The 271,183-nt window shown below is 41.8% G+C and overlaps 1 protein-coding gene and 1 long non-coding RNA gene across 3 annotated transcripts; one reads left to right on the top strand and one right to left on the bottom strand.

Annotated features, from left to right (window-relative positions):
* Positions 1-29,739: 29,739 nt before the first annotated feature.
* Positions 29,740-265,577, bottom strand: MYO10 (myosin X). Of its 2 annotated transcripts, XM_067569804.1 has the most exons (41): positions 265,137-265,577; positions 215,277-215,375; positions 160,569-160,727; positions 134,635-134,822; positions 121,277-121,411; positions 119,395-119,519; positions 118,271-118,284; positions 118,062-118,146; positions 117,284-117,387; positions 113,095-113,224; positions 111,224-111,342; positions 109,546-109,692; positions 109,286-109,386; positions 108,992-109,058; positions 107,271-107,363; positions 106,251-106,319; positions 106,016-106,098; positions 104,594-104,702; positions 98,733-98,813; positions 73,255-73,379; positions 72,977-73,091; positions 68,365-68,471; positions 67,149-67,361; positions 66,813-66,852; positions 65,530-66,432; positions 63,105-63,228; positions 60,979-61,222; positions 58,281-58,376; positions 53,792-53,885; positions 52,835-52,890; positions 48,308-48,450; positions 47,579-47,773; positions 45,483-45,640; positions 44,030-44,153; positions 41,820-42,117; positions 38,967-39,174; positions 38,135-38,271; positions 36,035-36,155; positions 32,177-32,629; positions 31,560-31,751; positions 29,740-31,154 (listed from the first exon to the last, which is right to left on the bottom strand). In XM_067569804.1, the coding sequence occupies exons 1-41, from the start codon at positions 265,155-265,157 to the stop codon at positions 31,059-31,061; spliced, it is 6,171 nt and encodes a 2,056-aa protein (XP_067425905.1). In that variant the 5' UTR covers positions 265,158-265,577; the 3' UTR covers positions 29,740-31,058. The 2 variants fall into 2 exon arrangements, with proteins under 2 accessions (XP_067425905.1, XP_067425901.1); XM_067569800.1 differs by lacking the exons at positions 118,271-118,284; positions 119,395-119,519; positions 121,277-121,411; ... (2 more) ...; positions 215,277-215,375; positions 265,137-265,577 and having other exon boundaries at positions 44,030-44,150; positions 118,062-118,196.
* On the top strand, positions 265,186-266,478 carry LOC137167605 (uncharacterized). The gene is made up of 2 exons (XR_010924140.1): positions 265,186-265,257; positions 265,396-266,478. It is a non-coding gene; the product is annotated as an uncharacterized lncRNA (long non-coding RNA).
* The last annotated feature ends 4,705 nt before the right edge of the window (positions 266,479-271,183 follow it).

Raw genomic sequence — 271,183 nt, 5'->3', positions numbered from 1 at the left:
GCTAGCTTCTTGGTAGAGCAAGAGTGCCTCACAGAGCTGGCTTGTTACCATGGCAAATGACCACACCCCTTCCCTCAACCAAGTTGTAAGGGCCTTGGCTGCTAACCATTGTTTGGTGAGGTCAGGGGAGGGTTGCAGCAGTTAAATTCAGACTGCAGAGGATGGGACAGGCCTTGTGCCTTCCTTGACCCTCCTCCATAGGGCAGGCCCTGTGCAACTGCAGGAGGAGCCAACAGTGATGGCACCTGCGTTCATCTAATGCTTCACTATAAAAAAGGTAAGCTTGTAATAGCTATTAAATGATACATTTGGCAGGAGTAGAAATAATTAGTTTGTGATCTGTGCCTCACCTACCAGCAGTGGCTGGGTTCATTCACACCCCTTCCAAGCTGCCTAGGCAGCGCCTGGGTCTCGGCGTTAGGTGAAAAAACAGTATTGGGTATCAGCCTATCCTATGGCTGCAGGCAGAGCAACATCTGAATGGGACAGAGGCCTTTTCTGCTTGGGTTCAGCCTGTGTTGTTTTTGGTGGGGGAGGTATTAGGAGATCTTGGGCCTACAGACTGTGCAATGCATCATCTCTTGACTGGCTGGTGAAGGCATGTGGAGAAGTGCAGGGTACAGAATTGGTGAGGGTTTGTTAGACCCTCCATTCCGGAGAGCAGGATGCAATCCTCTCTGAAGGAGGTTTGCATGTGCAGCAGAGGTGAACGGGCCCACCCTGCTCCTCTGAATGCAACCCCTAAAGCGAAGACGCCAGGCCCCATTTGATGGGTATGAGAAACCTAAAACCGTGGGTATCCGTAAGGCTGTAGGGACCAACCTCGAGCCTCTGCCGAAAGATATGAGGGGGACCCACCTGGGGTTCTGATTGGTGCAGACCTGTGGGCAGAGGTGGAGCTATGGGGGTGCCTGCCCCGCACACAGTGTAGTTTGTATGGCTGGGGGATGACTGAACCCCATTAGGAGGAGCGCGAGGGTCACCCAAAGGAAGGAGAACTCCCCCGTAGGGACCCCTCCGGTAGAGGGAGGCGGGGATGAGCAAGGAAGAATCTGGCAGTTCAGAAAGTGGGGGAGATGTGTCACAGTGCTGGGCAGCAGCCTCTTAGCCAGTCCTTTGTCACGCCAGCCCCAGTTGAGAGGTAAATTGGATCTGGCTAGGGGCACCTGATTGGGGCAAAGGAACAGCTGTCCGCCTAATTAACTGGGGCTATAAACAGGCCCAGGTGAAGGAAGTAGGGGGAAAGGGAGAAGAGGCTCTATCTGCCTGGCTGCAGAAGCACCTGAAACAGCTATCCAAGCTGTATGCGATAAGAAGGTGATGGGACTGCACACTGTAAATAAACTGCACTGGATTGCTAAACAAGAGGGTCTTGGAATCATTTGTGACAAAGAGGGTGACCAAAGCAGAGGGGTGGCGGCGGCGGCAAAGAACCCTTACAAAGACAAAGAAAATCTCAATAAACAGAGGGGAGAGAAGGAACAGCATGATACCTCTTCCCCACCAGTTTCCTTACTCTTGGCAGAAAGAACTTTATCTAGGAGTCAGTCTCAGGAAAGTGTATTTCAAAGGGACACTGAACTATAAAAGTGAAAGGCAAAAACACCCCATCTCTCTTTTCACCTAAGAAGACAAAAGAAACAGCTGTTGGATCTTGGGAGCAGATCCTGACCCAAAACTTGGTTAGCAATACTACTGATACCCTGTGGTAAGAATTTTGCTTTGAACCAAGTCTAGTTTGTTAAAATGCTTTCTAGTACTAAACTTATCTGTATTATTCTTGTTAGAATTTCTGACTTTACTGCCTTAATACTGGTATTCATTAGAACCCTTCTCTTTGTAGTTAAATAAGATTGTTTTATTCTTTCCTCAAAACTAATCCAGTATTGTGAACTATGCGGGTAACTCCATTTGAGGTGGCAAGTTGTTGTATCTTGATCCCCTTAGAGAGGCAGCGATTCTAAGATATCTGGACTGTCCAGGAGAGGGCTGGACAGTGCTAAACACGAACACACGAAAGTCCAGTACTGGGAGTGTGTTGGGGTCACCCTGAATATGGTAACGAAGGCTGGTGGAAGCTAGAGTGTGACTGGAGTGTGCTGGAAGGCTGCAGCTAGACACAGACTCTCAGGGTGCTACCTGCATATTGGCACATTGTGAGCAGCCCAGGTGAGAGCTACAGTAGCAAAGCATCATGCAGCACTTAAGATTGCAGGGCAGGGGAGACAGCCCCTCACTGATCTGGATTGCACCCTGGAAAGTAATATGCAGACGTAGTACAACATGCAAGGCTGCACCTCAGACTCCTGTAGACATGGCTGGCCTCAGTTTACTCTCCAAGCTGCCATCATCCGGACACAGTGCTTATAGTAGCTTTTATGGGTTCTGATTTTGCTGAATTGGTGGTTGAACCCTCTCAATGTTTGTGCAAGTGTTCCCTTCCTCCACCCTCAACCTTTGATGACTGGTCTCAGAGGCATTGGCTCTAGGTTGGGGAACTCACCGGGAACCCTTCCAATCTCAGGATCTATGGTCCTTGAGGGATCTCACTTTTCATATCAATGTCAGAGAGCTCAGGGTGGTTTATCTTGCCTGTTAGGCCTTCCTACCTCATATCTGGGATGAATGAGGGAAACCTGTTCTCACAGACAACCCCACAGCGATATTTTATCTCAGCGAAGAGCTCTTTCATCCCTCCCTTGTCAGAAAGTAGTTCATCTGTGGGAATTTTGCATAGCCAATTCAATCAACCTTGAGACCTCTTACCTGCCAAGGGTGTATGTAGGAAGGTGCAGTGGCCTTCCTCCGAGCCGGGGCCTGAAGAAGGGCCACAACTATGGGGTCGGACAGAAAAAGGGCTGGCCACCCAGTCTGCCCGGCAACCAGGAGGCCGGCTAGGGATAGGTCCTGCCGACTGACCAATCCAGCATCAGAGGGGCAGAGCCTCAGCCAAGGCTGAGACCATAGGAAGCAGGCCGCACAGATCGGAGAGGAGGGAGCTGCCGCCAGAGGCAGATGTGCGGCCCCACCGGCTACAGCCACGGCCTGAACTGGGCCGGGCCGCTGACACAAGCGAGCGCCTCCTGGGGCGAAGGCCCCAGGAGCGACCTGAGCGACCAACCGCTAAGGGTTGGATAGGGCCCCCGGACCCTCTAGACTAGCCCAGGCCTACAGGCACACAGGATTGGCCCAGTCCATTAAGCCTTAGTGACTGGATCGAGCCCCCTGAGCCGGAGGGCTGGGAGATTCCCAAACCCCAGGCTGGACCTAACCTAGAGGAGCTGCCTGAGGCCGAGCCATCCCCCGAGACTGGACAGGAGCTAGTGGAGCTGCCTAAGGCCGAGCCATCCCCCGAGCCCTGGGACCTGGAGGAGCTGCCCCTCGCAGAGGAGCTTCCCGCCTTGCCGCCTGTGGATGCCGAGGGACTGGCAAGCCTGCTGCAGGCAGTCTACCCCAGTGACACCGAGGAACCCACAGATGCAGGTACCTGGGGATACGAGGAGGAAGTAGCCCGGGGGCAGCCATAACCGTGGCTGAGACAGGGGCAAGCCCCGTCGGCGTGTTGCAGCAGGAGCCCCGTCGACTTAGTGGCCCTGGGCTGGGACACAGTGGACTTGGGTGGGCCTGCGTCCCCCTCCCATCCCCCTTATCCTTGCCACCCCGAGAGTAAATACCGTCCCCGGCACTCCTGACTCAAGGACGTAGCTTGCTCGCCCGCCCTGCCTGAGGGCCCGGGGCGACAGACTCATAGCCAGAGCTAACATTCACCTTGTAGGAAGGTGCAGTGGCCTTCCTCTGAGCCAGGGCCCAAAGAAGGGCCACAGCCGCGGGGTCGGAATGGACCCCGTGCTACAGTGTAGAATAAACTAGCAGACTGCCTGGGCAGCTTATTTTTGAGTCACCATGAAGTGGTCTCTTTGCCCAGATGCATTTTCCAGCAGTGAGGGACTCCTCAGGTAGATTTATTTGCAAACGTGCAACAGAAATGTCATCAGTTCTGCTGCCTGAAAGGCCACAGTCCAGGCTTCATCACAGATGCCTTCCTACTACCATTTGTACAGAAAAGCTTTACTGTGGTTTTTCCCCCAATCCCACTCCTACACAGAGTGCTACTGAAGATCAAGTGGGATCATGCCCAGGTTATATTAATATATTAATAGCCCCAGTGGACCTCCAATCTCGCTCCCATTGCACCCACTTTTGATCTCCCAAGACCAAAGTTGGCTGCTTCATCTGAACCTGCAGACTCTTCATTCAACAACCTGGAAGCTCCATGGCTAAAACCCAGGGAGCAGACTTCTCAGAGCAAGTTCTCTATGTTCTATCAAGCCTTCAACTGGATTGCTTGCCTGTGAAAAGGGAGGTGGTTCTTTACCTCAAACTTGAATCTCACCAATGCAGACCTCAGTCTAGTGCATGTTGAATTATCTGTTGCACCTGAAGCAACAAGACTTAGCAATTACCTGTATCAAGGTTCACCTGGCAGCCATATCGGCTTTCCATCTTCATGTGGATAACTTCTATATTTTCTAATGAAATGACAATCGGATTCCTTAAGGGCCTGGAGAAGTTGTACTCGCAAATAAGGGAACCTGTTCCCCTTGAACTTGGTCTTGAGAAAACTTATGGGTCTGCCATTTGAGCATTTAGCACTATGCTTTTTACTACACTTTTTGTGAAAGATGGTTTTCCTAATAGCTATCACTTCTGCCAGAAAGGTCACTGAACTGCATGCTCTAACATCCAAACTGCCATATACAGTCCTTTTTAAAGGTACCCTCATTTGAGTTCTCTTTAAAGTAATATCAGATTTTCACATCAACCAATCAACTCTCTTATCTATATTTTACTCAAAATTGCATGCAAATAGGGATGAGCAACTGCTACGCATGTTAGACATTAGAAGAGCACTGGTATTCTACAGAGACAGACAGGATAAACCATTTCAGCAGTCCCCCCCAGTCATTCATGGCTGTTGTGGATAGAATGAAAGCTCTTCCAGGCTCTTCTAAAAGAATTTCAGCTTGGATAATTTCTTGTATCCATGTTTGTTATGATCTTGCAGGCATTTCTCCACCGGACCAACTGACTGCTCATTGAATAAGATTGCAAGCAATCTCAATGGCATCCTCATACAGGTGCCTATCCAGGACATTTGTAAAGCAGCAACCTGGTCGTCTGTTCACACTTTGGCCTCCCATTATGCCATCACCCAGTACTCTAGAGATGAAGCCGAGTTTGGTTGAACTGTAATACAGTCTGTGTGTACATGAATTCTGATTCCTCTGCCTGTATTACTGCTTGCGAGTCACCAAGGGTGGAATGCATACATGCAATCAGGCAAAGAAGAAAAAAATGGTTACTAACCTTTCATAGCTGATGTTCTTCGAGATGTGTTGCATGTGTCCATTCCACAATCCACCCTCCTACAGCTCTACAATGGAGTTATCCAGAAAGCAGGAACTGAGCAGGCTCGTGGTCAGCTGGGCCTTTGTATTAGAGAGACAAGTTGGGTGATATCTTTTATTGGACCAATTTTTGTTGGTGAGAGAGACATGCTTTCAAGCCTGACAGTTATTTTCTTCAGGTATGGGAAGGATGGGTACTCTCCAATGTCACAGCAAAATGCAGGGTAGAACCGATTGTTTAGCATAAGTAGTTAGTGCATGTTATAAGGGACTGTTCAAGGTAGGGTGGCCAGTTAACTGCAGAGATGTTAAGGGGCCACTCTTGAATGGTCCCTTAGCACATATTGTAACTACTTTCGCTAAACAATCTGTTGCACATTGCATTTGCTGTGATGCTAAGAATACGCTTCCTGGACCTGAAGAAGAGCTCTCTGGGCATGTCTACACAGAAATGTAAGCCTGGGCTTGAGCCTAGGCTCAACCCTAACCCCCTTGCGTCCCTACACCAATTGTGTTTCTTTAGGGCTTGAACCTAGGATGCCAGGACCTTGCACAGCTAGAGCCCGAGTTAAGCTGGGACCCAGGGTTTGAGCCTTATTGCTTTCCTGCATACACTTGACCCCAAGCTTGTCTGAGATCCTTGGGGTAACTTCCTTAGGTCTCTCTATCCCATAGATTGTTGGCATCCAGTGGACTTCCAGTCTCTTGCACTCTTTTGCAGACAGAAGCAGCTCAGATCAACATTATCCCGCTGTCTGCTGAAGAGGGGTCTGCAAGCACACTATTCAAGAGTCTGCAGGATTTTCAATGGAGATCAATCAGCAGAAGCTTTTTGCAGAGCTGCTTCCTGGTCACAAGAGCACAGCTAGGTTTTAGTGCACACTGCCTAGGCGCCCCTGCACATGAAGCCCCAGGGATGAGAGGGGGCCAGAGAGCAGAGCGGTCACCAAGTGGCTACCATACAGGGAGAGGGAGCAAAAGAGTTCCTGGTTCAGCACAGCCTGGGAAAGGGATGACCCCCAACACCCCAGCCACTTCCCCTTTCTGCAGGGCAGCTGCTTGTTTCTTGCTCCAGTCTGTGGACTCTTCTGCCCTTGCTGGCGCTGCATGAGAGCAGCAAGTAGGAGCCAGCCCCAAAATGTTCCCACAGCAGTGGCTCCAGCTCCTTTTTGCTGAAGCATCGAGCGTGCCCAGATCAGAGAGCAGAGCTGACAGGCGTGAGGCAGTTGCTAGGATCGAAGATATGTACTGCGGTCAGTACATCCTAGCCACTATGGATGTAGAAGCTCTCTGCACCAACATTCAACATCAAGATGGACTACAAGCCATCAGGAACATTTTCCCTGATGATGATATGTCACACCGGGTAGCTGAACTTTGTGATTTTGTCCTGACCCATAACTATTTCAGATCTATACATTCAAGTCAAATGCACAGCTATGGGCACCTGCATGGCCCCACAGTATGCCAACATTTTTATGACTGACCTAGAACACTTCCTCAAAACTCGTCCCCAAGCACCTCTCCTTTACCTACGCTACAGTGATGACATTTTCATCATCTGGACCCATGGGAAAGAGTCCCTAGAAGAATTCTACCGGGATTTCAATAATTTCCACCCCACCATCAACCTCAGCATGGACCAGTCCATACAAGAAATCCACTTCCTGGACACTACAATACAAATAAAGGATGGTCACATTAATACCACCCTATATCAAAAACCAACTGACCGTAATACATATCTTCATGCCTCCAGCTTCCACCCTGGACACATCACACGATCCATTGTCTACAGCCAAGCCCTAAGATACAACCGGATTTGCTCAGATCCCTCAGACAGAGACAAACGCCTACAGGATCTCCCTAAAACATTTTTAAAACTACAATACCCACCTGGAGAGGTGAAGAAACAAATTGACAGAGCCAGACGGGTATCCAGAAGTCACCTACTACAGGACAGACCCAACAAAGAAAACAACAGAACACCACTGGCCATCACCTACAGCCCCCAGCTAAAATCTCTCCAATACATCATTACGGATCTACAACCTATCCTAGCAGATGATTCCTCACTCGCTCAAGCCGTGGGAGGCAGACCTCTCCTTGCTTACAGACATCCCTCCAACCTGAAGCAAATACTCACCAGCAACCATACACCATACAATCCAAGACAAGGAATGGAAAAGAATGAACTTATTTGGTTGCAAAGTATAGTCATTGGCCATGCTGCAGCTACATGTAACCAGTTACGCCACTTTATCAAATTACAACCATACCAACTATGCAAGAATAATGGATTTTATTGATACAATCCCGGAAGAAAGGCGAAAGCAATTCAGGTCGCTTGTTAATGAAGGTCAGCTCATTGCTAGGACTGCCTTATGGGCTTCCCTCAATGTCACTGACACAGCAGCAAGAACGATGGCTACAGCAGTCGTAATGCGCAGAGTTTCGTGGCTCCATTCAGCAGCCTTACTGAAGGATTTGCAGTCCATGATAGAAGACCTTCCCTTCGATAAGACCGAGTTATTCACTGCAAAGACCGATGAGGTTCTCCACACCATGAAATACTCACAGGCCACATTGCGCAAACTTGACATAGACACTCTTGCAATAAGAAGACAATTTAGATATCAGCCATATCAATGCAGATACTCTCAATACATTCATTATCAAAGACTACAACACACAATGTAACAGACAGAGACCACAAAGGAGGCAATAAGATCAACAACCATCAACATCAGAACTGTGGTCTTCCAAGCAACAATTTTGAAAGTTGAGGCAAGGGTCTGAATGACCTCCCTCACCACCCCGTGCTAACATCTGTTATCCAATTCGGTCATAATCTACACCCTTTCTAGCACATCTGATGTCCATTATCTCAGACAAATGGGTCTTGGCGATAATACGATCAGGATACTCCATCCCTTTTACTCCAATCCCTACTACTCAAACCCCTTCCCTGTCCCTGTTCAGGGACCCATCTCACAAGCATCTGTTACAATAAGAAGTAGGTCGTCTCTTACTTCTAGGCGCCATAGAACATGTGCCACACCAACACAGAGGGAAGGGTTTCTATTCCCAATACGCTCTAACCGAAAAGAAAAATGGAGGATGGAGACCCGTTTTGGATCTTAGAAGACTGAACGAGTTTGTAAAAGTACAGAGATTCAGTATGGTCACATTATCCATGATAATACCAGCACTGGAATGGTGGGGACCAAGTTTCAGCCCTTGAATTGCAAGATGCCTATTTTCATGTCATTATACACCCAGCACACAGACATTTTCTCAGATTTGTGCTGGGAGACCATCACTACTAGTACAAAGTACTTCCCTTCAGCCTTTCTCCTGCAACAAGGGTCTTTTCAAAGATGCTTGCTGTGGTGGCAGCATACCTATGCAGGCAGGCAATTATAATATTCTCGTACTTAGACGACTGCCTGATAAAAGCACACCAGTCAAATACAAGCCACCCAACAAACAAGATCACTGGTTCAGGAACTAGGACTCATGATAAACAACCAAAAGTCCACTTTGAATCCAGTGCAACTGGGACTTATAGGAGCACACTGAACTCACTATCAGCCAGGGCATTGCAACCAAAAAACAGGTGCTTCACCATAATAAACTTAATATCACTAATAAGAAACAGTCCGCCCTTAACTGCCCACACGTCACCAGCTATTAGGACATGGCGGCCACTACTTTCATAGTACAACGTGCGCTTACACATACGCCGCCTACAGGTGTGGCTGACAACCATCTACAAGCCACACAAGCACGGACTAAACAAGACACTTGCGATGCCCAACAAAGTCAAAACCTCCCCACTATGGTGGACACAACCCACCAACATGATAACAGAGATCCTGTTTTCACAGGAACCATCCTCGGTTATGATCACTAGAGACGCATCCCTAATAGGATGGGGAGCATATCTACTGACCATCTGTCCTGTATGGTATGGTTCAACAACCAAAACATGCCTACATATAAACTTGTTAGAGCTCCATGGGGTATGCAACACATACTCCCACTTCCTTCCATTTATAAAGAACAAAATGATAAAAATCATGACAGACATCACATGCATGTTCTACATAAACTTACCGGGAGGAGCACGATCCCACTCCCTGTGCACCGAGGCAACAAGACTATGAAACTAGTGCATTCATCACAACATCAATATATCAGCCGCATACTGACTGGGATGTCAGAACACAACTGCAGATACTCTCAGCAGACAATTTGGACAAAAGCACATCTGGGAATTGAAAGAAACAATTCTGGAAAACATTTTTTGACAATGGGATCACCCAACCATCAACCTCTTTGCGACACCACAGAATCGCAAATGTCCCCTCTTCTGCTCAAGAGCAGGTCTGGGGTGCATTCTTCAACTTGAACATAGACCTCCTTTATGCATTCTCACCCATTTTAATGATTCTATGATTCAATGACTCTAATGATTTTTAGAGTCAAGATATGCACCAAGAGGGCAAGAGTAATGATAGCGCCCACATGTCCAAGACAAGTTTGGTACTCTTACCTACTTCAGATGTCGGTATGTGCACTGATCAGTCTCCCCCTGCACAAAGATCTGCTATACCAGGACAATGGGCGGATTCTCTATCCACATCTAGAAAAGCTTCACCTGACAGCGTAGCTCCTACATGGTTTCAACAAGAAGAACTAGACTGCTCTGAACAAGTCAAACACATATTACTGCGTAGCAGAAAACCAACAGCTCGAAAGACTTACCTTCAGAAATGGGGTAGATTCACTGTATGGTGCAAGGCCAAACACATATTTGCCACATCCGCACTGATCCCAACTGTCCTGGGCTATATCCTAGAACTAAAGAAGTCTGGCCTATCACAAAGCTCCATCAAGGTCCACCTGGTGGCAATCACCATTTCCCATGAAAAAAAATCAATGACACTACAGTGTTTGTACACCCAACAGTTAAATGTTTCAGCAGCAGTGTCCAAAATGTATATCCAGACGGGTGTCCCCACGATACCATGGGATCTAAACCTAATCTTGCACACTATCACCAAGTCTCCATTTGAGCTCTTAGCAATGTGCTCACTTATGCACATGTCCATGAAGGTGTCATTATTAGTGGTTGTTGATTCTGGACACTTTGTGATCAGTGTGGATACCAGTGATACATGGTATGCCCAATTTGCATATCAATACAGTTTAATGTGCAAGGTTTTCTATAAATATACTAGTTAGATACAAAGCCTAACATTAACTACAATATATCATACTCACTAAGCCTGGAGAACTAAGCAGTTACTCAGAAAACTGTATACAGGAATGGTTTTCTTCAGGGGCCCCGCCAGGGAGTCAATGGATCCTTTGGTCCAACTGGCAGCACCTCACGTGGAGTCAGGTGTTGATGGATCACCCCCCTTTGTTTAAGTGGTGACTACTTATACCCTTCCATAAACAACCTTCACCTAATTCGCTCTCTCTCATTATCATATATGCTAATTACCTACGTTGGGTTTCCACCCTTGACTACATTCCATTCTCACCATAATTGGGGTCGTCAAAACAACATCTGATGATAGGAGGGGTGGAGTAAAAGTATGCTCTTTGGCAATAAAACAGTGTACCCCTAGACGTTCAAGGATAACTTGTTGTTCCCATTACCATTATGTGTGTGAAGCTGCAAGCATATAGTATCTGTATTTTGTCTTATTATGTGCTGTGGTGTGCCGAAATTGAGACATCTATAAGGTTATTCAGTCTCTGCCAACTGGAAGATGTCATGCTACAGGAGTCAGATTAGCCAAGCAAGCAATTGAAGCTATGCTAGGCCTGTAGGACAGTGGTCAAGCAACTCAAATTGTACTGGGCCTCCAACAGTGGTCATTACATGGGCCTGACGTGTGAGTGAAATTGGCGCACTCATGGCCTACCCACCCTATACAGTTTTCCACAAGGACAAAGTCACCCTCAGATCCCATCTAAAATTTCTACCAAAATTTAATTTGGCCTTTCACATAAATCAACTAATTCACTTACCCATGTTCTGCCCCAAACGTGCATAAAATGCAATATTGTACACATTGGATATCAGATGTGCAATAGCCTTTTATCTAGACAGGACAAAACCTTTCAGAAAGACCTCAAAACTCTTCATGTCCATAGCAGAATGATGAAAAGGGGCAGTGATTTCTACTCAGATTGTCAAAGCGGATATTAAGTTGCATTCATTCATGCTACAATTTAAAAAAAAACATGCAGACCCCTCAAGGGATCAAAACATATTTAATCAGAGCAATGTTCACAACTACGGCATTCTTCAATAATGTTCTCAGACTAGATACATGTAGAGCAGCTACCTTGCTATGTGCTGCCTTGGCACATACTTTCATGAAACATTTTGCTGTTCATCAGGCATCCAGAAGTGATGCTTCGATAGGTTTGACTGTACTGTGATCTATTAATCTTAGCAACTCTGAAGTCCCTTCCATCCAGGGAGGGGCATTGCTGTAGAGTCACCTAGACTGGAGCACCCACAGGGACACCACTCGAAGAAGAGAAGGTTACTCACCTTGTGCAGTAACTGAGGTTCTTTGAGATGTGTCCCCCTGTGGGTGCTCCACTACCCACCCATTCCTCCTCTACTTCAGAGTATAAAGATACAACTGTATGGTAGAAAAGGAACAAAAGTGGTTGGATCGCGCATGCACGCAGTATGAGGCACCAATGGTGCCGCAGGACTGGGGGCTGTGCATATGCAACCCAGATGGGCACTGCTAACAGAAATCTCCGATCCAGGATGCAAAGTCGCACTGAACACCGACAGTGGAGTACCCACAGGAACACACATATTGAAGAACCTCAGTTACTGCACAAGTTGAGTAACCTTCTCTTGCAAGTGGAGTTTTCAAAGAGGAGAGCTGATTCTCTGCAGCCCAGATATAAAATCTCTTCCACTTAGCAACATAGGTGAGCCTAGTGGAGTCCATCCTGCTGCAAGCTTGAATGTCTTCAGAACAAGGAGCAGAATCTATAAGTAATCATCACTTAGTCAACACTCAAGTGGTGAGGTGAAAAAGAAACAGGCCTGACTGCATGGCTTGTTTCTCCCATTGAGACAACATCCAGGCATCATGGTTATCATGAGATAACATCAGGAATGTGATCGGGGACCAGATGTGTTAACCCTTTAACAGTTAATCTAGGGTGAGGGATCTTTGTTCTGGACGCATCTATTGTTACCAGTGTAACAAGGGAAGTGACTTAGCAACCTAAATCACTTTCGAGGGTTCCTCCACACCATCAATCGGTGGCTCAAGGCGATCGGATAAAACACTCTATCAAGTTCTTTTCCAAAACAAATGTAATTTATTTGGGAATAAACAGGATCAGAACAATCCCAAACTACCCACGGGGCTCCCAATGTCTCTGGTGTTAACAGTTCCTCACAGTTGTTCCTCTCCTTCCTGGTATTGTCCTTTCGATCTGGTCCTTCTGCTTCTCGTCCTTGATGTTCACCGTCTGCTTTGGCTCCAGGTCCTGATGACTCCTACCCACACTACAACCAATACTACCTCCCTCCATACACGTACACTGTTCTTCACACGATCATACCCCAGAGTAACAGCGACCAACTGTTGTGGGTTCAAACCTTATATAACTTCTAGAAGATTTCCCCGAGCCAATCACAGAGCTGGGAGTTTCCCACTCTTGGCCAGGGTGTGCACATGACACCAGTATTGCACACGGCACTATCGATGTGTGCACACGACACCCTAGGTCTTGTTGGATGCCCTGATTTGTCCCTTGGTGTCTTTTATTTAAATCCCTTCCGGGTATGGCAGTTGGGCTGCCCTGAACTTTTGACCTCTGCCTCGGTGATTGGCAGGTCTATAGCCAGAGTCCGTGGACTCTCTGACGGCTATACTTGTATGAGGTTACCTTAACTATATACAAGGTTTATTTACAAGAAGGGAGGGGGAGATACAGGAGGCCAGAGCCACACCCTACACTATCAACGGCATACGTATAAACGACAGACGCAGATAGTCCTTCCAAAACAGAATGGGGTAATTTATTGGATGACAAATTAACAAAAGCACGAGGGTCTATACAAAGGGGTTGAACCCCGGACCCAAGTACCCTAAACACAACCCAAAGGCAATTTAACCCCGCCCCAAGAGTCTCTTATGGCTTGATGTTATACGCTCACGGTATCTCTTCGCCCCTCCTGGCGTTGATGATACGATCTGATGTCGTCTGCTTCAGTCCCAGGTCCGAAGAGGCCTACCCACAACAACCACAACGAGTAACCCCACACACTGACACTAGAATGGACAGCACTGGCTGCTTGGTGCCATGATCTTATATAGGTTCAGATTAATGTCAGGGATCCAATCCCATGGCTGGGATTTTCCTGCCCTGAGAGGGTGTGCACACGGCACCATCCTCTGCACTCGGCACTATAGGCTTGTGCACACGGCACTTCATAGCCAACCTTGGTCTCCAATTGGTTAGATAGGTGTTACTGGGCAGACTAGACCAACTGTCTAGGCTGACCTTTTGACCTAGGTCCCCTTGATGGACAGGGACCTACTAAAGAAAGGGGTTTCCCGCTCTTTTCTAGCTGTCACTAGGCAGAATAGGAGCCTTGGCTTTGTGCCAAGTGGCTGCTGCTGACAGTGGCCACTGCAGGGGACAGAGATCTTACTGAGACTCCATCTTGTTAATGGATCTCTATTAACTATACCTAACTATATACATAACTATACATGTGCCTGGGGTGGTTATAGGCCTACAGATGGACAGATTCATGGGATCCAAATATCAGAACTGTCTGACCATGCTGGGACTATCAAAATCATGTTTGCCTCCTGTCTGATCTTCTTGAAGACTCTTGGTATCAAGGGAATAGAAGGGTTGGAATACATGAGCCCTTATGACCATGGAATGAAAAAAGCATTTGACAAAGAGCCAGGAGTGAGTCCCTTTTTGGAGCAGAATGTGTGAAGTTCCTTGTTCAGGTGGGATGTGAATAAGCCTATGGTTTAGTTCCACCATCTATGGAAGATGTTCTGAAGGATGGAGTCCTTGAGCATAGTTGGCATATTGCAGACTGATCTGGTCCACTAGTGTAGTCTAGGGAGGTGACGGACTACAGGTATGACCTTGTGATCAATGCATCAATCTCAACGGTGAATTGCTTTCTGACAGTGGCGAAGATGAGCCCCTCCCTACTTGAAACAATACATCATTGTGGTGCTGAGTACTTGTACTGTGGTACTTTGAAATACCGGCAGAAAAGCCATGCATACTAGTTGAATGGCTTTCAGTTCTAGAACATGTGGATATTGAGCCATCTTCAGACTCAAGGCCTCTGGTTCTCCCCAGAAGGCCAGATGGGCTCTCCATCCTATTATAGATGCATCTGTCACCAATAATATGCTGGGGAGAGATGAGAAAGGCAGTCTAGCAAACTGTGTCACATAGATGCCGGAAGCCATGTGACTCACAAGTTTTAGATAGGTTTTCACTGATATCATCAAGTAACACTGAAAATGCCCTACAAGGGCTCGGATAATTTGAAATCTGTCCTGTTGTAGGTAGGCCTTCACCTGAGAGACCAATGCTGCCCCTATGAATTCTGTTTTGAGTAGAAGTGAGTAGACTTCGACCTGTTGACTCTGAGGCCCAAAAGAGGTTCAAACAAAAGAAAGTACTTATTCACACAATGCAGTCAACCTGCATTAATGATGAACCTGTTAAGCTCCTGAAGATCTTGGATAGGGAACCATCCCCCATATTTATTTGGAAGCAGGAAATTGTGAGAGTAGAACCCCTGGCCCTGGAATTCTTTGGATACTTCTTCCACTGCTCCAATTTGCAGAAGAAAGTCCATTTCCTTCCTGAGCAATAACTCATGAGAGGGGTTCGCCAAGGGGTATTGGGAGAAGGGATACGAAGAGTTTGGAAATGGATAGACAAGGGGTACTCTATCATCTCCGGGACTCACTGGTCTGAGGTCATATGCATCCATCCCTAAAGAAAAGTAAATGGTTTCCAAAGGGGGAGTGGGAATGGATCCTGACCATGTAAGGATGTGGCTCTGTGCCCCTTATTTGTTCTCCCCTCCATGTATAATATAGTTATAGAGATCCTTAAGTGAGTGGATTCTCTATTGTTTGTTATGTAAAAAAGAGTCCTGCCAATCAAGAACTATAAATTCAAAAGGTCAGATCAGTCCAACTGCCTGACCAAGGTTAATCTGCCTGGCAACCGCTAGCCAGCTTATCAGAGGGTACATTCGTCTCTGTAGGGCCGTGTGCATAACTGTTAGAGTGCCGTGTGCACATGAGAGTGTCGGGTGCAAAACCCAGCAAGGCGGGAAATCCTGAATCTGTGATTGGCTCCTGGAGGCCCATGCGAAGCTATATAAGGCTGAGTCAACTGACAGTTGGTGCTGCTCCTGTTTGCTGCTGTTGTTCCTGCTGGACCAGTGGAGGGAGGAGAGCACTGACGGTGGTTGTTAGTATTGGGGTAAGACACAACGGACTAGGAAGAGAAGTAGAGGGAACCAGCAAGGACGAGAAGCAGACAAAAGACCAGATTGGTACCATCAGCGCCAGGAGGCGAAGAAACAAACGTGAGCCTGAAAGAGAGACTTTGGGATTCCCACGGGTTGCTTTATTAAGGTTTGGGTCCTGGGGTATAGCCCCACATCGTTCTGAACCCTGTGTGTTTGTTATATTTTGCCACTTTAATAAATTGACACCCTTTGTTTTCGAAGAAGGAACCCTGAGTGAGCATTTGCCCTTCGCCTGAGCACGCCGTTAAATAGGGAAAAGACCCCTCACTCTGGCTTCGGGAAGTGGGAAATATTAGGATGCGGGCCCTTTTAGATCCCCTAAGTCCGGAACAGATTTGGCGACCACGAAGGGACCCTGGTTGGACTTTGGTTGCCAGCCAGTGGTTCCTTCTTTGGGGAAGTTTGTTGTTCTGCACAGGAAAGGTCAGAAGCAGCCACTGCTCCGCGGGAGGGTCCCAGTAATCCAAAGGGCTTGATCACCCCATTGGGAAACTGCCCCGCCCTGCGGAAACATCTATAACTGCTTTGATAGCCTGGTCATACCTACTTACTTGCAACCCACCTCCTAGGGTATTGGGTTTGGGGACGCCTAAATCCAGTACACAATCCACACGGTACCAACTCACGGTCTAGAGGGGACTCTAGCTGTAAGGAAACAGCCCGCTCTCAGGAGAGCGTGACTCTGATAAAAGGACAGGAGTGGTGATGGATTTTACCCCGAGTCCAAGGGAAGGCATTGCGCCTTTGACCTGTCGGGCATTTGGGCACTGACAGTGTCGTTGGTAGGTTGGTAAAGAGTCCAACTGAAAGTGTACATAAGTCCGGGACAGGGATCGGAGGAATAGCCTTGACCCTGGGTGTAGCCGGCATTGTGTTCAGTGTCAGCCGAGCTGGGAAGGGAAACCCACCGGTTGAGGGCAGTGGCCAAGGGGCTAAACGGTCAGTGGACCGCATTGTGTCAGGCGTAGCCAAGGGGCCGCCGCCATTTTGACTGCTGCAGATCGCTGCAGGCAGAATTTGGGAGCAGACATTGGTCTGTGGTATTGGGAGCAGATGTTGGTCTGTGGCATTGATATCGGACATTGGTCCGTGGTGTAGGATTCCCTTTGAATCCATTGAAAAGTCGCAGAGACTTGGAAGTGCCTTGTAGAGAGACGCGAAGCAGGGATTGAGATCCCATTGAGACCCATTGGTCTACTTGAACCTTCTTGGTATTGGTATTGGATGTGTGGGAGACGCACTTACCTGCACGAAATGGCTGAACAAAGCCAAATGGAGACATCCAAGAGACAGAGCAGGAGGAAGCAGTTGAATAAAATGCAGTTTGAAAATGATTTTATTGAGTATGCAAACATCATTAATGTATGGGAAAATGTTAAATTTGGGGAAATTGAGCCTATGAAAATGTTTATTAAGCAATGGGAAATGTATGTAAATGAGAAACCTAAACCAGCAAAAAAGGTAAAGAAAAGATCAATGTTATATGGGTTGCTTGAGGTGGTAAAGGTGTTAGAAACTGTCAACGCAGGCTTAAATTCAAAAATAAGTGTGGGAGCCACAGCCCTGTCGTCATGTGAGACCCGAGTGCGGGAGTTAGAGAAAGTAATGGATTACGGTAATGTCGAACGCCGTAAGAATGAGGAATGCGCTGCTGTCAGAGAGCTGACACAGCTCAAACATATTGAGAGATTGGAAGCAAAGGATGCTTTGATAAGTAAAGAATTAAAAGAAAAAGAAAAAAATTATTAAAGGTAGCTGAGGAGTTAAAAGACTCAAAACCAGCAGTTAAAAGGTTGGTATTAGAACTTAAAGATGGATCTGCCTCTGAGGATAAGGTAAATCACACTCACTGCCAAAAGCAGCTTGAGAAATTACAAGGTGAATTACGGGAAGCACGGGGGCTTCTCCATAGCAAACAAAGAGTTCGCCCAATACGGAGAGTCTCGTTTAAGGATCAGAGAGCTAGCTCTGAGGAGTCAAGCATGCTATCTGATTCTGAAAATGATATACCTGATTTTTGGGATGAAACACAACCAACTGCCCCATTAGAACCACTCGATAATGTAAATAATGTATTAGTAGGACATGATGTGTTACCTATCAATCCTGTCACAACTACTGTGGTAAGACGTCCTGGTAGGGAGGACATAACTAGACAAGAAATAAAGAGCTACTCACTAGAGCAAGCTAGAGCCATGGGTAAGACATTAGGCCCATTGAGCCGGGGTACAGTCGTTAATTGGTTATCAAGGGTTGGTGAAATGCTGTATCTCCAGGTGGATGTTGTGGTGGCCTTGATCCGGGAATGCATGCCTCCTGAGGATTTTGCCAGTTTGCCAAGCGACCTACAGTTGGGCTCGGTTAGAGAAATGGATGAATTTTTAAAACTGTTGCTTCAATTCTTTAAGCCTGGGCAAAGCGTAATTGGATTGTATTATAATGAAAAACAAAGTAATAATGAGCGACCGGAGCAGTATATGCTCAGGAAGAAAACATTGTACAAATTATCTGGGGCTAATATAGTGGACACCCCAGGATTTAGGGAAGAACTGGTCAGGGGTTTGGCTCCTGCAATGAAATTGGCTTTAAGTGCAGTGGATCCAACTGACTTTACTTTGACAGAGATAGAGGAAAAGGTTCGGAGTGCGCACAAACTCCATAGTGAAGCTTACGGTAAACAAGCAACTAGTAACCGTAATCACTCTAATGAAAGGTATACAGAAAAACCTAGAGGGACATTCAACGTCTGGGTGCCCGCAATGACAGAAATTACGACGGGGTCGCCAAAGTTCTTACGACACCTATCGCAGCTGCGGTAACATTCGAACGGCACCAATCAACACTGGACCTGGAAACCAGCAAGCATACAGCAGCAACAGAGAAACATCTGATGATAGACGGAAGAATTGGAATCCAAATGATCAGCAACGAAGTTTATCCTGGGACCGAAAGCAACCAAATAGATCCAATGCTAATGTGCCTCCAAAGCAAAACAGCAATCAAGATTGGGAAGAAAAAGCAAGCTTAAGAAGAGCAATTTTCCAAAGGTTACTCAAATATGAAAAACGTGCAGACATCGATGGACTACCATTAAAGGAATTGATTCATCTGTTAAATAAACATGAGAAAGAGGATGCACCATGATTCACACCTAGCAATTCAAGCAATCTTGGCCAGCGACCCAATTTGCAATGATGGGGCCGAGTCCCCTTGGCGCCCATAAAGGAAGTTTCGGAATTAGAAGAGGACCAGTGGGGGCGTCCAACAGTGACAACTATCATAGAAGGGGATTTCGGTTCATACAAATGCAGAATGCTGGTCGACACGGGGGCAGCCGCCTCAATCATAGCAGACAATAATAAGGAAAAGCAAGAGAAATGGCCAATCAAAACATGGAAGAAATTAGAAGGATTCAACGGAAAAACATCACTAGTGCCATTTACATCCAATTTAAGATGTATAGTTGGCAATATGCAGTGTTATGGTTCATTCGGACTACAAATACTTGATGCTATGGGAATTTTAGGAAGTGATATTTTAACTAAATTAGGAACCGTCATTGATTTACCAAACAAGTGTTTATGGAGTCGTGGAGGAGAGATGGTACCATTTGTGGTGTCCTCATGATGTAGAGTCGCATCTATCAAACATCCTGATGAAATCGTAATGCCAACATGGGAAAAAGATGTCAATGAAGTGATCCAAAAATACTTAAGGGTATTTTCTAAACACAAACTCCAGTGTGGGAAGATTAATAAAGAAATAGAAATTGTGGGCCCTGACCCTAAACCACAAAGACAGTATCAGTACCCACTACAAGCTCAACGTAGTTTGCATCAAACAATTGAAGCACTTAAAGAACAAAATGTGGTAGTACCTATGAACAGCACGTGCAATGCCCCTTTGTGGCCTGTTAAAAAGGCAGATGGATCAAGTTGGCGTATGACTATAGACTATCGTGCCTTAAATAAAATTACGCCCAAAATGGCCTCAGTGGTAGCCAAATATCCAAAAGTGATGGCTAAGATAGCCAAAGGAGCAAAATGGTTTTCAGTCCACGACCTGGGAAATGCGTTTTTCAGCATCCTGCTAAAACAGGAATGCTGGTACAAATTCGCATTCACCTTCGGAGAAGAACAGTACACATTCACACGATTACCTCAAGGATTCCATAACAGTCCCACGATTTGTCACCAAAACGTTGCGGCCATGTGGAAAGAATTTAAGGACAAGAATCATGTGGTTTCCTATGTAGACGATATATTGATTACGACCAAAACAAGAGAAGAAAACTTGCGGATATTAGATTCAGTTTTAAGGGTGATACAAGATACAGGGTTTATTGTTAATCCTGCGAAAGCTCAACTTTGCTCCCAAAGAGTGACGTATCTAGGGGTCACCCTAGGCACTGAGGGACGGAGCCCAGATCATCAAAGAATAGAAGTAATTAGCAAATTACCTGTGCCAACTGATTTAAATGGACTCATGTCATTTTTAGGCCTCACGGGTTTTTCTCGAGAGTTTATTCACCACTATGCTGCTACAGCTAAACCTTTGTATAAACTGCTACGGAAAAATGAAGAATGGATATGGAGTATTGAACAGCAGCAAGCTTTCGAGCACCTTAAGAAAGCACTAATGCAAGCACCAGCTTTAACTTACCCAGACCCCGAAAAACCATTCAATTTGCAGCTAGGAGCAACTGAAACAGAAGTAAGTGCCATATTGTCACAGGAACAAAATGGAACAGACAAGGTGGTGGCATATGCCTCAAGAAATTTAAATACAGTGGAAGAACAATATTCCTCATGTGAGAAAGAAGTTCTTGCCCTTGTTTGGGCTTTGGCACATTGGGAATACTTGATCGGGTTATCCCCCATAGTGCTAAAAACAAAGCACACTCCTACCAAATATGTGCTGAGCGGTAAAATAAATCAAGGCCGAGTGAGTAGTCCATGCTTAGCTGGTTGGACATTATCCCTCGTAAACCGAGAAATTACCACAGATGAACCTTCACAAAATGGACTTGCACCATATGCCCTAATTCTGCAGGGGATAGATCATCAATGCCCCATACCGCAGGAAATAACCTCAAAGTTAATTTCACCTTTCGAGTTCATCAAGGAGAAGGAGGTGAATATAGAACATATGGAAGTGTGGGCCATGGACGGCAGCAGCTTCTATGTAGACGGAACACCATTAGTAGGGTATGCAGCCATAAAGATGAAGCCGCAAAAGGTAATACTAGGTTCAGTTAAACCACCCTCCGCTCAATTGGCTGAACTAATTGCAGTTGCAGCTGTAATGGAGCATCTGAGTAAAGATAAAATCACTGTCATAATCATGGATTTCGAATGGGTGCTGCGCGTCTTATTGGATTGGATGCCAGTTTGGATGCATAATAAGATGAAAACGGGACAACAAACCTGTTATCCATGCACCGCATTTACAATACATATGGAATCTAGCTGAAAAATCAACGAAAAAGGTAAAATTGTGCAAAATCAAGGCACATTGCAAGCGTAAATCATTGCTGCAAGAATTAAACAAAAAGGTGGACTTACTGGCCAAAGAAGCTGTCACAATGGGCGATAATCATCTTTGGTTTCGATCATACATGGAAAAAGTTCCTGTAAAACTCGTCCAAACAAGAAGCAGAGCTAAGCAGGCTGAAAATGAACCGTACTTACCAGATGTAGAAACTTTACAACGACAAGATGAGGAAATCCAGCAGTTACTGCACAAGGGGAAGTATAAAGAATGGAAAATTTACCAAAATCACAATAACATAATCATGACTCATAATGAGGAACATGACATCCCGGTCATCGTAATGCCTACATGTCTGCGACAAGAACTCATAACTTTGGCACATCATCAAGGACACTTTGGACCCAGTAAAGTGCTAAGCAGAATCCTGGAGGTCGCATGGTGGCCTAATATGCTGGAAGATATAAAAGGTGTAGTGTATAATTGTCTACAGTGTGCAGTAAATAACCCTGATGCTCGAATTGTAAAGGGTCCCTTCAAGCATCAAAAAATAGTGGGACCATGGCAAAGAATCCAGGTTGATTACATCGGCCCATTACCAACCACAGGAAGAGGATTCAAGTATGTGCTGGTCATTGTCGACAGCTTCACCAAATGGATTGAGGCGTATCCAACATGCAATAATACATCCCTCACACCAGCGAAGAAGTTACTAAATGAAGCAATCGCCCGCTTCGGCATTTCCGAATGCATAGATTCTGATCAAGGTCCCCATTTCATCGGCGAGACCATAAAGCATCTGAGTGCAGCATTGGGAATAGATTGGAAACTGCACATTGCAGGCCACCCACAATCATCGGGGTTGGTAGAATGATCTAACCGAACTCTAAAAGCAGCGATGAGAAAATTGGTTAGTAGCTCGGGTAAGAATTGGGACGTTCACTTACCATTAATTTTAATGTCAATTAGAAGCATAGTAGGCGCTCATGGTTTCACACCTCATGAGGTGATGACAGGTCGCAAGATGCGTACACCAGAGCATTGGTGGATTGAAGGAGGGGTGCCTCCTGATGAGTTTCAGCACAATATTAAGATAACTCAATGGGTTCAGCAAATTTTAGATTATATCACTGAAATTCAGTATCGAGTGGCACACCAACTTGGCACGAATGTTAGTAACATGAATAAAAGATTAGATGGCAAATTTAAATGCACTGAATGGGATGTGGGTACCAAGGTACTGTATAAATGGTTCTCAGACACGGGACATGTTCTAAGTCCGAGATGGGTAGGCCCCTACCCTATTGTAAACAAGGCCAGTCCCACGGTCTACCAAGTGGCCATTAAGGACCATAAGGGAGGCACCTGGCTGAAATGGTTCCATTCGTCACAACTGAAACAATGGAACGGTGATGTACATGTTCAACCAAACTCCTAAAACCATAACAAGAAACAATGAAAATATACTTACCTTATTAATGTTTTCTTTTATTTATTTTCATTGTTTCTAGGAGGGGAATATATGTATACCCCCAACGCCTCTATAAGTGAACCATCCATCAACGAGTGGGTTGAGTTAAACAATTATTACAACTTTGATACGGCACCAGGGCAATTATTGTTTGCCGTGGCAGTATGTCTGATCTTAATACTGGTAATAATATGCAAACCAAGAATGTAATGATGTTGATGATACCAATAATGATGATATATGTAAATAGTGTTATGGGAATCACCATAGGCCCCAATCAGGTCTATAGGTGTACGAACAAAAATCCATCAATATGAGAAAAAAAATCTTGCTGTAAGGGGAGAACGGCCATTGCCATCGGTGGAACGAATAGTGGAAATTTTTACCCATACGGATGAAGCAGGGTGTAAAATTTATTGGAACCAGGTAACGAGTAAAGAGCCCAGTGTAAATATAACCAATTCCACTATACATGGAAAAGGCACAAAGAGGGCAATTATAATGGGGCAACTTTTTGTTGACAAAGCAGAAGAAAAATGCACATGGTACACTCCCTCAGAATATATTTTTAATCGGTCTGTACAATGCCAATCTGTAAATATGGACAGGAACAAGTGTGCAGAGATAAGGTGGTACACGCCTAAATTGTTAATGGCAGGAACACACTCTTTTCCGCTTGACATATACATGATCAGTGCTAATGGGTCTATTTACGCCATTGTAACTATGGGAACACAAGTCATCAATATAACAGTGAAATGTAGAAGCGTCATAAGAAAACATGCGGGATTTGGAAGGCAAAGCCCATATTGTAAAGGAGTAGAGGAAGATTATACATGGGCATGCCTAGCCAATATGACTATTAAGGTCACACCTCTAGACACAGGTGAATGGGCGGTGTATGGCCCACACGAGACCTGGTGGTACCAACAAAACACCGTGGTGGGAGCACCAAAGATCCATAAAGGAGGACCTGTAGTTGTGGGACGACAATTACGGCGTAAACTGCTAATTAACCCACAGTATGCTCTAACCCACTTGTTAATTGACTTAGACATAAGAATAGACACAGTTATGCCCATATGTAACCGGTACACTTCCACCTTAAGGAAAGGATGGGAGGAATGGATTAAAAGTATAGATGGTTCATTAAGAAGGAGAAAGAGAGATCTTACGGGAACAATACTTGGAGGAGTAGGAGCAGGGCTTGGCACGATTAACACCATCGATGTTGAGATCCTAGCCTCCAAACGAGGAAGAGTAGGAACTGAACTGAATACATTAAAACACCCGTTAGGAACATCGTTAAACGAATGATCAACTATACAGCACAGAGTTACAGATCTGTTGCCGCAATGGTTTAACACCAGGCAAAAAGACGTTGACGCATTGATTAAGGCTATAGGTACAGTGGAAGGAAATCTATCACTTGCAATTGCGTGCTCTCAAGCGCAAACATGGGCACAATCTGTGGCACAAGATATAATAAGAGATGGTCTTGAGGGAATTATTGCGCCCGAATTAAGAAAAATCATGAATCAGTATGGAATGGGGGATTTTGAGGAATCACATCCAGAATGGTGGAAATTAGTGCATTTTACCTTTACTAAAGAGCAAGTTGAGGCTCACGTTTTAACAATCAAAAGTGCACACGAATCATGGATATACCCTGTAATACCCATGGGTATCCTGATAAATAATTCATTGTTATGGCCAGAAGATCTGCCTAGATGAGTGGTCCACCATCAGGGAATGTGGCAAGCCACAAATTTACAAGCTTGTACGGGAGAAAAGGGGCTAGGCTACACATGTGAGCAAGAGTATCTAGACCCAAATGCATTATGCTTTCAAGGCAGAGGCAAATGTCATTATAAAATTGTAAAACCCCCCTGAAAAATCAATGATTGTTTCGATTAATGTATCTTGTGTATGTGTTAGAACTCTGTGTAAAGTGCTACTTGTAAATCTAAAATACAACATATCTGTACCAGAAAATGAGAATATTTGTATCTGTAATGTTTAATAGCGTGAAGGGCTGCGATTTAAATTTTGTTCAGAAACAATTATCAATTGTAAATATTTATGCACATTATAGTTTGTATCAGCACATCGAACCAGTGCTGGTGGGGACTAACATCACCCCATTGAAGCAACTGCTAACACACCCTGCGTTAAAAGATCAATTGGGAAAGCTAAAGGCAAAAGGCAGGGAGGTGGATATTGCTGTTCACCACGCCACTTCCCAAATTGAGAATGTTTTAGATCGTGTCAAAACCTCTAGCACAAGCAGTTGGTGGGCTAAATTCTTGGCTCAAGAGCAATCTCAGTTGTCAACTTGGAAAATAATATTCACTCCAGTAGTTCTGTTATGTATTGTACAGGTAATTGTGTTCGGTTTAATGTTCAACCTGTACATAAGCATAAGAAAACTAAGAGGCTTAATGTGGTCCAGAGCCACACAAGTTGTATATAAAAATGATGGGAGTCCTTCTCTCTGGCTCGAAAGACCCCCATCAAGGAGGGGAACTGTAAGGGTGTGGCTCTATGCCCCCTATTTGTTCTCCCCTCCATGTGTATAGTTATAGAGATCCTTAAGTGAGTAGATTCTCTATTGTTTGTTATGTAAAAAAGAGTCCTGCCAATCAAGAACTATAAGTTCAAAAGGTCAGATCAGTCCAACTACCTGACCAAGGTTAATCTGCCTGGCAACCGCTAGCCAGCTTATCAGAGGGTACATTCATCTCTGTAGGGCCATGTGCATAACTGTTAGAGGGCCGTGTGCACATGAGTGTCGGGTGCAAAACCCAGCAAGGCGGGAAATCCTGAATCTGTGATTGGCTCCTGGAGGCCCATGCGAAGCTATATAAGGCTGAGTCAACTGACAGTTGGTGCTGCTCCTGTTTGCTGCTGTTGTTCCTGCTGGACCAGTGGAGGGAGGAGAGCACTGATGGTGGTTGTTAGTATTGGGGTAAGACACAACGGACTAGGAAGAGAAGTAGAGGGACCCAACGAGGACGAGAAGCAGACGAAAGACCAGATTGGTACCATCAGCGCCAGGAGGCGAAGAAACAAACGTTAGCCTGAAAGAGAGACTTTGGGATTCCCACGGGTTGCTTTATTAAGGTTTGGGTCCTGGGGTATAGCCCCACATCGTTCTGAACCCTGTGTGTTTGTTATATTTTGCCACTTTAATAAATTGACACCCTTTGTTTTCGAAGAAGGAACCCTGAGTGAGCATTTGTCCTTCGCCTGAGCACGCCGTTAAATAGCATTGGGAAAAGACCCCTCACTCTGGCTTCGGGAAGTGGGAAATATTAGGATGTGGGCCCTTTTAGATCCCCTAAGTCCGGAACAACCACACCATCAAACTTTGCAGGGCCCCCTGTGGCATGGAGCCCCAGGCAGTTGTTTTGTTTGCCACCCCCTAACGCTGTCCCTACACTTGTGATCCTTCCTCCTCCTCCTCTCCCCCAAAAAACCCATAACGCAACCCTGGGTTTAAAAACACAGATCTAGGTGAGTTGACATCTGTACGGGAAAAACTCTGTACCCCCAGGGGTACATGTACCCCTGGTTGAGAGCCACTGAGCTAGTCTGTGTGTTGAGGCAGGACCCAGTATACCTGGACCATCCTGTTAGGTGGACTTGTCCAACCTTTTCACTGATGATGGGGGTTCCCCAACCTCCCTTGGAAACCTATTCCAGTGCTTAACTATAGTTAGGAAGCTTTTCCTAAAATTTAAACTAAATCTCCCTTGCTGCACATTAAGATCATTATTTCTTGTCCTACCTTCAGTGGTCATAGAGAAAAATTGATCACTGTCCTATCTATAACAACTTATTTGATGACTGTTAAAAACTATCAGGTCTTCCTTCAGTCTTTTTTCTCAAGCCTAAACATGCTTAGTTTTTTTTTGTTTTTTGTTTTTTTAAACCTTTCCTCCGAGATGAGGTTTTCTAAACTTCTTTCATTTTTGTTGTTCTCCTCTGGGCACTCTCCAGTTTGTCCACATTTCTCCAAAAGTGTGGTACCCAGAATTGGACACACTACTCAGGCAGAGGCCTCACTACTGCTGAGCAAATCAAGACCGTTACATCCCGTGTCTTAAAAAGACTAATGGGGTGTATTAGCAAAAAGTCTTGTTTGTGACAACTGCTTCACATATTGTTGTCTTATATTCAATTTGTGATCAACTATAACTCCCAGAGACTTTTCAGCAATTTTACTGTCTATCCAGTTACGCCCCATTTTGTAATTGTGCATTTAGTTTTTCTTTTTTAAATGTAGAACTTTGCACTTATCTTTACTGAATTTCATCTTGTTGATTTCAAAATTTATCAAGGTAATTTTCAATTCTAATCCTGTTCTCCAAGGTGCTTGCAACCCCTCCCAGCCTGGTGTCATCCACATATTTTATAAATGTGCTCCCCATTCTGTTAACTAAGTCATTAATAAAAACAAATAATAAAAATAAAGTACTGGATCAAGGACAGACCCCTGCAAGACCCCACTAAATTTGTTTTCCCAGTTTGACAGTGAACCATTAATAACTATTCTGAGTATGATTTTTAACATGTTGTGTACCTTTCTTATAGAAATTTAATCCAGGTCACAGTTCTCTAGTCTGGTTATGAGAGAGTCAGTCTGCAGCTGCTGGTAGCAGATTTATTAAGGGCATCCAGCTGTTATGCAAAGGTCTTATGGTGATTGCTCAGTGCCGATGTATCAGCAAGCCTTGGTGTTGGCCTTAGTATGCCTCCTGTGCTGGACCTGCTTGGTAAGGTAAGAGTTGAGTCTCTTGTCATCCGGGGATCAATATTTCTTGCAGTCTCTTGTCTTCCGAGGACTGAACTGAAGACACTGGGAAGACTCTGGCCAGTTCTGAGCCTCAGGACAGAGACTTCAATGCTGGATGAGCTCTGGAGCCGAGGCTGGACCATTGACTTACCTAGTGCTTTGAAAGGTAGGTAGCCTGGTCCAATGGTGCAGGTTTCTCTGTCTCCAGTACTGACAAAACTCTTGTGGAGCTCTCAAAGAGGAAGAGTTTCAAAAGAGACTTCCTCTTTCTGGATTGGTGCAGCATGTGGGATACTTGTGTGGCATATGCACTTACCCCAAACAGAGAAGGCACTTTGTGTGTCCATCATTGATAGGAATGGCTTCCTCACAAGAAGGGCAGATCATGAATTCTTGGGGACTTGGACTGCCATGTGCAAAAAGATCCAGTGCAGGGAGGCAGCAGGTGGATTTGAAGACCTCCGCTATCAATCTAAGATTTATTGCCAATGGGCTGAAAACAACAACTTAGAACTAACTGTAAGAATAAAGTCTCACAGTATGCAGAAATGCAGATACTGCTGGTGTTCCATCTTGCAGCCATGAGCAGTAAGAAGGAACAAAAGAGCAGTTGAGGCTGCCCTACCCTTTTTTCTCTCTGCTACAGAGGGCACAAGCGTGGCCAAACTGACACTGCTGTTCAGAATGATTCCAGTCTCGCAGGTGTGGAGCATACACGCACCAGAAGTGGAAAACATATGGACAATCACTTGAAGAACCATAGTTCTGATTTTTGTCTCATACCTTACAATGGACCCAAGGTATATGTGTATTGTAATATAATGTACTCCTTGCCCTGTATTGTTTGTCTTGCCCCTTTCTCATGTTGTTACAACACCACAACCAGTAACTGTTGTTCTTCGAGATGTGTTGCTTATGTCCATTCCAATATAGGTGAGCGCACGCCACCATGCACGGGTTCCCAGAACTTTTTCCTCTTAGCAGACCCCGTAGGGTTGGCTCTGGTGCCCCCTGGAGTGCCGTGCACATGCCGTGGTATATGAGGCACTGCCGACCCTACGGCCCCTCAGTTCCTTCTTTCCGCTTCTGACAGTTGCCCTTGTAGAACTTTGTTGTGCATAGTTAGTTAAGTGTTCGTTAAGTGTTAAGTAGTTAAGTAGAGTAGTTTAGAATTCAGTAGAAGCCCTCAGGGGCTTAGGGTGACCTTTAGGATATGTTCCTCTTTTGCTCAGGAGGGAAAAGGAATGAAATGATGAGAAATGTGTGAAGAGATCAGGAACACATAAGCACAGTAAGTTTGCTCCATGCTATACTGTGGATTCTCTGAGAAAATGATGTTGTAATAAATCTCAGGGAGTGAGGGTATCACCCCTGGCAAGTAGGTACGTGTGTCTGCCACAGTGAAAGAAGGCCACTGTTTGTAGCAAACTTTTTTAAGCCCCTTACAACTTGTGACAAAGACCTCTTGGCCACACATTTGTCGGGCCTGTGTATGCTCAGAAAGCTGCTGTAATGTATGTTGTGTGCCCCTAAGATGTGTCTAGTTGCTGATCAAGTTATTGATTCCGAGGGCAGTACAAATGAAAGCTCTGGTGTTTAATTGCATTTCGTTTCTAGAGAGATTTTTACATTGTACAAGAATACTCAACAATTCTCATTTTTAATTTCCTTGATTCCTCCCACATTTCCTTAGGCTGCACCCCTATCTTTTGCTATTTGTGGATTTTGTGTAATACCAATTTATTGTAATTCATAAAGCTCCTTACCAAGCAGGTGGTTTTAGCTTACACTTGGGCTTTTGGAAGATGGAAATGGAGTATATTGTTATGCTTTTCTTTACTCAATATTAAACACACCTACCATCACACATGTAAAAGCAACTTCAGTTTGCAGTGTATTCATATCCTTGCCCCAAAAAGGTTGGAAGACAATTAGAGTTTTTTGAGAAACCAGATTCAATATAAATGGGAAACAGGCATGTTAACTAAGATCTTTTATTGCTGGTCTTTCTTTGAGCAAATAAGCAATATTTTTTAAAGGCTGAGGTTGTCAAAAAGGGCTAGTACAATTGTGTTTTATTTGTTATGGACAAAAGACATTATCGATCCAAGTTTTGCCTTATATTACAACTTTTGCATACAAAAATAAAAGTCCCAAACCAGCTTTAAGTACTACTGGCTGATAGCACTGACTTATTTACAGGTGCTTTGTCAAGAACCATCATTAGGCAGCAGGGTAAAATATTGAGGCATTTATAACAATAGTTTCAGTATATATAATTTTTCTCCTGTTTAATTTCTACTTTGACCTTTTTGATTGGGGTTTATTTTGGAGCATCCAATCAGAGTTTAAGAATAGTGTTTTTAAAAGAAATATTTAATATTTAAAATTTTAAGTTGAAACAAGTTAAAGAATATTGTATGAATAACTGCATTTCCATATTAGAGCAGTTTATAAATAGTTTCTCAGCTACCTATCTATTTATAATACAGAACGTACAGAATGCAGACTTGCTACATATGTGGTAATATGCATTTGTAATAGTAAATCAAAAAGGTAAGAAAATCCCAGATTTTGATTTGTTAATAAAACTGGCTTATAAAAGTAATTGTAAAATTGAAACAACTCTAACTCTCTGGACTATTAAAATGTACAGAAAGACTGTTTACACCATTGCACATCATTATTCCCTTTGCTTTAAATGCTTGTGAAATATGAAATAAAATTAGAATCTACATAATTCATATGCATTTACACACAAGCATACATCCATGAAAGCAAGGGGAAACAAAACACACTGTTAACTAAGTCCATAAGAAGGCTGCCAGCAGCATTCTGACAAAAATACTTTCTCCCCCACACATAGATCAGGCCAGTAGGTTAGTGCATTATGGATGAATTAACTCCTCCTCTTCCATGTTTTCTTAGTATTCTGAATAGGAAAATAAAGCACATCCCCTCAACAACATAATTCATGTAAATGGAAGTTGGTTTTAATGTCTTAAGGCACTTCTTACTGCTTGAATGGCAGTGTATTAAGTTTTAAGGCATACAGTATGTCAACTAAAGGTAATAAAGCTTGGAAAGTTTTGAAGAATGTTAGCCAACAGTTTTTAGTATGTGACTATTCAAGTTGATGTTTTATGGAGGCTTCCTGAAAAAGCTTTGATTGAAGATGCCCCAAAAATTCTGTTTCTTGGGTAGCTTGTTGACCAATTGGATCAGTATTTTCAGGCCCCATGTAGGCCAGCAGTGATATGTTCTAATAGTAATTGCACTGTGAGACTGGTTCTGTTTTCATCTGGAGCTGCTACTCACTGATCGAGAGGTGCTGTAACGTTTTTTCACAATCATACTGATATAAGCTTTCATCAGTTTTGCGATGTCAACCACCTGCCAAGAGAGTAAAAATAACCCAAATCTTTTAGTGTCATATAAAAATGCATGTATACATTCCTCTGGGCACATAAAATAGCAGTGTGACTTCTATTATCTAACCCCTTACAAAAAAACCCTTATTGTTAGTAAACACAAATACTTAGAAACTTAATGGCTTCTACCCTATTCCCTGTTTTCTCTTTGCCTCTCCTCTCTGCCTCTGCTACAGAACATGACAGAATGACTGACTATTAATCGGCTTTGTTACTAAAAATCAGTATGTTCTAGATGAAGAAAAACCTATGAAATTGTGTTTAAACCTTCAAACACTGACAGATAAAAGTATTACCTGGAAAAAAAATGCTAGTTAATAAGAGATGAAATTAACAAAAAGAGCATTTTAAAGTGCTCTTTACTTACCTCACTGGTCTCAAAAAGCAGTTCTCTCTCATCCACCACAATCTTGTAGGTGTTGGCAAGTGGTGCTCCAAAGGACAAGATATGTTCATATTGGAACACTTCTAAAGGTCTACCTTCCCCACGCTTGTAAACAGAAACTGCATCGACACTGACTCCCAACCAGAGTTCTTGGGGGAAGCCCCCTTCTTTACACTAGTGAAGAAAAGAGTATAAATTAACATTCAAGGAAACTTGGAAAAAAATCACTTAATGCTGAGGCAATCTTCTGTGCACCCAAAATCACAGTTCAAGTAAAGGCAATATAGCATTCTGTACAATGTTTTCTACTCTCCATCTAGCCAATTTTTTTATGGGAGTCAATTATTTGATCTTGTAGAAAAATATTATTGTTCATTAATAGACACATATAAATGTCTACATTGGGCATTATACCATAACTAGAGTCTAATTAAATATTCCATATTATGTCAGCCTTCTCTCCTCCAAGAAAGAGATAGTCATACTAATTTAAATAATATATTGTTATATATATTAACAAGCTCATTGTCAAGCTCATTGTCCAGAATAGTAGCAACTCTCCAATAGGTCACTGACAATGTTTAGTGTGTCTTACTCACCTCCACATCAAAAAGTGTTGACCCATAGCCAGGCCACTCCTTAATCAAATACATGTATTTGGCCATAGCCTGTTCCTGATTCATTCCCTGCAGTTTTTTCCACTTGTTGATAACACTAGTCCTGGCAGCTGAGACTTCCTCTTTGATCCACATATCCAACATCAGCTCCTCCTCCATCTTCTGTTTGCTGATGGAGCCATTGCGGAAACTCCTCCTTAGCGTTCCTTCAAGAAAGCTGGCTCGCTTCCTCTCAATCCTCTCTGCTGGGGTAAACGTTTTAGTAGACTGTGTAATACGGGACTTCAGCTTTTGTAAGGGATAGACTTCTTCTATTTCTGGTATGGTGGTATGCAGACTGTAGTCTCCTTGTAGATACTGTAGTCGCAAAGCAGCAAGCACCTGGAGTGTTTCTTCAGGAGCAGGGTAGTGTCCTCTAATCACTGCTTCGTGAGCCTAATGGAAAGGAAGAAGAGAGCAGAAGAGTACTAGCTTTACACACAGGTATAAGCAGGACTCTTAATTCTTTGGAAATTAGATAATACCTGCAAACTGGCTTTTTCCTAGGAGCTGGTATAGAGAGTCAATATGGGGGTTTGAGAGACTGGCTCTAGCAGACTAGAGAGGCAGGTGACTTGTGTCCTGATTCTCCTCTGTGTCAGGCTCCCTCCCTGGCTGGACTACATCTTCCATGATTCACTCTGCTAACTCCTCAAGAAGAGAGATCATGGTGCATGTGGGAGATTTAGTCTAGCCAGAAAGCCCAGCCCATGAAGGAGAATGGGGGTAAGAGAAATCCAAACTATTGTACAACTCATGCCACTATGAAGGCATTTCTGAGTTGAAATTTTCAACCAAAGGTTTTCAGGGTCTTTTGTGGAAAAATTTTGATGAGAATGAATTTGGTTTTGGGTCAAAATTTTCCATGGAAGGGGACGTCCCAGCCGGGACTATCTTAAAATGACTGACTACACTATTAAGAACACTTAAAGCCTAATGTACCTAACTAAGTTAAACAAAAGGGAATGAGCATTTGCAATGTAAGCACAGGCAGTTCCAGCAACTGTCACAAGCGGAAAGAAGGAACTGAGGGGGCGTAGGGCTGGCAGCGCCTCATAAACCGCAGCATGTGCGTGGGGCTCCAGGGGGCGCCAGAGTTGACCCTACAGATTCTACTAAAGGGAAAAAGGTTTTGGTAACCGTGCACAAGGGCGTGCACACACCTAAATTGGAATGGACATGAGCAAATACTCGAAGAAGAAAAACGATTTTTAACCTGGTATATTGGGGGAAAAGAGGGGAGGGAAAGAGATACTTGGATTAAAGCTGTGTGTTTGTGTGTGTGTGTGTGTGTGCGCGCGCATGGGCAGCAGGGGGAAGGAGCATCTAAGTGTCAAAGAAGTGTCTTCAGTTTAAGGGTTAAAGCCTTTAGATGTTAAAACAGTTCAGAGGTTTAGAGACACAAAAATTCAAAACTGGAGCCACTTTGATTTTTTTAACTCATAAAATGATACCAATTACTTGGCAGCGAACCCATGCAGCATATGAAAAAGGGAGCAGCATGGTTGGTACCAGAGCACAATTAATCGCATGCTTACGATCTATGCATGAAATTCATCTTAGTGATTGAATACTCTCCAAGGGTGGCCAAACTGTGGCTTGTGAGCTGCATGCGGCTCTTTTACAATTAAAGTGCAGCTCATGGAGCCCCCTATGCCCTGCTCCCCATTCTCCGCCTACCAGACTGGGGTGGGGAGCTTGGAGCTTCTGCCTTCATATAATTGCACTCATTTGAATTGCAAACTCTGCAGGCACCTGTCTGCAGTTAAGATCAATACCACAATATGATGTTTCAGAAGACAGCACTTCAGTGCTCCACCACTCTTCTAGGTTATATTATCTAAAGGGTTTTCTTAATGATTGTTTGTTTCACATAAAAAAAAACCTGCTTGGCTGTTCCATGCCTCATAACATCTCTCTAGATTTGCAAGGGCTTGGATTGCTGCAGTGGCAGCCTGTTCAGCCTCTGAGATCTGTGCGGACTAGTAAACAAGGACTAGTAATTAAAGAGTGAGTTAATGAGCTCTGAAGGAACCCCCCTAGGTAGACCAGAAGGACTGTGTCTAACGTGTAGACTTAAGCCAAGTCTTAACTAAAAAGTTAAGTTGACCCAGCTACATCGCTCAGGGTAGTGTAGTTAAGCCAACATAACCCGGTAGACCATACTAGGTCCACAGAAGAATTCTTCTATTGACCTAGCTACCACCCTTTGGAGAGATGGATTAACTACAGGGATGGGAGAACCTCTCCTGTTGCAGTAGTGAATGTCTACATTTAAACCACTACAGTGGAAGCGCTGCAGCTGTGCTGCTGCAGGGAGTTAAGTGTGGACCTAGCATTAGGGGGATAAATCTAAACTAAGGGTAGGGGAAAAAACACTCGGGGCTTCAAAATGATACAACTGACTCAAAGGGATAACACAAAGTAGTTGGCTACTTCCACTTGGAAAACTGCAGATTTGTACCACCCTAAAAGAAATCAGGCTTAAGTAACTGCCAAATATCAGTTTGCTGGCATAGATCCTTTTTAACAAAAGGTTAAACAGACTTATACAGGAAGCCTTGGGGATCCTTTAAAGTGGTCACTAGACAGAGAAGATGACAGCCTATTGGAGGCTTTCCTTAGTCCTTCACGGTGTGGCACAAAATGAAACAGCAGCTAAAACATTCTACAATAATAAATACCAACAGTGAGAATCTTTGCTGGCAGCATAAAGGGCTTGTTAAGCAAGCAAAACTAAAACGGTTTCCTATCAATATTTTAAGATTTATTTACACCCACAAATCCATTTAGCTTACTACCAGTTCTGTCCTTTTGCAATAATAAACCCCATTCTAGAGTGAAGAGAGCATATTCATTACTTATCACAGTGTTTTGATGGGTATGGGGGAGCCAGCCTGACTGTCTATTACCAAGCTTATTAAATGCTAATCTACTGCTGAAAATCACAAGTTAATTAGCTGCCAGTATAAGTCTTGATGATAAAAAACCCAAAACCCAACCCTTACATATTTCTGTGGGGAACTCATTGTTTCCTTTTCTTTTTAACTTTTACGTTTCTTGTGCCTTCTTAGTAAGAGCATATTCAGTTTAATGTGGATGCACATCCAGGTTCCCATCCCAGGGGGATTATGATTTTGAAAATCAGAGGTGAAGTGTAAGGAGTTGTAAGTGATCCTGCAGACCAGGTGGTCCTCAGCTGGTGTAAACTGGTGTAGCTCCATTATTAATGGAGCTAGCAGGTTTAAGAATCCAGCTGAGGTCTTGTTTCCAAAATATTAATAATTTCTTCAGATTAAATGTATAAAATAAGTGTAGACTAAGGGAACTCAAAGGTCTCTAAACTAGAATGACTTGCATAATGAGCAACTGGAAAACTTTTAAAGCAAGGACAAGGAGATTATTTTAACAAATATATTTATAACTCCTGCTAACTGCTTTTCCTGTTATATCCTTGTCTTTTGGCCTCTAGATGTATAAATTATTCTGGTTTAGATGCAGTGAGCCAAATTCAGATGTAATGTGTAAGGGCGGGGTAGCTAACATAATAGTAACAGAGACAGGAGTGGGCAAAGTAGTCTAAACTGCTGCAATGTACAAGCAAAGGAGGGCAAAACAATGTGTAAACTGCATCATCTTAGACTCCTTTCTGAATTTAGCCCTAAAACTTAACCTGGGAAGCCGCCTATCCTGAGCAGTCTTCTCTGGGAATGGACAGGTTAATCATTTGTTTCTGTTGCCTTGATCTCCCGTCCCCCTCCTCTTCCCACAAGAAAATAAATCCCATTTCTCATTCTTTACCTGCTCAAACATAAATGCAAATTCCACACTGTCTTTTGGCACATTTTCTGTGTCCAGGAAGCAGTAAAGCTTGAAGTAGAACTTCCATGGCATGTCCCCTGCTTCTGAAGTGGCAGCAAGCCTAGAAACAAAAGTTTGGAGCAGACATAACAACAGGAAAATGGCCATACTGAGTCAGACCAATGGTCCATCTAGCCCAGTATCCTGTCTTCCTACAGTGGCCACTGCCAGGTGCTTCAGAGTAAATGAACAGAACAGATAATCATCAGGTGATCTATCTCTTGCTCATTCCCAGTTTCTGGCAAACAGAGGTTAAGGACACTCAGCATGGCTTTGCATCCCTGCCCATCCTGGTTAATAGCCATTGATGGACCTATTCTCCATTAACTTATCTAATTCTTTTTTGAACCCTGTTATAGTCTTGTCCTTCACAATATCCTCTGGCAAAGAGTTCCACAGGTTGACTCTGCATTGTGTGAAGAAATACTTCCTTTTGTTCATGTTAAGCTGCTGCCTATTAATTTCATTTAGTTACCCTAATTCTTGTGTTACGAGAAGGAGTAAATAACACTTCCTTATTTACTTTCTCCACTCCAGTCATGTTTTTATGGACCTCTATCATATCCTCCCTTAATCATCTCTTTTCCAAGATGAAAATTTCTCATATGAAAGCGGTTTCATACCCCTAGTCATTTTTGTTGCCCTTTTCTGTACCTTTTCCAATTTCAATATATATCATTTTTGAGATGTGGGCGTACCATGGATTTATAAAGAGGCAATATATTTTATGTCTTATTATCTATCCCTTTCCTAAAGATCCTCAACAGTCTGTTAGCTTTTTTTGACTGCCGCTATACATTGAGTGGATGTTTTCAGTGAACTATCCACAATAACTCCACTTTCTTAAGTGGTAACAACTAATTTAGACCTCATCATTTTACATATATAGTTGTGATTGTTTTCCATTACTTTGCATTTATGGACATTGAATTTCATTTGCCATTTTGTTGCCCAGTTACCCAGTTTTGTGAAGTCCCTTTGTAACTCTGTGCAGTCTGCTTTGGACTTAACTGTCTTGAGTAGTTTTGACCAGAACTATTTTCTAAATTGACAAGACGCTGAGGATCCCACACAAGGCAGCAAGCAAATTCTGCTGTGTGTTATACACAGTGCAAATTGAGTAATTCTAGAGTTACACCAGAGTAACAGATCAAGAGCTTGGCCCAGCATTTTGCATTTGCTTTAAAAGGACGACTCTGCTCAGGGTTCTAGCTCAGTCGGCCTAAAAAAGACTAAAGTATTACAAACAGTTCAGATTTGAGGCAACTGTTTCCACTACAACCTATCAACAATCCAGTGAACAAAATTTTTAACCATGCGTAATGAGACAAAAAGCACCAATGAAATCAGAAAGTCTGATTGGTTAACAACAGCTTAAAGGTAGGGAATATCTGTGGGAGACATGGAGAAGGTGCTGCAAATATTTTTATTATAATTGAGTTTAAAAGTAGCTGAACACCAAGCACAGTCACCTTAGATGAGAGAAATATGGATTTAAGTTTTGAGTTACACTAGGGAACTTTTTCTAAAATCTCCTACCATTGCTACCATTGGTAGTAGCAATAGTTGGAAGTATTAGACTATCTTATGTAGATCTGCTCTAAGCAAGGTTAAATAACAGTGACTGCCTGCCTGTTTATATTATTATCCCTGGCACTGCTCTCACCCATGGAACTGCACCAGTACTAGTAATGGTGGGAAATTTTAGAGAAGAAAAGGCTAGTGGAGACATAACCGGGGGTGAGCATGGGAGGAGAATTGGAGGTGGGGGAGACAGAAAAAGACAGAATGCAGAAACCACCATAATGAAAAATATGTATTTCATTGGCATGAGATTGAGGAAATCAAGCTCAAGTTTACAAGCACTTCATTAATCATTCTAAAAAAGAGGCTATTTCAGAAAAAGCAGTATGTGGAATGCAGTTGCATATGCTGCCTCACCACAAACGAGTCCTAAAAAATGGGGGAATTCAGCATATTGCTGATGTTAGGACATTTCTTTCTTTTTCTGTGCTAATAAGCAGCAATTAAAAGACTCACTTTTCAAACTTTGCCAAGATATCAGCAACAATGGTCCTGCTTTCAATTGCTTTATCAGTAGTTCCATTGTATTCAAACAAGGCAAACATGTTTCTGCTATCCTCCATGGCCAAGCCTCGAATTAACTTTTCAACAACCTAATGAAAAAAGCACACCAACAAAACCATCACAAAAAAGTTAGTACCTTAGAGGATAATTAAGTCAAAGGAAAATTAAGACAAGGTAGGAGTCACATTAGGGTAAAAAAGTGGCCAACCTACTGTCTAGAAAGATTTAACAATTGTTTTCTCCAAATACTTATTCTCCTTTTGCACAAGGCATTATTGAGTTGTAGCAGGTACATGGCAGAACACACCAACTAATGATGCAAAATAGCATGTTTTAACTCCCTAATTTCCCAAACTCAAATTTCTGAAGTATCACAATTTGGGCTCAAGTTTTCCAAGCATGGGGACAAACGCACCCTCATCTACACCTGGGTATAGTGGAGTAACTCCTATGAAGTCTGGATAGTACCAGGGTTGCTTTGCCACAATTTTCCTAGGTATCTTTTCCAAAACCAGATTTGATGCAGATCATTGATCAGCAAGACTCTCCAGTGAAAAGGTGTCCTGAGCAGAGATCGCATGAGTGTCTCTTTGAACAAACCTAGAAATTTCACCTCCACTAAAAGGATACAGTGATAATCTCCATCAACTGGGCACAATCTATAGTCTAAAACTCCTCAGCACCACCAGAGTTTCAGTGAGAATTAATGGCTAAAATTAGTGTCCACAAGAAGATTTAACACATATCCCTATGAGACCCTCTGTCACTACCTCTCTCTTCTCACCTCTCCAGCTGTGGTATGGGAGTTGATTGTGATTTTACAGGAGCCACCACCATGACAATAAACTGTAGATGTCATTTCCTGTCTTCTGATCAGGGCTTCTATTTCATCCCGCGACGGCACAAACTCTCTGCATTTGGTTTTTTTGAGAGATTCACAAATGAAGAGGGCATACTTTTCCATTTCAGATCCTGGAAACTGGTCACGTACCCTGTGTGACAAACACTGAACTTAAATCACCTGCTGACAAAATGGAAGATCTGGGGGGAGCCCCACGGACTCCTTGATCAAATGACACTTAGGGTGACACACAAAGTGCTCCAGTGGTTAGCACAAGTCAGCACTGTTGTGTACTCACACTGAGACTTGTCTTCACTGCCAAAAAAAAACCGCAGGACAACTAATGCATGTTAGCTATCCTGCTATAAAATCATAATGAAGACCAGACACTGTAGTTTACTTTATGAGGAAAGCTAGGTGGGATCAACCATTAGAGCAGTGGAGGTTAAGGAAGGGCATTAGTGATGATCTTGGCCAGCTATCTCATGGTAAAAGCTACAGGTATCTTGTTTCCACTAGGATTTTACAGCAAGATAACGATCACGTTAGTTATCTCACTGTAAAACTGAATCTTAGAACATATTAAGGCTCTGTCTTCACTGCCAGTTTTGTTCAGAATTTTTTTCCCTAAAAAAGAACACAAAGCAAGAAAAGCCCAACAAAATGTGTCCTGACTATTCAATGTTGCAATAATGGCACAAAGGAGGGAGTATAGAGCGGTGGGGGTCAAGACTCCTGGTTTCTCCTCCTGGCTGGGTTATCTTGTGTAACGTTACTTATGTGGGTGAGTATTTACTCGCACAAGTAAATCAATAGACCTGAATGGGACAATTTGGGTTAGTGCTCAACAATTGTAACCACTGCACAGTCGGACCCTTTATAACTTAAAGCAACTTGCAGCACAGAGAGATTCTGTGCTCTGCCCATCTGTAAAACAGATCTAATACCACCTTCCTCACAGAGTTATTGTGAGGCTTAATTCATTGATGTATGAAGAGGGCTACGAGATCCCTGAATCAGAGGATACGTCTACACTGGAGGTGTAATTTCCACCTTGGGCAGACGTATTTTTGCTAGATTTGATTGAATTACTGTACTATATAAATAGCAGAGAAGCAGGGAGGGTGGTGGCACAGGATAGCCGCCCAAGTACAAGAATCCCTTCTGAGACTCTAGGTACCTGTTCAGGGCAGCTAGTCCCTCCCATGGCTACTCTGCTATTTTTAGCATGCTAGCTTGATCAAAGCTAATATGTGTAAATCTACTTGAGCTGGAAGTTACATCTACAGTATAGACATACACATATGCACTATGGAGTACTGTTTATAGGATTACAACTATACTATGGTATACTTATGCACCTGTATCTTACAACTGACCTACACAAGAAAAACTTAATTATAAACACAAATTCAGATTATTGTTTTAAGAAAACTGGAGGATTTATTATATAAAATAGCTTGGATTGAGGAAGTAATCTGATTTCCTTTAAATGTGCAGCAATTGAGCACAAAACATGGCAATACCTGTGGTTGTTCAATTCTACCTCAAACAGGTTTTAAACATTTGTTCTTGATTTATAAAGAAGTCTGTATATAATATATATGTAGGCTTAGAAGGATTAGACTGTTAGCAGTACAAGTCAGTTTCACCATAGTTGTTTACAGTGTTGTATCAGCATATTAGAGAAACCACATGAGGTAATAACTTTTATTTAACCATCTTCTGTTGGTGAAAGAGACAAGCTTTTGATTTACACAGAGTGCTTCTTCAGGTCTGGGAAAAGGAGCTTATATTCATAATTTTGCTAGACTCTAAAAATAATGGATTTAATAAAGATTCTGGATTTATGGCTTATTACAACAACCTGAAAACCGCTCCCACCCCGCAGTCCCTTCCCCTCTTTTTGTCCTATCACGGAAGAGGTGTTAACTGGCCACTTCACCCTGAATGGTGTTTTACAACATGTGTTAACTCCTTGCGCTAAACAATCTGTTCCACCTTGTACTTAGCTCTGACAAACATCAACAGAAATGTTGACTTAAATTCCAATAGAAACTTTATTTTTAAAAGCATAACTTTTAAGCATAAAGGTGATAATTGTGGGGGGGAATACATTTTAAAAACGGTTTCCTTTTTAAATAATAATGTAAATCAGTAACACTTTAAATGGAGGAAAAGAAATATTTTAAAAATATTTATTTTAACATATCTCATGAAGCATCATAACAGTCTATTAGCTTATCTCACTGAACTCTGGCATAAATAGGTGAAGTGACTTGTGCAAGTTGATGGGAGAGCCAGGAGTAGGACCCAGGAGTCCTAGCTCTAACCATTAAGACCACTTTTGTACGTAAGGTCAGAGTTTTAATAGTAAATACAAAATTGTGCACATTTACAAAAGAAAGCCCTGATCCTGCAAAGACTTGTGCATATGCTTTATTTTAGGTGCTGTCATTACTGTAATTCACTTAAAAAGAACTATTCACAGTGCATATAAAGCAAAGTGCCTCAGTAAGATTTTGCAGAACGGGACCCTAACTGATTCTTCAAAGATAACATTGAAATCCATTAAAATTATTCCATGTAAACTTCATGATTACTTTTCCACTAAATTTTAAATTCAGCAGTTGAAATATTGGTACACTTCAGTGGATTCCCCACCTTTTCCCCCAAGATGCCTATTTTTTGGAAACTCCAATTTTTTGGAATGAAAAATTACAAGGAGGGAGAGACAAGGTGAAGAAAAAGAGCTGAGACAGTATTTTTATATCCCAAGTATTTGTAGCCTCTTACCTTTTGAGATGGAATTTCAGGTACTTGAGGATGCCACGGCTGGGTAGGAATGTGCAACTCATGCAGGTGAGTATCTGCCAGTTATACAGATTACCCACACTCCCTGGATTAGGCACTTTGTTAGTCTGTTTGATGAGCTGACAGTAGAGCTCATCTCGAAGGGGTTTTAAATCATGCCCTGTCTGAAGGATACCTTGGATTATAGGTATGGGATCAGACAGAGACTCTAGCTGCTGCAGAGAATTAAATATCTTGATGGCTTCATCCTGAAGAGTTGTGTAGCCTTTGTCTTTCAGTACTACAAGAAGAGAATAAGATATAGAAAGGTCTTATAAAAGAGATGCCCCAGCTCAACCAAAAATTATGGGTTTGAAGCAGGAATTACTGGGTAAAATTGCCTGGCCTATGTTGTCAGGGGGTAAGACTAGATGATCATAGTGGTCCCTTCTCACTTTAAAGTCTATGAATCCATTAGAAATGTGTGGAAACTGGAATTTCCATTTTGTGAGAAATTCTGCCATTTTGAAGTTGTTTTTATTCTGAATCAGAACACAAAACAAATTTCAGACTTTCCCATGATAGGAAATTTTCAAAAAAAAATTGTTTCAGGTCAATTAAAGCATTTGTACTGATTTTGACTTGGCATTTTATGTTATAATTTATAAAATTTTGAAATAAAAAATATTGAATTTATCAAAATTCTGTTCTTTTCCTGCCCCCAGTGAATCATCATTTGCCAACAGAAAAACATTTTGTCAGAAAATTTTGACCAGCTTTAGAATCTGTACTGCTGAAATGTCTATTGCTCTTTCAACAGCACAAGGAAAACTAAGTGGAGATCACAAGTTAGTTAAGGAATTCTTGCAATTTGCTCATTTTCTTTATACGTGGAATTGCTTTTTCTATAGCATTAGCATATTGACTAAACTCTGTCAAACTAGTTTATTGCTTTGATTGCTGAAACTTGCTTTTTAATGCAAGAAAATTAATTAATCACTCTTTGTATTACCTAATGTTGGCTAGTGCTTTGCTCAGTATAACTAAAAGTGCTGTATACAATTTGGGTCCAAGGAATGGAAGGGACAATAACACGGCATTGATGAATAATTCTTATGTTTGATTCACAGTTAGGCTTAATCTCTCTAGCAAGATAAATCCATTTGATGAGTGGTGAAAGACTGATTTTTTTTTACTGTGTTGTCAAAGAAAATAACTTGGAGCGAAAATGCAACCTTAAAGCACAGCCCAACATTAGGAGCTACGTCAAGCTGCATCTTCTTAGGGAGAACTCTGGGAGGAATCTTACCTCAGGAGGCAGAGGTCCTGCAGAGAAAGCATGCCCACTGTTACACCCTTCAAGAGTTGTAGCTTAGTCTGCCTGCATGGATGGCCAGCCTAAAAGAGTGAAGGGACTGCAATTCCAGTGCCTTGCTGCTGCACAAGACTCAATGGGGGGCTCCTTGCAGGTACCCTTCCCCCTCACAGCATATCCATGGAGCAGAAGTATATAACTTGCGTCTTAGAGAAGATGAGGAAAATCTAAGATGAATACCCTTGATATCCTGAGGTATTCATGATTGCCACCTGCCCTTTTCTTCAGAGAACAGTCCTGATTTTTGTCTTGGATTTTTGTCAATGGAAATTTTGTCTTGTTTGACAGGCCATGAGAGTTTCAAAATACTTTAAGTTTATCTTTTTAAGGAAACCAAATTCACAACCATCATGCAATTACTCTGTCCCAATGTTCTAAATCTATGAGGTGCTAACATGCAAGTAAAGTATTACTTGGCTGGAGTGGTTATTACATCCGTTTTTTGGAAATCCAAATTTGCGGTATCTATATATGTCAACTGACTTTGCAAATTAAATATCCTTAAAAGTAATATATCATATGTACATTGGAGTCCATGTTTTCCCCCACACAAATGAGGAAATATGCAACAGTTTTAAATTGGAGGTTGTAATGGCTTAAGGCAACTGAAGCTCCCCATCCACTCAGGAAGACGGGGGCTTCTGAATGCTGCCAATAAAGTGTGTAGTGAAGATCAGGGAAGATGTGTCCAGGGTGGCTGATGGGATTATATGGTTCAACTAATCCCTGCTGCACCATTCACAAAGCAGCCCCTGATGGGAACTAAAGCTGTGGTCCCTAAGGTATAGTAGGTAACCTGGGGGGAAAGATAGTGAATTTACATGTTTGAAAAACTTACGGTTTAGATTGATGTCCCCATATGGCAATGGCAGTAATGGGGAGTGCAGTGGATGATGCGTGTAACGGAGAATAGGATTTCTTTTATAAATCTGTTCAACAACATCGGAGTTCAGGCAGTTCTGCTAGGTTAAAAAACAAAAACCACATAATTCCTAGTTCAATGTGAAAGATAATCCAGAAATAGATGCCTGTGACAGACTGGTCAAAAAAAATTATTCAACTGCAATACCAATGGGAAAAGTCTGTTAGTAAAACTACTTGTTAACATTGAGTTAACATAGATATTGTGTATTCATTGTATATTGAATATACAGCAATAAAAAGTGACCTGCAGAATTATTTCTTCAGGGAGTCGGTCATCATTTCAGAAGGATATATGAGAAGTACCAACCATTCTTCTCCACGTTGAAGATGTACAAAGTGTATCATGGCAAAGTGGCATTCTCATCTTGTTTTGATTGCCAAAAAAGCATGTGCTGTATGTGACTCTCCTAAATCCTGGAGGTAATTATTTGTACTCTTCATAGACTTGCCAGTTTCCCTACTTAAAAGAATGTTTGGCTAGGTGTTGTCAGTGTTTGACAGTCAAGATCAAGCAGTTATTCTCTAAAGCACACGAATATAAGTAATGATCATGAGAAGTGCTGGGTATTCCCAATTCTGATTGACCTCAAAGGGAGTTATAGGTGTTCAGCAGCTTCCAAGATCAGGCCCAGAATGAGCCACACTTTAAAGCTTGTCTAATCACAAGAGCTGTGCAGAGGAAGGATTTTGAGGTTTCAGAATTTATTTTTACTTTACATTGGTATGGAAACAAAATGTTTTCTTTCTACAGAAATGTTTTCTGTTGAATGGAATTGTGTCAAAACATGTATTTTCCAATCGAAAAGATCAGGTTTTCAATTAATCTCTCTCTGGTCAGAAGTGGTCAGACAGTCCTGGACCTGAGAAACTTCTGCAGAATCTTGCAGTTTTTATCTTTTCTGAAGATCCACCACTTCATCCTCTGAAGAGAGACCAACAGAGATCCACAGGGAGAGATGGTGAGAGCCCATAAGTGTAACCCCTCCAATGGGATCACAAAGTGCATTAGTTAATTCTGTTCAAAGCAAACATTAAGTTACACAAATTAACAGGGCAAAAGTTACTCTAGTTTCCAAGGGAAATAAACATACAGGGTAGCTTTTCCCCAGCTCTTTCCCCTCCACAGGCTATACCCCATGTTTTTTGTTTTGGTTTTTGGTTTGTTTTTTTTTTTTGCTCTTGTAACAGTCATAGGAGAGATTCCTCTGGTAGCTGGATTGTGTGTGTACGTGTACGTACGTACCAGGCATCTAATTGTTTAGAAATTGGCCCACTGTGCCCCTTCATACCACATGACAGAGGGAGCATAAGGAGCTCAGGTTACAAATGTGTAAATATAGTCACCCCCTTCAGAGGCTTAATTGTACCTTAATATCTTGAATAAGCTGCTGGGTTGGTGTATCGATCGGTGCTTTTGTGTCAGTCACATTCTGGATGGCACTTGACCAGCGGGTGGCCTCATTGAGCAGTTTTGTATAGAGACGGTAGCAGTGCTTGCGTCCATACACAGTTACATTCCAGTAGCCTTTGACAATAGTAAAAAATAGTTATCACACAACTTTTGTGGCTACACTAATTCTCATGTAAGAACAGCCATCAATGTTTTACTAACTGCTTTACAGTTTTACACAAACTGCTTGTCGGGCACAGCTGAAATATGCTCTACTGGAGTCTCAATGGCAACTTGTCAGGAAGCCAAAGTCTGCAACTAAGTAGCCTAAATGGAACAAGCTGCAGTCACCCCCATTTCTGTGAGGGAGGTCCAGCCTCAGACTACAAGTGCCAGCATGCAGCACCCCATCCCAATCCATATATGTGCATTCTCAACAGGCCTTATCATCTAGGTAAGTCTGAAGTTGACCAAAAAGGTAAAGACACATTTGTCTCACCTTGGCTGTCCAAGAGGAAACTGGGACAACATTGTCTTACAGAAGAAATCCTTTAATAACTGTTATGTATGTAAACATAGATCATTAACACACAGACTACTCATTCTGTAAAACCAAAACGTGTTCTCATCTGTGCAGCTTTCTTGCACCATAAAAATACACTGCTGATGGTCAATGACAAAATGTTGAAAATTTTCAGTCCCAGTGAGAAGCAGCATATATTCAAACTTTAATATTCCTTACATCCCAGCATGAGATGAGACAGGAAGGTCTAAAGAAAGCTTATTTACTCTTGAGTGGCAAAAATCACTTTGTAGGGTTAAAGGCACACAGCAGCAATGTACCCTGGGTCTTCAATGCCCATAGGCCAATACATGTATTTGTGCCCCCCCAGCAGCAGGTCTGCAGGCCACTTGCCTGCTCTCCCCACAACCCCCAGCAGTGGGAGCGGTGGGTGCAGTGGCGTACTGAGGCGGCCAGGCACCCAGGCGCTGGCCTGGGTGGGGCCACTGGCCATGCCCTCCTTGGAGGAGCTGCCCCCTGTTGACATCCCCGGTGGCTGCACCAACTCAGCCCACAGCTCCCTCATTACACACAGTGCAGGGGCAGAGAGGATAGGAGGCGGAGGGGCAGGTCACAAACTCTGCCGTCAAGAGTCTTTGGCACTACACTTGGTCAGCGCAGCTGCCGGGGATGTGAGTGGGGAGGAGGAGAGGAGATTCCTCCGAGCAGGCAGCTGATGTCCCATCCTGTCCCCTCCCTGGGGCATGGCCCCCTCCTACCCCTCCCCTCAGTACGCCACTGGAACACAGTAAAGATTGCACTGGACAGTTCAAATATGAAAAAAGGAGCCTCTTGTTTTTTCGCCTTCCTCTGCAATGTGGGGCACAAGGTCACTTGCTCCTGGATTCTCTGTACACTGAAGTCTTTAAATCATGATTTGAGGACTTTAGTAACTCAGTCATAGTTTAGGGGTCTATTACAGGAGTGGGTGAGATTCTGTGGCCTGCGTTGTGCAGGAGGTCAGACTAGGTGATCAAAATGATCCCTTCTGACCTTAATCTCTGAGTGTAAAGTGACTGAATCTGAATTGAAAACCTGTTTAGAAAATGCTCTTGAACAAATTCAGAGGTGATGTGGAAGATGGTGTAAATTTGACTCTGTTACTGTAGATCTACTTCCATGCAAACACTGGGAGAATCTAAGTTGCTCTAACTTACATGCTGAGAAGCTAGAAAGAGGCTAGAAAGTAGGGTGAAGACTGTCTTAATTTATACCTTCTTCCACATCCTTAATGTATAAACTAGCATACATTAATTTAGCAGTGTTAGGAAGAATGAATTATACCACTTTACATAACACCTCTACAGCTTGGCCCAATGAGTTCAGATGTCTCTACTGGCAAAATATTTTGAGCAATGGCCTTCTGTTTACCATAAGCCCATTTACCCATAAGCATTCCTGTAATCCAAATAGCGGATGTAAAATACTTTCCTATAATGCTTGTTGCATTTCCAGGTAGGCTGAAGTGCAACTCAATACACACACAAACCTAATGCTCATGAACAAATTACCTGTCTCTTTGAAGATTTTTTCATCAGGTGGTACCACAGAACAGAGGCTATTCAGGACTAGGGTACCCAATTTCAGGGCATTCTTCTCTGAGTTCTTGTAGTAGTCCAAAGAATTGTGCGTTAAGACAAACCAGCGCTTCTTTAGCTTTAGTGAAGAAATTTTGGGGCTGTTTTTTACTTCCTTGTGTAACCATCCTGTTAAATAGACACCCCTTGAATTAAAGATTTTCATGGAATTAGGCAAAGCTGTGATTTAATTTTGGCAGCTTGGACTTTTAAAAAAAATGATTAATACGATTTATAAAAATATCATTAAGTATTGATTGCCCAGTCTTCTTTTTAAATAACTTTTGTTTAAGTTAACAGTATCAAATTAACTCCCAAGCAAAGGTGAAATTGTAATACTACATATTATCTATTCTAGGGCTTCTCAAAGTTTAACGGCACGGACCACATTTTTACTAGAAAGACTGACTTATGGACACCCTCCCCGTCTATTCAAAATCACAAAACATCCTTGTGGAAGCTACAGCAACTGTTTACTTGGAAGAGCGATAAGTCTGAATGTGTTCTTAGTAGTATCCCTTGAGTTAGTAGCAGGAAATAAAGCCAGCAGCATATGACTAGCCAGATCTCTGGAAACCACCAGCAAGTGTTCCACAGTCCAGTTTGGGAACCACTTATCTATACAGTTCAACTCCTCTAGTGTACTTTCCCATTAATTCTTACCTCTCACTATGAATTCTTGCCCCTCCACTCTGGTATCTCCCTTTGATCTTTGCAGCAGTGTTATCCAGTGGTGCATCTCCTCAGGAGTGTCAGCATTACAGTGGAGAACACGATTAGCAGTGATGATCACAAATGAATTGGGTCTATGGAAAAAAAAATGAACGTGGAAAAACCCATATAGTAAATATAACTACTGTTTGCACCACAACTAAATGACTGACTTTATCTCACTTGCCATAAGCATAAACACTTCCCTTTAGTTTGTATTTTATATTCAGGCAAATGTTCCTCACTTCTGCACCATTTATTTTAAGAACTCTAGTCCTATAAAATGTTAAGCTTTTAAAAGACTGTTTACAATGCGAAATGGGTTTGTACCAAATACTGGGTCCATGCAACCCTGAACTTTGGGAAAACCTACAATTCAGGCCCCATCTTTATATCAGACCAACATAAATGCCCCATCCTCATTCCCCCTCATCCCTGCACAAAAATGAAAGAAAGAAAGAAAGAAAGAAAGAAAGAAACAAAAAATGCTTGAGGAAGTTTGGCTCCGGATCCAAACTTTGTAGTTCATGATCATCTCCATTTAAAGTGTTTGCTTCAGTAGCTACATTAGGCTAAAACCAACTATAATTTACAAAGATTTATAATGAAGAAGCAAAAGCGGCATGTGAACACAGATCCCATTATTTTTACAACAGTGCAACTGAGGCAGCAGAATCTGTTTTTAATGGGATTCTGGCTTTCATCCAATCCTACCCCAAGGTTCACCGAAGCACCAGCAAATTGTCCTGCTTGCCTCAGATCACATGAGTGGACTGTCTTGGTGGCTCTATATGGATTTGAGTCTACTATTGCAGACTTCTGTCTGCACAAGCCATGTGCTTTGAACTCTTCAGACCTTTTCCTCCCCACAATACCAGCTTTCAAGATTTACATCAGAAAACCTTTATCACATGTAGGAAACAGGGCTTATGCCATTTTGGGATGCATAAGCAGATCATCAGCATCAAAAAGGAAGGAGATGATAGACCTTCACTTCACAGTTCTAGTGAGAAAACATTAGGAATGTTGCACTTAGTTCTGGGCATTTTAATAGCAAAATGATTTGGAGACAATTCAGAAAAGAGCAGCAAAACGTAGTTACTGGGTCTCACCCTAATGTGATGGGCACTTTCCAACCACAAAAGGAAGATAATCCCTGCAACAAACTGTACAATCCCAAAGACAGATGAAGGGCAAGGAAAAGAGAGAGAACCTACACAGTGATCAGGGTGACCGCAGGAAGCTGTTTTGCATTGACTGGAGGTGGGATAATGTGGATATCAGGAAGGCCAGTGAGAAGGAGATTGCAGTAGCCCAGATGGGAAAGAATGAGGGGCCTAGACTAATTTTAGCTTTGTGCAGATGGAAATATTATGTAGATAGAAGTGAAAAGATTTGGATACTGTCTGAGTGTGCTGAAAGGGGAGGCACTGTGTCAGAATTGGTCCCTAGGTAATAAACTCAACAGCAACAAAATGGGAGTAGATAGAGTTCAGAAGGAATGAGCAGCAGTTCAAAGTTTTGGCTGTGTTAAATTTAACTTGATGGTGAAAAATCATCAGAGACATACAGGAGACAGGTGGAGATGTGGAATTTGGATGGAGGGAGATGGAATTTGAAACCATGTGAGTAGAGGAGGGTGGAGAATATGAAGAAAAGAGGGCCTAGAATAGAGCCCTGTGAAACACCCTCCTGGAAACCTGGAGAGGACAGACATCCAAAAGAGTGGCTGAAGATAAAGTCAAAGAGGTGGGAGGAGAACCAACTGCAAGGGAGGACACAACTGCAAAAGTCAAGGCAGCACAAACTATCAGGCAGGAGACTGTGATCAATAACATCAAAAGATCCACTTAGGAAAGTGGTGGAAGCCTATTCCTAGAATACTTATGAGTAAATGTTCAACAGGATCTCAACTCAGCCTCTTATTTTTGAACCTGCAATTATGGGTGCAGTCATCAGGTATGTAATTGGAGGATGCAAGTGTCCTATCTCCCACATCAGCCAGATGTATATATTCTGTGTCTTGCACCTGCTAAACTGAAGATGTTTTTTTAAAAACCTGGCCCTTAACACTGAATTAGATAAAGCACTAGACACTATATTGAAAGAAATGATCTGTATGGGCACGGGACTATATAACCTAATATTTCTTTTCCTTTTCTGATCATTGATTTCTATGGGATATAAAAATTGTATTTCTATGGGATTCTTAACACAGCAAGTGAGAGGATGCCAGGATGAGTTTTTTCTTTTTAAGATAGGTCCCACAGGGATGCTGAGCGTCAGATAATTCCTTAGCAACACTTTCTTAACCTAACTACCATCACGTTTGCAGGTTTTGGCTTTCTTGTATTGCCTTGTTTATAAAGCTTCAAATCACAACTAAAATAATTGGGAATGTCCAGATCTTGGTAGGTTGTGGTGGGGTTAATATAACTTCAGAACAGCTGCTTCATTCATATTTGTAAACGAGGGGATAGAAAGGAACTGTACCATTTGCATTTTTTACCTGATAACACCGCAGAGTTGTTAAGGCCCAAACTAGTATAGGCTAGATTCACAAAAGGACTTAGGCACATAACTGCCACTTTAAATGCCTAAATCGCAGAATCAGGCCTCACTGGACTATACAAAGCCCCTGCTCAGCTGCCTCCCAAACCTTGTACCTAAGTTCACTCTGTGCCTACATTTTTGCACTTAAAGGTCCCTAGGCTCTTACGTTGCTGCCTCTGAGTATGCACACTGCAAGTCCCTTGCCAGACGTCTGGACACCTAAGCCCCAAAGCAATACACAAATTTAGGGAAGACAGGTTTTCTTCTGTATAACTTGCCTGTAGGGCCTGATCCAATAAGTATGTCAGAGCTAGCCTACCAGAGTGGGCCCCTATAGAGAAGCATACACAAAACACTGGGGGACAGTAGGAAGGATGACCTTCATAACTTTCAGCCAAATGTTTAGGATAATTTAAAACATCATTGGAGCAGCGAGATTCCAATTACTAGCTACAGAGTCACTCTTATATTTGATCTCTCTCCTGTCCAATGATTCATTATTTGGCCACAATGCAACAACTTCAATAAGAGAGACTAAGGGAGCCTCAGATCAGAATATCCCATAGTCCAATGGTTAAAGCACTCAGCTGAGGTGTAGCAGATTCTTGGTCAAATCCCTTCTCTCACTCAGGCAGATGAGGGACTTGAACTAGGGGTCTCCTACGTCCGAGATGAGTAAGTAACCTAACCATTGGGCTCAAAGTTCTGAGGGAGCTGCTTGTCCTCCTGCTGTTGCTCTTCCCCTCCTCTTCCCCCCCACTCCTTGCTTAAACACCTAACCCCAAGAGAGGGTTTGCAGATGAGAATCCCAAGTGGAGGGAAGTGCCTCCATACAGCTTAGACTTAGGGTATGTCTATACTGATGGCAGCAAAGTTGCCACCATCATATCGATCTTTCTGAATTGATTGAGGAGTCGGTGTATATCCACTCAATTGATCAGGAAGTCGACGCTGGTAAACCATCCCTCAAGTGGCGCAGTGCAGTGAAAACGGTGTGCAGAAGGGAAGCACATCAGTCGACGGGAGTTACGCAAGCTACTCTGTGTAGCTTGAGTAACTCCCGTCGACTACTGCCGAATCTCCAGGTAAGTGTAGACCAGGGCTGAGACACCTATCTCCAGGAGAGGGAAGGGGCTTAGTGCACATTCCATAGGTTGGAATCTCCCAGTGGCTAGTTTTGGTGAGGAACCTCCTACCATGCTGGCTTTTGTGAAGCCTATTCTTAGGCAACTATTCCTCCCTATTCATTATATAGGGAGCTTTGGCACTGAACTCTGGCTTTGTGAATCCCAGTGATTTTCTAGGTGACAAAGTTAGGCACGCTAACATTTCTTTGTGAATCTAGCCCCATGTTCCAAAATAAGTGAAGTACCAGAGTTTTGGGTTTGCGATACATCATTTCTAGTGAGGAGGGTTTTTTTTCCCAAAAAGCATTCTGCTCTAACTGAACGTGTTATCTAACTATATTTTCTTAATAGAACATAACCTCCAAGGAAAAGAAAAAGCAAGAGACACAACAAAATACAAAGACATTTTCTTAGTAAGGGTAGATAAAAATCCTACTTTTACAGTACATGAAAACAAGGAGCCTTGTCCTTTAAAAGTAATTTACACAAATACATTCATTATTGTTCCTCTCCTACTTTCAGGCCTCTTGAGAAACAAGACTGCTGATTGATGCACATGCTGCCACAAACAAGAGCGACATTTGATCTCTTTGTGCCAGTCAGGTCAGCTGAACCCACACTAGACTGAATGCAGTTTCCTCTGTACCCACTTTGTACATTATGTTGGAAAATCTCAATTTTTGGCACTATCAAAAAGGACAGGCAGTGAAACAGTTTCGTGTGCAAAATATGGAGATCAAAGTAAAACTGTCCAGTTTTGAAATAGGAAACATCCACCACAACCAAAAATGGAACTTACCTATTTGGGTTGTCAGAAGCACACACAGAATCAATCAGTCCAACATCTAGTGTACCCTGTGCAACAAACACCCAACCAAAAAGAGGCAGACATTTTAATATCACCAGAGTACATTATTCAGTATATCACTTTTAGGTATAAGCAAAACTGGGCGTTAGCTTTGGTTATGCAAAACTACATGGATCTAGGTCCCAATTTCTTCTAACCACTAATATTTAGGGAAAAGGGAACAAGGGGTTCAGATAAATAAATCTAGTAACAGATCAGCTCTAGTTACATTCACTGCACAGCAAGTTCAAAAACTTTTTCTATTTTTCTGAGTTTCAGAACGCAGTTGCAATTTTGACCTAATTTAAATACCCTCTAGTGAACCTACCACCACACAGAAATCTAGATTTTTATTTTCCTTTGTTTCCTTGTTAGCACTCTCTCAACTGAGTAGGTCAAATATGCCAATTATATGTACTGTAAAAATAACCATAGGAAACGTTCCAGTATTTTTTAAAAATTGACAGTTGTGTTTTTTAATTTAATCAAATAAGCATGCCTTCGCAGTACATGAAACTCATTTACTGCACTACTGTGGTGGAGCATGGGGAAACTGACTAGAAAAAAGTAGAACCAATTAATATATTTTCTTTGCTCAAGGTCAGTGAAATGCAAAAAAATCAAGAGATTATAAATAGTGAAAAGGAAATTTACATTAATAAAACAAATATAAAACTAGATATTGGCTGTAACTCCAGGGGGTAGATCCATCTTCTTGTTATGTGTGTGCGCGCACAAGTGCCTAGCACAATGGGGCCCTGACCCCTAACTTGGGCCCTCTAGCCACTGTCACAAATATTTGTAACAAATTTGTTTCTGATTGTCACAGGTGCTCAGCCCCTGTCACAATCAGGCCTTTTATTTTCTAAAAATATATGCTTCTTCACCAGCCTTTACATTTTGACTTACCACGGCATTCTGTGGGTTTGCCTGCTCATCATGCATCTCCTGGATCTCCTGATCTGTGGAAGCATTGACCTGACTGAGCACACTGAACCACTGGCTGTAAGAGAGAAAGGCAAACACCAGCATGACAAAAGGCTCACACCCAAGAAATCTCACCTTTGTGGTCTGTAGAAAAAGCAACAGGTTCTACAGGTTTCCTGAACTGCCTCAAAAGGGATCTCTGTTCTCAGCACTCATAAAAGCAGCAAGTCTCTGTGTAGTCCATTCAAATAATGACAAGATTCCATAAGAAACAACAAGAATATCCTTGAATAACTCCCTCCACCCTAAAAAGCTTTTTCCTATATCTCTAATACCAACACCCTTTACACCATTCTATTTGAAGATAAATCCCTTGTGTTAACAAAGAGTATCTCTGAAGAATTGACTGTAATCCCACTGAAGCCTTTCTGTGAACCTGAACATTTCAGTCAACCGTTCAGCTGGGATAGATACATTAGTAATCTGTACATTTTTTGTTTGTTAGTTTAAAAACACTGGATGGTTATACCTGAAAGGATATCCTAAATCCTTATGTTGTAATGCTGTGAAGGGACATTTCTTATTATCATACATCTGAAAAAGTGAGTGTTTGTATAATCTGGTATTTAAGTCCTCTGTGCATGTGCAAGAGAAGGACAAAACACTCCCCACACATTTCTTTTGTCTCTAGTCAGGAGCAAGACAAAAAGCAGTCTGTGCTAGGCTGTTTTGGAAAGAAGCATTGAAGATGGGTTAGTGTCAATTTATTCTAATCCAGTGGTTAAGTATCCCCAAATAGCTGGCAGGTGGTGGAGCAGGAGCTGCTATTCCAAACTGTAATCCTGAGCAGCAACTACAGAAGGGCTGAACCTCAGCCATGGAGTCTACCTTTGGGATATATTTAATCTATTTCTGGTCCTTGTACAGTAAGAACCTGATTACCTTGTGCAATCCCACTGAAATATGAGCACAGAACTTGGCCTGTCATGCAGGTTTCCTGAACATCATTCTCTGAGATACTAACTTGTCATTCTAAAGATATTTTACTCTAGGGCCAAGTTTCAAAAGACGTCATGCCAGCCTCTAAAACTGATCTTCACACTTTTTGCACCTGTAGTTTTTCAGGTGCAAAAGTTGTGTATACATGAACATTTTCTATGAAAAACTGTAGGTTTAAGTTTAGAAGTCTCTTTGAAACAATTGCCTATATTCATGGATCCTCTGCCCACACATACGTAATTAAAAAATGTGGTGTTTAGGAAATGCCAGGTTTCCACACCCATAGACATCTTGAAACTGGACTCCTGGCAACAGCTCTAGAGAGACTAGGTGGTTAAAACAGCATCATAACAGCCAGCGTTTAGTATTCTGCCGAGTTCCATCCAACAAACTTAATATTTTAATTAGTAGCAGCTATAAAAACTTCAGTAACTAAGAAATGGGAAGTGAAAGAGTGCTGGTTCTGATCCAGAGTCCTTGGCCATAGGAAAGAAGTTGAAAATATGTTCAGTGTTATGGTCCTTCATATACCTCTACATGAAAAATCTGGATCCCCATTGGACACTGTTTTCCATCTGGCTCCGTACCTACATCCTGAAGGAGCAATCTCTAACAATGGAGATTAGCAAGGGAAGTTCTTGAAAGATTGCTGCCAAGTTTCAGGTGAAACCATTCAAATCTAGGAAATGTCTCAAATGGTTTCCACTCAATGTCATAGATCAGCCCAGATTACTCAAAACTCAGCACATATTCATCAAAAGTTGCACAAGCCTTTTCTTGAACTTGGCCTGAAATTTAGGTTTGTGACAAAAATCTGAAATCAGGCTAAACGGTTTCATTATGGAAGCCTGACACTGTTCTAACCCAGTGTCTAATAGCTCTCCAATGGCTTCCTGGTCAATGCTCAGAATGACACAGACTCCAGAGAGTGTCACATCCAGCCCTCCCTTCTTGGAGGGAGTATAGCTATGATGAGGGCCCCTCTGAGGAGGGTTGGAAAGAGGGAGAGAAAGGTTCAGCTCTTGAAGGATCCTAAACCTGGCGTATTCCCATAAATTATAACAGTGATTCATGTTTCCTTTCCAGGTTCTGACCCACAGCTATTTTATTTTAAATCCAGTGTATTAATTAAAATCATATCAAATAAGCCAGTCCTCATTGTATAAATCACCTAATGACCTTTTATTATACAATAGTTGATATGGGCATGTTGTAGTATTTTTAAAAAGTGTGATCCAAATTTAACGTCAAGTACATATTTTCCTAAAATATTTTCTTTTTAATTGCTTGGTTCAAAATGAATGAAAACCCAACACCTGGACAAAAGGAAGATGGCACTCCACTCTGCAGTTCCCAAGTTAATGATTGGGTCTCAGAGGATCAACAGGCTTCTTCTGCCAGTCCCCAATTGTTGGTTTGCATGTATGTGCCCCTTCTTCCCCCACCAGAACAATGCAGAGAAACCATAAGTACACACTACGTGGCGTTTCCATCCCATGTATGAGATTAACCTGCACAGGGAACACCACGGCCGGACGTTAGACTACTCGATTCACTGAATTCCATTCCAACTCCAATAAGCCTAAAAGACGATAATTCTGGATGGTGTCACTAGCAGATTCAGAATTAACTAACAGACTCTTCCAAATCAATTTTGGACTTCCTTTTCAACAGTGCTGAACACTAAACGCTCCCTTGACTTCAGCCTAACACGTCTCCCACTGGCACTAAAGTATCTTAAAACAATTGTGTATTGTGGAAACAGAAACAGGGAAAATGCCAGCAGGTGAATTAACCTGTAATGTGTGTGGTGTGTATACTAAATGAACACTGAAATTGAAGTTATTGTCTCCTCCTATGTTTTGGAAAAAGGTAGAGATACGTGACTGAGAACATGAAAGCCCTTAAAACTCTGGTAATTTCTTGTTGGCTCCTCAGTAGAGCTGTTTGCCAGGAATGTACCATAGTTCAAACAGACAAAACTGTCTAACTGGATCTTTATACTTAAATGTTACTGTATCTCATGACAAATCTCTCAAGTTAATAATGGAAAGCTTACAAATGGATTTAGACTATAATTTTAAGGATGACTTAATAGCTAATTTTAATTTCAAAAGAAATCAGTGAATTAACTGTGCTATTACAACAGATGAACAGTAGCCCTTTAAAGCATGAATAATAATACTGCAGTCTGAAGATCTCACGGCCCTTTACTAACATTAATTTGTATTCAACACCCCTGTGATGAAAGGAAGCGTTAGTTCCATTTTACAAATGAGAAAACTGAGTCATAGAAGTGTAAAGGGCTGAATCCACAAAGGGGACTTAGGCTCAGTGTTGAAACACCTAACTTTTAGATGCTCTGCTGCCCAGTGGAACTCTCTGCCATGAGTTAGGTACCCAAGCTCCCTATACAGTGCCTGGGGGGAGAGAGAAGCAACTAAGAATAGGGTCCACAGAAGTCAGCACACAAAGTGTGCCTAAGCTAGCCAGTAGGACATGCAGAGGACAGGGGGCTGGAGACTTAAGTCCCGTCCCTCAAAGGTAGTTAAGCACTTAGCTCCTGTGTGGAGGAAGGCAGCTATCTCTACTTGGGATTCAGAGTCCTGAACCCACTCCTGGATTCAGGTGCCTAAACCAGGTCAGCTTTCTCACCTGTGCTCATGAGTGAGCGCGCCTCTCACCCAGTGGTTATAGCACTCACTAGTGGGTGGGACATCTGATTTCAAATCCCTGCTCTGTCTGATAAAGAGTAGGTACTTGAATTTGGGTCTCCCATATCCAGGGGAGTGCCCTGACTAGCAGGCTATTGAGTCAGTCTCTCTCTGGTCCACTGAATCATAATTTATACAAGTGAAACAGCTTCACAGGAGAGATTGAGAGAGTCCCCCCGCCAACTATCCAAGCTCACGTCCCTGCTCCACCTCAGGCAGAATGAAGATTTGAAAACACTCATATGGGGTGTGGGAGACCTAATCACTGGGCTATTAAGTATTCTGATATAGACACACACCCCACCTGAAAAACTTCCAATGTGGTCACTCCCAGCTGATCTGATAGGTGTACTCACTCCACAGGCAAGATAGGCAAAGAAATGCCTAGTTTGTGAATCATGCCAGACCTGGCTCACGCATGAGCTAGGATGCTGCACAGCTCAGTGGGATCAGGACTTAGGTGATATCGCACATGCCTCCTAGTAGAAACTTAGGCACCTACATGGTTAGGTGGCAGCTGAGTGGGTTATCTCATCACTGGTGACACGTCTCTTTTCTGTACCTTGCAGCCACTGGCAACCTCAGGTGGCTGCAATCTCCAACTGCCTCAGAAGATCTTGCAAAGGGGATTAAATGCAATGTGTTTAATACTACTGGCCAATACCTTCAGAGACTACATATACAAGATGGTCGATATACTGCTGCTGTTTGCAAGAGTTAGAATAATATGGGTATGAAAAGCTTAGTGATCCTCTTACCTTGCATCCTCAGGAGACTCGGCAATCAAATGGTAGGTCCTGTCGGCCATTACTATATCAATCCCATTTTCTTTACCGGTATTATCAACAATCTCCCTGAAATAGATGCAAATGCCAGAATTAAAGAGAGAGAAATACTCCAGGCACAGTGACAATGCCCTTCTGCCGAGCAGCTTAGACACTCTAATATTTCAGAATAACATTCACTTGGTTTTACCCTGATTTACTTAAGATGTGCATTTCAGACTGCAGTTTCTTAAACATTATCAATTCATCAAAACACTGTTTGTCATAGCCTTTGTAGCTGCTGTCCATGTTAGCCACGTTCAAAGCACCATGAAGCTTTACTTTTCAAAGTTGCCTTTTTTCCCACTTGTCATTTAAAAAAAAACAAAAAACCTTACTAAAAGCAACAGGAGGGTGAAGACAGCCATCTCTGAAAGGATAACCAGTGCTGAGGAAAGGATACATAAGGTCTGACCCTGAATCCTTAAAATGCTGAAGGGGTTGTTGGGGATTCAAAAAATGCAGGCCAAGAGTTTCAGACATGACTAGAGATTTTGTCTGTCAGTTTTTGACACATTAAAGGGACCTGATTTCCAGGAAAGGCTGAGCACCCACCCTCTTGAAATCAAACTCTTTGAGGTGTTTCAAGTCAGGCATCGAAATATCAAGGCCTCCAAACATTCACAAGTCATTGTTTCAAAATCTTGCCCTATGTATTTAAAAGGGCTTTGGTTATTTCCATGCAGCATTAAGCATGACCCAAGGCTTAAGCAGTGATTCTTGACTTTCCGCCTCCACCCCACCATTTCTGTCTTAAGCTTATTTTTCCCCTTGTTAATTAACCAACACTTTTCTCATAAATCTCTTTCCTATCACAACATATCTGATCTACCCTTGTCAAACACATACAGACACATTTAAAATGCTTTTTAATTTTTTAAGAAAAAAAAATCATCCCATGTTAGCCTTTTTCCTGAATTTTACTTCCCTCCTTCTTACTATGATGTCACCCTAATATTTGTGTTTTCAATAATATAAGTGAAGTAGCGCAATATTCCATTCTTTTTGACGACAGCTCTGATGCTTTAGGAATCTGCTCCCTGATTAAACAATATATGAAATTCCAAATCCACTGCCTAGAAACGATATTTTATTTTTTGTTCAATGTAGATCTTTTTAGATACAAGTTCCTTTTTTTTTTTATGTTATTTTATATGTGCTAATACATTTTCTGAAGAGTTCATTTTAGCTTTAAACATCTTCTTTGAGGTTCATCTTTAAAAGTAGAGTGGATAATAGATAAATTCATCAAAAAGCTTTCTAAGATGACCATTACTGAAACAATACTCTGATACAAATATGGCAACAAGAAATCTGGATTTTGATACACATGGTAATAAGAACTAAATAAGCAATACGGTGTATGTGAATATCAAATATAAGAGTAACAAAAGGGTAAGAATCCATGATCTATATTCATGGATTTACTTTGACAGTAGCTGCCCATTACTACTATTGTGACAGATCTGTACATGCTGAGAGAGCCTGATTCAAAGCTCATTGAAGTCAGTCGGAATCCCATTCACTTCAGTAGACATTGGATCAGGCCCAGAGTGCAGACTGAGAGAGCAGCCATTTCCACACAGAAAAACCTGTCTGAGCTTTGATTTAGGTTAAATCTAAGAGAATACAAATAATAGACTCAGCTCAAGAGAAGCAGAGAACAGGAACAAGGTGTTGCAACCAATCCTAATATATACTAGCAAAGCCATGTGGGACAGATTACATACTAGCCAGCACTATCAGTCTTTCATCTTCATACCCACTCAGGACCTCCCCCACAAAAAAAAACCCCAAAACATAAAATGTATTGAAAATTTAGAAGAGAAAGTAAAGGCATTTTCACATAGAAAATCGATTTAAACATGCCTTCAGAGGCTTAGAATTGTGAAACACATGGAACTATCTGTACCTGATAATACATAAACAATGTAGGAGTGAGTGTAAGTGTTGTGTGGGAGTTTTAGTGACTTGATTCCAATTAAAGTCAATGCAGATTGCACAGCTAAAGCACCATATAGTGTGAAAATGTGACTGTAGAGCATTTTGATTCATTATAAGAATCTGATATAGTGCAGAGAGATGGTAGCCTCCTCATAGTTAAGGTTGTAGCCAGCTTCCATTATAAAGCCCTCTTTTAACCGCCATATAATTTTAGAAAACTTGTTAGGCCAGGAAATGACTGTATTTATTCTGAAGGTAAAGGAGCATGACAGTGCACCTACAGGCCACCCAGAGAAGACATCTGTCTGTGAGTCACTGTAGATTAAAAACTACAGGACTAAAGACTTAGACAATACCTCTTCTGCTTTATTCATTCCAGGTTTCCCTGTGGCTGCAGATTTGGCAGCATGTCCCAAATTGTCCTGGAGAATGATTACTGAATAAGAAGGGCTGCTAATATGAGCTGGGATTTTCAAATGTGCTCAGTGTTGATCTGACTCCAGTAAGACCTCCATTGACTTCAGTTGGAGTCAAGTAATACCAATACCAAGTATTTTTGCTCACACGCATAAACATATGCATGCACATGAATGAATGGGAATTCAGGGCACTCAGCACCTTTCAGGGTTGAGCCTTGGCAGGTGTTTATGCAAAGCCATGTCCAACCAAAATGCACATATAAACCTACCTGGCTGTTCGGACTTCAATGGTACCCTTCAGCTTTTCTTCGCTGTCATTTTCAAAGTACATGAGCCTGGATTGTCTGAGGACAAACCAGCGTTTCTTCCAGTTTCTTCTGGAGAGTGTAGATGATCCACCCCTCTTTTTGTGCAGCCAGCCCTGTTTGAGAGCTTCCTGCTTGGAACGGAACCATAGGAAGGTCTCGTCTTTCAAGACACACCAGCGTCGCTTCCATGTGTTCATTAAACCACCTGACAGAAAAGAGAGGATTAGTTTTAAAAAGTTACATTAAAAAATAAACAATAAAAAACCCCACCAATCTAAAACATTTAATCCCAGGACTGTGAACATGCAGAGTCTATCTCGAAGAACCTTGGTAACAAGTAACCAACCTTTATAATGAAATCAAGAGACTGAATCAACACTGAAATGGAGAGGTGTTGCCAACCACTGAAGTAACAATATTGCTGCCTTTCTGTTATGAAGCATGAGACTAAAGCCCTCATTTTCATATACCCTAAGGCCACCTCACACTGTTATGGCAATGGAAAACAGCTTTAAAGTGGATAAAGGGTGTAAAGAGTTCTTACTGTAAATGAGAATCGGGCCCCTAGTCATTCATCCCAACAAAAGCAACGCTAACATCAGAGAAGTTTAATAGATATTCAAACTCAGAAAAAAACCTCCTGAAATATTTAAGGTTGCTATGAGCAAATAATGCCAAACTCAAAATCATAAGAGTTACTACAGCTGAGGAAACTGAATCTACAATGGAAACTTTTGCTGCTTTAACTATACTGGCACAGTTAAAGCACCATAACTCCCCTAGCGTGGGTGCAGTTATACCAGTATAAATGCTTATACTGATATAGCGCATTATGGTTTGGGAACTAAAATAAATTATACCAGTACTAACTGCAACCTCACTAGGATTTTTACTAATACAACTACATTGGCAAACACCCCACCCACATAACCAACATAGTAACACTAGTAAATCTTTTAAGCCCAGACCAGGCCATGGCATAAAGCCATTCTGCACACATCACCTTTTCACACATACACACCCGCTCACAAATACCTCACCAACTCTACCCCAAGCAATCAACACAAATCAGCCACAGTCACCATGGTGATACAAACCCAGACAACTTTAAGTCTGCCGTTTGTAGGATGGCAATGTTCCTGGAGAACATTTACTCATTAATTTGGTTGTGATTTATATCTTCTATGACACCTTTTGTAACTTTTAACTGGTTTTAAGGATTTTTTTCGTGGGGTTGTATTTTTGTAATATTGGATTTGTGAACTGAATTATGTTCTGATTAGTAAGGAGAGTTGATGTGTGTTGCACAGTTTGTAGAGTAATTGTCGTTGTTGTTAGTGGGAAGAGATACGTGACCCACAAATATCCAAAAATTTACTGTAAGTTCCCAGAGCTTTTTACATGAGGGGCACTATGTAGATAAACCTGATATAAGAACCTACATAGAATAGAATACAGCCTATATGCTTTTGCCACTCATCTGCCTGGAAAACTAAGAATCATAATGAAAGAACTCCTGAATATATTCTTTCCTAAATCTCTCACAGTGCTTTGTAATATAGCCCTCTCTTGGATTACTGATCCAAAGCCCATTCAAGTCAATGGAAAGACTCCTATTGACTTCAGTGGTCTCTGGTACTGGCTCCTACTACAGACTGCATGTCAGAATATTTTTATTTATGTATTTAGATTGTAAGAGCTGGGAGGCAGGGACAGTTTCTTCTCTAACTCTGGGACAACCTGACTTTCTAGGCTGTCTTGCCGCTCTAAAAGACATATCTCAGTGTCCAGTTGATCACTAGTCAGTGAAGATGTTGTATGAAGTGGATGCTTACTATAAAAGGTAATGAAGTTGAGCTGCTCAGTCAATGTCCCTGTGCAGAAGAGGAACAAACTGAACTTTCCCTGATACAGGACATTACAATCAGAGCTTAAGTTGAGAATGGTCCAGGTCATTCCATCACTCCTTAAAGAAATCATAAAACAGCAAGCAGTACTGAAAGAGAGTAGTAATCCCATAAATGGGAAAATACTAGAGAGATTTCTAAACATTTTGGCTCTTTAACCAGCTCTGGTCCACTCTGTACCTTTCATGTATAAAAAGCTGTGGAAGTAGGGCAGGCTGACACAACTGTAGACCGAATCCCTCCGATAGGAAAGTTCGTCATCTGTATCAAACCTGGAGTCAAAGTCTTCTTCGCTGTCTTCAAACTGTGGAAGGAAGGTGAAATGAGCAACCAGAGCAGGAAGCAGAACGTGTCAAACAAATGTTAACTGCCTCTTTAACACATTAGCCAGAATGGCTAATGGCTGCAGAATAAAAGCAGTTTAAGAGAAAGCAAAGTTTAGATTTTTATAAAGCTGATTTTTTTAAGTCTGATGCCATAACATTTTGTGAAGTGTTCTACAGCATATGCACTGTGGTCGGATGTGTATTGCACAACTGGTTAAGCGGGATGGGTGGGGAGAGGAGAGAAACTCATGCATGAAAAACTTATCCTGCCTACTTCTCAAACAGCTCTTGGTGGACCTTTGTCATCCCCCTACCCTCCAGCTGGGAACACAATGATTCCCATTGTAGTTATGATCCCTACTGCTAGTAATCCCCATATTGCTCCTGCAGGGAAGGAAAGGTGCTGTGAAGACAAGAAAGGGGGACCAGAGTAGGCAGTGTTGCTGGGAACAAGGCTTTCTTCTCCCAGTTCCCATTGTGGGCAGACTTTCAGTCTAATTATTGTCTTCTCTTGTGCAGAAAATTTCATTTTGGGGCTGTCAGTCAGGAATGAGGGGTGGGATTTTCAAAAACACCTAAGTGAGTTTGTTACTTAATTCCTATTGGCATAACTAACTCACTCAAGCCTCTTTGAAATGCCTCCCACTATCTTCAACAGTATGGCTCATTCAGGCATGCCCTACCTCTGCCGGAACATTGGCAAAGTCACTGTCTCCTCAGATATCATTCCCCAGAGTCCGACAGCCTTTCGCACACACGTACATCTCAATTTAGTCCTTAGGGTCTAATCCTGAGCTCTCCCCAGTCCCACTGAAGTCAAAGGAAGGTGAGCGTGTTCAGCAGCTCACACTGTGCACTTGGTTTATAAATTAGCCCTACTATCTATATAACAAACATGCTTTACAGCTTTACAGCTGTTAAGGGGAGTTATCCTTTTCAAGGATGCAACTGTGTGCCCTACTTCCTCCCATCCCTCAAGGCCTATGTGTAACACTCCACTTAGGTTTTCAAAAAGGAAAATTTACAGAGTATCCTTAGTTATGGGACAAGTTCCCCTCCTACTCCCAGCTCTTCAATGTTCAGAGGTTTGCCAAGTTCCTGAACTGGTTTAGAACACAGAAAGGGGTTGGGGATTTGAAAGAGTCTTCAGTCCAGACTGTTGAAATGTAGTAGGATGAAATATATAATTGTTCACTCATTCTCCGAGGTGGGAATTGTAAATTGGTCACTAGATATCCTAGGCAATGCTGGTATGAAAAAGTTCCCATAGAGCATCACACGAGCTAATTCCCTAATGTCGGTGGGTGGAAGGTACCAGAACTTGCTTCCTGAAACACGTTCCTATATGAAGAGATCCCCAGGTCCTAATCCTCTGCCCACAAAACCGTTCCATGTCTCTTGAAGAGTGCCCTTGTCCAGCAGAGGAAGAGCCTTCCTCAGAAGATAAGCTGACAAGAAAACAAATCCCCCAGAAATAGTCAAAGAAATACCAACTTATTCCAAGGGCAACAGTCTGAGATATTTTAGTGCTGCTACTGCCCTCAGTCAGTATTTGTATGTTTTCATGGTTGTTCAAACATGCTGTAGGCTCCAGTCCTTTTATTCTCCCAACCATAAATCTCTTGGGTGTTTATGTGATAGATGAAACCAAATTCTTTCAAGAGATTTATGGTTGGTGGAATAAAAGGTCTGAAAGCCTAGAGAGAGTTTGAGGAACAGCCATGAAGAAGAGCCTTCAACAAAGGAGAAAGAAGTGCCCCAAGAATTCAGATTCAATAATATGAAGTTTTGCTATCATATGATAGTTACTGTTGACAAAGAAAGGTTTTGTGAATCTAGTTTCTAATGGCTCTTTGCAAACAGTTGATTCAATAGTATTCTATCCTGCATACATAGTTGAATCCTTTTACAATGAATTCACCCCCCTTCCCCAGAGAAGAATTCCTGATGGAAATTAATGGGATGTTCTGCATCAAAATTGATAGGAGGATATAACCCTGTAAGCAGAGGTTCACTCTAACTAGGAATGCAATTCACACATCTAATCTGTCTGTGGATTTCTAGTACACCAATCCCAATGGTATCTGATTGCCAGTAGATAACTATGTCCAAATTCAGTGTACGCAATCCAAACTACTTTATTTATAATGCACGCACATATTTATGGGAATAGACACAGCAACTGGATTTGGTACTCTTACCTTTCAAGGAAAAATTTAACTACCATTTCTTCTGAATGAATGTGTACTGTTAGTGGAGAACAAGACAAAGGTACTCACAGAGGACTGGGCTCCTTCAGAGCTGAATCTGTATGCTCCAGAACTGTTGTATGTCCCCACTGAGCAGCGGTAGTCAGGAGACCACTGGCTACTGTGAGAATTAGAGAAGGTCACGCTGCTGCCAGAAGTTATGGCGCCATCTTCATAGTCATCTTGATCATAATCATAGTCCCCATCAGGAGAAATCAGTTCCTCAGAATTCTGGGGTCTGCAGGACACATTTTCTGGCATGCAGTATGTGGATTCACCACTCGAAGAGTTGTGGAGACTGAGAGAGTCGTGGCTGGAAGGAATAAGCATGGTGTTGCTAGCAGCAGGGTTTGTGGGCACGACTGTGTCATTCATATAAGGATCCTCTTCTGAAGAGTCATCACTTGTTCTAATGCCACTTGTCCTCTGATCTGAATGGCCGTGTTCACTTGGATTGGGTGAATCCTTGAATGCATCGTCATCAGCTTCAAAGCCCTCATCTACCTCCTCCTCAGGGTACGGCTGGCTGAAGTTGAAGTTGGGCTTTTCACTGCATGCATTCCCAGTCAGTTCATTGAGTGTGGCAGAATGACTACTGCCCACAGACAGTGACCTTTCGATGTTTCGGACACATTCATCAATCTCATCAAAGTTCAGAGACTCCAGGAATTCCTGAGCTGCTCGGCATGCCTCATCCTCGAGCCGTTTGAGTTCCTCGTCTCGGAGCTGCTGCAGCCTCTGCAAGGAAGCCTCTGTCAAAGACAGTTCTTGCTGTTCCTTCATGCGTTGCAGGTCTTCAATCTCCTTCTCCAGGCGCAGGATCTCTTCCACTTGTTTGTTTTCTTTCTGCTTCTCCTGCTTTTGCTTCAGCTCTGCTTCCTTCTGGGCTTTCTGAATGGCTGCCAGTTCTTGCTGCTTCCTCTCCTCTTCAGCCTGCATTCCGAAAACAAATGCAAGGTTCCTTACTTTCTATTGTTCAAGCATTAATCCTTCCATGCTGTTCATTTAAAAGAACACTTCTCCCTCCACATGAGAAAATGAAGTGAAAGTGTTGTTATATTTACCCACAGACACTGGAAAGCTCAAATGCATGCAAAAGGCTCAGTCCTCGCCAGGAACTAAATGAAGTGTGATGTGAAAGATATCCCCATGCAAACAACTATATCAAGTTTCTTTTGGCTTCACCCGCCAACTCCTGTAATAAATTTACTTTAAATGCCACGGGTGCTTTTTTTTTTATTGTTATTATTATTTCTCTCTCTTGCCCCAACCGTTTAAACAGGATAGCAGAAAGTATTAACAGTATAATTTACCTGCTGGGCAAGACGTTCTGCTTCTTGCCTTTGCCTTTCCCTGCAAGAATAAGAAAAAAAAAATTAGCAAGAAGAAAGGGAGGGGAAAAATACTTCACGAGGGCAGTAGTAGAGTTTTCAGAGGGGTTTTGTCAAATACAAGTAACAGCTCAAAATAAACCAATATGGGTTATATTCTCCTCTTGTGTGCATGAGAAACTCCCATAAAGACTACACATATCTCTCAACATCACTAGTAAAGATTTACAAAGTCAGCTGTCATTATTTGAGGCAAAGGTGATTTAGCATGAAACCTAATGTCTGCCTTTCAGAGCTAAACAACAGTGCACACTGCACCTTTCCTCCTCTTCTTTCCTCCTCCTCTCCTCCTCTTGTTGGCGTTTCTCCTCTAGTAGCTGTCTATAAACACGTCGAGCAATCTGGCCTCGCAGCTGCTTCTGGAAGGTTATGGCTGCTTTCCTCAGGTGAAGGAACTTTCTCCTTAGAAGGAATGCTCTGTAGTTCTTCTGGATCACAACCACGCAGTAAAGCACCATTTTATAATGCTTTCTGAAAGAAGAAAGAGCGAGCTTCTCTGTAAAGAGGGTTTGAAGACCAGTGAACAGAGGTTTCTATGTTACTGGCCTGCATTACAGAGTCCATAGTAGTAAAAAGGATAGAGGCATTAACTCTGGTCCTGTGACACCTCTCCCATTATGGTTTATGTTATCTCTCCATAGGAGGTGGACAAGGCCTTTCTATGAGAGAGCTAGCTGCATCATGACTCAGTAAACACACCCTCTGCCCAGCCTTACATTTTTAATACCCTTGACAAGGAGATGCTGTTAGAAACTACCAGAGTTTTTTATATATATCCTACACCCATAAAAAGAAAAATCACACACAGCAGGATAGCTTTTTCCTTAAAAAAAGAATTCTTGTTGTTTTATGGGACATATTGGTCAGAATATATGGACAGGATTAATATGCACATGAAAGAAAAGACCTCATTATGCAAACAACTATTGAACTGTTTTCTGTTGACTTATAGAGGAAATAGAGAAGTAAACAGATGGGATGTACTACCCTGACTCTAATACATAATACATGGAACTAGGTGAGCAAATAAATCATCATAATTCAGTCACCTAATTTCATTTTTCTTTTGTTCTTGAATAAAGAATCATAAACTGATTATTCCTCTTTCTGTCATGGCCAGATCCTCAGTTAGTGTAATTCAGTGTAGCTCCATAGGCTTCAATGGAACTACATTGATTTACACCTACTGTGGATCTGGTCCCACATTATTATATGAACGCTGGACTTCCCCCTCCGCTGTATCTTCTACACTTTGACATCTTAGTTATTAAAAACAAGTCAAGCCACCTACTGTTTTACTAAAGGATTGACAAGAAGCAATGGTTGAGATTTCCAAACTACCTATGGGATTTGGATGCCCAATTCCGATCAGAAAATAATGAGAATCCTCTACGCAGCATTTGGGAGGGATTTCCAAGGAGAAGTGAGTCTGCATATGCAGCCCACTAACTAACATTCCCACCTTGTTACCTACCGTGCCACGTAGCCTAAGACATGTGCTCGGATAATCATGGCAGCCTTGGTGACCTCGACCTCTCTCTGCTTTTCCAACTTGTTTTCCAAGGACTCCCGAAGAAAGACCTATGTAAGAAAAGTTCTGGCTTATGTGAATTCAGCTACCACAATGATGGCTGTCTTATAAATGCATACGAACATAACAATGACAATGATAAAGGGCTGCTGGGATGCAAGGTTATATAGTTAGCTAGACAGCACAGTTGTCATTAAAGGAAGAATTCAGAATCCAATATATATATTTTTCTAAAAGGAAAAAACAAACAAACAAACAAAAAAAAAAACCAATTTCCTCTTAAAAAACAAACTACAAAACAAAAAAAATGGCAACAGCTCCTTCTCCTCCATTCCATGAGATCCTGACGTTGGATTTTACCCAAATTGTCTACTCACTAATGACTATAGTCAGCAACATTATTACTGGACTCTCTTCAAAGTAGCTCTGTCCTTCTGAAGATTAATACACACAGAAAAGAACTATGGCTTAACTATGTGAACAGTCTGACACTGACAGAGCCAGAAAATTCAGCCTTGAGGCTTAAACTGCTTCAGAGTAACAACAGATTATTGCAAACTCTTAGAGGGCCCATTCCTGCAAATTCCTCTTACCAGGGTACAAATCAAGTCAGCAAGAGTAGCATCTATCTAAATGAAAGCCATTTTAGGTTCAGGGGCTTGATTAAGGAGCAGATTTCTGCCTGTTATTGAGTTGTGAGTATGTTGCTGTGGAAAGATAACGAAGTAAGATGTATATGCACTTGCTGAAAGGAGAGCATACCCTTGATCAGCTCACTGAACAAACTTTGGAAATTTGATGAGAAAACGGCATGCACAGTAACCACTGCTGTAAATGATCTATTTCTATATTTTCCATCTTTAAATACCTCATTAACTCGAGAACACTCACGCCAAAGCCACACCAATGTTGCAAAATTACATTTAGCTTCTAAGGTTTACAGTAGTGTGTAAATTGCACCTGAAATGGGTAAATCTTAATTGTATTCTTGCACTCCTGTAACTTGACTTTTGTAAACAATCTGGAACTCAAAAAAGAAAGTTTGCTCCCAAATGGGGACTTTTAAAGTTCAATTTCAGCCTGGCACAAGTTTTTATGGTTGAATCACAAACCTCCTATGCTTGACCCAATCTTAACAATAATGGTGCTAATTCAGACACTATAACATAGTCCTGTGCTATGTGCCCTCAGTGGCATAAGAGCTTTTCCAGACCTCCTCTTCCATTTGTCTCTTAGTGTTAAATCATCTGGCACCGCTATGGGTGTGTATGGCCAGAAATATAGTGGGAATGTGGTGCTAAGGCTGCACTGGGGCAGAGTGTGTGGGGCTAGGGTAGGGATACTCTGCATCTGAAACACACCAGCGCCAACCTCAGTGGAAGTTGTGCAAAGGAGCCTAGGATTAGGGATTGAGGAGGGGAAGTGATTGTGTGGCCAGTGTGGGTCTATGCACAAACTACATACACGGAGACAAAGCTCTGTGTAGTGCAGGAGAGGAAAAGGGTGTCAGAAGGAGGCAAAGAGGGCTGCAACTGCTACTCCCATCCACAGGTGTAGTGTGGCTGTGCAGCTGCTCTGCACCTTGTGTTCACGTTCCTCCCATGTAGTTCTCACAGGCTGACACTCTACTGGTTGGGTTTTGCTGTGCGGTGAGACAAGTAAAACTCTGTGCGGAGTTCAGGTGAAAAAGGATGCAATTCTCCTGGCTGTTTGGAGCCAGAATCCTCACCACTGTTTCAATTTCAACGGGCACCGAGAAAATGAGTTGTAAGGAAAGTGCAAGCTGGTTACTTAGCAGAAGAGCTCTGTTGGATTCATGGCCCCTTGTTTTTGAAGCAGGGTTGGTTAACTTGGCAGAAATAACCATTACAAAAAAGATGAAAGTCAGATATGACTAAATTTATTTTTCTGCATTGATGCATTTTTTAATGGGAAATAAAGTATTTCCTTATGAGTAAGGACTTTTTCTGGAATTGTTTTACTTCTGTACAAAACCCAACCCCACCCCCCACCCCCACCACACACACACACACACACACACACACACAAAACCAACTTCTCATCAGTTAAAACAGTAGCACTCCCCATATGGGAGGGTATAACCAATCCTGAGTGGAGCCAGAAAGGGGTTGGATTACACAACAGTTACCCAACATTGGTAAGCACTTGCTCACATGAGGAATCCCACTGCCTAAGAGTTCAACAATGGAAAGGTTGCACCATCTAGCTCTTTCTGGAAAGTCTTTATTCACCCATTGTGAAACAGCCTCTGCTTCAGTGGGTCTGCTGTCCTTTTCTTCTCTCAGATTTTGCTCTAGCTCTCTCTAGCTCACGATGGTCCTCATTCAGGAAAGCACTTAGATGGGGTTTCAGCACGTATTAAGCATGGGTTTCTGTATTTTCCTGCTTTCCTCAATCTGGGCATGTAAAAACAAGAAATATCCCAACTGCTGCCCTAATCCCCATGATGTTATCCTTTTACTTCAAAATGGAATGATAAGATCATTAAATACCACAAAGAGTAAGTCTTTTTCCATCTGTTAAACCTGTTTTAGTCCTCTTTTTGTATATTGTAATTTTAAAAAATGGATACCAGGCTACCCTCTTCCTCTTTACTGTAAAACAGACATACTATATGACCCTTTCATCAATAATGTGAAGGGCAGTTACAGATAAAGTTAAAACAACATCTAGGGTCTGATTTAGATGTAAAAACCAAGACAACTGATTGCCACTTTGCCCTTGGCTTGCTCCCTGGGCTGAGTTTTGCAAGTGATACAGGTGACCTTGTGCCCATGCAAGATGTACAGTTTGAATTTGATGTCCTCTTGCCATCCTCAGAAATAAGCTCCTTACTGACTTGCTTCACAAGTACATTTACCAGCCCCTTTAGGTGATTCTTGCACAACGTTGGGAAAGTTGTAAAACCAGCTTTGACAGCTGCGAAGGCTGTAATGTATATGGAGCTTTCAGAGCAGTGTGGAGTCTCTCCTGTATATTTCCCTAAATTTTGAAGCATTGCCCATGGTTTAATCAACATGAATCTAATTCGTATGAGTGGGTGCAATACAATACATGCCTCTGAAAAAACATGCAATGTGAAGCAAAACCTAGTTATGGTTTTGAATTTACTGCGTTATTTGTAAACAGTGGTCTACCAAAGGGGGGGATCAATGTCAATGTAAATCAAAGTTATCTATAAGTCTTTAGGTCTCAATATAATGGGAGACAGTTTCAATTCTACTTATGTTATCTTAATGGGCTCCTTTGGATTTATTAACATGCTGCTTTTTTGTTGAGATTTCACCTTGTAAGAACACAACACTTGTGGTATTTCCATTCACTTCTTTTCAAGCTCTTTAGATATGTTATGGAATGGATGGAATTGTTCAATGTAAATGCAGAAAGTCTCACTGAAATCAATGGGATTTTACAAGGTATTTTATAAGGTATCTTTGCAATAGATTTCTTATGGTAAAAACACATCAATAATAATAACAACAAAGCTCTTCACAAATATTTATACTGGACAAGTGACAATTCAGCTAGCTTTACCTCTGGGTCTATTATTCCCTCATTCCTCATGCATAATTTATGGCCCAGTAGCATCAGTGTGAGTTACATCAAGGGACAATAGCAGTAAAAGATGAAAGAGGTTTCCTGGATGATGTTGACCAATTCTGGATTGATCTTCACAGTATATTCCCTAGTACTTTGCCCAGTACACTTTTAACTGTTTCTTAGACTCCCATAATATGGAATATCTATACGTGCAATAATATTAAATGATTTGAGAAGACCAAGAAATAAATTCACAGGAAGGATGGAATCTCTGCAAAGGCCCGTTGTTTGAGATCAAGCTTTTTTCTCTGGGTTGCAGCCAATAAAAAAAAAACAAACAAAAATAATGTGGGGGTTGGTTGCTCATGAACTAAAATATGTTTATCTGGGTTGGAGAAGATGCAGAAGTGAGAGTTAATTGCCTGATAACATGCATCTCCATTATCAGCACAGTGCAAATAATAGCAAGCTCATTTCTGCCACCCTTTAAAACACTGGGTGAAATCCTGGCCCCACTGGCTTCAATGAGGCCAGGATTTCACCCACTGAAAAGAACCATATTCTGCAAGCAGTCTGACAGGAATGAATTGGTCTTCTTGCAGAGCAAGTAACTGCACCATGTGAATAAGGGTGTTAAAATCTATCCCTCAACTTTTTAGGCCCTGATCCTACAAAGACTCATGCACCCAAGTAGCTTCAGTCACATGAGTAGTGCCATTGGACTCAAATAGTTTACTTGTATAAATAAAGCTACTTCCATGCATAAGTGTTTGTAGCACCAAAGCCTTAGACTAAGTTCTTTAGGGCAAGGGCTAGCTCTTACTATGTGTCTGTATAGCACCCTCCACAACAGGGCCACTCGCCTCCACCCCAGTACAAAGAGTAAGTACAACTACAGCTGTGCAGTTGGGAGCTACCTTAATACTATCCTTAGACTCCTATTAGCAACAGACATGGAATTAAAGAGGATAACTATCTAGTAAGATGATTTTACCTTATTTTTTCCAAGCTGCCATTCGGTGCTTGTGCTGTCATATAGATGAAGGAGGACGGCACACTTCCCTTTTAAATCTTCAGGCAGAGTCAAGTTTCTCATTAGGACTTTATACCTGACCCCACCACAAAAAAAAAATATTTATCTCAATTTGACAAGAGAGATTCTCCCCCCTCACCCTCTCATTTCATTAAGTTTTTAATCCCCTGAGTTAAGAGCATGAGCTCAATATCCAGGATTTATGTTTGCTTCATGCAACTGAGCCATTGCAGGTTTACCTTTTATAAAAATCTTGAAAGGGCCTTCTCACTGGAAAGCCAGCCCTTCGTATCCTCACTGTCTCCAGCATCCCAGAATAATGTAGCTGGTTAAGCACCACGGTCTGTTCGAACTGGTCTGGCATCTAAAACAAACAGATTTTTAACATTAAAATAACTTTCTCAACAATAACGGATATTAACATGGTCTGTATCAAATTTGTAATGTGAGAACTTGGGAAAACAAATGAAAAAAGCTGTATATACAAATCAGAGAAGAATGGAGCCAAGTCATAGGTTCCTACATCTAAAATGCATTACACTGGCTGTATAGTTTCTAAACACATGAGCATTTCAGGGCATATAAAATATTTCTTCAGGATGAAACAGACTAAAATGGTAATTACACAATGTAATCTCCATATTTTGAGCACTGCAGCCCCTGTTTAACCCAATCAGCCATCTCCTTTCATTTCACTTGTATTTAGTAACCAGACATTGCTCTCAGTAACTGAAGAGTGGAAAGGACCAAGAAAGTGCTAAATTAATAGCTACAAGTTTGAACAAAAAATAAAAATCCTTAAACTGCATTCCCTGGAGATAAGCAGTCCTGTTCCTGTGTCAAACATCAGTGACACACACACATAGGGGTTGAAACCAGTTAGAATAGCTAAGGAATAGATTGGTGCATGCTTTGTTTTGGTTTTTTAATTATGTAACAATGAACATTTCATTTCCTGTTTAAAGTTGATGATGAAAAGTTTGTAGTCTTTCCCCTCCTCTGCTTAGTCATATTTTATGACTATTATTTCATGGTAGTCATGTATTCTCTACTAATGCAAAGCAGCAGACAGGCCATTTTATTGTGTGTACATGGTAGAATGCATTTATTTACCTATCATATTCAGTCACAACATTCTGTTTCTTTAACTTTATGTTTAGCTCTTTTAACATCTTTTTTATTTAGAAACAAGAGATGCACCACATAAGCTACATCCGATCATTCGCATATTGAAACCTCAAAATTAACATCAGTGGCATTTCTTATTTAAGATCCTGGAGTCCTGCAACCCACACCTGCTTTTTTGCCATATCTTGAAATTATACTTTTGACCAAATGCTGCAGTGGAAGAGTCGAATTCTTCCCTAAATTATAACCATTCAATGCCACTGAAATCAGTGTAAGGTGGCAGTCCTGAAAGGTACTGAGCACTCTTGCCCTAATCCTGAAAAGTACATTGGGATGTGCTTGACTAGATAAGGTGAGTAATTCCACTGAGTTCAGTGGGGCTACTCACTTGCTTACAGTAAACCACTTACTCAAGTGTTTTGCTCGTTCAGGCCATCTACCTGAGGAAGCCTTGAGTGCAGAGTATGGCACACACAGCTTATGGGTTATGCAAGGCCTGACCCAGCTCCTACTGTAGTCAATGGACATCAGTGGGACCTGTATCAAATGATCAGTGACACTGGTTCAAAATATTTTTCCACTGTTTGTCAAACTGTGAACTTTAATGAGGCTTCCTTCTTATTAGTCATATCACATGAAAGGCTCCTGAAAGTTATGTTTTTTATCACAACATGTAATCTTAGGAAAACACAACCTCACAAAAATTATTTTAGAACTGCACAACTTTGTTCCATTAAATATCTCCTGTTGCTGCCAGTCACAATTAAACTAATTTATTAGTTTTATGTTCTATTTAATTAAATGTTTAAAACAAACCAAAATATGCACAGAAAGCAACTTCAAAAATATTAGAGCATTAATTTCAACCCCTCTTCTCCCAAAAGCAATCAACGTTTAAAACAAAGATGTTAATACCACAACAGCCCTCCTTCCATTCATTTCTCTCCCATAGCAATATTTTATCATGTTTATTTCCAGGACCAGTAAAAAAACTTCTGAACCAAACTGCTCAGTCCAAATAGCTCTATAAAGTTCGGTAACACTCACCATTTTACAGACATTGCAAGTACATTTCAACCTCCTCTTTGGCACAGAGGCCAAAATTCATATGGAAAACAACTGCTATACTGACCTTTTCCCCCACAGCTAAAGACACTGAACAATAATGAACACCATTCCTGTGCTTTAAAAAGTGCTCGGTCACCATGGCAACCCCTCCCATTCTCAGGATAATTAGTGTGGTGTGGCTGCAGGATTTGATACAGCTTTAGAAGGAGAACAGAGGGCCAGTAAGAAATTCAGCTACTAAAATCTACTTTTCTCACCGCACTGAGACTGGGTATCTGTGTCCTAGACACTGATTTATCCAGGGGGTTGAAGAATCTATAAAAATTGCTGGTCACTCCAGGCATTACTTTAATAATTTATTCCTGTTACTACTAATATGATTGTTTCACTGTTTTACCTCCCCTCACCTCTATGGAATTTAATGTTGTTGAAAGTGAAGGATGCATCTGGGAATGGTGAAAACAGACTTTTGAAAGTGCCCTGTCACATTTGTAACAGCACCTCAATCTTGACTTTCAAGATTAACCTCTTAATCTATAGGGCATATTTGTATTTTATTCTAGGGCACGATGTAAATGTTAACAACAAGAGCACTAACATTTTCCAAACTGAGATTGCCAAGCATGCTTTCCAGAAGCACCCAACATATTAGTGGTTTTGTGATGCGGACACATGCATTGTGTGGTTGTTACCCAGGATCACTTCTGGACTAGCCTTACAAAATTGTCATTGAAATGTCCAGACACAAAATCTGCTTGCCCTCCCTCTACCATGATGATGATCATGAAAACCAACAAGCAGGATATTTTATCCATCCATCAAAATAATGCCTTACGGTGGATAACAAGAGTTTTGTAACACTGCTTTACACCATGGGCTATAGTATGACCTACTAAGCTCCTTCAGCTATTTTAATCACATAACAATCCTCCTTCAATTTATGCTACTTATTGATTTTTTAAGCAGTTACTAACAAACACTGGGGCCAAATTCATCCCTGGTGTAACAACCCTGACATTAATGGAGTTAAACCAGTGACTAAACCTTTGAAAAGCATGGTTATTGTTCCAAGGAATTCCACCATTATGCAAAGCTAGTTTCATCAATACATTTTAAATAGCCATTGCCTGCTGTGTGACATGTGTCTGCCTCATGGCAGTGGATATATATTTCACACTACCTGAGCCTGTACAGGCAGTGAACTGCATTGTCCTGAGGGACAGCTGCTGTCTATTGTGCTCTCAAGAGCATCTCCCCCCCTTGGTTTCTAAGCAGCAATATTGGCTTTGACAGCACAGGAAGCTGTTTAGGGTGCTCTCAAACTGCGGGCAAGTGGAGAGAATGCAGAGAGCCAGGGGATAAGACATTTAAGCACAGCCACAGTTTCACAGTCAGAATTAAAACAAATAGAAGAAACACTAATTCAGTCCTAAGCACAATACCATAACATGCAGCATAGCACAGAAAAGTCTCATTTTAGGAGTCCTAATCTTATTAACTATCCAGCAGACTCATTCAAGGCTCATTTAAAGAAATAAAGCACAGAAACCTTATGACGGCAATAGGTGCTGTACACAGAACAGTAACAGATGCTAAGTAGTTATTTCCTTCTTTATCTAACAGAACTTTACAAACTATAGCCCCGATACTGGAAACACTTCTGCCTAAAATCATTGGAACTACTCATGTACTTAAAGTTAATCATGTGTGTGTTTGCGGAACTGGAGGCTAAATACTATATATAGACTACTATTAAAATGCAGCCACTTCTGAGATTGAAAAAGACAGCCAACTAAACTACAGAAGGATGTTCACTCTAGCACAGACAGTGTCTATTTCATGCACTGTGCTAGATACACAGGCTGGAAAAGTTTATTCTGATTTCACCTACACTGGTCTAAGTCAGAATAACACCAGTAAAGTACTTCCAGATTTCAATCAGTAGAATGTGAAGGTAAGATATGGCCCTGGAGTCCAGTAGACTTTAGAGAGAGAGAGAGAGAGAGAGAGAGAGAGAGAGAGAGAAACTTCTTTGATCACTACTGCTTTCAAAGGGGTTTACTTTATAAACACACACATAAAGAGTGTATTCTGTGAAGTATTTTAAAATGGCCAGAACCACAACTCATCTCTTCTAGAACACTGTATTGAACACACATTGTGTCCCTTGATGTAAAAATTAACAACACACTAAAAATAAAACTATCCTAATATAATGTCAACATTCCAACAAACTCATAAAAGCAAGGAGATTCAACTGAAGGCTCTCAAAGTCCTTTAGTGTGATACAATCAACCTGAAATGTAGTCAATTTCCAAAAATGAGTTAAAATTGTTCAAGGTTCTATACCTGCCCTGAGTGCCTGTGCATTTTCCTTTCTTCTTTTTTAATAAACATGTTTTTCCCCCTACGGCTCATGAAAGACCCACACAAACAAAAAAGGAAAATGACTAGGTATCCAGAAGAAACCATGAAAACTACTAGAAAAAAAGCACTCACAAATGCACAAAACAAACTGAAACAAATGTTTTTTCTCTTTAATCTCTCATTTACAGGAGTGAGATGTTATTCGTAAAATGTTTAAAGTTTCTAAAGGAGGGCAATTTTTATTTTTAAACTGAATGTCCCTTTAAATTGACTTATTTGCACCTATTCAGTGCCGCTCACAAGAGCCTCTATCAAATATTTGCTCCACACAGTCCGTGTTGGAAAAATAAATAACTCATCAGTGATGAGAGTAAGTAGTGATGTGGGCTACTCTGACAGAGGATCACATGAAACTGCACTAACTGTTTTAATGGAAATACTCCATAATTATATTGGTGTAACTGTGATAGAATCTGACCTAAATAAAGTTTAGACCAGGGAGGTAGCCTTAACTTTAGAATTTCCCTGGCTTTAATGTATGCAAGTAAGAACCATTCTACTTGATGCAGGGTATTTGTTATTGTTGTTTTCCTCCTCCTCTTCAGAAATGCAACTTGCAATTTATCAGTTTGTGGTGTCCACAGATCTTCAGTGAATATGTGCCAGAAGGTACTAAAGTAAGGGCTTTAATGTGACCTGAAGTCTATGCAGGCAAGACTCCGACTCCTTAAGATGCTAAATGTCTACTCTGATCTGTCCTGAGCCTCCTGAAAGTGCGAATCCTGTGCCTGAGATTATGATCAGGAAAAACACTTCGGACTTAGGCATCTAACACTTTCATGGTTTTTTTCATTATGAGTTAGTTCCTTAGTTTGTAAACTGCTGGGGGGGGAGGAGAGTGGGGGGAGGGGTGTAAGAGAACGCCAGATGAAGCCTCAAAAGAATAATACATATAAAAAGATGCAATTTTCTTACTGTGCCAATCATTGGTTAAACCTCACCTAAAATAGTATGTTTGGGTTTAGTTTCCATTTCAAAAGATAATTACAAATGCTCTGGAAAACATGACTTGTAAGTGTAAGGCAGTCATGCCAATGACAAGCCAAACAGTCAAACTGATTTGGGTTAGGTAGAAAGAACTTCATGACACAGAGGTGTTATTAAAATAAAATAATAATAATAGTTCCTCATTTCTAGATTGCCTAAGAGAGAATTCAGGCAAAGAGGAAATACATGGAATAGGGTGACAAGCAAGTCCACTGAAGCAAATGGTATAACTGTGTTTAAGAGGCAGCCATATACTTGTATTGAGATTAAAGGATTTAGCTGAAGGGATGTGGCAAGATACATTTAAAAATAAGTGGACTTTCCTTGTTTGTAAATACTTTACATCCAAAGCAAGAAAATCTTGGCAATATTGTATTTTGAGGGAGATACACTCGATTAAAAGAACTCATTTTTTCCTTATTTGTTTTATACTGGATTTTGTATTAAAGCATGAGCCTAAAGCACATTGATTTCTATTCAAAGACAAATTAATTCTGCTCCATGGAGGGATTTATGACACCAGGTCTTTGCAGATGGATCCCTGAGCTTTTCCAAGATAACTCTATATTATGAACGCCGCAAATCAAAATGCATGCTTGTTGTTCTATGTGAATTTGATGAGTGGGAGCAAATTTAACTCCACATATATAATTTAGCCAGCTTGATTTTTTTTTCTTTTGAAAATGTTTATGTCCAGCATATAAAAAAGAATATACAATCATTGCATATTTATATTAAGTGATATTTATCTTTATCCTTTACTCCTCATGTCCAGTACGCAATTTAAGTAGTAGACTGGGTGGCGTGGAAATGTACAGGGAGCTACATCGCAAAACCAGTATGGTCCAGTGGATAGCAATCAGACCTGGATTCTGTTCCCTGCTGAGTTGATGTGTGACCTTGGGCAAGTCACTTCCCCACTTCCTCATGCCCATTTCTCCCCAGCCTATGTCGGTCTTGTCTATTTAAATTGTAAACTCTCTTCAGGGCAGAGACTGTCTCTGACTGTGTGCACAATGGGACTCCAGTCTCAAGATAGGGCCTATAATGCCAGATAGATAAATCCTTCTTCCAGGTTGCAGGGCTATTCTGGGGAAGCTACTCCAGCCCAATGTGGTCCTTGAAAAGACTGGAAGGACAAACACCTTCCTCTCCCCCAGGCCACCAGTGTTCCTCTAGAAACCTGTCCCACCCCATCCCTCTGTACAGCAGAACCACACTGTTTTTAAGTTTTTGCCCCCAGTGGTTAAATTACCAGGGCAAGTCCCATGAGTATCAACTTCGTTTTGCATTGTGCAGTGCTTTTATGTTAGGGTTTCACTACATTGCTCCAAATTTCCTTCAGGTACACAGGCTGTAAGGGGTAAAATCTGGGAATTCTTTTCAGTTTATACGGCACTGCACTATCCACAGGGTTAATTCTCAATGCACGTGAGAATAAAAGGTGAATGTTTTATAAGGCAAGAGAGTAAATACATTTAGACAATGTCTTAGGTGGCATGGAGAACCCAATCCTATTTACAGCTGAGCACATCCAGTATGGTGTGGAGTGCCTCAGACCCCACTGACTTCAAGAAAACATACTTTGAAGGCAACAATTAAAAAAAAAAAAAAAGGCGTATGCAGAAGTGTCTGTTGTCCTCCACCATGCAGCCAGCAGCAACTGCTGAATGTTCTGAACAGAACTGCTGCAAAAGGTATGGTTCATTGGTTTTGGAAGATGTTCCCTTTCTATTGCAGTGAGCAGAAAAGAGAGAAAATAAACCCTAGTGACACAGACTACATCACAAATGCTAGAAATTCACATGCTACCACCACTGACTACAATGTTAAGTAAGGAAATATTTGGATAGGTAAAAAACAATGAAGAGAATCTCTGAGTGAGAATGTATATGTGTGTGCATATTTCTCTCCTTGATCCATCCCTTTCCCCACAAAAAAAAACTCTAACAAAAATGGGAGAAATAGTAACACTGATGGTGATTACTTGCTGACATTAAAGCAACAATACAGAGAGTGGACACGTGAATATTAAACTGACAGTTACACACGTCAAACAGTGCCAACTGAGGATTTGAGAAATGGATACTCAGATTAAACATTCTGTACAAATTCCAGGCAAGATTTCATAGCTAATTTGATAATCTCTTAGCTCTTTTGTATAATCTGTACAAGAACAAAAAGGAAAGCACCACATTTTACAAGTAATAACAAATGATTTCTAACTGTATATGCAATTAGCTGATCTTCTATTTAATTCCAATTATTGAATACTACAGTATGACTTATTTCTGGTTTGTTCCCCTTGAATATTTCAGACTGAAGATGGACATCAGAATTTTGGTGATTACTTCACCACACTTTAAAGTCTCTTATGCTTAAAATAGCACTGTAGGAGTGCTGTAACGTTATCTATTGTTCTTCTTCTGCACAAAAATAGATATTAAATGAGGAAATATCACAAATGACAATGGTCTTGAATTTATACAAGGCCTTTCATTCAAACTGCTTTACAAACCTTTACTGATTGCATGCTTATCTCTCTCTCTCACACACACACACTGCTACCTCTATGACACATGAAATGTTGCAGTGTTAAACAGTTGCTGCAGCTATTGAGCAGTTTATTACCATTACAACATTTGTATTACAGTAGCACCCAGAGGTCTCAACCAGGTCAACGCCCCATTGTGCTGGATATTGTACACACATACAGTTATTGTAACACAATGCCTGCCCCAAAGAGCTTATTGTAGTTTTGATGGCAAAGATGTGATTTAGATATGGCTTTACAAATTCGAACAAAAAAAATGGATCCTTCTAAATGGCTGTGATCTCATACTAATGTCAACAATGACGAATCAATTCACAGAGTCCTAGGCTTTTCCCTCAGCTATTATTTAAAACTCAGTTTAATTAAGATATTAGCACTGAAGTATTACATTTTAGGCAATTATCACTTTCTTGGGTGGTTGAAATGGGCCAAATTCTACCCTTAATTACACCCAAAATTCCATTTTCAATGGTACAAGGGCAGAATTTGGCCAACTGTGCCTTCAGCCTGGTGACAAATAACTCCCAAGACATGCTGTTTCCTCAAAATGTTCAGTCCCTGTCATTTCTTAGGCACCAATTCAGCCTACGTAAGTGTTTTGCTGGATTAGGGCCTTACTGCTTGAATACGTTATTTCAAAGAGTCTATTGAAATCCACAATGAGGTTCACAGGGGTTCATCCCGAAACGGAGACTGTGCCTCCACCCATATGAGAGACACACAATTAAGAGCATCTGAAGAAAGAGGATTTAAGATTTGGAGCAGTCTTGACTGATACAGTCCTTGTAAAACTGACAGAAGGTGCAGCGTACAGCACAGACCCCAGCTGGAAATCTTCATGGACTCTCCTCTCCACCTGTGAATAATCTGTTGCCATTTTATCTAAGGTCATCCTAATTAAAGGCTCCAATCCCTGCAGGCTAAACCTCAATCTGGCCACTCTTTCTCACCACATTGTAATCGGTCAGCAGTCTTCCCCTGAAAAAAACCAGTCAAGCTGTTTGATAATTACAGACTTACCATGAAAAAACATGCTGTGAAATACTAATTAAAAGACAGCTGTCCTTCCCTACCAACACCTTGTCAAGATGACCAGAATCAGGGTCATCATTGTTCATGACAATGGTCAAGAGAACTATGCCATGTGCCTGCAGCATATACTACTCCATTTATAGAATAATGGCTGCTGTTAAAACTAGCAGATGCACACTTGCTTAGGCTGCATACAAACTAGTCTCACAGGGTGAAATACTGACCCTGTAGAAACCTATGGCAAACTCTCATTGACTTAAATGGGGCCAAGATTTCACCCATAAACTTTAATTTTCTATGGCAGTCCCATCCACACTGGAGTTTTTAAATCAAGGCATATGGATTCATTTTCAGCAGTTTACAGTTTGTTTATTAAGACGTGTTTTCTTTAAAAGACCACATCTACATTTGAAAAACAAAATAAAACAACGCTGAAATATGGCAGTTGTAATGTGGTTCACTCTTGCCTGTATGGCACAGAAATAAAAACATGTTACATCATCATATTTTTACTCCCAGTAAGGTATCTGGGATGGATCATGGTTCTGATATAACATGTTTTGTTTTATCTACACCAGCAAGCATAATCAATGCTATAACATAGGGTCTGATCCTACAAACATTTTATTAGCCAATGTAGTACTTACTACTACTCAGTGGTCTTTAAAACGTGAAACTGTCCACATGGCTAGCCCTCACTCAGTGCTAATATGTGTTTTATTTTGTTTTTTGCAACTGTGGCAACAGCAGCATATCCTGAACACAACGGCATAAATGGTGTTGGACTGATTGCCATAGCCCCTACTCTGCACACAGAGGATGGGGAAAGAGGTCTCCTTGCTCAGACTGTGATTCCAGACATGGGACTGCTTGAGTGATACTCCCTGTTCTGAGCAAGTGGGCAGGGAAAAGGGAAAGAAAGAGACGCGGACTCAGCAGTCAGAATAGCTGGGTATCTGGTACAGTGGGCAATGCGCTCGCTGCTCCAGGAAAAAAAAAAAAAAAAAAAAGTGAATTCCCTCTCCAGAGCCAGGGGAGAGTGTATGGGAGGAATTGTTAATCTAAGTCACAATTTGTTCTCTGGTCTGCTTCTGGAGCATTGCAGCAATTTGCCGCCCCTTGCTCACGGCAGATTATAAAGTTACAATCCAGCCCTTTTGGATTGTAAGCCAGAATGCTATCAGTGATTTGATGAGCTTCCATTCTGGAGCGTTACCTTGCCGAGGCTGCTCAGCAGTCTTTGTTATTGACAAAGTAAAGAGGTTATATTATCCTGTATGTGGCACTGGTGCTGAATGCTGTGCCAGTTCAGGTGTCCATAATTCAAGAGGGATGTTGATAAATTGGAGAGAGTTCAGAGAAGAGCCACGTGAATGATTAAAGGATTAGAAAACATGCCTGATAGTGACAGACTCAAGGAGCAAAATCTGTGTATCAAAGAGAAGGTTAAGGGGTGATGTGACTACAATCTATTCAGACCTTCAGGGGAACACATATTTAACAATGGGCTCTTTGATCTAACAGAGAAAGGTATAAAATGATTCAATGGCTGGAAGTCGATGCTAGACAAATTCAGACTAAAAATAAGGCGTACATTTTTAACGGTGAGGGTAATTAACTACTGGAACAATTTACCAACCGTTGTGGTGGATTCTCCATCACTGGTAATTTTTAAATCAAGATTTCATTTTTTTCCTCTAAAAGATACACTCTAGTTCAAACGGGTATTATTTCAGGGAAGACCTATACATGAGATCAGACTACTGATCACAATGATCCCTTTCTAGCTTTATGATCTATGAAAAACTACAACTTTGACTTATTTAAAGGGAACTTTGTTCTGTGCTTTCTTATTTGACCTCAAGTGTCAGACAGACAGCCACAAAGGCTGAGTTTCTCTGTTTAGACACAGAACATGAAGAGAACAGGCAGTAGCAAAGTGTGCACTGTGCTACCAATGTGCTTCAACCCTGACTCTCATCCCCAACCTGGAGGAACAATCTCTGTGGTAAACACATTCCTCTTTTCTGTGCCTATATTTGATCATGCTAGAAAGGGTGCCAACTATGATATGGACACCTGTCCACTAGGATACAGACTGAGGTCATCAACTGACTTCACTTAAACTATTTCACCGTCATCAGCAAACATTTTTAACATTTGTGGTTGGCAAACACAGCATTGCCAACCCCAAATGCTAAAAAAAGCATGAATCAGGCCTTAGAAAATCATGAGATTGGCTTAAAAACCATGAGATTTAAGAATAAAGAGATGGTTCTTTTTAATTGTTTTTGGATTTTTGAGACTTTAGATGTATTGAGGTTACATTTTCAAGATTTTCTCCCAATCATAAGAGCTAGAAAGTGCTTTTTAAAAAAAATAAAAACTTAAGATTTTTGTATATTCTCAGGATGCCAGCAGCTCCGGCTTTTAGGAAAACATCAATTAGTGCATGACTCATGATAAAATTGTGGTTGTTGGTAACACTAAAAATGTAATATTTGATCACTGTTCTTTCTCTTTAACTAGGAAATGAATTACTTCTCTTTCTCTGATATAATTAGTTCCCATACAGAGTTTACTTCAATATTATATTCATAGATTGGGAAAAAGTTTCTGCAATAAGCCTACGGTTAAAAGAAGGCTTGTTTCTCAGTGTTTTCTCAAGCAGGTTAATGTTCCTGGTAATTCCTACTTTGGAGAAAGAAAATACCAATTAAACAATTTTGCCTCCTAGGAGCCTTTCCCTTTTGCTTCTTCATGTATTAAGATAGTTGTCTGAAAGTCAGAAAGGGAAATTAGCCAGGCTTAGATCACAGCCAATATTTGATATGTGTAAATTAGAAGCACTACAAAATATTCCACTGACCAGCTTTGAGTTGCTAGGAAACCAAAGGTCAGGCAGCATTCAAAGGCCAGATTATTCCCATCCCCTGGTAAACTTATAGGGTTCTATTCATTCCAAATTCCTGACTCCGTGGGTGCTGGCTGCAAAGACTCTGTGACCCGCCACTCACAGAGCTTAATTGTGATTCAGATCTGAGTTCCATGACACCAGCCTCCCTGAACTCGGATGGTGGCTGAATGCTACAGTTCCCCCTTGTATGGAGACTCAAGTCATGCTTCCTGCTCTTGCCTTAACATGGAACTGGCACTTTTTCATGTCAACTGAAGGCCCAACTTGTACTCGAGAAGTTCAGCCAACTTATAGTCAGGGAGTCCAATGGTGTCATTACAAGGGCTCCCAGAGGGTGATTGCCAGCTATCTTTCAGATAACTAACTGTGGCTAGCCTGAGAGGATCTATTAAATGTTTAAAATGTCCTCTCTAGCTGCAACCTTAGAAACTACACTTATAAAAAACAGCACTGACCCCTTGGATCAGCATTGAAATGTTTCATTTTGCCACCTGGCTAACTACAAAAGATCCATGTGCTGCTCTAAGATGATGATCCAGCTTTACCTGATATAATTACTATATTAGCTACTCTGTGTGTAAAGATCTTCCAACTAATTTCCTCTCGGGCTTAAACACTCTTTTTTCTGTAGCTGGTGACTCTGAGGTCTTATATTTAAAGACGATTTCAGATGGTCCTGTTGCATCTCTCTTTGCTGTTCTCTTCAGAATTTTCACTCTCAGACTGCTCTTGTTTTCCTATTTGTTTTTATATTAAAAAAATCCAGATCTTCCCTGGAAGACTCAACAGGTAACTGGAGAGCAAGTAGAATAAGGCAATTCAAGTGAAACCTGACCGATTGAAAAGGGGAGTGATTTCAATCAGACTGTTTAAAACAGTTTTGATTGCTTTTGTTAACACCTACTTTCTCTGTTCCACTCTGTGTTCCAGACTCAACACACATCCTGCCTTAATTAACAGCTGAAACCACCCATTACAATTCTCTGGGAGACCGTCATCAAAAAATAAGATCTGATATTTCTAAGATAAAAATACACCAGGAAAAAAAAACCCTAAGTCCCTTCCCTAACCCAACATTCCTCCCCAAAACAACAAATCTTTAATGATTTATTTATACAGTGTGTAACCATAAAAAATTGCACACACTTCCCCCCCCTCCCCCCCTTTGCTGGTAACCCTTATCTATACCATTTCTACAGCAACAGTAACTTGAATCCATCTGCTCAGTGGATTTAGGTATTCAATTTGATACTGATGATCAACTAGAGTGGTAACCATCTACCACAATAGTTACTACAACTCTGTGATGCCATCATAATTTCTTATTGTCATGTAGGAAAGTATAGTGACCTCAGATACTGCAGTAGGATAACTGTTGGTAAATGCTGACTTTTTAATGGAAACTACTGGATACTACTATACATTTCTTTAGACAGTACTGCATAGTTCACTTGTCTGTCCAGATTCCTAGTCTGTTCTCAGGCCAGAGTTAAGCGCACAGCAAGATAACTCCTCATTATTAGCCTGATCCAATGCTCTCAGAAGTCAATGGAAAATATCCCACTGACTTCAGTAAGCATTGGAACAGGCCCTAAATTACTTAAAATTCCCTATGTAGGGCCAGATCCTCTGTGGCTGTAAATTTGCATGACTCTGTTTACGTCAATGGAGCTCTGGCAATGGACTCCAGCAGATTTTGTGACCCATAGTCTTTTTGATTTTGACCTATTTTAACACTGAGTTTAGTCCTTCTTAGTTGTATGAAAGTATATGTCTACTCCCTTAAATAATTCGTTTTAAAAGACAAACCTGTGAGCCTAGATTTTGCTCGCTCTTATCCTTTGCAATCTTACAGGAATGTGACAAAACAGAATGTGGTCCCTTATTCTTTCTAAGTAGATTTGATTTGTTAAACCTCTAGAAGTTCTTTTCATGGGACGTACAGTAGGATTCAATATTAGACTCTTCATTTTATCATTAGCCATCTAAGTGCATTTTGATTAGCGACATACTGAAACGAGTTCTCAGTGGAATGAGAGAGAGTAAAAACCTGTCTTGCATCTCTACACAGATTACATGGAGCTTGCTTGTGGAGTGCAGGAGTAAGCAGGGCTACCTGCCTGCCCATTCCCTCCTCACAGCAGGTGTCGCATTGGCTTTACCCACTCTACTCACTGGCCAACACAGCTGAGCAAATGCAGGGTGAATAATAATTTAGACACTCATTCAGCAAAACGCTTGAGCACAGGATTAATTTTTAAGCATGTGCTTAAACCCCACTGAAGCAAGTGACACTTATGCATGTGCTTAAGTGTTTTGCTGAATTGGGGCCTTACTGAGCAAATTACTAGTTACCAGGAGCAGAAAGATAATTTTGGCTTCCTGAGTTACAATTCTTTCACCAGGGAAATTCCTTGGATGGTGCAGGTATATGCCACCGCCCTTAATAGGTTTCCCTGTGATAAAATTTAGCCCCAGTGTTTAAGTGAGTTTCAGGCAAATTCAGCCTTCTACAAGAGCATGTTTCTGTTTGCTAATGGGAAATTATGGTCTGGAATTAGCTACGTAGAATTTTTGACATATCTGCTATAGCACTTTTTAAAAAGTCACTGCTTCTTCCTTTGAAAGGCTGTTTAGATGTTATCATACTGTAGTTCTGAGCCTGGACAGTATTTCTTTTAGCTGAAATAAGCACAAATGATGTGGCTGGCACACTTTGCATGGGTATTCTGTCCTTTCAAGCTGAATCTGGGGCAGCCATTCATATGAGAAAGCTGATACCACACAAGATTTGGCAATTATCAATGGCTCTCTGAAAGCAAAATTCTTTCAACCTTTACTTTCTCTCTCTATTTGACTATAGAAAGTTGTAGGCATTGAGATTTCCAAATGACAATTCTAAGTGATTATTTGCTACTTGCTTCTTAATGTAAAATATTTTGGTCTCCAGAGTGCACACTCTCAAAAATGCCATTAAAAGCCTTTGTTTATTCACATAATTACACTACACATAGATAACACCCACAAAAAACTATCTGAGAGATCACAGAGAATGGTATATATAAATGATAAATAGATAAGACATGATGCTGGGTGTAATTTAGTGGTAAACTTGACCTGTGGGTTAACCAAGTGAAGTATAATGGGATATAATATGCAAAGGTGTATTTGACATTCTACAGGCGTAGTAAATATATAGAAATTTCTTAGTGCCCTGAGTTATTTCCATAGGAAGAAGTTTCTCTTGGCTTACATGCAACAAAACCAGCAACTTCACAGCACTGAAGACAAGAATAAAACATATTTATTACATCATTGGACTGGATTACAAAATTGATGTGGCTGACATAGCCATGTGACCCTGAAGAGTTCTGCATTACTACTTTCTTATCTAGTCAGTTCTTAATGGCGTCAAATTCTGCTGAGCTGGTATCAAATAAACCTATAACTTGAAAGAGATGCCTTAGGATAGGTGAACTCATGCATATTTTGGGCAAAAAGCCATAGTGCCAGATTCTGATCTCAGTTACATCGGTACAGTTCTACTTACTGTAAGAGCGAAATGGGGGAGGTACACCTAGTAAAGTCTGTTTGGTATAACTGAGATTAGAAACTGGCCCACTGTGTCTGAAATATTTAATCTTTAAAGTAGCACAGTGTTGGGGAAAATTTTCTTGTTTTTTAGGCTTGATATTCACTCCACAGAAATTTTAGTGAAAGGGAAACAGACAGTATAATGATAACAGAAACATGCTTTAAGACAGAGATACCAAGAAGTATTCCCAAAAATGTTCATGAGTTAGACTACATTATTAGGTGAATGTAAAAAAACTGAAGTGTTGCCAACTCTTATGATTTTATCACAATAATTGGCGTTCTTCTTAAAGCCCTAGTTTGCTTATGGAATCCTGTATGAGAGAATCTCAGCTTTTCATTGTAAAAAAAGAGAAAAGAAAGGAAGTTTCTAGCTTCCTGGCTGAGGAGAAAAACTTTAAAATGTGACCAAAGTGCACCATAAAGTCTCAAAAATTAAAAGGCAGATACAGACAGATATAGAAAGAAACCAAAATTGATTTTTGAAAAAAAAGTCTCATGTTTTGGGGAGTATGATTTTTAAGCACTTAGGGTTGCCAATACTGTAAATATTAGATAAATACTACGAGTGACCTGGCTGTACTGACAAAAAAAAAATCTAAATTGCCATCGTTATAATTATTTATTTTGCTTCACATGTTGCAAGGTGGCCAGGTGCAAGGCTTTTAACTATAAATTTATGAAGAAGCAAATGCAAAATGAAAAACTATGTATATGTTTAACCCCAAAATATCTAGACATGTTACTAACCAGTTCTAGCAAAAGCAATGTACTAAACGTATATGATGCTCTACCTAACAACACCACTTAGCATTTTATATTGTCAAAGAACTGTTCAAGCATTGACAAATTTTCATGACACCTCAGTGTAGCTAAGCAAGTGTAACTAGTTCACTGTTTACAGATGGGGGAAACAGACACAGCTTCTTGCCTAGACCATATGGAATGTCAGTGGTAGAGCAAGGTTTACAGATTAGAAGTCTTGTGCTTCCCAGCTTCATATGCAGGTCATCAGACCAGACTGCTTCTCTAGATCTGTACTGGGAATTTTAGACCACTGCTATTGAAGATCATGGTAAAATTTCTACTGAATTCAGTGGTACAAGATCAAGCCCAAATACTTTTTAACAGGTTTACAAAAATATTATCATCATTTTCTCCCTTATGATTTTCTTCAGGCTGAATGTACAATCATTACTTCTTGCTTTCCAGTCTAAAGGGCCTGATCTGGCCACATGCTGAGCTCCCTCATCTTGCACTGTAGCCAGAATAGAGGGTACTCAGCACTCTGTAGGATCAGGCCCCCAAAGCAGCACCACTTTTACACCCAGTTAAAAGTTAAAAATAAACTCCACTAAAAAGGCAGGGTCAACTGTAGAGGTGTTAGAATATCACCTCTTTGCTACTGCTCCACATTCTCTTTCATGCATATTGCTTTGCCTCTGCTCTAGTGAAGAATCACCATTTCAACAAATGTGTCCTGTCAGGTTTCTCAAGTAGGACTGCAAAATTCATTTAGACTTGTGAGTGCCTGTATAAAATAGACTCACGCAGCAGACAACTCATTCTTACTTTATACTTTCCATTTCTCCCTCTGGCTTTTTTGTGGGCCATAATGCAATCAAAGCAAAAATACACACATGCTTTATATTATAACGTAAAGCCAGAACAATTTGTTCCAAAACCGTACCAAGTAGCTGATGCTTAATGAGGTGTATATCTGCTTTTTGGCATGACTATTTAATGAACTGCCTTGATAGGAGAAAGGATATTTCTGTACAAAACACTCAATGCAGCACCGCCCTCCCTAGCCATTTACACACATAAAAGCTCAATTTAAAACTATGTGCTCACTTATTTTCTGCTTTTTTACCAATCAGCTCTTTCAGTCACAAAGGGAATATTCTTGCCAAAGCAGTCTGTTTGGGTGTATGGCTTCCGTGGCATTAACAAATATGATTAGATTACTTATTTATAAACTGATCCGGCACTTACCCTCTTTAAAAGAAACTGCAAAGCTAGAAACATTTCCAATATAGTCTGCAACAGCAAACTCCAGTCACCTACGTACTCTCCCTCTACAAGTCCACTGAGGCTTCAGCACTCAAGATGAAAACATTTTAAAACCTCAAATGAAACAAACCCCCCTACCTTTGAAGCTTTTCCCCCTTCAGTTATTGTCCATTGTGAAAGGCTGCAACTTTAGCTGTTGCAGCTACGCAAAAACACACTGACCACTGACACACACAAAACAAGACTTTCTTCAGCTCGCTGGTATTTCAAGTCTTTCATGTGATATCTTTGGCTGAGCTTGTTTAATTCATTCCTGCTGCTATTCAAAAGGAAGTCATGCCTAGCAAGGGTTGGCGCAACAGTAATCACTGCAGATACTCCTGACCAACAATATGTGAAGGCTAATCTCGCTTTAGGAGCAACAAGAATGTAAATATGTTTCAAAGCCAATTGATTCCTAGACCGTAAGAGAGAAACTGAGCAAAATGCAACAGGGCCATAGTCTAGCCAGGGACTTATAAACTTTCAAAGTTTTTGCCAGAGTACATCTCTCTACTCCCGTTTTGCTTCTGGAACTTTAAGGATACCTATTTATCATGGGCAATGCATATCTTCTCAGTGTCGTTACCATGACAACATAGTAAACAGGATTTGAATTTAAGTTTTTATCTAGAGATCTGGTGGCTGGTTTTTTTGGGTTTTTTTAGGTTGAAGAATAGCTTTTCATAAGTACTTTTTTTGCATGCATGCATTCACTTGCAAGAAAATGCTTACAACTCAAATAATTGGTATAGCACACAAAAAGAAAAAGGAAAAAAATCATATCCTTGGCTTGATGTTTGTAAACGGCAAACATTCCACACACATAATCTGCATGTGTGATTGCCCAAATGCTCTTCACACACATAAAAGACAGTGATAAAATTATCAAAAGATGTGTGAAGATATATAATAACCGATTATCATTAAATGTAGCTTTTATTCCAATATTTCAAATAGTACATGACAATAAAGCTCTCTGCTGCTAATAAGGCAACCCATGCTAATAATCAAAGTTCTTTTGGATTATAAATATCATGAGCATTGATTCAAGAAAGCTGAATTAGCCACACAATAAATGTCTGCAGTTGGCAGTAACCACATAACGTGGTTTGTCGTCCCACAAAGCTCTTGTAAGTAGTTGTGTAACCTGAATATCATGCTATTTGAGGTCCCTCCTTCCACGCCCTACTTGAAATATATATTTTTCCCATGGTAATTCCAGATCACATTTTGGTATTTGAAAAAGATTGCTATCAGTTTTGGACTGACTTTCTCTAAGCAAGGTAATCTGGTAACTTGGCAGGTTGTGCATGTACACACTGTAAAACAGACAAGATCTAGTGCCTGAACTGACTGGTACTTGGCTTAACTTTACAGTACTACAACTCTGTGTGTGTGTATGTGTGTGTGTAGTTGCAAGGAAGGAGTATGTTTGTCTGGAAGATTGACTTCCAGCACATTCTGGAGAGAAGGCTGGAGTACTTCCACATCTCAAAGCAGCTATATTCAGAGGTATGGACTGAAGAACAAACCCTCAGCAGCAGAACTGTTGTGGCTGCACAATGAGGGAGCAAGTTTGTTGGGAAGCTACACAGGGGATGGGCATCACCTGTGCAGCACAGATGTCACTGGATGAATCCTCTGGTCCTACACAATATGGACTGCAACAGTGGCCTCAGAGCTGTACTGCTGCTCCTCTACCACCAAAAAGAAGGGTTCCTTCTCCCTCTTGCCTCCCCTCTCCAAAGGAGTTCTCCAATGCCCAGCCCAGTTACTTGAGCAGTGTGTCAGAAAAAAATACAGCTGGACACACTTCACAGGTCCTGAACAGGAACTGATTTTGAAAAGATAAAATTCTGCAAAATTCTGCAAAATTCAAGATCTTAAGATGAAGGTAGCTGAATTCAGCAGCATGTCAGCTGGACAGGATGCCACACATATTAGTGGCATTCCTGATTAAGAACAATAAGACTTTATGAGTAAGAGGATGATTTAGAAAGAATAAATACTTCAATACTTGGGTCGATGTGCTCATGCCCGAGGATATACCGCTGGGTGCACGGGCTACATTTTTGGGGAAACTGTTGACTTCAAGGAAGTGAACTTACCCAGCTATTGTGAAGTTTTAAAAGATGCTCAGTCTTTTGAATCATCCCCTTGCCCATAGAACCTGTCCTTTTTAACTGTTTATAGCCCTCTGACCTCTTAACTCCCACCACTGACAAACCAAGGTTTGCAACTTTGCTGGATACAGGAAGTAGGATCTTTAAAGTTAATCGCTTTCTCCAGGGACTTTCAAGTGCATGTTCGGGTTTCTTATCCAGGAGCCATTGTGTTGCTTTCCTGCTTGTTTCTCCAACAGTCCCCCTATTAAGCAAGATCCATACTCACTCAGGGAAGTCTAATCATGCAATCTAACTACACAGTAACTTTTATTCACTGACCAAGTCACATATTGTATTCACAGAATTATTACATATCAGTATTCTTAGATTACTCCACTGCTGCTCCACATCTGCCACAGAACCCTAGTCCTTTAGATTCACACAGGGACAGGTCATCTTTCTTTTCTTGTTGCCCATTTGGACTGGATTTTTTGAGCTGCATTTCTATTTGGACATTAAGTCTAAATTTTCCCAAACATCCTCAGGTACTCCAGATGCAATATCGCACCCACAAATAAATGCACAATTATGTGTGCCTGAAGTTGTACCTGTTCAGAAGCCTAATCCAACTTGGCTGCTAAAGCAAACAGGTAGCCAGGGTGCAGCATTCGAGGTCAGTCTGAAATCCAGTTTAAAAATTAATATGCCACAGCCTGTGATCTAGTTCATTGTGCCCAAGGGGATTTCACCCAAGGTGGGTAATTTAGAACAAGATCCTGAGGTAACTAATGGGTTTCTCTGAGGATGAAGGTGATGTGACCATGCTTCTTTGTACATGTGAAAAGGCAAGCAGCACCATTCTGCACATGTGGCAGTCTGAGGAGTTGTTACCTGGGGAAGCCATAGAGAAAACAGTAGCAATAGTCAAGGTAAGAAGAGATGAAGAAATGGATGAGGACTCCAGCAGAGGGGGAGCTGAGGCAATGACATATGTGGACAATGTTTCAGAGGTCATGCTAGACAGATTTGCAGACATAGGGGCTTGGGGAGGAGCAAGAAAGCTCAGGGTTAAGAATTATACCAGTGTTACAGACAGTAAAGACAAATAGCAAGTCTGAATTAGACTTGAATTAGAAGATGGACCTGAATTTCAGGGTGCTCCCTCCTGCCCAAGAGACAAACTTCTGTTTTTGAGACATTCAGGGTATAGAAAGTCAATACTCTACATTTACCTGGATCAGTCTGAAGACAGACAGAGTTAACAGGAAGGAATCGTGCTAAAGCCCTGGCACTGGAAGACATGTACAACTAAGAACATTATCAATTGAGATGGTGGTTGCTAAGGTTAAAGGTACAAAGATGAAAGAGAGGATCATGGAAAAGAGGAGGAATGAAACTTTGGAACTCTTTAGAGCAAGGGTCTTGATACAGAGAAGAAATCACCATCAGATACAGTGGACGAGCAGTTTGATAGTTAGGAGTGGAATCATGACAGAAGGGACCCAAAGACACCTAAGTCATTGTGGATGAAGTTCATCAGGGTGGAAGGATGCACTGTGCTGAAAGTTGCATTGAGGTCAAGAATGAGAGAGAAGGACCCTTCATTAGCAGAAAGTATTAATTAATAACACAGTGTAGAGTAATTTCCATGCTATGGTGAGAGCAGAGACAAATGGTGACAAATTTGAAAACAAATACACTGATTGTTTAGAGGTCTCTCAGGAAAGATGAACAGGATTCTATTCTTCCATCTACAGCTAGTTTGCAGAAATGCCTTATGACAAAAGGTTATGTACTCTGTGTGCTCCCTTTAGGGAGTAGCTCTAATGAGGGCAGATTCTGCTTTGTTATGTAAATGCCTGTGGTTTGCTGCATTTGGTGGATTGTTCTTGCCTGTCACTGTAACATTCGATAAAAATCAATTCCAATTCCAATAATTGTTGCAAATTATCAAATCTCTTGTCCACTATTAACAACCTTTGATGTAAAGCACAGAATGTGGAGTGTTGCCCATTATAATTTTCTGCTTTTCAAAGCTCTGAATTTTATCTTCCATCTGTGTGATCAGCTTTACTAAGGATTCCAAATATGTATTTATAGTACAAAAGCTCCTATATCTAGTGCTCTCTGGAATTATTACAGACTCTCTTACTGACGGATGTAACTTGTGTGTACTAAATCAAAAGGACAAGAAGTGGTTTAGGAAGATTTCACTCCTTTTTTATCACTGCCTCTCTGATTCTCTTTTGCCTCTTTCCATAATGCAGTATTACCTCAAAAGACAGAAGAAGTAGCTATGTCTCCTTTTATATCATTTATTTCTTTACAAATGCCACATATATTAAGAACTATCATTGTTTAAAAGGTGAAATTCTAGCATTCCAGATCCTTGTTGCTGCATTATTTGCTTACGTAGAGTAAAAAGTTGGCACAGAAACAATACATATTTATTGCATGAGAAGGAGAGGTACAGTCATTAAGTTCTTGGTTTCTTCCAACCCTTCTTTCTCTGTGTTAGCAGCTAATCTAAATTGCTCATGCATCCAAGTCTACCTATCGGAACCTGCAGTCTGAATCATATACATGTCATCAAATCCCTAGTAATACAACCACAAGGCTAAATTCTCATTTAGTCAAGCTGTCTTGGAGTTACACAAACTGACACACCTTTCTCAGCCAATAAAAATTATGCAGTCCTTTTTTTTTTTTTTTGGTCAAAGGAAAATCATCTGATGATACCAATTACAAACAACCTGAATCTGAAGAAGTCAAACAATAGGTTAGTGGCAGTTTTCAGGGAGTGGTTGTCTTTGGAAAGTTCTTATATATAATTTTAAAAATGTCAACTGAGGTGTAAATCCACTGAATTCAATTGAGTTACACCAGGGTTATATCTTGTGAAGTGGGCCTGATCCTGATCTGACAACAGTTTAAATGAGGACCAACTACAGTGACTTCACTGCAGTTACACTGATGTTGTATCCAATATAAAGGATATAGGCCCAATGTTGCTAAATTCCACTGACGTTTGCCCCACTAAATCCCCAGTGGATTAGGGAAAATAAAAGCAGAACAACTCCTCATATCATTTTGAGATTTGCAATCTCAGGAACTATAAATAATAAAAGCCCTGCTTATAGTGACACATTAATCAAATTCCTTTTCTAAAAAATACCTTATATTCAGCCTGCACAATTTTATTCTCATTCACAAAAACAATACCACAGGGAAAAAAAAGATGAATAAATAGAAGTGGTTTTACTAAGACACAGGAAGAGGAAAAAACAGTGCACAATTGGTTAAATTTAAGAACAGTAATTTTCTGACACTTATTTTTGAACCTGAAGATGAATGGAAATTGCCATTGTCAGAAATGTTTGCTTGCCTGCCCCTCCCCTTTTCCATGAAATCTTGTATGAATTGACTCTGCTGATTAGAATGTATTCGACTCCCTTCTTAGTAACTAAGCCTTCCATTTGGTTCTTCGAGTAGGGCTTATTGTTTGGCAAAGTCATCTTAAATTGATTTAACTTAAATTTACAAGCACAGCAAGGCAAGAAGAAAACTAGGGAATACACTCTGTGTGAACAAGATTTTGCTGGCGGTTTATTAACACATTCGATTAACTAGGAGAGGAGTTCCCAATCTGTTCCCACACGCTATCCCACAATTAGTGATGGCTTTTTGCTGCTGCCTCAGTTCCAGGAATCTTTATAGTCATGGCCTAATCTCCTTTGCAGGTGCTAATTTAGTGAGGATTTCTCATTATAGTAAATATATGCAAAGATTAGGATGGCACCATATTTTACTAAATTTGGGCAGGCGAGGGTAAGAGTACTGGGTGGAGAGGACAGTGTGGGAAGTAATGGGGCTCTGGATGGGAGGTACTGGGGGGGTCAGAGTAGTGCATGGGGCCTTTAAGAAGATTCTGGATGGGAGGAAAGACTACTGGCTTTGGAGGTGGTACTCAAAGAGCTCCCACTCTCCTTATTCCCACTCTGTTCCCCTAATTTATTCCCCCTCTCACCTTACCTCAGAGTCACTGGCAGGATGAGGAGAGAGGGCTACACAGGGCCCTGTTGTTCCCAGACAGTGGTAGCAAAAGGCAAGGAAGGGGGCTGCCGAGAACACTCTGGATCCCCAGCAGGAGCTGGAGGCAAGAGTGTTTGTGCTCTCTTCCTTGGTGGCAACAGCATTAAGAGTTGAAAGAGCCATGCTGGCAAAATGCAAGGATCAAACATGTGATGCAAACAACATAATGCAATGAGACTGATCCTTGCATCATTCACGTGTGGTCCTTGCATTTTTGCGGCTATGGGGCGGGGCTTGCTCAGGGCTCCTGGTTGCAAGAAAATAAAAGAGAGACCCCGTCACTCCCAAGTGGCAGTAGAAGAGGGGCTTGATCAGGGCTCGGTGGGTCCCTTGCAGAAAGAGGGGAAATCTTTTCAGGTGCATGAATCTCCCTGACCAATGCTGTGCATGCTCCCTGGTCCTACTTGCACCAAGCTGAAGGTTTTTTAAATGTAGATTTTGGCCTTAGCACCCTAGAGGTCCCAAGTCTGAGAACTATTGGTCTAGAGATGAACTCAGAGCCAGCATCAGGACATTTAAACATATAGGAAACAGACCCCGCCAACATGGAAGGACTCATTTCCTCAACAATACCCAGATATTCCCTGGGCGGCATCACAGAACATCATTTGAAACACCATAGCCTAGGTTAAAGTTTTCCCCTTATAAAGAAAACTTGATGAAGGACAGTTAGTACCTAAACACATTTTATAGTTCTGGGGATGGGCTGCGTAGACAGCCATAAAATCTTCAGTGGAATCTAGCCAACTTCCTTGATGTTTTACTGTCCTGATAAATCAGACACTGGGGACATGTCACAAAATAGTGTATTTCTGGCTACAGTCTGCAAACTGTACTGTAAAAGCTTAACATATGTTAATGTCTTTTGCTTGTTGCATTTTCAACATTAATAGACATCACACCATGATGGGCAAATAAAAAGAACTTCTTTGCAATTTTAAGATTAAGTTAGCAACATTAGATTAAGTGATTATAGATCTCCAACTTTTTGATTTCCTAGCGGGCCACACATTACCATGCTTGAATAGGCCTCATTATTGCCTTCCACTGGCCCAGGCTTTACTGGCAACTTGGTACAGTGAATATTAATCTCTGACACTGATTGTCAACTCTTTCTCAAAGTTAAGTACTTAAGTGTCTCAGAGCTACAACATAAAAACAAACATGACTTCACCTGATATTTTACAGAAATTGAAAAGTTAAGTGGCAGATGGTGAAGAAAATACAGTAAAGCAAATCCCCCAAATTACTGGATTGCATGTCTTTAAAGGAAATCAACAGTATTTTTAAAAATTAAATTGTAGTAAGCAGAACAGCAATAGCACAAACAGTGAAACCTGTACAAATGGCTATCTTAATGGCTATCTTTATTTGGCAATTTCCTGTTGTAAGATACTGTCCTGTAAAATCTCCAAATGCCCTGAGTACAATTCTGCTCCACCTTTCTTAGAAGACCAACTCTGAGGTAAGTGATTTTTGTCAGATCTTTGAATAGTCACTTAAACCAGATTTCACTGTAGAAATGATTACATTAGTTATGTACAGTACATGTGAAATAGCCTGCTAGGAAAAAAACCCAGACATGAGAGCTGCAGAACTCTGGAGACTTCTTTTTTTTGGAGTCAATTGTATCCGTGCAAAGTGAGTCCAAAATGCTACTGTTCTGATTTGCATAGCATAAATGACTCTACAAGATACAGAGCATTGGGCCATGGGTACTTGGAAAAGCAACCCAGTCAGTGCAGTTTTAAATCTTACCTTTTGCATATTTGGCTTGATACATCGAACAAAGAAAGGATTAGAAGAACTTAATGTTGCCATTAAGGAGTGCAATGAGTCCTAAAACAAAAACAGAAAAGAAGACAGTACTTTATAAATGGCTTTTTCTTAGTTTCTACGCTTCAGCTCTCTCAGAACTCAGCATTGCAGACAGTCCCTATAGCAACACCTAGTGATGCAGACTAGAAATTACAGCTGTACAAGCTTTTCCATGATAGAGTCAATCATGCTAATGAGGATACAGGTCTTAACATGGGAGCTGACAGATGGCTCTATTGTTTGCCCTTTTCATTCAAAGTCTCAGTACTGACAAGACTTACTGATCAGCCTGAAAAAAGTTCTGTTTATAAAGGGATACCATCAACCTGAAACAAAAATCTCATTTCTGTCTCAAAATGCTGAACCTGCTGTGGTTAAAAGTAACACTTAAGGGCCCCATCCTGTATTGGGATCTACCCGTGCACATTGCTGTGCCCATGCAAATCACAATCCAGGCACAAGATAACACTGTTACTGAGAGAAGTTAGCAAAAATAATCTCCTTTACTCCCTCGTTTTTCTATTCTTTGCATTGGGCAGCATTTTGTTTTGTAGTCAATTTAACAGTTTCTCCTGTATGGCAGTCAGTTTCTCTGACAAGAAAAATACTAGATCAACAAGGCTGCAGAAAAACCTAGCTCTTGTTTTTCAAAGTTCTTTAAAAAGTAACATTAAAAGTTAAACACTAGATGGTGTATTTGAAGAGTGCTCTTTCAGAAACTGGATTTAAAAAAAAAACCAATGAACAAAATTCACATTGAGAGTACATCTGTAATAAAGACGTGTATGTGTATTTTACTAAGGGCAGCTGTGATTTAACTTAACCTACCATGTACCTGAGGCATGTTTCTCTATTAAATAAAAATCCTATAATACCCTTAGCAACAAAACATCGAGTTTACAATACTCATTTAATAAAACAGATTATATATAATTATAAACAGACACCATTTTCTCCTCAGCGCTAACAGAATTCTGAATTATAAAATAATACACAGTATGACATAATTATCTAATTTTTTATTACCTCATATAACTGGAAATAAAGGTCACCAATGAGGTCATCCTCTCTCATCTGATGTATTATTTACATGAAAAATTCCCCCCTTCACTGAACTTTCAATTTAATATTCCCCCATTCTATTCAAGGAGATACTGAGATGTTTTTATGAATCTATTACAGTCGGGGCAAAGAAAGCAAATGCTGAAGCTTTGATTTGATTTGAAACTTGACCATTATATCCAGTGTGTCTGTTTAACCTTTGTTTGCTAAAGAACAAAGAGGGCAAAAGAACCAAGCAGCAAATATTACACAGGAAAGGCTCCAGCTTTTAGCAGTAAAATAAATATTTACCGCTTGGAAAAATGTAAGCTTTTATCCATGTTTAACCTGTGTGACTGCTATATTTCATGACAATTTGGTTAACCCTCATGATCTCTAACACTAGAGGATAGTACTCCCGGCAATCACTTTGTAAACATAACAGGGAAGGCAAGTGAGCCTGAACAAAAGCAGACTGATGATATATTCCATTTCACAAGCAGGTCTGGACTGATCTCATGAGCTGCTGACATCCTTGACTTCCACTGACACTCAAGTCAGTGGGATAGGAGGACCATCCCCACACTTCATGGGATCGGCTCTAGAGACCACTCTGAATCAGGGTCATTACAAATCAGTAACCAAGTTGCATTAATAAATCGTACTGATACCTTCACCAGTTTTATTCCTTTGCATTTTAAAATTTTGAACAAATCATGTGTTGTTCAGGGCCCCTGGGGGAGAGGAGTCAAAGAGGGAGAGGGGCCTGATTCACCCTTGCCTTACACCTTCTGTAGTCATTTACACCTGGGCAAAGTGAGTACAAAACACTGCTACTCCTACGCGGTAACATTTTATGTTTGCTTTGCCCAGGTGCAAATGATTGCAAAGGCAGCATTGAATCAAGACCCTAGTGATCTAGAGAGCTAGCAAGGGGGCATGAGGAGAATGAGCTACTGCTGCTGCTCACGTCCTCCAGTGGGCGCGGTGTGCTGCTCAAAGGTTCAGAGCAATTTCTCCAGCCTCACTTGTGTATGCAACATGCATCAACCAAAGAGATGCAATGCTCCTTTTCAAAGGATTAACAGTGTGCATTCCTCCTTGTTACCTAAGCTGCTCTGTCCAACACAGCAAAAAAGCAACAGAGAAGGATTTTATCCTTAGTGATTCCTCTAGCAATGGGCTTGAGTCTGCTCTCATTTGTACCAGTGTAAATGTGGAGTAACTTCAATGGAATGGAGTTAATACGAATTTATACTCACGTAATTCAGAGCAGAATTTGGACCACTCTTTCTTTTTAAAAAAAATCACTTTCAGGCTTTCAAACTTTTATGCTGAGTTTCAGCCCAAGGGAATTTGTAATGGCTGAGTTATAAACTCTGAATTGCAAGTCATAATACCCTTTTCCTGCCTTTAGTGGGGGAGGTAGTTTGACTGGACACCAGGGAATGAGAGAATCCAAAGCACATGTGTGGCAGGGAAGGGGAGAAAGGGGCTGTTCCCTCCTCTCCCACAACCCTTTGCTTCAGTTCTTTGCTTGGCCATTGGTTCGGCAAAAGGGGATGGGGCCAGCTGATTCGCTGATGTGGCCCCCCCATGTCCTTGCTTATTTAAATTAAGCCAGGGCTTACCTCCGGTTAGCTATCCCATCTTCTTTCCCCTTATTGGAAGATAAGCAGCTTTGCCTCTTATGATGCTATGATGGCCTGTTTTAGGGGTTAAGGAGGGAATTTTGTCCCAAACCATCGAATTGGCAGGTGGTCCTGTGAGTTTTTTCACCTTCCTTGCAGTCTTCTGGAGGCACAGTTGGGTTAGAAACAATAGGATTCAAGGCTCATATAATGCTGCTAAACTACTGACTCATCACAACTTGCAGCTGGTGTCTGGCACCGGTAAGGACTAAAATGCCAGCTCCCAGAAGTAAATGAGACCTGGGATTGTGCAGCTGAACCGTGTGCTTATAAGGGGGGAGAAGCGTGAAGTTTTTGCGGACTGAGGTTTCCTCCACCCAACATTGTGGCTTCTGTCACTCCACCGCCTTAGGGGGGTGGAGGGAAGGAAAGGGTTCACAACAGAATTGATGGTTGATACACCAGAGAGGGTCTATGCTGAGTAATTTTTTGGTTCCTGGTGAAAGCCCTGTAACATGCACTGCAGAACCAGTTAAATGGTTGTTACATGACAGCTGGACGCAGACAATGTTGTGCCCCTCCCCAAGATATAATTAATAAAGTTGTAGCCTGCCATTTAAACCTATCCCATATGTTTGACAATCATTCACCTGCTTTTCCTTGTCCAAGAAGGCAGATAATTAAAATGTTGCCCTGAGTCTCTATTCAACATATGGCTTGGAAAGCATTTTAATTGGGTATTTGGTACTTATTTTTCCTAGTGCCTGGGCATCGTTTCAGTGTGTCAGGTCAATTTCACAGCTGATTTGGGGATTATTTTTGTATTTATGGGTGTAAGCACCTCCCAAATCACAATGCTGGAACGATGGTGGGTCAGATCTCCAGCTGGGGTAAGTCAGTACAGCTCCACTGACTTCAACTGAGCAACAGTGATTTACACCCACTGAAAGCCTGGTGCTATGTCCGCAGAGGCCAGAAGCCATCATAGTGAGCCTGAGTCTCCATTGTCATAGCCCTCTTCTAGTCCTTTACTCCTGTGCAAAGTGGATGCAACATGCTATCCAATCAAAATGGAAGGAAGCCTTTTACACCACTCTGCTCAGGCACAGATTCCCCCCCCCTTCCCCAGCTTTTACAGGATTATACATTAGCATAGCCAATTTAAAATAAAAGAGTGGCAGACGGGAAGGCATTTGTATTTAGGGCCTGTCTGCATTTAAAACACTGCAGTGTCTCAGTGAAGACACTATTTATACTGACGGGAGGGGTTCTCCCATTGCCGTAGGTACTCCATCTCCCTGAGAGGCAGCAGCTAGGTTGATGGGAGAATTTTCCACTTTACCTAGCGCTTTCAACACCAGGGGTTAGGAGTATGTAGGTCAATAGATATATTACAACAAGATCTGGGTGACCTTGTAAACTGGAGTAATAGAAATAGGATGAAATTTAACAGTGGAAAGTGCAAGGTCATGTATTTAGGGACTAATAAGAATTTCTGCTATAAGCTGGGGATGCATCAGTTGGAAGTGACAGAGGAAGAGAATTGTTGATCACAGGATGACTATGAGATGCCAATGTGATGTGGCTGTGAAAAAAGCTAATGTGGTTCTTGGATGCATTAGACGAGGTATTTCCAGTAGAGATACGGAGGTGTTAGTACCCTTATACAAGGCACTGGTGAGATCTCATCTAAGAATACTGTGTGCAGTTCTAGTCCCCGATGTTTAAGAAAGATGAATTCGAACTGGACCAAGTGCAGAGAAGGGCTACTAGGATGATCTGAGGAACGGAAAACCTGCCTTATGAGAGGAGACTCAAAGAGCTTGGCTTGTTTAGCCTAACCAAAAGAAGATTGTGGGGAGATATTATTGCTCTCCATAAATACATCAGAGGGATAAATACCAGGGAAGGAAAGGAATTATTTAAGTTCAGCGCCAATGTGGATACAAGAACTAATGGATATAAACGGGCCATCAGAAAATTTAGACTTGAAATTAGATGCAGGTTTCTAACCATCAGAGGACTGAAGTTCTGGAGCAGCCTTCTAAGGGGAGTAGTGGGGGCAAAAGACCTAGCTGTCTTCAAAACTGAGTTTGATAAATTTATGGAGGGGATGGTATGATGTGACAGCCTCGTTTGACAATTGACAGATTTTTGAGTACTGGTGGTAGATATGCCAATGGCCTGTGAAGGGATGTTAGATGGGGTTGGTTCTGAGTTATTACAGAGGATTCTTTCTTGGGTGTCTGGCTGGTGAGTCTTGCCCACATGCTCAGATTTTAAATGATTACCATATTAAATGATCATCATATTGGGGTCAGGAAGGAATTTTCCCTCAGGGAAGCTTGGCAAAGGCTCTAGGGGGTTTTCACCTTCCTCTGTAGCATGGGGCACGTGTCACTTGCTGGTGGATTCTCTGTACCTTAAAGTCTTTAAATCATGATTTGAGGACTTTAATAACTCAGTCATAGGTTAGAGGTTTATTACAGGAGAGGATGGGTGAGGTTCTATGGCCTGCATTGTGCAGGAGGTCAGACTAGGTGATCATATTGTTCCCTTCTGACCTTAGAGTCTACGAGTTTAACTGCATTGCTCAGGCCCAGAGGATAGATTTTTCACAGCCCTGAGTGACGTAATTATACCAACCTAATTTCCTAGTATAGACCAGACTTAAGAGTAGTGAGATGGTGACAGAACCAATGATAGAAGTGGAAACTGAGCAGAATAGGGAGTAAGAGAAAGACAAAAGCCTATGAACTATGGTGGGCCAAGTCCCTGGGAGAAGGCCAGGGAGGAGGAGGCGAGAGGGATGAAACAAGAAGGACAAGTAAATGAATAGGAAACAACAGGAGTTCTTTGAAGAAGGAGGTGCTGTGCAGGTCTGCTTCTTCCTGAGACTAACATTGCAGTTTACATGATTAGTGACTGAAGTTTCATACAGGAGGAGGCAACATTTTGATACTGAAGATTTTCAGCAGTTTAAATCTTCAAGGGACATACTCCCCCAGCCCAGCCATTCTGAATCTGTAGACTACAAAGACTCAGAATATTGATGATTATGTATCATCTATGTTGATTTGTTACCATCTATCAGTTGCTGACAGTAGAGGGGAAGACATATTAACCAACCTTGAACTGTAAGCTGACAGTGGGTTTCCGGTGTTTGCTTCCACATTTAAGGGTGTCTTGGTTGTTGCGACTTGAAACGTGTTCAAATAGATCATAGATAAAATCAAGTCTGAAATGGGAAAGGGAAAATCTTTATAAAATATCCTGTGACACCACAAAATTGACCACAGTACAATCCAGAGCAAGCATTGCTCTTTAAAGAAAAATAACTCCGATTGATTTTCCTCTTACCCTCAACAGCTATCGGTCACAGGTCTTTCCTATGTATTATTTGGGCAGCGGAACCAACAAAGACTAGTCCAAATGCCAAACACTATATTCTCAACACCTGCTCTTGGAAATGAATGGCCATTCAAAGATAATATCTTTATCTCTTTTTACTTTATCATTACTCACCCAAACCTCCAATTGCCCTTAATGGGAGCTATGCTAGAGTGAAGACCAAGAAGTAACATTTCCTGTTTGCTTTTCACAAGGGTGCAAATAACTGTGTGTGGGAACTTAAGCTTCAGTGCCTGGTTGTTGTGGGTGTTATATGTACATTACAGGCCTTCTGTAGTCCTCTCAGACCACTTTGGCAGCAACAACACCACTGACTTGAATAGAGTTGTTCCTGATTGACATGAGGGTAAGTGAGAGGAGAATCAGGCCTTATAGCTTTAACTCCCCTATTGCATTTAGCTGCATATTTCAACTGAGAGAAATGTTACCTCTGGCATAACATGAAAATAAAACATACAATTAAGGATTTATTAAAAGGGAAAAAATTTTAAACACCTAAGGGATTTAGGAGCATCACAAGTCCCAGTGACTTTCAACAGGACATATGCATTTAAATCCCTGAAAATCTCCCCATAAGCCATTTACTGCCTGGCTATTGTTATTGCTGTGACTGTAGAACCTTGGAGCCCTTGTCACAGACCAAACAACAAAAAGATGGTCCCTGCTCCAAAAAGTGTACAGGCTTGATCTTCAATTCCTTGTGCATCCAAAACTCAAACTAAAGTAGGGGTCATGGAAGTGCAAGGAATGCACAATCAGGCCTTACAAGAGGCACTTAAAAAAATATCACGTTTGCTAAAAGCACCTTGAAAATGTAAAGTATCATGGGCCAGATTCTCATCACCCTTAGTAGTACCTTACTCCTCTAGCAGCCACACTGCAATCACTAGGAATAAGGTACTCTGCCACCTGTGTGAGGGTATCAGAATCTGGCCCAATGTGAGAGGTAAGTGGTATTATATTTAGAACGGTACACAACAGAAGTGTATTAGTGCCAATCTCCTCGGCCACCTGTTTGCTGCTCACTTCCCCTCAGTAAAGGTCCAAACCTATGTTGCACTAATGGCGTTCAAGTCCCACTGAAATCTGGGCACTTGGCACCTCCCAGGATCACCCCAGGATGCAAATGCACCAACATACCTGCTTTCACGTAACAAGTTTAGGAGATCATCTCTGAAAGTATCTCTGTTTTTCTCTAAGATTCCCCTGACATCATACTGGACCTAGTAAAAAGCAGAACAGGCTCATATAAAAAGACCAGTTGTTAAGCACCTCTCACAAAAGCCGTACCATAAAGAGCGCTGAGGGAACAGAATGCTTCAGTTAATTTGTGAGTATTTGGAAGAATTTTAGCAAATGAAGAAAAGAAAATTACCTCCCCAGCGTAGTGTTTCACTCCAAAGTTGTGAACAGCAACTCTTGGCTTCACATAAAAGGAATTGCTCTAATTTAAGAAAGAATAAAAACATTTTAGGGAGGAAAACACTTGGAATACAGATAAAAAGCCCAGTTATCCTCTCAACCTGCATTGGTCCAAACCACTGTCTTTCAGTGAACACTCTAGAAGATTAGTGCTCCAAAAGCAAACAACCACTTCTATATTGGTAATAGGATTTGGTAGTCTGGAGCTGCTTCAAACACAGTAACAGGAGATTTAGGGTACATTAAAAAGCATCAGAGTAACCCTAAGCCCATCTGGCAAAGTGATCAGTTAAAGACACAGTGGACAAGAAGGGTTTGTTTTAGCCGGCTGTTGTCAGGTTTGGTAGTTGTGAAAACAGCAAAAGGGTTTGTTATAGACTTGTTGGTCCTAAGATATTAGAGACACAAGGTGAGTGAGGTAATATCTTTTATTGGACCAACTTCCGTTGGTGAGAGAGACAAGGTTTCAAGCTAATCAGAGCTCTTACCTTGAGGTCCTATAAATGATATTACCTCACCCATCACGTCTCTGTATTAAAGGGGCTCTTGTACAATAAAGATAATGATAATCTGAGTAGGGAAGATAGATATTTTCATATAATTGACATCAGGCCAAATTCCAGTCTGTTACATGGATGTAAATCTGGTGTAACTCTGGAAAAGTTAATAGAGTTACTCCGGATTTACATTGGTGTAACTGAGATTAGAATCTGGCCTATTTCACTACCTTTCCATAAACCTATCTATACATATGGAGATATCCATATCCACATCCACACTGTGTATTTTCAGATAATAGGCTCCTTCTTGCTCCCACTGAAGCAAATGACTTGGCCACTGACATCATTGGGAGTAGAATCAGGCCTAATGTATATTGTAAGATTATGCATCCATACATATGCATCACAAACCTCTGGAGAAGCAAAGGACCTTACAAATGGCACACTAAATAAATTATCAGAGTATAACATACGGCGTGTTGGGCGTGTAATTTCACCAACAAGGTGTAGTCCGTTGCTTGAGGAAAATGACTCTCTTCATTGATAAGTGCTAGCAGGCCAAGTTTCTAGATCAGTAAAAATATAGAGAACAAGAATGAATTAGTCCATAGCCTGTTTGCACTAGCTTGGAAAGGTCCCATATGTGTGAAGATCTTCTTGAAGATGCTGTGAAGTAGAATGCATCAAGGGCAGCATAAACGAACCAATATACAATAAAAGCTCTCACAGAAACTATAATGCTGTTAGAGAAAAAGGATTCCTCTGGGAACATACAGCGGGTAAAGGCAAAACAATGGAGGAAAAAGAGTTATTGAAAATGTGAGCCCTTTTTTAGCCCAAAGTCACTGTTCAAATGAAGGGTATTTATTCTACTTCTGTTAAAAATTTGCTTTGGGTGAGCCAACCGTCCAGCTGGACCTATCTTCTGAACAGCTAGAAATTGCATTGTGGTTATTTGTACAAGTATTCTCAATCTGAAATTTGGTTCACTAGCTGCCTCTGTCACAGTAGTGAAGCATGTGTCATTCTTCAGATCAGTCACTGATAATTGCATCCCGATCTAGGACTCTTTTAGGGTTTCCAGAATCTTTTTGAACCAACTAAATTAAATTATAACAAACAACAATACATCTAATCTTTTATAAGTGCTTTACAAGCATTGATTCATTCTCACATCACTACTGGGAAGTGGGCAGTTGTTATAATTCTACAGAAAGGGACACTGAAGTTAAGTAACTTGTCCTATTCCCCAAATGGAGTCACTATTGAGCAGGGACAGGAACTCAAGAGTTATTGGTTCCAAGGAGAGAACTTAAATAGATCACACCTCTCCCCCACCCCAACCAAAAACACATGCACTCACACATCAACACTCTGTGCAGCTGTTTCATGCCTTTCCATGTTCTGTGTTTCTTTGGTGTAAATACAACTATAATCAATTTTATGGATGAAAGAATATTTTTTGAGAGGGAGCAGGGGTTAATAAAAACCCAAGAGAACAAAACTAAATTGCAAAAGTGACCTGGAGACATTGTGGCAGTGGGGGAAACAGGCAATAACAGAAGACTAGATACACTGAAATGTAAAGTTCTACATTCAGGAAAAGGAATTTAAGAGGAGAGAGAGAATATTTAAACCCCGCCCAACAAAACAATTTTAAAATTGTGGAACTAATCTGACTTTTGTCAACCATCCTATTGTTCACTCTGCTTGTATGTTCATCTATTCCCCCCCGCCCCCCCAATCATTTAGATGTCTTGTCTATTTAGATTGTAAACATTTCAGGGCAGGGACTCTTTTTCTACAAGTGTACAGTGCCTAGTGCAACAGAATCCTGATCTTGGTTGAGGTCCTGAAGCACCACACTAAAGTGAATCTCCCACCAAGCTGTCTCTTTAAAGTTCTTCTAATACATTCTTGTATGCAACCATGCACTGTAAATTATAGATAAAGTGAGGAAATTAGGATTGGGAGGGGTATGTGCCTATGAAAGTATACTGATCTTATGAATGTAATCCACGTTATAATAAAGTTTGAAAACCACTGTATTAAAAGATCAACATTTAAACATATAAAAGATAGGCTGCCTTTTGTCCGTATACTGCTTTAAAACTCCTTCTCATACAAGTGATGAGAACACCTTGAGAGCACAGTAATTTGCCCATGCATGCCACAATAGCAAATGCTGTATTACCTTTTCAATAAGATCCAAGCACTCTCCATTGTCTGTCCAGTCAATATCTTTCCAAACTAGTCCTTCTCTAGTGTAAGAAAAGAAGGACATTTTATTCATAATTACAAATGTGTTATGGTTTTTTGTTACGTTTGTCATGCAAGTTAGGGTAAAATCAATAATATGCAGCTATAAGCCAGGATTTTTAAAAGGTGCTTATGGGACCTAGGCACCCAAATCCCATTTAATTTAATTTAAAAGATTTGGATATTTATCTCCCCATGGCGCATTTCAAACTCCAGCTGTAATTCTTACCTGCTATATTCCAGTTGCTCCAAGGAAAAAATGTGCTTGTTGAAATATTCCTGAAGCTTTTCGTTTGCATAGTTAATATTGAACTGCTCAAAACGATTAACCTAAAAGACCACAGACATTCAAAGGTAAATACTTCCAAAGAAATTTGTTTGGTAAATGATAAACTGACTATTTTAAGTCCTAAAGCATTTGATAATCCAGTTCCATACAAGTTATGTGGAATTGTATAAAAATTAAAGAATCAATTTTTAGCAATTTACCTCAAAGTTTTCAAATCCAAATATATCAAGAATTCCGATGGACTTGAAATCTTCTTTGCCTCTGATTCTGCTGTTGATTTTTTTAATAACCCATGTAAAACACTGGGAGTAAAGTGCCATAGCCACAGAATCTCTGCTATCTACTGCCTGCATTGGAGAGGTAATACACAGAATAGTAATTTAATTAGAAACCAGATCTTGCCAGTGTCCTTTGTACAGTGTACTTTGCACAGTGCAATGAAAAGTACAATACATGCAGTTTCATATTTCCACATTACACTGATTATAATTAAACCACTAATGATTGAAAGCTCCATTGTGAGTTATTATAATTCAGTATTTATACTGCAACTAAAAGGAAGTTAAGGTTTCAAAGTCAAGCACTCAAAAATTAGGAAATACCACAATTAAGGTTGCCTGTGCTACCTTAATTCGGCTCCTTTGTATGTTAACATAAATATGAATGTACACTTTTCCCTAATCTCATTCTCAGAAACAGCTGACAAAGTTATAGGCAACTGAAAACAGCTTGCTATAATGAGAAGTGTCGAGCAACTTTAACCAAAGGTAGCATTTCTAGCTCCACCTACAGAGATCTATAAAATCATGGTGTGAAAAAAGTGAATAGTGTTATTTATCCTCTCCCACGATTAAAAAATGAGGGGTTACCCAATTAAATTAATAGGCAGCAAGTTTAATACAAACAAGAGGAAGTACTTTTTTACACAATTAATTGTGGAACTCATTGCCATGGGATGTTGTGAAACCAAAAGTATAACTGCATTCCAAAAAGAATTAGGTAACTTCATGGAAGGTAGGTCCATCAGTGGCTATTAGTCAAGATGGTCAGGGATGCAACGCCATGCTCAGGGTGATCCTAAAATTTCCAAAAGCCAGAAAAGGAAGATGGTTGGATCACTCCAACTGCTCTGCTCTATACACACACCCCTGAAGCTCTGGTCCTGGCCACCATTGGAGACAGGATGCTGGGCTAGCTAGATCATATTGTCTTTTTCTCCCCATCCCATGAGGTCATCTCCTGTTGTTCTTGTCTTAATTTAGGCCTTAAACCTGCACTGGGATCTGATAGCCTGGACTCCTGCACCTGTGCAGAGACTCATTGAAGTCAACTGGCCTCGACAAAGGCGCAGAGCTAGCGGATCCCATGCAAGATGGGGGTCCTAAACAGGCAGGGATTTGGTCTTCATCTGTGTTGTAAAATGCTATGCACATCTCTATCATTATGTGATTCATAAATCAGAACTTGTTTTAAAACTATATTAGAAAATCCTTCTGTAATGTATTGATTATTTGAACCTGTGTCCCACTCCCCCAACAAGTTATCTGATTAAAATTCAGATGTCAACATCTTAGGTCTTGTTTACACAGGGACACTGAGAAAAATTAATCTGAATTAACAAAAGGTATGAATTAAAAGTGGATTAGTTAAAGTGTATTAAACCCCTTTATGGACACTGAATGAAGACCACTTTAATTATTATTGTGTTAATTCGGATTAATTTTCTTGAGTGCCCCCATGTAGACAAGCCCTTATACATGCTTCAAGCTTTTGTCTCACTGTACTTGATTTCAATGGAATTCTGTACTTGTTTTACATCAGCTGGAGGTCTGGCCCAATTGTTTTGTTAAAATATATCCCAAATGTTATGTGTTTTACCTGTTGTACGCTGAGAGGTGTTAAGATTTCTTCTCCCCTGAGTATCATTGATCTCTGTGTCAATGCTTCAGTCAGCTGTGTTGAGTCCAGCCCAAGTAACTCTGCAGATCTACCCAGAGCTAACAGTAAAAGGAGCCAAAAATAAATACATACATATATGTGGAAAGTCACAATTCTCTCAATTGTTTTTTAACCTAATATAATCAGAAGCAACACCAAAGATACTTCTAACTGACAAAGATTACAGACAAGTATTGAGCTGGATTCTCTGGTCTCTAAAGGCACTTTGCTCTCCTTATGCGAAGTGCAGGCAGAGGGGATGTAGCTGCTTCCTACACCAGCCACTCCCTCACCTCCAGCATAAGGGAGCCGGCTGTGGGCATGGTTGAGCTCCATTCCTGCTCTAAGTTCCACTGGAGCCAGGCAGCCCTTAATCAGGGAACCACAACTGGCTTCCATCAACCGCCACTCTCATCCACTAAATCAGAGTGCAGAATTGGCACCACTGCCTATTTTCCATTTTCTTTACTTTTTGTACTTGATAGCACACTCTGTTGTTTCACTCATTTTCACCCTCTTCCTTGTATAGTCAGGTTAATCAATTTCCCCTCTTTAGTCATGTGGGTGTTTCATCCAGTAATGGAGGAAAGCAGCACATTTTAAGAAATAGAAAAATGGGATGGTAAACCCAAAAAAATTAGAAAGGAGGTTCTGGGACAGAAAAAAATCCTGAAAACATTTAACTCATTTTTTTTAAACTAACTAGATTTCAGTTTTAATCCTTTCTCTGAGAATTTATAATCCTAAAGAAATTGTCGTTCACAGAGGTCTAGTCTCCACTGAAATGTATGACTAAATCTAGCTGCTAATGCATCTCAGTACAGCATCTCTACACAGGTTAAATCCCTGTACTCATTTTCACTGTCAACAGATCCCAGTTATTAATGTCTGAATGCTCGACTTCAGAGACACAAGGTGGAAATATTATCTTGAAAATACATTTACAATAAAATTGATACAGTGGGTATCTAAGTCACTCACTCCTCTGCTGTGCTCCTGAAACAATAGGGTACAATATTATAAATGTGCACGAAAGAAAGAAGCTAATTTAAATACCACCAATTCATTACAGAACACAGCTGGAAGCCTTTAATTTGTTCATAAAATAATAAAAATCCAAACCTAATGTTATTGCTAATACTAATGTTTGATTTTATGGATACAGAAACATAACATCCCCTCCCCACTCCTTATCCATGAGGGGACACATCAGCTTCGCATCCCCTCTCCTCATTCCCACCCCCACCTCAGATCATGTAGATGTTTCTGGCGGACAGAAAAAGTGTCCCAACTGTGCATCTGAATTTGTACTGTGCCATTATTTGGTGTAAAAATAGGGGATGATGTCATTGTTCTTCCCATAAGGGAAACTAGTTCCCAAACCCAATCCCTGAACTTTCTGTCATATGGTTACACAGCTGCAGATGTAACTTACTCACAAGATAAACTACTGAAAGCAACAACATAGGCACAATGCACTGAAGTCTTGAATCCAGAAAGCACTTAAGTGCCTGCTTAAGTCCCATATACTTAAGGAAAAACATCCCAAATTCAGGAAAGCATTGGCGACAGGGGGCCGTAAGCATAGGTGAAAGCTAAGCCTGTGCTTGAGTTCTTTCCTGAATTGGAGGAAGAGTCCAGTGCCAAAGAGTAACTCATTTCATCTTCATAAAACAATAACAATGGCATTTTAACCATCATTCACCCATCTTGAAAAGGAACCAGAGATTTCTTTTCTTGGTCCCGCATGGTTTCCCACATTGCTATTAAGCAATTATGGACATTTCCCCATCCTGTGATGATCTCCTCACCTGTTTTAAAGGACACCTGTGCCCCACCAGCAGTGATAAACTCAATGTTCCCCAGATGCAGAATGCCAGCAAGCAGCCTCAGAACTTCTCGCACCTCCTCCTTGCTGAATTGCATCACTTCCATTGCAGTCTGGAAGAAAATATGTCTTTCAATTTGTGTTTGATTTTCTTAGCGAATAGACACTGGAGGAGATGATAAGGGAGGAATTACAAAACACAACAACTGAGGATATGTACACACTAACGGTGGCAAATTTGCTGCTGTCAGATCAATCTATCTGATTCGATTGAGTGGCAGTGAAGACCTGCTCAATCGATCTGGAAGTCGATTCAATTAAACCACCTCCTCAAAAAGCACAGCACCGTGGAGACGGCGCACTAAAGGAAAGTTAGGAAGTCGACTCAGCGTATCTTGCATAACTCCCGTCAACTGCTGCCAAATTTCCTGGTAAGTGTGTACGAAGCCTGAGTTTTGCAGCCTTTAGCTTTTGAAAGATATTGGGACAGAGGAATGTTTATTGTAAATGTATATCTTGTCTTAGGCCTCAATTCACAGAAGCATTTTAATACATGACACGTACAACTTTAAGCACAAGGAACACAATGACATCTGTAAAATCTCTCTCCCCTGAGTGTCACTGATCCTTTACAGAGCCCGTTCACTTCACTTTGTAGGATCACAGCCATACTACAAAACCTCACTAACTGGGAGGAACCTCCCCTGTGTGTTACCAGATTTTGCAGATTAGTCATGTAGGTGACCAAATATGTAACATGCAGTGTACTTTGTTCATTTATTTTGTCAGTGCACTTTAATTTAGTTTTATTTATAACACTAATGTTTTTCATTATATTTTGCGAAAGTAACAAAGTCTTACTGAAAAACCTCATTACTATACTCTACTAACTCTCTAGAGAAATGGGGTAAGACAGAAGTTTTTGTGAAAATTACTGGTTTATGGATGGGCAAAGTAATGACCAAGGTTCCACTATATATCAGGAACAAAAGGAAATCTCAATGTAAAGACATGTATTATTGGATTAAAGCAAGAAAAACAGACAACTATTTTGTCAAAGTAAATGTAGAAAACAAATGCAACCCCTTGGGACTGGCTTGTGTTTTCCAAATGTCTCTCCAGAATGCTGCAATCTGAACCAGATTGTTCAAATTCACCATATTTCATGGTTTGCACTGATGAAACACTCTTAGTTCAGTGACGTGGAGTACACAGGGCATGAAATATTTGAGTAGGGCTATTTGAACTGAGTACGTGTTGTATTTTTGTGCAAATGTGATTACACACTATGACCAAAGACCATCTTTTTGTATCAATAATGACAATACTGTAGTCATTTTTGCAAAACGCAATCAGCACTGAGGTGTTTTTGCAGCTGCTCTCGGAATTACTTCCTCTCCAAAAAGGAGCTCTCCCCTAAATCAGCCAGCTTAGGGTTTAAGAAAGAAGTTCTCTTCTCTCTCTCTCATGTCTATCATCCTCCAAGGTATTAGTAGGGAATCATCCTGTTCCCCATGCCACACCACCAGTCACATACTTGCAATAACATTTTTAGTAAATAAGAAGGAAAGGGATATCTGCAGAGGCTCTGGGAATTCATTCCATTGTGACTACACAGAAAGAGCTGTTATAATAACTATTAAAATCCAGCAGACCATACAACACTTGCTATTAGATCTGAGAAAATGTACACTTTTCCAATACACAACAAATACCTATAATTGCCAATACTTTGTAGGTAGATTCATAATTTTATGATAATCTATTCCAGTGGTTCTCAATCTTTTTGGGTTCAGGACCCATTCATAAATCTTGATGGCCTATACAACCTAATAAATAGGTTTAGTGCAAAATAAATGTGGCTTACTGAACATTCCTTACCCATGATTATAATATGCACGTTACTGTAATCGGTACTAAATAATTACACTGTGCAGACCATACCAGCAGCTCTGGTCCCGCAGGATTGGCTGGGCTCCAAATGTTGGTGACCTTTGGGTCACAGCACCACTCAGTTTTGGCCCAGCTCCTCTAACAAGGGGCCTCCGGGGCCAAATTATTGAGAGGGGTGTTGGAGCCATTTGGTTCATGACCTACGGGTTGAGAAACCCTGATCTAATCTGACATCAGCATAACGCAGGCCACAGAAATTCACCCAGTAATTCCACTTGTTCCTGATGATTTTAACAAATTGTCACTAATCCTATCGGCCATATTTATAGCTCTAGAGGTAGGTATAATATGTGACAAGAATACTGAGGAATGCATGTATGTATGCTCACACTGCAGATCCCCACTCAGTGGAAAAGAACTTTTGGGACACAAAGGAGAGAAAAACATATAGAGGGAAATCATCTGTAGGTTCATGGAAATGGTCATTAGCATGCATAGGACTGAAAGAGAGAAGAATGAAGTACAGCTTAGGAATTCTGAAGTCACTGAATCCACGTTCTCAAGCCTTATGAAGATCAGTAAGGAAGCAAGTGATGCGGGTGCCCAAATTTCTGCTTCTAAAATACTGTAGAATGCAAGATTAACATGTCAAGTTAATTTCACGCTCTACCTGCCTCAAGCTGATTAGCGCAAATTAAATGTCATGCTAATCAACCCAAAATATGAGACTGCAATGCGGAAATCACCAACTTCCCCAAAAATATTTTTGCTGTGAAATTAGGTAGTTTTACAGCTGTAAAAACATACATACATAACACTTTAACTAAACTGTATCTGACCATTTTTATTGGTTTTCAAATCCCATAGAACACGTGCCACGCACTGAAGTGGTGGTGGTGTTAGGAAAAGTAATTGGTAATTATGGTAATAACAAAAGTGGGCTAATTACTGATTGCTAATTGCTGAAGCTAATGTGGGTGTGAAAGTTAAGGCTACCCAGAGAAAGCCTCAATTAGTGTCTCCATTTTACCCATGTTTCCATTCTATTTAATAATCATATTTGATTAATTAGTCCATATAAAAGATTATCTTTATGGCCCCTTTTTCCCCCAAAGGCACGTGGCTAAAAGAGATTGGAAAGCTGCAAAAGTCCATATACTACCATGGATTTGCTATTTGGTATTTCCATATTTCAGAAAATGGTGCAGAAAGTGTACAAAACCTTGAAATGAGGAAAGCAGCAGAAATATGCAGGCTGGTCATTTAAAACAACGCAGTTTGTTTTCTTTTAGTAAGGTTACTGTTCCCATAAAACAAATGCTGCTTCCTGATTGCTTGGTATTTTTATTTGACTGTTTTGTATGAATTGGTCCCAGGAGGATAAGCAGCACACATATAAGGAAGTGATGCTTCTCTTTTATACACATAATCAGCCCTCAATTTGTACACACAATAGTTATGAAGAAAAAAACCATCTAGTTTGCTACAGATACTAAAATTTTACACAAGGTGCAAGCACCTTTGCAATGGAATGGGAGTGCTACACTGTATTCTAATGGATGCTTCGCGTAAGTTAGGCAAGAGACAGAACACTTGTTTGGTTTTGTAAAAAACGTGGGACTGAATCTTAAAACATACAGGTTCCAATCAATTGTGAAACTAGAGGTTTTGTGCTTCCATCGCTCTCTACGTACATCCCTTGTTATATTCTGTAGTGTCCTATTTCAGATACGATTTATTATGACAGAAAAGACATATGATTTACTCTGTAACATCCCTTCCCCACCATTCTGCGTTGAATGATTTGCACATAGATATGAATAGCTATGTCCTTCATTATAAACTACTGTAATGGTAATTCTACATAAGTCTCGGATGGAAGGTAAGATGGGTGAATGTCTGATTGCGTTCCACTGCTGTCCTTTTGTTCTGAAATGTAATTGTTTCCCTTAATCAGAAACTCCAAGGAGTAATGGATGAGTGACTTCATATACAGCTTGCAAGGTAAGAAATGCTCCCTATAACAGCAAAGTGTATGAAAGAAAATTAGTCATTCTGAGCAACAGTAGACTGATCCTCCATGAGGCACTTTATGCCCATGCATAGTGCCACTGAAGTGACTGGGATTGCATATAGCCATGACCACGGACTGATCCTTCATCTGCAAGATTAGGACCCTCATTAGCGGCAGATCATGATAGCTTTCAAAAATCACTATCAAGTGAAGAGATGTGAAATTTATCACTCTTGAATCATAAAGAACTGGTCAAACAACTCACAATGACTTCCTTGAAGGAGTCTTTGTCATTGATTGTTTTATCCGCTATACATCCAGACTGATTCAGGTAGTGGTAGTGCTCTGGTACAGATAAGTAAAATGCATCTGCAAAGAGAAAAAACAAAGTCATCACCTTAGGAGTTGAAAAATCAATTTATGTTTCATTTACTTGAGATATGTATGAGCAGGGACACAAAACCAAGTGGTTTATAGCAACGGAAAATGTATCACACTCATTGAATAATTTTCGCTTTATCTAGCTGTGCGACTCTATGACCTGCATTCTTCATCGCACACAGACAGTTGGCCAAAAAGGTGGTGCTAATACAGCTTTGACATTTTTACATGTACACAAATGATATTTTTCTTGTTAGGGGATTAGTCTTCATGACAAGGGACACTGACAGTATGATTCCTTCTCCTCTCTTCCCTGTGGAATTTCCTAGTTCCCAGCCAAGATACTTAGGCTGGACACTGCGATGTGGGTTTGTCCCTAAGTAACTATCCCAAGGACACAGAGTGAATCTGCAGCCTCTAGGAATAAAACCCCAGGAGGCCTGGTAGCATTACTACGCCACACACACCGCTTGTACCAAGATGAGCTCAGAAAACATGCTCAGTGAATTCAGATTAAATAAATAACTCATTTCTCGTTTGGTTATTGGTTTACCAGAGTTAAATTCCACAGTGCTGTCATCGCAAGGTGGTGTTTCATGACTGAAATAGTGCTGGCAAAGAGCCATTACAAACAGTTGTGTGAGCTGAGCTTTGTCACTCACCTTTCTCTTCCTCTTCTATCCCTGCCAGCAGTGCATAGAATATGTGATAATTTCTCTCCCCAGGGTTCTGCCTTACTACACGGTTCTGTCAAAGCAAATAACATTTCTGTTTAGGGGATTATTTTTAAAGGGAACTTATTCACCCAGCAATTTTTGAGAAAATCTATGAATAAAACAAAAAAACTGAATGACAGCAAATGTTGACTTACTTTTTCTAATAAATCTTTAGTGGGGAAAAAAAAATGATCCGTCAAGGAATAAAACGGTGAAGTTAAAGAACTATCTGTTTACAGTTCTCTAGTACTTTGTGTTCAGACACTAAAGAGGGCATTGTGCTCTGTGTCATTTATATGTTGGTACAGCAAAAGGAGGAGAGTTTCCATAAGTAAAACGTTCAGCCACTTCTAATCCCAAAGGTTTTTTCAACAGAGTATAATGAAGCATTGTCATGTTCTGGACCGAATGAGGATGTGAAGTGATACCTACCTTTCCACCTAACTTTCTGTTTGTTGTTTAGTTTGGTGTCTCCTTTAAGGGTGAAATTCACCCACTTTGCATGAAGTGTGAACAAACAACTTTTGTGCAAAGATCTATACAGTATTTGGAGGTGGTGGGTGTGGGGACAGAATCATCCCCCTCAAAGAACCCGCAAGCACAATGCAGCAGTTCTACAGCCACTAATCCTGCTACTGTGCCGGAATAGCAACCACAACCCAGTACCCCTATATAGGGCCTATGGCTACTTCACCTGGATAACTGCAAATCCTGAGGATACCCCCCTAATTCTCCAACCTGCAGTGTCCTATGTGGAGCTAGTGCATAGCCCAGCTCTGCTGCGTGGAAGCAGCATGGACAACCTGAGGGAACCCTTCTCACACAACAGGACCACTGCAGTTCTGCTCTGTATGGGGCTTTCCTCGCCATTGTGCCCTTAAGATGACTTTCACCCTGGCTGTTGAAGAGTTGGAGTTGGCAATCAGAGTTTTTCCCGTTAAATTATTATTACCTCACTCCAAAGAAACATGCACATTAGCCATAATACCAGAAATGAGAGAGAAGGTTCGATGATTTTATATAGATCAATCTATATAGATATACATAGATATACCTATATATTTCTAGATAGAGGAATGGATAGATGGACACGCACGAACTGAATTTGGACTTATTGATTTCTCTTGAAGTTCATTCAGCACAGTTTTTTTAACCTGGAATCTTTGGGTGTGGGTAGAGGGACAGGCAAAGGCTAATATTTCTTCCCACTACTCTCCACAGAACAGATACAGGTACGTCACCCTGAAATTCAAAGACACTCAGCAAGAAGGGAGGATACAATCTACAATTCTTCCTCCCTGGATGTTTCCCTTCTGACAGATGTTCAGCTGAACAAACTTCCCAAAGCGACTGGAGTTGTTGTTGTAAACAGTCTTCGCGTTGCCAAAAGCTTCCATAATTGGGCTGTGAAAATAAGGAAGGATGACAGAAGTGTTAACTTGTGACTGGAATGGCAATGATACGAGCTCTGCACTCCAGTGCTTGAAGAAAGGCATAATCCCCGTAAAGACCAGTTCTAACATTATCCTCAGCCACAGCCTACATCCTTAGTCATTGCCATAGCTCTAGACAACTCAGTTATACCACAGGCTATGTCTATAGGTAGTAAAGTGGCTCTCGTACTAAATCACAAAAAGACATTAGCCACTGTACAGCTGAGTATATAACTGAAATAGGATGTGCTACAACAGGTCTATATTATAATTATTGTTTCGCATTTGCATTATAGTAACAACAAGAGGCTCCAATCAAGCCAGACCCAATTGTGCAGGGTGCTCTATGGGTGTATAGGAGACCGTTCTCATCTTAAAGAGCTTACACAATCTTACTTTAGTGGGTGAAACACAAAACAGAGATGGGGGAGGGAATAGGGAAGATGGGTGACTGTCATAGCAGCAGATTTGTTCATAGTCTTGCTTGTGGAAGGTACCTGATTAACAGCAGATGGATCTATCAAACCAGCCCCCCTGTTCTTTCCTTACCTCAGCAAGCTACCTGCAGTCACCCGGCTGATCCTTACTACACCATTCTGTTTCCCTTCACCTCCCCCTCAAACCTCTCCTGCACAGCAAACTATAATATCTCCCCGCCCCATCCACGTCTCCTTCTCCCACCTCCTGATGCCTTCTTCTCAGTTCATCCCCAAAGAAAAACAAAAAAACCATTAACTAAGAAACAATCCCAATTTGTACAAAATCACTTTACGTATTGTACAGAACCATTCCATGGGTGAGCCTGTTATTATGACCCAGGCCCGGCCTCACCACCACTTATTTGTTTTCTAAATGCCCCCACATGTTCATGTCTAAATTTAGATGGCAAGTTCTTCAAAGCAGGGACAGTCTTATTTGATCTGTAAAATCACATTTGGGTGATTTATAAATATGTAAATATAACTATAGCATCCACAGGGCAGGCTTTGCCCACACTGCCTTATCAATGTGCTTCAGACCTGACTTAGAGAGATTGCTACACTGCCCATGACCATTCAGTCCTTGGTCTCTGAAATAAGACTACCCAAGAGTGTGTGAGTTATAATTTGAATATATAGCCACTATATAATCAACTCATTTATTGTAGGCCACCAACCAGTTTCCAGTCGCTAGCCTTTTAGACTACACTTAATCCAGTGCTGTAGGAGTGAAAGCTTCTGTGGCCCTTTACAAACTGTCTGAAACATCCAGGTCCCCACATATACTTCGGATGCAACAAAATCTCCTTTCCAACAACCTGCGATAGATTACTAGAGCCTGTGATACAGACTGCCTTTACTAAACCCTTCATCCTAATTTATTATCCAGCATGTAAATATCACTGGGGGGGGGGGGGGGAACAGTGGAAAACCCATAGTGTACATGAAATTCTAGAAGAGAAAAAAAAAATCTGTGGGAAAAACCTGCAATCTAAATCAACTGCTTCTCATACACCAAGAATAGGTGGCTGCAAAACAGAACTTACAGCCAAAGAACCACAAACATTAGAGATGGAAAAGACCTGGCGGGTCATCTATCCACTCCCTGGGTGCCAGTGAAGGATTATTTTTCCATGTTTTGTGCAGCAGTCTAGTTTTAAACATTTTCAGCATCGATGGTTGTTCTACCTCTGTCACTCTGTACCGTGTGCAACTTTATGAACTGTGTATGAGAATATGAATGTCATACCTGCTCTCAAGAATAGCTTGCTCCACACAAGAGGTCTTTTCCTTACAGGATAGTTCCAGCGAATGTTGGCTCATGGCAGATAAGAACTTGAGAATCAGTTTAGTGCTCTCTGTCTTACCAGCACCACTTTCACCACTGAAAGACAAAAAAAAAAAATACCAAAGTGTTTCTACTTTGACCATGCTCATGGAAAGAAAAAATCCTTGGTCTGGCCTACATCAAGGCACTCACAAGCCAAAGTGAAAGGAATGATCAGAGAGGGTTGTAACACCATGACAACTTGAATGAGTGAGATTGAAAACGCTATGAGAATTTAACTGTCTCATTGGAACGCAGTGCAAAGCTCATAATAGCTCTGCATTTCTATAGCACCTTTCAGCCAGGATCTCAATTTATTTATTAATTAATTGCCCAATAGAGCAACTAATCTGACTGGTAAAATGATATGCAAAAATTGTACCAAAACAAAAGAAAATGTAAAACGTGCAGAGATTTTGATGTGACAGATTTAAAGACCCATTTATATTTGAAAAAAACAGACCATTTAAAAACAATCTTGCTGATACAAACAGAATATGATAATTTCATTTCTATTACTAGACCATTTGCCTAAAACCAGGGAGCCAACTTTTGCTTTCCTGTTCAATCCCATTACCTTAAATAATGTTGTATGTGGGCAGGATCAGAGCATAATTTAACTAATAATTTAAATGAGTTTATTTCTTGAAAGTTCAATTATTTATCTTGCTTATTTCTCACCTGAAGTCACTGGACCAAATTCTGACTTTGAATACATGCACTTAAGTCCTATTTAATTCCATGGAAATTGAGCATACTTAGGTCCTGATTTTAGGCTTAGGAAATTGGGCACACTTCGTCTCCACATTGCAGCCAACAGGAGTTGTCATTGACTTTAAGGAATGAAAACTAGGCATGTATACAATACACAATTTGGTTACTGACCCTTTGCTTGTGACAAAGTGGTGTGGTGCCCTTATGTCATCACAAAGGTTTCTAGTGAGGAGCAAAGAACAGATACAGCCCTAAGAAGCAAATGTCGGATTTCCATGCAAGTACACCCTCAACAATTTAATAAAAAATCAAGAAAGAGAAATCTAGAATATATATAAAATGTATAGCGAGATTTGTGTCTACATAACTTTCCAGAAGGTGTCAGCAACTCTTAAAAATGATTCACAACTTCATACAAGATGCAGTATATTTATTCTGATAGGTGCTGGAATCTCTTCAACCCTAACACCGTAACAGGCTCTTGAGTGACTGACTCATTCATTCATCACACATTTACATTCTATCCAAAATTAAATGTGCTGCAGAATATATTTCGACCTCTTGTAACTCTCATTCTATACTTCTATTACACTGGCACACTGTGCACATAAGAATTAGCAATGGCACTTCCAGTACTCGTTTTTAAATAGCTTTATACTTCAGTGCCTTTATATTTGCTAAATTTAAAACAAACAAACAAATAAAACATTCCACTTTACTGATGTATATTTTCTGGCCTGCACTATGTCCTCTGGGCCAAGATCTTTGGCTGGCATACATCAGCATAGCCTCATTGCAATGATCTGGGTGTCAGACCTATGCCAATGTATGTCAGCTGAGGATCTGGACTGTTCTCTAACTAATTATTACAGTTGCCATCTCTGTCCTGTGCCATGGGCCAGATTCTGCTAAGACTCACCTCAGTGTGAATCTGAGTAATTCTACTGAAGCCAAGAAAGTCACTGTGGATTTATACTGGGATAAGTGGGAGCAGCATGTGGCTATACTTTTGTGCTAGTCATGCTTTTTAAATTTGGTTAAAAAATGTCTTTTCTTTCTGTTTTTAATATAGTTGGTATCCTGCTTAGTTATGTTTTGCTGCTGCTGTCTTTATAGTTCTTCGACACAATACAAGTTGTTTTACAAATCAAGGATTATTAAATGTGAAAACTGAAAAAATATGGAAACACACCAAGCACTCCAAATTTTCCATTCATTTGCACTACTGCTACAGTTCAAATGCTTACATTGCATTGTGATAGATCAGTCCTATAAAACCCACAGGAAAGTGGACTTTTTTTAGTGTGCATTCAACCTTTCAACTAACCTCTCACCCCAAGCATTTTTAAAGGCAAAGTCTGTTCCAATCCATTACATTCTATGCTCTGGATACACTAAGTATGACAGCAGTCTGTGTGGTCCTCATTTTGGAGATCTTTAATCTTTCTCCATCACTTGTTCCACATGAGGTGCTTTGTGAAAGGCACAACAGTCTGAACTTTGGACTATTGCAGGGGAAAGAGGATCAGTAAAAGAGACTTCTCACTCCAAGAGCTTTCATATGCAAAACGACTGAACCAACACACTCTAAATCACTCCTCAGTTCAATCTTTTGGCTTTACATGACAGGTAAGAAATAAGGCCCCCACAGCAAACATGGTTCTTCAAATGCGTAGTTTAATCTTGGTAAGTCGATCTCATAAAAAAAGTCTTCCCAGCAAAAAGTGTGGGCCTTGTTCAAAGAGTAGCTTGTTTTATATTGATCTTCAAGCTCAGCTTATTTTATGATCATCTTCAGGCTCTCAGCTGATAATAAAGTGAACAGTCTGATGTTGGATTGTGATTTCAGGTTTGCTGTTTCCATCTCTTCAGCTGTTTTAGGGTTTGTATCTTTTTAAGCTTTTAATTTAAAATGGAAGAGCTACTAATATAACAGGAGAGGGAAACATGGCCAGCTAAAAATCAAGCTAAGGTGTCACCCTACATCTGCACTAAGAAAAAGGTCAAGTTTAGGTCCAATTTAGCTAGCATGTGTTAGTTACGCCCGACCTAAAGTCAACCAATTTTCCTAGTTAAGACAAACCCCTCTGAGGTGAAAAAGGGAAAATTCCTCTCCCACCCCTGCAGAGATCCCTATAGTCCTGTCCAGGTACTCCGGCTGGGTCCCAGGCCTGGGATTTGTCTCTCCAAATACAACAGTGACACGTTAATTAAAAATCAAGAAACTATCCTACTATTTTTGCAGTCTGTCTGTTGTGTTATAATATCTAATTGTTTCGACTGAAATGATCCTGTGAGGTAGGGTGAAGATTGATACGAAGTTTAAAGAAATATGAACACTTCTCGGTGTAGTCATCTCTGTACCAAACACTTTAAGTATATAAATTGCATCAGTAATATTCACTCTGGCAGAGCTCAAAGGCCACTTCACCGAGTGCCACATGATAAATCACAGCATGCCGTGCACACACTGGACAGCGGTGTTTGCAACATGGCATTAGATCAGGATGTTAGGGTGCTGCATCATTGTGATTCAGTATTATCATGTAATAATGAATGCAGCACTGTCTAGCAGAGATTGAGTCATTACTGTGTCCCTCTGCAACTCCATTTAAAATACTTCCTCACTCTTCCCCCAGCTTTTATGCTATAAAGATGGCTTTATATTAAATAAACACAGGGTTTTATTTTGCAATAGGAGTCAGTCCTGATAACATTACATGCCCATTTTCCTACCTTACCTCTCCAATTAGAGAAAAATTCATAGCATTTAAAAATAATCCCACGTCTGTTTTTAAATTATGTTCTGAACTTGAACTACTGTATTCACAAGAGTCTCTTCAAAAAAATGTAAAACTGATTAACTCCACTAGGGGGTGCTTCATGCCTAAACAATTCCGAAAGGTGATGCAGAATGCCTTCAGAATGCCACCCTGTAAGTTTAGATACAATGTAACAATGAACAAGAACAATATATTTGCTGCTGCTGTTTTTATAGCTCTTTGATACAATACTTTGAAAACTACTGACCACACACAACTTCGTTTTAGCTTAACTTGCCTACAATACTTGTTTTATATCGTAGTTTTCAAGACGGAATTTGCTAAGATTTTCTTTACTGCCCTCTTTTGCAGGCAACATAACCTCTGAATTCAGACATATGGCAGCTGAGTTCTGCTTCTCATTACCATTTTCAAGCATCAAAGCTAACCTGCCCAATAAAACTGACAAATCTAATCACTCCAACCTCTTTCAATTCTAAGCAAATAAAGAGTACAGGTGTGGCCAAGGCTTTCAAAAGTGACTAGTAATTTTGAATGCATCAATTTTTGCATAATCGAAAGAGCCTTAACAGGGCTTGATTTTCCAAGGGTGTCACAGGAAAACTGCCTGCTTTGAGGGGACATGGGCCCAGCCACACCCATGCCATAATTCATTAGCTGCTTCTCACCCTGAAGAGTTGGGACTAAGGAGGGTCAAGTGATGTCTCAGTGGATACCTGGGGCCTTATAAAAGGACTGAGACCAGTCTGGGCGTTGGAACCACAGGGAGTGGGCAGGCTTCTAAGTCAGGCCCTGAGCCAGTGTCTGCAGGATGTGGGGTACTCCAGAAGAACCAGCCTGGGAGCTCAGTGCTCTATAGTGGAACAGGCAAGGATGCAAGGAAGAGAGCTCAGCAGGGTCTGTGAACAGTACATCTGGAGTCTGAGGCCACTATCCCAGAGCCATAAAGACTCTCAAAAATAGTCCTGAAAGGGGATGGGAACAGAGCCTAGAGGATGGGCTGAAGAGAAGTCCCCAAAGAGCAGAAAAAATGGTTACTAACCTTTCCCTAAGTGTTCTTTGAGATGTGTTGCTCATGTCCATTCCATGTTAGGTGACTCACAAGCAGTATCCAAGGAGGTGGGCTCAGAGTTCACGGACAGGCGGATTGCATCACCACTCTCCCAAACTTGACATCATCTAGAGCCTGATGAGTGATGGCGTAGAGGGAGGAAAAAACTGAACTGATGACCAGGTTGCAGCCTTGCAGGTGTGTCGGACCAGAAACACGGCTGAAGAGCTCTCGTGGAATGAGCGGTCAAGATGGCAGAAGGTGGAATGTTTGCCTGCTCATAGCATGCCCGGGATACAGGAAGTTATCTAGGCTGAGATTCTTTGAGCTGAAACAGACAGACCTTTCCAGCCTCTCTGCTATTGCCATGAAGAGTTGCATGGATCTGTGGAACGGTTTAGTCTTCTCAATGTAGAAGGCTAATGCACACTTAACATCCAATGAGTGAAGCGCTTCTGCTCTTCTGAATTCTTGTTTGGTGTTGGGAAGAAAACTGGCAGGAAAATGGCTTGGTTGCTATGGAACTGCGAGACCGCCTTTGGTAGGAAGGCTGGATGGTAGCACAGTTGAACCTTATCCCTAAAGAACACCGTGTATGTTGGTTCTGATGTAAGGGACCCGGTTTCAGAGACCCTTCTGGCTGAGATAATCGCTACCAGGAAGACAAACAGCAGGAGGGTATAACGCTAGCGCTTCAAAGGAAAGGCCTGTGAGTTTTGTTAGGACCAGGTTTAAATCCCATCCGGGAATCAGTTGGAGAACTTGAGGGTGAAGTCTCTGTAACCCTTTCAGAAAGCAGATTGTCATCTCATGAGAGAAAACTGATCTACCACCCGCTGGTGCATGGAGGGCCGAAATTGCTGCTAGGTGTACCTTGATATATGTGAGGGCCAGACCTTGCTGTTTTAGAAAGACCCTGTTGGGAAGACCATATCGAGAAACGCTTCCACTTGGTGAGGTAGGTAGCCCTGGTAGACGGCTTCCTGCTACCCAGCAAGACCTGGCAAACTTGTTCCAAACAGGCTTGCTCCTCCAGGGTCAACGATGGAGCTCCCACACCGTCAAGTGAAGGACCCCAAGGTTCAAGTGGAGTAAACAGCTGTGGTCTTGTGAGATCAGGTCTGGGCAGAGTGGGAACAGCACCAGGGGTGCTACTGAAAAGTCTAGCAGTGCACCAAACCAGTGATGGCACAGACACGCCAGAGCTATACAAAGTAGATGGCGTGCTTCATGCAGAAGTCCCACAGACAGATGACCTCCTGACACAGGGCGGAGGAGCATGTTCCTCCCTGCTTGTTGATGTAGAACATGGCCACCGTATTGTCCATCAGTACTTGTACTACTTTGTCTGTGATCTGAGGAAGAAACACTTCACAAGCTAAGCGGACAGCTCTGAGCTCCCTGACAGCTCTTATTGGGACCACAAGCCCTGTGTCCTGAGGCGATGAAGGTGGGCTCCCCAACTAAGGTCTGAAGTGTCTGACACTAGGAACACTGATGGCTGGGAGGCTGGCAAAGGGGACACCCACCACTGCCAAATGGGGGACCTTCCACCAGTTGAGGGAGGCAAGGACCGGTGCTGGAACAGTAAGCACCGAGACCAAGTAGTGTCTGTTTGGGAAGTACACTGAAGTTTGGGAAGTACACATCTGCAGGGACCTAAAGCACAGCCTTGCATACCACACCACGTAAGTGCACACAGCCATGTGTCCCAAGAGCTTGAGGCGAACCCGGACTGTTGTGATTGGGTGGGCCATGACACTGGATATCAGGTCTGTCATTGTCTGGAATCGAGCCTCTGATAGGAAGGCTCTGGCCTGGGTCAAGTCTAGCACTGCTCCAATAATCTCTATTCTCTGTACTGGAATGAGAGTCAACTTTTATTTGTTTATCAACAGGCCCAGTGTGCAGAAGGTGGTTTGGACCAATGTGATGCTGTTCTTTATTTAAGCCCCTCAGTAACCTTAGATCAGCCAGTGGTCGAGGTACAGGTAGACTGGAACACCTCGCCTTCTGAGGAAGGCCGCTACCATTGCCATGCATTTTGTAAGCACCTGGGGAGCTGCAGACAGGCCAAAAGGAAGGACAATTTACTATAAACCTGAGGAATCTTCTGTGGCCACAGATGGAAATGTCAAAGTAAGAATCCAAAGTTAAGTGCAAAGCAGACTGCGAAGAGTTACAAAGGGAGCTCACAAAACTGGGTGACTGGGCAACAAAATGGCAGATGAAATTCAATGTTGATAAATGAAAAGTAATGCACATTGGAAAACATAATCCCAACTATACATATTGTAAAACAGCAGGGTTAGGGGCAGCCAGAGAGTGACCGAAGGGAGATATGTAAGCACCCGAATGATCCGGGCCCTGTTCCCTGCTGACTAAGCAGGGATTACAAGAAGGGCAATTGGGAGCACCTGAGGCCAATTAAGACCCAGCCAAGTGCCTTATAAAAACCCCTGCTCCAGACAGGCAGGAGAGCAACAGGCAGGAGTGCTGTACTGCGGGAAGGAGTAAAGAAGAATCCTGAGAAAGGTGCTGGGACCAAGAAGGGGGAGACGAGTTCAAGCAGAGTGGAAACACTCCCCAGGCACTGAGGCCTGAGAGAAGAAGCCCTGCCCAGGCAAAGAGGGGGCAGGGAACAAAAAGCCAAAGGGGCAGAGGGGAAAATAGCCCAGGGGGAAGAGCTGCAGACTTGGACACTGTCAGCAACGCATAGCTTCTATTCGTAGGGCCCCTGGGCTAGGACCCAGAGTAGAGGGCGGGCCTGGGTCCCTTCTCCCGCCCCTCTCCACAGGACATTACTGGAAGGACCCCACTTGGAGACAGGTAACTGGTGGAGCCCTGACCCACTACAAAAGGAAAAAGCGCAAGACCCACTGGAGTAGAGCCAGCAGCGTGCCACAATATAAAATGACGAGGTCTAAATTAGCTGTTACCACTCAAGAAAAAGATCTTGGACTCATTGTGGATAGTTCTCTGAAAACATCCACTCAATGTGAAGCGGCAGTCAAAAAAGCTAACAGAATGTTGGGAATCATTAGGAAAGGGAGAGATAATCAGACAGAAAATGCCATCTCGAATACTACATGCAATACTAGTCATCCCATCTCAAAAAAGATACACTGAAATTGGAAAAGGTACAAAAAAGGGCAACTAAAATAATTCCGGGCATGGAACTGCTTCCATGTGAGGAGAGATTAATAAGACTGAGACTTTTCAGCTTGGAAATGTGACATCTAAGGTGAAATATGATTGAGGTCTATAAAATCATGAATGGTGTGGAGAAAATAAATAAGGAAGTGTTATTTACTCCTTCTCATAACACAAGAACTAGGAGCCATCAAATGAAATCAACAGGCAGCAGGTTTAAAACAAACAAAAGGAAGTAGTTCTTCACGCAATGCACAGTCAACCTGTGGAACTCTTTGCCAGAGGATGTTGTGAAGGCCAAGACTATAACAGGGTTTAAAAGAGAACTAGACAAGTTCATGGAGGATAGGTCCACCAATGGCTATTAGCCAGGATGAACAGGGATGCAAAACCATACTCTGAAGTTTGCCAGAAGCTGGGAATGGGTAACAGGGGATGGATCACTTGATGATTACCTGTTCTGTTCATTCCCTCTGAAGCACCTGGCACTGGCCACTGTCGGAGGACAGAATACTGGGCTAAATGAACCATTGGTCTGACCAATATGGCCATGCTTATGTTCAAGTTGAAGGCGGCATACCAGTCCCCTGGATCCAGAGAGGGGATGATGGAGTCCAGGGAGATCATGTGGAATCTCAGTTACTTGAGATAATTGTTGAGTCGACACAAGTCCACAATAGAACAAAGATCCCCCGTTGGCCTTTGGGATTAGAAAATATTAAAAGTAAAACCCCTTTCCTCTCAAGTTTTGAGGCACCTCTTCCACAGCCCTCACCCATAGAAGGGTTTGCACCTCCTGGGCTAGAAGTTGCTCATGAGGACGGTCCCTGAAGAGGGACAGGGATGGGGCAGTCAGTGGGCGGGGTGGAGGAAAACTGAAGTGTATAACCGTCCACCACTGTATTTAGTTCCCAGCAGTCCGATGTGATGAGGGACCATGCTGGGCTGAAATGTCCAAAAATGGTCCTGAATCGACTACTGGACCTCCTGAGGTAGCCCCGAGGACTGTAGCCAAGAGCATTGCCTCATTGCCACTGCAGAGGCCATTGTTCTGCCTGCAGTGTCAGCTGCATCCAGTGCAGCCTGGAGATAAGATACAGAGAAGAAAACCACTGAAAAATGCCTTGCTGAAGCAAGAGGAATTGTTCCAGCAACTGTCATGGGCAGTAAGAAGAAAATGAGAGGGTGCGAGGCCAACAGTGCCTCTTATGACAGTGCATAAGCGCGTGGCACCAGAGGACACTAGAGCCAGCCTGATGGATACCACTGAGGGAAAAATCTCTGGCAATGGTGCATGTGGTGTGCACATACCTAACATAGCATGGACATGAGCAAAGCACTCGAAGAAGAACCTTTTTGTTTGTTGGGACTGTTTAGTTTGGAATTCTTGTTTTGTGACTTGGCTGGAGGGTTAAGTCACAACTCCAGCACAGACCAATGTCTGGAAAGCTGAGGAGACTAACTTCAGGGAAGGAAACTGGGACAGGGACTGTCAGCCAGACCATTCTCAGCCAGCAAGGAGCTCTATGAGGAAGCCATGTCCCCACAACAAAATCAGCCATGTTATTACTCTGCTCAAACTGCCTCGCAGCCAAAAGAAAACGAATCGCTTTCTAACACAGAAATTGGCACTGATTTTCTTTGATTCTTTTTAATTATTGCTATGAGACACAATTTCCTTTATATTTTGTAAAATATATGCTATAAAGTTGTGTTACAGTACTCGTCCAAAACGTTGCATTTTACAAATGCTAACCAATTGTTTTGGGCCAGAACTGCAGAAAATTGTTGTAAGGACAGCAGTTGTCAATGTGAAATTTTTCTGTACCAAAGAGACACTGTGGCCTAAGAGATCCAGCAAACTCCTGGAATCTGGGAGGCCTGAGATCTTGGACAAGTCACTTTACTTCTCTCTGCCCTGACTTCCCTAACTGTAAAATGGCAGTATTGCTACTTCCTGCTTTTGTAAATTGCTTTGAAATCAATGGATGGAAAATGCTATATAAGAATTAGGTATTGCTATTATCATTGGTGTGATCCCTAAGAACTTCTCAATGACTGGGAATTCACTGTTCTGTAACAGCAACTCCTATTAGGCCTGACTCACTCATGACACACTGCTTTCACTGTATTCACCCAAAAAGGGTTGTGCAAGGTAGCTAATGGAAGCTTACATCATGCTAATTTTCCTGAGCATTGTGTGGTGTATGTAGGGGTGATATTTAAGAATTTATATGTATGTATTGAAAATACACGTAAAATCTGTGTCTCTGGCAAGCTGACAAGCAGGTTTTGCCAGACAACGGGATGTGGAATCACCTATCCGCCTAGGTCCCTGGTGTAAATTAAGCATTGTAAAACCAATACAAAGCAAGCCTCATTGGCATGTAACGTCACAGGAAAACAGGTGGGGGGAGAGGGAGTGAATGTAACAGGGGAGCACACACCAGAATCTGAACTGCAAGGGGTCATCCTGAGTTTGAAAACAAAAACTATGAACTTAGGGGTATAAGAAGGCAACATGCCCCCTCTTTTATCCTGCACTTGAGGGGATAACCAGGCAGTGTGGTTACATCCATGAAAACAGGCTCTTAACCAGCCAGGAATTCTGCAGAAAAGGCTTAGGTGAGATAAGACTGCTTTCAACAAGGATTGTAGCCTGTTAAATTATTTTTTAGTCTTGAGAAACCATGTTATTCTTTTATTTGTAACCTGTTGTACTTCTTACCCTTGCCCACTATCTCTTAAATCTTAACCTTTGATTTGTTTTCACTATAAATAGATTATGTGTTGTTATTCTGGAGCTGATACTGTGCTGAATCAAACAAGCTGCTGTGATTATACTATTCCTTGGAAGTAGCAAACCTGGTAATTACAGTGAGTGTTCAGTGACAGGGGAGTGCCCTTCAAGGGCGCTTGGGATCCACCTATGGTTAACTTACAAAGCAGAGGACAGGTAGAGTCCTGAGGAGAACGCTTAAGTGGTTGAAAGGCTGGTGCTGTAGAAGCACTGATGAGTTACCACATGAAAAACATCCTCATGCTGGGGGGGGGTGAGTGGGGGGGAAGGAGGAGAGGGGATTACCAGGTTACACTCAGTCCTGGGCACCCCAAGAAAGTGTCACAATTGGGTCTGATTCTGATCACTCCCTCAGCGATTATACAGGAAGTCTTCCCATTTGTCTTAGACAGAAGGGGCCCAGTAGCACATCTATTCCAAACAATTTGCTCAATTGTCATCAAGCCAGATGTTAACAAACAGTTAGCTAGACCCATGACAGAGCACACACAAGGCCAAATGAGAGAGCGGTGACCAAGACAAATGGAAAGAATCAACACAAATAAATCAACAGAGACAACATTTGAGATATATTTGTTTAGAAGTCAGTTGAGTAAATAAATTAACATGGTTATCACAAACACTGGCAATGCTATGGGGATAATGTTTTCAAAATGCTAAAACCGTTGACTTACGATTCTACTGCATCTGGCATCAAACCAGATACTGCCAATATGACATGCAATGTGCAGGTTATCCTTCATCAACTCTTTTATGAAGCCAAATAATTATTGTGACTAATGTAAGAGGATTTCCCACTGTCTCTGTTTGTAAGCCAGACGTGTTTGATGGAGTGTAGAATTTTGTCCCATGCCCATATCTTTCTGGCAAAAGCCTTCCCTGCCCCTCACTATGCCAGTGCTCTATAGTAACTGCTCACGTATACGGACTCTTTTCACCAGTGCTGTGGTTCCTAGTTACAACGAAACTATGCATTCCTCTCGGTAGCATGTGAAAAGCTGGAGGAAAGGTGCCTCTTGTCCCAATACAATGGAGCATGAAACATGATTAATAAATAGTGGACGTCATACCAGTAGCCACTAGGCAGGTACTATAGGTGGCTTCACATCCCAAGTCTCAGAGCAAACAGGCTGTATTCAAGCAGTTTTCTGACATTATGCCATGAAATCATCTGACTCCAGTCTAGTTTCATGTACCATGACAGAGACCTTTTTATATATTATTGCTTTCAGAGGTGCCCTCTGGACTCAGCTTTACACAGTCACTATATACAGTTCAAAAAGAAATGGAATTATCTCTGCCCACATTTGAAACATGGTGTCAGCCAAACTGGTGCTGTTACTAGGCAGTGTTTGCATGGGAGAGGGGTGATGGGATTGGTATTTAAGAGCTTTTTAGTGACATTTAAGGTGCAACATAATTCAGTCTGGTTTACATTTCCAGCAAGAGCATTACTCGGAATTACATGCACCAAATCACGCCCTTCACAAGAAAAAACAACACTGCTGATTGGTATCCTCTCACGTGGGCACCTGCCTTTTTCAACTGATATCAGCTGATCGTTGCTTCAATTCTAGCTATCCCCATGGCTTAGTCTGGGAATCATTTTTGTTTCAAAAGGTCATTTTCCTCTAACAAAGTAGGCAAGACGAGGAAGGAATCCAATTACCTGTGAGCATTAATACTTCTGCTTCAGAGGGGGTTACATCAGGCGTTTACCCTAATCTCAAGGTAAACCGTGTTTTCTTGTTGTTAGAGCAGGGGGAATCAAACCTCTGGGTTTCTAATCTACAACTGTGTATCTTCAGTGGTTATCCCGAACAAGTCTTCTGACTTTACTATGTCTTTGTTTTTTCATCCACAAGATGAATAAGCGACTTACTTACATTACAAGGTTCTGAGGCTTAATTAATTAGGGCTCAGTCATGAGCCCAGCTGTGCACAGGATGTAAGGGGACATTTCCTATGTGCAGGCTATCTACATCACTGAACTCCGTGAGGAGTGGGGAAGCAGTTGCTACCAGGCTTTCTGCTCCCCACCCCATTCTGTGTAGGTGTGTGGAGAATGGGAAGGCAGGGGCACAGAGCCTGGGTTTCACTCTCCAACATGTCAGTCAGTGCAGCTGAGCTGGCTCACTGGGGGAAGTAATCTGCCTCAGGGAAACAGTTAGCTCACTGGACTTCTCCCATGCAACAAGAGGGAAGCAGGGGCTGAACTGTGACTGAGTACTGTGCCAACTGCCATTGTGAACACCAGCAAACAGCAGACCACAGGGGAAGCTATTAAATCTCCATCAAACTAAAGCATAATTAGGTTATACTATAAGAAACAAGAAAAAGTAATTACACTGAATTAAATGGCCAATAAGTTGGAGAACTTTATTATCATTATTTATAGGTTCCCTAAAGGTCTTTTTTTTTTTTCCCAAGACTAGTGATGACAAATTATCAGGCTGCATAGTAAGGCAGAAGCCAATGAGGAAAGTGAAGCATTTAGAGCAAAATAAGGAAGTAAGTGAACAGCCAAAAGTGTGTGGAGCTCAGACATCTTTTCATTAAATGACTGCCGGGCACATATAAGCAAAAAATGCCTTGTCTTTCAACGGCTGATTAGGATCATGTAGTAATTCTACATCTGCACAGACCTGATGATTAGTGAGGTCAAGGGGAAAGGGTCAGAGCATGCTCTTCCCCTCCCCCTGGTATTCCAAGCATTCATTTTCAATTTACCTTTAGCTCAGCAGTAGAACTAGGAATAATTAAAGCCCTAGCCACTTACCTGATGAGAACACACTGGTTGTCATGACGTTTCCATAGGCAGCGGTAGCACTCGTTAGCGACAGCAAAGATATGAGGTGGAATTTCCCCCATGTGGTGCTTGCTGTATTGCTCTACTGCAGTGCAGTCATACAGTCCCGGAATGGTTTTGTAGGGGTTCACGGAGGCTACAATGGAGCCGATATATGTCTGCAAAGGCAAACAAAACAGGATCCCTGGGTTAATTGTGTATGTTAAGGATCTACATGGAGTTCTTTGGGGGTAGAAACAGCAACTTACCCTATGTTTGTAAAGGCCTAGCACGTGGCAGGGGCACTATCCGATACAGACCAACAGTATGTTGTCTGTGTCTTGCTCTGATACTAGCATGTCAAGCTTCAGACAAAGGCAAGCAGCCTGTTAAACATTTTCATCGGCCTTGCACATTTGAGCTTACTCAGACTTTGCAGCATAACATCTCTAGGCCAGGTGGATGGCGTCTGGTTTAGCATCATTATAACTGCATGCAAATGTCAACAAAGACTAGTAAAAGCTTGTTTCACACACACTCTTGGAGAGCTAAAATCTCATCTGCTAACATTTTATGCTATACATGGGTCCCTAAAACAGTTGTAGAACTCTATTGAACTGTTCACAGCATCAAAATCCCGCAACCACATTAGAAGAGAAGCATCGCTTGCTGTGCCAGTCACCCATGTGCTAGCACAGGTACAAGTACAGTGTAGGCAGGCCCAAAGAAGGGCATTTAACTATTTTTTTTTCTTAGGGCTTTGCTAGAAGGGAAGGTATTCTGGAACAGCTATTCCTGGTTAATTATATTCCTCCCACTCCCCCACACCATAAAACTCCCTCATACGTATAGCACTGCTACCTGCTAAGTCTACCCAACGTTTTACATATCCTCACAAAGTACAATGTCCTGATTCCAATTTCAATTACACCTATCCACAGCATGCATGCACGCACACAGAAGAGCTATGGAGGACACTTTCCTTCCAAGTAACAGAGCAAAGAAGAGGCCACTTATCAGTGAGTAGGCCTCTTAAATAAAGTTGAGCTAAAATAGGCCAGGAGCATTTTACCCCATCAGGGGAGATACTTCATTTATAAAATAATATATTTCTGGAGCATTTACTCAATCCTCGTTTTGAGTGGTATTCTGTATTTACATTCTGCTAGCCATTGGTTTGAGGCATGTTAAGAAATGAGATTCAGGGGCCAAATTCTTGTTTTCAAAGGAGTTAGTCTGGGAGGGCACTGGTGTAAGAGCAGCATTTGGCCCAGGACACTTAGAAAGTATCTATACTTACTTTCTGCACAGTAAGGTCCCAGTTCTGCAGTATGCTCCTCCAAAACAGACCTCTGTGTCTGCATGAAGTTAACAGGACTCCATCTATGTGCAGCTTGTTGCAGGGTCAGGGCCTTATTTCTATTAATTCAGTGCCTGACCTGGGAAAGATTCAGGAAGTGCTGCTATGTTGCTGCCTTGCCCACTGGACACACTACACACCCCAGGAGCATAGCCTCAAGCTCTTTGGTCCTTTCAATTTCCCTTTCTAACAAACTGTTAGAACATGATTCAATGTAATGAAATTTACTAACTTAAGTTCCCCTTTCCCAAGATCTGCTCTGTTTTTCCTTACATTTTCTTGTTCTTTCCTTCATTCCCTCCCATCTCAGCCTAGTTCTCACTTTTCTTACCTCAAGCTCTTTAAGGGCACGTCTATATATACAGCGCTGCGGTGGCACAACTGTACTGATGCAGCTGCACCATTGCAGCGTGTGTGGTGACGATGCTCGATGCCAACAGAAGGGAGCTCTCCCATCAGCATAAAATAACCATCTCCACAAGCAGCAGAAGCTACGTCCCACTGATATAGCGCTTTGCACACAAGTGTTTATGTCGGTGTAACTCATTTCGATCAGGGGGTGGAATATGCACCCTGAGCAACATAAGTTTTGCCGACATAGGCTGAAGTGTAGACATAGTCTTAGGCCTGGTCTACACTACAAATTTATGTCGACGGAAGCTGCCTTACATCAACCTAATAATGTATGTGTCTACACTACCAGGTACCTTCTGCCGACCAAATTCACCTGTTACATTGACTTAATTACTCCACCTCCGCGAGAGGCATAGCGCTTAATTCAATTTTGATGGGTTGACAGAGAGGTGGTGTAGATGCAGAGTTGTGTAAACTGACTGAATTGTCTTCCATGAGGTTTCCCATAATGCTCTGCTGTGACCGCTTTGGAAACCATTTTCAACTCTGCTGCACAGCAGCCAGGTACACAGGAAACAGCCCCTCCCCTGTTAAAGCCCCAGGAACTTTTGAATTCCCATTTCCTGTTTGATGAGCATGGAGAGCTCGGCAGCACAGCTGATCATGGTGACTCAACACCACAAATGCGCTCCAGCCTGGAGTATGCAGGAGGTGGGGGATCTTACTGATCTGTGAGGAGAAGAGTCTGTGCAGGTTCTGCACCACAGACATGCTGCTTCTACAATGAGTTGCATGCAATTCTCGGCAGCGTCCTCACCACTACCACCAAATGCAGTGTGGATACCTCCCAGGAGTCTGAGTCCTGGGTCATCTCAGGCAACAACGAGGAGGACATTTTGGACATGGAGGAGAATGGGAGACAGGCAAGCGGAGATCCATACTCCCTGAGAACCAGGAGCTTTTTTTCACCCCAGAGCAGTCCAGCCGGTCGCAGGACAGCATTATGGCAGAGTGTGATGCCAGGGAAGGCACCTCGGGTGAGTATACAATTTCAATCAAACTGTAGGGGTTACATACTCTTATATTTTATGTTTAATATGAAAAAAAAAAGTTAGATACAGTGGGTATCTATTTCTCAGTGGCCGCTCCAGATACATAGAGGGTGCCCCCCAGAAAAGACTGTTTATGTGCACAGGGATGGCCTGGGAATCCTCCATGGAGACCTCCAAGAATACTCTGCAATCCTTAGCAGAAGGTTTCTAGGGAGGGCTGCCTTATTTCTTTCACCATGGTAAGACGCTTTCCCACACTTTTCCAGTATTAATTCTGCTAGCATCATTGCTGGACACAGCATAGCAGCATAAGGACAGGTCTGTACCCAGAGGCTTGCAGCTTCTGCTCTCTTGCTGCCTCTGTTACCCTCAGGAGACTGATACCACATAGGGTCACCTAGGGAAGATGGTGGAAGTTTTCATTACCAGTGCTCGTTCCACAAACAATAGAGCATGTGATCCCCCACCCCTGGTGATTTCCGGGTCCCTTAACCACAGTTTCCCTAACATGCCAGTGATTTGAATGGCAGAGATCAGCGTTGACCTCAGAATCTGCAAGCCCAGGATTACTACTACCAGCATTAAGGTAAGGGGTGGGGAGGTTTCCTGTGTTCTCTCATGGCTACAATCACTCTCCGCTGGGGCCGCCTCAGACAGAGACCGCACTTTGGGAAGCTTAGCACTGGGTCCCCAGTCTCCAGTCATCATCCATGCTGCTGGAGGGAAAGGGGGCACTGTCCATGTGCTCACCTGTGCTCCCGACGCGGATTGCCTAGAAGTTGCAGCACTAGGTCCATCACCCGTGGCTCTGGGCCATACTCACCATGGCTGGAACTGCAAACGGGTTCACTGAATTGCTAGGGATTCTGATTAAGTTCTGGCTTGTACTTCAGTGTAATAAAGGGCAGTGATTTCTAAATAGCAACTTTGTACTAGACTCATGGTATGCGTTGACAATGGTTGCCTTGCGCTTTGCATGCTTTACAGTGGAAAGCCTGGCCTTCAGCACATCCTGCACACTGGCAGAGAGGCTTTCGCAGATTAGAAGGAAAAAGAGAACATGTGATACACGTGTTCAATGAGATAATAAATGCCTCTGGGACAACTGACTTGGAGAGAAGAGCTTGGAGGATTTCATTGCCCGAAAAACTGGATATGGACATGGAGAGCAGGAGAGCAGCCCAGGAGCATGAGCATGCCACGCAGAGTGAGATGCTGCAGATTATGAAGGACCAGTCAGACATGTGGTGGTGTCTGGCTGAGCTTCAAATAAAGCAGCTTGAGGCTAGACTCCCTCTGCAGAATGGCCAGCAAACATCACCCTGTTCCCAATCTCCCTCCCCCAAATGTTCCAGGAGGCAGAGGAGAGGGAGGGGAGTTACAGTATCCCTTCCACTCAACACCGGGGGAGGGTATTAAGAACAAAAGGTGGCCTTTCAAAGACCTTTGATGGACAAGACTTCTGTGCTTTCACAGACAAGCTGACTTGGTTTCTCCCCTCCCCATTTTATCACACCATTTGCCCAAAGTTAAATTATTTTCCTGGTCTTTCAGTTTCTTTATGTTTATGCAATAAAAGTCAATGTTTCGAGAATTAAACACTTTTTATTTATTCCAAGCATGGGGGCTTGATGGGATGTAAGGGCAGATGCAGGGAAACTGATGCACCTGAGATAGTATGGGAAGGCGTAACACACCGGAGATAGTATGGGAAGGCGTAACTCAGATAAGCGGCGCACGTTACCGTGGCTCATTAATGAAACAGGTTTTCAAAGCCTTCCGGAGATGCAGAGCTCCTCGCTGAGCTCTTCTTATTGCCCTGGTATCTGGCTGCTCAAAATTAGCTGCCAGCCTATCTGCCTCCACGCCCCACCCCTGCGGAAAGTTCTCTCCCTTTGCCTCATAGATATTATGGAGCACACAGCATGCAGCAATAACAATGGGGATATTGCTTTCCTAGAAGACTAACCTAGTAAGCAAACTCTACCAGCGAGCCTTTAAACATCCAAAGGCACATTCCACCACCATCCTGCACTTGCTCAGCCTATTATTGAACCACTCCATACTGCTGTTTAGGTGACTGGTATACAGCTTCATGAGCCATGGAAGCAAGGGGAGACTGCGTCTCCTAGGATCACAACTGGCATTTCAACGTCATCAGTGGTTATTTTGTGATCCAGAAAGAAAGTCCCTGATTGAAGCTTTCTGAACAGACCTGTGTTCCTAAAGATGCACCAACTCATGCGCCTTTCCTGACCATCACCATCCCACATTTATGTTGGTGAATCAGCCCTGTGATCCAATAGCACCTGCAACACCACTGAAAAATATCCCTTCAGGTTTATGCACTCTTTGGCAAGGTGGTCTGGTACCAAGATAGATATATGTGTGCCATCTATCACCCCACTGCAGTTAGGGAACCTTATCACAGCAAAATCATCGACTATGTCCAGCACATTGCCCAGAGTCACTATCCTTCTGAGCAGAAGTCGATTAATGGCCCTGCACACTTGGATGACAACAGCTTCTACGGTGGATTTACCAACTACAAATTGACTCCCCACTGACTGGCAGCAGTCTGGCAGAGTGATTGCCACTCACTTCTCCATTGTCAGAGCAGGTCTCATTTTAGTATTGCTGTGATTCAGGGCTGAGGAAAGCTCTGCATAAAGTTCCTGGAAAGTGGCCTTCTGTGTTCGAAAGTTCTGCAGCCACTGCTTGTCATCCATAACTGTATAATGATGTGATCCCACCAGTCAGTGCTTGTTTCCCGGGATCAGAAACGACACTCCAATGTGTTCAGCTGCTGCACGACTGCCAGCAGCAATCAGGAATTGTTTCGTTCGATGGCTTGCAGCAGGGCTACTTGAAAGACATTGCAATGTTCCATGCGGCAGCTCCTGTCTCAGCTCTGTTAATACTGCAGGATAAGGCGTGAGGTGTTTGTGATATTCACAACAAAAGTGCACAGCTGAGCAGACTCCATGCTTCTCAGGCCATGGTGTATGCGCAGCTAAGCCAGGCTTTCAAAAAAAGACACAAAAAAGTATGGGTTGTTTACTGTTGATATTAGGTTAGCAAGGGAAGGAGGGAGGAAACTGCATCATGAAAGGTTGAAGTCATGTTCCCATTCCCCCTGCCACAATGTTTTGGTCCCATGAGGCATTGCAAGCCCTTCCCAACCTCCGCTATAGATATTTGCACTGTGGGAGAGCTACCCACAGTGCACAGCTCTGTGCATCGATGCAAGCACTGCTAATGAGGACGCACTCCACCAACACAGTAAGCGTGGTGTGGACACACCCAACTGACTTAATTACTGCGACAGCTAGATGTTGACTTAAATTAAGTCGATTTAACTTTGTAGTGTAGACATGCCCTTAGTATGTGCTCTCCTTCTTCACTGTTCTCATGCACTCGTATTTCCCACCCCCTCAATCCTTCTTGTCTTCACTTTTATTCAGTGGCCCAATATACGCAGATGCTTTGAGCTTCTGTTTTCTAATGTCACTAGAATGCCCTTGATGTTATGACTGCTTTATTATGCATAGTTAGGGGAATAATATTCCACATTATAACCCATGTATATTTTACAGATCTATGTATTTATCGTCTGTTGGTTTTACAAAATTCCCATGCTGTGCAGCAGTCATTAGGACTCATGTGACATCTAGAGGAAAGGCACAATCTAAATGTAAGATAGTAACATTAGTCATATTACAGCATTGCTAGAACATCACTGTAATCTCCTGGGGGCATCCCCTCTAGGATTTTGGAATAATCAAAGAGGAAACTTCCCCATGAGAATACCTCCTAGGTTTTATACAGATTCCAGCTAAGGTTGGGACAGGCAAGATTTTTAGCTGCTAGTTCACACCGTGGGAATACAGGACAGACATAATCAATAAAGCTCACAGCTCTGTACGTAGTTCTATACCACATTATGGAGTCTCAGTGTTTCATTTGAGGAGATCCCAAGTAACCTTGGACAACAAATCACATCAATACTAATCTGACTTTTATGCAATATAAACATGCACCCTAAACCTCTCCCACGACCAAATATGTAACAACAAAATACAAGAACATTCCATCCCGGTCTTATGACAAACCAGAAGCCAAAACCATTTGCTTCAGAGGAGTACTGCTAGAATCTCCGCAACGGACAATTCTGCAACAGTTTGGCCATACGGGAAGTTTCATCCTAACCCCAAGTAGTTAGCAGCTGATTTATGCCCTTAAACATGACAGATTATATCCCTCACTGTGAGGAACTGAAGTCTGTAACCTGGGTCTGCAGGCTCCAGAGCAGCTGCCATGTCCATGCTGTTACCTGACAGCTCTGGGGAAACAGGGAAATGCAGCCTATGAGCCTCATGAGGATGTCCCACCCTCGGAAGCCCAGACAGGCCCCAGAATGCTGTTTTAGGCCTAGGAAAAGCATTTGGAGTGAAGGCTGTCTGTGCAACAGTGCAGACCCTTCTATGCTGCTCTTGATATGTTGCCTTGCTCCTGGTACCTGGCCTCATGTCTGGTCCCGGTTCCAGGCCTCCTGGTCTGGTCCTGACACCTTGCCCTGCCTCTGCTCCACTAATCCTACTTCAGCTGACTCACTTGCTTCTACCAGGTTGACCTCAACTCTGACCTCATCCTATGGTGTGACACTAATACAGACTGCTGCTTCTGGCCATGACCTTATAGACTGAACTCAGGCCACGTTATCAATCCAGGCTTTCTCCTGTGCCCTGTTAGTTAAATCCTGACACTTATATTTTATCCCATCAAATATAAGCATGGATGTTTTCATTATTCACATAATAGTCAAAACCTTTGTGAAACATGCTAAAAAACTGAACTCTCATACTTTGTGGCAATGAGTTCAACCAGCTAATTATGTGGTAGGGGGGAAAGGTTTCCTTTTCACAGTTTCAGGTTTATCTTTCACTTTCACTAAATGTCCTTTTTTCTTGTATTGAGAAGATGCACCATGGATAATCCCTCTACTTGTGTTCAATGCCTTGGTCTCTATAACATCCACTAATAGAGTCAGCACAAAACAGACGAAACACTGTGCCCTGACCCAAAGCCTATTGACTTCTATGGGCTATGGATCAGAACAACTATGTGCCTGTGTTCCAGTTTGGGACTCAACTTTCTGGCCCACATGGCAGCATGGGCGCTACATTAACTGAATCATAATAAGCAAAATTAGAAAGTAACCGTTTCCTTTGTGGCAAGTTTGCTCATGCTGCGTGTTCACATGTGAATGTGTTGGTGAACAGGGTTGTGAAGGTTGAAGGCGCATGTGCAAAACAGTAGGAGCAGAATTTTTTAGTATGTGGGTTTGACATAGAGAATCCTATGTCTACGCCAACCGTCATTTATATCGTAAACTGAAGCAGTCAATAGTCAAAAGCATGTGCATTGGTACCAAAGTTACAAGACAAATTATTAACTGCTTCATTATGCGAATACCATGCAGTAATGGCTCAGACAAAGGCAGCTCCAGAAGGAAAGCAGCTACAAAACGCTGTCGTTTCCACTCTGCTGAAATCAGAATGAACTCCATTTTCTGTTGATTTCCTGAAACTCCTAATTGAACTTTTAAAATTAAAAGTTGGCTTCCTTTGATGTATACACTCAAAGGAAATAACAAACAGGACAGCTTTTATGTTTGCCAGTGGTCTAACAGGTACATAGGATCTGAGAGGGTTTCATATTTCTTAAAAAAGGTTAAAGGATGTTTCAAAGAAATACAGTTAAAGGAGCTTCCACCCTCCCAATCTCCATCATCAGGCCAAGTTTAATAAAACAGTGGAAACATCTTAAATGGGAAAGTTTATATCCACTTGTCCGTCATACCCATTACACAACCACCATCCAAATAAAAGCTTAAGGCCAACAGCTTCCATGCATCCTCACCCCACCTCAGGTCCCCATAGAATTGCTGAGAGTTATTTTAGAAACCCAGCAGTGCCACTGGGAGTGAGAAATAACAAAATCAAGAATAATAATCCATCATTTTTAGATAACTGCTAAGAATCTATTTAATCATGTGGTTTACAGTATAAAAACAATCAGAAAATAGTATATAGCATAATGTTGCCCAAATCCTAATAGGGGGCTTTGGTACTACTGCAATATAAATGTTAAACAATAACAATTAATAAATCAAAAGGGAGCCTGTCCTTTTAAAAGGCAGCCTGAAGAGGAAAAGATAATTGGGCTTATTTCTTTATAATACAGCAAGAGGGAATGAGTATTTTTTATATGTGTAAAAAGGGTCTTTTTACATTGGAAATTCAGCTCTGGTCTAGCCCAGAAGACTTTACGCAGACTAATGGACAAGAAAGTGAAAGTTGAGCACTTGAGAGAAAAAGGAATTTTTAGTCAGTGTTTAAAACATATTTTATGTTAGTTTCTTTCTTTCTTTCTGCCAACACTTATCTTCAATGACCAATTCACATGCTGGAGAAAGGGAATCTTTGTTAAAGATTCAATGCCTCAGTTCTTCAGTTTAATGTGCTAGAGCTCACAATAAGATTTCCTGAGACACACAAGAAGTTTTTTTAGCAAAATCAGGGAAGATCAGAATGGACATGACTGATATTTCTAAGGACTTGTCTACACACAAAAATTTAAACCCATTTTAACTCAGGTGTGATTTTCAACTGATTAGTTAAAATGGTGCACAAAGCTGGGTGGACACTTCTTGTTTTGTCTGTTTAAGATTAAGATTGTTTAGAATCAACTGATTACAAATCAGTTTGCAACGATTTAATTCAATCAGCTTAAAAATCGATTTAAATTAAAAACAGGCAACTTTCTCATGAAGAAGAGGCCTTTGGTTAAAAAAGCAGAGAAAAAAATTAAACACTTAAAAAAAAAACCTTTTCAGCCTTTCTGTATGCAGAAAGCCACAAATAAGGGGTAAGTCCAACTTTTAAACTTCATTGCTTGTAGCCTGAGCTCCTTGCATCATGGAATTGCCCCCCACAAGCTCCCTGTGTGCCACCCTCCCACCCAACTCTATTTCTGGGACTGCCCTCCCCACCTCCTCAAGCAAGGGACTCCTGTGTGCCCTCTCATTCCCCCCCATGTTTTCCATACTCCCTCCTATGCCTGGGGCCTCATATACTCCTCACTCTCACCCCAGATAGGGAATCCATGTGCCCCCATTCCTCCCCATTTCCCCCCATCATATTGGCATAGCTACACTGGCAAATCCTCCTAGTGTAGATGCAGCTTATACTGGCAAAAGAGTGCTTTTGCCAGGAAGTCTTCTTTGCCGGCATAACTGTGTCTACACTAGGGCTTTTGCTGATGTATCTATGCTGAACAAGGCAGTGAATTTTTCCCCACACTTTACTGACATGGGAATGTCAGCAAAACTTTTAAGCATAGACTAGGCCTTAGATCTTGTTTTTCGTGGCCAAATACCCCTTCCGGTCACCATAAGCAAATCATAAATATGAAAGTATTCATCTTCACTATGAAACACAGAGCATCTTACATATGTCTCTAAAGACATTTTTTCCAAACTATTTCTTAAGGAACACCACTGACCTCAGGGGGATGAATTTGGACCTCTGTTTCCTACAGAGTGTACAAGAAGTGCAGTACACTTTTTTTTTCTTAAAGCATTTAACAAGTTGTCTTATTGCATCTTTAAACAATATTATTTGCTGGATTCCCCTGCATAGCTGGAGCACTCAGCATCTAACCATCTACTGCCTCACCATTCATACAACTTTTACATGTCACCTTTAAACAAAAGTATACATTAAAAGATTGGCATCTGTCATGTTCAGTGAAAACACTAAAGGACTTACAGTCTGAAATACCATAAATAGCTGCCAGGTTTCTTTGTGTCTATTTTCAATCTGAAACTTGAGGGTTTCAGAAAACAAATCCAAGGGACAAAAGAGCTTGCTGAATGCCGTGGTGACTCCTCAACTGTTTCTTACTTTTTCCCAGGTAAAAGGAGTTAACATTGTTTATCTTGGTTTCTTTTCTAGGCAAAGCCAAGTAGGTCAACAATTAACACGTCAGCACAAAAGGCAAAACAAGATGGGATTGCATTTTGGCATATTTTCTTTCATTCTTTCTCTTTTGGCCCATGATAAACAGAGCAATATTTAATGCTCTTGCACATGCCACCAGCTTGATTTACTGATGTTGTGGTAAGTAGGTCCCCGTATTTCATCTTGTTTCATGATAATTTGCACAACACTAACTGCCTAAATTATAAGCTAAATGTCTGAGGTCAAGCTTCTTTCTTAGAAGCCATAGTTTAGCACATCAATTTGATTATAAGTTATGGGCTTCTGTAGACTATACTATGTGCACTGGGCCCAGAAGGTTTCAAACAATCGCTAAAAATACTAACCTGGGTTGCTTCACAGTAGCAAAGTGTTTATTGCTAAAAACACCAACATATTTTTTTTTGTTCTGTTTTTCTTTCCTCTGGTCCAATCCCAGAAATGGTTGCAAAACCCATGCACATGCACACACACACACACAGAGTGTAATACTACAACTAGGGGAAGGCTAGTATCCACAGGATACCGTGCTTTTTTCAGAGCCAGAACAAGATTAAGGAATTAAATGAAATAAGACTGATCAGCTCTCCCCATTCAGAACTAAGTGCAAAACACCCCCAACCTCAACTTAGCTTTCCCATAATCCTCCTCTCAAATAAATAAGCATTCTTGCATATTAAGAGCTGTTTGTGCATATTAAACAACAAGCAAGTATACTCTAGCATGAAACAAACCTGTTTCTTCTGCGCCTCCCTCTCCTAAAGGATACATTTATTGTTCACCATTATGCAAACTGCTTAGTTCTATGCAATTTTCTAACAAGGTCAAAAGCCTGCCCACACAGCATTGATCTCCGCTCAAGTACACAGCCTAGCCCTGCCCAAATGCAGATATACAGCTACATTTAGAAAAAATAATCATGTAGCCAAATCTTGTGTACACTAAGAAGTTTCTTGGACCCCCTAAAAAAGGCACTTGCAAATAAAACAACAGCATGGGACATGAAATATAGACAAACCGAGCTCTAGAACTGCAGAACTTCCCAGGCATTGTAAATTTTGAAGTTCTGAACTCACATTTTGTCTAAGGTTAATTGTCATATTCTGCATTTTAAAACTTTCTCTACAAGAAAGGATATTTTTGTTTTTACTATGCAATTAGTAGACACAGCGTGAGAAGGAAAGAAACTGAAAATCCCAAACCAGAATAAGTATACTCCAAATCACTTCCATCATGGGATAAAACCTGTCATGCAAGAAGGCTGACAGTTGACTAAACTAAAGCAGCTCCAAGAATAATGTGGGGGCACTGAACTGTCTTATCCATGAAATGGCTGCGTATCTAGAAGTTCTCATAAAGGGAAAATACATAAACAACATTAGTAGTCAAATCCTGCTCTTAGATGGAAGTGTTGGGCTCCCACTGACTTTAAAAGAAATGCAAACGAGAATCAGAAGGAAAAGTCGGACACTAACTGAGAGATAATACACACAGTGTTACATCCCTCCCAAAACAAAAGAGGGAGGAGGGCAAACTATGGACCCATATTCCACTTATATAGGCAAATGACCGCCATAACAACCAATTTGGTTCATGCTCAGGTAATCAAGTTGCTTATACACTTACAACACTTTTAAATTGGAATTGTATGGAAAAGAGGCAGTTAAGCAGAATGTAGTACAGTCAGTAAAATATACACAGCCTGCCTTACTCCTAAAACCTTCAGCTTGACTTCTGCTAAAAATATTCATGTTGGTGATAGGTAAGTCATAAAAGGTTCAGCGACTTGGTTTGAATCACTTAAGTTGAAAGTTTGGATGCTTATGTGAAAGTTGCTTGAGATTCCTCTGTTCTCCTGAGCTATTACTACAATAACCTTGCCTAGGTACAAATAATGCTAATCCATTCTGGACTATGGGTGCCAGCAGCAGGCACTGGTCCTGAACTGGCCCTGAACACTGCTTAGCTGCAATTGTAGAAAAGGACAAACCACATTCAGTACCATTTCAGGAACCTACAGCACCCAATGAGAATTTCTGGAGTGTAGTCTAATAAACGAGGGAAAAATTCTCCTATCAGATCTGCATGGCAGGTGTCCATTCTTCTATTCTGCTTTTCAGGGCACATGAACAGGGTTTCCACTGATGTCAAATGGAGATGTCAAAAAAGCAGAATATTAGAATGAAAAAATGCCACGAGAAATTGAGAGGAAAAATTACTTACAATACAGGTAATCAAAGTTATCGTTTATGATGTAAAAAAGTTTCATCGTTTGCAGTCTAATGTGCAGGAGCCATTTAGCTTTGCTTTGTGGTTTTTAATTCTAAATGATTCATAAGCTGTAACATTCACTGGGGTATAAATACCATGGGTACAGTTTTCAAAATTGCCTAAGAGACTTAGGAGCCAAGTCCCTTTTTCAAAAGTGAGTAGGCATTTAGGAGCCTAAATCCTATTGGTGAGTCTTAGGCACTTTTGAAAATGTTACTATGTTACTTCTTGTTAAACTTATATTTTTACATATTACTATAGTTTTGAAATAAATGGATAATCATATAAGTGTATACTTGCAGAAGTACAGCAGTTTCTTCTGTAGTTGGAACAAGTGATCAGAACGAAGCAGACACTAGATTGTAAACAATAGGAAACACAATGCCACTGAATCATATCATCAAACTCCAGGGTTGGAAAAATAGCCTCCAGACTTCCATTTGGTAACCAGACCACATGGTAATAATCCACAGCAGCAAGAAGTGTTTACATCTGTGAATTACTTCACTCTACAGGAAATCTAAACCTTACTGAGGGAAAGAGGGAAAGACATTTCATAAAAAAGGAACCCTTAGCAGTGCTTGAGACATTCCATCTCAATGTGCATATGCATGAGGATGAATAAATTGAACCAACAGATGAATAGGGCAGACCAGCAATAGAGCAATTTGCTACCATACCATACCATACAGATGCTACCTTCAGAAAATGAGAGGACTATGATTATACCTAAGGAGATTCCTTGAGTTTCAGATTCACATCTCTCACTGAACATTTTCCCAATGCCTCAGAAGTTTCATGCAACTATAACTATTCTAGTTGGGAGAAGATTGGGATGGAAATATCAGTGGGCAAAAATGGTGGCACAAGAATGGAAAGCAAACACTATTCATACCAACCCATTATCCTGATTTTGTATTCAGATGCTCTGGGGATATACAAGCCTTCTTGTCATACATCAGTTTTGGATCAATGCAATGAGGGACAGCCTATGTTTGTTCCCTGCCCCCCCCCGCCCCACCACCTTCCCTCTCCACTATGAAAGCCACACTCATGCCTAGCATTTGAAAGAAGTTGTTACTCACTTTTTGTGCAGTAATGATGATTCTTTGAGATGTGTTCCTCTATGGGTACTCCATGACTCACCTTCCTTCCCTCTAATTTGGAGTTCTAGTAGAGTTGTGGAACACCCACAGGGGGACACATCTCAAAGAACCGTAATCACTGCACAAGGTGAGAAACTTTTTCTTCGAGTCGTGTCCCTATGGATATGCAGTCAAATCCTCCAGGATGGCACAGTGTTCTGCAAAGGTGTGCACCCAGGTAGCTGCCCTGCAGATTTCTGATACAGAGATACCCTGGGAGAAGGCGACAGATAAGGAGACCGACCTCACAGAATGCATGTGCATTGAAGATGGGGGTGTTACTTTACGCAGTTGTTAACAGGGTTTAATATAGCCCGAGATCCACTTAGTTTCTAAGCTGAGATCACTGTACCTTTTGATCTATTTGCAATGGGGAGGAAGAGTCTCAGAGATTTTTCTGAAGGCTCTCATCCTGTCCAAATAGAAGGCCAAGGCTCGCCTCATGTCAAGCGTATGCAGGATGGCTTCCCTATTATCCTGATGGGGTTTGGGATAAAAGTCTGGAAGCTAAATAAGCTGATTTATATGAAATGAGGAAGTCACCTTTGGAGTGAAGTTCAGATGTGGTCTAAGCGTGACATTGTCAGGGAAGAAGACAGTGAAAGGGAGATGCACCATCAGAGATCTGCTATTTCACCAATCCTTCTTGCAGAGGTAATGGCGATGAGGAACGCCGTCTTCATGGAAAGGTGAGTCAGTGAACAAGTGGCCATGGATTCAAATGGTGGCCTAGTCAGACCTTTTAATACTAGGTTGAGTTCCCACTGAGGAGTAGGAAGAGGTTCGCTATGCCTTTGAGAAACCTCTTTGTAGTTAGATGTAAAAAGATTGAGTATTCTTCTACCTACTCTTGGAAGTCTGCAATTGCTGCTAGATCAACTTTCAGCAATCTGATAGAGTCCTGATTTATTGAGAGTCAACAGGTAGTCTAGGATCACTGGTAGAGTGGATGCATTAGGGATCACATCTTTGGGCTGGCACCAGAGCTGGAATCTCTTCCATTTCTGTAGATAGGTATGGCAAGTAGCTTCTTTCCTACTGTGCAATAAAACCTCCTGTGCCTTCTCAGAGCAAGATGTCTTTATGTGCTGGAACCATGAAGAAGCCAGGCTTTGAAACGTAGAATCCACAGGTTGGGATGGAGAGCGTGTATCTTGTTCTGCGATTCAAAGTAAGGAGTGACTGGAAGAGTCATCAGTGGACATAGTGCCAGCTGTGACAGGTAAGGGTACCACATCTGTCCGGGCCAGGTGGGAGCAGTCAGTATGATGTTTGCTCTTTCTTTTTTAACTTTCAACAGGACTTTCAGTATCACAGGTATTGGGGGAGAAGATGAAAAGAAAGCTTCTGTCCCATGGAAGGAGGCAAGCGTCTACCATGGAGTGTCATCCGATCCCCGCTCTGGAGCAGTATCGTGGACATTTTCTTGTTCTGTTAAGTAGTGAGCAGGTCTATTATTGGTATCCTCCATTGTCGGATTACGTCGTGGAGTACCACCAAATCTATCCCCCATTCATAATCATCTGGGAATTTGCGGCTGAGACTGTCCACTGTTGTGTTGTGTATTCCTGGTAAGTAGACTGCTGATATTAAGGTGTTGTGGGAGATGCACTAGTTTGTTTTAATGCTTCTATGCACACAGAGTGAGACCTGGTGCCTCCCTGACAGTTTATGTAATACATACAGGCCACATTGTCCATCATGGCACTTGTGTTCATGTCTTTGATCAGCGAAAGGAAGTGAGCGCACGCATTTCTGACTGCTCTGAGTTTAAGCAGGTTGATGTGGAGGCATGTCTCAGCTGCAGACCATTGACCCAGTGCAACTGTTGAGCTGTGCACCCCATCCTATGACCGGTCATTGGTGGTCAGCAATAGAGATGGGGAAGTTCAATGATTGCATTGATAGTAGTTTGCTTATGTTGTCTCTGTTCGGCCTGTAAAATGAATGCTTGGAAGCATCTCATGTGTAGTCTGGCTGAGAGCAATACCCAATGTGCCCGTGGCCATGTGTCCCAGGAGCTGGAGGCAATGTCTGGTCAAAATTTGGGGGCTGGATTGTACTGTCGCTATCAATGAGGAGAGACTGAGAAATCTGATGTGGGAGGAACACCTTCATCTGAATGGAATCCAGGTTGGCTCCTATGAATTCTAGCCTCTGTACCAGTGTTAAAATAGACTTTTGTTCATTGATCTGTAGGCCCAGATTCAATTCAGTGTGGTCTGAGTGACTCATTGCGCCTCTGTAAAGGACCATGCCCTGAGAAGGCTGTCGACCAAGTAAGGATAAATCATGAAGCCTTGAGAGCATAAATGAGCTGCCACTACTGAGAGGACCTTGGAGAATAATCTAGGGGCCAAAAGGGAGTACTGTGAATTGGTAGTGGTCTTGGCCTACCATGAACCTGAGGTAGTATTTGTGGCTCAGTATGATCGAAATGTGATCTTGGAGATCAAGGGCCGAGAGTCAGTCTCCTTTTTCTAAAGCTGGAATAATTGTTGATAACGTGACCATCTTGAACTTTTGTGCCTTGATAAACTTGATGAGCACTCTGATATCCAGTATCAGACTCCAACCCCCTTTTTCTTCAGTATCAGGAAGTAATCAGAGTAGAAGCCTTTGCCCCTTAGATGTGTGGGCACTGGCTCTGTGGCTTCTACACTGAGGAGGTGATCTATCTCCTGACTTAGCAGGCTTTCATGAGGAAGGGTCCCTTAAGAGGGACAGAGAAGAGTGTTTGGGAGAGGGGAGGGAAAAGAAATGGATGGAGTATCCATCTCAGATGATCTCCAGCACCCATTTATTGGAGGTTATTCATTCCCAGGTACTGCAGAATGAGGAAAGACAGTCCCCGAAGGGAGGGGTGGAGTGTTCCACTAAGGCACCTCAACCAACCCGTCAAAACTGTCTCTTCATGGTATAAGGCTGAGAGGAAGTTTGCTGAGATTCAGGCATCTTCCACCTGGGGAACCTGGCTTCTTCCTCTGGGATTCATATTATCTCTATGCATATTGAGATGGATATTGGGATCAGTATTGTGAGCAAGGCTTGAATGGTGGCTAAAGACAGTACTTTCTTTTATACCCAAGTTTATCAATCCCGATCAAAGAGTGGCCCTCGAATCTTTTAACATGTGGAGGGAGGCATCAGTGTTTTCAGCAAATAATTTCATTCCCTCACAGGGGAGGTCTTCCACCATCATTTGGAGCTCCTTGGGAAGCCAGAGAGACGAAGCCCGTCTCATCATAATGGCAGTCAAAATAGAATGGGCCGCCATGTCAGCTGCATCAAGTGCAAACTGGAGAGACATTTTTGCCACCAGCTGGCTCTCATTAACCAAGGCTTTAAATTGGTCATTTTGAGAGTTGGGGAGCTGTTCAATAAAAGAAGTAAGCTTCACATAGTTCTGATAGTCATATTTAGCCCACAAGGTTTGACAGTTTGCCACTCTTAACTGGAGGGTGGCCAAGGAGTAGGCCTTCCTGCCAAACATGTCCAGACCCTTCCAAACCCGGTCACAAGACATGGACTTGAGGTGATGATAGCAGACTTTAGAGTTATCTGCATCCAAATGAAAAATAAATGTGTACTTGTCTGATCCTTAAATCTCAATTTACCCACTGATGAGTATAAAGGTGCATACATCACTATCAATAGCACTCGGCCTTTAGAAAAGAAATTGTTGATCCATATAACTGAATGACCACTAGAAATGGAGATCATTAAAAGCAAATGCCACTACAGTTCCATTTATAAATCGCTGTTTATATAGATCTTTGTCTAAAGTGATTTTTAAAGCACTTTTTAATCCTGTTTTCTTGTAATGAATGGGAAATGCAAAGAGTAATTAATGCTTTGTGACAGAAGTTCTCTTTGCTGTACATCTTCAAAAGTTTTCATGGTACATGTGTGCACAAAATGCCCAATATGGGGGCAAATGGATCTGTGTGTGGATACTTCATGCAATGTTTTAACACAAGACTTACCTTTCTTTAGCACAGATCTGAACAACTAGCAGATACAATTATTTCATCCCAGTGATGTTGCAGGAAGCATCCTATTACAAGCCATGCAATCCACTTTGTCAATGTAAAGACCCAATTTTTATAACATAGAAGATTCAAGTGTAGTAACCAGATAAACAGCAATTTACTTAATGGGTAACACTTATTTGATTCCCTCTGTGTAGAGGATGCTCATAGGGGATAGTTACAGAACACTGAATACCAATAGAGGAGAACTGTACAATTATTGGCTTGGATGGAGCATCTTACTCTACAAATAACTGGACCTAGACTAAGTTTAATTGGTTTTAGACTAAGGAATTAACTTCATTCTAGAGATCTGTGGTGAGGAACTGATGACCTGGCCAATCTGTGCATACTAAATAGCAATGTTACTTCTATTGTAAATTACTTGACAAGAGTACAGATGCAACTGATGCTGACATATAGGAGGTGCTTATGATCTCACTTACAAGAGTATCACAGCCATGTAACTCTATTTTCAGAGAGTTACTCCTGTAATTAGGGGCAAAGGATCATATCATTAGCCAGTGTAATCTGGCATAGCTCCACCGAACTCAAAGCAGCTATGCTGATTTGCACCAGCTGAAGATCTGGCCCAAAGACTGGTTATGTGCAGCTATTCAGGACTGTGTTTGGACAGTTTACACATACTGTAAAGGCTTACGATTAATATATCCAAACTTTTGCATAAAATCACTATGGGTTTTGGCTTTGTAAACTGTTTTTTTTTTTTTGTTTTTTTTTGACCAGGTCCTTCATTCTCCCTCGCCTCCACACCTCCTTTAAACTTGTACTCATGCCAAAGGATATCAGAGAAGTGCCTCTATAGTGCATCAGTTGAACCCATCCTACGGAATTCTGGTTTATTGGGTACAATTGCAGAAAGATAATTATTTTCCCATGTAACACGCACTGACACCAGTTTCCTGTTGGCCACAATGGCATGGCACAGAGCAACTGCACAGCTACTGCACAAAACCTCATGATGTTTTTGTGAGTAAAATAAAACTTTGGTATAATAAAAGGCAATTGTCCCTGGAAATTTTAACTACCCAGTACCATGGTAATGTGCAGAATAGAAGAACCTAGAGAGATTAGACAGATTTACTGACCTGGATGCTAAAGCCTCCCTGCTCTCTGAATTTGAAACAAAAGCAAGACAATTCATTATATCATTGATTATTATGTACAAGCATCAATCAGTTCCCCCAGGGAACTCTTGTGAATTAAATGACAGAAAAACATGCTGTCATTAGATGATTGAATAATAAGTAACAGCACATAGCCAGTTAAAAGAAATAATATGAAAAGAAAACAGAGTTAAATCTGATTATAGCAATTGTATATACTTTTCTAAAGACATAACTAGTTTTGATTCCAATGAAGTTGCCGAGATTTTTGCAGTTAAACAAAGAATCAGGAAGTAAGCAAGTTCCAGTTTCAGACCTTTTAAAATTAGGAGTGATTTTGCTCTCTCATCTCAAATTATTCTACATTTGCTTCTTCATCTAAAGGAGAATGAGTGGAGATAAAAAGGAGGGACAAAACAGCAAATAATGAAAATAGAGCTCTCCATTACCACTGTCACTGTTTGATGTGGAAGAGGCTGGTGTAGTACTTTGCAGCTAAGTTCTTAGTGCAAAAACTATATACACACTCACACACAACCTAACATATGGTTACAATCATCTGCAGGCAACTACAGTCTTAATTTGGTCTAGAAAATAACCCATTTTGTTCACCTACAACCTACAACCCCTGCCCCTTCCGCAGTCCTACTACAGACTGTTTGCCAAATTTGAGGCAACTATTTGACCTTTTTGACAGTCTTCAGTCTATTATTCACATGAGATCTTGCAGCAATGACAGACAAACTGCTGCTTGGTACTTGCTGGGGAAAAGAGAGGCAGGAGAGACCCCACTCTGCATTTCTCTGGGTATAATGAGGTAGGAAAATGAAACACAGATTCAGAACTGCAAATCCAAAGCAATGAATCTCTGATGGAATGAGTTTCTGACTCTGGGCATCACAAGCTTGGTTTTAAAAAAAAAGGCTGTTTAAGTAAGAGTGAATAAGCTACTCATGGCTTTCTTATGTCTTGAAAAGTGCACACTTCAAAGAAATAATCACTTCAACACAAGAGCTAGCTAATTCCTACTTCAGAGTTTAATTCAAAACGAAAAAATCAAGCACAATTATAGATTGGGTTTAAATGGCAAACAAGTCAAATGGGGATGCTTTTGACATTGAATAATGCAGTTTATAAGTGTACAAGAGCGGGTGAGTTTGCATATTCATTTTATTTTTAGATCTTCTCTCACTTTTAAAAAAAACTTACTTCTCTGATCTGTCCAAAATGTGCTTGCCTAGACCAGTCACTAACCACTTGACTGGCTGGGACAAGAAAGAGGCAGTTCCCTTCAGCGGCAGCTTCAACACCATAATTAAATGTCCTGTCCCCTGGTGCACTATAAGTGATGTGGTTTATGATGTCGTCCACAAGACTGAACTAGTCTCTTCTATGATGTGTGATTAACTGACCCAAGGAGTGGCAGTCTCAACAGCGTTTAGGAATATTTATCCCTTTGATATGGCATCAAGCTTAACCACTATACACCACTGAACTGCCTGACACTTCTACTTTTGGAAATGGACATTTAAATGAAATAGAAATTACATCCTTCAACTGCCTATTTTATCATGTGCACATCTCTGGCTTCGTTTGGAAAGCCGGTCTCAATTCCTGGTTTGCCTTCACCAAAAAGTTTACATTTTCAAGCATGGGTACCTTAATATGATATCCACATTTAGCATTTGGAAGCGGATACTGGCATTTAGATACTTTTTAAACCACGACTGTTCTCTCTATCCAAAACATCTGCTCCTCAATTATCAAAGTCATGTATTGCTGCAGAATCTTACCAGGCTCCTCTTTACATAACTGCATCAGTAGCCACAAAGAGACTGTACCTCTTCCTCTCAGACTTCACCCTATTCATGGTGGCTCTGCCTTCATCCCCTCTAGGCTGGCCTACTGTTACACACTGTCTTTGGGGCTAGCAGAGCAGGCCACAGTTACGTGTCAGATCATCTAACACCAGGCAGCTCATCTCCCTTCTAGGGGAGATAAGAAAAACATGCTCCCCCATGCTTTACCCTTGCTTTTCTGAATCCACTTGAGGGCCAATTCCTTATCTTCAGTTCCATCAACGGACTAGGGCTTGGCTACCTCAGGATCCATCTCTTCCTCAGGTCTACCCCAAGAAAACTATTATCTGCAGGGACATTACAGCAGACAGAGACCAAGATGCAAATCTCAGCACTCAGAGGAAGAATGGAGGGTCCTGAGCTATAGGGCTCCCCACAACCAGAGATAAGGATGGGCTTGTGTCCCCCCTGTGATAGGGCGAAGACAGAAGGCAGCAGAAGAGTAGTGGATGGGAGATATGTGAGCACCAGAATGCTCCGAGCCTTGTTCCCTGCTGACTAACTCAGAGCCACTGGGGGCAGATAGGAGCAGCTGAGGCTGATTCAGGACCAGCCAGGTGCTCCATAAAAGCCCTCTGCTCCAAACATTCAGGGCATGAGCTGGAGGGAGTAGGAGTGCAGTGCAGTGCAGTGCAGTGCAGTGCAGTGCAGTGCAGTGCAGTGCAGTGCAGTATTAGGAGTGCTGAGCTGTGCAGAGGAACGGACTGGAGAACAGAGTTCTGGTGTGGAGCGGCGGGAGGAAGGTACCGGCTCAAGAAGCCAAAGGAGGGGGAAAATTAGCCTAGGGGAAGAGTGTGTGGCTTGGAAACGCAGTACCAGCAGCACATAGCTGCTTCTCAAAGGGCCCCTGGGCTGGGACCCGGAGGAGCGGGTGGGCCCGGGTCCCTACCCCCTCCCCTGGGCAGACGGGGTGATGGGCAACTTCCCGGCCCACTACAAACAAGAAAGCGCGAGACTCACTAAGGGGAAGCCGGCCATCTGCCACACCTCTTTGATAGCATGACCCATAGCACACCTCTTTGGAGAGACTTTCCACAAGAAAGGCTGCTGAAGAGTTAAGAAGATTATCCCTTCCCTTAGATAACTTCCTCCAAAACAAAATACATCCTAAATGGAAGAGGAGCAGAGAGAAGCATCCCTCCTCAGGTAACAGTTTTACTTCTTTGAGTATTGTATTTGGGGCCTGGACACTGCGGTGAGTGTCCTGTTCCACAGTAGTTTACAAGGGCAGGTGCTCCCTTGGTTCTGTTACAAAACAAGGAGGGAGTTAAGAACAGCATGTGTCTGTTCTCCTTTCTAGAAATTCAGACAAGAAAAAAAGTGACAGTGTCTGAGGAAAAGACATTAAAAAACAGATTTAGGTACGTTCAATTTTGACTTGAGATGTCAAAATGGTTCAACTCAAATTAAAATGGAGTTGATTACATCTTCCAACTTCAATCTGGACACCATTAGCTGCTTCAGAATATTGACAACGAAGTTAGACAGGTTGCTGATACAGCAGAAGTTTCTTATAGCCCAGCATTCCCTGAATGGAAGGGAGGAAAAAAATAAGGCTTATACTTTCCACTGGTCTTCACTGCTGGAGTTTCTGGCTGAGGCTAAGTGAATCAACGAGGAGCCTGATAAGCCTTGGCATCCATAGCAAATATCTTTATGATAATAAGGAAATAATAGAGGGTTTAGGGATAAGGGCATCATTATGCCAGACAAAAAAAGGCATAAAAGGCGTAATTAACTGAAGTGAATTGCAAATTGAAATTGTACATAAATCTTCAGATGTTTACCTATGTCTTCTCTGCAGGAATAAGAGTGCTTTAATACAGGAAGGAAAGACAATTGTTTGGAACAAATGGATTATCAAGGGAAAAAGCTACATTTAAAATGTCTTTATTGGAAAGCAGTGTTAACTTTTTCTCCCACAATATCTGTATTTATTTATTCTCCTCTGTAATTTCACAGATAATCTTCACAATCCTTTTCACTTACAATTTAGAAATTAGTGGACTGCATTTCAGATCATGACATTCTGTATAAACATGGATGTTCTAACAAACACGTCAATATACAGCATTACATTGCACTCACTATTGTGAGTGTCAAGCTACTTCCTAGTTTCATTGCCATGTGAGCCAGAAGGTTGAGGGTTTTTTTTAAAAAATCATGTTTTTACTACTTCAAATATAATTTGTAGGCTGCTTTTTTAAAAGTTACATGCATTACAATTTACTGTATGAATATACATAAGACACATTGTTCCACAGGAAAAATAAAGTTAGCAGAGACACCACAACAGATCTATAAGCTAATGGCCAGGTTGTGGCATTTGCACAATGGCCTGTGCTAGGGGGTGCTACTGAAACAGCTCACTCCACAAAGAGGTCAGGAAGAGGACTGTGTTTAGAGAGGCACAATTCCTTCCTGATTTCCCTACACTGCATTATGCCCATTGGCCAGCCACCTCTGTGGGCTAGTGGTAGGGAGGAAGGAGCCAGGTTAATGGCTCCATATCCTCCCTGACCCTTCTGAGTCGATTTGTTCCCGGGGGGAGCAGGGGCATGGAGGAAGGCTAGGGTTGCCTCTGGCCCTTACACAAAGTACTTAAATGTAAGGGGAGGTTCCTTGTGTGTTCTGTGCATGGAACAACCCAGTCCAAAGCAAGAATGACAATGAAGCTTATCCCTTTAGCTGTATGAAAATATTAGCAAATATTAAGTGAACCTAATCTCACCTTTTCCCCCTCTCTTAATCAAATTTTGGCTTTTTGGCAAATGTGTCATTGCACTGTCCCTACATGGTTAATATGCCTTGGACATATAGTATCCATCTTATGATTGGCCATGCCCTATGACCAAAAATTTCAGGCTGCATCTTTTGCTATCTGAAGTGCCACCACTCCTGGAGCCATCATCCCGTTACTGCACCACCCTCAGCATTGCAACAGTGCTCTAGCTGGGGTGGAATAACACTGCTTCCTAGGTCGGACCCTGGTCCTATCTGTAGGCCAACTGAGTTGCTTTCATACAAATTCCAGTGCACTTTATTTGAATGACCCTCAATTTTGTGAGAGCTGACACGGTGAACCCAAACAGTAAAATCAACAATACTGCAGGGACAAGGAACAGTATCAGCAACTGAAGGTGCCATGTCCCCAGCAATAGCACACAACTCTGTCTGTCTAGGAATTTATACTGCACTCATCACCAAAATATTAGCGAGATCCATGAGTTGCCACAACAAGACAGGGAACAAACTAGTACACAGCTCTTTAAAAATGGCTATTTCTTGGTTCTACACAAGGGCTTTTTTCCCCTTTAAAAGGAAGAAAGGCAGAATCTAAATGTCAGTCTATCTACTCTATAGGTTGAGTTATTTATTTTTACTCTTTTAAATAAATCAATAAACAAATAAACCCAAGTAAGCCTGAAAGGCGTTTCCTTAATTTTTTCTACTTCTTTTGCATCTACAGAGCTGTTCACATGGGCTGAGCTACCAACATTGATTATTTATTGACTGATTTTTAAGACACAATGGTTCATTTGTTTTGAGAAAAACATATATAAAAATTACAGGGACTTCACAAAACAAATTGAAAAAAGACAAGTTCGGCATCTAAGATTATCAGCACTGACTATCCCTTTGGCAGTGACATAGAAATGAACAAAAACAGGCTTGTGCCTTTTTGTGTTTCTTTACGGTGTGATAATGAAATCCACAAAGATGGGGGTGGGTTTGGTTCTTTAATATGTGTTTACTTAAATTCAGCCTATTTGTTTACAAGAGATGAATCTTAGCAGAAAATATTATGCTGGCTGTTCCAAGAAACCGGAAAGAAAGTTTAGGCTAAATTACATTTTTCTGCATGTCAGGTTATTTTTATTACACTTTATTACAAAATGAAAAATAAGTATTAAAAAAAAGCCTACAGGAGCCACTATTGTTCTCTGTATGTTGCTCACAATAAATGTTAGATTTGGGTTAACATTGGTGCTGAAAAGTTAAACTCTATTAGCCACAGAAGTCTGCAATACAAAGTCAAGAAAAATAAAATTCCATGTAGACTAATGGCCTGATTTTCAGAGAGCCTCAGCACCTGGCTGCTTCCATTGATGTAAGCTCCTAAAACTGCCCAATTGCTATGGCTTGGGTTCTCCACCTGTAGGGTCATGACTACCTGCCCTACCTATACTGATGAATGAGAGAAGGGTCGCAGCTAGATCCTGGCCAGATGCGATCCCCAGATGGGGACCCAGTATGGAAAAGGTTGAGAAGCGCTGCTCTATTGTGCCCTCTCAGACAATCTTCTGACAACTTCATCTGTTGCAGTATATTTTTTAAAAACCACCAGTATTTTTGCTCCCCTATCCTGTCCCCAACATATTTTAACGAATAAAAGAGCAAGACTTTAAAAATCAGTATCATGTCTGATTTTCATAGACATCAAAGATTCCATCGGACTTTTCTCCTCAGCAGGGGTTTCCCTGGAGCTCTTGACCAAACTTTCCCTCCATTTTTTTTCTGGTGGGAAGTCAGCATCCACCACATAGATAAGTGCATTTTAGTGCTGTGCATATATATAGTTTGAAGCACTTAGGGGATGGGAGGTGCTATTAGATCAGTGTAAAATATTGCTTTTGCATGCAGGAAAACATTCTTCTTAGTTTATGTTTTAAAAGACACTTACATAAATTTTATTTTGTTGATATCGCTGGAATAAATTGTGCATGATGGAACCCTCATGAAGGTCTACGAGTGCTGCCATGTCTTCCACGCTCTCCACACTTGTTTGATGCATCACTGTTACTTTCTGGTGCGTGATTGTACTCTGTTTGTACGTGAATACCTAAAGGAGGAAAAACAAACAGTGCATTAATGTCTCACAACTATGTAAGAAGGTATTGTTCAAGTTGATAAACTGGAGGGTCAGAACAAAGCATCTACAGCACATCAGTCCCATTTACACCTATTTTGAAGGCTTTTGGGAGACATAAGCCTTGTTGGCCTGTATAATAAGCCTTGTTGGCCTGTACAGGAGAAGACTGAAACTCTAATTCCTAATGACTACATAGTGATTAGTCAGAGGATTGTAGTTTAGTTTGGAGCTAATAGAGTCCCATCATTTCACACTTCACTATTTAGGACTTCATTTACCAGGACAATTTTATCCCTAAAATAACTTCATTGACTTCAATGAAATTACACTGGGGAAGAAACATATTTTTCAATAAGAAGTTTCAGAAATAAAAAAATTATTGATTCAATCCTAGCTAGCAAAATAATATTTATGTGCTTGGTCCAACACTCATTTAAATCTTTCCATTGTACTCTATGATCAGAACCTGTGATACGTTAGGTCATTAATCCAACATTAATCTGCAAGTTGAATACTATGTGCTACAGCCTTTTAAGAGTACGTGTCAGACTATAATGAAAATGCACTGGACAAAACACAATTAGAGTATTTACTCATTAAATGAGTTCAAGCTTTTTCTTTACAGTTGTTCTAAAGACCGGCTTGGAAGATATTTACATACAGAATCCAAGTAAATCATCTTGTATGTGCTCTTCATTACCGAGGATATCCAATATCGTTGGAATTAAATTTCCTGGTTCTTTTTAAATTCACATTCCTGGCAACTAACCTCTATATATCATAAAAATAATTTCTGTAGGAGTTGCTTTATATATATCTACATCTATATCTATATATCTCTCTCTCACATACATACACACACAACTCTACTTGGCAATCTTATTCACTAGTAAGGTAATCACTCTAAAAACTGAGAAATCCAAATACTGCGGTAATGCACAGATTTTAATAATGTGGAACATGAAAAAATCTCCTAAAGCCTTCTAAAATAATATTTATAAAGCTTTCTTCTGACTTATGGATTGTGATAACTGGCAGTCTAACTATTTATGAACATTTCAGAGTTGCCTATGTGGACTATGAATTGCATATTACTGGAGAATGGAACAATACAGTGCAAGATGCCAAGTCTCCTCAGGAAAAGAAAAGCTACCAAAACCCTAAGATTTTCAGAGAAAAACACTGACTATGTTTTTTCTAATGAGGAGCTGAACAGGTTCAGTAAAGTTCAGAATTATAGGAAGCCACTCTGTAAAAATAGACTCCTGCCACTACTGGACATAGCAAAACAGTCGAAACCATGTTATCGCTGCAACAGAAACGGAGGGAGGAAAGAGACCAAGATCAGTTACAGACTGAACAGAAGGAAGAAACAGGTTGCAATGCTGAAGAAACTCAGTATTCAGGATCATCATCAGAATAATGGGCCTTCTGGACAAGGAAAACTTAGATAGTGAACTAAGCACATGGAGCCAGTTAAAACCACTTGGATGAAAAGCAGGCTTGTTGCAGACAGCATGAGAACCACCACTAGCTATTATTCACATTGGAACAAACAGTGTGGAAGAGAAGGAAGAATTCAGAAAGCTTTACAATTCTAACAAAAGTGGCAGACTTTCAAAACCTCTCAGTACTGCAGGCATCGCCACAAAGACCCAGAGTGATCCAGAAGGTGCATGGCTAACTGAGGGAAAATGAAGATTCAATTTCTGAGGCGCTGGGCAGTGTTCTGCAGGGACAACTGTTGGATATAGAAGACAAGAAAAGCACTTAATCAGAGAAGACTCAGGTTGTTTGGATTGCAGGGAGAGGGTAGGCTAAATAGGATAGGAAGGGAATTAAACTAGGCAGTGGGGGTTGGAGAGAATTACTTATGTGAACCATGAAATGGGCGAGAGAAAAGTTGGGTAAGAGAAAAGTAAATGAAGTCACAACAAATCTTTTGCCTGCAAAAATTATTAGAGTCCCTAAGACTAAATTACACAAAAGAACAGAGTTTGGAAACAGAGCCAGGCATAATTTCCTTGCCATTGCAGGGGCCTTGGGCAGTGGTGCACCTCAGTCCTTCCTGTTCTCTGCTTGTGGCACATCATAATCTAGTCTCCTGTGGGCTGTAAAACTTTGATCTAATTTTGGTTTGTCGGGTTTACTGTGCAGGTGCTGGGTGGAATGGGTGACCTGTGATACACAGGAGGTCAGACTAGATGATCCGGTAGTTTTCTCTGGCCTTAAACTTTATGACAACATCAAACATTAAATGTTGCATTAATAAATATAAAAAAATATAGTGGGAAAGCAAAGGGGAGAAGACAGGAGGAAGAATACCATCGTCAGGGAACAGGCTAAAAGAATAGGGATGGAGGCGTAGGAAATGACTGAGGAGTGATAGCCTCTGCTCAGATTGCTCATTTCTCTTGATAAAGCTATCAAAGAGGAAGGAGATGAAATTAAAACAGAATGGGTTCTGTTGAGAAGGGTTAAGACGCTAAAAAAAGACTGTGCAGTCAGCTTCCTGTAGGTACGGGTCATGTAAAGGGAGCAAGCACCCGCCAAGGAAATAGGCAAAATTACTTCTAAGAGGAGGAATTTAATTTTAGGGGATTTTGATTTCCTTCCTATTTGCTGGGAAGCTAGGCGGGTCACACAGGTGAGCAGGGAGTTCACTGAATTGTTAAGCACAAATACTATTAGCACAAGTAATACATAAAGGAATGAACACATGGGGGAAAAATCAACAACAAACAATCTTTAAATCTTGCAAGGACTAATTAGAAGGTCACAGTTTGAGACACTGCAGCACAGGAAGCCCCTCAGGGTGGAGTGACCACAACACCATTACAGGTAACATTTACAGAGCATATACAAACATGTGACAGGTCAGATGAACAAGTAGGTTTCTGTACTTTCAAAGAACAAGCTTTGGCAGAATACAGGACCTGGCAGCCCTGTGAACTGAGCAGCATTATTGGAGGGTCACACAAAATGCACAGGAAGGTTGGAATAAGATTTAAGACAGCACTAAATGAGGATGCAACAAAAAATGCTTTCTTCTCAAGATATAAATATATCAGGAAGATAATTTGTACATGCTGGACACATGCGGAGATTATGAATTAAGTCCTAAGGAAGAGAGGGCATACAAAATAAAAGAAAGATCTGAAGATTACCATGGAGGGAGGAGAAGCAGCAAAACTGTAATACAATCAGAGGGCTCAGTCTTGCAAGAAAATTAGCTAGAGGTTAAAATAGCAGGGAGCGGAGTGAGGAATAACTGGAAGGGAAACAAATGCTCTGAAAATACGTAAGAAGAAAACAGGTACCCCTAAAGAAGAAAAGGGCACCCTACTGGGTGAGGACAGTCACACTTCAGAAATGCTTAATGATTACCTTGCAGAGGTAAATACACCACAGATGAAGCAAAGATACAGGGGACTATTGACCAGACAATGGTGAGGAGGAGAAGGATGTTTCTAAACTATGGTCAGGAGGGAACGAAGTGTGAGGGAAAATCAAGCGTGAACTCTCCAGGGTTCTAAAGGAATTTAGAATGGAACTGCCAAATCTCCAAGCATCATTAAATTGCTGAAAACAAAGAGCACACCTGAGGACTAAAGAAAAACTAAGTTAGTGCCAATCTTGGTGAACAGGGGAAAATATGGCTGGAAGTTGGTAATTACAGGCCACTGAGTCAAACTTCTGTTTCCGATAAAAATACCGAATGTTGCTAAGATACATGGATGAGCAGGGATCATTAGATAAATGTTAACATTAGCAAGAGGGTGACATAGGCAGAGAGGGAGAGAGAATGAAAGGACAGGTGAGGTTAACATATTGGACGTAATCTGCCCTGATTTCATCAAAGCCTGCTAGAGAAGTGGGCACGATGTGGCCCCAAACTTCAGCTTTCTGACTCATTTCTGTTTAGAAACTGAAGGAAATAATAGCTCGGATTTTCAAGCATGCTCATTGTTGGCCTAACTTTACTCCCTCTGATTCAATGGCAAAGTTCCATTGACTCCACTTGAGAGCAGGACAATGCAGAGCGCTTTAAAAAACCCCACTCAAGGATTGTACCATCTGAAGCCTTCCATTTGCCAGACCTCCCCTGAAATATTATATTCAGATCTGGATAGGTAGTGTGAAAACTATACCAACATTTTGCAAGCAATACAGACACAGGAATTGCATTGATGAATTATGGCAAGTAAAAGAAAGCCATGAGTTTGATGTGTAACTTTATATTTAAAATCTTCAATGACACTTATTAAAGGAACACGAAACATCTCCACCAATTTGCTACTCCCTATTTCTTTATATGCAATATGCCATTTTATTTTGCACAGTGATTAATCTCAAAGGAAACAGTGAGGAATCTAAATCATGAAAGATGTCAATTTCTCTTTGGTAACAAATTCACCCTAAAAACCAAGAACTAATGGAAAAATATGATAAGTACTAGAATTAATTTATACCTCCATGTATAGACACTAGGAGCCCAATCCTATGGTCCTCACAGAGCCTAAATTTGGGATGTTCAGGGAAATAGGATCAAGGTTCAAATAAGAAATTTTGGAGTATACTCTCTCTCTCCATCTATATCACCACATGATCAAACCACCAGATCACTATTTGGGGACTTCCACCCACTGCCACCCTTTTCAAGGAAAAAATTGAGGGCCTCAGGCTCTGCCTCCTGCTGACATCACTGTTATTTGCATGCCATGCAAGTAGCATCCCCACCTCCATATGCTCTCTCTATCACTTTCTTTTTATTTATACTTTGCTACATTGTTTGGATTGAAGTAGTTACATTTCCACTTCCCAGCATGGAGTGTGGGACAGGAAAAACTCACTAGGGGATAGGACCTCATACTGTGCAAATGCAGCACTCTAGCAATCCCGCTCGGAAGGGACAGGTACAATTTAAATGTCAACACTGTTTATGATTATTTCACCACTGATCATTTTAGCAGAAATATCCAGCACTGCATGTAGTGAGAGTGGTGACAGTGGTGAAAATCGGTTAAAAAGGGTATTAATAGGTTGGTATAGTTTACTATCATGATTGCAGTAGGTGAATGCCTGGAGACTGGTGTTGTGTCAGACATAAATGTTGCCTTAATTGAGGGTGCCATTGTTTTTTGGCATCTATGTTGCAGTGTGGATATACATGCAAGTGCTTTTATGCAGAATAAAGTAAAGGAATCAAATGTTCTTTTGAACTGACTTTCTGATCTAATTAAACGGCAACTATCTGTGGATCTTAAATGTACCTCTATATTATTTTGTTGAGCACCTATGCTGCACATATGATGCTATGGGAGACCCTACTGAAATTGGTATTGCTGTCTTGCACATATGAAAGTGTTTGGGGAACTTTAATTTGAATTATGTGACTTTGTACAATTAGAGGATATTGTAAAGTACTGTAGTTTAGGTCTAAAGTTCAAAGAGGTGGAAGGGCAGAGAAAGTGAGTTTTACAGAAGTTATTACAGAAATGTTTGGTAATAAACATTTCCCTGAAGTGTTTGCAACCTAAGACCTCCAGCATCTTGTTAACCTATGGAAGCTAGAAAATGAATTTAACTATAAACAAAAATGAAACTGGCAGGCCTCCTTTCATTGCCCAAACTGAGGGCATGTCTCATGGGAAGACATGCCAGTATAAGGAAAGGCACAAATTTAAACTGCTATAGTTATAAAACCTGTATAACTCCCAGGGTGGACACTCGTATCATTATGTGAGTGCCCTCTTTTGATTTAGCTTACGTGGCTCTGGAAAGCAGCTTTAGCTGGCACTTTTAATGGAATCAGAGTGTCTACAAAGAGAGCTACACAGGTATAACTATAGTGCTTTAACGACCCACGTGGATGAGCCCTGAATGGGGTGCAAAAAGCCAACAAGCAGCATAAATGATAATTAGATAATAAAATTGTTTGTTTATTAAATCTCTGTTTAAAGGATAACTCAAATAATGTCTTTTTTTTTTAATAAAGTTATGTCTTTTAACTGGACAGCGTCCTTTAAATTTCAATCTTAATACTGAAGATTTGAGAGAGAGAATTATACCATTATATTTTTCATAGGGAAATTCCCGTAAATTGCTTACAGCCAGAACATCCGCTTTAAAATAACTTGATGCATTCTCTGCTGTTGGTCTGTATGGAGGGTAATCACTCATGTTTTCCCTCTGTTTAGAAGTTAAAAGACCTAATGTAATAAATCTTATAAAACCTTTCTAGACATGAGTCCAAGTGGGGAACAGAGGCCTTGAGCTCACATTACAAGCAGTGGAATGCAACACCCCAAGGAGAAAAATCTAAGTTGCCAGCGGTCTTCAAGGACCCAAAGATATAACACTTTTTTTTTTTGTAGCTCCTATCTTTTCTGGTTGTATCAAATAGAATGTAAACACTTAAAATGTCTGATTTAAAGGAATTCTTAGAAATCAAAACAATTTAAACACAAAAGGGAAGCAGCAAACTGCAAGTGCAGAATTTAAAAATTCTGTAGTTTGTTGCAATAAAACTAAACCACACTGTAACATTGTGGCTTGATTCCTTATCCTCCCTTCCTTGTTTTCCCCTCACACTTGAAACCTGACCTTCAACTTCCATTCTATGAACATTTGTTTTACCTCATGGAACAATATGATCCTTAGGCAATACAGTCTACTAGCGCTCAGGATTAATTTTTCTTTAACAAATGCTGTTGTAATCCATAACTTAATCTCTTTTGAGATTAAGTGAAAAATGGAGTTTTCTACACCCGTTCTCTCCAGTCACTCTTTCCGCTGAAGGCAACCAACAAGCACTGTTTGTTTAGCAAGAAAAGGCTATTTCTTTCTCTTAAATGGGCCCCTGCACCATTGTGATTGACACCAGCCTCTGCCTCAGAGCGGTGATGTGCATGTATCACCTGGAACTCATCTGTTTTTTCCAGCAATTTTTGTCACATTGCTATATTGCTTCCTGTTTTGTCCTTGCCTTTGATGATTGCTCCCTCTGCCAGCTCCAGGATTTCAAAGCCCTTCTTCATTATCTGCCTTGGCTAGCCTCCTCCTCCATCCCAGCTACCAGCTTCTCCTTGACACCTTTTAACGGTTTTCTCACTCAAGCCCAGATGCCAGCATCCCTCAGCACTATCTGGCAACTTCTCCAGAAAATACCCATTCCATCTCTGCCTTGCCTTCAGCGCCTCTTAATCGCCTTCAGTAGCTCCATTAACAGTTTCAGTCTTCCTGCCAGCACAGGGCAGGGAAGGCAACAGATGACAAGAAAAGGATTCCACTTTCCAGACTTGGGTTTTCTAGTTAATTAACACTGGTGATTTCTGCTAGTGTCTGAAGTTACTGGTATGCAAAGTTATCTAATTGCTCCAGCTATAACATTGCTACTAAAATCTTTCCCCCCTGTTCTGTAATGACCATGTCATCCCCATGCAGATCCTCTACTGGCTACCTTGCCCTTCAAGGCCCAGCTCAAATCTGCCACATCTGCATCTCTACTCTCATTTCACCCCATGACTCCCATGGTCTAAGCTTCTCCCAAATCTCCCTCTTCCTGGGAATCCCTTTGGGTCTTTCTGAGACTCATCTTTGTGCCTTCTTCCTGGCCATTTCCCAGTGCTCTAAATGACCATCCTCTCTCTATTCACACTCCTTCATACACGCTGCCTCCAACAGCACCTTTCAAAAACAATCCACCAACACAAACACAATATGTTCACAGAAAACAACCCTGCATTGCTTTGAATTCAGGACATCCTCTGGTTATCTGGTATATTACAGGAACAAATGCAGGTCTGGTGTGCCACCAATGAATGCATTTTTTCAATTAAATAATTTAACCCTATGTATTGACTGACTAATTCAGGTTGAAAGATCCTTGGGTAGGAACATGTTCTTCTCAACTGTGTTAATTATATAAAGCCTAGACTGAGACATTGCTATTAGCCCTGAGTAAAGCAGGTGCATAGCTGCATTGCTCCAAAAAAAGGAACCCTGAGAAGCAATTGGGACTCAGAGTCACAATTTCTCCCCTGGTTTCCACCGTTAATTCTGGAGAGAGGAAATACTTTGGTACCGCCTTTTCCAGGGGCAGCATACTCCCTTCTCTTGCATCCAGTCAGCTCAGCTGACTAGTGTGCTGGTGACGGATGGAGCCAGTGGCTTTACCCAGTCCCTGAGCTCACCCCACGACTCTCCCCCTAATGCTTAGTATGGTGATGGTTGGGGCAGAGGGGCAGCAGCTGGAGTGCTCACACCTGCCTGACTCTAATGTCTGGCACACCAAAGGACAAGTGACAATCTTCTCCTCAATGAATAAAATTGGCTTGGAAAGGTGTTTCAGCCTTTGCCCTGCTTCACAGCAAAAATGGCTTAATTCATAAGCAAACCCCACATGTTGTAGATCATTTATCCTTTCAACAGATTAAACTGTTTTAATATCTCCTCTCCTCCAAACACAAAAATACAGTAGAACCTCAGAGTTACGAACACCAGAGTTACGCACTGACCAGTCAACCACACACCTCATTTGGAACCGGAAGTATGCAATCAAGCACCAGACCAAAAAAAAATACTGTGTTACACGTAAACTACTAACAAAATAAAGGGGAAGTAACATGCTTCTGCATAGTGAAGTTTCAACGCTATATTAAATCAACATACAGTTGTAAACTTTTGAAGGAACAACCACAACGTTTTGTTCAGAGTTACGAACATTTCAGAGTTATGAACAAACCTCCATTCCTGAGGTGTTCATAATTCTGAGGTTCTACTGTCATGCAGCTCCCAACATTCACTTCAGAGAAGTACTAAAGGACATCACAAGCAGGTGAGACCAAAAGACAAATGGCTTGTCTACACGTGAAATGCTGCAGTAGCAGTGTTGTAGTGCTGCAGTGTAGACATTCGCTACAGTGACAAGAGGTGTTTTCCCATCAGTGTAGGTAATCCACCTCCCCAAGAGGCAATAGCTAGGTTGATAGGAGAATTCTTCCATCGACCTAGTGCTGTCTACCCTGGGGTGAGGTTGGTTTAACTACATTGCTCCAGGGTGTGGATTTTTCACTCCCCTGAGTGACTTTTGAGTGTAGAAGGGACATCCTAATCTCAGGTGCAATCTCCTCTGCCTTAGAATCTCCTGGTTTTCTACCAACAGGCAATCTCCTGTAGCTGTCATTCAAACAGGTCTGATCAGAACTTTTTGCAACTTGAGGCAGGAGATGCACAAACGAAGAGTCATCCTGTCCGCTTGTATAGTCACAGCAAATTTCCCTCACTTCCTCCTGGGGCCTCCACTGTGCTAGGCACTCCACATGCATGTAGGAAGCGATAGCAAGACTTGGGGGCAGGGACTATGTATAAGTAGATGAGACTGACAGAGTGGAAGAAGAACGGAGGACCAGAGAGGTGAAGTGACTTGTCTCGTGTCACGCTGCAGGTCAGTGACAGAGTCAGGACCAAAGCCCAGGTCTGATAGCTGGGAGGATAAATCATGGAAAGGGGCCTCAGAATAAACTGCAGTAAATTGGGAAATTGGGGATGGAATCAGAAAGTGAGGCCAAACAAACATCAGGAGAATGACGATGTGGGCCACCCCCATAATTAGTTCATGTCCTTGTTTGGTGGAGTGATTGAATGCACAGCTGTCTCGCATTGGTGCAATCTAACTTATAAAAGTAGCAGAAATATTCAATCTACCTCTATCTACCTTAGTCTACACTTAAAAATTGCAGTGGCACAGCTGTATTGATACAGCTGTGCCACTGTAAGAGCATGTGTGTAGCCGTGTTGTGTAGAGCTCTCCCACCAACATAACAAAACCACCTAAATGAGCGGTGGTAGCTATGCCGGCAGGAGAGCGTCTCCTGCCAAGATAAGCGCTTCTGTGGACAGAGCTATGCCAGCAAAACTTTTGTCGCTCAGGGGAGTGTTTTTTCACACCTCTGAATGACAAAAGTTTTGCCAGAATAAATGCTAGTGTAGACAAGGCCTAAGTGAGGACCACACTGATTAGCTCAGTAGAGAGAAAGAAACTGGTATTACACACAGAAGGAAGCTCAACACAACTATCACTCTTTGCGCCTCGTATTCCATGAGATGGGAAATACATTTATAGAGAACACATGGCCACTGAGTGAGTGCACTTGTCTGTCAGGATAATGTAGAGTTCAAATCAAACTCCTTGCTTTGAATTCACATTTGTTCAGTGGTTCATGAGCTATAAACAATGATTATTTTCAATTCTACCAATAAGGCAGAATTTGAGTAAAGCTCCTTCTACAAAAACTGGAACAAGCCTCTTCAATTAGCAGCCTGTCAGTTACAGCAGTTCTGTTGAGGCAACAAAATTAGTCTCAGAATGGTTAATTTTTTTAATTACAAGCAGTTGAATGGATTGTCTCTGGGAAACGGATGCTCTCTGTGAAATGTTACACTAACAAAATCTGGAGCCAAATTCAATACAGCTAGTGTGTCTGTGTTTAACATCTGTCTAGCCATCACAGTCAAGCAAATCTTACACTACAAGCAAAGCCCACGTAGCAAATAGGTTGTGCTTTGACAGGTTCTGCTAGGGTCTGAGACAAATTAATCCTTCCTCAAACTGTGAGGCAGTAGTGGATGCAGCCCTGGAGCAATCACTGAGACTCTACTATCGGGGGAACGGGAAGCAAAATATAGCCTGTGGGCTGCATCTGGCCTGTCTAACTTTTCTGTCTGGCTCGCTGGCCTGCCATGCAGGAGTGCTACCACTGGAGTGTCAGGCAGCTTTTGGCCAGTTGCTACCTGAAATACCTGCTTCCGGACAGGTGACCAGAAGCCGGAAGTTTGGGTAACGACTGGCAAAAAGCTGCCTGACGCTCCAGCATCACGTGGCCCATGAAACTTACCAGAATTCGTGGACCGGCCCCTCTGCAAAAATTATTGCCACCCCTGCTCTGATAACTCTGTTACATAAACTGAGGAAAATGGTCACACTTGTAATGTTCCACTAACCTTGTCCTTACCTTTCCCTCAGCCCAGCACCACCTTGAACTCATCCTGAATGGATGTAAAAGACATCATTGTAATTTGCAGAGAGTAGATGGTACACAATCCCTGTAAGGCCTCCTGGCATCCTGGCCCCTCTACTCAGCAGAACTGCCCTAGGGCAAAGCCATACACCCACAAATGGTAGAGGGTGATGGGGCAGGATTTGCAGACTGCTACTCCATATAAACCTCATTTTCACACCTTTGCCAAATTGTCCCTCGCAGCCTCATCTCCATACCTCCTGTGGGAATGAGGAAATTATTTGCACCTATGTAAGCTGCTATTTTACTCTCTCATCCTATGTATGCTTGTTTTGCTTGCAGCATTTTAGGAGAGTGAAGACTAAACATTATGCAGTCACAGCTGCTGCCGGAGACAAAAGATTCTCTGTATGTGGCTGCACGTTTAAGTAAGTCACACTGCAGTGGCACCAGTATGCTGTTATTTATGACACTAATATCAAGCATGACCAGCAGGGGACTGTTCATCTGGAGAAAGCAAGGGAGGTAACTGCACTGTAAAACGCAACAGAACACGGCTGGTTTGTTAGAAATTTCTCATATAAAAATTCCTGAATGAGTTATTATCACGATTCCAAAAATTAAGTGCTTTTCCTCAGCACTGACTCTGAAAACAAAGAGCCATTCCTGCCAGGTGCTGAGTGCCCTCAGCTGCACCAGAGTTACTCATTTGTCACTCAGCTATTACAGGAGGCAGGCAGAATGCAGTATAGAGAAAGCCTTTTACAGTGACATCAGTATTTTCACTCAACAATTTTAAGCGGACCTTTGCCACAGTCACAATTGCAACTGGCACACGTCAGTGCACTGAAACAATTTAGAACATCTATTTTACTGGATCATTTGTTATAAGCCAGTCCCACTTTATGTATCTCAATCACTTGGGACTGAATACTGTGATATTAAGCACATGTTTTACTGCCGGCTTGATCAAGAATGCAGACTGAAAGGCAGGCTAGGGAGAACTACGTCCTGCGTCATAGTAGCTGTGCGAAGGAATCACGCAGTACAGTAATCGGATGCACTGGTGGTGCCCCTCCTTGCTTGACATGATGAAGTGAGAAGTGTCTCACGCTCTTGCACAGCAGTGAAGACAATTGAACAGCTAGTGCCAAGAGAACTTCACATTGTACGGAGCCAAGTGCTAACTGGCTGACCTAAGACAGAGTGCTGACAGGCACTAGCTCCCAGGCTTCCTCTGTCCTGTATGGAAATGAAACACACTCAAAGAACATAAATCATGGAAGTTGGAGTTGGAAAAGTCCCATTAGATAATCACACTGCCACTGCAGGAGCTATCCCTACATACACTTATGGGCTAAATGAACATGTTACTGTCCGACTGTGGAAAAATATCTAGTGATCCAGTATCACCAGACATTACCTAGAACTGTATATTGTTATGTGTGAAAAGTTCACACAGAGATCTTTGTAGCTCACCTAGCTTCCTAATTTCCTTCCTACCTCTTCCTCCTGTTGGTCTCTCTTCCAGCTTTCCTTGGCTACTCAAACCAGTTTCATTACTGCTACTAATCCCACAACTGCCAACTTCCCTCCTCCACTCCAGCCACAACCCCTCTTCTCTCAAGCCTGCCTCCCCCCTCTACTGCCTTCACTTCCTTTCTTCCTCCTCCTTTTTTCCCCCCTTCTTAATCTCCCACAGGGGAATTTTTTTGATGGAACCCCCAGATTTATTCCAGTCACCAGTGTTACCAGGCCAGTAATGTGTGTGAAGGGGTGGTGGATTATCCCCTGAAGCATTTAATTTCAATCCCATAGTACATATAATATTAATTAGCTTTGTCATTAGCTACCTCATTCCCTGAATTACAACCATGGAAGACTGTACCATACATGTGATTTATGTATTAATCAGATTTATCATTAATTGGTTCTTCCCCTGTATTGCACCGAAGGAAGTATTGTTAGTTGAAAAGAAAAAAGACAATGCATGGGTGCTGAGTAAATTACTGAAGTGCATACCTGAAAGAATTTAGACCATATAAAGTTAAAGTTAAAAAAGATGCGCTGGACCATCATGACAAAGAAAATAACAAGCAATGAAAGAGTACTATCAGGTGTTATTTTTGCAACAGGCAAAAATGTCTATTACATTATATTATTTGAGAAAGGAATGTGATTGAAGAGTGTTTTCATGTAAACGTATAATTAATTATTGATTATTTGTATTACCATAGGGCCCAGGAGCCCTAGTATTGGACCAAGACCCCATTATGCTAGGCACTGTACAAACAGAACAAAGAGACAGTCTATACCCCATAAATCTTACAATCAACACCTAATACTTAGGTTGACCTAATAATACTGTTTACTGCTGTGAAAAATTTCAAGCCCTGTGTAACGTAGTTAGCCCAACCTAACCCTGTAGCTGTAGATGCAGCTAGACCTAGCTGCGGTCTCTCAAGGGAGTGGATTTACTACAGTGATGGAAAAACACTTTGCATCACTGTAGTAAAGTCTACACTACAACTGTGCCACTGTAGCACTTGTAATGCAGACATACCTCAGTATAAGACAGGAAACAACTGATGGACACAGACAGCGTTAAGATAGACATACAAGCTTAGCTTTCATGTTTCCTAACTTCTGAACCCTTAACTGTGAAGCTGTATTGTACTTTTCAATGTAGTATTTTTGATTAAATATATATTTCTGTAATAGTCTCTCTGATATACACTAAGTCTTGGCTTTGTTTCTTCTCTTTTAAGAATCACACATGTAGTAGCAACAACCTTTGATTATTCATCTCACGAATGATCGTGTTTTGTTTTGGGTTTTTTAACCAAATGTAGGATGTTTATTTTCCCATGTATTCACTTCAGAATGTCACACCTAGCCTGAAGAATGTTAAAGGACTAGTGTATGTTTCTCAGAGTGAAGGAACAGCTGCACACTGTGTTATGATTCAGGTTATCTTTTAAAAAAGAACTACTCTTTTTAATTCATCCTAATTTCTCTTTCACTGTGACTTTCCAACCTTAAAGTCAAGTCTATTCCTATGATATCTTTGTTTAAGCCAGTGTTTCCCAAAGTGTGGGGTCATAAAAGTCCTGCATGATGGGGGACAAAGGTATGGACAGATTTCTCAAAAGATCTCCAGAGGCCTGTTCCCAGGGTCTGTCCATTGACTTAACTGGCCACTTTGGTCAGAGGCTAGAGTCTCAACTATCATGGGTTAAAAAAGTGAGTAGCTAGTTGTTATGGTTGCTTCATATTTTGAAAGTTTTCTTTATATGTGTATTCAAAACAGACACACCTGTCTGAGTTTGGAGAGAACCTGAAATATAGCTCTGATGTATGAACTACCCCATTCATTTCAACAGGTCCTATATTCGGATGCCAATGATACTTCTTTTAAACGTCACCTTTGTTAGCTATTTCCGTTGTTCTTCAAAGAATGTAAAAAAGAGGGGTGAGGGGATTCATTGTCCTGAAGGGGGGCTCAGCTTTCTCAAATTTGGGAAACAATGGCTTATGCAACTATATCAGAATGCATAAATGTCATGGAGTTCATAGAAAGTTTAGTAATTCTGTTCTTTGTGCCGAATATAAACACATTTATTGAGCTGGGCAATTCAACATAAAAGTATATGAGGCCAGAAATCAGATATAGATTTTGTCAAACTGGGTATAGGGAATCCATCTTTTTTATGTTTCGCTTTTTATCCTTTTCTCCAATGGCACTGACAACAAGTGTGATGGCAAACAAATACACTTCTGGCAATGTGCTCCTTCTCCTAACAGCTACCTTTGTTCAGACAAAGAGATTGGGGAACTAGCTAACTTCATAACCACTGTGGCGGTGTTTGAACCCTGACTGGAATCACAATTTCTAAAGCCATGATTGGGGCTCCCTTTTTTGTAGGACAGTGTATTTCAGATACCCTCACAGACTGTCTGCACTTTGAGATTTTCAGATATTTATTATGCCAACTATATGCCCAAGACACACTTCATTCAGGGTTCAAAAATCCTATTAGGATAGAAGGGAACACCAATAGGCACCCACTTATAATATAAAGTGCCCATCTGAGAAAGTACCGTGCCTGCCCAATGGTAACTAACTATAGTAAAAAAAATTTCAAACCCCAAATCTGACAAGTTCCTAAGGGGTAACAATATAAGAAAGCAAATATTTTATGGGATTGCACATACATAATTATATAGCATTTGTCAAGCAGAACCATAGATACATATCAAATATGAATCAAGGCATTTTCCCAAAATCTGTGATTGTAATCTGAGCATATTATATTGTTTTTATGGTAGTTTTGTTTAGGAAATGGCAGAGGTGAATGTTATTCAAAGCAAAGTCTTCTCTTGACTGCCTGACTAAAACAATTCATCAGCCCTTCAGGAAAGGGCTATCAAAGAAAAAAAACACAGAAGTCCCTCCCACCACTGCCATAGTTCATAACCATACTAATCCATGATCAGGACCTGATCCAGCTGTGATTGAAGGCAACAGAAAAACTCCCATTGACATCAATGGGTGCTGTTTAAACTCTCAATTACTCATTTTCTGCAATGTGTTCTGACATGTCCAGGGATTTTAACTCAGGTAGTGTCAGATTAACATTCACTTAGTTCCTAGGCCTCTCTTTTTCAGCCCTACCCAAATTAGTTCTCATTTTACTGTTACTCAGCATTCAAACTTATAGGTGGGTCCTATGACAAGATAGGATTTTTCTCCTTGCCAAACATTAAGCATGACTAAACCCTTTTGCTGACTAATTGTTTTATGAGACAGAAAGCTAGGCAGTCCCTGCCTCAGGCTCCGGCTCCCAGAAACATGTGATTACATCAAAATTTCACCTTTCGCTTTGAAAAGTTTCTAGCTCTCAGAGTTGCAAAGAAAAGCTTTTTTTTTTTTTTTTGTCTTACCCAAATATAACCAATACAGTGAAGGATGCCTGAGTCTGCAAATGGACTGAAACAATAGCTCTGAGATATCTGAACTGCCCCATTTCCTCTCAACGGGTGTTAATTCTCAAACCCCCCTCTGTGGGGCCCTGCCAACACCCCCAACAGAGGAACTTTAGGGTATGTCTTCATCGAAGGACTAGCCTGGGTGACGGCACACGGGTGTGAGCACATTGGGTTAGCCCAGCCTGGGTATGACAGCAAAGCCCCACCCACGTTACTGTATCCTTACTGCTTCTGCACTCAAGTACATCAGGGGGCAAATCCCATGGCTCTTTGTGTCAAGATCCTCTAGGATTCTTTCCCAGTCAACTGCTAGAGAGCTTCACGGAAACTGTGGGAAGCCATTGGATGACAATCAGCACTAAAGCAATTTAAAACTACATCTTCGCTACCAAGTGGGTGGATTCAAGCCCGAATGAAAGCAGAACCTGTACCCCCAGCCGGGTCAGCCAGCCCTAAGTTAAAGCACCTCCAAACCCAGAAAAAAGTTTGTGTCTGTACAAGTAGTGGGGTTTGGATTAAAACCCAGGTAAGAGCTCAAGTTAACTCTGTAGTAAAGACATACCCTTTGAGTCAGGAGAAGAGTGCAGCAGACCCAGCCAGACAAATAACTCCAGGGAGATAGGGCACGTACTGAGGATCTCCTCCCAACCCTCCTCCTCCTTCTCCTCCTGCTGCTCCCGCTCCCTCACCCCCTCCTGCCACACAGCCCTGTAGCTATCCCTTCATAAACAGGAGAGAGAGACACATGTTACCCAAACCAAACACCTGAATATCCTGAGTATCTCAATCAACACAAGTGTTTGGATTGCAATAATGTTCTGGTGTTCCCAGAGAAGTTAATTACACAAGTCATGTACCTATATGGACAGTCCCAAGCATTGAAAAATCAAAGATCAGGGCTCCCAAAATAACGAGATTGGTTTAAAATCATAATAAGAAGTTTATTGTTAATAGTGAATATATTTTGCCTTCTGATTTTAGAGTCTTTGTGATGCACTTACTTCACATTTTCAAGCTTTTATCTTCAAGTGAAAATAGACTAGAAGTGTCTTGATTCCAGCAGCTGAAGATTTAAGAAAGACCCCACTAATCACAAGGGGGGGCAACATTGCATACTGCTGCCTCTTGTGTCACTGTGCCAACTTAATTTGACTTGACTCTGCAAACTATGAAACACCTATTATAAAAATTAACACGGCACCTCGCTAGGTGTAGGAAGGATGAAGATTATAAAATAATCAAACTCCAGAGTATTCAAGACTCTTGCTTTTGTATTAAAGTCTTCTGCCTCCACTGAAGAGTGATCATTTTGCAAGAACCACACCTATTGACAAGCCTTGTTGCTTTAAATAGCCACTGTAGAGTCAGCCTATGTCAGCAGAAGGATGTGAACATATGATACAGCATGCGTAATTAAAGGCTGCTTTTTTTCCTCTATACTTTTAACCAAAGTAGGAAAAATCTTTGCTGTAAGAGCCAAAGAGGCGGGCCTGAACATGCATAAAATTAAATTACGTCTCTCATACTAGCAAACAGTTGGCCTGAGTACTTTCCATTGGAACTGTGAAACCATGCTCCACACCCTCAAAACACAACCAAGTCATGTCTACTGAAATTATACCTCTATGCATAGGGATAAAAGCAATGTTAAATAAGTCATTAGAGCCGGTGTGCGGCTCACAGCTATTTGCTGTTCCCCAAGCATTTCTATTAGAGCTCCTTTTTCAGTTGTTCTTTTTCTAATTCTTTTTAAGTAATCTGCTGAGCTAAAATTTTCCAGTCCTTATTCTGCTCAAGGATGATATTCTCTCTCTCTCGGTTTTTGTTTCTAATTTGAGGAAAAAAGTAGTTCAGCTGTATTGCAGAATGATGGAAGTAGAGAGAAAAACATCATTTCCCCATTACAAAAGCATTATTGCACACTTTGCTTTGAAGAGATCTAACAACTGAGGATAGAAAGTAGAAATTCAACCCCTGGGGAAGAAGAGAACTCTTGGTTTTGACATGACTGAGTTGCAAGCCTATGTGCACATGTGCATAATTATCTGTAAGAATAAGAATGGTAATTTTAAACAACCATCAGCCACAGTAAAAGATGAAGGAAAGCTGCGTATCGCAAACATGCATAGTAACTCTGGTTGTATACTGCAATATTAGAACATGTAGTATTCAAGGTTTGCACACAGAAGCCCTGCTTCATTCAGTATGATATTCCAGGGCTCATGATGGTGCAATGTGATATAAAAGTATTAGCAGCAAGTGGTAAGGACAGTTGCATTACTCACAAATGGTATAGCCATGAATTAATTATGTAGATCATCCCAAACGAGTGCCAATAAATCTTTATAGCCCACCATTATGTATTCCTAGATATGCCACAATAAGCTCTTACTTAACATGAAAGCTCTCTGGGGCAGGGACCATTTCTTTCTACAGAGCTTGGTACAATAGGGCTAGGCCCCCACTGGGTCAGGCACTACCGCAATTCAAACAATAATGTGAATTATGAAAAAAATGTATTTTATAGCCTTTTTTTTCATCTCTTTGCCTGTAAAGCCAGGTACTTCACTTACAAGGAGTCCAATTATATACCAGGGCCAGAGAGAACCATTGAAACCTGTAGATTGAGTATAAATAGACTGTGCATGCTATTGGAAAGGCAAGAATCTCCTCTCTCCATTTCTACCCCTGCCGGATTACAAGATATCAGATTTTAAACACATCATAGGGGCAGAACTGTATATTGTTCATCATGGAGCAGATTTCTCTAGCAGGTTAACTTGAAAAAACAAAAAGGCAGCTGTTTGAAGCTGCTCAGGGCCTCAGAATGTTACATGTCCCAAGAGATGGATTAGCGGGCAAAGGGCAGGTGAAATGGTCAAAGTTGTGTGAAAAACTGCAGAACCATGTTTATTGCATGGATGTCACCATCATTTGTGTGCACACATGCCAACATGTACAACAGACATAAGTTACACTGGGCAGTAAAAATACAGATAGCTTTTAATATTTGATAGATCAGCTCATTACTCCCATGTGACTGGCAGATTGATGATTAATTAGATCAACAATCTGAACTATGAATCTTGGTCTCCTATGAAGCAGAGAAGACAAATAAGGGGGGGGGGCCAAATCCTTATTGTATCCCCTTAGTGCCAGTAGTTTCTCAAAAGAGCATATACAGAGTTATTACCTTCTATTCTGAAATGGATATAATGTGCAATGACACGGCAGTTTAAACTACTTTAAAACCCAATCAAATGCATTTTTAAGTCAAATAAAATTGACCAGTAGCAGAGAATACATCCTTTTGAATACATCAAATAAACATCTAGTATTTAGATTTTTTTTTTTTTAAATAAGAGGAAGTTTCCTGGAGCACCCTTTAGTCCAGCACTCATCATAGACAGCATTTCAGGTGGAAAAGTTACACAAAGCTGACGGTGGATTGGATCACTGCTCTTATTGATCTATGGTTTGGCACCTCTGTAATGAGAGGACCACAGTTAAACTCCTAACTGCATTTCTGATAAACCCAAGGACTGTGAGAAATTAACAAAATGACCCAGGAGAGATGGTACATTAAAGCAGTTACCCTTAAAGAAGAGACTGTGGAGATACGTTCAGATTATTCACCCATTGAAGCAAGATGATTCTGTAGCTGGGGAAAAGAGTTCACAAATGTCACTGTCCTATGGTGTGTGTGTGCTACCAAGTGGAACATTATAATGTCTAAAATACAAGGCCATTGAAAACATGCCAATTGTTCAACAAGTAGCACAGCAGACCTACGTGTACCTAGAATCAATCACAGATAGTGCTCCCAGAGCCTGCACAGAGAAAATGTACACACATTCATTTACACAACTAGCCTGTCTTTCAATGCACAAGCATTATCTGCATTAAATAATGGAAATTTTTGCACCTTGCTACCCCAATTTACATGTATACGTATTGGGGGACCCTAATAAAATTTGGTAGTCAGCGTACATAGGAATAGTACAGGTTGCTTGCTAGGATTAGCTTGGTATCTCTCACCAAATCAATTCCCTGCCATTGCAAAGGCCTCAGGCATTAGTGCACCTTAGTTTCTTCTGTTCTCTACCTGTGGCACACAACAGTTTAGTATCCTGAGGGCTGCATAATTTAATCTAATCAGTGGCGTACCATGGGTCTCCCACACCCATTTGCATTTGCGCCCTCTCTCCCCCCTGCACAGGGTAGGAGGGGTCCTGGCGCCATCCCCCAGTTGCCTCAGGGAGGAGGGGGTCTGTACCTGCAGGGGCATGCAAAAGCAGGCCCCCACAATCCCCATACTTACGTGCCATGCGGCGCCTGCCTCTCATATGCCAACCCTGCAGCCCGGCACCGGCTCGGATGGGGGCGGCCTCACCCACCCAGACTGGGGGGGGGGGGGAGGGGAGGAGGCCAGCCCTTCATGATGTGCGTGGGGGGGGGGGGGGTTGCTGAAGGGGCTGGCACCCCCTGCAGCTCATTAAGGGCAGGCCTGGCTTCTCCCCACAGACTGACGCCAAGGGTCTGCTCCCCCTTGGTACGCCACTGAGTTTTAATCCAAGTTACTGGGCTCAATACAAGGGTAACTGGGTGGTGTTTTGCAGCCTGTGATATATGTGAGGTCATACTAAGATCTGGTAGTTCCTTCCAGCCTTAAATTCTATGATTCTATGTCCACAAAGGTTCACCACAAAGATAAGGATGACCCATAACTATCTGATTCAACCAAGAATAGTATTTCTTAGAGATACCGCTAGAGTTATGGCACATGTAGACAAGAAAGAGGATTTAAATACAGGAAGCTTTTTAGCCTTATAAAAACTGCACACATAGTTATATGTACAAAAAAGAATATCTGGGATGAAGAGGGAAAAAACCTCAGCCTTTTTCTGTAAATCTTAGTAAGGAAATTGTTGTTTGTTTGAGAGTTTTGTTTGATGAATCTTCAGCACGAGACCCTGAAAGCCCTCGTCTGCATTCTTTGAAATAATAAGGGTTACACTTGAGTTCAACAGGAAATATGGTCAGATTATCCAGGCATGTTACTGAGAACACTTGAAAGCTAAAAGAAACTGATTAAAATCAGACCTTCTTCTGATGGGCTCACATGAGAGCGAAGGTTGTGAGACACTTATATGGACAACCTTCTAATTTGATGAATAACATTACTCTTTACATACCTTCCCTTGCTCTTCTCAGCTACCCAAAAATACACTGCACCGAGTTGTCTGATGAAAATTAGCAAGAGCATTTATTACAAATAAATGCATTCAAGCAGGTCTCATATTCAACTCTGTCTGGAATATAATATGACCAGATGGCAAGTGTGAAAAATTGGAACGGGGGTGAGGAGTAATAGGTGCCTATATAATACAAAGCCCTGAATACCAGGATTGTCTCTATAAATTTGGGACATCTGGCCACCCTACTGGAATATGATGATAGAGGAGTCATGCAACTGGAATTTAGGGTGCAGCAAAGGGCAATGCATCCAGATTTCCCAGCCATCACCTATTCCGTATCAATGTTTCCTTTCCATGAGATTTTCCCATACAGGATAACGTTGTCTCTGTTTTGAACATGTTACATATTGCATGCTCTTGGCTGCTGTGCATTTTCCCCATTTACCTGTGTACTATCTGTTCTTAAGTTACAGCAATTTCGAGTGTTGGTCTCATCTTTAACATGAGACAGGATAGGAATAAAAGTAACACAGCCATGCAGGAAAAAGGACAGGTATTCTCTTAGGTCACCTTTGTCCTCACAAGTTGTTACCTAGCAGCTCTCTGTTCTTGGGGAACCAGGGCGCAAAACCCCAATTGCTCACCTGAATACCCCCCCACCACCACCACCTGGCAAGCTGCTTGAACCAGAAATCAAAGACATTCTCAATATGAAAAGGCAGGAGACAACTGAAACCCTCCCCATCAAGGGTGAGACAACTCCCCATGCCTCATAAGCATCTCAGTTAGCACATGAATGGAGAACAGAAGCTTCATCTACATCGAAGATGGAACACGCACGGAATTCTGGGATTGGTACAGCAAGGAACACACTGAACTCTGGGATTGCTGATGCAGGGAAGCACTGCATGTTGGGAAATCCCTGCTCTTGATGTAAATGAACTAACACCTGTACACATCCAGCTCCGCAGTTATCAGACCATTCTAGGTATTGATATGCAAAACACTATATCCTGGTTGCATTGTGAGCTCTCTCTGAAGGAAGGATGCCCTTCCAAGAATGATCAGCTCCTTTTGTATCCATAAACAAACCTGGAATCTACAAAAAACCCCTATCAGAAATCAAACGTTTGTTCTCTGCATCAGTTCCACTGTAACCTGTCTTCTCTTCCTGACTGATCGTGTTGGGGGCTCTGCCAGACTAAAAGCCCTCCAGACCCTGAACTGACAAGCCTGTTCCTGGGAACCTCTGAACTGCATGGAGTGGTGAGATCAACCCCCTCCTTCTTCCCCCAACACAACTGATCTCTCTCTCTCTCTTAGTCCAGGTATAACTTTCTACTTTTGTAATGGGATAGCTTTTTCCAATACTCCAATTGTAATTGTGTAGTATTGTAAGTGTTTGATTGTTTTTCTCTCCTTGTATGGTATTACTATTAGTATCATAAGTTTTATATATCTAGCAATAAAATAACTGTTATAATTAAGCTGGTTGCCACTTTCTCTCTCTCTCTCTCCAAACTTTATTTTCTTCCTTTGTGTCCTTGGTCCCTATCTTGCTCTGTAGCAACGCTTCTTTTATCTAAGCCAAAGATCCCTGGAGTGCCCAAAAATCCTATGGGGTTTGCTCATCAAGGGGGTTACTGCTAGAACAATTGTGGTGTAAAGGGGCATATGAAGGGGACAGCCAGGAAGTGCTACTCTGCCTAGCCCATGCGGTCCAGGGGCAAATGAGGGTGCAGCTCAAGTGCTGTTTGACCCAGCCTGATTGATTCCAAGGGGCAATTAAGGGGAGTAGCCAAAAAGGTGCTGTTTGGACCCAGCCTGCTCTATTCTGGTGTGTTGCACAGGGGCACATAAGGGTAGCCACTGAGTGTGTGGTGTCACCCAGCCTGCTGAGTTCAGGGACATATAAGGGGTCAGCTGAGAGTGCTGATAGCCCGGTCCGCTCAGACGCACTAAGTTGAGCTGAACTGTGTATGTGTGTGTGTGTGTGTGTATCTGTGGGGGGTTTTTTGAATCTGGTGCTGGAGGAACCCAGCCCTGAAAATCTTAGGTCCTGCAGGATAGCTCCATTGGGAGGGGGCTTGTAGCCCTATAAACACACAAGTAACACAAGCATTACATTAGAAGAATCACACCCCTAGAATCACACCCCTCCCTTCCAGGAAAGTAATCCTAATAAATGAGCATACCCCAAGATGAAGGGCAAATCTGGTAACAAAGTTGAAGAGTGAAACTGTGCTCTCACTTTTTCGCTCACATAACTAACACAGTGAAGCACATCCCATGCTATGACTGCCCTCACTTATTTCACTCTGTAGGTGAATGCTAGAGAGCCAGGGAACTTTAAAAAAAAACAAAAAAACCACAACCTCATTTATCTCACAGAGGGGAAACTAAACAATTTCCACCCCAAACACCAGGGAAGTTGCTCTGAGTATTCATTATACACAAGGCTTCCAAGGTGATGGATACATCTGCCTTCATCTACGATAGCACAGCAAATAAGTTAACCTTGAAAATTCCTCCTATGGAGCAGCTGCAGAGTCAGATTAGAAGAAAGTGAGACTATATTAGATACCTATTTAATTTATCTACCAGATCTTTGGTTAATGGCATTTCACACTGGAAGTATTTATTCATCATAATTCACACTATTTACCTCCTACTTTAAATGATTTAAAACCAAGATGCTTAATCACCGGATTTTGCTGATAAATTTCTACACACATCTTTATTATTCTATTGATTTAATGATGTTGGCTACATTTAACCAGTCTCTTGAGTTTGGCAGACTAACCCAGAAGTTTCTAGCATGCTTATAACTCTTTGTTTTAAGAATAGCAAAATCTCAGCTCTAAAAGATTACAAATCTGTCTCCTTCCTATTTCACTGTCTTACATTATCAAATAAGAAATTATCCCTTGCCACCCACATAGCTGACTTAAATGGGCAACAGAAACCTTTCCCTTATGCAGAGCCATTTCTTTTACAAGACTTATAACATCTATCTTTTGTTTCACTAATTTTTAAAATGTCTGAGCTCAGTATTATTCTACACTTTCTTGGCCTCCCTTGGGAACATACGACTCTAGGGGCTAGGTAGTGATCCCAGAATCATTAGATTATATGGTATCCATTGTGTACCAAAATACAGGGCAACCCAGCATGCCTCAACAGAACATGCTGTGGGATGTCTGACCCAGAGGGCACAGAGTGCTAAGAGGAGCCATTTGTGGAGCTCTTCATATCTCGGACATATGAAGACTGGCTAATCCTGTTACACAGATACGGTTAGGCAGTCCCATCTATACTTTAGCAGTAACATCCCATAACCGTGTTAAAAGCTTGGCAACTGAACTACAACACTGCTCACCAGAAGGAACAGAACACAATTCACCCCACAGCAAGCGATCACGCCTCAAATATGTTGTGTATGGGCAAGTGTCATCTGTGGAATCAGCCATGCTACACACTGGCTCCAAATACAATGAAGTGTAGATGAGTCTTTAGTGCACCCCTGCCAGGCACTATTGCTATTCACTAAAATTGGAGACCTCCAGATCCACGGCAAGGATTGAACGTTCTAGTCTTTGGCCATTCTTGCCACACGTCTGAGGAAAAGTGGAGGTGATTCAAAATGAGAAAGATACAACACATCACGTACTCACAGCACTTATGTTCTTAAATTGGTTCAAATGAAATATTTAAAGGAGGCAATTATCTCCACAAAAACTGACTTGAGCAAAGGGGTTGTGGCATAACAGAAGCCATTACTACAGAAGGTCACAATTCTTTGGTGAGCAGAAAGTCTTACGACACAGTGATCCTTGATTTGCAGCCCTAGCTCCCTTCTCTCCCACCTCAACTTCTGTGGGAAGAAGAATTCATACTGAAGTGACCTTGTAGTGCTAAACAGACCCATCATCAGGTGCTGTTTAATTAATGATTAACTCTAAACCAACAACAAATCTTGATAAATACTGTGATCTGATCAAAAAGGTCTCATAACTGTATTGCAAGCTCTTTCACACCCAAACCATGCTTCACTAAGTGCTATTTAAGGGTATGTTTCTTACAGTCGAAAACAAACTAATTCAAGATGAGTTGTTTTTCCAAAGGATTTACTAAATTATATTCCTCTCCCCAAGTTTACGGGGAGCACACTCAGGTTATACGTTATTTGAAGGGCAATTATCAGCCCTTCCTCACTATGAGAGGTTAAAAAAGACCAGTTTAAAGATTTTGTTATCCTTTGTGATGTTGACGTGTTATTTGTTGAGGAAGCCACAGACTGTGCAAGGCACTGAGTGACCTCAGTTCCTAGTTAAGTCAATAGAGGTTGGGAGTTTTCAGCACCTTAAGGAGACAAGCAACACCTCACAGGATTGGGTCCAAAATGTGTGGTTAGTTCGTTCCAAAGATTTGGAGTTAAGCTAAGAAAATTATACAGTAGAATCTCAGATATACAAACACCTCAGGAATAGATGTTGTTCATAACTCTGAAATGTTCGTAACTCTGAACAAATCATTATGATTGTTCCTTTCAAAAGTTTATAACTCAACATTGACTTAATACAGCTTTGAAACTTTACGAAGCAGAAGACAAATGCTGCTTTTAACCATCTTAATTTAAATGAAATCAGCATAGAAATAGTTCCCTTACCTTGTCATATATTTTTTTTCTAAACTTTTCATTTTTTTTAATAGTAGTTTAAGTTTAGCACAGTACTGTACTGTATATGCTTTCTTTTTTTGGGGGGGGAGGGGGGGAGCGTATCTCTGCTGCCTGATTGTGTACTCCCGGTTCAAAATGAAGTGTGTGGCTCACTGGTCAGCTTGTAACTCTGCTGTTCATAACTCTGAAGTCCTACTGTACTTGCACTTATTTTCAGAGCACTCCAAAAACATTAACTGAGTTAATTCTCACAACATCACTGTGCAGTAGGCAATTAATAATTCCAGTTTTTCCAGAAGGTAAAATGGAGGCACAGAAAGTAGGATGCAAGCTCTCAAAAATAGATGCCTAGTTAGGCATGGAAATAAAGTGGTCTGGTTTTCAGAGGTGCTAAGCAACCATAGACCCCACTGATATTGATGCTTAGCATCTCTGAATGAAAAATAAGTCACTTAAGTGCTAGTATACACAAGGCCTGTGTCAGCAAAACTTGCCACTCGGGGGGGGGGGGGGGGTGTTCCACATCCCTGAGCAACAAAAGTTTTGCCAGCATAAGTGCTAGTATAGACAAGGCCTTAATATATATGCCTGTGATGGCATCCCCTGGTGCCCATCCTTTATTGCTTCATACTCACTGCTCAGAGACCTTCCCTTTTGTAGATACTGCCAAACATTTTATTTAGGGTTTGTCTGCAGTTGAAATGATATAGCGGCACAGCTTCACCGCTGCGCTTTAGTGTAGATACTACCTACACCCATGGCAGAGTTCTCCTATCAGTGTAGGTCAGGGGTGGGGAACCTTTTTGTTGTCAAGGGCCTGATGGTGGCCCTGGCGGCAGGGGAGAATTCGGCGACGGGGGGGAATTCGGCGGCGGCGGGGTTCCGTGGGGGGCGTGGGGCAGTGCCTGCCGCCAAAGTCCCCCCACCGCCGAAAAGGGGCAAACGGCGGCAGGGTTTCGGTGGTGGGCGCTGCCCCCCACACGGAACCCCGCCGCTGCCGAATTCCCCGCCGCCGCCAGGGCCAGAAAGGCCCGCGAGCTGGACGTTCCCCACCCCTGGTGTAGGTAATCCACCTCCCCGAGAGGCAGTAGCTAAGTTGAAGGACTCTTTCATTGACCTAGCATTGTCTACACCAGGGGTTTGGGCGGTTTAACTACCTCTCTTAGGGGTGCGGATTTTTCACACTCCTGAGCAACGTAACTATACCAATGTAAGTTTCCAATATAGACCAGCCCTTACAGTGTTTCACTCCTCCACCTTTTACATACTAGTATGGTCACAGTATTTACAAGCTTATCCAGCTTTACTATCCCCTCTCAAGGACAGGGCAGGGGGGGCAACCGGGCAGGGGAATGTGTCACATCCCAAAGAACTCGCTTTTGTCAGACCCTACTAGCCTTTTCCTTCTTACTTTCTCACTTCCTGTCTTTGATTCTTCTTCTCACTTCTCCCCTCCTTCACTTCCTTCCTAAATTATTTTATCCAGTCTCCTTGTTAATAGGCTAATTATCTCATTAGCTACCCAGCCCCAATCTGAACTAGTAATTAGGAACTCTTCTCCTTAATCAAACCTTCCCCATGGGCCTACTTGGTTAAGCAGAGTGTGGGTTCATTTGCTGATTCCCAGCACCCAACCCCAGTGCTTAAATGTGGATTTACGTGTCTCACTTCAAGCACCAGTTTGAAAATTTTGAGCTAAGTGACTTGCCCAAGACCAGGGAAGGTGTTCATATCTGAGGCTGAAGGAGAAGTCAGGACTCCCACTTAAATTGGACTGTGCTCAAACCACTAGACCATGCCCATCTAGCAGAATTTCATATTCCTTATTGGGGATATATACCCCATGCTGCTAGTGTGTTGTACAGGGAGTAGATCTGTTAGCTGGTTTCTTTATTATTAAATTCCAAGTGTGTATCTGCTTATTTGAAGGAGGCAATCAAAGAAAATGTTTGCTGGAAATGCCACATTTTATATAGATTAAGTCAAAGAATGCATGCTAAGAAGTACTCACTTTTCCTGTTGCAATAAACAAAGCTGCCAATTACCTTTAAGTAGCACCTTTATGTAACAAGCAGCAAGCCAATTCAGATGTATTTCAGATGTACTGTTTCTGACATACTCCATCTGAAGTCACCTAGTCACTAAAGAAAGTAAGGACTTGTCTACATGGGAGATTTTTTCAGTTATGCTGTTACATTTATATCCATATATTTAAACAAATAGAGTTAAACCAGTGTAACTTCCATATGGACATTATTATTCTGGAATGAGTGGGGTTTTTTTTTTTTTTGGTGCTTAGCTTAAACCACTTCCAAAAACAACAAATGAACCCCAGGAAAGGCACTCATATACCATACAGAGATTTACACCAGTATAACCATAGCACCTCCAATTCACACCTTAGCTTATACCAGTATAACTCTCCTATGTAGACAAGCCTTCAATATCTTGAAGTTGCTCTGTAAAAGAGCTCCTAAGAAAGTTTTTCTTTTGTTAGTGACTGTATTTTTAGCACAGGACCAACTAGCAGATGTGGTTTTTCAAGGATCTTCTTACAGGAGGCAGTTGACCATGCACTGGTTTATGTGGTTGTTTAAATGAGGAGGAGCAGAATGCTCTGTAACAATGACAGTCAACTTTTGAGTGACTAGATGGCATCTGGTTCAAATCTGTACTGAAATATGTTTTGGACAGTTACAAAGATAGATATTCTTTGCAGTATTTTGTTCTTTACAGAAATTTCAACAGAGACACTATGACTAAAACAGCCCATCTCATTTTAAAACATTTCCATGTTGGAGTGTATGCACTGAAATAAAGTACAGAATAGAGGTTCTGGACAGGCATCATAACCTGATGGTAGTCTAAATGGCAGTAAAAGTTGTCACTTCAAGGTAAAAAGAATGTAAAAAAACCTGTTGCTTTTATAAGTTCAAAACTAAGTAGTAAACTGGAAAGCACCCAGTATAAATGCTATGAGTTGGCAGCATAAAGGAGTGAACCTAATGACAGATTGCAAAGAGGTTGCTTCCCCTGGGCAGGAATTGTAAGGGAGCTCAAATTTTTGCCCATTATTATATGACAATTTTTCTCATATTAGTAGACAGTCTGCAAGTCTTACAAAGCAGTCCTGGAGGATTCCTAAGCTCTTCACTAACTATGGCTTAGATCCAAAGCCAATGAAGTCTTCCTGTTGACTAACCTGGTACTTGGATCAGGCCCTACATCTTCCAAGTATGTTCCATGTTAAAAGGAGAATGCCAGTGTTGCCCAGAGTACAGCAACATATCTCTGCTAAGGAATTAGTTCTGTTCCAACTGAGTGTCAAATGAGCAATTAACTAGGTCAGGTAAGCTACTTTACAGCTTGTAATGGGGTGCATTTGTGAAGATTTACTACAGATTTACTACAGGTTTCATTTGAAATTTTTGTGTCTCCATCACTTTGATCCCATTTTCCACCTTTCTCCTCCCTGGACAATGCTTCTAGAAAGAACAAAAGAACAATGAAAATTAAGTAGAAGTGGAGAGCAAAACCAGAAGTGTTCAGTTCTACTTTGGATTCTTGGGTACAAGGAATAGGAGTGGTGGAAAGTTTTGTTACACTCAACTTTTAGGTCCAGAATTTTCTGGACATTTGCAGACCACCTAAACTGAACAGACTCTTAAAGCTACTCTGATTCAAAATGCTTGTAACAAGTTCAAACTTTCCTTTAAATAATATTTAAGTTCTATTTGTAATTGAACAATAGAGCTGATTTCCCTATCAAGCCTTCTCGCATATCTGTCCTTCATTAATTAACTTTTTAAACCGTGCCTAATAGTAAAACTTGCTGTTCCATTATCTTGATCTCTTGGTGTTCTTCCTCTGTGGAACTGGTAGAGCAAGTATTAGCTTTAGTTCCCACCTGCTCATAGTGTTTCCACCTGAACAGACCACTGTAAGCTGATAACATCACAATAAATTCTAATTATTAAATGCATGAAGCTTTGGTTTTTTTTGGGGGGTGAGATTATGCAACTGGCAGAAAGGCAGGTAGTGAGGGTATCTGTGTGACCTTTTCCATGCTAGCCGGATAATTGAGTTTCCTACATAAAACTGAGCTTTGGCCCTGGTAAGTATTTCGTGCAGACGCAGTACTTCCTCATTCTGAACTTACACAATTATTTACACCCACATGTGGTGCACAAACAAAAAGTGATTCATCATACTGGGTTTCTGGCAAAAAAAAAATTGGACCAGGAATACTGAATTGCATGTTTAAAGGGGTTGCAGTAGTAGAAATTTTGTTGATCTTAAAGAGGAAATGGGTTTTTGAAATAGATATCTGTTTAGCAGACTGTGAAAGTTAAAAAGAAAGTTATACAATTATTATGTCACACAACTGCACCCCAAGCTGCAGACTCATCAGCTCTCACAAGCTAAACAAACAGGGCCAAGCTAAACTGGATGGGAGACCACAAAGGAAAACCCAGAATGCTGCAGGAAGCAGTGCTGGCACTATTCCCAATGGCTCAGAACTGAACAGAGTTCCACGTTGGTATTACAGAGGCACCCTGCTGCTAAGGGTACCCTTTTTTTTTTACAGGCAACTTAAAACCCAGGTCGTGACCCCTTGTGGTCATTTGAGATTCTGTGGCACTTTTAACAAAAGATGTGATGTCCGGTGCCCAGGTCAAATTTCAAATTGGGTAATTCTGGTTTTAAACTGCTGGTAGAGTTGAGATTCATTGTGAAACAGCTACTGTGTTTCTCTCCAGAGCTGGCTGCGTACCAGTGATAGCAGGGAGGAGGAGGAGGGAGAAGTTATTCCTGAACATAAAGTCACACCCTGCAAGTCATTGGGACAGGTGCAGGCTGGAAATTGCTATATGAATGCAAGGTAGCATTTTAGAAATACCTGTACTATCACTATATTTCACTGATAGGGCGTGGCCCTGTAAGATGTCTGGAAGAGACCAAATATCACAACACGGCATGTCCAAACCAAAACCACAATGACATGTAATTTATCAATTGCAATTTATGAAGAAATTTAGAAAAGTTGCTTGATAATCTAGGCTCCTTTGACAACCGTTACAAACAAACTCCAGCAGCACATCCTCATCTTTTATAGTCAGAATAAATCAACCATAAAACTGACCAATCAAAAATAAATCCAAAAGTATGTGTCAACAGGTGCAAGTACACAGGGTTCCTTATATTATGTAAGAAATATGAATAAAAAGGTGTAAGTTACTCTAAATATTCCTCATTCCAAACAATGACAAGGGAATAGTCTGTTGGCCACTCCACTCCTGCTAAAACTTATTTTAAAAGTTTAAAATACAGTATTAATAAATTATTAATTAAATAATAATTGAATAATCTAAAGGGCTGCTTGTTCTTAACAGGCTTTTTAAAAGTTTGAGGTAGGTTTTCAGAAGCAGGTGCCCTAATTGTGTCTGGGGAATGCACATATTTAGTATTACACAGCCAACCCCAAACATGAAAAAATAGCAGGTGTTTGTGTATGAGTGACAGAGAAATGTATTGTATGGAAGAATATATTAGCCACATCGTTGTAAATTGCTTTTAATTTCCTGTGGTATAAGATCTCTTATGAAATGCTGGCTGTTCTCCATCCTTTTTTCCTGTATTTCCTGATAAAATTTCTTTTATATCTAACCTATATATTTGAATTTAAAAGCATATTTTTTTAAATGGAACATTCTGTGCTGATAAATCTGAATATGGGTGACAAAAATTCATCAGTAATTGGGTGAACAAGGAAGAAGGTTGGCATAATCTTCATCTACAAATTGATTAACTGTAATTTTACAATAAGCAAAATTTGGAGTATAAAAAACACTTGATGTGTCCCTTTAATGTTGGAGAATCTGGGGACTCCTAAACCAACTGCAGTCCATGGCAAAACACTTGCTGACTTTTGGGAGAGCAGAAGCCAGTCTTTCAAGTGTCATATGTGCCACAGAATGTGTTACATTCACTTCAAAAACTATTGCTGTTAAAAAGTCATATTAACATGAAATTTGCCCATGTGGCTGCTGACTTCCATAAGCTACTCCCCTTTCCAAGGAGGGACTTATATCTTAGAGAAGAATGGTTAATATCAATTTTGGCTTCATTGACTCACTAAAGCCCATCCTCTTCCCTAGAGTCCACCTTACCTGATTACAAAGTATAGCGAAAAATTTATTTTGGGATGAGATTGGCCCAAACCAGCAATAGCTTCTTACACCAAACTGGCACCCTGCTAGTTCATCACTGCTTTACGAGACTGTCTCTTTACCTGTGTTGGCACAGCTCTCTGCACACTGGAACCCCAAGAAAAACTGGGGTCTTTGCGTGCTACAGAATATAAATGTAAAATCAGGATAATCATACCACAAAAATGTACTTGGTTCATCTAAAGAGCCATGTTTATTTATTTATTTTAATTTAAAGCTGCCAAACATCTTGTCTTTTTTATCATTCTGGGCCCCATCACACTGAAATAAATTTCAATATTCCCACCAACTTCAATCAGAGCAGGTTGTAAAGGCTTATATAGTCCAAGCCAATGTTTATTTATATAAATAAACTGTAGAGCTCTGGTTATTTGCTGCAATCATTTGGAAAGAGGAGGTATGATCTAGTAACTAAGCAAAGCACTGGAGCCAGAAGGATCTGGAGTTCTACTCTCTAATCAACCACTATGTGACCTTGAGAAAGTCCATCACCTCTAGTAAATCTGTCAACACAGCTGTGAAACTGAGTGAAAGCAGTACTTGGAAAACACATGCTGTGTCTAGGTTGGCCGTTGTTAAATAAATATATCACCCCCTCAAAACAAAAAAACAAAACAAAAACCACAGTCTAAGTTTTATACCCACAGTGCTTTTCATTGTAATATATAAAAAAAGAATATTTTAACAAGTGGGAGGGAACCAGAATGTAAATATTTACCCAATGTATTCTGCAGAACGGTACTCACCCAGGAGACGAGCATGTTGGTAGGCATATAATTCAAGAACTAGGTCAATATTCTGGGGATGTGTTCAGTAGCTAGACACCCTGTACTATTCCACTTGTAACCAGGCACTAAACTAGGAATGCTAAACAAAAACTGACTTTAGGAGATTGTTCTCACCCGTGTAAACTAAATTAGCGTCAAACAACTACCAGCTTAGTACCCAGAATTTAGTCTGCCTTTCTATTCCACAAAAACCCTTCCAAAAATTTTTTAAAAAAGTTAGTGTATTATGGACTTGGTAACCATGAAAGGAAGGAGGGCAGTTATATCTGCTCATGAAAGATATAGCTTTCTGTCCCTTAGATCTACCTACCCCGCAAAAAATGTATAAATTCAAAAGATGTACTGAAAGAGGACGGCCACTTCAGCCACAAATTTTTTAACTGTTTGACTTGCTGTTTTGATTCAAACACAAGGCCCAACCCTGCAATCCCGCTGTCTGTGGAAACTCCAAGTAAATCATGGAGTTCCTCCTGTGTAAAGCTTGTAAGCTAGGGCCTACTATGACTGCCTTTTACACTTCTAACTTTGCTTTCCAGCATAGCCATTCCTAATGCAAGTAGTTCTGAATTTAAATTCAGCACAGGTTTAAAACCTACATCACACAAATGGTGAGGGAGATTAGATTCTCTTTTGGCACAGCTATCTCCATTTACTCACAGGCATGCAAAGGGGGTCAGTTTGCACCTTGATGTTAGGACAGTTTTCCAACCATGGTACTTAAGGCTAAATTCCATCTTCCATAAAAAATCCCTTTTCACTTAGAAATTTCTCCTGCCTTTGTGGCTGATATCTTCCACGTTTGCTCTCAACTAAAAATGAATTAGTTTTGGAGCTTGATTTGGTAGTTTTTGTTATTGTTGTTTTAAAAGAAACACCTCTTTACAATCAGCCATTTCCTAGTTATTCAAGCTTGAATAAAGTAAGTTTTTCTTTTAGCTACTGCCTAGGGTTAAACCTGATTAGCAATGAATGTTTGTGTATTGTCTACACTATAACTAAGGTTACAATTCAGTCACAGTTATTTTTAGTAAAAGTCAGGGACAGGTTATGGACAACAAACAAAAATTCACAGAAGCCCACAACTTGTCCCTGACTTTTACTAAAAAATACCCTGGAGGGTGCCCCGGAGGGGGGGCGCGGCGGCGCACACACACACACACACACAAACAGAGCACTGCCAGCATTTGCAGCTGCTCCAGCCCCACCATTACTCTGTGGCAGGGGCTGATCACTGCTGTTCCAGCCCGAGGGGGACTGATCCAACCCTGGCAGCTATTCTGGCGAGCCCAGGGCTGGACGCAAGTCAGCTGTTCAGTGGCTCTGGGGCCAACTGCCAGTCTGCTGTTCCAGGGCCCCTGCTCCAGGGCTGGCCGCAGCCACTGTTCCAGTGGCCACTGCTTCACTTCCCTGGAGCTCACCCTGGTCAGCTGTTCTGTGGCCAGGGGGATGGCTGACAGTCAATTGTTCCAGCAGCCACTACTCCAGCAGCCCCAGGGCTAACAGCTGCTCCAGCCCTGCCCCAAAAGAAGTCAGTTAACGTGTTAAAATGCACTAAACATTCAGGCATAGATATGTCCCATACTTTTAGAGTGGTTTCAGCAAGTGAAGTCCTCTATACCTTTACAGTGTCGTAATTAGTTTAAGAAACTAAAAGCTTTAGCTACTTCAAGCAGTTGAAACGGCTCTAAGAGTTTAGGGCAGTGTTTCTCAATTGGTGTTCTGCGGAACCCTGGGGTTCCGCAGGAACACTGTTAGGGTTCCGCGATCAGCTGTTCTCCACGCCGCCGAGAGCAGCTGTTCTCCGCGCCGCCGAAAAAGGGAAGATGTCTCGGATTTTCCGGCGGAGGGTATCCAGTGTAAGTGTAATTTAAGTGAGAAATGCTGACCTTTGCTTATTTCGACATTTGAAGACTGCTAAGAGTTTGGGGGGTTCCGCAATTATTTATGAAGTTCAAAAGGGTTCCGTGGCCAAATTTAATTGAGAAACACTGGTTTAGGGTACCTTCTCTTCGCTTAGCTTGTGGAGGTTCATGTTTAAGTATGTCTCTGCTCAGGAAGCATCAAAACAAGCAGCCTCTGTTCAACAATTTTGCAAAATCTGGTAGTCAATCTCATAATCTCTGCAAGGCGAAATGTTCTCCCCCTCCTCTTTTTCTTTAGAAACCCGGGGAGCTAGTGGGGATAGTGGAAATGGACAGGGCTCTCCAACTGAAGGTCCCAGGGAAGAAAGACTGGATGAGGAACTAGGAGGAGGGGAACTGGGGCCAGCAAGGCAAGGAGACTGAGGTGAAGAAGCCGAAATAAGGAAAAAAACTGGGAATGGTTGGCCAAGGAAACGGGGAGCAGGAAGAAAATTGAGACTAGGAGTCAAGAGGGGTGAGATTAGGACTTGCTGGGCAAAAAGACTAGGACTGGGACTAGCTAGATGAGGAGAATGAGACTGGGGTGAGCAGCTGCGGTAGGAAAGAAACATGACTGAGACAGAGTGAGGTTAGAGGGGATGAAGCAGAAGGAGTCTGGGAAAGTGTACAGGGCCTGTGCCCAGTTGAGAACACTGTGATCCAGAGTCTGGAATGGAACTCCAAGACTCCTGAGTCTCACCATTCCTCTGTGGTCAGCAAATATCTGTGAAACCCACCAGCAAAGTATTTCATCTCCCTCAAGTCTTTCTTCGCAGAGGGGATGACAACCTGTTACTGCTATCAGTTACTCTGATACCTCAAGTGGCAGAGGTCTGTGTGATGAATCTGTAGGTGTCAATAGAATGCCACATAATGGAATTCCTGGTTTTTCAGGGTGTACGTTTTTTTTTTAAACTATGAATTACACAATTATACACACACACAACTATGTTAAAACACAAAACTATGTTAAAAGAACATTATTAGGATTACAAAGTCAAGCACTGAAAAGTTAGAAAAGTTGCTACCTGTGCAACATTAATTTGACCCTCTTGTGTGTTGCATGATGATGCAATCCTTAATTACATGATCGCATACTATTTTTTCCCCCACAGGACCCTGCCTCATTCAGTGCATTAGTCTGAAGGTAAATCACGCTCAATATGTAATTCCTGCCTTTCTCCCAGCACTAAAAGCTTTCTGTATTTATGCCTGGGCCCAAAAAGGATGATGATACTACTTGATACAAAGTGAGGACCCTTTCCAAAATGCTAAACTTGAGGAGTTGAAAATGGGACTGCTTAAGTGAAGTATAAAAGATGTAATTAATCATGTAATTAAAGACTGTATGATAATCAACATGCACAAGGGAGCTGAATTAAGGTTGCTCAGTTAACTTTTGTTATGGTATTTCCTAACTTTTGATTGCTTGACTTTGCAACCTTAATAATGTGCTTTTAATGCAGGTATTTTATGTACAATATAGTTAACTAAGTCAGCTTCGATACAGTATGTCTGTTTAGCTATCTCAGACCCAATCTGTGTGCAATGAAGTGTGACTTTTATTCTAAAAATGGAGGGGGGAGGGGGGAGTGACCTATTTGTCCAAAGTATTTTTCTGTGTTTTGAATAAGTTAAACCAAACATGCAAAAGTACTTCATAGCTCTTTTGAAGCTAGTTAAAATATCCATATCAAAATAACTTCACTGTCACTTTGCAAGAGCGCTTTGGGGGAAAACATTGCACAGATATGCCTCTCATTCATGATCTAATTTAATATTCTTAATTAAATAATAAAAGGTCACTTTAGAAATTTCCCAAAACACTTGTATTTGGAGCTCACCTTTACATATGAAAAGCATATGTTCTCTCTCGCTTAAATATTTCCTACTAAAGTTACTGCAGTTAGCAAACTCCATTCTAAACATCTATATCCATAAGTTAAAAGCAAAATTTAAAACTAAAAAAATTATCTGATATTCTCTTTCCAAAATCTATCAGTTTTTTTTAAAGAAAAAAAATCTGAACTTTAATCCATAATGAATATTAATGTCTTTGTGTGTCCTGATGGGGAAAGTTTAAAAAAAAACACAAAATAAGCTAATTTGTCTAGAAAAGGAGTTGCTGATCCCATGTGGTGTCCACTTTTCTTTACTTCTTTTGAAACACTATAAAGTAAATTCAGTTCTTGGAAAACATTCTGATTGCCTGATTTGTGGAAATCAAAGCCATTTTTTAATCCACAAACCCGGCACAGAGCAGGTGCCAGCACTGCAAACTTCCCAACATGGCCTGGCTGTTAAAACTGACAACTATCATGCCAAATAATACCAGTCATGACCATGGGTTTTTGTTTGTTTTTTACTATCTGGATAGCTGTTCACTAAGAACTAAACTGAGATCACCAACTCAATTCACACAGGTCCCTGAACAGTTGTCAGATGATTTACAGCTTTTTTTTTTTTTTAAAGCTACCCACTTGGCTGGATTTGAACAAGTGACCTTCAGGCTTTGGGGCGGGACGGGGGAAGCAGCAACTTCACACTTCAGCTTTAGAAAATTTGAGTGAAGACCTTTAATGTTATTGAGTTTGGGTCTTTTTTGATGATGCTACATTGAGAAACCATGTACAAAATTAAATGCAACAGCACAAAAACAGAGGAACTAGATATGGCTCATTCTGACACTAATGAACGGTGACTCTCAGTATAAATTACATGTTACCGGAATAAGTGTCTCTTAGTTTCTTGTACTTGCTATCAGATTCTTGTCAACAGTCAATTACTGGAGACCCAAGCCTGAGTGTTAAAGGGATTGTTGATCTCTCTTTTTCAGAGGATAGCTGCTACTCCTTATGTGATTACAGGTGATTAAGTTCCTGCCACACAGCTTGTTTGCTTAGCTTCAGCCTATCCATTTCTTGTAGGTGTCTTCCCCAGTCATGTTTCACACATAGCAGTGGTATTCCTTTTTCAGATGGTTTTCCATCACATATAAATCCTTATAAAAAAGAATGTACAACAGCAGAACTGCATTCTACAGCCGTGGCTCAAAACGTTGGCGCTTACAACAGCCATCATACAATGTTTGATACAAATTATTCTGGGAGGGGGACATTTTTTTTAAATCTATTTGAAAAGCTGATGCAATTAAATGACCTCAAGTAGAAAGAGTTCTTTAATTTAGTTTCCTTACACATTTCTCTTTAAAAGCTTTGGGCCATACCTGCAAACTCCTACACATATAAGGAGTCCTTACTCAAACAAGTAGCCCCACTGTCTCCCTGCAAGTAGAATTTTGCAGGATTGAGACAATGGAGATCCTTACGTTTTTACTCAGTTCTTACTCAGTCAAACTCCGATACGTGCCAACAGGAGTTTTGATTAGAGTAAGAACCTCAGAATTTGGCCCATCATTACTTTATCTAAACTGAACGGTCTAACACTTCAGCTGAGCAATATGAAGCATCTCCCTATTGCAAACTGACACAGTAATGTATATTTTGTTTAACCCAAATGGTATGTTCATAAGGCACTGGTAACACTGAAAACTCAGTTCCACATCCAAAGGAGTTTGGTAACAGTGCTAAATAATTGAACTGACAAGCTTACTCATCATGACACTCGATATTTACGCACAAAATAGCCTGCATTCCTTGCCATTTTTTGTGAACAGCTGAAATGTGTTCTAACCCGTACAAAAGAAATTAAAATGGCAATCTGCATACATCTGCTTTAATCTTAAAACAAAAGCAGTTTTGCTCTCTTTAGAGCAAGCATAATAAAAGCACAGATGGTTTAGATTTTCTTTAAAGAAAGCAACTGAAAAGACTGACATCTTAACTGTTTACATAGCCAAGAAAGATCATAGTGAGCATAGCAGGTCAAGAATTTCTAGAAGACAAAAAAGACCCCTATGTAGGCGTCTCAGAAATTAACTGCTCTCACTGACATCTCAGAGACTAAAAACACCACTTTCTGCATTGCACTGCGGTGAGAGGAAAGCTTTAATTCATATTGCACTAAAACATTCATTTTTTCAAAAATGATAGCTACACTAATACCAACAGAATGAATTTCAGCGGTTACAATAAGTAGTGCCTAATAATGCTCGGTAAGCAAGAACATAATCCTTGAAGTAACAAAAGAAAAAATGTGTTTTTTTTGTTGTTTTTTTAAGGACTGCTCATGTGCTTTATAAATGTTTGGCTTAACCTCTTTCAAACCCTCCTATTTTTGGCCATTTAGGGTCAAATACTGGGTGGCTACACTGTTGCAACTAGAGAGCAAAATGGCAATTCCAGTGGCTCCAATGGAGCAGCATAGGTGTAACAGAGCATAATCTGTTTTACAATCTTTTGTTTAATTTAAGATTTATTTTAAACACTATTTCCCAGATGCTCTAATCCTGCAACTAACCAAGGATAGTAGTTTTGGTGAATGGAAAGGGGGCAAATACCAAGAAACTGTGCCTTTGGAAAAGAAAAGGTAGTGCATGCCTCAGCAGATGATATTTTACAATAAATGCCCACCAGGATATGAAGGAATAAGCACATAGTAGGGGGAGCAAATTAAAAAAAAATACTGCTGCTTTTTAGTAGGAATGTCTGTACCCAGTCTTTGATATGAACAAACACAGCAAGGCTCTTTTTCCTGAATCCTAGGTTGGTCTTGAGCAAGGAAAAAGCTCTGTGAATTAAATTAGCCCCGAACAAGCTTTCAAAGACTTAATATGGGTGTGTAAAAATACCACACTTGGTGCAAAGCAAGTGAAAGAGCAAGTAGTTTGGCCTTTCAGAGCGACAATGGACAGCTGCTGTATCAGCTCAACTGCAAACAAAGGAATCACATTTTTCTTTAAAGCAATGGCTATGCTCAATGTTTTGATTTTTCTTTTTAGCATTTATATACAACAGACTCTCCAGCACACACACTAAAGGGCCTGTTCCAAATTACTGTATTTTGCAAATTAGCAAGTAATTAAACAAATGAAGTATTCAAACGGCAAGGATAACTTATCAGAAAATACGCTTTGTTCATTCCGCAAGTGTGATTTAGTTTGAATTAGTATGTCAGATAGCGTTCTGAAGTATATATTTGTAACAGTCAGGAAATCCTTGGTAACACAAGACCTCATGACAGCATTCTATTAAATCTTCGTACAGATGTGGGGAGACAGGCTTTTTTATGTTTCAGTTATAGGGTGTGCGAACTAGTGAGGTGCTAAAGGGATCCCAGAATCCTTTGCAACAGTTCACAACATGCTTGATAGGCAGCACTGTGAAATTCAGCACAATGGACTCCATGAGGTACTTTTGGCACCTGAGGACTGAGTGAACTGGTTCAAACAAATCTGCCTCCGAAGAGTACCAGAGACAGACTACACAGCCCCCTTCATACCAGCAACTCCTGGTGACCCTGGGGGGTCGTGACTCACAAGCTGAGAAGTGATGACCCAAAAAGCTTATTGCCCACTTGGCATTTATACTCTGTGAAGCTGTTTATAGAACAATATAATATCTGGTCAAAAAACTGGCCAATCACTTGCTGACTGTGGGCAACACATGCTCTAACCTATTGTTATACAAGTATACATCATCTCCAGAAGCCACACAGTTAACATCTGTCATTAGCTCTGTTTACAAGGGTGCCAACAGATGCTTGGAGCAAAAGACACTGAACTATGACATATCACATAAAGATGTATACATTACTCAACACAAGATAAACCTAGGGTACTAAAAAGACTATCTGAGTTTTGGTGCTTTCCCTACCTCTACCCCTGATATCGCCCTATCTTCTGGAAAACCAAGGTCCCAATAACCACAGCAGTAGGTTTTTCAAGTATATTCAAGAATCATTACCAGAATTATTACAGCAGAGCCCAATATCAACTAACTGAAGAATTAGTCCTAACTTTACAGTGTTTAGATAGATGGAATCCAATATCCTGAAATAAAGCCACTGAATTTGGAATCTACCCCACAGGCAGCGTGTCTGCCATAAAGCTATAGAGAGGTAGGTGTAAGCCAATAGTCCTGCAAATTATTTTGAGTTCTTTTTAATTGAAAGCATCCTGGAAAAATCCTTACAAGTGATAAACAATCACTCAGTCTTTATGCAAAGTTTAACTCCAAAAATAACTGAGAAAAATCACCTAAGTATCCCTGCATATTTTCTAAGCAAGTTTGTAAATGCAAAGAAAACCATGAGGGAGTGTTAAAAAGAAGATACTTTTGGTGGGCATGTTTCAGTGGTGACACAGGTTCAACACATGAGTTATAATAAAATATGGCTTCGGGATTACTACTGAGCATTTATTTCTATGTAGTACCATAGGAGGCTAGCATTTTACATATATAACGAAGGTATAATCCCTATATCCAGAAGGATTCAGAATCTAGGGATGAGCCTACAAACTCTTAACATGGACTATAGCATTTATTGATGAGCAGTCCCATTGACTTCAGGATTTTCATTAAATATTATCATTATTATTATTATTTGTATCCCCATAGCACTTAGGAGCCCTAGTCATGGACCAGGACCTCATTGTGCTAGGCACTTTACAAACAGAACAAAAATACAGTCTCTGCCCCAATGGGTTTACAATCTCAGTAAGAGACGAGAAAACAGGGATATGGCAGATAGGAGAGTATAGATTAAAAAAATGAGACAATACGGGTCAGCATGAGGGACAGTGGTCTCTGCCCACAAGCAGCCTAACCACAAGTTTTTTGTAGGTATCAAGGCAAAAAAGAGTTTTGTTCAAATGACTTCAGTGGGTCTACCTACACAGTTGGGTATGCCACACTTCAAGTACAGATGTCAGAATCTGATCCAAAGGGATTATTCATCATAGTAAATACTAAACCCAGTAGCAAAGGTTTGCAAAATAGGGGCCTAAATTATGATGACACGAGGCATAGGAAAGTGTTTACACAAAAATAAGACTGAAGATGCTCGTAACATTGTGGGGGTTTGTTTTAATTAGTTTAAATGTTACTTAGTTGGATGAATGTATATGAACAAACATAAATATTCACTCTTCTGGTATATCATACAGCAACTTCACCGTAGGCACATCACTGCCTTGAACATATTCTTTTAAAAAGTCCAGCTCTAACTTCCCTGAATGAGCTCATCATGAGTAACTTCCCAGCCCCCAGACTGAGGAGGGAAAAAGGAAGGTGTAAAAGCCTGTGGAAAACATACTCGAGTTGTGTTTAACACAGAACATGTGCAGTCTTCCCATTCTTGCTGTGCAAAAATATTCCAGCAGAGCCGCATTAAATTAAACATACAGAAAAAAAAATATCGTTGTTGCAGGCCAAACCATTTACAGGTGCCTCTTATTTGAAGTCGAGGATACTAAGCTCTGTCCTGTTTGCTGACATAATACTGTACCATGAATTACTTCTTTGTAAAGCAAATTCAAAGAAAGTTGTTCTGACTGACAACATCTTTGCTAGGGATATTTACCATCTGTGTTTTTAAAGAACCTATATTTTGGGGATATTATATCTCAGCTGTTTCCATTTAGAATGTATTTTGATTTAAAAGTTTCTCTCGGTCAACTAAAGGAGTATGTAATTAAGCATTCTGCAATTTCAGTGTCACCGACGCTAATCAGTTTGTGGCAATCAGTTTGGCTTATACCCTATGTGCAATTTTCTTCATACCAGAACAAGTTGTGTCAAATCTTGTTAAACTTACAGAAAAGTTCTTCTGGAAGAAAAAGGGAAGGGATGTTACAGAAAATACATGTGTAGGGGGTTGTTCAGAAAGACTGCTAGCTATCCAACTCAAATGCATTATATAACTTCTGCAAACAAGAACAGTAGCCTCAAAATGATCCTAAACAGAGTCCCCAGTATGCTGTTATACAGCTTATACAAGTTTCTGGGCACTTTAATACATGGATCAGCCCTTTGACTTGTAAGCACTGAAAAAGGTTCTTGATTAGGACAGGAAGGATGGTCTTGTGGTTAAAGCAGTAGACTGGAACTCAAGAGATCGGAATTCACCTTTCTCCCACCCTTTGACTTATCTATTCAGATTTAAGCTCTTTGGGGCAGAGACTAAACTCTTACTATGAATATACACAGCTTCTAGCACAATGGGGCCCTGATCTTGGGTAGGGCTTTTAGGCACTGCTGTAGTATAGAATAAAGTAATAACAATAATAGCAATAGAGTGAAATCCATACTGTCTGAAGAAGTGCAAAGGGATAGATAGGAAAGAGTTCAATTTCAACAGCTGTTTGGTCTCTTGTGGCATCTTGACAGACGGAGCCATTCATACTCTTTGAATGGGTGCCTTGCACACACTCAACAAATGGAGCTTTACAGAGACTGCAGTGCTTTTAGGGTTTTACTTCACATTCTGTTGAGTATTTTATAATCTCACACAACTTCATTAAAATGTATAGAATGTGGAGATGAGGAAATGCCTGTTTTATCATTAAATAAATGAAAGCCTTTTAAAAGGAGAAAATATCGTATTTTATCCCCAAAACAGGGCATATGAAGGTATTCCCAAGTACAAAAATTATTTGGTACGTTTAATGCACTCTGTAGAAATATGATGTGAATCCAAGGGAAGAATAAGTCTCATACCTTGTATGTGCAATATGCACACAGACACTCAGATACACTATATAAAACCATACACAAATGTTACACACACCTTCCAAAACATTATGCACAGCCTCAACTACCACACACAAATTAGCATTACACAGGTCAAAACAGAGGAAAGAATCTGATACAAAAACAATCATAGTGACGTTTCTCCCCTTCTGGAAGGCACCCAGATCCCACAGAAGCTTATAAAGAGGATAAAATTTAGAAGTGCCACCCATGACAATTTTTAGACCACTCTAGAAAGGACAGATAAATCTCTGCTTTAAACGACTTTGGAGGTTCATCCATCCATCCATCCATCAGTTGATTTCAATGCAACATGAAAATGCAACACACTCTCTTTTCTTCAATTAATTCAAAGAATTAAGAGAGGATAGAAGGTGATAAAAAGGGAGTCCCCAAAATGGACCTGGAATAAATGAGTGGGCTGATGCACACATGCCAATGCTTGGGACAACCAGGAGTACACAGTCAAGGTATGCTACCAGCTTCTGCTAGTTTCAAACTGTCTCCCTGCATACGCACAAAGTACACAGCAGCAGCAGTGTGATACTACCACAGTATTTCAATTATAACAAATCAGTCTTATTTTAATGACTGGTTTAATGCTATCTAAATTCTTCCTGTTTGAAAAATAATAGTGGTGCACTGCAGTTTCCATGGGGGAATCCATCACCTGATGTGTAATCTGCTGTCATCTTAATGTCGTATCAAACCCTGCGCAAGAGTGTTTGCATTCAGCAGCATTCATTTCAATTAATATTCGTTCAAAGAACAATTAAGTGCCATAATGATAGATCCTTCTAAAAAAATAAGTTTCCAGAGCTTAGAATAATATGGAAAGAAAGAAGAACAAAGTAAAACACCATCTTCTGCTTAGCTATGGCAAATTGCCCATTAGTAATATAAAATGACAATGATCTCAAGTCCAAACAGAAAAAGATTCCCATGTTGAGCATGCTAAAGTTGTTAAGATAACAAAAGAACAAACAAGGGTGCAAGAGCAAATCCAGGAAACATGCCTTCCTAGTGTTTCCTTGATTACATCTTGACATTCCATTCAAATGACTGAATGTACAGCTGAAAACTGCCAGTGTGGCAATACCTGCAAGTTCTGGCAGTAGATATGGGGTCAAACAAGATTAATAACGTAGTTCTGTGTTCAGTGAAGATCTTGACAGTTTCATAATCAATTTGCTGCTGGACATAAGTACCATGCTTGGAATTTTCAAAAGAGCCCAAGAATTTGTTATCAAACTCATAAAATTTCAATGGCACTTAGGCTCTATTGAAAATCTCAACCCTAGACCTGTGTGACATTCCCATGCAGCAGTAGTCCTTTAAAGTTCTTGCATCCCATTGGATTGTGAGCACTTCAAAGGTGATTGCCAGGTATTGTGGCAGGCAGCACTGTTTTAAACATGTATTTGGTACATTACACAGAACACAAGTGTTTAACACATCAAGGATACAATTTCAAATAGGTAGAAGAGAATTTAGATATGTAACATCATTAATGTCAAGTGGTGTGGTGCAGCTAAACCCCAAAGCACTCTTCTGAAAACATTCTTCTAGAAGAACTAGGATTACTCAGTGTAGCAAATTGCTTTGTCCCACTAAAACTATGCTAGCCAATCAAGTTATAGGCTGCATTATTTATTTTAAATGCTACTTAATGGTTCCACAGGTTGTTGTCAACATCTTATGTTCCACTGCACTGTAAATAATAGTGTCTGTTAAAACAACAGTTAAAACACTGAAGATGCCATTTACTATCAAGTAAGAGGTTCCCTCAGGAAAAAGAATCATTCAGATTTTACAAAGATAATAGTATGAACCTGCTTCAACTCCTGTGCAGTTCAGCCTTTCAGTATTTACATGCCAAAAAGACAGCACCACTACATTTCAGGTATTAGATGTACACAAGAGCTGTTCAGACCACATAACTACTGTGCACATATTTCATTGGGGGGCCAAAGTCAGCCACCTAATTCCCTTTTTAGGACAACTAATTAAAACTGACCTGATTTTCAGAGGTGCCAATCATCAACAGCTACCCTTACCTTCAATTGGAACTGGGGGTGCTCTGTTACATGGCTATCTTTAGGTATCCAAGATTGAAAATTTGGACTATTATTTTTAGGAGCTGGGTAGGGCTTGTGATTAAACCGGATGGCTAGTACCAGACTTGGCCTGGATTTTATTTTAAAAATAAAAAGACAGTTACTAACCTTCTGTAACTGTTGTTCTTCAAGATGTGTTGCTCATGTCCATTCCAAACTAGGTGTGTGTGCACCCCGTGCATGGTTCACCAGAAAGCAGTTTCCTAGAGTACCCATAGGGTCGGCTGTGGAGCCCCCTGGAGTTGCGCCTCCATGGCACTCTATGTAGGGCACTGCCGACCCTTCCCACCTCAGTTCCTTCTTGCTGGACAATTCCAACGGTGGAGTAGGCGCGGGGGGTGGGGGGAAAGGGGAGGGAGACGGGAAGCGGGGAGGGAAGGGTGTGGAATGGACATGAGCAGCACATCTCGAAGAACAACAGTTACAGAAGGTTAGTAACCATCTTTTCTTCTTCGACTGCTTGCTCATGTCGATTCCAAACTAAGTGATTCCCAAGCCATACCATAGGAGGAGGGGTCGGAACTCAGACTCCCACAGACTGCAGGACTGCTCTCCCAAAAGCTGCATCATCCCTAGCCTGCTGGGTAATAGCATAATGCGTCGTGAAGGTGTGGATTGATGTCCATGTTGCCGCTCTGCAAATATCCTGGATTGACACCTGCATCAGAAAAGCTGCAGAGGATGCCTCCGCTCTCTTGGAATGGGCCGTTAACGCGGGTGTGGGTACTTTCAGGAGGTCGTACCATGCCTTGATACATGACGTGATCCAAGATGAGATGCATTGAGACGACACTGGCTCCGCTTTCATCCTGTCGGCCACTGCCAAAAACAGTTGAGACGTTTCCCTGAAGGGTCTGGTCCTTTCAAAGTAGAACGCTAAGGCCCTTCTGACATCAAGGGTGTGTAGCCTATGCTCTGTACCATTGGCGTGTGGCTTCGGGAAAAAGACTGGGAGGAAAACATCCTGATTTGAGTGAAAAGACGAGACCACCTTTGGGAGGAAATCCGGATGGGGGAGAAACTGGACTTTGTCCTTAAAGAAAACCATGCATGGCGGCTCCGAAGTCAGCGCTCTGAGTTCAGACACCCTCCTGGCAGAAGTTAGGGATACCAGAAAAGCCACCTTCCAGGATAAATAGAGGAGTGAGCAAGATGCCAGAGGCTCAAATGGAGGCTCCGTTAACCTTGAGAGGATGACGTTCAGGTCTCACTCAGCCACTGGGGAACATGTGGGCGGGAACAGCCTGTCCAATCCCTTCAGGAACCGCTTAACCATGGGGTTAGCAAAAACTGAGCTGCCTGCGTCCCCCGAATGGAAGGCCGAAATAGTCACCAGGTGGACTTTAACCAATGATCCCAATAAGCCTTGCTGCTTCAGGTGAAGCAAATAGTCCAATATCATCGGGATCGGCGCACTCAAAGGTGAGATGCCCTTCATTGCTGCACATTGGAAAACCGTCTCTACTTCGTCAAGTAGGTAGCCCTAGTAGAGGGTTTCCTACTACTAAGGAGGACCTCCCTAACCTGGCCTGAACACCCCAGTTCCCTGGGGTTCAACCACGAAGGTTCTACGCCGTGAGGTACAGCACTTTGAGGTTGGGATGCCGCAGTGTGCCCCGGTCCTGAGTAAGCAGATCTGGGAGAAGAGGTAGAGTGATCCGTGTTTCAACTGAAAGATCGAGCAGTGTTGTAAACCAATGCTGCCGGGGCCAAGCCAGGGCTATCAGAATAACCACGGCCTTGTCCTGCCACATCTTCATCAGCACCCTGTGGATAAGCAGAGTCAGCAGAAAAGTGTAGAACAAATGGTCCGTCCAGGGGATGAGAAATGCGTCCACAATGGATCTGGGGCTGTGCCTCTGAAAGGAGCAGAACCTCCTGCACTTTCTGTTGAGTTCTGAGGCAAACAGGTCTATCTGGGAAACGCCCCACCTCTGGAAGACATCGGCCAACACATCTGGGCAAACTGACCACTTATGGGTGAGGAAAGACCCACTGAAGCTGAGCGCCAACACGTTCTGGTGCCCTGGGAAGTATGATGCCTCTAGGTGAATCGACCAAGTGATGCAGAATTCCCACAGACTAGGGGCTTCCTGGCACAGGGGAGAGGAGTGAGCTCCACCCTGTTTGTTTATATAAAACATCGCTGTCATGTTGTCCATCAGAACCGACACCACCTTACCCTGTAGGTCATCCTGAAAGGCGTGGCATGTCCAACGCACTGCTCTTAGGCTCACGTTGATGTGTGACAGCAGGTCTGCCTGCGTCTACAGGCCCTGCGTCCTGAGGTCGCCTAGATGGGCACCCCATCCCAAGTCTGAGGCATCCATCATCAGACACACGGATAGCTGAGGTGACCGGAAGGGAAGACTGGCACATACCCGTTGAGGCTCGCACCACCAACTCAGGGAATTTAGAACCTCAGGGGATAGACACACCACTTTGTCCACTGTGTCATGTGCTGGGTGATACGCCATTGCTAACCAGGACTGTAGAGGTCTCAGCCTCATGTGCTGGACCATATAAGTGCATGCTACCATGTGCCCCAGCAGTTTCGTGCTGTGGTGAGGGGGGGATGTCTCTCCAGGCCTCTTATCATATCCCTGATGGCCAAGAACTGAGCTTGAGGAAGGGATACCCTTACCTGCCCTGAGTCTAACACAGCCCCTAATAAATTTTATTCTCTGCATGGGGACCAGCGTCAATTTTTGCTTGTTTATCATGAGAACGAGCCTGTTGAGAGTGGTTCTTAACATTTGTAGGTGCATCTCCACCTGGGCTCTGGTGCATCCCTTGACCAGCCAATCATCCAGGTAAGGAAACACCTGAATCCTTTGCCTCCTCAGAAAAGCAACGACTACCACAAGACATTTTGTGAACACTCAGGACGCCACTGACAAACCAAAGGGCAGTACCACGAACTGTAGGTGCATCTTGCCTACCACGAAGTGAAGAAACCTTCTGTGCCTTGGGACAATGGCCACATGAAAGTACGCATCCTTCAAGTTGAGGGCTGCATACCAGTCTTCCAGATACCGGGAGGGAATGATGAAGGCCAAGGAAACTATGCAGAACTGTATTTTGCTCAAAAACCTATTTAGCTTTCGCAGGTCTAAAATGGGGCGAAGCCCCCCTTTGGCTTTCAGAATTAGGAAGTAATGGAAGTAAAACCCCTTCCTTCTCAGGTCGAGGCACCTCTTCCACTGCCCCCAACCCCAGAAGTGATTGCACTTCCTGAAGAAGCAGTTGCTTGTAAGAGGGGTCCCTGAAGAGGGATGGGGATTGGCATGGGGGGGGTGGGAAGGAGGCATGGTGGAAAACTGGAATGAGTATCCCAATTTTACCATGCGCAGAACCTATTGGTCCGATGTAACCTGGAACATGTATGGTAAAATTGGAATAAACGGTTGTAAAACAAGGGATGGGTTAGATCTCCATCTAAGGCTGGGGTGCCATCCTCAGGCGCACCCTCAAAAGTTCTTTGGCCCCCAAGATTTCTGTGACTGGCCTTGGTTCTGGCTGGAGGTGTGATGGTTATTCCTCCTGCCATTTTGACCACGTCTGCACTGGTTAGAGTCCTGTCCCAGTTGGTAGAAACGGGGCGTCGGTTTTGGTTTGAAGGGCTTTCTTTGAGGCACCGGTGTGTGCAGGCCCAAAGACTTTAGAATGGCCCTCAAGTCCTTTAGGCTCTGCAACTTAAGAGTCCGTCTGGGACAAGAATAACTCTGGGCCTTCAAATGGGAAGTCATGAATGGTCGTTTGAACCTCCTGAGGGAGGCCCAAAGCCAGCAGCCACAAGCTTCTCTTCAAGCCACCCCTGACAACATGGCGCGAATTGCTGCATTCGCCTCATCCAAGGCTGACTGGAGCAGAGTCCTGGATACCACCTTGCCCTCTCTAATCATGGCCATGAATTTGGACTTGGACTCTTTTAGCACAGAATCCTTGAATTTGTCCATTGACACCCAGAAGTTGTAGACATACCTACTTAGGATCGCTTGTTGATTCGTGATCCTAAGCTGGAGCCCTCCGGTGAAATACACCTTCCATCCGAAGAGCTCCAACTTTTTGGCATCTCTGGCCTTCAGCATGAGCCCCTGCTGACCTTGCCACTCTTTTTCATTAGCAGCAGCTACCACCAACGACCCTGGAGTGGGGTGGGTGCAAAAAAGTTCATGCCCCTTGGATGGCAGAAAATACTTCCTTCTCCATCCTTTTAGCAGTAGGGGGTAGAGAGGCCAGGGTCTGCCATAAAATTTTTGTGGTCTCCCTGATGGTCTTGATCAGTGGCAGAGCAACCCTGGAATATGTCCTCCATGACCTCCTCAACCTGAAGGACCATATTTTGAGCTACCCTGCACAGCAGTTTCTGGTGTGTCCTGCTGTCATCTGGGATGGCCACCAGGGTAGTTCCCACTACCACTTCATCCAGGGACGAGGAGGAAGATTCCCTCACAGGCCCTGGGATCTCCTACCCCTCGGCACCAGCCGGGTTGCGCAGTGCCGTTTCACCTTCCCTGGTGCTGGGTTCCTGGGGTTCATCCAGCTCAGTGCCCAGGTCCAAGGCATCTCTGGCGTCTGGCACAGCACTCGTGGAATGAGGGGGCCAAGGTCTGGATCCTAAGGCCAAAGAGTATGACCTGCCCAAGTGGGACTCTTGTGCCTGGTGGTATGCCCAGGGAGTCCAAAAAAGGCCACTGTGTTGGCATCTGCCATTGGGGGGGCCACTGCACCGAGGGAGGCAGCAGCTCCTCTGGTCTCTGTCTGCTCCGGCACCGGCTTCTCCTGGATACTACTGACTCCACTTCAGAGTCCGAGGAAAATCTTTTGCTGTGTGGAGACCACGGCAGCGTGGTGTCGGACGGTGTTGGGGATCGGGGTCTGGCCATGAGCACTGATTTGCCCCTTGATGGCACTGAGCCCTTCTTCGGTGCCGGGGCTTGCATGCACTCTTGCCTAGGGTGGGCTGGAAGGACTGTCTCCTCGATCAGCTCCTTCACCGCCTCTAAAGTTTCGGGATTGGAGAGGAGCTGTAAAGCTTCATCCAATATCTCCCTTGTCGGAGACGCCACCAGCACCGGACTTGATGAACCCCTTCTTGGGGCTGGAGTCAACTGTGCCGCACCTTGAAGGTCCAGGCTCAAGCGGCCCGGCACGAGTCTCACTCTGCCCACTTCCTTTCCCGATGATCTTGATGTCGGTGAACACCCTCTCTCTGACCTCTTCTTCCTATGTGGCACCGGGAAATGGGAGCTATGCTGCTGAGTCCCCCGGGCTGTGGTCTTTGGTGCTGGGGAGGTGTGTCGGTGCTGTGGTTCCTTAACAGAGTCCTTCAACTGTGGCCCTTCCTTTACCAATGCCGGAGCACTCTGTACTGAGGCCGATTTGTGGGCTTGCTCCCCAGAAGTTTCCGACAGGCAAAGAGCTTCCTCCATCATTAGAAATTTGAGCCGTTGGCTCCTCTCTTTCTGGGTCCTTGGATGGAAGCTTTGACAGATCTTGCACCGCTCCCGCAAGTACGACTCTCCTAAACACTTCAGGCAGGAGGAGTGCGGGTTGTTCCTGAGCAAAGGCTTCTTGCAGGACCCACATGACTTGAAGCTAGGCATGCCCCACTCGCAGTACGGGGTGGGCAGAACTAAACTACCCGCTAATCGGGAACTCTCTCCTAACTACACTAAAACTTAACTACTTAACTATTTACAGGTACTTAACGAAAAGTGATAAGAAGGGGAAATCACTTGCTAATCAAGAGAAACCGGTTGTTCCAGGGACCATCATGAGCAGTAAGAAGGAACTGAGGAGGGAAGGGTCGGCAGGGCCCCATGTAGAAATCCATGGAGGCACAACTCCGGGAAGCTCCACAGCCAACCCTACGGGTACTGTAGGGGAAAACTTTCTGGCGGACCGTGCATGCGGCGTGCGCACACCTAGTTTGGAATCGACATGAGCAAGCACTCGAAGAAGAGTATATATTATTATAGCAATGTTGTACGTGACAGTCAGTTTATACTGTAAACACAAATAAAATTACAGGGTTTGAACATGACCTGTCTTTCCATTTTTCAACATTATGAGACATCAGATAAACCACAGAAGGGACTAGATTATCAGTTGGTGTAAACTGACAAACATTACACCAACCGATGATCTAGCCTTAAATTTCAGAAGGGTTGGGAAGTGGTACGGATCAACATTGCAGAAATGAATTGAACAGGAACAGTCAAACAAATAACTTGAAATCTTTCCTGGACAAATTGGAATAAACTGGTGCACTGTTTCTCCCTGCAGGCTGGGTATAACTACATCCAACATCTTAACTGGTACAGAAAAATGGCAAATGAAGGCATAAACATGCTTCAGCTTGACATTTAAAGCTTTAGCGACATTTAACACCCACTTAACAAGTGTCCCAACGTAAACAAGTCAACATATAAAGTGTTCTGTCTTATGATAGAACATGTGCCCGTCCATTTATATTGAGACACATTTTTGATTTTATTATTACTTTTTAATATCACGCTACGGCATAGATGTTTTTTGATGGATTCGGACTATCCTTCAAAAATCTGATTCTCTGTGTTTATCGGCTGTAGGACTGAAGAATATATATATATGGGAGCCAATGATGAAACAGGGTGAGATGAAGCAGGGATACTCAGAATTACTGGATAAGTATCATAAGAGGTCCGGATCACCAGAGTATGGTTGCATATGAGATCAGAGTTTCCAACCAGCATCAATAAGGACTAGATTTTTGTTTCTGTGAAGCCATTTGTTTTCCATTCTGGCCATCTTCAGCTTCTGTTAACGTTCTTCTGAGATGAGATCTTGTATCTGATAGCATTCATTCACAGGCCACACCTATGATTGACTTCCCTGGTACCCTGTGTCTGCATTTGTCTTAAGTTTTATACTCCAGGAGCTGTATCACTCTGTTTTTGACTCATGGTTTCTATGGCCTGATCTTCTTTGCACTGATCGACCATGCTGTACTCCGTGCGGCAAACAGGGGAACCCACCACTGATGATTATTCCCCCTGCTGCGCTCAGTTCAGGTGAGAAGGTGAAACAGCATCGATTTTATTGTTCATTATCTCCCCATGATCCTGTCTCAGAGGGAGCAGGTGGAGCAAAATTAGGCTCAGAGATTGCTCCAAAAATATTTCAAGTGGCTAAGGATCTCCCTGTCCTTAAAGAAGTTCATCTTGTCTTCCTTCCTCCACATGGGCCCCTTCCTGGTCTCTCAAGAAAGGTACTGATCTGAAGCTCAAGGATTGGCTCCCCAGAAGCTCTGCCCCTCTCTGTTGACTGAGATCCCCAGAGGCGTCTGTGTTTCTCCTGGAGTTCTCAGCCTGGGATACAAGTAGGGATCCTGAGGCCTGGGCAGAGAGAGGTGGGTCTAAAGGCCCTGTGACCCTGGCAGCATCTGTGCTTTCTGATGCCCTCCATCCATGATGGGTGGGGAAGCAAAGGGGGAGGCTGACCTCCATAGTCAGAGGTGTGGCTGCTGATGCAGGCAACAGGGACTCAGGTGCAATCTTCCATCTGGTGTGCTGCCCTTCTACCTTCACTACCCTCATAGAGATGGGGATGTGGGGCTGCTTACCTCAGAAGCAGTTTCTTTTCCAGTCCTACCTGGTTCTTTTTCTCCTGGTGGAAAAGTGACTGAGGTGACCCCTTCCAAAAGAGAGGGAGAGACGGGGTGGGGGAGGGGATTAGGAACAGGAAATACAGACCCTTCCTTTTGCCTCTGGCTTTTCTCAGCCTAGCTTGCTCCCTGAAGCCAGCAGGTGCATCAGCCACTGCAAACACCTCAGACGGGGAAGCAGAGCTGAAGGGACAATCTCGCCAAAAGTCGAATGAAGCCCTGAGTCACAGCTGGGAAAGAGACTGAGACATTAGTGAGCTGAACTGTTGGTTTAAAAATTGAAATACAGTTTGGAATCCCCTCCAAAAAGCGCTGCATCAAAGAGACCTGGCTGAGCTGCTTGCCACCGGTGGGCGGGGCGGGGCGGGGCGGGGCGGGGGTGCAGAAAAGTCTGGAGGGAACTGCAGGACGCAAGGCATTCCTCTGCTGCCAGGTCTGGTTCTGCCCCCAAGCAGGCTGAAGCACCCATTTTAGTAGATCTGTGGACCTCGGCATGAAGAAAATAAACTACAGCAATGAGGCTCAACCTGTGTTTCTAGAGCTCCTTGCAGCTATCTGAAGTTTTGCATGCAGATCATGTAGACTGCACGGGTTTCAGTGAGCTCCTCTCATACCGGTAGGTCACACGCAAAGTCAATGAAGTGCTTATCTCAGAAGAGCTCCCACATTGCCTGACATAGGCAAGGTGGTCTGAGCAAATGAACTGGGTCATTGGGATCAATTTCCATCCCTCCAAGCAGCCAGATATATGTCTGATAGTACAGTTGAGTAGGAAAACGGATGAGTAGGAAAAAGAGGAGCAATGCCCCCATTCCTTCTGTATTTCCTGGGGATCAGAAGAGGGAGAGTGTATTAAATGAAGTCACAGAAAGCCAAAATTGTAGTGTCAAGTCCTGATCTTGTTCAAGGAGGTTTGCACTGCAGTGTTACATTAGTCAGTGATGATTCTGCGCTGTGATGCATCAATCTCAGGAAATCACTGCACCTGTTTCAGACAATCTGCAATGCCATAAAATGATCAAGAGGTTCTCCAGGTCTACAAGGCTGAGTACCACTGACCTAAAGAAGACCATCAAAGTTTTAAACAATGTTTCTTCAGCTTTGTCCAACATAGTTACATCAAGCCACCAGCAATACAACAGGAAGATCTATTTTTAAAAAGCAACATTTTATATCTCTAAAGTTAAATTTGATTCATCAGCTGCCTTTAACACTTATAATATTTTTTTAAATGTAGGCTGTCTTCTTTACTTTATAAACAGCGATGGAAAAGATTAGGATTCGCATCTTACCTGACCATAATCTGTCCTGAATACAACAACTCCCTCCGCGCAGGAATGTACAGTGCTTGGATAATGCTGACCATTTTCTCGCAACCAGACCCGTGATCCCTATAACAAAGAAACAAATTCCGAGTTTATAATGTGGTTGTACATTGGAAACATACACAAACTAGTTCAACTGAAATATTTTTCTTGGAAACATTTGCCAAACAAGAGACAAAGCAAAGGTCTGATCCAAACAGGCAAGTAAGAGAACGGAACAAGATCATTGCCCAGTGAACGTTTGACAATTTCTACTCAAACAGTAATCGTGGGAGATTTCGATTACAATGCTCCCTTTTAAATAAGCTTTTTATTGTCAGCAAAACTAGCTGGAGCCAAATCATTGAGTCCTACATTTTATGGGTTAACATACCTGAAGTTACATCAAACTGATTTTTAAGTGTGCAGCCCAATTTAAGGGTTTTCCCAGAGCTGGCAGCCCCACTGTACTTTCATTTTTTCTTCCTTTCCTGAAAGCATTGCTCTACCACACCCTTTAATTCACTGTATTTTAGACATTTCAAAATGTCTCCTTACTTTGGGGAGCTGGGAGAGGAAGGCAGAAGGATGACAAAAATGAGCAAAGATCAGGTCTACACTAGGAAGTTAGGTCGATCCAGCTATATTGCTCAGGGATGTGAAAAATCCCACACCCCTGAGTGACAAATCTAACTACTGACAGACAGCTGCCAGAAGAAAGTTTTCGTTGACCTCGAGAGGCGGTAGATTACCTATACTGATGGGAGCAGCTCTCCCGTTGGGGTAGGCAGTGTCTAACCTGAAGTGCTACAGCGGCGCAGCTGCGCTGCTGTTACATTTCAAGTGTCGACAAGCCCTAAGTGATTGCTAAAGATCTAACCCAAACCTCACTGAAGACTGAGATTCCCACTGATTTCAATGGGCTTTGGATCAGGCCTTAAAGCTCGATTAACAGCCCAACCCTATGGTATGCTGAGCACCTCCTGCAAGGAATTTAGTGCTCGAATATGCTTAGCCCTGGCAGGATCAGACACTCAGAAAAATGATTTGGGAGCATATTCTCTTTTGCTTTTTCAGGGGAGGATGGTAGGTTTATATTCCTCTGTGCGAACAGCCATGTTTCAGGACACTTGAAAGTCATGTGTTTGCATAACATTTAGATCTACCCAACTTTAGTATTGCGGCACAACAGTCATTAATTTTAGGATTTTCTCCCACTGTTAACATTTCCATAAAAGTCAATAAAAAGGTAAGTAAAAAAATCTGTCTATACAAAGTATTCCCATGAAAATTATTTTTCTCCGATATATCAGTGCAATGCTCATTCTGATTCAAGAGCAATGACACAACTTAGAAGAAAACAGGTTTGAAGTTGTCATCAAGCAATATTTCTCATCATTACTACAAATGGGAGCACTCTGAATGCAAAGCACAAAGGCCTTTTTATACTAACTACTGAAGACAAATTATTGCTATAAATACATTCGTCTCCATTAGTAAGAACAAGTTCTGCCAACACAACTACCTCACAAAGCCAGCCTCGCTCTCACATCATGCATACTCACATACACGCTTTTTGTTTCCATACAGTCCCAGACCCTTTGGTCTTGACTGTTGACAGAGTGATATGAAGACAGCAGTAGCTCAAAAGATAAAACTGACACTTGCAGCTGCTTGTCAGCCCAGTCGATTCAGTTATTAGCAGACAGCTGCTGCCTAGGAAGCATGGCTGTTTTCCCAAATTCACTAAGTGGTTTTTTAACATTCATGCTTTTGTTTGCTTTAAATTGCAAGTACGCAGACAGGATAGACACATGCATACGCACACACCTGGATTATGCTAGCCACTGTGCAAGGGCACCAGAAAAGAAGAGCACTAGTTCTCTTTCCCATCTTGTATCTCCAGTACAGGCCAATCATAATTGCAGTCTCTTTACCCACTCTTCTTTCTGGGCCACAAGAAGTCCAAACCACTACAAGGGGAGCAAGAAAGGGAAGGTCCACAGACCATATCCCAGGACCAAGGCTAGCCTGCAAATTGGCCAGGAAGAAAGAAAGGAGCATACTCCCTTAAGGATGGTGCAGTAAACAAATGTCCCCTGCATCCAGTGACGCTCTGGGAGGAATCATGCCTCCCAATACAAACAGATTCCTGAAGTTTTCCCTGTGGCAATATATGATTTAGCATCACCCCAGTGAATGAATTACACAATCTGGCCACATTTATACAAAACTAAGGGTTAACATATATACAGAAAGGGACAGTAAAGTGGTTAGAATCCATATCATGGACTCCTCTGTAACTGATTGCGTTCATCCCTTTGCACATGTCATTATCCCCTCCACTTCAGCTTCTGCCGTCTGTATAGCAAGAATACCACCTAGGTTACAGGAGTGTTGTGAGGCTTAATGTCAGGAAAGTGATTTGAGAACACCGCAATGAAAGAGGCTGTTTGAACACAAAATTGTATGTTACATAAATACAATTGTATGGCCTGATCCACCACTGCATTACTATAGTTTTATGCTAGCGTGACTCTGTTGAAATCAACCCGAGTCACACCCGAGTACCCCTGGAGTAATGCAATGATAAATCAGGACTACAGTCCTCCTTTACAGATTTGTCATTTCCTCTGCCAGGATACTGTTTGACTTAAACACAAATCTACAACAATGCTTGCCAAAACAAATATTTACCCACATTTATACCCTTTTACTTCTGTGTTCAAAGCATTTTCTCATGAAAGGCAGAGGAAAATTTCAGCTTGTAATTTAAATTGCCCATGGAGAGATGGAGAGTATTTCTGGATTACCAGGCAAACTTTGGCGCACACAGCAAGTAATGACTTGGAATCAGATTTAAAGGTGTGAAAAATAAAGATACCCATTCATATACATTCAAAATAATTTACTATGTACAACTGACTTATACACTTTAGGATGCAGCACCTCTGTTGTGTTTATTTGGACAAGTATTTCTCAAAATTTTCTATTCCATGTTATAAACAGAAAAAAAAAATCTTGACACCCGTACACCATTTACATCAAGCCACAAAGAAAGGGCAGGTGTACGCAATCTTCTGAAACCAGTTTGTGATCCCAAGGGTAGATGTCTTGATCCCACAGGTTGAGTACTCATGGTTTAGACCTTATACAATAGCCATGAGATGCAGTGGATAGCGACTCAGAAATCTCACCGGACTGTATTTAGGTAGAAAACAGACACCTCTCTTCCTACCTCAGAAAGAGACTTTTTAAAATAAATCTTATCAAAGGATAAGTTTCATTTAATGTCTTTAGGCACATTTCCACTTGCACTTTTTACTCATAATTGAAATTTTCCTCTTAAGTTTTCATCATCTTTAGAGGAGACTGAGGAACAATGGTCTGGTGTCTGTCAATAACTTTGGCAACTCCATTCAGAAGAACAATTTCAAGACCATGGGTGCGCCCCTTACTTTGAAGAGAGAAAGAAACTAGCAAAGATTGAAGTTTATGAAGATAAAATTGTGAGGGATTTTTGTGCATGTCCATACAAACATTTTCCACTGAAGGAGGGGAAAAAAAAGCAGAAAAACAAACTGCTTTATTCCAAAGGTCCTTTGGACAGGTATGAATAAATGCTGATAACTAGAAACAGTTTGTTTCTGTATTGGTTGCGATATCAGCACGGCATTCAATTGGCCAGCCTCATGTGTTCAAACAACTGACCCATACGAGGACAGGATCTGGTGAACTCACATGCTATTGCTCATTGTTCCAAACTTATTTTTAGAAGGGGGTAAAAAAACTAATAACTGTATTACTGTAAAGCTCCCTAATATGCAATTTGACATACTGCCAGCCTGTTATTCTGTGGTAAAACAAACAGGAAAAATAAAGCCATGAAACATGCATTTGTGTTACAGATACTACTCACTGGACTACAGCCGAACGGTTTTTTATTTCAGTTAAATGAGGTTATAAAAATGTTTTAGAATAGCATTGGCTGAAAAGGGCTATCACAACCATTTCTATAACCAACATTTCCCCAGAGTGCCAAGAAAAAAAAGCGGCCTATTACCAATAAGATTTCATACTTTGTCATTTAGACCACAATCATTTCCAAAATAGCTTTTATTATTGTTTTACCCCTTAGTTTGTAAATTACACATCTGCAGATCACCTTCTTTAAGAGGTCTAGGGCGGTGGTGGTGGGGGTTATCTAGTGTATTTTACCACTGAATATAAATATGGCCCAATACTTTCGCATTTATGTGCTGTCAGGATAAAAATTCCAACTCCTCTTTTCTTTTCTATGGGAAATATATGTTCTACAAATCACAAAATTAGCCGAACACTGTATCTGAATTCACTAACGGGCAGACCAACCTTTGCAAAGCCAGCACAGTTCAAAGCTAACAGTTCAAAGAATAGACAATTGTGAGCATACAGGCTATATGTGGAAAACAACAAGTATGTGACCTAATAAGAGCCTATATTAATGACACAGTTACATTTTAATTACCGTGTAAGCAAAACACAGTTATACATACAACATGTACAATATAGTAATTGTTTTTGGATCCACATCAAATGCCATTCATTCATGTTTACAATCTTAATTCCAGTTTATTTATTGACACTATTTATTATTCAAGCTGCTTTAAATTTAGGCTGGTGATTTATACTTTAGCTATATTCACCAAGTGTTTTTGTTTTCATGCTTGGGAAGGGAAAAGGAGCAGCCATATATGTCAGAGGCATAGAGAAACTTCTAGTTTATGCACCATACAATAGCTTGGCTATAAATGCTGAGGCTGAGAGAGGAATGATGCAACTTTAATGGGTCAAGTTGCAAGTTTTTAAAAAATAACAAATCTTGTCCAAAAACTACATTTTTGCCTCCCATTCTTCCCCAGCACCACCTCAGACTCAGACCAGTGGAGGAGCTATACCTAAAGGAGTTTTCCAGCCAGCAATTAGAGACTTTGCAACACTTCAAAGAAAGATAATTTAACAGCCTCTTTTTTATGTTCAACAATGCTAGCCTAACAAAGTAGGTTGCTCCAGTTAACAAGAAAGGCATACATTTCCAGAAGAAGCCACTAATTCTGGGTGCCTCCATTTTGGATGTCCAACCTGAGACACCATCAGAGTCTGATTTTCAGAGATGCTGGGTGAAATCCTGGTCTCTCTGAAAGTCAGTGGCAAAGCTTCCATTGACTTCAATGGGACCAGGATTTCACATGCCAAATATTCTCAGCTCCCACTGACTTCAAATTCAGGGTTGTGGGTGCTCAAGCTTCCCGGTTTATGTCAGGTTAGGCATCCAAGAACAGAGGCAACCAAATTTAGTGGACATTTTTGGCAATTTGTCTACATTATGCTTTATGTATTTTATGCCACTTTCAGTGTCTATAGCCATTTTGTCTGCTCCATGTCTTCGTAGTAGTACTGATTTTCCCAGTTTAAGTTTTCCGAATCACTTTGCTGATAAAAGCTCAGGAAGAATTTTCACTTTTATGGCAGGTGCAGTATAAAATCAACGTTATTCATTTAAAATCTGAGCTACTATTACAGCAGCACCATGCAACCTACCACAGAAAAATAAATTACTATTCCAGAATTTCAGTCTGGAAAAATCCACTGACCCCAGTGCACAGTATGCATTACCTTCCCACTAACAGCATTTCACTATCATTTGGTGGGTGGGGCAAGGGAAGAACTCAATATGAAGTCGGAAGACACTGAGGAGACAAAATGGTGTGACTGCCTTTCATGGGAAAACCTCACAAAGGCCCTGAGTTAGAAGGTACTTTAAGAACTTCAAGATCAGTGGAACTACTCACACACTTAAAGTTAGTAATAATGCATGCCTATTATTGTAGCATTTAGGAACCCTAGTCATGGAACAGGACCAACTGTGATAGGCGCTGTACGAACACAGAAGAAAGACAGTCCTTGCCCCAAGGAATTTACAATATAATGCTTAAACACTTGTTGAATGGGGGCCATATGCCTTCAAAACATTTAAGGTGTATATTAATCTTAATAATATAAATATAAATATAATGCAAAGTTTCATAGGAGGACACTGCAGTTTGGAGCCAATATCTTTCCCTGGGTGAAATAACTTTTGCTCCCTAGATGAGGAGTCTGTTTGTTTGTTTGTTTGTTTGTTTAAAGGATATTGCCATGGGAACAAACCTGACACTAAAAGACTTTGTCTAGAATGAAACAGGAAATGAATTGTCATTTTTTGCAATTTCCTCACAAGATCAATGTAGCCACTCTCCTGCTCCTGAGGCCCAAGCAACAGCTGTTGATTAACCATGACCAGAATCTAGCTCCTACTGCTTCAGTAACTAGAGATAATCCAGCACACTGTATAAAATAGAGGTGTTGTAGTATTTTGAAGTATAACCATCAATATTATTGACTTTAAAAGGCAATGGAATACATCTTCAATTTCCCTGCTAACCCAGTGAATATAAATATCATTTCATACCTAATGCGTGCAACGTACAAGTAATTGTATTTTTTTTTTTTTTTAGGTTATTCTCTCCTTCTTTAAAGTTTAATTGGCAATGAATCCCTTCACAAACAGAATGTAAAGACTAGCTAACTGCTCATGAAAAGAGATCTAGTGAGAGAGAAAAAGATGAGAAAGATAGACACAAATTGCACGTGCTGCACACCATTTTGGTTGGTTTCAGCACACCTATTACTGGTGGACATATTTCTAAAGTCACACGCAATTTCACTTGATTAATGGATTTCAGAAGCAGATGTGGCCATCAACTCGAGGAGCCTGAAGACCACCAGGCAATATTAGCTCCCCTATATGGTGGCTACTTTATTTACAACATCATAACAAATAAGGTAAGAAGAAAATCCTTTAGTTGATTACACAGCAACTATAGTGCCATACTGTTGACACGGTAAAACTAATGTTATACTTTAATACAACCAAAATAATTAATTTTAATGAGTCACAAAAGTTCTTTAAATTCCCAGGCTAATTCCCAAAAATATGATTGTTTCTAACTTTAAAAAATACCCATTTTATACTGCAGAATAGCTGCAGTAGCACATACTGATTGAGTCCTCCTGAAACCCCTAACAGCATCAGTCACAGCTGGTCTGGAATCTTTTTCTTATATATCTAAAGCAACTAAATAATAAGATAAATAGATAAATATTATTTTCTTGAGGTGGGATTTTCAAAAGCACTGAGCACTGGCCTAACTCTTTTTTCATTGATTTTACAGGGAGTTTTACCTTTGAATCCAAAGGGAACAAGATTAGACCAACATTGAGCACTTTTGAACAGCCCCCCACTATTTATCAGTTGTCACTCATTAACTACCTTACAGAACCCTTTATCTATAGGAATCTCAAAGTCTTTGACAAACCACACACACAACATTCATCTTCCACGTGGAGCATGGCAGTTACTTAACAGAACCAGCAAAACTACAGAGTAAGTTTAGGACTGGAAGGGAAGAAAATTAACCTATCTAAATGAAGGTGCAGAAGGCAGGGGGAAAGGGCTTCACTCCTTAGTGTAACTTTGCTGCAATCAATTGAGTTACAGAAGGGATGTATTTAGCCCAATATAATTCCAAAAAAAATCCATCGTCTTGGCCCAATTCCCACTTCATATTCTTGATACCATGGGCATCTTCAATTATCACAAAAGGTCAGGAACATGATTTTACATCTCATCCAAAAGAGACGCTAGGCTGGGATGCGGGTTTATTAAGAGAGAATAGTGCATCCTACTGTAATACCAGCAGCACCTAATTAGTTTGGTGGTCTTAAGTTCAAAAGTTGGCCAATGATCAAATTTATCAAATTATCAAATTTCTCATCTTTTAATATTCCCACCTTCTCCTTACATTTAGTTTTCTACCCAGACACCTTTGGTACTGATGACAGAGAAGCCCAGGAGCTAAATTAATGTACAAATATCTTCCTTTACACTAGCTCTGCACTGGTGCTCTGCTTTAAAAAAAAATTCTTACTCGGAAATCTTCCCCTTAAAACATTCTAGGTTACTTAACTTTTAGCAACCTGGCAACCTGTAGTATGGAGAGTATTTCAACTTTTTACACAACACAGTTGGAGCATATCCTAGCATCCAAGTTGTTTTTATCTTCTGCTTGCCACCTGGCTGAATAGAAAAGAACATGCAACAAAGGGAATGTGAGCTGACTCATGAGTACTGTGTGGCTGGCCTCAAGCAACATGTGAAAGGAAGAACTCTCAGAAGCAAGGTCCATGGTTCAGTTTGAGACCAACAGTGATAAATGTTTCTTGCTAACTGTTTATTAGGCTTGCACAGAGTCCTCTGTGAAAAGAATTTCTCAATTTGTAAGGGATAATCTCATTTTTAAATATTTTACTTGCAGAGTAAGGGAAGGGTCAAACCTCTTTAATCCTATTTTTTAAAACCCATTTAACAGTAACGAAATAATTGTGTTTCTTTCAGACTTGGGTGAGAAGCAGTTGCCCTTTATTTAGGAAGATGAACATCTTTCTAGCTCATCACATGAATGACTGCACCAGTTTCTGAACATTTTTCTGCTGAATAAGATGTACTAACTATACAGACCACTTTTCAGAATAAAGTGTAATACCCCATAGCCATACCATACTGTGCTTTTTCACAGGTTGTAATTACACTACACAAGTTATGCCTTGTCTACACAAGGACGTTGCACTGGTTCAACTTAAATCACTTTTTAAACCCGTTTAGTTAAACCAATACAAATGCCTGTATGGACACATTTATTTTGAATTAAGAGAGCCTTTTGTCTGTTTAGCTTAATTCACCTCTTAGGTTATATGGCGGTAAATCTGTCATGTAGCTAAATCCTGTTATTTAACTACTTTTTGCCAGTCATCCTATTTTTTTAGTATGTGGAGTCAATCAGACTAAAATCTGCTTGTGTCAAAAAAGCTCTAGTACTAAAATACACAAGATCAGTGCTGCGTCTGAAAGCAGGGGTGTGCTTGAGTGAGACAGACTGTTCCCTGACTCTGATGACATTTGTACCTCTCTCTGATTTCAGTGGAACTTTCACCTCCAGGGAAGGCTACTACTTGGCTCACCAAGATATTTCTGAAGACCAAGCATTTTGTTATTAATATGCACTAAATTGCACAAAATGACAGGCACATTCAAAACAATATTCCCAGTGTAAGAAAGCCACAGCTCCACCTCCACAACTTACTAGTATCAAATAAAGCACATGAGGACCCATTCACTCCCTATTCCCAACATTGCCAATTTTCATGATTTTATTCCCAGGCTTACAATATTTGGTGTTTACCTTAAAGTCCCAGTTCCTGGAAACATCTGATTACATGAGAATCTCAGCTTTCATTTAAAAAATATCTAGCCCTCAGGGTTGCAGAAAACAAACTTGAAAGTGTGAACCCTAAATGCTAAATGCAAATAAAAAGAACCCAAATTTTAAAAAGTATCCTAATTTTTAAAATAATTCAATCTCAGGCTTTTTTAAGGGCTTGATTCATGATGTCTGAGCACTTTGGGTTAGAAATACTGTATTCCTAGATCTAATAAAAATAAGATGATTCTGTTGAACACTGTCAGCAAAACATTTGTTTCATTTATATTTAGAGCCCTGCAAATCCGCAAATATCAGCTTTATATCTGCCGACCATTTTTTGCAGATGGTGGATTGGATGTGGACCTCAAAGGCGGGAATGCAGCTATCTGCAGCTCATAGCCTTTGAGGCTGTTTCCCTGCCCATCAGATGTTCAGCAGTGGCCCCTAGGGCGGGCCACCAAGCAGCTTTTGCTTTCTCCCCCCTCCTGCCCCGCAGGCTGCCAAACAACTGTTTAGTAGGGCTCCCCCTGCTGGCCGCTGATCAGCTGTTCGGTGGGGCCCCACCAATCAGCTCTCTGGCAGCTACCTGAAGGTGCTGGCCCCCGAACAACTGATCAGTGACGGCTGCAGCAAGACTGACCTCCAAAGAGCTGACTGGGGGGCTCAAAGCTGTGGGTGCCTGCGGGTGCAGATACTATAGAAGACAAGAGACTGCGGACGGTGGGGTCGGATGTAAATTGATTCTAACGGATGTGGATCGGATACGGATCCACATTTTCGTATCCACACAGGGCTCTACTTATATTACTAACACCACCACCGATGATTGAAAATGGAAGAATTTAAATAGTGACAAGTAAATTGGAATTTTAAAGTCATATTTATATTTAATTTTATTTATGATGTTGCCTCTTTTACCTGGAACAAAGAATAATCATTAAGCCAGTTTCACTTCTGTTGATAGTTTCACTTTCAGAGTCTGTGCTTTGCAATGTTTCAAATACAGCAAGGAATGATTTTTTTTTTTAAACAACTTTTTCACTGGAATGTAAAGAAAAGACAACCTGTAGAAATATTTCTATCACCCTAGATTTTAATTTAAATTTAAGTTTAAATTCTGGTCCAGATTTGGTTAACAGTTTATGACCCTGATTCTGCTAACACTGGTAGGCCCAGAAGCAGTCAAAGCAGAGACCTTTGGACAGTCCCGTCAAAGCTAGCATTTGTTCTCTGACTGTCTCTGCCCTGTGCTGATTGGCTGTTTGCTCGAACCCTCCTCCTCCTAACTCATAGTCTCTTTGTCTCAGCTACACGCCACACCTGTCACTCTTACTGTCTCTTCCCCTGCCCTTCTCTTTTATTTCAATTTACCTGATCCGCTCTTAAGTAAACCCACCCCCCAAAATAAACCAAAAAACCCACAGAACTAACATGAAGTTTGCTGCCATCCCATTGTTCACTTTGCTTGTGCTTTCCATCCACCCACTTTCCCTCCCGTGTCTGTCATGTCTCTTTAGACAAGGTTGTCTTGTACTTCCTGGTCTCTCTCTGTCTGTATCCATCTGTTGTCTCTTGTCTTGTACTTTGATAGAAAGCTCTTTGGCACAGGCACTATCTTTTTGTTCTATGTTTGTACACCATCTCACACACTATGGTGTTGATTCACGACTACGGTGCCGAAGCACTACAAATAAATAAATAAATAAATAAATAATCCATTTGTATTTAACTTGACTGAACTACATTGTTCCATCAAAATCAATGGGATTACCCATGTGAGTAAAATTACATGAGTGTTTGCAGGATTAGAAATGATTGTACATCGGTGTCTGATTAGAATATTATCATTAAAAGGAAAGAACTCAGTTGTTTGAAAGTCAGGAAGCCAGAATGTTCTACTGGAATTATTCAGCTGAAATTCTTACAGCAACTTTAACTCTGCCTTTTCACTAATGATCACCATACCCATGCAACTTGGAACAAAAGAACACAAATCCCAACTATCCCTGACATAATGGACTGGACACTGCAAACCCACCTAACTTGTGGGTGGAGTCCAGTCACTCCTTTCCCACAGGCTAAAATTCATGTGATCTACACTAGAACCTGCCCCTTTCCACCACTACACTCATTCCACTCCATTCATAGTCCCAACGTCATCCAGGGACGACACACTCCAGATACAGGATGAAGATATACTTGTTCCGGGTCCTCCTGGAACATACAGAACAAACCATCCATTCTCAAAACAGGCCTAGGAGAACCCATACTCTTTACACAGGCAAGAAAGGTAGGTGCAGGTAATATCATGCAACAAAGAGTCATGTGATTGTAATGGATATACACAACTGGGAAAATTAAATTTTTTTTCCTGTGGCAACTAAATTCCCCTCCTTGCTAGAGGCAGAATTAAGGACGGTGTTGGAACCTCAACATAGTATTTCTAGACTTGCAGCATGAGCACGATACAAATGATCCCAAGAGGGATTATGAAGCAAGTAGGGGCAGCAGGGAGTGGATGCTATGTTTACAGGATGTAAGTAACAAAAACCAAGTTACAACAACAATCCAGAGCAATTCAAGAGTTGTGGACATCACTCCATTCTGAACACATCTGGTGTGCTTTGGTACTGTGGGGGGCAGGAGGAGTGTCTCCAAAACAGTGAATGGTCTTTACACACTACGTCAGTATTTGAAAACATGATGAGTGGAGGACAGAATGAAAGATTTTCTGCAACTCTTCTTTCCTTGCCTTTTTTGTTTTAAATCAGCACAGAAAGAGGTTTCTAATATTGAGCCCACAGTTATACCAGCCAGCACAGGCAGCTTCTCATACAAGATCGTATGGAAACTGCTGACTTACTGCAAACTTCACTGATTCATGTCTGACCTTCTCAAAAAATGGTTGTGAAGTGAACTGATGGAACACTGATTTCACATACCACCAGCAGGAGACACACAGTAGTTGGGAACTGTTACTCTAAACCACGCTGAACCACTCCAAATGCATGAGATCACATGGTAAAAGCACTCCCAATTGCATGAGCAGCTGACAGCAGTGGTGCACAGGGCTCATATTGTTAAAGTGCAGAGCAGGGGCCTATTCACGAGTAACTGAGATACTTGTACTGGTGTGCATACCGGCGGTTGGCAACCATCAGTCAGTTCAGAAGACACAGTAGTGCATGGCTTGGGCACAGCAAGGCCCTCTGTTGTACTTTACAACATTCAGGCAAACTACTGTGCCTATACAGCATCCACTGAGGCCAATGGGCCTCCACTCAGAATATGTTTATGAACAGAAAGTTTTTGATGCAATCTTTTCGCAAACCTTTAGAATGTGGGGAAAGTCAATCAGTCCTGGGCCTAAGGGAACAAGAAAGTTAATAAACGCGCAAGAGAACACACAAAGAAGAATATTCTTCTCTGCTTTTCTTTGGAGACAACCCACAAGGATGTTTGCTCTTTTTATAGAATGTAATACCGGACATCCTTTCCTTCAGATTTCCCGGGGTTTATTGCCATATTTACAATAAGAAGAAACATGATTTACACAAACATGGGCAGACAACACTATCTTAATGAAATCCTGACCGTCTTTTAGCCAACTTCCCTTTTTTATAGAAATGTGCAACATAGCTCCCAACAAGAGTCTGACATTATATAAAAAGGATGGAGGAACATTGAACTTAGTAGCAAGTAAACAGAAAAAGTTTTGAAATTGCTGAGCATGGAGAGCTCACACAACTACAGCCCAGCTGAGCATGCTGGCTCCCGGCAGCAAACGCAATCCTGACTGGACTGCAGGGGAGAGGGTGGATCATTCTGAGTCTGTGGGGAGACCAGGCTGTGGGAGAACTCCGAAGGAATCTCCTGCGGCAGGCATGCAGGCAGCGAGGGCTGCCGCTGGGGAACCAGGACGGAGAGACTCCTGATGTGCTGTGCAGAGTCAGGGAAGGAGGCTGTGGGAGAACTCAGAGGGAATCACGAAAATCCTGCTCTCCCCAGCACTAGGACCGCAGTGGCAGGGAGGCAGGGGGGGCTGCTGTTGGGGTGGGTGGGGGGGAAGACAACAATGAGGACAATAGGGGGAGACTCCTGTGCAGAGCCAGGGAAGGTAAACAGGGGGACACCAGCTGTCTGTGCACCAACTTCTGCCACAGGATTGGTTGCTTTCGGTTGCTGTCTGAATTTGAAGAGACAGCATGCAGACACACTCACCTCCCCCAATACATACTCTCTCACTCTGTCACACACTTTCCCCTGTACCCCTACCCACTCACAAACTTCTGTGAGCATCTTGTGTTTGTGCTCAGCAATGTCAGTTTGGCTGACAGAGCAGTTGAAAAGCAGCTGTCAATCTAGTAGGATTTTCTTGGAAGAATGGGATACAGTAACCTTCACCATGTGATGCTGGGCCTGCCCCAGGAGGCACTGCAAACCCTTCCCAAAGCACGTTGCATGCAGTTGCACAGTGGGATAGCTGCCCACAGTGCATAGCTCCCTGTGTCGACACAAGAGCTGGTAGTGTGAATGCATGCCACTGACACAAGGAGCACAGCGAGTACATTCAACAGTGGTTTAATTACAGCAGTGGTTATATGCCAGCATAATTTAGGTCAACTTAATTTTGTAGTGTAGACATGCCCATAGTTTTCTTTCCGCATGGGAGAGAACAGTTCCATTCACATAAACGCAGATACTCAACCAGTCATGGGTTATTTCCGAAGACTTGTTTGGGAAAAAAAAAAAAAAAACGGCACCAGGGCTTTAAAAAATATTGAACTCACATCTACATGTTATTAGAGAGAATGGGGCCTTCATGAAAAAAAAGAAATAAGGAATCTCAAGATGTGGTCACATTTTTAATGTAAAACAGTCAAATAGAGGGAGTGTGGTTTAGTGGTAAGAACAGGGGACTGGGAATCAGGGCTAGTCCGAGATCATCAATGATTTGCTGCATGACATTAGGGTATTCTGATTTGGTAGCACTTTACACAGGTGTAAATGACAGCACAATGTGCAAGGCAATAGCATTTCAAGCTCGGGATCTTTAATGAAGACCGACATGCAATGCAACATGATCTCCTGTATATCACACTTTTTAAAGTTACATTTTAAGTATAGTCCAGGAATGATTTAATTAACTTTGGCAAAATATGAATTTTGGCTTGTGTAAAATATTTCCCTGTTCACTTCTGCAAGCTTTCTACCAGTGACGAAGTGCGATGCTAGTGTATGATTTCCTACAGCAGAGCCTCATCACTATCAATGAACTTTCCAACAGCATGCACGAATTCCAAGATAGAAAGAGGGTTTGAAACACTGCATTTATTATAATCAATCCCTTAAGGTTACAACCCTCTGAAAAGCAATTTCCTGGTTTTGCTTAGTCTCCCTCCTTTCCCACCAACCAGATGCATTTTCTTTTGGTAATTCTATACTTTATTAGCATATGGCATTTTTATTTTTCTGTAACTGTGCCGCCCTAAGATGAAGTATCCAGCAGGAAAGCCAGATGACCCAGTTTCATGTGCATAATTGTTTTGTATTGAGAGTCTGTCACAAAGGTTACAGATAACAAATACTAATTCTTCTTTAAACTTGCTCACTGTTAAGCAACGAATGATACATTATCACCTTGTACTGGAGAACCCAGATAATGACTAGTTATTTATTTTAAGGCACTCCTAACCTTACTACAGAGGAACGCTACAGCTAACTACATAAGGTTGACTGAAATTTGTAATTCCGTGTTGCTTTCTGTCTCGTTCTATCCCTGTATAAATCCACCTAGTGCTTCACTGCATGAAGATGTGGTTTGCAGCAACTTAGGCCTGGTCTACACTGCCGCGCTGGGTCAACAAGAGAGATGCAAGCTACGTACTGTAGAATGCATATCTCCCGTCAACTTATTTACACTCCCTTACTGCGGCATCTGCACTGCACAGAGCCAACGGGAAATGCCCTGCGGTCGACGCAGCGTTACTCTTTTCCAGGGGGTGGAGTTACTGCATTGAACGGAGAGCACTTCCGGGATCAACTGAGTGAGTCTCCACTGGCCGCTCAATTGATCCCGCTGCGTCAGTCTGTGGAGCCCGACGCAGTGGAATCAGCAGACATACCGTTAGAGTGCGAATCTACTCCACTCTGGTCTTCTGTACACTCACTAACTCTCCATATGGACCCTGCTGATATGCACTAACAATTTGTTACTATGCTTTAATCTACTCCCCTGGCAAGCAGGAGTAGATCAAAGCACACTAAAAAGACTAGGAAATTAGGTTGGTATAACTATGTCGCTCAAGGGTATGAAAAATCCCCTCCCCTGACCAACGAAGTTAAACTGACCTAACTGCCGGTGTAGACAGCACTAGGTCAATGGGAGAATTCTTCCATCAACCTAGCTATCACCTCTCGGGATGGTGAATTACTTATGTTGACAGGAGAATCCCTCCCATCGTAGTGTCCTCATTGAAGCACTTCAGCAGCACAGCTGCATCGCTGAAGTGTTTTAAATGTAGACAAGCCTTAACAAACTGTTAGTGCACATCAGCAGAGTCCGCATGGACAGTTAGTGCGTGGCAGGCGAGCCTGATGATATAGCAGGACAACAGACAAAGCAGTTCACAGCATCATAGAATATGTAACAGGCTCTCCCCTTTGGCATAAGACTTTTTTTTATTTTTTTTAAATAAAGAGACAGTTGCACTCCACTTTCCAGTACAAAAAAAGTATGTGAATTTCCTCATTGCAGGCACACCTTGAGATCTGATTCACTCTCAGACTTCCTTCCTTTTCACTATAGTGGGGCTATAAACATTTCCCAATGCAATGGCACTGACCTCATGTGGGCTTGCAATAGCTGGCAGAGGACATCTGCCTGAGCAGATTATTTGTGGCGGAAGAAGGAGGAGAACAAAAGGCAGTTACTCATTTTATTTCTTTTGAAGTGCGTCGGTGTCGTTCCATACTGCAGACTAAACCATATAATCCACTACTAAACCACAAAGCAGTTATAAGAGCTTAACTAAATAAAAATGATTCAGAGCAATAATACCTAACAAAATGGACATTTATCCCAGAGAGAACTGATTGAAGATACAGAGCAGAGACTTGGAGCAATTCAGTACAAAGATACCTCATATGTGAACAGATTTTATTTTACTAGGATTGCCCTTCAGTGTACAAAGATGTAGGCACAATGAAGGTGAGCTTATGTAACTGTAAGTTTAAATTGTGGAATGCCTCAAATAGCAAAAGGCAGGAAGGCACATAACTGATTTTAAACATACTTTCATTTTTGTTTCAGGTCTCTCATAGAATCATAGAATCATAGAATATTAGAGTTGGAAGGGACCTCAGGAGGTCATCTAGTCCAACCCCCTGCTCAAAGCAGGACTAACCTCAGCTATATCATCCCAACCAGGGCTTTGTCAAGCCTCACCTTAAAAACCTGTAAGGATGGAGATTCCACCACCTCCCTAGGTAACCCATTCCAATGCTTCACCACCCTCCTAGTAAAAAACTTTTTCCTAATGTCCAACCTAGACCTCCCCCTGCAACTTGAGACCGTTGCTCCTTGTTCTGTCATCTGCCACCACCGAGAACAGCCTAGCCCCATCCTCCCTGGAACCCCCTTTCAGGTAGTTAAAAGCCGCTATCAAATCCCCCCTCACTCTTCTCTTTTGCAGACTAAACAAGCCCAGTTCCCTCAGCCTCTCCTCATAAGTCCTGTGCTCCAGCCCCCTAATCATTTTGGTTGCCCTCCGCTGCACTCTCTCCAAATTGTCCACATCTTTTTTGTAGTGGGGGGCCCAAAACTGGACACAGTACTCTAAATGCGGCCTCACCAATGCCGAATAGAGGGGAATAATCACTTCCCGTGACCTGCTGGCAATGCCCCTCCTAATGCAGCCCAATATTCCATTAGCCTTCTTGACAACCAGGGCACACTGCTGACTCATATCCAGCTTTTTATCCACCGTTACCCCCAGGTCCTTTTCTGCAGAGCTGCTGCCCAGCTCGTCGGTCCCCAGTCTATAGATGTGCATGGGATTCTTCCTTCCTAAGTGGAGGACTCTGCACTTGTCCTTGTTGAACCTCATCAGATTTCTTTTGGCCCAATCCTCCAGTTTGCATCTCACATTGCATCAACCACAGAGACAACCCTGATGAAGTTTCATGCACATGCAATCACTCTAGTTGATGGGAATTACCATTGGTTAGGGCCAAATACTATCCTGAATTGAACCCTGCTGACTGGAGTAGAATGCTACAGAATCAGGCTGAAATTGAGTGAAGATTCTTAATCCCAACACACTTTGCTGAGGTCTAGATTCTTATCTCAGTTTCTTGGGTCTAAATCCAGAGTAACTCCACTAAAGTCAAAAGGGTAGGATAATATGGTCACTGCACACAGACCTGCTAAATATACCCACCAGCAGAAAAGATACTCAGAACAGCTAGACAGTCATACACACTCTTCCTCGCAGGACCCTGGAAATACCAACGAGTATAATTTGGATGGTTGGAGCTCTGTGGATTGGAGGTAGGAGATGGTGTGTTAAACCAGAAGGGGATGTAGCAGGGAGACAGTTGTTTTACACAGCAATATTACGCCCCCCAGTAAACTCATGGAATTGCCCCAAGAAATTCCAGCAGATTTTAAAGTTGACAGTTTCAGCATTATCTCCAAGTCTGCAAACCAGGGTAGTTGGGGGAGGGAACAAGAGAGTGTGCGTGCGTACATGCACACTGTATAGGTAAATAGAGAGAGTCAATAAAAGAACAGATCCTGTCAGTCAGTCATTCTGCCTGCTAGTGGGGATGTGACTGGAGGGACACACCTCTTCCCATTATGGTCTTATCTTCACTGGGAACAAAATGATTCATTAGTTAACACACCTTAGGCTTTCCCTCAACTAGCTAACATGCAAACTACAGCTTGCCTTTGTCAATGCCAGGATTTTAAACATGTTAAAAGCACACCTTCTCTTCCTAATGAAGGCAAGGCCTGTTATGGTAATGAAACCTGCAACTGTAAGCCTAGCTGTGAACTAAACTGCAAAAAGTGAGTGTAAGTTTATAAGATGTTAAAATAACCTATCGTAGTAAATGTTAATGGGAAAAGGTATGAAAGGGAGACAAAAAGACAGAATTAATTAAAAAAAAAAAAAAAAAGGTCCACTGATATAACTCAAGAACTGTGTTAAGATCATGCCTGATAAACAAGAACAGTATGGAATCAAAAATCAATGAACCAAAACCTTCTCACCCCTGGGGAGTGGGATCCAGCTGCCCCCCCCCCCCTTCCCCTTTCACCCTCACCACCACTTGCTCCCCTCTAGGAGCCAGGCAGCAGTGTCAATTTCAATTTCAAAGATCAGCTCTGAAATGGACAAGGCTGCCCTTCTCTGGTGGGGAGGAAGCCGGATCACAGCCGGGAGCTGGGGCCCAGCCACCCATGGCTTCTCCAGTCCAGAGTCCAGCTGCCAGGGGCTTTTCACCCTACTCCTGGCTCTGGAACCCTGAAATTAACAAGAAAGACAAACAACCCCCCATGTAACGGAACACAGTGTCTCCGTTGACACTGCGTCACCCTATCTATGCCAACATAAGCCCTACATCTCTCATTGAGGTGGTTTTACTATGTCAACATAACAGAGGAGTTACATACGTGGGAGGAGCATTTCAGTGTGTACACCTCCACTGTTTGTCAGCAAAAGCTGACTTTTGTCAACAAAACACTCTAGCCTAGACCAGTCCTTAGTCAGAAAAAGCGAGCCACATGACACCGTCACCTCTATCATCTTTGGTTAAATCCCAATCACCATCTGGGATTTGAGACTTTGTCCCATTCCCTCCCCATTTCTCCACCTTATTTCTTCTCTTTCCTATGCTTCTCCTTTTTCCTTCTGTCTAAAAAGAATTTGTCTTAGTCAGCCAAGACTATATTTTGCAACATACCTCTGAGCCTGTGGCCAGGAAGAAACAGCTAAAAGTGATGCCCTAAACCAATCGGTGCTGGTACAAGTTGGCCAGGTCCTAGAGTGGTTGATAAGACTGTGTGCCGTGCGCCTGTGTTCTCTAAGCAGTGAGGTGGCAAGTGACGATCAACACCAGAGACAGAAGTTGCATTTTTTAATCCTTTCTATTTTTTTCACTTCTCTTCTGTGTGTGTTGGTCTTGCTTTGGTCTTCTTAGGAAACAAGTTAAGACTTTAATAACGATAGCACCAGCCTAACCCACCTAATTTCTGTCTTCCCCCAAATGGTAGCTATTACCATCTTCGATACCATCTAAGGCCATGTCTATACTAGAAAGTTTTGCTGACGCAAGCTACCACAATGATCAAAAAACACTGTAATTACAAAGCTTGCGCCTGTCCATACAGAACTTTATTACCAGATTTGCCCATCACCATGGGGTATGCTCATTTATTAGGATTACCTTCCTGGAAGGGGGTGTGATTCTAGGAGTGTGCTTAGGGTTACCTTCCTGGAAGGGGGTGTGATTCTAGGGGGTGTGATTCTGTTAATGTATTGTTTGTGTTACTTGTGTGTTCATATGGCTACAAGTTCCCACCCAATGGAGCTTTCCTGCAGGACCTAACAGTTTTCAGGGCTGGGTTCCTCCAGCACCAGATTCAAATAAACTCCCCACAGATACACACATTCCAGATCAACCGAGTGCGTCTGAGCGGACCGGGCTATCAGCACTCTCAGCTGATCTCTTATATGTCCCTGAACTCAGCAGACTGGGTGACAGCACACTTTCAGTGTCCACCCTTACATGCCCCTTTGCAACGCACCAGAACAGAGCACACTTCTTGAGCAGGCTGGGTCCAAACAACACTTTTTGGCTGCCCCCCCTTATTTGTCCCTGGTCTCCATAGCCTAGGCAGAGCAGCACTTCTCGGCTGTCCCCTTCATATGCCCCTTTACACCACAATTGTTCTAGCAGTAACCCCCCTGATGAGCAAACCCCATAGGATGTTTGGGCACTCCAGGGATCTTTGGCTTAAGTAAAGAAGCGTGGCTGCAGAGCAATATAGGGAAGACAAGAACACAAAGGAGTAAAATAAAGTTTGGCGAGAGAGAGAGTGGCAATCAGCTTGATTATAACAGATATTTTATTGCCAGGTATATAAAACTTATGATACTAATAGTAATACCATACAAAGAAAGAAAAACAATCCAATGCTTATAATACTACACAATTACAGTTGGGGTATTGGAGGAAGATATCCCAGGTTTGATTACAAAAGTAGAAAGTTATACCTGACTAAAAGAGAGAGAGAGAGAGTGTTGGGGGCAGGGGAAAGGGGGGTGGTTCTCACCACTCCATGCAGCTCAGAGGTTCCCAGGAGACAGTCTGGTCAGCTTAGGGTCTGGAGCGCTTTTAGACAGGCAGAGCCCCCAACACGATCAGTCAGGGAGAGGGGAAGTTCCAGTGGGACTGATGCAGCATTTTGGATCCAAGCATCAGAACAGAGGTTTGAACTTTGGTAAGGTTTCTTGTAGACACCAGGTTTGTTTATGGATAAACAATGTCTGGACAAAAGGAGCTGATCATTCCTGGCTAAGGACAAAGTTCCTTGAGGGAGCTCACAGTGCAATCAGGCAGATTGTGTTTTGCATATCAATAACTAGAATGGTCTGATAACTGCGGAGCTGGATGTGTGCAGGTGTGAGTTCATTTACATCAAGAGCAGAGATCTCCCATCATGCAGTGCGTACCTGCTTTGGCAATCCCAGAGTTCAGTGCAGTCCTGCTTTACCAATCCCAGAGTTCAGTGCATGTTCCATCTCCGATGTAGATGAGGCATCTGTTTTCCATTCGATGTGCTAATTGAGATGCCTCCTTTTTATATCTTTGATGTAGATGAGGTATGGGGAGTTGTATCACTCTTGATGGGATGGTTTTAGTTGTGTCCATTGCCTTTTCATATTGAGATGCCTTTGGTTTCTGGTTCAAGAAGCCTTTGGTTTCTGGTTCAAGCAGGGGCTGGGTGAGGGCATATTCAGGTGAACCAGAGCGAGACGGGGTTTTGCGCCCTGGTTCCCCAAGAACACAGAGCTGCCAGGTAACAACTTGTGTCGCTGAAGTGCATCCATAGTTGGTACTCTAGGATCGACATGGAGAGCAGTGCACTATGGACAGCTACCCCTCAGTGTAACTCATCACCTTGTGCCCCTAGGAATCGTGGGAAGGCAGAGAGGATCGCAGTGCATAATGGCTGCAGGCTCAACATCCCATGATGCAGTGATTGCCATCCCATCATTCCATGGGTTTCCAACTGCATTTCGTGGCGTTTTTCAACACCCCCAGTTTCCTGAGCACCCACCATCTCTATCTGAATGGATGGATCCTGCACTGATCTTCATGGTTATCAGTGTTCTGAATACACCACAGTTGATCATGCAGTATATCATGAGCTCCCAATCACAACAAGAATCCAAGACGCCTGACCTGCTGGGTGCCATGCAAACAATGCCGGACTACTGTTCGCATTCACGGAGCATCCGTACATGGTGCACCGCTGCTTTTGGATGTGTGAAACAAGCACTAAGTGGTGGAATCGGATCGTTATGCAGGTCTGGGATGATGAGCAGTGGCTGCAGAGCTTTTGAATGCGCAAAGCCACCTTCATGGAACTCTGTGCAAGGACACCAGAATGAGAGCTGCCCTTGGTGGAGAAGTGCATGGCAATCGCCATGTGGAAGCTGGCAACTCCAGACTGCTACTGGTCGGTCACTAATCAGTTTGCAGTCAGGAAGTCCAGCATTGGCACTGTATTATTGCAAGTGTTCTGGGCCATTAATCGCATTCTCCTACAAAGGACTGTGAGTCTTGGAAATGTGCATGAAATAGTGAATCGCTTTGCAGTGATGGGATTCCCTAACTGTGGTGGGGTGCTAGATGGCACGCATATCCCAATTTTGGCCCCAAGCCATCTTGCGATGGAGTACATCAATAGAAAGGGGTACTTCTCTATGGTCCTGCAGGCGCTTGTGGATCACCTTGGGCATTTCACTGACATCAACGTCGGTTGGCCAGGGAAGGTTCATGACACACGCATCTTCAGGAACACTGGCCTGTACAGAAATCTGCAAGCAGGGACTTGCTTTCCAGACCAGAAGATTCCATTGAGGGATGTTGAAATGCCCATAGTGATCCTGGGAGACCCAGCCTACCCCTTACTGCCATGGCTTATGAAGCCATACATGGGCAACCTGGATAGCAGCAAGGAGCGCTCCAATAACATGCTGAGCAGGTGCCAAATAACCCTTGAATGTGCGTTTGGCAGATTAAAGGCTCACTAGCGATGCCTTTCTGGCAGGTTAGACCTAAATGAGGAAAATATTCCCATGGTCATATGCTGCCTGCTGTGTGCTCCATAATATTTGAGACGCTAAGGGTGAAAAGTTTCCCCCTGGGTGGAGTGCAGAGGTGGACCGCCTTGCTGCTGAATATGAACAACCAAATGTCAGGGCTATTAGAGATGCACAACGGGACCATTTGAATCAGAGAGGTTTTGAGGAACCATATTGACAATGAGCACCAATAGTGCCATGCTATGACTGCTGTCCAGTTTGCACTGTGTATCAATGTGAGGTGCAACCACTGTGTGCAAGAGACAAGTAAAGATTGCATATTCTTCACAGAGTATGTCTTTATTAAATAATTATTCACATGCACATGAAAAGCTGGGCTGGAAGGGAGAAAGCAGTGAGGGCCAGTATGAGCTATGACAGCTGGGTGTAAGTCCAGCTATTGTTCTGTCTGAAGGGGTTGAGTGAATGTGATACCAAGGTGAATCAGGAGTTTGGTAGGAATGTGTTGGGGGAGTTTGGGGGGGAGGGGGCATGGAAAACAGTTCTGTAGTTGCTGCGGGGGGGGGGGGGGGCAGTGGCGGGGTGAGAACGCATGAATTCAGTCTGCAGCATTATGAGTGACTTTAGCAGCTCCATTTTCTCCTCCAGGGCTTTTATCATGTGCTCTTGATCTGCTATCACTCGCTCCTGGTTTTCCCTCCTCTCCTGCCTATCAATTTTCTGATTTTTGGATACAGTGTGCGGCGTGGGGGGGCAGAGCCAAGTCTGTATTTGCACCCCCCCAAAACCTCACACATCCCCTGCAGGTACAGACTCCATGGGGCAGCTGGGGGGTGGCACCGGGAACCCTCCTGCCCTGCGCGGGGGAGTGGGATGCATGAGGCCTGGGGTGGGGGGACAAGCAAATGTAGGCTTGGCTCCCGGGCATTGGAGATCCTTGGTACGCCACTACATGCAAGCACAGCTACTTTTGTGCATTTCTATCTCTTCAACTACCTGTATAATGCAACAAAGCAAAGGACAGCTGTACCTCATGGAACTGAGCAGCATTAGCTCAAAAAAATCACTTACACGAGCCCCCCTCTCCTGCATCCTGCATGCCACAGCTGGAGTGCTGGGCCTGGCTAGAAACCTTCTGAGTAGAGAAGAGGTCCTGGCTCCTCATGTCAGCAAACGGCCTGGTCCCCTGCTCTGCATCATCCTCCATCTCAACCTCCTTGTCCATGACTTCTTCATCAGGGTTGACTCTGGCGTCCGCTGCCTCCAGGCCTGCAGAGGTGTCCATGGGCCTCTTGGCGGTGGGGTTGGGGTCGCTGCTGAGGATGGCTTCCAGTTCCTTATTGAAACATTAGGTCTTTGGCTCTGCACCAGAGCGACAGTTTGACTCCCTAGCCTTTTTGTGCCCATCATAACTGCTTGATTTCTGCACGGCCTTGTAGTGTGTCCCGTTCATAGCCCTTCTCCACCATTAAACAAGAAATGTGACCGTACATATCCAAGTTCCTTCAGCTGGAGCGGAGCTGGGATTGCACAGCCTCTTTTCCCCAAATGCCGATCAGATCCAGAAGCTCCTGTGCTCCAAGCAGGAGAGCATGTGATGCATGGAGCCACCATGATCAGCTGGAAAGATGTTCTGTGAGCTCTCCACCTTGCTGACCAAGCAGGGAAGTGGAATTTCAAAAATTCTTGGGACTTTAAAGGGGGAGGGGCGGATGACTGCAGATCAGTGGAATTCAAACTGATGGCCACAGTAGTCAAAATGGACATTGTGGGACATTTCCTGGAGGCCATTTACTGTGACATAGCAAAGCACAGTGTGTACATTTGATGGTCTGTCACTAAAAGCTTGGTGCAAAAAGCTCTGTGTCTCTCATCAAAGTGGTTTTATTTTGATGCAAAATCAGGGGAGTTGGGTTGGTGGGGGATTGCAGTGTATACACCACCACTGTTTTGGTGCAAAAAGCTGACTTTGGTTGACAAAAGTCTCTAGTGTTGACCAGGCCTCAGAGACAGCCAAACAAGCTCTAAAAAAACCTCTCCAGCTAAAGAGGAAGGGAACAAAGGATAATGTTAAAATGAAAGCCAATTAATACTTCACATTTCAAAGAGTTTAACTGTTTTTTTTTTCTTTTCTGTATCTTTAATAAAAGAGCAAAAGCATTTTTAATGTTGGACAGTGGCTGGGTTGTATGAACATGTTTGGCCCATATATTCCACCTAAATTAATACAGACCCTAGTGAACTGGTAAATTCCTGTTGTTCCTCCCCCAGAGGAGAAGAGTAGGAAATTCCAAGCACTGAACAATATGGAATTTTCACGAAAAACCTTCCCAACCATGTGTATTTCCATGGGAGGAATGATTTCCCATAAACACTTACAAGGTATGCCTAAACAACAGTTTCACTCCCCTTTTACCTCAAGTTAAGTGCAGTTAATTTGGCCATTAATTAATGCTTTTGGAAATGCTAATGGAGACACTCCACAAACATTTACTTCAAATGATAATGTTTGTGGAGCATGCAGTTTACCATCTACAAAGATGCTGGTTAATGTTATCTCAATTTAAAAAAAGACCACACACTTTAATCAAACAATAAGGCCCTTTCTACACTACAGAGCTTATGCTGGCACAGCTATGTCAGCATAACCCCTTAGCCCTAGTGAAAAACACAGCGTACGTATGCCATCAGAAGGAGTTCTGCTGATGTAGGAACACCATTTCCCCGAATGACGTTAGCTCTGATGACAGAAGCCCTCTTCCCTCAATATAGCTGTGTCTACACTGTCATTATACCTATGTTGCTAGGGGTTTCATACTGCTACAGCAATGCCGATATAAGTTTTCAGTGAAGTCCAGGCCTAAGGTTCATGGCATTCCTCAATAGAAAATTGGTTTCGAAAGCAGGACAGTGAAATCTGAGCATTCCTGCAGAAGCTGAGACCAGTGTTTGCAATTTTCGTACAACAAATTACTTTATCCCATAATTTTGCAAGTTCTTTGTAATAAAACGAATATACATGTATTTAAGTATGTGGGTGGGATTGTCAAAGCTCCTAAGTGACTTAGGAGCATAAGTGCCATTAGAAGCACATATCCTTTCATCTTCCAAGTCACTTAAGCGCATTTGAAAATCCCACCCGTAGAAAACAATTTTTTTTCAAAATTAGCATCCAAATATATGCAGACCACACAAACTCAGATCTATAATTTTCTTTGATTGTTAAAAATATTGCTACCAAAAATGCTTCAGTAATATTTATTTCATATTTACAAATAGACTTTTACTGCCCTTAGTCAGGAATGCAAGATTTAGCCCTATGTGCAGTGCCACCCACATCACATGAAATATTTTGCAAATGTATCAGTTCAAAGGTGAGATTTTAAATTAATGTTTATGTTCCTTGCACAACACAGCAAATACCTTTGTCACTTACTCATATCATTGGACATTACTATGAAATCAACAGAAAAATAACGTCTCATTCCCGACCTACTTAGTTTACTGTTACTTGTGATTTTTAAAAATTTGATGTAAAAGATTTAGTGAGATGAACTGCATAAAATTAAAAATACCTTTTTCATAGCTTGTAAATATAGAAGTTTACAAAGCTGGATGCTATATGGATATATTAGAAATAATTATTCAGGATTCAGGCGCCAGTTGAAGAAAATATCCTTACACAGGAAGGAAAGCATGTACTCAAATCCCATTGAAGACAATGGAATTTAAACACATGCTTAAGTGCTTTCTTCAGGACCTCATTTTATAAAACACTCAGGCCAGAATCCTGTAAGTTCATATGTGCTGGCAGACCTCTGGCCCTATTGGGGTATTCTCACAAAGAGCTCATGACAGGATGCGCACCTAAAGTAGTATCAAACATTTTAACAGCGTTGCTGATTATTCACTGGTCTTTTTAGTCCAAAGAATTCCTTGAGTCTTTCTGTTCCAAGAAGGAACTGATTCTCTTTCATATAAACTAGCCTTCCTACCATCATTAATCTTAAAAACAACAGATACACAGAAATCATCTGAGAAGCATTGCAAGCACCACTATTAAACCTCAAGCTGCTGTGAAAACATAGTGAAATGTGATGCCCCTGCAGTGCTTCTTAGAGCTGCAACAGCAGGAACTATCAAAACTTGCTTACACTTTATCACAGATAAAGTTTTCATTAGCTCCATGCTCATCTGTTGCCAAATCCATATTAACCTGTCTTAACTGCTAGTCAAAAACATTGGCCATTTCAAACATGATTGTAAAAGTAACTGATTTGCTTCCTAAAAACACCTCTAAAAATAATTTAAAGGCACAATGACAGCTTGTTTTGCCCCCCAAAAAATAAACATACCTTAAAATCCCATGCAGCATGTCATCTAACCAGAGATGAATGAAATTTTCCCTTTCCATAAGGAAGTAAATTTTGAGAGTTTGACAGTGTTCCTTGATCTATTCTTTTCCTTCATGCATACTACCATCATTTTATATCGCAAGGATTATGGACCTAATTCTGCACTACAGAAGTCAATTGGAGTTTTTCCACTGACTTAGATGGAAGAAGGATCAATGTTTATAAAAGAGCTAAATATATTTGCAATAGTGAACATTCTATATTCAGGACCATGTTCACTGGAGAACAGCATGCGCCAGCCATGTTGGAATTCTGTCAAAGCTATTGCTACTGCAGCAAGTAACAGCAGTAGTTCTGTTTGCAAAAAAGACTTAGCCATGATCAGTATTATTTGCTGTATTGCAGCAGCATGTAGGAGGCCCAATCAGAATCAGGACATTATTGTAGTAGGCGCTGTGGAAACACAGAGTAAGTGTGAAGTGACAGCACCTGTCTTGAAAAGCTTACAATCTATATAGAGAAGATATACAAACAAAAATTGGGGAAAGGAAGAACTGTTATCCCCATTTTATGGATGGGGAAATCAAGGGGCAGAGATTAAATTACTTGCCCAAGATCACACCAGAAGTCGTTGGCAAAGTCAGTAACTAGACCTAGATCTGTCACATCTCATTTAAGTGCCTTAATCACAACATGATAATCTTTCCTCTTTGACATAGGTTATATATTGCAACACTTCCTTATAGTTTCTGATCAGTCCAAATGCTTCCTTGTTTTTGTTTTAAATAAATGTAGTAAATGAATTTATATTATTAGAAGTGCTTTTATCTGCTAAGCACTGCACAAACATTAACTAGTTCACCTAAACAGTCAGCTTTGTTTCTATTATTAAATTGCCACATTAGCTGCATAATTGATTTTGAACACTCACTGCCTGGCCTTCTGCATAGCTGTGTATTGAAGAAAGCCCTTATAAAACAAAATGTTGTTTACTGTGTTTATACAGACACAATTTATTTACATACATTTACGCTTACAGACCTACCCACACACGTTTTTTCTTTGTTTGTTTTTAATGCTCTATGCTTAAACCTCCAGCTCTTATTGGGAATTAAACTGGGAATTAATGCAGGTAATGGGAATAATGCCTGCATAAGGATTGCAAGATTAAGTCCTATAGCCAAAATGTTCAAACATGGATGCCTAGATTTAGGCACCTGAATGCATATTTGGACATCTATATTAAACAAATACCACAATCTTCAGAGATGGTGAGCAGCTGCAGCTTAATTTACAATGAGCTGTGACAGCTCAGCACATTTAAATTAGGTCACTTATTTAGATGCTTACTGTAAATAATAATTTAAATGCCTAATTTTGGGCACCCAAATTTGAAAATTTTAGCTTATATTTTCAATCATCAGTACACTACGCAGCTCTTTTCTCTCAGATAAAATTATTTTTAGATAAAAACAGTGTGTGTGAGTGTGAGAGACAGAGAGCATGCATGCGATTACATTCATTTGCTATGAATCATGTCTACTGCAGGTAAGTTTATACCCTCTTTTCTTCAGCCAAATGTCTGGGTATGATATTGTATGGTTGTACAAGCTACGTAAGAACATCTATACTAGATCTGACCAATGGTCCATCTAGCCAACAGTGGCCAGCGCCATATGCTTCAGAGTGAGTGAACAGAACAGGGCGATTTGTCCAGTGATCCATCCCCGTTGCCCAGGCACAGCTTCCGGCAGTCAGAGGTTTAGGGACCCCAGTGCACGGCGTTGCCTTCTTGACCATCTTGGCTAATGGCCATTGACGCGCTATCCTCCCTGGACTTATCTAATTCTTTTTTAAACTCAGTTAATACTTTTGGCCTTCACAACATTCCCTGGCAATGAGTTCCACAAGTTGAGTGTGTGGTTGTGTGATTTGTACACAACTACACACAGTGATACATCCTGACCAAGGTTTAACATTTGAAGATCTTGCCTAACTCACTTGTTTCCTTTAGATTACACTGTATTGTATGTCTCATCATTTATATGTTTTTGTTCATTATGTTATATGGCAGGGGCAATGCCTAGTTCCCCTTGAGAGACTACCTATTTTCTCAACAATCTCTCTCCTAAATAAAGATTTGTACCTTTCTCCCCTCTCAAATGCCATTATGGCACTATCTTGTGCCTGGAACATATGATTTGTTCTATCTGACACTGGTGCAGTTTCATTCCTCAATCAGGAAAGGGACAGAGGAGGAAAGGACTGTCCAAAACCCTGCCTCAAGAAAGGCTGCTCCCACCCTGTTGGGCCTAATTCCTACTAAATGTAGAGAATAAAAATAGAAGTTTTTCTGAAAATGAAGTCTTTCTCACAGCAGTCTGTATTGCTACCAATATGTTCATTTAACAAGTTTTCTAAATAGAATGCTTCCATATTGTAACGCTATTGTCTTGCTCCCAAATCTACAGAAGTCTAGTATCAAATCATCTCTTTATAACACAGGTGGCCCTTAAAAACAGATGAACAGGTAGCCAAAGAGATTTTCGTACGAACTTTTAAATAAACATTCAGCATCTCAGCAATGAACTCACTATGCGTATGCTGTCCTCCCCCTCACACCACAGCCTCCACTGTTTCACTGGATAGGTAAGGAGATGGGAAATTTAGTTCCTGATTTATGAGGACATCTCAATGCTCCAGGGTAATGTATTTGCCACAAGAGCAGCTCTAAAGTCAATATGTACATCAGTGCATCAAAGACACACACATGGTTTGAAAAGCTGTAGAAGCATTAGAACAGTCACTTGTTAACAAAGCTGTGTCTATGTAATGAGAACAGAGACCCAATTGTGATACAGACTTCCTGTTCTATTTCTTTAGGATATCATGGAACAGAGCTCACATAAGTACTCCATGTGAAAGGAAAAACAAAGGAGTATACACGAGAGTGGAACCCATTTCACACCATTATCAAATTACAAACTAAGTTCTCAAAGACTTACATGTGTGTTAGCTGCTTCTCACTTCCATAGTGAGATTACCTGTGCTATCATGGTAATATAGTATAAACATGTAGAGAAAATGAAGCAAATCACTGCTTCAGCAACAATCATTGAATCTGATCAAGAGCTGGCATCTATACCATGTGAGCTATTTGCCCTGTTCCTTTCTTGGTGACAGAGCAAGTCTGGGGAGTTACCTCAGCCCTTGCCTCTCCTTGAGGAGCCAGTGCAGTTCAGAGCTGTTCTAATGCCATACTATTGCAGTGACAGGAGTAAACAATGAGGTGGCAAAATTTGCAGGTGATACAAAACTACTCAAGAAAGTTAAGTCCAAAGCAGACTGTGAAGAGTTACAAAGTGATCTCACAAAACTGGGTGAATGTGCAACAACATGGCAAATGAAATTCTATGTTGATAAATGCAAAATAATGCAGATTGGAAAATGTAATCCCAACTATACATATAAAACGATGGGTGGGGGGGTCTAAATTAGCTGTTACCACTCTTGGAGTCATTGTGGGTCGTTCTCTGAAAACATCCACTCAATATGCAGCGGCGATCAAAAAAAGCTAACAGAATGTTGGGAATCATTAGGAAAGGGATAGATAATAAGACAGAAAATATTATATTGCCTCTTTATAAATCCATGGTACACCTACATCTTGAATTCTGAGCGCAGATCTGGTTGCTCCATCTCAAAAACGATGTATTGGAATTGGAAAAGGAACAGAAAAGGGTAACAAAAATGATTAGGGGTATGGAACATCTTCCATATAAGAAGAGATTAATAAACTGGGACCTTTCAGATAGGAAAAGAGACAACAAAGGGGGGATATGATAGAGGTCTATAAAATCATGACTGGTGTGGAGGAAGTAAATAAGGAAGTGTTATTTACTCCTTCTCATAACACAAAAACTAGGGGTCACCAAATGAAATTAATAGGCAGCAGGTTTAAAATGAAAAAAAAAAAAAAAAAAAAGAAGTATTTCTTCACAAAACACACAGTCAACCCATGGAACTCCTTGCCAGAGGATATTGTGAAGGCCAAGACTATAACTGGGTTCAAAAAAGAACTAAGTAAGTTCATGGAGGATAAGTGCATCAATGACAATTAGCCAGCCTAGGCAGGGATTGCTGTTTGCCAAAGGCTGGAAATGGCAAACGGAATGGATCACTTGATGATTATCTGTTCTATTCATTCCCTCTGAAGCACTTGGCATTGGCCACTGTTGGAAGACAGGATATTGAGCTAAATGAACTATTGGTCTGACCCAATATGGCCATTCTTATGTAGGTACCTAAATAAAAATGATTTCAAACAGCTACTGTAGGTGCTCAGAACCTCAGAAAAATTAGGCGTCCAAATTTCAGGAACTTTACTTCTAATCTAGGTATCCAAGTCTGAATATTTTGACCATAGTGCCCACCACATTGTCTGTTACTTTACTGTTTGTTTTGGTTAGCCATTACTGATAACCATCTCAGATATTTTTGGTTCAAATCTCTAACATATTTCGTCTCCCTCTTCCCCTCTACCCCCACCCCGACTCAACAAACACTTTTCCTCTCCCCATGTTTTGAGAAGATGCTGTGCTGGCTTCCTTTTGTTTATGTACTTTTTGAGAACTAGAATGCCTCTGATAACTGGAAGGTTCATAATTCTGGGAATAGAGTTTGTTAGTTTGCTGCAAGTCAGTAGCAGGCTCTCTGGAGAGGGAGTGTTTACTGCTTCTTCATGTTAGAGCAGAAAACTGAGTAGGACATTCCAACACCAAACAACTTTTTAAAATTTAACATAGGTGCTAGACAGTATCCTTATAAACTACTTTTTGCTTACTATGGATGTTCAATCAGGTTTGTTTAGAATAAACAAATCCACACAGACAAGCACATGCAGATACTGTATGATGGATATTAAAACATAAAAGCTATGTTCAAAGGAAAATTAAAGGTCTAGCAAACTCAGAGAAATTCAGCTTTGAGGATTAAGGCCCCCCCAATTTTGCACGAGTGAAGTTAAAGGGAGTTTTGCTATTAACTTAAATGGGAGCAGTAGGAACATGCCCTAAACTCCTTGCTTAAATGCTGATCTTACTTGTTTGGTAATATTTCAGCACCGTAAATTAAGTCACAGAATCATAGGGTTTAAGGTCAGAAGGGACCACCAGATCATCTAGGGTGACCGCCTATATATCACAGGCTTCCAACACCAGCCTGTGCTTGCACACTGAACCCAACAAAACAAAACTTAAAGTATTTTAGTAGGTGTCCTGTCAGGCAGAAATCACTAGTCCAAATCTCTAAAGAGCACAGAATTCTGGGCCTCAATTTAATTTCACATTGCTTTTTTCAATATCATGAAAGCTGTTCTCTTCCCCTTAAATTTTAGTGCCACTGCAAACCCTTGGGAAATGGAACAAGGGGTGCACTCTAAACACACAAACCAAGAGGACACAAACAAATTTCTGTCCCTAGAAAGACCAATGTACAACATCACCAACACACCAGTTGCTCTGAATACAAGAGGATCCTAAAGAACAGACCTGAATTTAGACCAATTTAGATGCTACAGTCCCACACAGCAGTGAACACACTGATACCAAAATAGATGTGGCCCTGAAGAGCTCATAAATTAGCAAAAGGAGGTGGGGGGAAGGGTTTTCAGGTTTAGGTCACTTGCATATCTAATTTTTATGCAACCTCTTCTATAGAAAATTTTTTGATTTATATGTTCATAAAGTAGAAAACACTGAACATAAATTTAGCACAGAATGAAACTAATGCAGTTATTCTAGGGCAATCTAGGACATTGCATGCCATGTTGTACCTCTGTCTTTACCACATGGCACAGATGAAAATCCCAAAACACCATACTCTTTTATAAATCCAAGCATCCAAATGAAGTAACCACTCTATTCATAGCTACCAACGGTTACTGTTTCCAGACATACTTTTTCTCCTTAATGAACCACCTCCTCAAAACTGAATTTCAGCCTTCAGCTATTCAGATTTTTTCCGTTAGTTTTGTTTGGAATGGTTTCGGAGCTATCAGCATGCTTCCTAGTATATTGCCACACAAACTAAAAAAGAAATGCTAACTTTTTTCCAGAGGGATTAAACTCTAAGCTAAAAGAAGTGAGAAAATTTGAAGGAAAAGAAGTATAAAAAGAATTCAAAATTTTTATTGTAAAATTCCTGAACAGACTCATTGTGGTATGCTTTCTCCCAAAAATCAGGGACACTTCCCCAACTGTATTGAATTATTTATTCAGACTTTAAAACCAAAAATGGAAAAACAGAATAAAGCATCTGCAAAGTACAAGGACATTACTCCAAAGTGTGAGGTGGTTATCATTACCATTTGTAATGCAAAGCAGGGCAAAGCAGTGACCTAAAGAAAACTCTTAGGCTATGTTCAGACTGACGGCGGCAAAATCGCCGCTGCCAGATCGATCTTTCTTGATCGATTGAGCGGTCAGTGAGACCCGCTCAATTGATCAGGAAGTCGACTGAGTAAGTCCACCCCCTCAAGTAGCGTAGCGCTGAGCCGACGGGAAAAGAACAGCGCACAGAAGAGAAGCAGAGCAGTCGACGTCAGTTACACAAACTACTATGCGTAGTTTGCGTAATTCCCGTCGACTGTCGCCGAATCGCATGGTCAATGTGAACCAGCCTTAGTAACATCATGTTTAGTACCGCATTTGCAGAGATTTAAAACAGTCCAATTATAATGGTGGGAGTGGCAGGCATAGGGATAGTTTAAATTAATTTCCTGTTATTGTATTGCAACAAGTGTGAAATAATTATGCCCACATTAGGACTGACATTCTAAAAATGTATTTCAATAAGGTTAAAGTTCTGTTTTGTTTTAATAAAACAGAAACAGTTCTCATTCTCTGCCACCTCACATATCCTTTAAGGTTTAAAACATTGATTCTCAAGCTTCTGATCATTACATCAATTTACTGCCTTACAGATCTACCATCACATCATCTCTAAAGCAAAACAGTCATGCTTCAGCATTTTTGTGTGTTACACTTTGCCCTCTTTTCTTTTTCCATCTTGTAACTATATCATCTACGAAAAGTCCTGCAGCCTACTGTATGTAGTAAGTATTTGGTAAAGAATAAGTGGTGTTGAAACAGCATCATTATGAAAGATTATGTTGTCATATCAACATAAAATGCAACCTCCAATCAGTTCTGGAACTGGAACTAACCCTAACCCTAACCCATTCGAACGAAGTAGGCTACATGTTAAGTGCGGAGCCTGTTCGGGTCACTTTAGATGCTACAAAGCCTCTCCCTTGCATCCCACAGTATCCCATTTCTAAGGAAGCAGAAGAGGGTATCAAGCCAGTCATCAATTCCCTCTTAGAACAAAAAATTATTGTTCCCACTCGTAGCCCCTGTAATACCACACATTCATATAAACTACTGCTATGAAAACACCAGATTGTTCTCAGATCAGTGACACAAAATCATTCCCTTAAGTGGATTTGCAAAGACAAAAGGTATTTTGATTTGTTTTTTAATTAGCAGGTAAGAGGCATGTTTCTAATGTGATTATAAGGGCCTATCTACACTACAAGAAGAGCTGAACATCCCTAACCCTGGCAGAAGTGTTATGAAACATTTTCATGATCACTGCGGACAAGAAAACCTAGCTATAAAACAAACAGACCTGATAAAATTAGTTTCCTTAGCCATAACTCTATTCTTCAAAATAAGTACCCTCTGCTCAGGAGCAAAGTCCCTCAAAACTGTGTTCTCATTGATAAAAAGTCAGTAAAACCATGCGATCTAGCCCACTGGCTTTTCAAAAGAGTGAAACCCTGGATTTCAGTTGCAAGACTCCAATTGATCTCAATAGGGATTTTAGCCAAGGTTCTTTCAGGGATTGACAGAATGGATGGGATTTCAAATGGGTATGTCTATGTAGCAGCCTGACCTCGTCTCTCTGAGCTTGTGGGCACTACCATCTTGGCTACTGTCAAACAACAACTCTATGTCTACACTGCAGCCTATATCGGCATAACTTATGTCACTCAGAGGGGTGAATAATAAATCACCCCTCTGAGCGACATAAGTTACACGGACATAAGCCTTTGTGTGCACAGCACTATGCTGGCGGGAGAGAGCCTCTTCCGCCAGCCCAGCTTCTGCCATTTGTGGAGGTGGTTTTTTAATGCCAATGGGAGAGCTCTCTCTCGTTGGCACAGAGCGTCTTTACCAGACATGCTGCAGGGGCCTGGTCTAAGAAAATAATTTTCTTCTTAGTAGGAGCAGGGAAGTAACTTGTATAGAATAAAGGATGAGCACATTGTTTACTAAACACAACTCAAAGATAGGCGGGTCAGAAAAGATTGATCACTTAGGGTAGGTCTACATTAGAAACGTTATTGCGGCACAGCTATTGCTACATCGCTGTAGTGTAGACATTTCCTACAGTGATAAAGGGACCTTCTATTGCTGTAGTAAATCTTCCTCTCCAAGAGGCAGTAGCTAAGGCCTTGTCTATACTCAAAAAATAAGTCGACATAAGATATGTCAACTTACAGCCACCGCATTAATTACTGCGGTGGCTGATGTCCACACTACCCTCTTTGGGTCGGTGGAGTGCGTCCTCACCAGGAGCACTTCCACCGACCTAAGAGGCAGTGTGGGGAGCTGAGAGACCTGCCGGGAGCCCCATTGGTTGCCCTCCTTCCTGTCCCCCACCAGGAGCCATGCCCGGGCTTCTCCCATCCCCAGTTCCCCACTGGGAGCTTACGCTTGCTTCCTGCTGAGCCATAAAATTGACATGACTGCCGGCTCCTTGTAGGGAGTGGACGGAGGAGCTGCCCACAGCTTCTCCCGTCCCGACTTGCAGCCGTAAGCCAGGATACAGCAACCCATGCTTGCAGCAGGGTTTTCGCCCCGCTCCCAGTCGGCAGCAGGAACCAGCTGCATGGGCTGGCAACAGCCTGGGCTTGGGCTTTCTTGTCAATTTGAAATTGACAAGAATGACAGCCCCACTACCGCTGTAAGGTGTCTACATTGACAATGCATCACTCTAACTAAGCCGACATAAGCCCTACCCCTCTTGTTGAAGTGGTTTTATTATGTCAACATAGCAAGGGAGTTACATCAGTGGTAGGAGCATTTTAGTCTGTATGCCTCCACTGTTTTGTTGACAAAAGTCAGCTTTTGTCGACAAAACTCTCTAGTGTAGACTAGCCCTCAGACAACTAAGGCTCATGCCTTTAACAAGAGCATCCCGAAAGCTAGCAAGAATGCTAGGAATGTCACATTTAATTGGATTTAACCTTCTGTGCTTGCACCAGGCACTGATGGTGCCTCTGCCTTAAAGTTTATATTATGAAGGGGAGGCAGCCCAATTATACATGTGCAGCAGCATGGTAAGCATCAGCTCAAAAATAAATAGATACATTGCACTCCTCATACCAGAGCCCAACGAGCAGGCCCAGATAACTGAGGGACTTTGTGTGGGACTAAGGACTGGAGTGAGCAAGACAGATTTTGTGGCTGTTCCAGCATAATGAGGATACACATCTGAGATTAGAATTTGGCCCAATGTAAAATAAAAGAAAAATAAAACCATTCTTTTTTGCAACTGCTGTATAACTTAATAAAATAAGATAAAAACACAACCTCCACATTCCCCAAGCCTCCTTACCCCAAAGAACTGCCTGCCATCTGTTATAAATTTTCAGATTTGCAGTGTAAAATATTAGAAACAGAAAAATTCAAGAAAAAGAAGACAGCTGCACAAATTATACTATGCAGCATAGACAAACAGTCCCTTGACTTATTTATTCTTGAAAACAGGCTATTAAGTATCACATGGCAGAATATGATTCTCAGACTTTAAACAACAAAGAGCTCACTTCATCAGACATTCTTCCTGGTATACACTTTGAAAAGAAACAGGAAATGCCAGCTTTGCCATAAAAGTCACACTGGTCTTCTCTATGAAAAAAAAATTAATAAATGTGTTCTACATCTCAAAACACAGCAAGCAAACTATTCCTCATGCATATCATCAAAAAACTATAATGAATAGGTAAAAATGAAACCTATCACTAAACTATAATCTATATTAAGTAAAAAGAAACAAAAAACAACAAGACTAGAAGTTTGAACTAGAGAATCTACCACTTCTTGTCCTGACCTGAACTCCACAATCTTGCAAACTTGGCTTTTTCTGGAGTACATAAATATCCCGTGCCAAGATATGCTATTCGTTATATTACCCAGTGAAGGAAAACTGGTCAAATTGCAATTATTCCTCCCCCAGTCCAGTTTGTTTCCATTAACTAGAGAGAGAGCGATACATAAAACAATTACTTGATTCCCCACACCCCTCGCCCCGCCCAGGAACAATTTAAGAAGAAAAAAACACATCCTATCTTAAATAAGGAATTTAACTTCATCTGAGTAGATACATTTTAATGTTATGCTAACCAATTAATAGTTACAAAATGGGACTAAATATTCTTCTGAAGTATAACAATTAAATGTATAAGAAGACTCTTATTTAAAAAAAAAAAAAAAAAAAAAAGGGAAAAGACTGATCTCCCTCAACACAATTGTAAGGTTTGATTCTGTTTCCACTGAAGTCAATAGGAATTTTGTTATTGACTTCAATGGGAGCAGGAATGTGCACATAACATACAATACAAAAACGTGGAAGTTGGAAGATAGATAATAGAAATGTTTTTAATCGAGTCCGATAATATACTTGACACTTCTGAATCTGGATACCAGAATGTTAAAAACTTGGACTGGGCATTCTCTAAATGATGATGCCTTCAGCCTCCAACAAGAAGTTATGGGAATATGGAAGATGGGATACACATTCTGGGTTGATTCTGATTTTCAGAAGAGCTGAGCACTCACTACTTCAGTTAAAGTCAGTGATTGATGCAGGTACTTGCACTTCTCTAAATCAAACCCTAGCTGTCTCTAAGCAGGCACCTACGGCACCAAAATGAGGGTCACTTTTGAAAGTTTTGGTCTTAATCTTAGTGTTGTGCTATTATGAGGGTGGATGGTTTTCCAAGAGAAGATAAAAAAAGAGAGCATTTGGATTCCATGCAAGTGAGCTTAATATTTCCTGAGTTATTAGCTTAAAAAAGGTGATCCCTATTGTGAACACAGCCCTTTGCTGGGATCATGTGGATAATGAACAATCTTACACTTAGGCTCCTGGGGTTTGCTGCCAAGTTCCTCTCCCTCCTGCTTCCCTTTTCCTTCCATTGGGTGGAGGAGGGACAGACGGACAGGCGCACGCACGCACACAAAAATTTAATACTTTCACTTATAAAATACTGTGCTGCAATTTACGTACCCACCTGAACCCATCTGTGACTGGAAGAACTCCTTATACTGGTGTGAACTATAATGTGCTTATTTGGGGAAAACGCTAATGAAAGAATCTCCATTGGATGAAGATCCCTTTGAAGCAGGCAGAATATCCCTCTAAAGAAGTTTAGTTTAGCTAGAAGCGATATTTGAAAATATGCAAACAAGTTTTTTATTAGGAGGAATATATCCCTAAACTCTAATAAAGTTTGAGATATGGCAGACTGCCGGATGGCACAGAGCATCGGTAAAGTCCACCACTTGGCAGGGCATCATTAATTCTGCAGAGGAGTCGACGGTGTTATGAGACACTGGGCTTCCCAAATTTAGGCTCCGAGTCAGCATATTCACTGTATTTGTGTGCTGTGAGCAGGCCCTAAATTCACTAATTTTTTTATTCTTTCAAACAGCAAGTCCAGACAGGGTGCCCAAGCCTTTAACTGTCAGGATCAAGTGATAATCAATATTTTTCCTCCTTAAACAGAATTTGTATGACAGTTATTCAGCCAAAGCATTAGTGACAATGGAGAACTCTCTAATTTATACGGTTTGCTGAAATAATAGGAGGCTGAATGTAGGATAATTCAGTGTCCCTACCCACTCAGTTCTCTGAGGAGGATGCTAATAAGCCAGTCAAATGTGGTGATTTGTGTGACATGGAAACCTGACCAAGGGAAACTGAGCTGTGATCACCAACCCCATTGGAGAGCCATCTTATAGTAATACTTATGATTTAGATAGATAAACACAGATAACATCAGCTTGGTCTTGATTTGAACTGGCAACCTCTTTCCTCCATTTTCCTTTCCCAATTTAAGTAAATCTTAGATAAAAATCAACAATAAATAATTCAGATTTCTCCAACTTTGAGGGACATGTCCTGAATACAAATGACTCATAGATTATAATGCCAGAAAGGACAATTGTGTGACCTCTTGTATAACTCAGGCCATAGGATTTCCCTGAATTAATTCCTGTTTCAACTAGATTATATCTTTTAGAAAAACATCCAATCTTGATTTTAAAATTGCCAATGACAGAGAATCCACCACAATGCTTGGTAAATTGTTTCAATGGTTAATTATCCTCACTGTTAAAAATCTGCACCTTTGAATTTATGATGAAGCCAATCACATTACAGTAATCCTGTCCCTAGACACTATGCTACCTTTAAATGGTATCTTTAGAAAAGCTGAAGACTAGATAGAAGTTTTGTCGTTCCCCTCCCCACCTTCCCAAAATGTGGATAATATCCTGGTTTATTACAGACCACTCAGCATTTTAATACTTCTTAAGCATGGATGTACTTATACCAGTACTTAAACTATCTTCTAGCCCTATATCACAATATCAGTTCTCATTTTACTCCCAAACTTCAAAAGGTCACATCCTTAAACTGCAGAGTGCAGAAGTTATTTAGTAGCTTTTCCACAATAATGAAAATGTTGTAAACTTGTTTTAATGGAGGGGTTGTCTGAAATGGAGTTGTACTTAAGTGTTCTCATCCATTATTAACATACCTTTATTCTGCTACTTCAGGCATTCCCAGCGTAAATCTTAACTATATTTCACTAAGCCAAAAATTAGAACAAACAAAAAACAAATGGATGTTAGCTCCATGAAAACAGCTGTCATTGTGCCTAGCCATCCTGCTTATTGCCTCTTTACTGGCAAAATCCAGGATAATGAGGAAATAAAAGAAAAATCAATAGAAATTATAACATCCTAACCATGACCCTTTCCTTGGAACTTGAAATTGTGATCTGTCTGGGAAGACTACACGCCTTGAATACTTTACAAGAGACTGTAAGTACATATGCAGTATTGGCTACATTTAGAAGTTGAAGAGTGGTATTATTTTTTCCCCGACACTCTGTTGATTCATAAAGACTTCCTCAGCTCCTGCCCCTTTCACCAGGACTCCATCCAGAACCATGTCTCTGCTCAGACCACAAGCAGGGACTATGATTCACTAAGGAAAGTACAGCCCTTATGGCTGGTTTTATCTGCTGAGTGTTCCCAGCCATTCGAACCTTTCCACAGAATTCTACAAAACGAAGTTGAACAAATATGGAATGTTAGTTTCTAATACATTGTAGATTCTTTTTACACTATATTATATCAACATCTGCCTAGGAATAGGCATTTCTAGCCACATATTTTAAACAAATACACTTACCAAGGACTGGAACTGTTTGTTTGTTCGTTCCATGGAAATACAGTAGTTTATACTGAGGTCCAGAACTCTCAGTTTGCGTGGAAAAAACAACTTTTAAAGCTAAATAATTTAAGAGCTTCATGAAAAACTAATAGGCTTTTACCAAGCATAAACCTAAGATTCAGCAAGAATATTACAACTGCAGTATATAATTTTGAAGGACTGACCTACTTAACATTGTAATTATTGATGAGATGTCCCAACCCATCATCTGTGCCATAATGGGGCAGCAAATCCACTGTAAGCCCATAGAACCGGTTAGTGACACACATTGCTATTGTACACGTGGTTAGGTTGTCAGCTAAATATATTAAACCACACTGTTTTCAAGTGATTTCTGCTAGTGTGGTATACAGTAAAACAGACCTGTGAGCTGTTTCCCCAAACAGATCGGTACTGAAACTCACACTCTCTAACTGATGTGTTGGATTACATTTTCAATGGATAATAAAATAATCATAAGCCACATTTCACTGGTCAAACTATACAGACGACTTATTTTGTTAAATTACTAGCCTCTTTTTTTTTTAAATAATGAAGTTGCCTTATAAGGGTGGCCTCTTGTACACGTTGCACCTCACTTAGTATCTCCATAGTAAATCTTTTCAGCCCTTAAGGTTATTTCTGGATGGAAAGAGCAATACATATATTTGGCCCACTTGCAGGACACTTTCATTTTGAAAAATAGCTACAGGATTGCTATATTTTCAGATGTAACCTCCACTCCTCAGCCTGTAAAGCAGATTCAACAATCACATAAAGGAGGCTTGCAACTGGCACTTGTCTATGTCTACACTTGCAACCAGTCTGTTGTGCAGTTGTGCAACATACCCAAACTAGATTTAATCTACCTAGGTCACTAAAAATAGCAGCAAAAACACAGCAGCAGACTTCAGCACAGGCTAGCAATGCCAGTGCATATCCAGGGGGCTGGGAGGGCTTGAAGAGACCATGCTCAAACCTACACTGCTGCATCATCACTACTATTGTTAGTCAGCTAGCTAGATTAACGATAGCGCAGGTACATATATAGGAGCTGCAAATCTCACTTCCGGCTGCAGAGCAGACATACCATTTGATGCGTCCCATCCTTTGTAAAGGAGGGAGTGTAAAAGAACCAGTGACCCAGCTGTGTAACAACAACGTAATTTAAAGTCACATGGAGGATCTGAGCTAGAGACTTGAGTTTGGACTTCTTGATGCTAGTCAAATAGGTGCTAGAAACACTACACAGGCTGTACATTCAGCTTCTTGTACAATGGTACCACCTCGTATCATTAATGGCATCTAGCCCTCCATAGTCAGGAAGATGGTTGACACAATGCATGATGTTAAGGGTGGAGGAGATTCTTAAAGCTCCAATAATAATGCCCCAGCCAAAAGGTTCGCAAACACAAAGCATTCCCAATTTTATTACAGGGAAAAAGAAAATCGGAAATCTAGACAATTTAAAAAAAAATAATTCCAGGGTAGTCTCAGTTTCTTCACCAGCCCCCAAATCTCTTTACCATTCTTTGTGGTTTTACACACCTGCCTTTTTTTTTGTTCTCTCACCAATATTGCCAAGTGAAAATCTATATAAACAAGGGAAGTGGACTACAATGAAACAGTTTATACAGAAGCTGCTGACAAAGGCATAAAATTAACAAAAAATCTGTAATCCCTTTCACTCAGGTGTTACAACCAGCATAGGTTAAAAAAATAATCAGACACAAAATCTGATTTTAAGTGTATGGTGTCTTTTTAGGTCCCCTAGAATATAGTTTCTCAACCTGTAATACGTGTATCCCTGGGGGTACACGAGACACAGGCAGGGAGTAACCTGGGGAAAAACAGAGTGAAAAGGAGGCAGGTGGCAGCTACTGACTTCTGGGGAAGCCAGGCAGCAGCAGCCCACTTCCCATCCGGCCCCAGCTCCCAGATGGGAGGTGTGTGGCAGACCCCAGCTTCTGGGGAAGGCAGGTGGCAGCCCCCCTGCTTCCCGCCCAGTCGCAGCTCCCAGCTGGGACACAGGCGGCAGCCGCCAGCTTCTGGGGGAAGCGGACGGCAGCCTCCCGCTTCTCGCCGGGTCCCAGCTCCCAAGTGGGAGCCCGGTGGCAGCCCCCTGCGTCTTGTGAGCTGTCCTCGCAGCTGGGTGCAGCCACCCATGCCCCGGCTCCAAGTTGAGGGACAGCCTCAAGCGTCCTGGCTTGAAGACAGGCAGCAGCCGCCTGCCCACATCCATGGGTCCCAGCTGGCGCAGAAGCCTCCTCTGCCCCAGCTTGGATTGGGTGGCAGCCTCCCTCCCTGACTCAAAGCCCAGTGCCTAGAAAACTTGTCAAATTCACTGCTGTAGCCGAGCAGTGAAATTGACATCTATGACAGCCCCAGATTTCACCAGTTACCCTCTTTTCCTGTCTCTCTCTCTCACCCCTTCCTCCTCTCAAATCTATGGCATAACTTTTGGCGCGGCGCTTTATATTCCCCAGCATTGGCATGCCGCTCAAAGCCTCCTAGCTTTGGCCATCACCTCTAGCCCAGGTACATACTTGAGTTGGGCACCTCTGGTGTAAAGGTGGTAACCCTACCCACACTAGATCTGACATCTGTCATATCACGGCCTTATAGATTCAGCCCTTCTTCCAACATATGGCTCACATTAGTCTGTAAATATAAAATCCCATGGAAAATGGAGTGTTGGGGTACTTATTAAAATTTTCAGAAGTCAGGGGGAACTTGCTACTTAAAAGGTTGAGAAACACTGACCTAGAATTCTGATTGAGAGACTCTAACTAATAAACTGGGGATTCTGGCAAGGCTTCTATAGTTATATACTTGCCTTCCTTATAACTTTAAAAGGACAGTCTCATGCTGTTTTACAGCATCCTTTGCATCCGTTGACTGCTGCACTCCAGCCTAGTGGTGGCTGCATTTTAGTTGTATGTATGTAATTTGTGAAATGGTGGGTGATCATCTGGAATGAAAGGCATTAGATCTACACATGCATGTAAAATATTATAAATTGTTTAATAAATAGAATATACTCATGGTAATGTTCAAGTAGACAGACTATCTGTTAGAAGTCAGATGCAGGTGTTTGGTTAAATGCATGGGCTCTCAATCTGGGAAGGATGTCACAAACAGAGCCAGGGGAATTGTGACCATCCTCCTTTTCTTTGTGGATAAATCAGAGGGGACCGATACAGAATATCCTGGAACTATTTTCTGTTCTAACCTGGGGCTAAGAACTACAGCTGTAAAACGACAGGTAACCTAGCATAACATGCTTTTAATTAAACACACAGACACATTCTATGCTGTGCCACACGGGAAATTCCCTCCTCTATTCCTCTGTGCCGAAGTCAACAAAGGGGTGTAGGTAGCACTGCATATAGGAGCCCTACGCTGCTCCTGCACAAGGGAACATTCTCCCACTCACATGGCTGCAGTGCCTTTAGACCCTATCCATCATCCGAGCACAGGGTAGAGCCACAATTGGCACAGGAGTTGCAAGAATTAGGAAAAACAGTCCCTCAGCTCTATCTTTTTAAAGAGTTTTATGTATAAAAGCAATTGGGTAGCTTTTCTGTATTCTTAAGTCCCACTGAACTCAATGGCTGTGTGTACATGTTGCAGATCTGGACCTACTTGACTTAAGACATTTTGTTTTTCATTCAAGGAAACATGATATGTTTGGAACCACTTGGCTTTATCAGGGAAATCCATCCTGATGCATGTGATGTTTCTCAGGGCTAGTCTACACTTAAAACTTACAGCAGTGCCGCTGTATCAGTACAGCTGTGCCACTGTAAGAGCGCTTGTGTAGCCACATCATATCGATGAGAGACAGCTCTCCCGCCAGCATAATAAAACCACCTAAACGAGCAGCGGTTGCTATGTCGGTGAGAGAACGTCTCCCGCCAACATACTGCTGCTCACACTAGTGTTCATGCTGGCAAAACTTATGTCACTCGGGGCAGAGGGGGGGAGGGGAAAGAGGGTTCCACACCCCGAGTGACAAAAGTTTTGCCAGCATAAGTTCTAGTGTAGACAAGGCCTCAGTCTCCTACTCACCAGTCTCTTGTGTGTGTATGCCAGTATTTGCCTGCCCAGCGCACAAGAGGTCAAGGGAATGTGGCCACACAAGGCCACTAAAAACACAGCAAGAGCACAGAGAGTTCTGGTGAGCCTGAGGGAATCCCATGCAACTACCATGAGAAAGGGGAGGCCATTCTCTAAGCACCCTTGATGTTCATGATAGCATGGTTCCCTCAGGAACCTCAGCTGCACCCAAAGAGGGGTCTCAAACTAGGTGAAGGAGTGTGGGTGTCAGTCTTACAAGTTTTATATTGCAACATCCTCATGGGGTCAGAGGGGGATAGATATTACAGTGAGCAACTTTCTCCTGACCTACCCTGCAGAAGTTGAACCTATAATGTGGCCTCCTGCAAGTTACAGAAGTAAAGGAGATGGTGCTGTTTGCACACAATTCCTCCACTCTGTGAGCACATAGTTTTTGGTTGTGTTCCTTCCTCTCCACGTTTAGCCCACTGTCCTTATTTGGGCAAAATTCCCACTGAAATCCCAAGATACAGTTCTCAGCTAAAAGATGAAAATGTCTCGTTTTGAGCCAGTCTGTTTAACCAGTTAGCAATATATGTGGGAAATATTTGGGGTGTCTTATTCTTATAATGGCTCTATTAAGAATTAAAATGATAAAAATATAGATTTGCTCATCACAGATCCTTAGTACGTTTTTAGACCATTTTTAAAAGAATATGAAAATATTATTATGTATACAGTCAGTGAAAGTTAGTAACCTCACTGATCTATTTTTATCAAATAACCAAAGGTCTTAATCCAGGTTAACCACCAGCCTGAAAAAGTATTTTAAAATCAAAATCAATTTTTAATTACAGAAGTCTAAGCAAGTAACTATTTAAAGTGTAACTTTAACTGGATTTTAAAAAGGGAGGGGGGGAAAAGTTCTTGGACTGAGACCTTCTAGACTAATTTTCTGCCTGAAGCAATTTTTAAACGGCTGAGTTATAAACCCCTGGAAAAAAGAAAAGGCTTCTATAGAAGGCCAGACACAAGACCTTGTTACAGCACTGCCTAATGAAGGTAGGGGGTAAGGAAACAGAAACTCAATTGTGAGTTTAATGCCTTCAGCTTTTTCACTTCTAAAAATCAGTTTGAAGTGAGTATGTTAGCTGAGTGGCATGAACTTCCCTGTACTCACTGTCAGGATTCCAGATCTTGTTTAAAACAGACAAGTGCCAACAAGAATGTTTTCTTTCCTGTAACGCACACGCACACACATGCATTAATACAATTAGGCAATTGCTTGATGTGTTCACTCCAGTGAGTAACCAAATGTATTAAGAACTGGTTACAATTAGCACCTATCATTATCTAGGCACTTATGAAAAGAATAGTTCAAACAACAATGGGTATGTTATTCCCGTAATGCCTGTTTGCTAGCCTAGAACAGTTCTGCAGCAAAGAAAGTTGTGAATAATCTGGTCCGCAATATCCTGAGAACACAAACAGGGGCTTCTTTAGTAATATGCAGGTATCATGAGGTGTCTCATAATATTTATTTTTTTTAAAGAAATAAGGTAATATATATTCTGTTCTCATACCAGTTTTTTAACTCCATTGATTTCAATGGGTTACTCCTGACCTATGCTGCTCTTAAGAGAGCAGAATTGGGCCTGTTACACATTTTTCTCACACAACTCCTTTCTCTCACATGGTACAAGGGGACATTAATATAATGGGACACAAATAATAATTAAATTCTCAAAGGTATCAGTTACAGGATGTTTGCTTCAATCAAGTTCAGCCAACTAACGGCTGAATCAAATGACTTCTATTGAACCTCAGTGACTGCTGGATCAGGCACTTAATGTGTTTCTACTTTACTATGTATTGAGCTCAAGACATAATGTACATATTCATCAGTTCAAGGAAAGAAAAATGTTTATATTTATGGGTGGGACTTTGGATATAGATTAAAACCAAAGTGCTACATTTACTGATCTTTGAAAGTAACATCAACACGTTGAAAAGGCTCTTAAAAGAGATCAAAGGCACATTTAGCAACCACAAATTAACATAAATATATGTTGAAATGCTAATGCAGCCCGGCAAAATTTTACTCGATCAATCGCCTGGGGCAAGTAATTTCAGATAATGGACAAGTAAATACCATTAGTTCTTTTCTTCATCATCATGGTAGGGTGAACAAGTATATTTTGTGTCAGGGCTGGTGATTTGTCATGATAATTTGCTGAGGCTATGCTAACACATGTTACAGAGAGCTTTGCTCTTAATGCAAAATAAGCTTTTGAAAAATGAGGAACTATTCTCTTTAGAAAAATCCAACATTACTTTAGGATTTACCACTCACATTTCTTGCAATATTTCCCTCTTTTGGCACATGACAGAACTGTTGTTACCTGACAGATGAAGGTGTCTTGTATGCAGCGCCCTACAAGACCTTCTTTTATCTGACTAATTACAATTCTGGTAAACAGATCAGCTTTACTTTTCTTTTCTTTTTTTTGTGTGTGTGTGTGTGTGTGTGTGTGGGAAAGGCAGTAGCACCAGAAACTTGAAAGTTATATCAGGAGGGTACAGGATAGTCTTGGGGCTAAACTAGAAAACAGACCCAGCCTACACCTGAAGTTTTATTGGCATAACTATTTCGGTTAGTGGTGTGATTTTTCTCCTGGAATAGTTTTACTGGCAGAAGTCCTAGTGCAGATGTGCTTATACCAGTATAGTTATTCCACTTCCCTTACTGGAATAACTATACCAGAATAAATCATCAATATAACTACAGTACATCCATACTATACTGGTATAGCTAAAGTGGTGCAACTTTCTAGTGTAGACAAGGCCAGAGAATTCAGTTTCTATTTCCAGCAATGTCAGAGACTCCCTTATACCTTTAGGTAAGTAAGTGACAACTTCTCTCTGACTCTGTTTCCCCATCTGCTTCCCAGGATAGAGTCCCCCATTCTGTAGGCATAGCTTACTTTCTTTGTTCCTAGAGGTATACATTTACATTTAGCCATATTAAAATGCATCCTGTTTGCTTTTCACTTCAGATGACACGGTGTTTTACCATTCACAATGATACTACTTCGTGCTTCTATAGCACCTTTCTTCTGAGGTCACAATGCATTGTATAGACATGAAATACCCCTGCAAGGTAGGAAAGGATTGTCCAATTTATGGAGGAGAAAAGCTGAGCCACAGAGAAGCAGAATGATTTCCCAAAGGTCTCACAGTAAATTGGTGGCCAGGTTAGGAATAGAAACCAGACCTCCGGATACCTGGTCCTGTTTTAATCACACACAACAGCTTCCCTCATTCTCTATTAGTACCATCCCAGTTATCCAAAACAGGAGTATATCCCTCAATAGGTATTATACTGAGGAAGTCCTCAGTTACCCAAAACCTCAATTACCAGCATTTACTCAGCATCCACAAGATATTCTGATGGTCAAAGCTGTATTGTTTCGTATTGCTTGTTATCCTCAGATATATTTAATTTTTCTCTTTGTGTCAAAAGTACAAAAGTAGAATATTTGTGGGTATCCCTTGAGTATGCTGAAAGTAAAACGTTCAACAAAAGAAAAAGCGGGGAGAATTGTCACATACCACCTTCCTCTGAATACAAAATTACCTGCAGAAGTACTGTTCAAGAATACTGAAATCTGTTGAGTCAGACAAGGACACAGCAACCAAACCTATTCTGTAAGTAGCCAACTTACCTACTCTGTTGACTTCCCGCTCTAAATACTTGTGAATGTGAAACTGAAGACAAAGTGGTTGATAATCAGTAACACACTTGGGCCCCAATCCGGTAAAGACTTTCACACCAGCTTAACTTTATGCAGGGAGCAGTCCCACTGATCTGAATGGTACTACTAGCAGAGCAGAGATGAACATGTGTGTAAATCTGTGTGTAAAGCTGTAAGTTCTCAGCACCTCTGCAACTCGGGCATTAAAGTCCTCCTAAAATGTTAAGTGTTCTTAAATGAATTTTAGTCAGAGCATAATTAGTATCAACCATGAGCTGACCTAAATCAGGATTACAAGTAATCTTAAAACTGCATCGTTTGCAGTTATCCCAAACTACAAAAAAGCAATGTCTGGACAATGTTATGACTTGGATATTGGAAGTCAACAGGGGAAACAGAAGAGGAATAAATCCTTCTCTTTTCTCCTTGCCCCCCTCTCCTTGTGTTCTGGCAATGAAGTGCACGAACCCCTGCAGTCACTAGTGTACCCCTCTCACAGGAAGCCAAGAAGTTTTTGAAAGGAAATACCAGACCTCTCCGTGAGAAACCAGGCATTTAGCCATGTCCTTGTTTAAAGTTTTAGCGCAGTTTCTGCACAAGGATGATCTTGCAAAGCCGGCACTTTTCTTCTGGCATTTAGCTCACAGATGCAGTCAATGGGCCAACAGCCCCATGATTTCCTGACTAATACAGCGTGCAGTGTGAAACAGACAGCCGAGAGTCTACAGTGTCAAACAGGGGTGTCAAACTAATTTTCAGCGGCGGGCCACATTAAGATGAAATGGACTTAAAGTGGGCCGTATATAGCCTCGAGAAAACTCGAAGCGTCCTTCCTTTCGGCGGCAGCTCCAGACGCCTTCACCGCCACCGAGAAAGGGAGTAAAGGGATCGCGGGCCGCACCACAGAGGTTCGCGGACCGGACCCGGCAGGCGGGCCGCATGTTTGACACCCTCGGTACACAAAAGGAGACTCACCTACAGCACAACGTGGCGAAAGAGGCAATCACGCTGCAGACCTGCCCAGACTCTTATTTTTAAAGTTTCTCCCTCTTGTCATGAAGGGTTTTTTGTTTTTTTGCCACGGGAGTTTCAATGATATATGTTAAAAAAAAAAAAAAAAAAAAAAAACCGATAAAACCCCAAAACCTCACTTTCTTCTGCTAATCTCCTAACTGTCACCACCTGACAGAGCTGCAAAAAGAATATGCTTACACCAAGCTACAGGCAGAAAACTTTCAGCCAGAGGAATAGTAGCTGGAAGAGCAGTTCGCCTTTTTTTCTGGCAAGGGGGGAGGGTGTCCTGTAACAAAGCAATACAGAGGGGTGGGGGGAGGAACAGATCCCATAAACCTGCTTTTTAGCTAGAGCTGATCTGTACAGCAGAGAACGCCTCCCCACTCCCTCAGCCCCCCTGCCTCGTACTCACCTCAGCGAAGAAGTTATCCATTGCTGGAGAGGGGAATACAACTTGAGGAAGTCAGGCTAGCAGAAGGGCTGCGCGCAGTAAACCATGGGTGGCCAGGGCGATTATTCCCAGCAAGAGTGAGGTATGTCGGTTTTCACATCCCCCGCATTGGTGCCATCACTTTTGCCCCCTCTCTGGACTCCCTCGTCTCTCCCCCCCAGTCAGCAGCACGTTCATTCAGACTGGATCCTTTGTCTCTTTCTCCCCCCGGTGGCCTCAGATCTGTGGCAAGTGGCTGCCCCAGGAACCTTGGTGGCACATTGCTGCCTTCGCTTGGAGCGGGGGGCTGCAAGGTCTTGGTAAATATAAATTCAAAAAGAATCGAGGAGGAGGAGGAGGGCGGAGAGGATGCAGCCGCCGAGAAGCACGTGCCTGACTCTGCTCCGCGTAAGTGCCGCAAGCGACGGGTGCTGGGGCCGGGCGTGCAGCTCCTGCAAGGACTTGCAGAGAGAGAGAGAGCGCGAGACACGCGCGCTCCACCACTGGCTGCCGACTCCGAGCAGCAGCAGCAGCAGCCAGCGCAGGCCCTCTCGGGTCACTAGCTCGCAGGAGAGTCCCCCGGGAGGGCTCGGCGCGGGCAGTCCCCGCCCCGCAGGCGAGGCGCCGCCAATCCCAGCCCAGCGCCTCTTTGGAATCCGCAACCCGGCGCGAGCCCTCCTCTGCTTGCGGCGGCCGCCGCGCGCTCGCTCTGCCCTGCTCACCTAGGAGCCGCTCAGGCCCCCACACAACAAAGAGCGGGTGCGGATGTTGATCCCGAGAGCAAAGGAGCCGCGCGTAGAGCCTCCCACTAGTCTCTAATACGGGGCTCTAAGCGCTCAGGAGCCTGAGCAGGATCACAGCGGCCTGGGGAAAGGCAGGCATCGGGATCACTTCTTTGCTCCGCAACGTGGTTGCGGATACCTGATCTCACTTCAGTGGCACCCCCATCGGTGGCTCCCTGAGGCAACCCCCAACTAAATTAGCCGATGAGAGACGCAAGAGCCCAGCCCGGTCATGGGAGCCGCGTACAATAAATGATTCATGAACATCCCTGTTTATTAAGCACCAGCGATCTGCTTAGTGCCGCCCAGGACACAGGAATGAAGCTAGTCTCTGTCCCAAGCAGTTTACTTTGCACTATTTGGGCTCGTGTGGACTTAATAATGCAAATAAAGGAAAATCACTCCTGTCTGGATTGTGCGTTGTGCAGGCAGGCTGGGGGGTGGGGGTTTCTTAAATTATTTTTATTCCTGTTTTTGTGCCTCAGTGAGCCAAGGATGAGGCAAAAATAAAATACATTTTGGTCTGGTTAGTGAATTCCTATCACTCGGAAGTTGAATTACCATTAAAGGACACTTTACTTCAAATCCCACCGCTGACTCCCTGAGGTATAAAAAGCCTTTTTAAAATGTGAACACAAATGCAAACAAACACACACCTTTAAGACATCAATACTAGGCCTTGCTTACACTGCTAGTTCCTATCACAGAATGTTCTGTTTATTTTGAAACGCAAAACCATGTGAAGCATTGTCATCAAACAACGTCTAGGAGAGCAGATTTATGCTTGTTTTAACGAATATACAGCCTGCAGTCTTTCTGACACACCAAACTCTCATTAAAGTCTGTAGGAATTTTGTATACAGCATCTTCTTCATCAAAACACCTCAGCTCACCTTATAAAAATATACTATAGTAGTCAGTATTTTACAGGCATAGTCTTATTTCAAGGTGGGAGTCCATCATTTTAGAGTATTCTAGGCTTAATTCTCCTGCATCTTGTACAGCCATTTTTTCATCTGCACATAGTGAATGTAGAATGCTACCCTTTTGATTTAGGATCATTTTACACCTGCTTTGTGCTGTCTAAATCATTACACAAGGTGTAAGGGCAGGGAGAATCAGGCCCTCTAAGAATATGTCTAGGAAAAGATGGCCTGATGCATTTATGTTTCAGGAAGGACTGCACAAAAACGAGTTAATGAAATAGATAAAGAAAATGTAGTGTTTGATCATGCATTCCTTTCACACCCAGAACCCCATTGGCTTCTTTGGGATTTTTGGGTAGGTGAGTAATACAGGCAGGATCCTTGGAAATCAGCAGCCTTGGTCGCAGTGTAGCAACACCCACATGTGCAACACTGGCATTTTCAGGTGACAAAGACTCAGCTGTAAGGTGCACAACAAACACTGCTAGTGGAGCAAGCTTGAAATAACATGGGATATTTTCTTCAACACAAATGTATAAAGTTACCTTTCATCTTCACATGTAGTTTCACATTTTGGGGGTCATAATACATAGAAATAAAAAGTGAAAAATTCTGGCAGGGGTGAGGGTGACAAAGGAAGATTTAAATCTAAAATGAAAGTGGTAACGCAGCAGGAGATACAGGTGAAAGGTAGGATCAAACATGTAAAAAAATCCTATATGTGAGGCAATGGGATCTTTATACTGATAGCTGCGTACACTGTTTAGTTTACATGAAGTTATCTGTGTCTGAAAATAGGCTGGGCTTCATCTTCTCTGTTGAAGGTACAGAAGAAAAGAAACCCCTTACAAGAGTGAGCAAAGAGGTACTAACCCCCTTCTAATAGCTGTGCTCCCCAACTCATAAAAGGATGAAGGGAATGTCTACATACCTGCAGCACACAGCACCAGGAGGAACAACCTTAGGAACACAGAATACGGCCAGGGGGAAACATCTCTATATTGTACGCTTCCCTCAAATGAGTGTTTTCAACTAAACGAGCCTCTGGCTGCAGTACTATACCTACAGAGCAGTTTGTGAAAGGGTAGGCAAAAACACGTAGCAACGTGAACAGCAGGACAGACAGACGACAACGATTTAGTATAGGCAATGATCATAATAGAGAAGGGTGGAAAAGAAGAGGAATCTAGGCTGCAGCTCCAACCCTGTGATGTCACCATGTGACTGACAGCACTATCTGTGACTTCTCTGCTTCTGCCAGTCACTGCATTTCTCTCCACTAGCCATTCCAGCTCCTGTGACTACTTCTGAAACTGGCTGTCACCTGCATGCATTCAAACTTGGTCCATAAGCAGCACATCTTCTGAATCGCTGTGTTCCGGCTATTGTTTGGGGATAAACTAGAGACCTCAGTCCAGCAACAAAAATTGTCATGATGTCTTCAGCTGATTGCCAGGTTGCTCCCCTTCACCATTATAACAGAAGCCATGAGAGCCTGATCCCTATCGTATGACGGAACCTTGACCTAGGTGAGGTGACCAAGGCCACGAAATAAAGTACAGCCTCCAACTAGATGTTTTTAGATAGTCAAGTTGCAGCTGTGGCCAAGAGTGTATTTTTATCTGTGGATGGCAAGGAGTAACTTTTTTCTTATTGTGAACCTCACACACCAGGAACCTTGTCTTTTTCACATCATACTTGGAATGCAACAATGCTTTCTGCATCTGAAAACCACTCATTCACTTTAGCTAATGCAGATAGTGCAGGGGAATGGGGAAATTCAGGACTCTTGGGTTCCATTCCAGATTCTGGAGAGGAGTGTTCTCTGGTGGCACAGACCTTCTGCTCATTCCCTCACAAGCATCACTCCTTCTGCTCTGTCCCCTCCAACCTGCCCCTTTTCTCTCTTCCCCACACCTGGCTCCCAGTCTCATTCTACTCATCTAGCCAGTAATAGTCTCCACTCCCAGTCTCCTTGCCTCAAAAGTCCTAGTCTCATGTCTGCAGACTGCCCATCTCAGTCACACACACCCCCACCAACTCCCAATCCTAATCTCCTTGTCCAGCCATTCCCAGTTCCTGCCCCCAACCCCAAGTTCCTTGTCCCAGATTCTTTGCCCAGCCAGTTCCAACTCTCCCCCAACAGCCTGGCTCCCTGTCAGATCTGTCTCCCTTCTCCAGTCCCACTGCTTCTCAGTCCCTGCCAGTCATTCCCAGCCTCCCCGCACCCTGCCTCTTATATGGTCTGAGTCTCCCATCTCACTTATTGATTCTCAACCCCCAGTTCCATCCCTCCCCTGCCCCCAGACCCTGTGCTCAGCTAGTTATGTTCTATTCCCTCAGCTCCTAGTCTCCTTTCCCAGATAGTTCAAGTCTCCCCTCTCCAACTTCCAGTCCCACTTTCTCTTTTCCCCCCACCCTGCCAGCCTCTACTCCCAATCCCTTCCCCCCTCAAAAAATTTTCAAAGATTTATAACTTGGGCAAATGTGGACAGATTTTAATGGGGATGACAAAAGGCACAAAGATCTCCTGTCTGTCAAATGTCAAGTTCCTGATCCAAAGAATTGGGGCTCTACAGCTTTTAAAAGAAAATATTGCCAGAATTTAACATGGGCAAAACAACGTATTTTCCTCTAGTCTTGTTCTCAGAAACAGCTGAGCCATTTTAGCTGAAATTCTCCAGAAAAAAAAATCATCCTGAGGCAGACACCCCTCATGGGAAATTTCAGACAATGGTTTAACTCTGGCAAAGCGATAAGCAATTTCAAACAGGGTCTCATAATGGGGAACATAAGGAAATCTTATTATAGGTGGGTCTGGAAGCACTGCCTATTATTACTCTGTCTAAGGGAACCATTTATTAAGTTATAGGACTGGCCTACAAGAATGCAGACTTTTTGCCTAGATGGAACTTTAAAATTAATTATGGCTCTAAGAATAGAAAACAAGGTTACTTACCAGTAACTGCTGTTCTTCGAGATGTGTTGCTCATGTCCATTCCACTATAGGTGTGTGCACGCCTTTGTGCCCGGTTACCCGGGACTTTTTTCCCCTCAGCAGACCCCATAGGGTCAGCTCCGGCACCCCCTGAAGCCCCGCACACATGCCATGGTATATAAGGCGCTGAAGGCCCTACACCCCCTCAGTCCCTTCTTTCTGCCAACTCCAGCAGCGGGGACGGGAGGTGGGTTGTGGAATGAACATGAGCAACACATCTCAAAGAACAGCAGTTACTGGTAAGCAACCTTGTTTTCTTCTTCGAGTGCTTGCTCATGTCCATTCCACTATAAGTGACTAACAAGCAATACCTTTTGGTCGGAGTTACCGGTGAGCTGCCCTCAGCACCGCTCTGCCAATCCCGCGTCTTCTCTTGCCTGCTGGACAATGGTGTAGTGGTACGTGAAGGTGTGCACCAATGACCAGGTGGCGGCTTTGCAGATGTCCTCCAGGGGCACTCTCTCCTGGAAGGCTGTAGACAAGGCTTGAGCTCTGGTTGAGTGCGCTGTGATGGTTCCCGGGAGTGGCACCTTTGCGGGCTCGTAGCAGAACTTGATGCATGATGTAATCCATGAGGAGAGGTGCTGGGTGGAGACAGGTGAGCCTTTCATCTGGTCGGCCATTGCTATGAAGAGCTGTGTCGATTTCTGGAACGGCTTTGTGTGTTCTATGTAGAAGGCCAGGGCTCGTCTCACGTCCAGCAAGAGCCACTTCCTCTACTCTGAACTGTGCAGTTTTGGAAAAAACATGGGGAGAAAAATATCCTGATTATAATGAAATTGGGAAACCACCTTGGGCAGAAAGGCCGGATGCGGCCTCATTGAACCTTGTCCTTATAGAACATTGTATAAGGGGGTTCTGAGGTCAGGGCCCTAATCTCGGAGACCCTCCTAGCCACCAGAAAGGCTACCTTCTGTGAAAGTAGGAGCAGAAGGCATGAAGCCAAGGGTTTGAAGGGGGGCCCCCCCATGAGTCTCAAAAGGACCAGGTTGAGATCCCAGGGAGGCACTGGGTCACGGACCTGCGGATAAAGGAACCTTACCGACATGGGATGGGAGAACCTGACAGACATGGGATGGGAAAACAGAGATCTCCCCTCTAGCGGCTGATGGAAGCCTGAAATAGCCGCCAGGTGAACCTTCAGCGAGGCCAGCACTAGACCCTGGAGCTTTAGCTGGAGCAGGTACTCCAGGATCGCTTGTATAGGCAAGAGGCTGGGCAGGATACCCTGGGACTCTGCCCAACAGGTAAATCGTCTCCACTTAACCTGATACACAAACTGTGTAGAAGGCTTCCTGCTGCCAAGCAGGACTTGCTGGACCT

This window comes from Emydura macquarii, unplaced genomic scaffold (genome assembly GCF_026122565.2).
Source record: "Emydura macquarii macquarii isolate MOO-44397 ecotype Brisbane River unplaced genomic scaffold, CSIRO-AGI_Emac_v2 contig_320, whole genome shotgun sequence".
Taxonomy (NCBI): domain Eukaryota; kingdom Metazoa; phylum Chordata; order Testudines; family Chelidae; genus Emydura; species Emydura macquarii.
Note: the sequence above shows the minus strand (reverse complement) of the source record. Positions and strands in the feature narration are given on the sequence as shown.

Coding starts and splice junctions, on each gene's coding strand:
- MYO10 (XM_067569804.1), bottom strand. CDS start 265,157: ATGGATAACTTCTTCGCTGAG. Junction 61,223..63,104: donor CAGCTTTTTATACATGAAAG/GTACAGAGTGGA, acceptor CTTTTCTGTCAG/GTGGTTTAATGAACACATGG. Junction 36,156..38,134: donor ATCTTGGCAAAGTTTGAAAA/GTGAGTCTTTTA, acceptor TTTTGTTTCTAG/GCTTGCTGCCACTTCAGAAG.